The 288,358-nt window shown below is 43.6% G+C and overlaps 2 protein-coding genes across 5 annotated transcripts; both read left to right on the forward strand.

The window, feature by feature from the left end:
• Positions 1-14,226: 14,226 nt before the first annotated feature.
• Positions 14,227-104,357, forward strand: FAAH2 (fatty acid amide hydrolase 2). The gene is made up of 11 exons (XM_030210354.1): positions 14,227-14,529; positions 36,526-36,608; positions 40,358-40,494; positions 44,454-44,663; positions 47,589-47,708; positions 51,208-51,343; positions 68,533-68,650; positions 85,394-85,510; positions 91,623-91,734; positions 95,456-95,650; positions 103,229-104,357. The coding sequence occupies exons 1-11, from the start codon at positions 14,296-14,298 to the stop codon at positions 103,402-103,404; spliced, it is 1,638 nt and encodes a 545-aa protein (XP_030066214.1). The 5' UTR covers positions 14,227-14,295; the 3' UTR covers positions 103,405-104,357.
• A 9,110-nt stretch (positions 104,358-113,467) lies between these two features.
• On the forward strand, positions 113,468-186,818 carry LOC115474692. 4 transcript variants are annotated; one of them, XM_030210301.1, is made up of 8 exons: positions 113,468-113,531; positions 142,311-142,433; positions 158,353-158,470; positions 161,035-161,237; positions 169,605-169,780; positions 179,958-180,102; positions 182,632-182,753; positions 185,592-186,818. In XM_030210301.1, exons 2-8 carry the CDS (start codon positions 142,373-142,375, stop codon positions 186,393-186,395), a joined length of 1,629 nt encoding a protein of 542 aa, XP_030066161.1. In that variant the 5' UTR covers positions 113,468-113,531; positions 142,311-142,372; the 3' UTR covers positions 186,396-186,818. The 4 variants fall into 4 exon arrangements, with proteins under 4 accessions (XP_030066161.1, XP_030066163.1, XP_030066162.1 ...); XM_030210302.1 differs by lacking the exon at positions 113,468-113,531 and having other exon boundaries at positions 142,144-142,339; positions 142,371-142,433; XM_030210303.1 differs by lacking the exon at positions 158,353-158,470.
• Positions 186,819-288,358: the final 101,540 nt, after the last annotated feature.

Below are 288,358 nucleotides of genomic sequence, written 5' to 3' on the forward strand. Positions count from 1 at the left end.
CGCCTACAGTGCGGCTTAGTAAACAGGGCCCATAGTGAGAAAAGGCAGATAAGAAGTATTTTACTCACATGTTAGGGATAATTATTTTAATTTTTATTTAGTTGCATTTTCAAAGTATACAAGTGTTTTATAAAAATGTTTTCGTGCACAAAAATGAATAATAAGATGGTGCCCAGGGAAGTAGGCGCAACTGAGTATTGCTCCTGCTTCCAACTAAAAGTATCATGATCTGAGAGGGGGGTGCGGTTACCACTAGATCACCAAGCCTAAGTTACTGGGGGACTGGGTTGGGCTTGGCTTTGCAATGGCCTAGCTGGTGGTCTGCTGGGCTGGGCCTGGCTTAATTGGGTGGGGCTCCCACTGGACCATCAGGCTATTTGTGAAGAGGGCAGGAGGGAGCCACAGGACCACCAGGGATTTTGTTAAGGTTTGGGGGGAGGGGGGGCCGATGCTCAGGGAGCACAGAACCATTAGACTACCAGGGTTTTTTGGGGGAGGGAGGGAAGCCCCTTGAGGGCAAGGTGATTGGGTTGGAGGGAAGGAAGGGGTGTCACTAGACTCCTGTTCTCTCAACCAACCCTTCTAACGCTGCCCTGGACCTGGTGTAAATTTTCAAGCTCTAAACACGCCTGAGAAACGTTTCTCTTTCAGAAATTGCTGTAGAGTACCTAATGAACGCATTTAAATGCAGTCTGCACGGAAACCATTAGAGCACTTGATGCACAATAACACCTGATGCTAACCCACTTTTGGCGTTAGCTTTGAGCATTAGCTCCCATGAGACTGGCAACTTGGGTTGTGGGTTACCGATGACTGAAGCAATGCTACCATCTTCTGACCATGCATGAAAAAGCTTCAATGTTATACTAACCTTTATGTCCAGGGTGCAAACAAAACAGATTTTTTGTCACTGAAGTATTGAACAAGAATATAAACTTAACTCAGCTGTGGAAAGTTTTTCATGAAAATTTCAATGGCTACCTTGAGATCATAGGGTGATAGTGTCCAAAGATCTCAAGATGGCAACACAATGTGAGGGGGTAGCCTAATGATGACAACCAGGGAAGCCAGTTCAAATACTGCAGGTGTTCCTTGCAATCATGGGCAAGTCACTTAACCCTCCAATGCTTCTGGTACAAACTTGAGATTGTGAGCCTGCAGGGACAGGGAAATATGTACGAATGTAACTCCCCTTGAGAAACAACTGAAAAAAAGGTGTAAGTTAAATCTAAATAGAAGTGGTTCAGAGAAAGGCAACAAAATTTACACTCAAGTCCATCCCTATCCAGTCACGATCAGGGCGTAGACCGTAGAAGTCTACCCAGCACCGGTTTCGCTTCCCAATTACCAGCATCACCACCCAATCTCTGCTAAGATTCCATGGATCTATTCCTTCTAAACAGGATTCCTTTTTGTTTATCCCATTACCGTTTTCATCTCCACTACCTCCCGCGGGAGGGCATTCCACATATCCACCACCCTCTCCATGAAAAAATACTTGAGTGCACTTGAGTGGTAACATGGACATAGTGAAAAAGGTGAAATATAGAGCAGACTTTTGAATAGAATGAAGTGGCAAGAGATAGTTCAGTTACTTCCCTCCTTTTCTCTCATTGTTTTCTTTTCTTATATTTTCTTCTTTCTATCCTCGTCTACTTTATTATTTTTTTCTTCTGACTTTCGGTAGCACTGTACAATATATCACCACCATGGCTGGTTGCTCCACTAGGTAGACTAGATGGCTGCCTACGGTGGCACGGGGGCGCTCTACAAGGTCTTCTCATCTGCAGCATCTAAAATGGTGGATGTTCCTGCCAAAATTGGGTCCTGACAACAAAAGAAGTGCAGTGGGCCTCAAGATGTCATATTCTACTGGAGTATAACCTTTTTTTTTTTTTTTTTTTTTACATATGACATTATTTGCTCCACATGGGCAGTTTCAAATTATTAGAAGCATTTGAAGACTACCTGCCTGATATTCATAACGATTTAGCCAGCTGCTGACCAGTTAAATCAATTGGCTGGGCTAGCCACTAATATTCAGCAGCACTTACTCAGCTAAATGCCGCTGAATATCTCGGTTAGTGCTGAACACAAAGCCCAGAAGTGTAGCCAGGTTGAGGGCATAGGGGGAGTAGACAGTGGACTGCCAACAGTGCTGGTGTGTATTTTAAATGTGACAGATCGCTTGAAAAATAGGTGCTTGCGCCATCGTTAGTCCATTTGGGGGAGCAGTCGCTCCCCTGGCGACCCCCCCCCAGCTGTGCCTCTGTCAAAGCTGGTTATGTTGGGGGCATTTTGGGGGTGGAGTCAGTGCTTGGCCGCTTAAGTGATGATATTCACATAAATACCACATAAATGGGACCACATAAAAGTCTGTCCTATTTTTATGAGGTAACCCATGGCCACTTAAATGATGAGGGGGCGGGACCAGAGCTTGAGAAACCGAAGGGAAGGCCGAAGGCGCGCCGAGCGAAGAACACGCGCTTCTTTGCTGCCGGCGCTGCACGCTGCTTTAACCCCGAGGAACGGTAGGCTTTTAAAATTTCACAGGAGGAGGGGGGTTCCTGGTGCTGGGAGGGAGGGAGGACGGGCGGGCGGCCTGATACTTGTTGGGTTGGAGAGGGCGGGAGGCGGCGAACTATTTGGAGGGAGGGAGCGTGGGCGGACCAGCGACAGGCACGCGTGCCAAAGGAGAGGGCTCTGCGTGCCCTCTCTGGCACGCGTGCCATAGGTTCGCCACCACTGGCCTAAGGCATGTGAATATGTGTACGTATTAGCTTGCCAACACCTGATCAAATAAAGACTCAATTTAACTTTAAATAATTTCAATGATTGCAAATTGAATTTACAATGGCAATACAGGTTCAATAACATTTTTTTCTTGACTGCAATTCAAACTTACAATACACGATGGTGGGGTTTATTATCACATAACCTATGTATTGCAGCAAATAAAGAGTCTTTTAATGAACACAAATTATTGTAGAATGTAAATGCAGTATATATTCACTTAATGAAAAAGTCTGTAATTCGTGACCGAGTCCTCAAAGCATATGATTGACACTTAGCAAATTGAAGAATGCTTTTCAGCTGCATAACTTTGACAGGTTCTAATTCAATCCATTTTACTATTACTACTACTACTACAAATCATTTCTATAGTGCTACCAGTTGTACGCAGCGCTTCACAATTGAACATGAAGAAAAGACAGTCCCTGCTCAAAAGAGCTTACAATCTAAATCAGGACAGACAGGACAAATAAGGGATAAGGGTAGGATAGACAGATAGGACACAGGGAAAAGGGACTATTGAAGAGAGGAAGACAAGATAAAGGTTACGAACAAGTGACGAGTTAGGAGTCAGAAGCAGCATCAAACAGGTAGGCCTTTAGCCCGGATTTGAAGGCGGCCAGGGATGGAGCTTGACGTAACGGCTCAGGAAGTCTATTCCAGGTATAAGGTGCGGCAAGATAAAAGGAATGGAGTCTGAAGTTAGCAATGGAGGAGAAGGGTGCAATTAGGAGAGATTTACCTAGTGAACGGAGTTCCTGGGAAGGAGTGTAGGTAGAGATGAGGGTGGAGAGGTAGTGAGGGGCTGCAGAGTGAATGCACTTATAGGTTAATAAGAGGAGCTTGAATTGTACACGGAAATGGATAGGGAGCCAGTGAAATGACTTCAGGAGAGGGCTGATATGAGCATAGTGACTTTGGCGAAATATTAGTCGTGCAGCAGAATTTTGAACAGATAGGAGAGAGATGGCTGAGTGGAAGACGTGTGAGAAGCAAGTTGCAGTACTCTAAGCGAGAGGTGATGAGAGTGTGGATGAGGGTTCTGGTAGCGTGCTCAGAGTGGAAAGGGTGAATTTTGGCGATATTATAGAGGAAGAAATGACAGGTTTTAGCAATCTGTTGAATATGTCCAGAAAAGGAGAGGGAGGAGTCGAAGAAGACCCCAAGGTTACGAGCAGATGAGACAGGAAGAATGAGTGTGTTGTCCACAGAAATAGAGAATGGGGGAAGGGGAGAGGTTGGTTTAGGTGTGAAGATAAGGAACTCAGTTTTGCACATATTAAGCTTTTTAGAAGGGTTTCTAGTGTATATACTGCCACAGACAAAGTTGGAACAAAATCATCCACTTCTTCAGGTAACTTGAGTGCCTTGTCTTCGTCTGAAGCTTTGTCCACAACTTGACATAAATTTACCAACTCGATAATTTCAGCATCACTTAAGCTCATGTGCAATGGGGCAAATTTCTTCACATTCATTGTCCCCATGTATCCAAATGGCAGATGAAATTTAATGTGGACAAATGCAAAGTGATGAACATTGGGAAGAATAATCAGAGTCATAGTTACTTGATACTGGGGACCACCTTGGGGGACAGTATCCAAGAAAAAGATCTAGGTGTTGTTGTAGACAATATGCTAAAATCTTCTGCTCAGTGTGCAGCAGCAGCCAAAAAAAGCAAACAGAATGCTAGGAATTAATAAGAAAGGGATGGTAAATAAGACTGAGAATACTATAATGTCTCTGTATCGCTCCATGGTGCGACCTCACCTTGAGTATTGCATTCAGTTCTTGTCGTCATATCTCAAAAAAATATATAGCGGACTTAGAAAAGATTAAAAGAACAGTAACCAAAATAGTAAAGAGACATGGGGAGTGGCCTAGTGGTTAGGGTGGTGGACTTTGGTCCTGGGGAACTGAGTTCGATTCCCGGCACAGGCAGCTCCTTGTGACTCTGGGCAAGTCACTTAACCCTCCATTGCCCCATGTAAGCCACATTGAGCCTGCCATGAGTGGGAAAGCACGGGGTACAAATGTAACAAAAAAAAAGTCACTGCTTGCCCTGGGATAGGTAGTATGGCATGTTGCTACTATTTGGGTTTCTGCCAGGTACTTGTGACCTGGATTGGCCACTGTTGGAAATAGGATACTGGGCTAGATGGACAATTGGTCAGACCCAGTATGGCTATTCTTATGGCCACTGTTGGAAATAGGATACTGGGCTAGATGGACAATTGGTCAGACCCAGTATGGCTATTCTTATGTTCTTATCCAGGATTTGACATTTGCAGGTGCAGCATCTACTCCAAGCTGTGATAAATTGAAATTTCTCTCATCTGTTCAACATCATGCTTTCCAAACTCCTCCTCTGAAAACCCTTCAAAATTGCTGATGTCATCTGAGTTGTCTAGATCAAGTGCTGCTCTGCCGAATGCTTCTCAAAGTCCCACCATCCAGCAATGGTTTATTGTTTCTGCGCTTATTAGACTCCACGCATCTGCACCAATGTAAAAGAAGTCCTCTATAGATAAACCTTTCATGTACTTGGGAACAGATAGGTTGCTCTCTAACACCACAGGGCAACACAAGTTCTCTTTCTAACACTAATTTCTAAAGGAGCTATGATATCAACGCTCTCTACCAGCGAGGAATTCCAAAAATTAGCAGCATCTTCTAATTTTAAGGTATTCAAAGAAGAAAGCTTAGTGCACAAAGAGGAGTGCAGTTCCTCTACCTCAAACTAGGGATGTACTAATTTTCTTTTTGAGGAAGTAGAAGCAATCAAGCTAGAATCAAGTGGCAAGGAAACAAAAATCAAATTATGATCTGACCTAGACACTGGGATATTAGTCATAGTGAAATCAGGATCATTAACCCTAGTTTGACATATAAAACACAGATCAATAGTATGACCTAGATCATGGGTAGTTCCTTTAACCACTTGCTCCCTGCCCATGAGTATAAAACTAAATAAAAATCAAAGATGGCGGCGTAACAGGCAGCGCGGAAGATCGCTCTGAGAACCAGCCTGAGAGAAAAATTGTTGTTGACAATATGCCCCATACTAAAAGGAAGGGGTTGACGAGGATAGTTCCCCCACCTACCTCGACTCCTTCATCGACTCGGACGGGACTAGAGCGTTTTTTCGGGCCGATTTCCCAAACAAGCAGAGATGTGGATCCCATAGCGGGGCTCCTTGGGGAAGTGGAGGTCCCGCTGGGAGAGGATGTATCTCTCTCTCCACCATCTACTAGTAAACCTCCTTGCCCAGCGTCGATGGCGAGTACCGATGTGGATCAACGCCCTACCGGAAGTGTATCGGGTGAGATCCACGGTGAGGGTCGGGAAGTCCCACAGAAGACGCCGGGAGCAGAGGTCGTAGGAACCTCAAAGAGAACGCAGGAGGTAAATCTTGAAATGATTTGGGTAAAGCTGAACAGGATGGATATGACTTTACAACAAACATCGGGTGAAGTCAGTAACTTTAATAAGAGATTTGGTGAGTTAAATGCAAAGGTAGACCTGATAAAAGAAGAAATAGCTGAAAAAATGACTATTATTCAAAAGAATGTAGATTCTTTACAAGAATTTAAAATAAATGTGGTGAAAGATAATGTTGAACTTCGGAGACGAATGGAACAAGTTGAAAACTTTAATAGAAGGTTAAATCTACGTTTATTGAACTTTCCCAAACTCCTAGGGATTACTTCCCTAGATTTATTCAAGAGTTATTTGAATGAGGTGTTGAAAATGCCTCTGGAAGCTATGCCGCCTGTTAATAAGTTATATTATATTCCTATTCCTAAAGGAGAGATTGGGAAAAATCAAGAAACTCAACCTACGAATATAGATCCTGCAAACATTTCAGCTATACTTGAACAAACACTTGATGAGACAACAGAAAGGTCTACATTGATAGTGTCCTTAATATTTGAACAGGACTTAAACAACATAATGAAACAGTACTTTAAGAATTTAAAAACCTGTTTTGGGGGTATTAAAGTACAGATTTTTCCTGATTTTACAAAATCGACTCAGCAGAGAAGGAAAGCCTTTTTGGCATTGAAATCAAGAACTGTTGAGATAGGAGGGATGTTTTTCCTGGCCTATCCATGCAAGTGCCTTGTAAGACTGGGTCAGGTTAAATATACATTTTTTTCACCTGATGCCCTTAAATCTTTTCTGGATTCTAAACAATTGTAATATTATAAGGGAATATTACGCCACCTTATTATTTTTGTGAATTATTGTTATATTTTCCCCATAACTCTTTTCGTCTCCTCCAATAATGAGGTCTAAGGAAGCAAAATTACTATATTAATTAAGAATTTAGATTATTTTTTGAAGTAGGTTTTACTTCTGTAAGAAGTTTTCTTTAAGGAATGTTATTATTTCTGTATAAATTGTACTATGGCTGTATTTCAATAACAAGTATATTCTTGTTAAATGTTTAAAACTTAATAAACAAACTGAAAGATAAAAAAAAAAAAAAAAAAACTAAATAAAAATCATATTCCACTGAACCAATCTTAAGTAAGTCAAAACACAGTTTAAAATCCCCTAAAAAACATGTCTTAGAAACATTAATCTTTTTCTCAATTAAAAACTCATTGGTGAAAAACCTTTAGATAAACAGCCAACCGTTGCTTGCTTTGAATTGACTGGATTCACTGTTAAACTCTCATTCAAATTTCTCTGCTTGCATGCAAACTGGTACAATCCATGGTACTAAGTTATCTAGACTACTGCAATGGAATCTATGCGGGATGCAAAGAACAAATCCTAAAGAAACTCCAAACTGCTCAAAACACAGCAGCTACGCTTATATTTGGAAAAACGAGATTTGAAAGCTCCAAACCCCTATGAGAAAAACTACACTGGCTACCAATCAAAGAACGCATTGCATTCAAAATCTGCACCATGGTTCATAAAATCATCTAAGGTGATGCCCCGGGATACATGACAGACCTCATAGACCTACCAACCAGAAACACATCAAGATCAACACGAACATACCTAAATCTCCATCACCCAAGCTGCAAAGGACTCAAATACAAATCAACCTATTCATCCAGCTTTTCCTATAGAAGCATACAACTATGGAATGCATTACCAAGCACCGTGAAAACAACAACCACCAAAAATTCCGGAAACTACTAAGAACCAACCTGTTCAAAAAGGCATACCCTAACGACCCAACTTAAATGCCTTAACCCTGCAACACAACGAAACCAAAGCTCGTACTGGACATAACTTAACTCTTCCCCTTATGATTCCCTAATGCGTCTGTAACACATGAACTGCACTCTACTACAACATCACTCTGTATTTGCTCATACCGGTATCGGCAATCGCCTGTATGGTACTATGTAAGCCACATTGAGCCTGAAAATAGGTGGGAAAATGTGGGATACAAATGCAACAAATAAATAAATACAAATATCATGTGCCCTGAGATTGGAATGCCTTTTTGATGTTGCTGCACGAACCACGTAAACAGTGCCGAATCCAAGTCCACATCTTGTGCTAACCATGCACATTTTTGTTTGAGACTACATTCTTCGTTGACTTTGTGCAGGTAATCTGTGGTCTTTGGTTGATTTTTCAACCATTTGTGCAAAGTTGATTCTGAAACATGTATGTCTCTGGAGACGTTTGCTTGTGTTTCACCATTATTCATGTGCTGTACTGCTCTTAGTTTTTCTTCCAGTGTATACAATTTGCACTTCAACGAACAGTTTGCCATTTTCAAGAGCAACGAGCTGGAACCATGCTTCATCCAAAGGGCGCATCAACTATGTGGGTCAGAAGTGCGTGTCAACTATGTGCGTTGGAAGGGCACTTCAACCCAATGTAACGCCAATTTTTAGAAAGGGTTCCAGGGGTGATCCAGGAAATTACAAACCGGTAAGCATGACTTCAGTGTCGGGCAAAATAGTGGAAACTATTATAAAGAATAAATTATGAAACACATAAACAAACATGCTTTAATGGGATAGAGTCAGCATGGGTTCAACCAAGGGGAGTCTTGTCTCACACCAATTTGCTTCATTTCTTTGAAGGTGTGAATAAATGTAGATAAAGGTGAGCCAGTTAATGTAGTGTATTTAGATATTCAAAAAGCTTTTGACAAAGTTCCTCATGAGAGACTCCAGAGAAACCTAAAAAGTCATGGAATAGGAGGCAATATCCTTCTGTGGATTAGGAATTGGTTATTGGACAGAAAACAGAGGGCAGGGTTAAATGGCCATTTTCTCAATGGAGGAGGATGAATAGTGGAGTGCTACAGGGATCTGTACTGGGACTGGTGCTATTTAGCATATTTATAAATGATCTGGAAATTGGAACGGTGAGTGAGGTTATTTAATTTGTAGATGACATGAAACTAACCAAAGTTATCAAAACACATGTGGATTGTGAAATACTGCAGGAAGACCTTAGGAAACTGGAAGACTGGGCATCCAAATGGCAGATGAAATTTAATGTGAACAAATGCAAAGTGATGCACATTGGGTGTAGAATGGGTAAACGTGAATCGATATTTCACTCTTTCAGAAAGTACAAAGACCAGGGGATACCCAATGAAATTACATGGAAATACTTTAACAACAAATAGTAGGAAATACTTTTTCACTCAAAGAATAGTTAAGCTCTGGAACTCGTTGCCGGAGGATGTGGTAACAGCGGTTAGTGTATCTGGATTTTAAAAAAGTTTTGGACAAGTTCCTGAAGGAAAAGTCCATAGTCTGTTATTCAGATGGACATGGGGAAAACCACTGGTTGCTTATGAATATATTTATATTCATTTATTTTATTATACATATACACATCTAAATGTATTATTTTTTTATTGTTTTGTATTTTACATTATATTATATTTTATGTCCATTGTTATTGTTATTTATTTAGACTCCTGAAGCAGGCTCACTGCCGAAACACGGCACTGTGTCGAGTCTTCACACACAAACGTTTTATCAGCATTTGAAGTCTCCTCGTTTGTTCCTGGTCAGCCTGGTCTTATTTCCCACCTTCCTTTTGTTTCTGCCCCAGGATTGGTAGCATGGAATGTTGCTACTAACTGGGTTTCTGCCAGGTACTTGTGACGTGGATTGGCCACTGTTGGAAGCAGGATACTGGGCTAGATGGACCATTGGTCTGACCCAGTATGGCTATTCTCATGTTCTTATGATTTGCACTCCAAAAAACTGCTTGCCATTTTCAAGGTACAAAACTTCCGGAAGCCATATTTGCTACTGCATTGTAAATGAATTCGCATTATAACAGTGCACATTATGATGAGGGTGCAATTTAGTAGTGTAGTAGTGAGGAAGATAAGAAGAAAACGGGAATGAGGAGTAAAGGGAGAAAACTCCCTCTTCATCTAAAACTGCAGGGCATGGAAAAGGCATCACAGAAACTGAGCAGAGCAGTGATACCAAAACCTGCAACATCCTTTTCAGTATACAGAAAAGTGCCCTTCCTCTTAACCTTGACCTAAACACTTTATACTACACTATTTCCTTATAAGAGGTTAACAAAGTCATGGCAAGATGGGGAGTCAGATTTGTAAAAGACAACTCCACCAGGAAAGTTCTCAAATACTGGTTGTGCTTACTGAGAGCAGAGGGGGCAGGTAGTACTCATACCTGGTGTAACAATTAGGCAGTTGCCTGGGTGGCAGCTTCTGGCAGAAGTGCAGCTGTATCAAAGCAAACAACAGATCCTAACAGCCACCCAAAAATTATCAGCATGTGAATGGCGCTGCATAGAAATGTATTTTTAAATTTGAGGGGGGTATAAACCTGAAGGTTTGCTCAGGGCACCAAGTACCTTGCACTGGCCTTGGTAGAGCTTCAACCAGTTCTGTATCCTAGAAGAAAGATTGAAGGCACAGAATAGAGGTATGGAGGCACTTCATCTGGTCTAATTTTCAAGAAATCCATACTCAATACGCATACACTGAAGGTTCGCTAATAGTATCGCAATATAGTGGGTACAGACAATTGTGAGACTGTGCAAACAGTGATGAAGTTTGGACACCATGTGGATTAAATTTACCGAAAGCCACGTGATACTGGAAAAACAAAAACTGCTGTCCCTGAGGCAAAGCCTGTGGCAAGATCTGGGAAAGGCCAGGAGGCATCAACAAACTAGGGAGAGAGGCCGCTTGGAGGGTCTAAGGAAGGATAATGGTGACTGACTGGGAGGAGAGGCTGGTGGGAGGGGAGACTGATTGGAATAGGGCTAGATATGACCATGCCCCTGTGCTGGAAACAGGGCAAAGCCCCCACCGGCACTATGCACTGGTCAGGCCTCTGATGCTGATAAAACCCCTGTGCTGTGGGTATCTGGCTCACAGGGCATATGCAATCCTGCAACTGGGTGCCTCTATTTAGGTGCCCCAAGGAAGCACAGTAAGAGATATTCCATAACGTACCTGGGCACCTGGATTCCATTATACAATACTGGAGTAACTTGATATCGGCGCACCTAACATTTATGTGTCCACAATTATAGTAGCCATACACCTAGTGTAACTGCAGGCACATGTATAACTTACAGCATTCTAAACGGCTTTCTAAATGGCACTCACTAAAGTCTGTAATGACCTGTTCCTTGCCAAATCCAAAGGTCACTACTCCATCCTCATCCTCCTCGACCTATCCGCCGCTTTTGACACTGTCAATCATAATTTACTTCTTGCTGCACTATGCTCATTTGAGTTCCAGGGCTCTGTCCTCTCCTGGTTCTCCTCTTATCTCTCCCACCGCACCTTCAGAGTACACTCTCATGGATCTTCCACCACCCCCATCCCGCTCTCTGTTGGGGTTCTTCAGGGATCTGTCCTTGGACCCCTCCTTTTTTCAATCTACACCTCTTCCCTGGGCTCACTGATCTCATCTCATGGTTTCCAATATCATCTTTATGCTGACGACACCCAGCTCTGTCTCTCCACACCGGACATCACTGCAGAAACCCAGGCCAAGGTATCAGCCTGCTTATCCGACATTGCTGCCTGGATGTCCAACAGCCACCTGAAGCTGAACATGGCCAAGACCGAGCTCATTGTCTTGCCACCCAAACCCTCTTCTCTCCTCCCTTCACTCTCTATTTCAGTCGATAACACCCTCATCCTCCCCGTCTCATCTGCCCGCAACCTCGGAGTCATCTTCGACTCCTCGCTCTCCTTCTCTGCCCATATCCAGCAGACAGCCAAGACCTGTCGCTTCTTTCTCTATAACATCAGCAAAATTCGCCCTTTCCTCTCTGAGCACACCACCCGAACTCGCATCCACTCTCTCATTATCTCTCGCCTTGACTACTGCAACCTACTCCTCACTGGCCTCCCACTTAACCATCTATCCCCCCTTCAATCCATTCAGAACTCTGCTGCGCGTCTTATCTTCTGCTTAGACTGAAATGCTCATATCACCCCTCTCCTCAAGTCACTTCACTGGCTTCCGATCAGGCACCGCATACAGTTCAAGCTTCTCCTACTAACCTACAGCCCTTCACTACCTCTCTATCCTCATCTCCCCTTACACTCCTACCCGTAACCTCCGCTCACAGGTCAAATCCCTCCTCTCAGTACCCTTCTCCACAACCGCCAACTCCAGGCTCCACCCTTTCTGCCTCGCCTCACCCTATGCTTGGAATAAACTCCCTGAGCCCATACGCCAAGCCCCCTCCCTGCCCATCTTCAAATCCTTGCTCAAAGCCCACCTCTTCAATATCGCTTTCGGCACCTAACCATTGTACCTCTATCCAGGAAATCTAGACTGCCCCAATTTTGATTGACTGCACTTTTTGTCCTTTAGATTGTAAGCTCCTTTGAGCAGGGACTGTCCTTCTTTGTTATTTGTACAGCGCTGCATAACCCTGGTAGCGCTCTAGAAATGTTAAATAGTAGTAGTAGTAGTGTGTAACTAGGAGTCCTAGGAGCATAAGGAACATAAGTGTTGCCATACTGGGACAGACCAAAGGTCCATCAAGCCCAGTATCCTGTTTCGAACAGTGACCAATTGTATAATTATGGCACAAATACCTGGCAAGATCCCAGAACAGTAAAACAGATTTTATGCTGCTTATTCTAGAATATGCAGTGGATTTTCCCAAGTCCATCTTAGTAATGGCTTATGGACTTTTCTTTTAGGAAATTATCCAAACCATTTTTAAACCCTGCTAAGCTAACTGCTTTTACCACATTCTCTAGCAACAAATTCCATAGTTTAATTACTCTGCCAATGCTCTCTCCAAGTACGTAACCCCCTTGCGTTTATACAGTATGTAAGATGGGGGTGCTGTTACAGAATAGCACTTAGGCACTCTCCTGGCACTTTCAACGGTAAGGACTGGATTTAGTAAATGGCGCTCAAAAACTGGCACCAGAAAAAAATTGGCATTCAGTGCTATTCTATAGAGGTTACGCCAGGCTGAGCGCCCTTTATAGAACAGAATGCAGCACCAATTCCTGTGCCCAAATCTGGGTGCCAGGACTTATGCTTGCTGCAACCAGGTGTAATTCCTGGCGCTCAATTTGGGCGAGCAAGCCCAGTATTCTATGACACTACATACAAATGCCCCTGACCCACCTATGGGCACACCCTCTTTCGGGTTGCACCCTATGGGATTTGTGCTCCCAATGTTGAAGAATAGCGTGCAGCCAGAAGCGTGTGCACGCAAAACCTAATGGGCGCCAATTATTTAGATTGTAAGTTCTTCTGAGCAGGGACTGTCTCTCTTTATGTTTTCAGCGCTGCGTGCGTCTGGTAGCGCTATACAAATGCTAATAATAATAATTATTATCAATAGTTGATTGTTAGTGCCCAAGTACTGCCTTTAATTGGCTCATTAGCCAAAACTACATTTCAGTCTTTCTTGCTTTATACGCTAGATGGATACACTGTCTGTGAAACCTCACTCTGATTTTCAATCTTAATAACTGGGGTGGTAAATCTCACACTTTTTTTTTTTTTTTTGGGGGGGGGGGGGTTACATTTGTACCCTGTGCTTTTCCCACTCATGGCAGGCTCAATGCGGCTTACACGGGGCAATGGAGGGTTAAGTGACTTGCCCAGAGTCACAAGGAGCTGCCTGTGCCTGAAGTGGGAATTGAACTCAGTTCCTCAGGACCAAAGTCCACCACCCTAACCACTAGGCCACTCCTCCAGATTGGGATGGTCCCCCATTAGCTTGGCATCTTTGCAGTGAAAATGTATCTAGACTAAGGATGGGCCTCCAGTCCCACTCCTCCTTAGTTATCTACTGTACATTTCCCATTAACGCAGCAACCTTTAGCCTGCAGAAGCGTACACACCCATGCGATTTTTTTTCATTGTTAGCACTGTCACTGTAGTCTGCAAACAGCACTTGCCAGACGGTGTTTGGCCAGCCTCTATTTCACTGTATGTGGCTGTGCCAGTCCGTCGCATGGCATGCTGGGAAGAGACCAGTCGTCCTCGTCCACACTCCGCCGCCCCGGCTAATAGTAGAACCATTGTCGCCATGCTCCGTAGTCTCGAGCGCTGCATCGTCTTCCTCCTACGCACAATTTCTCGCCTTCTCCTCGTGCTCCTCTCTCTACCCACGCGTCTCTCTCGCATCGTGGAATGGGTACCTGGGCGCCCGTCCTCAGCGGATGCTGGTGTTGGCGGCTGCAGCTGGAGCGTAAGCTCACCGACCGAACCACTGTTGCTGCTGCCAGGGGTGGAGTTGGCGCGGCGGATCAGGCAGAGGAAGGTGAGCGGAGTCCGCGTGAATTGGAAAGCTAAAGCTGGGCGGCTTGTAAATAGCAGCAGGCACAGTCTCTCTTGCTAGTGACCTCTCACTATCAATAGGAGCTGGGTGCATGTCATATAGAAATAGCTGCTCTTCGTTGTGAGACGCACAAGTAGCCTTCTGGGAAGTGTAGTTTCTTTGAAGTTGAGCAGAAAAACGGTTGCTTTTAGATGAGTGTCCAAAAGAAGAGGAGAAGATCCGAACCTCACGTGCAACAGCAAAGCAGAGGAAGTGAGGTACCGAAAAAGACGAGGATTCTAAGGAGTAAATGTAGAACCTTTAATCTGTGGGTGCTTGAGCACCCCCCATATTGAACAAACTCCTTGACTGTGGCTAGGGAAGGGCAATAATTTCCATATGGTTTAACACCTCCAATCATTTTGAAAAGTTGGCTCCTATGCTTATAAACCACAAATTTCCCAAACTAAAGGGTTCATTGTTGTGTTCAATAAGCAAATACAGATCATGTATCATATATATAAAATAAATTAAAAAAATAAAAATTAAACATATGGGAGCAGCAGCAAGCTATGAGTGAGTATGGGGAATATGCAAGCACATTCTTACAATAGAATGGCTTGATAAAGCAGAATGTGAGCAAATGTGTTTTGTGTTCAATTTATGTATGTGTTGTGTCATTTGTGTACGGATCTGAGGTGTGCGTTGTGTGTTTTTGTGTGTGTGTGTATCTGTGCTAAGGGTGCAATGTTTTGGCATACAAATGCCTGCGTCAAGGGTCTAATTCTGCATCCAGTCTTGTAGTGAGGCAGTGGACAAAGAAATGATATTAAAGGTCTGGTGTTTAAAAAGTTCAATTTTTTACCTTGCAACTAAAGTGAAGGAATGCCAGATGGTTCAGATTATGAAAGTCTAGCTTGCCGAGCCAAAGGTTAGAAAGGTCAGTGAGAAATGAAACTCTGTCCTTTGTGAATTGCCAATGCTAGCTCAACATCTGTATACTATTAGGCATACTGTAGTTTTGTAAGCAGGCATGAGCCAGACATATGACATATTGTAGTTTAAAGAATAGGCTGAAATAATTTCAGAAGTTCTTGATATGTAGATTTTGTTATAAGGAGATAGCTTAGATATAGATATAGAGACCATTATAAGTATGTAGAATATGTCTTATAAGGATGCTTATTTTAGAATATGCTGTATTCTGTGTAAATTAATAAGTTTTGTGTCTGTGTAGAATGTCTGTTAAATTCTGTATTACTCTTTGTCTGCTGTTTAAGAGGTCAAGCAAGGACTGCAGTGAAGAGGTCAAACATGTGTTTTGACTTATCTGCAGTTCTGGCTGGTTTGATGTATGGAGCTGATAGGTGAAAAAGGTCAGGACTAGTCAGCTCTCTTCTCCTTGATTAATTATAGGTAAAATGTAGGAATGGTCTTGAAAGTAATAACCCGATATGTATGCCATTAAGTAAGATTGGCCCTTGACCCCTTTAATGAATGCCAGAGTTTAGTTAGCAGTTAGTACTAGGAATATGAGAATAATAAATGTAAAATATCCATTATCCTCTAAGTGAACCCAGGTTAAGCTATAGATGAGAAATCAATCATAATAACATGTAAGAGACTGGAGCCCAAATGTCTGGTGTAAGGGGCCCCAGGTCACAGGTCAGTTTAGGATGTCTGGAACCTATGTAACTGATATTTGTATAGAGCTGATTGGTTGAGGCAAGGTAATCAATCTATTCCTTAACCAATTGGAGAGTAAGGGGGCTAGGCTAGGCTAGATAGAACTGTATTTAAGTGGGAGAAGAAGCAGTTTACGTCAGAAGGAGCTCAGAAGAGAAAGAAGGACAGAAGGAACAGACAGAAGAAGGAGAAGACAGCATAAGAAGAGAAGCAGCTGAGACAGAGAGCTGAGAGAAAGACACAGAGAGCTGAGAGAAAGACACAGAGAGCTGAGAGAGAGACAAAGAGAGCTGAGAAAGAGAAGAAGAGACTTAATGCTGATGTTCTACTTTGTTTGCTGGAAAATAAAGAAGATTTCTCTCTCATACTGGTGTGCTGTCTGACTCCTGAAGTATCATAAATTCATGCATCAATTCCTGCAACAATTCTTGGTGGCAGCGGTGGGATACTGAATCCTGCATTAATCCCAGCACCCAACTGACTGGAGAACATTCGCCGGGTATGTATTCTGTATTCTGTATTGTAATCCTAGCTAGGAAATTGTAAACCAGCCTCTCAAAAATTGGGGGAAGGAGAGTCTGATCAACTCTCAGCGAAGGCCCTAGTACCTTCTAGTCTAGTGGAGATTAGAAGCGAAACCGCTTGAGCTTATCTGTATCTGAGAAATCTGAAATTGTTGGGTGGGATTTTTTGTGCAGAATGTGTGATGCGTGAATGTTAAACGAGTGCGGACTTCTTATAGCTGCGTTTCCAATTAACGCGAGTTCAATTGGCCAGCAACGGAAGGAAGCGATTGTTGTCTGTCTACCATTTTGTTTCTGGATCTGCGGACCCCTTACCGCAAATCCAAAAAAATTCCCCCCCCCTTCTTTGTGTGTTGTAACTGTAAGCATTATGGGAGGGAAATCGTCTAGACAAATTGATACTCCCCTAGATTGTATGCTTAAGAATTTCAAAAAAGGATTTTTAATTAATGACTATGGACAGACTTTAAGCTCAAGTACTTTAAGAACCTTGTGTGAAGTTGAGTGGCCATCTATGGGAGTGGGGTGGCCCCCTAGTGGCAGCTTAGATATTGAAGTAATCCGGAAGGTCTACAGCATAGTTGTAGGAGAACCAGAATATTCTGAACAACTCCCCTATATAGATTCCTGGGACAGCCTTGTGACTGACCCTCCCTCTTGGTTGAAAACTTATATGGGATCCCCAGTAAAATTCATGTTAGGCCGTGCTCAAAGAAAGATTAGAAAATCTAAATTGGAAGAGGGAAAGAGCCCTAGGAAGCCTACCACCCAATCGGTGGCTTCCGCCCTACCCTGTCTGAGAAACCCATACTCTCTGATGACCCCTCAGACCTTGAGCCACCACCTTATGGCCCATTGTTGGGGTTCCGTGCCGCCCCTAGAGATCCACGCCGCCCAGCCCAAGCTTCTCCAGTACAGGCTTCTCCGGATAGTTCCTCCCCCACTGTGCGAACCCCACCACATCCTAGGTTGGACTTTTCAGCCAGTCTCTACCCTCCTCTGCCACATCCTTCCCTGTTAACCTCCGAAGACCCGCTTTGGGCTCCACCCCCTGACTCCTCAACTCCTGACAGCCCAGCCTCTCCTTCTAATACCCCTCCCCACTCATCAGGGGCCCGGCATCCCTTTCAATGGACTGAATCACCTGTGACCACCTCTCAGTCTATGAGTACCCCTCCCCATCCCTCAGGGTTTCAACCTACCTCCCCTGAATGGGTTAGACCTGCTGCAATCACTTTTGAGCATGATAGGAGGGTAGCTCCTAGCTCTACCTCAGATTCCATTCCCACCTCCTCGAGAGTTCTGCCACTCCGTCAGGTAACTACCACTCGACCGGATCCTAATAATCAGGGTCAGGTTATACAGGCACAGGCCTATCAGTATGTACCCTTCACAACCACCGATCTTCTGAATTGGAAGACGCATTACCCCTCTTATACTGAAAAGCCTCAGGCAGTGGTGGACCTAGTGGCTAGCATTATGGCCACCCATAACCCAACCTGGACTGATTGTCAACAACTTCTCCTGACCCTCTTCACAACTGAGGAGAGGCGGAAGATTTTGCAAAATGCTGAGGCCATAACGCGAGCGCGTGCCCCCGAGGGGACACAGAACCTAGAGGAATGGGTTAGAGCTCGGTTTCCTCGCGCAGCTCCAGCTTGGAATCCAAATAATGGGCAGCAATATGAACTGTTGTCTGGCTATTGCCGGGACTTGCTGGAAGGTATGAGGAAAGGCATAAAGAGGCCCATTAATCTGGCAAAGGTCTCTGAAATTCTCCAAGGGGCAACTGAATCCCCTGGGGCCTTTTTAGAGCGACTAATTGAAGCCTACAGAACATACACCCCCTTTGACCCTGAAGCCCTAGAAAACCAGAGAATGGTGAATAGTGCATTGGTGGCCCAGAGTATGCCAGATATCCGGAAGAAGTTGCAGCGTCAAGAGGGATTCGCAGGGATGAATACCACCCAGCTAATTGAGATCGCAACCAAGGTTTTCATTAATAGAGATCAGGAGGTGCGCCGAGAGGCTGACCGGAAGATGCAGAAGAAGGACGACCTTTTAGCGGCAGCCATTACTAATTCCACCCTTAATCGAGGTCGACCTCTAGCTAATGGGAAGCCAAAGTGGGACCCCGGACCACCAGCCAGGCCCCGAGATTCCTTCAATCAATCCCGGCCAAGGGGGGAGAATCCCAGACCAAGATTGGAGAGGGATCAGTGTGCCTACTGTAAGGAAAGAGGGCACTGGAAAGATGAATGCCCCCAGAGGCGCCAGGGATTGAGAAGGGGACCAGGAGATCGAGGAAGCCGAGGCCGAGTTCGAGAGGGAAGATATGAGCCTCCTGAATCTGACATCATCGGGATAGCCGAGATGGCAGAATGGGACGAATAGGACAGACCGGGTTCCTACAAACTGGGCTCCCAGGAACCTATGGTCAAGTTAACTATAGGGAGCCGCTCAATTCCATTCATGATTGATACAGGAGCTGAACATTCTGTTGTGACGGAGCGATTAGCGCCTGTGTCTGGAAAAACTGTCCGAGTGGTGGGAGCCACGGGGGTGCAGAACCGGAGGCCCTTCCTGACAACCCGTAGATGCCAATTAGGCTCACACACAGTCACTCATGAATTCCTGTATATGCCAGACTGTCCAATCCCTTTGTTAGGTCGAGACCTGCTGTCCAAGCTTAGGGCCCAAATTTCCTTTGACTCTGATGGCCAGACTTCGGTCTCCTTTCGGCCCCCGATATCCAGCCCTAAGGGTATATTGAGTTTCTGCTGCCCCCTTGAAGAAGAATGGCGGCTGCATCAGTCACAGGGCCAAGTTGACCTACCCCTGGCAGATAGCTTTCAGGTCAGAGGGGTATGGGCAGAAGATAATCCCCCAGGGTTGGCCCGAAATATTCCTCCTGTCCATGTAGACTTACTTCCAAGTGCCCGGCCAATCCATCTTCGCCAATACCCAATTCCTAGAAAGGCTCTGGAAGGGATCCAAGCACACCTGAATCGTTTGTTATCCCATGGAATTATTCGACCTTGCCAGTCTCCATGGAATACGCCACTGTTGCCAGTTCAGAAGCCAGGGACTGAGGACTACCGGCCAGTCCAAGACTTACGAGTGGTCAACAAATCTACTATCTCAATACACCCTGTAGTGCCTAATCCATATGTCCTGCTAGGATTGATACCTTCTGGAGCTACCCATTTCACGACACTAGATCTAAAAGATGCCTTCTTTTGTATTCGGGTGGCCCCCGCCAGTCAACTGCTTTTCGCCTTTCAATGGGAAAACCCAGTAACAGGAAGGAAGCTTCAGTATACATGGACCCGCCTGCCACAGGGGTTCAAGAATTCCCCCACTATTTTTGGGACAGCCCTAGGGCAAGACCTTAAGACTTTTAAATCTGAGCCTTCCAGGCGAGTTTTACTCCAGTATGTAGATGACCTCCTGATTGCAGCAGTGACTCAGGAAGAGTGTTTTGAGGCTACCAGAGAATTGCTGGAGCTACTCTTGGATGCAGGCTATAAGGTCTCACGCTCAAAGGCCCAACTTTGTCAGTCAGAAGTGAAGTATCTGGGTTTTTGTATTTCCCAGGGAAGTCGGAGACTGGATGTCAGTAGGAAGCAAGCAGTTGCTGCAATTCCTCAACCCAAGTCCAGAAGAGAAGTTAGGGAATTTCTGGGAGCAGCCGGATTCTGCAGAATTTGGATTCCAAATTTTGCATTGATGGCGAAACCCCTTTACCAAGCCACAAAGGGGGGTGAAAAGGAACCATTTGAATGGGGACCTACAGCTCAACAATCCTTCATTGCCATAAAGAAAGCCCTACTCCAAGCCCCTGCGTTAGGCCTTCCTGATGTGGAGAAACCTTTCTCATTGTATGTCCATGAGCGACAGGGGGTTGCTCTGGGTGTGCTGACCCAGATGATGGGATCCTGGCAGAGGCCTGTTGCATACCTGTCTAAACAGCTGGATGGAGTGGCTAGCTTGCATGAGGGCCATTGCAGCAACAGCCTTACTGGTCCAGGAAGCTGATAAGCTGACCTTGGGGCAAGAACTGGGGTTGTTAAAGTCCCCCACGCAGTTCTTACCCTCATGGAATATAAGGGCAACCACTGGTTTACAAATAACCGTATGGTTAAGTACCAAGCTAGCTTGTGTGAGAATCCACGGATACACCTGGAAACAGTGGCTACATTCAATCCCGCCACTCTTTTGCCAGCATCTGAGGGACCTCCGGATCATGATTGTATCCAAACCATGGATGAAGTGTACTCCAGTCGACCAGATCTTAAAGATGTTCCTTGGAGGGACCCAGATGTAATTTATTTTACAGATGGAAGCAGTTACGTGGAGAACTCCAAGCGATTGGCAGGCTATGCTGTGGTGACAGAAGACAAGGTGATAGAAGCAAGAGCCCTGCCCCAAGGAACTTCAGCCCAGAAAGCAGAACTTGTGGCCCTCATACGAGCTCTGGAGCTAGCAGCAGGACTGGTAACCAACATTTATACTGATTCCAAGTATGCCTTCACAACTCTACATGCTCATGGAGCTTTGTATAAGGAAAAAGGACTCATAAATGCTGCAGGCCAACCTGTTAAGTATGGACCTGAAATACTTCAGCTGCTAGAGGCTGTTTGGGCCCCTAAGAAGGTAGCTGTCATTCACTGCAGGGGACACCAAAGGATAGATACTCCAGTGGCCCGAGGGAACCGCCATGCTGATCGGGTGGCCAAGGAAGCTGCTCGAGGACCCCCAGCAAGTACTGTGACTCCCCTGTTCCAAATTCGACTGCAAGAATGGACGCCTATGTACACCCAAATGGAAGAGAAATGGGCTCAAGAGGAAGGTGCAGTAAGGAGACCTGATGGCTGGTTACATCTCCCTGATACCAGAGTTCTGGTGCCACGCCACCTAGCTTGGCCTGTAGTGTCTCAAGCTCATGACCTATCACACTTAGGGAAAACAGCACTAGCCCGCCTACTCAGTCGAGTAGTGGTGCTGGAAGGATTGGATAGTCTGGTTGCCACTGCCTCTGCCCGATGTACTCTTTGTGCCCAGAATAATGCTCGTCAGGGACCCCGTATTCCACCAGGAGTTCAGTCTAGGGGACTAACACCCTTTGAGTCTTTAGTTATAGACTTCACAGAAATGCCCAGGAGCGGTAGGCTCCGATACCTCTTGGTCATGGTCTGTACCTTTTCTGGGTGGGTGGAAGCATATCCTACAGTCACTGAGAAAGCCACAGAAGTAGCTCGAGCCCTCCTTAGGGATGTCATCCCCAGGTATGGACTGCCCCTTGCCATAGGTTCAGATAATGGTCCCGCCTTTGTTGAAGCTACACTTCAGGCCCTGTCCCGCGCATTGCGCATTACCTGGAAATTGCATTGTGCCTATCGTCCCCAGAGTTCAGGGCAGGTTGAGCGGGCAAACAGAACCTTGAAAAATAGCCTAGCAAAGATTTGTCAGGAAACCCAACTGAAATGGCCACAGGCACTGCCACTAGCCCTCTTCCGCCTCCGATGCACTCCAACTAAAGGAACAGCCCTCTCTCCCTTTGAAATTGTGTATGGGAAGCCCCCAGCCATTTTGCAGGGAATTAAGGGAGACATAGGGATTTTAGGGTCTGCCCAGGTACAGGAGCAGGTAGCCCTCTTGGGCAAGATAATTTCTGAGCTTCAGTCTTATGTGAGAGAAATAAACCCTGTCCCCTTCCAGGCTCAGGTACATTCCTTCCTGCCAGGGGATAGAGTTTGGGTGAAAGACTGGAGGCTCCAGCCTTTGGGGCCCCGATGGAAAGGACCTTTTACTGTTTTGCTTTCTACCCCTACAGCTGTGAAGGTCGCAGGGATAACTCCATGGGTCCATTGGTCTCGAATTAAGTCTGCTGACCAGACTGAGCCCAGCACGGATCAGACGGAGCCTAGACAGTGGAGAGCAGAAAGAGATCCAGCAGAGCCATTGAAGTTGCGCTTGACCCGAACCAAAGAATCTACTAGCTGAAAAGAAGGGTCAACTGCATACTGCAGGAGCTGCTGAACTTCGGCTTCACACTGAGACTCTTTCTTGCCTAGATTCTGACTTTCTTGGAATTTGAGAGCTTGATCCTTGTCAGTTGAGGGTCTATCCCAACTGGTATAAGAACTCAAAGATTGAGAACACTATATTAGAGTAATCTGTGATTAGCACAGACTGTTGAAATATTATTGCTTAATTAGTTTGCTGTATTTGTTTTAGATTAGGAAGAAAGAAAATGTTAGTAGTTTGGATGTTTTTGTTGTTTTCTACTCCTTGCCTCCTTGTTCCTAAAACCCCAACTCGTTCCAACCTTTGGTTACACTCTGTCCAGGAACTAATTAGCCAGGCAAAGATTACTTCCCCTTGTATTGTGTGTTCCCGATTTTCTCCTTATACTACAGATGTCCCAGCTGTTCCTGTCCCTGTGCAGCTCCCAGCTCTTATACCTCCCTACTTTTCGAGTTCAGGCCCTTGGAGCCAGGATTATACTTGGTGGTCCTTTTATAATGCTACTTCCCCCTCTGACTCTTCTCTAAGCCAGTTTTTACGTCTCCCTATCCAGCTTCTGGAGTGTTTGTTTAACAAGAGACATCTCACTGTTCTTCCCATTCCCTGTAACTATACTAATGTGCTCCCAGAGAAGGAGGAACCTGTGTGGGTAGTTTTCTCCAGGTACTCCTATGTGCCCTACTACCATACCTGCAGATTATGACCAAGGTGATTATCTGGCTCCTAACTATACTACTGAGAAGACTATAGTGTCCCCTCTATTTTCTACTTTCATAAGTCCCCGGGGTATGAAGGGGTTGCATCATATGAGCGGTCTGTTACAATTGGGGATTGGCACCTATGGTGTACAAAGTCTCATTTCTTCTTCGTTCCCCCTGGGATAGGGGCTCGCATTATGGGCATCCTAGTGTCCATCCTGTGCCAACATTTATTGGGAACTTTCGTCGCCCTCTCCTGTCATTATGGCTCTGTGATAATGTCCTCCACATGATTCTTCCCCCCACATATGATTTTTGTGTATTGGTAACCTTGAATTATTTTCCTAAAGTTATTCCTCTTCTCAAACCACCATCCCCGCAACCGCTCTAAGCGAGAGGCCTTTGTCCTTACCTCCTCCGTTGCCACAGAGGATGAGGCGATTGAATTAGCCCTCCAGTATATCAATTCTACTTATCCTCTGACTAAAAAGAGACTTGTAGCCCTTTCTGCCACGGCCTGGATTCCAATTGGGGGCCCGGTAGCGGGTATTACTGAACTAGGTATGGCTACCCGGAGACTTCAATCTCTACTCCATGTTCTAGTTCATGAGCTGAACGTGGTAGTCAATGCATTGCAGGATCAAATTAATGAATTAAGTATAGTTTCTCGGTATAACCGTATGGGTCTTGACTATCTCTTTGCAGCCCAGGGTGGCCTCTGCACAGTGCTAAATTCTTCAGAGTGCTGTACCATTGTCATAAATAGGACGCATGTAGTTAGGCATGCTATGGATAAAGTCCTACAGTTGGCCAGCCTTAATGTGGAGGATTACCGAGGAGGATTAGACCTTACCTCCTGGTGGTGGTCATTGACCTCCTGGATACGTCCCTTGTTTATTTCCCTAATAGTCTTAGTTTTAGCAGGGTTGTTGTTTTGTTTCCTGGCCTCATGTGCTTCGGCAGTATGCCGTCGGACCTTAACAAGTAGGGTAATGGTGGTTCATAAGTCTATTCCTAGTTAGGACCACTATAATCTCCAGAGTTTGAGTAGTGAGACTTATCTCTGCATAAGCTGATTTTAGTCTCAAAGGGGGGAATGAGGCAGTGGACAAAGAAATGATATTAAAGGTCTGGTGTTTAAAAAGTTCAATTTTTTACCTTGCAACTAAAGTGAAGGAATGCCAGATAGTTCAGATTATGAAAGTCTAGCTTGCCGAGCCAAAGGTTAGAAAGGTCAGTGAGAAATGAAACTCTGTCCTTTGTGAATTGCCAATGCTAGCTCAACATCTGTATACTATTAGGCATACTATAGTTTTGTAAGCAGGCATGAGCCAGACATATGACATATTGTAGTTTAAAGAATAGGCTGAAATAATTTCAGAAGTTCTTGATATGTAGATTTTGTTATAAGGAGATAGCTTAGATATAGATATAGAGACCATTATAAGTATGTAGAATATGTCTTATAAGGATGCTTATTTTAGAATATGCTGTATTCTGTGTAAATTAATAAGTTTTGTGTCTGTGTAGAATGTCTGTTAAATTCTGTATTACTCTTTGTCTGCTGTTTAAGAGGTCAAGCAAGGACTGCAGTGAAGAGGTCAAACATGTGTTTTGACTTATCTGCAGTTCTGGCTGGTTTGATGTATGGAGCTGATAGGTGAAAAAGGTCAGGACTAGTCAGCTCTCTTCTCCTTGATTAATTATAGGTAAAATGTAGGAATGGTCTTGAAAGTAATAACCCGATATGTATGCCATTAAGTAAGATTGGCCCTTGACCCCTTTAATGAATGCCAGAGTTTAGTTAGCAGTTAGTACTAGGAATATGAGAATAATAAATGTAAAAATATCCATTATCCTCTAAGTGAACCCAGGTTAAGCTATAGATGAGAAATCAATCATAATAACATGTAAGAGACTGGAGCCCAAATGTCTGGTGTAAGGGGCCCCAGGTCACAGGTCAGTTTAGGATGTCTGGAACCTATGTAACTGATATTTGTATAGAGCTGATTGGTTGAGGCAAGGTAATCAATCTATTCCTTAACCAATTGGAGAGTAAGGGGGCTAGGCTAGGCTAGATAGAACTGTATTTAAGTGGGAGAAGAAGCAGTTTACGTCAGAAGGAGCTCAGAAGAGAAAGAAGGACAGAAGGAACAGACAGAAGAAGGAGAAGACAGCATAAGAAGAGAAGCAGCTGAGACAGAGAGCTGAGAGAAAGACACAGAGAGCTGAGAGAAAGACACAGAGAGCTGAGAGAGAGACAAAGAGAGCTGAGAAAGAGAAGAAGAGACTTAATGCTGATGTTCTACTTTGTTTGCTGGAAAATAAAGAAGATTTCTCTCTCATACTGGTGTGCTGTCTGACTCCTGAAGTATCATAAATTCATGCATCAATTCCTGCAACAGTAGGGGAGACGGTGTTTAACTCATACTTACCGTATTTTTCGGACTATAAGACACACCGGACCATAAGACGCACCTAGGTTTTAGAAGAGGGAAATAGGAAAAAAAAATTTTCCTTTTTCCCTCCTCTAAAACCTAGGTGCTCCGGTGCGTCTTGTCCGAGTTCGGGATCGCCCTCCCCCCGGCCCTGTCACCATTTCTCCCTACTCACGTCACGCGATCTTCCCTGGTGGTCTAGTGACGTCGGGGCAGGAAAGAGCCCCCTCTTTCCTGCCCAGCGCGCTGCTCTCCGTCCTCCTGTATGCTGCCTGACGGTCTCGGCGAGATTCAAAATGGCCGTCGAGAATTGAAGTCTCGGTGGCCATTTTGAATCTCGCCGAGACCGTCAGGCTGCATACAGGAGGACGGAGAGCAGCGCGCTGGGCAGGAAAGAGGGGGCTTTTTCCTGCCCCGACGTCACTAGACCACCAGGGAAGATCGCGTGACGTGAGTAGAGAGAAGTGGTGATGGCTGGGGGGAGGGCGATCCCGAACTCGGGGGGAGGGCGGGAGGGAGGGAAATCGCTACCTTCGGACTATAAGACGCACCCCCCATTTTCCTCCCAAATTTTGGGGGAAAAAGTGCGTCTTATAGTCCGAAAAATACGGTATATTAGATTTGCTAGACTGCTCTAGCTACCTGGGCAGAGCAAAACACTGTATGTAACTAAAAGATAAGGAAAGAAGAAAGGAGCTCCAATTATTGACAGGAAAGAAACATAATCACACAAGAGAAAACACAGTCAAGCCCAATCAAATCGAAAAGAAATACATTCACGCAGAGAAAGGCATAATACAATCACGCAAAGGAAAGTATAAAGCTAACAGCCAAGAGCAAGGGTTGGTTCACCTAGCCAACTGACAGCAACGTCTGGCTGATCTTAATCTCCAAAGGTCTGTCTTAAAAGCCAGGCTTTTAGGTTTGCCTTAAAAATTTTAAGGGAGGTTTCACTACAAAGGGAAAGAGTTCCAAATATTAGGAGAAAGAAGAAGGCACGTGTCTGTTTTTTTTCTAGCTGGGCAAGTTTGCGACCTGGTAGAACGAGTTGGTGATTGTTTAAAGAACAAAGGATTCTTGCTGGTGAATATGGAATAGTAAGATGTGAAAGATGGTCTGGTGTACCCAGCCTAAAAGCTTTGAATGTCAGCAGGACGATTTTGTAAGTAATTCAAAAGTGCACAGGAAGCCAGTGGTGTTGTGTAAATAAGGGAGATGTGTGATCCTAGCAACTAGTGTGACAGAGTAATCTGATAGCCATGTTCTGTAAAGTTTGAATTTTCTTGAGAGCAGAACCAGATATACCGGAATAAATTATGTTGCAGCAGTCAAGACATGAGGTAAAGAATGCAAGAATAATTGCGTAGAAATTGTTGTGGTTGAAAATGTGGCATATGGTATGCAGCTGCCGAAAAGTGAAGAAGCAGCGTTTGGTCAAGCAGCCTAAAAACAAAATAGAAGTTGAAAAAGAGTGGTGATATAGATATAGCGCTGTTTCTGTCTCTGTATTTGCTAACGAACACAGACGCAGTGCTCCATAACGCATTTCTAAGCTGTGCCTGACTGTACTTTTGCTTTATCTGAAGATAAGTTATATTTGTGATTCATTTGAGCAATATTAGTCCAATCGAACCCTGATGCGGGCATTTGTACGCCAAAACATGGCCCGTGTCAGGTCCTGTGATTAAAGATCTCTTGATTGTTCCAGTCCTGAAGGCCTTTTTGTGCTTTTTTTTGTGTTGTGATGGTTTACATGTAAGCCTTAATTCATTTTTCATTTTTTTGTTCAGTTACTCACCCTCAATAACATATCTATTCACATTGTTTTTAGCTTTCTTATCCGAATATAGGTTGTATTTGTGATTCATTTGAGCAATATTATTACTTCAGTTGGTAAAACAGGCAGATTTTATCGTTGATTTTGATGCACTTTTGATGTCACTTATGATGCACTTATGTAACCCCAAATTGTTCTGTTGTTATTATGTATCCATTTGCACATTTCACTCTATATATCCTTATCTTTATTTATGCAGTGTATATATCTTCTCATTTTGTAACACAACTCATTGTTTTTTTGACACATTTTAAGCATGTACCCACAGTGCTGTAGTTGTGCTCAATATTGTGTTCCAAAGAGAGTGTGCACTAAGGTGCGCTGAAAATTGGCTTGTGTTAGTGTAGGCGTGGGTTTTGGGCATGCGTAGATCCATTTTTCAGTGCGCCTTCAAAAAATGCCTTTTTAAAATTTTTGACGAAAATGGATGTGCTGCAAAATAAAAATTGCCACGCGTCCATTTTGGGTCTGAGACCTTACTGCTAGTCATTGACTTAGCGATAAGGTCTCTTGCATTAACTGTGCGGTAATCGCCTACGTGTGTCAAGTCAGAGTTACCGCCTGATTTTCGCAGCACGCCAGAAAATAAAATACATTTTCTGACACGTGTAAGAAATGAAATTACCGCATGGACCATGGGGTAGCTGGGCGGTAACTCCAAATTGGCGCGCATAGGCGCCTACGTGGCTTAGTAAAAGGGCCCCTGTACTTCTTGACCTTCTCTTTTGCTACCTGTATTGTTGATCAGCAAGAGATCAGATAGTGGGCTATCTGTAGTACGAGAGAAAATGATAGCTTTCAAACCACTTCACGATCTTGTCTAGTTTATTGTTAAGAACCTGAATATCTTCCAGCTGAAAGGAATCAAGCGAAGTAAGAATCTGAATGTCATTTGCATATATATATATGATGTAATGTCTTGTGATTGAATTAGCATTGCTAGCAGGACCATAAAAATACTAAATAGAATTGGGGTCAGAATTGAGCCCTGGGGACCCCACAAGTGAGAGAATGTGACATCGATACAAAGTTTGTTCAGAGTGTTTTGTAGATCAGTATGATAAGATGTAAACCATACATAGATGTTACCCAACACCTTTTTCCTGTAGATGATGAAGAAGAAGTATATGGTGGGGCATTTTCGACAGAACGTCTAAATCAGAATTTGGACATTTTACAAAAATGTCCAAATTCTGAACAGGAAAGAAGGTCATTTTCAAAAAAGATAGACATCTATCTTTTGTGTCCAAAAATGCTATGGACGTCCTTTTTTTTTTTTTGGGTCCATTTTCAAACCATAGATGTCCGAATGCAAGACGTCCAAAACAGAGGAGGAGTGGCTTAATGGTTAGTGTAGTGGGCTTTGATCCTGGCAACATGGGCTCAATTCCCACTGCTGCTCCTTGTGACTTTGGGCAAGTCAAATGTACGAGGGGCATTTTTGGATATGACATCTAAGTCTGAAACATCCAAAATCAGAACAGGGAAGGTCATTTTCTACAAAAAAAAAGTCTGTTTTCTTTTTGAAAATGCTGTTTGGAAAATTGTTTTGTGATTTGAGGGAATAAGGGGAGGTGATCCCCGATTCTCTCCAGTGGTCATTTGGGACACTCTTGTGTGGAGTAGAGGAGTAGCCTTCTGGTTAGTGCAGCAGACCTTGATCCTGGGGAAGTGGGTTCAATTCCCACTGCAGCTATTCGTTATAAAATCAGGTCTAGCTCAAAATGTCTAAGTTTTAGTCTTGGACGTTTTTGTTTTGTTTCGTTATGGCTGAAAGACGTCTAAATCATAGGAACGCCCAAGTCCCGCCTTGAACTCACCCCTGGCACGCCCTCTTGAGATTTAGACGTCCTTCTGATGGACTTCAGAGAAAGACGTCTGTATGTTATGTTTTAGTTAATGCATTTTCATGGTATATTTTATCAATTTCTATTAATTCTGTTTTTCTTGTGATAACCTGCCTTGGGCTTTTTTATGAAAAGGTGAGATACACGTTGAAATAAATAAATGGTTCTTTATTATAGTGCTGTTCAACTTTTGGAGGGGAAGTTCTGCTTTAAGGTTTTAAAGCCCATCTTATTGGAATTTTGTTTCCAACTATTGAATAAAATTCTTAGTGAAAGTAAGTCCCTGATGTTGCCAGTTCACGAGTCTTTCCCCTCATTTTATAAATTTTCTTTCCTCTCTTAGGGGGGTCTTTTGCTAAGGTGTGCTAGCGTTTTTAGCTTGTGCTAAAAATCAGCTGACACTAAACGCTGAGATGCCCATTATATTCCTATGGGTGTCTTAGGGGCTCGTTTTAAAAGTACTTAGATTTACAAAGTTTCATAGTAACCTAAGTCTGAGTGCTTTGAAAATATGCCTCTTAATGTTTAGCACCAACGAAAAACTATAGCACACCTTAGTAAAAGACCCCCCTTAAAGAGTTGCAACCTGAACCTCATGAGGGATGTTTATTTGATGTATTGGTCTGGTTGGCACTGCAGCACATGTTAACCAACTGGAAGAACACGGATGCCAGTAAAAGTACTTTCTGGTGGAACACGGTGAATCTCTGCCTTAAATATGAGTTAATTGCAGCTGGAAACACTAACCAGCTGATGCACTTTGAGAAGGTCTGGTGTCTGCAAGTAGATTTCTTTAAAAAAGAAGATACATGTCAATTATTGGGGGACTCAGTGAGGTGGCTCCCTCTTCCTAATGCTGGTACTCAGATGGGTGCTTGTTCAGTACATCTACAGAGGCATCATGAGTCTTTGGTTCCTGCAGTGGTAGCTGACAGTGTTTCTCTAATCAATGTGGAAAGTATGTTTGTTTCTAGTATATGACTGTGCATCTTTGTCTTCTCTTCCCTCCCTCAAATGTTAGCAATGGGTAGATTGGTATTTTGTGTGGATTTATTTTCTGCCTTTTTGAAGGAATTCACTCAAGGCAATGTACAGTAAGAATAAATCAAACATGAGCAATAGACAATTACAGCAGTAAAAATATTCAAATAACAATGCAAAGTATGGCATAGTATACTACTTACAATGGCAACACAATACATATTAGAACATTTTAACTGACAGTGTAGGTAAAAGCAAAGATGGAACATATAGATAGGTAAGAGAGTTAGAGGAGTTAGAAAGTAAGGTGACTAATTTAAAGAAAGGCACATATGAGGTCAGCGAGATGGTTAAATATTATCTCAGCTAGGGTAGGAGTGGATAAACATGTCCTGCTGCAGTATGCGCAGCCTGTTCCACTCCTTGTGTGTGTGAGTGAGACTAACAAGTTAGTTACTTCTTCCATTAAAGGCCTGGTTGAAGAGCCAAGCTTTAACCTGCTTCCAGAAATAGAGGTAGTCTTCTGTTAAGCAGAGCCTTTTAGTGAGTGCATTCCAGAGTGTGGGGGCTACTCTGGAGAAGGCTCGCTTGCAGGTATCACATCATGCAGTGTCTTTTGGAGAGGGTGTAGTTAGTTATAGTCCTTGAGAGGACCTTAGTGTCATTGGAGGTGTGTAGAGAATCATCTTTCCAATATCGAGCGGCTTGAAATGCCAAGGATTTCGCGTGTAACTTTAGGCACTGGCATTTATGCTTGCTGAAAGCTGGCGTAAATGCTGGCACCTATTTTTCGACAGTTGGGCGTGCAAATGACAGTATTCTAAAACATTGTGCCTAACTTCTAGGAATGCCCCCTGATCTGCCCATACCCTTCCCCTCCCATGACCGTGTCCTTTTGAGTTGTACGCTAGGTGCGGATCTTATAGAATAGTGAAAATCCAAATCGTTACCAATTAACTCCAATTATCCATTGTTGACACCTCACTAACTAATTAATTTGTGCACGCACCTGCTCTGGGCCCCCAAATTGCAAGCACAACTTTGAGCAATCTCCTTTTTTCTAGTTTGATCCCTGGTGCTTCCTTCCCCAGCTCATGATAGGGACGAGGGAAGCCCCGCCCAGTGCATCCCAGGATGGGGCAGGGCAGGGCGTGGCCATTTTGAAGGCAGCGCTGGAAGAGGAGAAAGTGTGCTACTCCCTCCTCCATCACGGAGATAAGGGTGGGTTACTACTACTACTACTTGACATTTCTAAAGCGCTACTAGGGTTATGCAGCGCTGTACTAGACCACCAGGGCAGGTGGGGGGTTGTGCTGGCAACTCACTTGTGGCACCAGGGATGTTTTTTGGGGTATGAGCGGGGTTAGGGGGTCTGGAGATCCACTGGATCTTTAGCACGCCTGTGCCTTGTGGCGGGGGGGGGGGGGGGGCAGGGAGACTGGAAGTCTGCTGGACCTCCAGCCCCCCATGTTGCTGTCTGGGTTGAAGCGATGATGGGTGTCCAGGATACAGTGGCAGTCCGGGGCTGCCTGACCCTGACAGGGAGGAGGCGGGGGCAGAGCCTTAACTCTAATGCCAGTTCTGAGGTGGTGTAGGGTTAAGGTGCTATTCTGCCCCTACGATCAGAACGCTGTTCTCTGATCATAAGGGCGGAATCTGTAGAGCTCATTTAAATCTGCTGTATTGAGGGGCACAGGCGCTGTTTGCCCGATGATCATGGGTGCAAAGGTAAATGCAGGCAGTAATCTGATGCTAGTGGCCTCTAGCACTCGCATTTACTTTTGTTCATTAAGCTGTCAGTGACTACTGGGCCTCTGAGCCAGTGCACTCTTGGTGCCGTACAGTGGCCTTGCTGTTGGGCAAAGGTTTCTTGTCGAACAGTAGAGAGGTGTGGTAGCCGTGTTAGTACACTTTTATAGGTAATCAATAGAAATAAAACAAAATAAAACATGGAAAAGAAAATAAGATGATACCTTTTTTATTGGACATAACTTAATACATTTCTTGATTAGCTTTCGAAGGTTACCCTTCTTTGTCAGATCGGAAATAACCAAATGTTGGTAGATGACAGTATATATGAGTGAAACATCAAAGCATTTCAGTGACAGTCTAACAGGATGGGGGTGGATAGGTGAGAGGGAGACAGGAGAGCTCTGCAATTTACAAAGCAATACAATGTTATGCTTTGTAATGGGCTAGAAAACCCAGATCTTTAAGTCCTGTCTGGTGGGTGTCAAAATATTTAATCATTTTGACTTCAAAGGTCTTACGTTCCCGTATTGTTTTAAAGTTCCCTTTCAGGATCCTTACCATGAAATCACTGGTACATGTTCTGGTTTTGTAAAGTGCTGTCCCACAGGCATGACATCTTTGTTTGTACTGGCATTTTTCATATGATGTCTATGTAAATTAAATCTCTTCTTTAGCATCTGACTTGTTTCTCCAATGTAGCAGCCTTCATCACACTTTTTACACTGAATGATATATACCACATTGGAAGATGAGCATGTGAAAGATTCCTTAATATTGAATATTTTTCCTTTGTGAATGATCGTGGGGTCCTGTGAGATATTTTGACATAGTTTGCAGCTGGATATATTGCAAGGATGTGTGCCATTCTTTTCTTTTTGAGTCTGTGTTGGGAGCTTACTTCTTATTAGCTTGTGTTTTAAGTTGTGTGGCTGTCGGAAAACCAGCACTGGTGGGGATGGGAATATCTCTTTCAGTAATTTATCCTCCTGGAGTAGAGGCTGCAGATCTCTTATGATTTTTCTTAATTTTTCTAGCTCTGGGTTGTATGTCACTATAAGGGGGATTCTGTCTGTGGTTTTTTTTTCTTTGTACTGTAGCAGATTTTCCCTGGGTGTTTTGAGGGAGGAGGCAATATTCTTGGAGATTATATTGGAGTTCTAGCCTTTCTGTTCGAAGGATGCAGTCAGGATTTAGAGGTGTCTGTCTCTGTCCCCTGGGTCACAGCAGATGCGGTGGTATTTTGTGGCTTGGCTGTAAATAATGGATCTTTTTGTAAGTGAAGGGTGGAAGCTGGAGTTGTGGAGGTAGCTGCATTTGTCTGTGGGTTTCTTGTATATGGATGTTTGTATATAGCCATCGCTGATTGAGACTGTGGTGTCCAAAAAATTGACTTTTTCTGGGGAGTAGTCAATTTTGAATCTGATTGTAGGATGGTATGTATTGAAGGAATTGTAAAATTGTTTCAGAGTTTCTTCCCCCTCAGTCCAAATCATAAAAATGTCATCGATGTACCGGCAGTATTTTAGGGATTTGGTCTGGTATGTATTCAGAAATGTCTCTTCCAGCTCAGCCATAAAGAGGTTGGCATATTGTGGTGCTGTCCTGGTGCCCATTATTTGTAGATAGATATCATTGTTAAAGCGGAAATAGTTGTGAGTTAAAATTAATTTGATTAGTTTTGTAATGGTTTCTGGTGACTATTGATGGTCCAGTGTGGATGTTTTTAGGAATTTCTCACATGCAGCTATGCCATCTGCATGGGGAATGTTGCTGTATAGTGATTCTACATCCATCGTGACCAGAAGGGTGCTTGGTGGTAATTGCTTGATATTTTTCAATTTATTCAGAAAGTTTGTGGTGTGTTTTATGAAGCTGTTTGTTTTGTGCACGAGAGGTTTCAGAATTCCCTCTATGAGTCCAGATATTTCCTCCGTGAACGTGCCAATACCCGATATGAATGGTCTTCCAGGGTTTCCAGGTTTCTGGATTTTGAGTAGCATGTAGAATGTGCCCACAGCAGGCTGGTTTGGTATGAGTTTCTTCAGATGTGGCTGTACTTGTTTAGGAAATGTTCTGATCAGGTCTTTCAGCTGTTTTGTATAATCCTGTGTGGGACCCTCACTTAGTTTCCTGTAGTATGTATTGTCTAAGAGCTGTCTGTGCCCTTCTTCAATGTATTTTTTTGTGTCCATAATTACCACTGAGCCACCTTTGTCTGTGGGTTTGATGGTGATGTGTTGGTTTGTTTGCAGAGGGCCAGATGCACTAAACAAAACGAGCCTTTAACGAACAAATTTTTAACCGTGGCATGCATTAAAGGCCATTTTCTGACGACGCTAGCAGCTAACGAAAACAGAATGCAGATGAGCAATTCGTATAGAAACCCTATTGAAATGAGATGCACTAACGTTTTCCGCTTGCCCTAACGCTGGAAAACTACCGGAAAGCTAACGAGAGGTCTGTACCTCTCGTTGGGGCTGCCCGGCTAAAAAGTTAAATGTAAAAACAAAAACAAAATCGCGAAGGGGGCAAAAACGCGCGTCTGGAGCGTCCTTTATTGACGCCCAAGGTCGCTGCTGCTCTCCGCTCCCCCTGCATTAAACTAAAAGGAAAAAGGATTGGGAGGGGGCAAAGGCGCTCGCCAGGAGCGTCCTGTATGGACGGCTTTGCCCCCCACGCCCGAGATCCCCGCTGCTCCCCGCTTCCCCCTGCATGAAAAATCAAAATTTTAGCAGCCCCGGCCCCCCTCCCTTCCTCTCTTCCTTTCTCTATCTCCCCCCAGCTCTGCCTCCCGCCATCCTCCACCCCTTGTCCCCCACCTGAGGTCGCCGCCGCGCCCCTCTCTCTCTTACCGGGCCCACACAGTGCCTCTCACCTCTGTGTGAAGGCGCTGCATGGGCAAGAAGAACAGCTGATGCCTCTTCGCGGAGTCTTCGGGCGTCCCTCCTTTCCTCCTGGGCCCGCCCCCATCTGATGTAAGTAACCTGCGTAGGTTACTTACGTCAGACGGGGGCGGGCCCAGGAGGAAAGGAGGGACGCCCGAAGACTCAGCGAAGAGGCCCCCATCTGATGTAAGTAACCTACGTAGGTTACTTACGTCAGACGGGGGCGGGCCCAGGAGGAAAGGAGGGACGCCTGAAGACTCCACGAAGAGGCATCAGCTGTTCTTGCCCGTGCAGCGCCTTCACACAGAGGTGAGAGGTGCTGCGCGGGCCCGGTAAGAGGGAGGGGGGGCCCAATGGAGGGGGGGAGCGGTGGTGATGACCTCGGGGGCGGGGCACGGTGCGGAGGACGGCGAGAGGCGGAGCTGGGGAGAAATAGAGAAGGAAGGAGGGGGGACCGGGGCAAGCCTAAGTGTTGATTTATTAATGCAGGGGGTAGCGGGGAGCAGCTGCGACTCGGGCGGGGCGGGGAGGGGGGCAAGGCCGTCCATAAAGGACGTGTTTGTTTTTGCGTTTTTTTTTTGTTTTTATTTTTTACGTTTGTGGCATGCGCAGAGCAGCCAGCATAACGCTTGGCTGCTCTGCGCATGCTTTACGGGCAGATTATTGACGGGGATTACACCAGTTTAACGATTCTTTAATGCATTCTACTTTACAATACCGCACCGAACATGTGCAACTTGTTTTTTTAGTGCATTCTTCGTTTTTTCAAATTCAGTAAGGACTTTTACGTTTTAGATTCTTTTACGTTTGGTTGCTGCATCTCCCTCAGAGTTCTTATGGCCGCTGTTTCTGGTGGAGTAAGATTATACAGAATTCTCTTTTTTTTTTGTTGGAAAGCTGTGATTTTACTCTATGCCTGAAGCTTTCTATGTTGTCCAGTTTGTAATTTTGTCCATCCTGTGGGGTGAAATAAGTGTTCTTTTGTTTAAAACTGTATTCCGGTCTGTTGGGGGTCCCTTTGTTGTGGAAACGTGCCTGCAGGAATGCAGTATTGACACTGCAGGGCCTACAGGTTCCTGCTGGCGCATAGGCCTGGCAATCACTGGCTATTGTCACCATTTTCTCAGATTCAGTTTTGGGGAGGAGTTGGAGTAGAAGGAATGGAGATCATCGGGGTGAGAGGAGCAGCGGAGGTCCGTGGGGAAGAACAGTTCTTATGAAAATAAGAATGATAAAAAGTAAGCCTAGGGACCTCTTGAGTACCCAGTGCACTGATCTGACCCCTGCAGCCCCCTCATCCCTCAAATGTTCTCTTTTACAGGTGAAGTGCATTGATGTTGTTCAGGCATATGTGAACAGGATCCAGGAGGTGAATCCAATGGTAAATGCCCTGGTGAAGGACAGGTGAGTACTGAGTACGTGAGAGGACTTTACCGGCACCCTGCCAAACACTGAAGTGAAACACAGTAACAGCCTTTTATACTTTTGAAAAAAATAAATCTTTGCAGCTGATATCACCAGTCTTATTTTTTGTTTATCTGCAAATTAGTTCAGAGTCCAGCTGAAGAAGCATGCATAACAGAGTAGCTATCAAGCTAAAAAAAAAAAAAAAAAGCCATTTCACTCTCAAATAAAAATAAACTATCACCATCTAATGTGGTTGAACCTATTCACTGTACAACTTTTGTGTCTTTGAGCTGTGCCATTTAACTGAAGAACTCCTTTAAAGAAGAGACTATATTGGAGAGGGGATTGATAGGAACAGCGAACTCGGGGAAAGTATCGGAATCCTTTGGTGAGATAGTGGTCTTTGGCTTATACAAATCTGCTGTCTTTATCTGGACCGTTTGGTAGAATCTGCAGGTCCTGGGGCTTTTTGGGTTTTAAGTTCTCTTCTAGAGCAATCTGTTCACAGCCCACTGGTGCTATGGTAGGGATCCTAGCCCCACTCTGGGGATCACCACTAGATTACAGATTTATTGTAACTCTGGTATATTAAATATTGGGAATGTATCGTATTGTAAGCTGCCTAGAATTAGTAGATAGGTGCATTAAATAAATGAAAGACACCCATAGACAAGTCAGCACTGCCTAGAAATATTTTTCCAAGCCTGGTTACCCCAGGAGATAAGATTGCTGGCATTCCTCTGCCACTGTTAGCTCTAAGCTAAGCAGGAGGCTTCCTCCTATAGTCATGTTAGTGGTGGGTGTTGTTTCACTAGCATATTTTCAATAATGAGGGACAGGTAAACTCTGTAGGACTCCAGGGAACCTGCCTGTCCCTAGTGATTGAAAACACAAAATTGAAGCACCCCCCCCCCCACACTGGAAGCAGTGGAGTTGGAGGACTCCCGCTCAGTTTAGAGGGAACAGTGCACCGTGTAGCTATGTGCCGGTACCCCCACCCCCTGAGTCTACTGCCATTGCTACTGCTGTTGCTGCCAATTCCCCGTCCCCCCTCAGATCTAACACTGCTACTGCAGCGCTGAATAAGCTGTGCCTCCACAGGCCCAAGCTCCAGTTTTGAATCCCATTCTACTCTGATGACTTTCTGTCGCTTACCTGGCTTACTATCTTCCACCATCCCTATTTGCTGGATACCAGAACTAAAAGAATCAGGAATGCTGCTGTTTGGAATTTGCATAGATCAATTTAGCTCATAGAAAAGTTTGCTTTCTTTGGCCATTTTGCAAAGATGGATGATGGTATCTTATAAATTCCTTTTGCAGAGGTGGGATTCAAGAAATAGTTTCAGTGCATGAGTGGAGGAGTAGCCTAGTGGTTAGTGCAGTGGACTTTGATCCTGGGGAACTGAGTTTGATTCCCACTGCAGCTCCTTGTGACTCTGGGCAAGTCACTTAACCCTCCATTGCCCCTGGTGCAAAGTAAGTACCTCAATGTAGTTGCAAAAATCTCAGAAAGGCAGTATATCAAGTCCCATTTCCCTTTCCCTATATGAGATTCTACATGGAATGTTGCTACTATTGAGATTCTTTTGCTACTATTTGAGATTCTACATGGAATGTTGCTATTCCACTAGCAACATTCCATGTAGAAACCTGCCCTTGCAGATCAGCGCTTCTGTTTCTGTGAGTCTAATTTCCTGCATGTACGTGCAGGACGTCAGACTCACAGAAACAGAAGCCTGCACGGCTGCATTGGTAATCTGCAAGGGCAGGCTTCTATATGGAATGTTGCTAGTGGAGGAATAGCCTAGTGGTTAGTGCAGTGGACTTTGATCCTGGGGAACTGAGTTCAATTCCCACTGCAGCTCCTTGTGACTCTGGGCAAGTCACTTAACCCTCCATTGCCCCTGGTACAAAATAAGTACCTGGATTATATGTAAACCACTTTGAATGTAGTTGCCAAAACCTCAGAAAGGCGGTATATCAAGTCCTATTTCCCTTTCCCCCTTATACTAAGTGGTTGCCATACTAGAACATGGGTTCTACCCATCTGCATCCGGGAAATGTTCTGCTGTTGGGCTAGTCATGTTTGGTATTTAGTTCCCTTCTGTACTGATAGGGAGTTCTTGCAGTAGGTCATTGGGTTTGAATTCTTGTTGGATATCCTTTGCACAGTCCGTGCTGTGTGTAAAGATACGGTTACTAAGAATACTTTTCTTCAGCAGGAAATTAGATGAAATAGAAAATGATAAAGACCATATTGCCTATCCAGTCTGCCATCCCATACCAACTTCCTCTCTCTGACAGATTCTAAATGTTTGCTCTACGCCTACTTGAAAAATAGCTGGTTAAAAGATTGACCTTAGGCATGATGTTAACCTTTAATTACATATCCAGTCCAACTACTAGCACAGATTTCTGGGAGAAAACTGAGTTACCTTGACCCATTTGAGGCCTAACTACTGGTAAGCTGTATTCCAGCTAAGCACTGTGGCCCCGATGCTCAAAAGTGAAGGCGGGTCCTAGAGGCTATTAGTACCATACTAGCACCTGCATTTACCTGCGCAAAGGGTTCTAGCATGGGAAACGATGAGCGCTCCAGGTACTAGCTCAGATAGCATTCAAATGTAGTCAAGCTTATGTAAATGAAGTCATTTTGTATTCCTCCCCGATGCTCAGAAAAGAGCACCCAAAACAAAACTGCCTTACCGCTGCAAAAAACAAAATAACGCTGGGTTGGAGCAGGCGTTAGGATGTCGGAAAAGAGGATGTCTCATGATTCTTATGCTTCTCTCATGACTCTTTTTTTCCAAAATCTGCCGGTTTTGATTGCGTTTAGAAGCAGAAGGAAGCCTGTGGAAGCCCTTAAGCGTTGGGCGTGAGAAACAGAAGACTCAAGCAAAAGCACACATTGGCACCTGCTTCCTGCATCTAAATTTAAAGTGTCCGTGATAAAAATAAATAAATTAAAAACGCCCAGTGAAAGCACTCATTGGTGTCTGTTTCCTGCATCTAAATATAAGTATCCAAGCTATAAAAAAAAAATGCTTATATTTAGGTCACAGAAAACAGAAGCCAATGTGTACTTCACGTTTGGGTTTTACCAGGTGCATGCGCACAGGAACCAAGCTTACCACAGAACTCTTCTGCGCATGCACCAACATAATCCTCCCGTGTCAAAGCACAATCCTCCCACCAGACTCTCTAATGCTCAACGCTGTGAGTGGGCCTATATTTGCATCTCTTTAGCATTGAAAATTAGGGTGTTCTTCTGTGCTGCTCTGGCAGTATTTTTGTGGAGCTATTTGGAACAGTGTCAGAGTTTTGAGCATTGAGAACTGGGTGCATTAACTTTATGTACTAACACTGACTATCTCACATCTGCAACGTGTCCCACATTGAGTAGGAAACTCCGGCTTTGGAACAGCACTTCCTACCCAAAATGAATAAAGTCTCGCAGGATACGGGAGATTCAGGAGCCAACAAGTCAGTGTTTTCTCTACCTGCATGTGACTACCAGCAGCTGGAAGTCTCACAGCCAAAACTTCCTGCTGTGAGATTAACAGACAGGAAGCATCGGCTGCCAGATTTGAAGCTGGCCAAGATTGTAGTGCTGGCAAAGAAGTGTTTGAGAGAGACATATGCAAAACGGGGCAGGGCATGAACTGGGTAGTGGTTTGGAGCCAAAGTCTTCTGCTTAAAAATTTCTCCCCCTTGGCATCTCTGCTAACTGCTTTTCTCACACAGGTATGAGGAAGCTCTGCAGGAAGCCCGCCAGGTTGATGAGATGCTGCTGATAGGAGAGGAGGATGAGGAATCATTGAAGGAGAAACTTCCCTTTTTGGGTGTTCCTTTAACTGTGAAGGAGGCATTTGCACTGCATGGTATGTTTTCATGACAGCCATTGTTGGGTACCAGTTTTAAATATTTGTAGCCTTTGGCAGAAGGGTTACCATTGTACATTTGGTGGAAAGGGAGCAGTAACCAACAGAGCCCAGTCGCTCCTACAAAAGATGTTTTCTCCACTCACGAAAGGCCGCCTTCTAGGTTGATTTCAGTTACAATTTGTTTGTCACTGTATGTGGAGCTGCAGTACAGCTGATTGGACCCACTCACCTCTTGAAATACTTAGGAAGAATTTCTCTGGTAATTGGTCTCTATCAGGACCCTTAGACTGATCCCCCCTCTGGCTTGTTCTGCTTCTAGGGTAGTTTCCTTGCAGGCTGCTTGCTTGACTCTTCCTTGATCCATCAGCTGCTCCCACTCCTCTTCCTCCTTCTCCTTCTTCTCCTTAAATTAGACCTAGTCAGTCTACAGTAACACTAATCTCCCTGGTTGCTATGACCTAATTTGCCCTCAGAGGCAGCTTCCTTTTCAGGCTGCTGAGTCCCTGTAGGTTCCTGCAACATATCTGCCACTAGAGTCTTCTATGCAGTTCTCCCTTTGGACCTTAAGTAAATACACAGTGAGTGGCAGTAAGGTCCCCCCCCCCTCGAAATGGCCTCGTGGCAAGAGCTTTACTTGCCGTACGACCACTTCCTGCAGGATTTACCTGCTGTGGTAAAAGGGGGCCTCAGCGTGCATGAAAAACATGCGCCGATGCCAGCGCAGGCCCCCTTTTGCCGCAGTTTAGTAAAAGGTGTCCATAGTCTGTTAGGGGGTGAGAAATGGGCAGAGGATACTACTACTACTACTACTTAACATTTCTAGAGTGCTACTAGGGTTACGCAGCGCGCTGTACAATTTAACAAAGAGAGACAGTCCCTGCTCAAAGAGCTTACAATCTAATAGACAAGTGAACGGTCGGTCTGATAGGGGCAGTCTGGATTCACCGAACGGTAAGGGTTAGGTGCCGAACGCAGCATTGAAGAGATGGGCTTTAAGCAAAGACTTGAAGACGGGCAGGGAGGGGGTTTGGCGTAAGGGTTCAGAAAGGTTGTTCCAAGCATAGGGTGAGGCGAGGCAGAATGAGCGGAGCCTGGAGTTGGCGGTGGTGGAGAAGGGTACTGAGAGGAGGGATTTATCCTGTGAACGGAGGTTACGGGCGGGAACGCAAGGGGAGATGAGGGTAGAAAGATAGTGAGGGGCAGCAGACTGAGTGTATTTGTAGGTAAGAAGGAGAAGCTTGAATTGAATGCGGTATCTGATCGGAAGCCAGTGAAGTGACCTGAGGAGAGGGGTGATATAAGTATATCGGTTCTGGCGGAATATGAGACGTGCAGCAGAGTTCTGAACAGACTGAAGGGGGGATAGATGGCTAAGTGGGAGGCCGGTGAGGATTAAGTTGCAGTAGTCCAGGCGAGAGGTAATGAGAGTGTGGACGAGAGTTCGGGTGGTGTGTTCAGAGAGGAAAGGGCGAATTTTGCTGATGTTAAAGAGGAAGAAGCAAACACCCACAGAAGGTGAGCTCTCCACAGGAAAACCAACGAAAGGCAAAACACACAGTGGATCCAAAAAAAGGGTCCTCTCACAATGAGTGTCTTCCTGAACAAGGTCTTTATTAACAATAGCAGAATTGACCCGACACGTGACGTGTTTCGGCCGTGGGGCCTGCGTCAGGGGTCTAGTATTATCTGTAGAAAAAAGTGCCTTGTAGATCAGATGAAAAAATAGCACTAAAGCTGCTAAAAGCGATATCGCAGCTGAAAGTTTGTTTTGTTCTGACTAATATGGCGGCTGCGTGGGAGGTGGAGCATCAGATTTTTGACGTCATGTCAGCTTCGGTCATTGAAGCGACAGGTCTTGGCTATCTGCTGGATATGCGCAGAGAAGGAGAGAGAGGAGTCAAAGATGACTCCGAGGTTGCGGGCAGATGAGACGGGGAGGATGAGGGTGTTATCAACTGAGATAGAAAGTGGAGGAAGAGGAGAAGTGGGTTTTGGTGGAAAGACGATAAGCTCGGTCTTGGACATGTTCAGTTTCAGGTGGCGGTTGGACATCCAGGCATGGGCTTTGCATTGCTGTTAGCGCATGATCACTTACCACTTGCTAACAGTTACTGGGGAGGTAGGGCAGATGCACTTACCACTTCCTAATCGCTGTCAGTACATTTACTGCATGTTGAAGTGTTTTTCTGTGCAGTAACTGCGTGGGAACTTGCTGGGAACTCCCCTAACAGTGCATGCCTAGAGATCCGCACAGAAATCCAAGCGTATTCTATAACAACGCGCATAACTTAATTGGCTTGACAAGCTAATCAGCTCTTAAGCAATAATGAGCACTAATTGGCAATAATTAGAATTTCCGTGCACAACTTGCTAAGCGCATTCTGTAATGCAGTGCGCCTAACTTCTAACATGCGCATGTTAATGTTTTTGTGGGGTATTAATATGAAGGAGTTACTATGCTGCTGCAACCATATCAATCTTTGCCTGATTTGCGCTACAGTTAACAGGAATTGTTGTCAATATCACCAGTTGCCATTAATGTGGAAAGTATTAACGTTATTTTCTGTCAGAAAGCCGCAGTTACGGAATATGTTACAGGTAGAAGTATAGGGAGGGATTAATACGTTTTTAGAAAACATTGAAACTTATTTGTTTTACCAGGGCTTATCACTGAAGAGCCCTTTTAACTAAGCCCTTACACCTGGATTCTATATATGGTGCCTAAAAATCTGCATGGACATCAAAGCATATTCTTTAACAATGTGCATAACTTAATTGGTTAACTAGCTAATCAGCGCTGTTAATTGGATGTTAAGCAATTAGCACTAATTGACTTAGAGATTTAAGCGCACAAATCGCTAAGTGTATTCTATAACGTGGTGTGCCTAAATTCTAAGATGCATAGTAGCGTGGAGCGTGGGTGTTTCTAAAATCTGTACGCATTATTATAGAATACACCCCATCAGCGCCTAATTTAGACATCAGGATTTGCACCAAGTAAAACATGGCATAAATGGCTGTGACTAAATTTGGTCATGTGGAGAGGCATTCGGAGTAGTCTATATACCGCGCAGAAATTTAAGCCTATTCTATAAAATTTAGGCTTGCTTTAGAAAATATGCCTAGGCGGGATTTTTTTCGTTTGGATTTTTCAGGTGCCATATATGGAATCTTGTCCTTAATGTGCAATTAGCATGCACAAACAGGCTACTGCAGAAACGCGTTAAAGCATTTAACGGTATTTTGCCTGTTTGTGTGTGCTAACCCGCACGTTCGTTTTTATAAAATATTTTTGGGAGGGGGCATGTCAAGGGCAGAGAGCGGGTGAGGAAGTGTTAACTAGCTAGCGCATTACATAAGTGCTCCCACGTTAACGCTATGCAGATACTGCATGTTAATGACATTACTCTACAACCTGCAATAAAATATAGTACAAAAATCCCCCAAAAGTGCTGCATTAAATCTGGAGTTAGCATGCAGTAAATTCCCATGTTACAATGTGTTAAGCCCAGATTCTAGCACATTTTAGTAAAAGGGCCCCAAAGTTGGAGGAAAAGGGGTCTTATTGTTTCTATTTAGTATGTGTGAAGAATTATTTGTATTATATTGTCCTGTTTGTTTTTGATTTTTTTTTTTTTTTGGATTTGGATTTTGCTCACACCTTTTTCAGTAGTAGCTCAAGGTGAGTTACATTCAGGTACATCATTTTTCTGTCCCAGGAGGGCTCACAATCTAAGTTTGTACCTGAGGCAATGGAGGGTTAAGTAACTTGCCCAAGATCACAAAGAGCAGCAGTGGGTTTTGAACCAGTGCTCCTCCACATGTATTATGCATGTTATATTGTACATCGCTTAGTAATTGTGATAGGCGATTTATAAGAGAATAAATACAAATACAGATAATGTGTGTTATTGCCACCATATATACATCTAATGTTGGTTGTTTCAATGTGGCAGGAATGCCCAATAGTGCTGGCCTGGTGGCTCGCCGGAATGTCATCTCCAATACGGACGCCATTGTGGTGGCACGGTTAAAGCAAGCTGGCGCCATTCCCTTGGGAGTCACCAACTGCAGCGAGCTATGTATGTGGTATGAGTCCAGTAACAATGTCTATGGCAGGAGCAATAACCCTTATGATATACGGAGGATTGTTGGCGGAAGCTCTGGTGAGTTGTGTTTAAGATGCTTGCCCAGTTATCTTAAGATGGCTTTTAGGAAGGGTAGTGTTTGATGTTCTTGCTGGCAGAGACTGCAAACTGTTTATTGTTATTAAGGGGCCCTTTTACTAAGCCACAGCAAAAAGTGGCCTGCAGCAGTGCGAGCGCATCTTTTGGGCATGTGTCAGGCCAGTTTCACTGCATCCTGGAAAAAGGACCTTTTTTTTTTTTTTAAAGGGCTGGAAAGTCAGCGTGCAGCAAAATAAAAACCAGCGCGTGTCCATTTTCGGCCTGAGACCTTACCACCACCTATTAACTTAGTTGTAAGGTCTCATGCGCTACCAGGGCAGTAGGCATGCAGCTCGCACACACTTCCGTCTACTGCCATGTCTTTTCAGTACACGCCAAATTCAGAATTACTGCCCGGGGCACACAGTAGCCGGGCAGCAATGCCAATTTGGCCTTACACACCTTTGTAAAAGGGCCCCTTAATGTTTTTTTTTTTGTCTTTTCTTTCCTATCAGAGTTGTAGTTCCTTTCCTGTTCTACAGCTTTTAGAATTTTGTAAACCACTTTGATTTTGCTTTGAAAGACAGCAGGGCTGGTGTTAGGAGACAAACAGGGCAGTTGCCCTGGGCCTCACAGCTCCAGGGGGCCCCCCCATAGTCCATCATTTCTTCCAATTCTCACCACCCCATCTAAGATATCCTTCTCTTTCCCTCATCTTCCCTGTCTAACTTAAATCGTGATTTTGTTCACAGGAGGCTGCCAGCATGGTGGCAGTTCTGATACGCTGACTACTTGTGCCCCGGTGCATGTCCTCTGCCGCGTTCCACCCCCTTCTGACACATCTTCCTAATTTGAGCCTGGGAGGAACACGGCAGAGAAACAGTGCTGGGGCAGACGCATACAGCATATCAGAATCACTGCCAGGCTGGTGACCTCCTGGAAACAAAAACACGATTTAAGTTAGGGTAGGTGAGGGGAAGAGAAAGCGACGTTAGATGGGGTGGCAAGAAGGGAAAGAGATAGAAGACCAAAGTGGCCCCTTGGAGCTGTTTTAAAGTAGACCGAGGGGAGGGGGTTGAGAGATAGGGGGACATGCCATACTGGGAGGGGATGGAGGAAGAAAGGGGAACAGAAGGGAGGAATAGAGATGGTGGACAGTGGGGTGGAGGGAATTGAAGAGAGAGGGAGAGATGTTGGACCCCGGGGTGGTGGGGAGGGAGGGAGAGACACTAGATGGGAAGGCTGTTGGGAAGAAAGAGAAAGATGTTGGACCCAGGAAAGGGAGGGAGGGAGAGAGAGGCAGGTGCTGAACAATGGATGGGAAGGAGGAGGGAAGAGAGAGGGAGAGATGCGGCTGCGTACGAATACACACGATGGCAAGTAGATTTAAAATGTATGTGCGTGAAGCACTTTCCTATGTGCATATTTTATAAACTAGGTGTAGGGAGATGCTGCCCAAGCTCCACTCAGCCAATGCCTCCAAACACACCTGCAAGCAGGTTGTGTAAAAGTACCCATCTTCTTGTCATAGTGTGCACTTTTATGTGTGTACATCATGGGATAATTTTATGAAAGCGCTTTTCCATGGTAAAACAACAGAGTTATTACCCCCTAAAATCTTGCCAGATAGTGATGTTAAGTGTTTGAACCTGATTTTTCTAGAGTGAAGCTAGATGAGACCCTCACTCATCAGTTGTACCTCTTCTTCAGTAGTCTGGGAGTGGTTGTTCTCCATCATTGTGGGGGTCTTTTACAAAGGCGCGCTTGCATTTTTAGCTCGCACTCATGATTAGCGTGTGCTAAACGCTAGACACGCCCATAGGAATATATGGGAGTCTTTAGCATTTAGCGCACACATATTTAACGCACACGCTAAAGACGCTAGTGTGCCTTTGTAGAAGGACCCCTATACCAGCTGTGGGTACAGAGATGCCTGATGAACTTGGGAAGAACACCATGGGGTAAATTCTCAATAGGTCACCAAACTTTAGGCACTGGGATTATGTGTGGAACTGCCGTTATGGAATAATATTGTAAGTCTACAATTTCACACCTAATCAAAGGCTGGTGTGCTTAGACCTAACTGTTGGCAGTTAGGTATGTAACCCCTAGTGTTCGGTAACCTGTGTGCATAACTCTTAGGCACACCCCTGGTCCACCCAATCTTTTAATAAATTGTATCAGTGCTCCCAGCATTCACACTCAGATGCCCGACATGGCCATGTTTCGCCAAGAGTACATGCTGCGTCAGGGGCATACAGTACCAGTTGGTGCAAACTTTAATAGTAGACCAATTTTGGTCGATTGTGTATCTTCCTGGGTCTGGACCTGAAGCAGCCTGTACTCTTGATGAAACATGGTCACGTCGGACGTCTTGAGTGTGAACTCTGGGAGCATTGATATGCTTTATTAAAGACTGCGTTTTCTTCATCAAGGTCTACTTCTTGTTTTTTGTTTCACAGTGGATATTGGGGACTGATTGCCTTCTTGTTTTCTTACCCCTATTGAAATTGCGTGCACAGCTTTTAGAATAACAACTAAAGTCAGTTATGCATGCAACTGCCAATTGAAGCCAATAAACACCAATTTACACCAATTTAAGCTAATAATTAGCTATTAACTCCAAATAATAGCCAATTATTAAATTAAGTTGTGTGCGCAATTTATAGAATAAGGTCAGTTGTGTGTGCATCTTTGTGCACTAAGTGTAAAGCTGGGTGTCCAATTTTATAGAAATAGGGGGTGTGGATCAGAATTAACAAATGCATATCTAACATTTGTATATTTGCTTTGAACCTGAAAGACTGTGCATAGAACAGTAATTCTCAGCAGACAGTAGAGCGTTGTTATCTGTGCTCCAGATGCGTTGAGACTCCTTATTCACTACTTTGTATTTATTTATATACTTACTGTGGTCTTATTCAGGGGGTGAAGGCTGCATTCTTGGAGCTGCCGGCTCTCCGATGGGGGTAGGCTCTGATATTGGAGGAAGCATTCGAATGCCAGCCTTCTTCAATGGCATCTTTGGACACAAACCCACCCAAGGTAATGTCCGACACTTCTTATAAACATCCTCTGTATTCCTTAGGTAATGAGTGCTGAAGGACCTATAGCTCTCGCGGGCCCCGATTATCAAAGGTAAATGCGGGCACTAGAGGCCACTAGTGCTGGACTAGTGCTGACATTTACCTTCTTGCCAGGCAATAGCTCAGAACCCATGTGATCAGAGAATAGCACTCTGATCATAGGGGCGGAATAGCGGCTTAACCCTACGCCAGCTCAGAGCTGGCGCTAGGGTTAATTCTCCCTCTGTTCCCCCCCCCCCCCCCCCCCGGTCAGAATTAGGCACCTGGACTGTCACTGTCAGCCCAAGTTACCACCGTGTCCTGAGGATCCATTAGACCCCCAGACCCCCCAACCATTGATGAGGCCCTGGTGGCCTAGTGCCCCCCAAACCCCCTGACAGCGACATGGAGGCTGAAGTTGTTGTGGACCTCCAGTCCCCCCAAACCTCCCTTGATACAAGAGCACAGGGGGCTGTAGATCCGATGGCTCTCCAGCTCCCTAAACCCCCCCACGCCCCCCCCAAAATCCCTGGTGGCTCAGTGGTCTGAAAACCCAACCCCCCACCCACCCTGGTGGTCTAACAGCATCCTCCCCCCCCCCCCCCATATCGCCATGTTGGAGGAAGGTGTAGCACTTCCTCCTCTTCCAGCGCTGCCTTCAAAATGGCAGCACCCTGTCCTGCCCAGTGCATCTCTTATATGGTAGGGAAGCCCTGCCCAACGCATCCCAAAATGCATTGGGCAGTGCAGGGTGCCGCCATTTTGAAGACGGTGCAGGAAGAGGAGGGAGTGCTACTCCCTTCTCCAGCAAGGAGGTACGAGGGGAAGGGGCTGTTAGACCACCAGGGTGGGTGGAGGGTTGGGTTTGCAACCCACTAGGTCACTAGGGATTTTGTTTGGATGGGGGGGTTGGGGCTGGAGAGCCACCGGATCTTCAGCCCCCCATGCCCTTATGTTGGTGGAGGGGGGGGGGACTGGAGGTCTGCTGGACCTCCAGCCCCTGTGTCACTGTTTGGGGGGGGGGCACTAGGCCACCAGGGCCTCATCTATGGGGGGGGGGGGGGGTCCTGGGGGTCCAATGGACTTTCATCTCCTGTATTTGATAGGTCCTGGCTTTTGACTGCTCGGACCTGTGAAAGAAGTGCGGGAGGATTGTGCCTAAGTGCATGCTCATGCACTATCCTCCTGCACTGTTACCTTATGATCAGAGCTAATAGCATGCCTAAATGTGTATGCTATTAGCTGTGATCATAGGGGCGTTATTGCTCCGTGCTTTTCTGGCGCTAATTTTAGGGTGCTGTTTGGAACAGCATAGGACTTCTGATCATACAGGTCCACAGTGAAAAATTCATTTGTCAGGAGAGAGCACTCTGACTGATTAAGTCAAGGCGGTGTCCATTTTTTATTTATTTATTTATTTATTGCATTTGTATCCCACATTTTCCCACCTCTTTGCAGGCTCAATGTGGCTTACAATATATCATGAATGGTGGAAATATATGAGAAAATAGACAATTAGTATTACAGAAGGATCTTGGTTAATATTATAATTATAAACATGATAGTAGTATAACAAGCAGCTATTATATGACAGTTCTGGAAGTATGTGGAGGAGTTCACATTTGTTGATCTTTGTTGATGTTGGTGGCGGGGGTGGGGGGACTGGAGGTCAGCTTCCTGATGTTGGTGGTAGAGATGGATTGTGTTTTATACTGTTGCTATAAGAACAGTGTTTGTCTAGTGTAATCGAAAACCATGAAACAAAGTTGCAGAACACCCTCAGAAAACGATGAACTTCATAATTAAACACTGCACTTACTGTTTTAAATCATAACGGGATGAGCATAGAAATGCTCATAATTTTGTAATTTAAGTGTAAACATTTATTGTCTGCTTCAGTGGTTTATTTATTTATTGCATTTGTATCCCACATTTTCCCACCTTTTTGCGGGTTCAGTGTGGCTTACAATATGATATAAGTGAAGGAAATACAATTTGTTACAACTTGGTTATGGATTACATTGTGTAGAGTTAAGCGAGACAATCGAAGTAGCGTTAAGGAATATAACAATGGAACACAGACATTGAAACATTGGAAGGGGACAATGGGAGGCTTAAAGGGCAATATTAAGGCATGAAGACATATGGTATTCATATTTCTCTGATTGGAGGTATGAATGATGTGAGATTATGGGGATGAGATTGCAGAGTTGGATGTATGATGCATTAGTGAACAGTGAGTATGGACTTTATGTGTTTTGGCTCTTTCCGTATATTTTTTCAAAAAGATGGGACTTCAATAATTTGCAGAAGGAAGCTTGTTCGTGGATTGTTCTTAAGTTGCGCGGCAGTGTATTCCAAAGCTGCGTGCTTCTGTGAGAGAAGGTCGACGCGTGTAGCGTCTTATATTTCAGGCCCTTGCAGTTGGGGAAGTGAAGGTCGAGGAAAGTTCGAGATGATCTTTTGGCGTTCCTGGGTGGTAAATCTATTAGCTCAGATATGTAGGCTGGGGCTTCGCCGTGAATGATTTTGTGGACTAATGTGCATACTTTGAAAGTGATGCGTTCCTTGAGTGGTAGCCAGTGTAGTTTCTCTCTTAATGGCTGTGCACTTTCATATTTTGGTTTTCCAAAGATGAGTCTGGCTGCTGTATTTTGGGCTGTTTGAAGTTTACTCAGTATTTGCTCTTTACAACCTGCGTATAGTGAGTTGCAGTAATCCAGATGGCTGAGTATGAGGGATTGCACTAGGCTGCGAAAGACGGATCTTGGGAAGAACGGTCTTATCCTTTTCAATTTCCACATGCAGTAGAACATCTTTTTAGTTATGTTGTTTGCGTGAGTTTCGAGTGTTAGGTGGCGGTCGATAGTGACTCCAAGGAATTTTAGCGTTTCTGAGATTGGAAGGTTTAGGTTTGGTGTGTTTATAGCGGTAAATTCCTTTGTGTTGTATTGGGAGATGAGTATCAGGCATTGAGTTTTTTCTGCATTTAATTTCAGACGAAATGCATCTGCCCATGTGTTCATGATGTGTAGGCTTTGATTGATTTCATTGAAGATTTCGTTGATGTCTTGTTTGAAAGGGATGTATATTGTAACATCATCAGCGTATATATATGGGTTGAGGTTGTGGTTTGATAGGCGTTTAGCCAGGGGGATCATCATTAGGTTAAAAATGGTTGGTGAGAGGGGTGATCCTTGTGGTACTCCGCATTCAGGTGTCCATGCCTTAGACGTGGTTGAATGTGATGTGACTTGATACGAACGTAGGGTTAGGAATCCCTTGAACCAGTTCAGGACATTTCCTCCAATGCCAAAGTATTCAAGTATGTGTAGCAGGATTCCGTGTCTGGGTATTGGGGGTAGCCCTTGACCAAGAAAGTGTTAAAGCATTTCACTCATTTGGAATATGGAGCTAACCATCTGACCAGTATTATGTGATTCTTGTGAAAAATGAAGCACATGTCTATTTTGTTTCAGGAGTAGTCCCTAATGAGGGCCAGTTCCCTAATGCCACTGGGGCTCAGAAGGACTTGCTGTCTACGGGTCCCATGTGTCGATATGCTGAGGACCTTGAGCCTATGCTGAGGGTCATGGCAGGAAGTGAAGTTAGCAAGTATGTCTATTTTTAATTGTATTTTACTTTGCTTCAAATGTATTCCACTGCCTCCTGATATAGCCATACGTACCAGGTACTGGAGTGGAGCATAGCACTTACAGACCACTCTGAGGTTCAGCTAAGCCATTTTTCTGTTACAAAGTGGTGGGTACTCTGGGGGAAAACTCATTAAATAAAGTGTCACTGAAAATGAGAAACCCTGTGTTTTACATCTGAGATGTTATCAATAGAAATCAAACAAAATAAAACATGGAAAAGAAAATAAGATGATACCTTTTTTATTGGACATAACGTAATACATTTCTTGATTAGCTATATACAAGAAACCCACAGACAGATGCAGCTACCTCCACAACTCCAGCTTCCATCCTTCACATACAAAAAGATCCATCATTTACAGCCAAGCCACAAGATACCACCATATCTGCTCTGACCCAGGGGACAGAGACAGACACCTTAAAAGCCTGACTGCATCCTTCAAACAGGCTACAACCCCAAAATAATCTCCAAGAATACTGCCTCCTCCCTCAAAACACCCAGGGAGAATCTGCTACAGTACAAGGAGAAAAAAGTCACAGACAGAATCCCCCTTGTAGTGACATACAATCCAGAGCTGGAAAAACTGAGGAAAATCATAAGAGATCTACAACCTATACTCCAGGAGGATGAATTACTGAAAGAGAGATTCCCATCCCCACCAGTACTGGCCTTCCGACAGCCACCCAACTTAAAACACAAGCTAATCAGAAGTAAACTTCCATCACAGACTGAAAAGGAACAGAAGGACACACTTCCCTGTAATTTATCCAGTTGCAAACTATGCCAAAACATTTCACAGGACCCCACAGTGATCCACAAAGGAAAGATATTCAACATAAAGGAATCTTTCACTTGCTCATCTTCCAATGTGGTATATATCATTCAGTGTAAAAAATGTAAAGAAGGATGCTATATTGGAGAAGCAGGCCAGATGCTTAAGACAAGATTCAATTTACATAGACATCACATGAACAATGCTGGTGCCAGTAGGGTTCCCACACCTGTTGGTCAACATTTTACAGGACCAGGACACTGTACCAGTGACTTCACAGTGAGAATCCTGAAAGGTAACTTTAAAACCATACAAGAACGTAAGACCTTTGAAGTCAGAATGATTGAATATTTTAACACCCAACAGAAAGGACTTAACAAGGATCTGGGGTTCCTAGCCCATTATAAACCATAAAGCTGTATTTCTCTGTTGATCACCCTCCCCTCCCCTCCCCTATCCACACCTATCCTGTTAGAATATCAATGATATGCTTTGATGTCCCCATGCATACCTCCTACCCACCCCCATCCTCCCACCCTGTCAGACTGTCATAGTAATGCTTGAATGTTTTCACTTATATACACTGTCAGCTAGCACATTTGCTTATTTCCGATCTGACGAAGAAGAAGGGCAACCTTCGAAAGCTAATCAAGAAATGTATTAAGTTATGTCCAATAAAAAAGGTATCATCTTATTTTCTTTTCCATGTTTTTTTTTTTGTTTCTATTGATAACCTTAAGAGTGGACTAACACGGCTACCACACTCCTCTACATCTGAGATGCAAATTTGTGTCACCTTCATCCTGCTTCTTCCCTTGCAACAAGGAAGTGAGGCTGATAATGATCAATGAGAATGTAGTTCTCAGTTGTGCTCTTGGAAAGTGCTCAGTCCTTGTATTCTTGATGTGCTTTGAAGAAAGAGCGGTATAGAAGAAGGACAAGGGTAGATAATGGCAGCTTGCAAATTTCAAGGCAGGTTCCTCGAACAACTCAATGAACGTAGAAATGTTTTGAAGTCTTTTCAAATTGGACTGTCAAACCTTTTGAAGACATCTGCAATGGATTTTTCAAACATGCAAGCAGATTTTGTTAGATTTAGAATGTGCTTGGAGTTTTTACAAACTCTCTGAAGGGGATTTTTCAAATCCACTTAAAAAAATGTCATATGGATCTGATGGAAAATAGAAAACTTGAAGCAGTTGAAAATTCTTCTGCTTTAAATTAGAATCTGAATTGTTTGTGCATATGGGGGAAATTCTATATAATGGCACCTAAAAAATTGATGCCGAAGAAACTGCGCTTAGCACTATTCTATAAAACTCACCTAAAGTTATGTGTAGCGCTCATTTCTGTGACTAAAATTAGTCATCATTTATGCCAACTAAAATCTGGTGTAAAAGTACATTTAGGAGTGGATTGGGCAATGACCTTACCCCCACTCCCCTTCCCACATACCTTAAAAAAATGACCCGGTGGTCCAGTGGACCCCCTCCTCAGCCCATTCCCTCCCTCCTCTGCCTTGGTGCAAAGTGCCCTGGTGGCCCCCCGTCCCCCCAGACACAAATTGCCCCGGTGGTCTAGTATGGTGTTTCCCAAGTCATCCTGGAGTACCCCCTTGCCAGTCAGGTTGTCAGGATATCCACAATAAATATGCATGAAATTAATTTGTAAACACTGCCTCCATTGTACGCAAATCTCTTTCATGCATGTTCATTGTGGATGTCCTGAAAACCTGACTGGCAAGGGGGTACTCCAAGACCAACTTGGGAAACACTGGTCTATTGGAAGCCCACCCCTAATACCTGAATACCTCGTAGGAGGCAGGAACAATGCCCACTTGCTTCTGCTTCTGGGCATCCACATCTTGAAAATTGCGGCACCCTGCCCTGTGAGGTGCATATCTCCTGCCTACTACCATGAACCTTTGACCATCGGCTCCTGAGTCAGATCAAGGTTCATAGCATCCTGTTGCAAGTATCCAGCTGATGCCAAAACGTAGATCTATATCTCATAGTTATTTTCCAGGAATGAGCAATGATGCTCCCAAGTCTACCTGGTTAATAATTTTTTATGGACTTTCTTCCAGGAATTTGTCCAAACCTCTTTTGAACCTCGCTATGTTAGTTGTTTTGACCACATTCTCCAGTATGAATAGTTTATTGTGTTGCAAGCTGTGTGCATACCTTGAAATACTCTCAGATCTAGTATAATTTTTCAAAGGGAACATCTTTTAAACAAAAAAATCAATTTGAGAAACTATAATGTTGAAAATAAAATCAAAAAGAAAAAAAAAAAATCCAGCATAGGGGACAAGGGATTAATATGTATGAAGTGCTGCAGATTTGGAATAGCTTTGCACCATAGGAGATCACATAGCTGACTTGGTTGATTTATGATGCCTCCAAGCTGGATTCTCCTTTTTAAGCTTTGTTAGGTTGTTTTGTTTATGTAGCCTCATGTTTCTTACCATTTTTGTTTGGCTTTGCTACTCCTTTTGATCTTTTCAATTTTCTATCAAGGAGTGACAGTTTTTCCCTTGTATTTTTGTGGATACCATAATAGCACTGGCAAACACTAAAGAGAGGCACCGATCTGCCTGCTTAACAAAAAATACAAAAGAAAGCAGACCAAGTAAATAAAAAGAGAAGTGGTTTATTACAACAATTGCCCAACGTGGCAACGTTTCGCCCTCGGGCTGCGTCAGGGGTAAGAACTACAAAATAAAAACATATATAGGAAACTCATAAAAACATACATGAAAAACGTATAAATTTAATAACAATGATAAAACTTAATGACAAAATTATAAAATTTAAAATCAAAATATAAATATGCTAAAAAAACTTTCAATAGTTAGACAGAATACTCAGATTCAGGAGACAAGTCAGTAGGAGTATGTGTGTGGAGAGAAGGAAATGAAAACATTCAAATCAGTGCAGCTTATAATGTGACAATCAGTTCTATATTATACGTACTGTGACCATTTGAATTTAGTGTGAAATTGGTGTAAGAATACATGTATAAACATGCTCAAAAATAAATATTTACATACCTAAAAGGGGTTAAAATAAGGCATACCCCTAAAAGTTAACACTTAAAAACCTAGTACATAAAACAACAGAATCTCACTGTGTGGTCTCAATCTAGTGCTCTTGTGTAGAGCACGAAGTATTATTTCATAGTATATCTTAATAGAACAGTCATTGCGTCCTGAATTTGTATAAAAATTATATCTTAGGAGACACATTCTGATTAAATGGCCAGCAGAATGTCTAAAATAAGGAGGGTAACAAGTCTGTCCTACAAAATAATCTTTAGTGTTAAAAAAAAAAACTATCATGACGCACTGCTTTTTGTTTAGTACTACATTCAACACATTATAAAATCATTGGATTCAATAGCAATCCGAAATAAAGTACCGGACAATAAAAAGTACCAAACAATAAAAAGTATATTGAACAATAAAATGAAGGGGATTACTTACTCTGCTCACTTCTCTAACCAGTGTGCATTACTCGCATCTGTTAACTGGCAGCGTTTCAGCATGCCGAATAAGTGGTGGCTTATAAATGTCATATTGGGTTCAAAGGTCAACAAAGAGTCACAATCAGAAATTTAAAAAAAATATATATATCTCTGATATATGTATTCCAGAGAAATCTCTGCCATTACATGTGATTAACAATATAAAATATCAGTTCTTAACATGCTTATCGCCAACCTCTGATGTGTATCAATGAAGTCATTATATTGCGCCGCTTATGATACTAGAATCTTAATGCAATCAAATACAGATTTTAAAATATGTAACATAAGCTAATTTTCATATTAACAATTTGCCTGTCAATATTAAATAAAACTGATATGAGATTTAAACGTTATGTCCTTGTGTGTGCCAATCATGTAAGTATATTGCACTATTCATTGCAAACGAGATGTGAATAATCCTAAAAGTTACTTTTTTGTGTTTTTTTTACTGCCACTCAGATCGTTAGTTGAGACCAAGCGTAATGAGATCATGTGTACTAATAACGTATTGTTATAGTTTATAAGAAAACTAAATAATCGCTCTCTTGATTCAAACCAAAAGGTTTAACTTAAAAATAATTTTTTGTTCTGCCTGCAATAATAATCTATTAACCTCTCCTCCTCTCCAATAAGATTGAATTTTTAACAATACTATAAACCTTAACTGCTCTAAGTTGTGTTTAAATTCATACATGTGTTCCACTCATGGTTTATCTAATGCTTTCCTTTTTATAGCACCTTTATGCTCAATAATACATCTATTAAATGCTCTCATAGTTTTACCTGTATATATACATAAGTTCACACGGACATACTACTGCATAGATCACTTGTGATGTTTTACAATTAGAGTACTGTTTCAGCTCATACTTCTCTCCTGTTTTAGGATGTACAAAGAAGTTTTCTTTCAGATTTACATAACAAACTGTGCATTGTAAACACTGGTAATGTCTCCACACTAAATCCTTTTTCAAGGGTACTAGAAGTGCTGATGGTGCTAAGAAATCCTTTAGATTTTTATTCCTTTTGAAAGCTATCAATAACTCCTTATTAGAAAAAATGTGTTATGTTCTGAACTAATGGCCAATACTTCCTTAATATCTTAATTATATCAGATGATACATGATCAAAGTATAAAGTGCAGACAACTTTATTCTCATTATTTCTATTATTATTGGTCCGAAAAAGGTTGTTTCTCTGCTGTGCTGCTGCTGTTAATATACCTTCTTTAATGTATCTAGAGGGATACCCTCTTTGCATAAATCTTCTAGCCATCATTTCCATTTGTTTTACTCAGTCCTTATCATCTGATCATAGCTTCTTTACTCTGAGAAATTGGCTAAAAGGAAGATTACGTTTAAGGGGCTGACTATGACAACTATTATAATGTAGAAGTTTATTTCTATCCGTTGGTTTACGATATGACGTGGTTACAAACTTACCAAATCTGAACTGAATCTTAATGTCCAGGAAGGCTATTTCTTCCCTACTATAACTGATTTGGATCTCCAAGTTCTCATTTCTTGTATTTAGCCATTTATAGAAATCCATCAGCAAAACCTCACTACCTACCCATATCATTAATATATCATCAATAAATCTTCTCCATATTAAAACATTTTTAATGTAGGGATTTTTTTCTCAAAATATGCCATAAAAAGATTAGCCAATAAAGGTGCTACCGTCGCACCCATGGCTGTCCCTTTCACCTGCTCATAATAATTGCCTTCAAAGACAAAAGAGTTTTCTTTCAAGTCTATCGTGATTAATTCCATAATGAATTCAGTGGGTATCCTTTTGAATGCAGTCCTACTGGTTAACACTTCTCTGACCACAATCAAAGCCTCATCCTGAGGAATGTTCGTATAGAGGGACTGTACTATACATCAAATGTAACTAGAATGATTTTATTATGTGTGACCTGTAGCTGTTCTACTATCTTAATAACGTGATGAGTCCCTAACGTAGGAAGGGATTGAAGGAATCAAAGGCCTAATATTACATTACTATCTAGAGCACTAATACATCTTCTACTGAGAAAGCAGAACAAGCAGGACTGTCACAGGTTCTTACACAGATTACACGCTAGCAGAATCACGCACCTTGGTCACAATGCAAACAGACCCTTTTTAAACAGAGCTATGGACCACAAATTTTTTTGTCTGTTTGGTTGCAGAAACATATATGGAAGTCGATCACTGAATCTCTGGTCCAGTCTAAAATTTCCTGATGCAGCAGTTGATTTACAGGACAACACTGGCGAGCATCGGGAGGATCTGAGCAACCTTAAAGACTCCATTAGAGTACTTCTCTAAAGAGAAGTTTACAATATAAATACAATTGAATCATTTTAATATATGAGGGAAGATTATAGTGGAAGGTTTTTGGAAATGACTGAATAAAGATTCAGTGCTGTTATGTGCTGGCATTAGTTCTGAGGCTTTTTCCTTCCATGAGACTGAAGTGGTGCTTTCCTCTTAGAGTGTAAGAGGTTTTTGTTTTAATCGGTGGTTTTATTTTTGTATATAAATTTCATTTACCAAAGGTGACATTCATATTAAAGATGTAAAATAATTTTTTCTGCCTTTGATTTGGTAGATTTTTCACATCCTGGCCCCTTCAATGCAGACTTCCTTTGTGGACAAAACAGATTGAGGCTCTCCCCCCACACTGCTCTGAAGCTCCTTCTCCATTCCTTCTCCCACCATGTTTCCATGCTGCTTCTCCAGCCCTTTCCCTGACCATGTCCTCTTCTTCAGCCATGCCCAACTTAAACTCCCAATTCTCTGCTCTACACAGCAACCCCCCCCCCATGCTGTCCTCTACACAGCAACCCCCATGCTCCCCCCCCCCACCATGTCTTCATGCTATTTCTCCAGCCATTTCCCTGACCATGCTATCTTCTTCTTCAGCCTTCTCCAGCTTATACACCCAGTCCTCTCCTCTACAACCCCCCATGATCTCTTCTACAGACACTTTTTGTTTTATTTATAAATTTTAAATGATTTACAAGCCTTTACATCTTGAACAGGAAAAATAGATAGGCATAATCTAGAAACATCAAGATCAAAAGTAATAAATTTACATCTTGTATTAGACCACAAAAAAGAGGGGGAGGGACCCGTTATAAACTCAAGAGATGAGATTTAAAGAGGAAATGTTTCAAGAAAGGCTTAACACGTACATCCACCTTAATTATTTTCATTCTTCCCATATCTTAGATCCTAACCGTATAAATCCTGCAGTCTCATATTCTTTTTTGCTCTATGAAATATTAGAACTGCTCTGGAAGAAAAAACACATATTTTGTTCCCAAATATTTAACATTATATTTACAGAGGTAATTCAAATTAAATGATGCCCCTATAGCTATAGTCTCGGTTCTTAACGCAAGAAAAGCTTTTCTTCTCTCCTGGGTTTGCTTAGTCACATCGGAGAAAACCCATATTTTCCCCCCATAAAATAATGCTTGTAAGTTCTTTAAGGCTAATCTTCTCACAGCTTCTTGATCAAATACAAATGAAACAAGCAAGGTTTGTCTCTCGGTTACTGAAATTGAAGATGTTTCCAAAATTTCCGAAATATTCAGTTCTTCTTGAATTTGTGGTGACTTCTGCTGATCCTCCTCATTTTTCTTATTAGGCAAATAATAAATTTTGTTTAAAGGGGGAATAGATTCTGGGGAAAATTTTAAGTTTTCAATAAGATATCTTTTGAATACCCCCATAGGAGTATAAACAGGCACACGTGGAAAATTCAGTAATCGAAGGTTTAACCTTCGGTTATAGTTTTCAAATTGTTCCATTTTTCGATGCATTATCACATTATCTTTTATCAGCTGTCCCGAAGTTTCTTTCACTTTTTTAACTTCATCATTTATAGTATCTATTCTCCCATTAACTTTATTTTTCATATTAATAAATGCTGTGGATAAATTTTCAACAGTACTCACAAGCGTCTCTATTCGACTAGCAGAATTCAACACGGTCTGATCCAAGTGCTGGAGTGTACTCCAAATGGAGTCCAGTGTAACCGCCGCAGAAATGACCTTTGTTGTTTCATGTGCTATCGGAAGAACCGACGTTCTCCGAACTTCTGCCGGGTCCTCAAACGCGAGACCCCGATGTTGAAAGCCTCCGTTATCCACTTCACGGATGGAAGCACTTCCTCGTGGGTCAGGCCCGGCTGGATGCGGCGGTAGGTTGGAGGTGAAAGTGTTACGTCCAGTCCCAAGGTCTCGGCTTCTCCTTGAGCCGAGACTACAGCAGGATCCTCTCTGACTCCATGCAAGGTGGGATGCCACGTAGTAAATCTCTCAATGCTCTACTGCGTGGGTGATGACGTTCTGGTCATCGGGGTATTGACCTTCACTGAGCCCTACCATTTAGTGTGAGGCATAGTTGTTTAGAAGCAAAAGAAACAGATCTAAAAACAGCACAGCTAGCATAGAGAGGACTCTCACAGGGAACTTAGCGTGCCACCATCTTGCTCCGTCCCCCTCTTCTACAGACACTTTCCCTGAGGCTCTTCCATACTCTGTACATAACCCCTCTCCATGCTGTCCTCCACACAGCCCCCTGTACTCTCCTCTACAGTCTCCACTTCTCTCCTCCGGGGGCAGAGAGTAATGCATTTGCTTCTTTTGTTAAGAGGGGGGCCGGTAGAAGCACCCTCCCTGGGCGCTTTGCTCTACAGCCTCCCCCCAGTCCTGTCCCGCAGTGGCAGATAGCAACGTTCCTGCTTCTTTTGTTGGGGGGGCGGGGGGGGCGGTAGTAGCGCTCAACCCCCCGAGATGCGCTCAACCTCCCGAGATGCTTTCCTCTACAGCCTCCCCCCCCACCCGGGTCCTGTCCCGCGGTGGGAGAGAGCAACGCTCCTTCTTTTTTTTGAAGGGGGGGGCTGATAGTGGCACCCACCTCCCTGGATGCTTTCCTCTACTGCTTCCCCCCTCCCGGTCCTGTCCTGCGGTGGCAGAGAGCAAAGCTCCTGCTGATTTTTCAGAGCAGCCCCCGTGGATGCATAGCCTTCCCCCAGTGCTGCAGCCAAACCGACGGCGGCTGCGATGGCAGCAACCCTGTAGTAGCAATCTCCCAGGCAGTGTCCGCTGAGATGAGTAGTGGCAGTGTTAGCACCGCGGTATCTTCTAGTACCAGCTAGATTTTCATTCTTTTCAGCTACCTGTAGCCCTGTTATAGATTAGAAATATTTTTTCTTTTTTGGGGAGGAGCTGGCATTTCTTCATAGGTGTTTACAGGTTACATTACTGTCACTTTTGGTAGGTAACTTCTTTTTTGCTCTAGAATTTTTCTTTTTCATTCTGCTCTGCCTAGGTTGATTCTTGCCGAGTCACCTTTGCCTTTAAGGCTTCAGCAAAATCTTTCCTTCATAGACTTGGTGGTGTTTCTCCTTGCAGAAGATGCAGTACCTTGAGTAGAGGTTCATAATACAGCTGGCCTCTACATCTCACATTTAGGTGAATACTGCAGTTTCATCATACAGCTCTCCCCCACGTTTTCCAATTCCTTTCTTGAAGATTTGATTGTGATTAGGCCTTAGCGATTTTTTTCTGCCAACAGAGTATGCAACATTTTCCATATATGATTGATGCTGTCTGCAGACTGTTTTGTGCCTTAGTCTTTTTTTCCCCCCTGAAGTAGGGAAGTGTCCTGGAGTTCTAGTAGTGAAGAGACTGCAGACTATTTTGTGCCTCGGTCATGTTCCCTGCAGTAGGGAATTGACCTGGAGAGCCAGTTTTGTACCTTGGTCAGGATAGATGGTTTATTATGTTAGCTGGTCAGAGAAAGGACCTATTGGTGTTTCAGGCTACCATAGCACATTGGATTAAAGAAGCCATTGCTTCGGCTTACCTTCTTGGTGCAGGGTGTACTGCCCTGGTTTTATAGCCTGCTTCACTGACACAGACTACTCAGTAATTACTGTGGATTCTTTTGGATTCGTATTAGGTAAATGAGACTTTCATTAGAGGTTCTAAAGTACGCAATGATTAAGATATATACACAATGATTAGCTATATAACTGAAAAGATCTATCTATAATTAAACAATACCTATCTATAAACAATCATTACATCACTGGTCCCTACATCCAAGCAATGCTAGGAGTTCCTAGACCAGGAAAAGAAGCAATACACTATACGTACATCATATCTATACACACATCATATAAATAATCATTACATCACTGGTCCTTACATCACCGAGGCTCTTATCAGCTTGGGGGGGGGCCCTGTTCACAGCGAAAGCCAGGAGTTTATTTGACCAGGAAATATGATTCTCTGCGCAGTATGTACTCACAGATGAGCTCTAAGCTTCACTGTAAGAGGCCCCCTTTTTTTATTAGGCTTAGAACTCATGTTCAGAGCTAAGGAAAATTACAGAATGCTTGAGAATTTCTCTGTTTTGGTAAACAAGCCATACTGTGGGAATGTGGTCACATGTTTCTCAGTCCAGGTGGCCAGTCTGAATTTGAAACAGGCTCCACCTCTCCCTTCACATACCAAATTAATTAGAGCTGTGTCTTATCTTCTACATTCCAACTTATTTTCACACAATCAAAGTTAAACAATCATTTTCAAAAATACAGACCCCAAGTGCACTGGCCGATCAAGGCAGAGTTGAAAAACATCTTTAAAATTCACTTTTATTACACAGGGTGGTCCTAGATGCCCTTAAAACACATTCTATCAGAGGGCAGGCAGGTTTATGGGTGGAGAGACTTTGATACCGCCACAGGAGATTTGTAGAGCGGCAGGCTGGTCCTTTTTGCATTCCTTTGCTAGGCAGTACTGCGTAGGTGTCCTCGATTGTCAGGACGCTGCTTTTGGGGCTTGGATAGTAGAGTCATTGTTCAGAGGGTCCCACCCTTAATGCTGACTGCTTTGGTAATTCCCATCCGTCTAGGTTGGTCTGGAGGGACGCTAAGGAAGGAGAAATTAGACCTTACCTGAAAATTTGCTTTCCTTCAGTCCCTCTAGACCGGCTGAAAACCTGCCCATTATGTTGTGATTTAGCTTTCAGTGTTTTTGGTTGTTATCTCCACGGGGATTTGTTTTGGTGTACTTCCTGAGGAGGTGCTGCCTTTTGGATGGAAAAAAAAACCCCAAACAAACTCTCCATAAGCGATAGAGAGAGCTTTCTTCATGGAGAGTAGAAAAGGAACCAAAGAGTGTTGTACAGCTCATTTGCAGCAGCAGATTCTTTGTGACTGCTCTTGCTGTTTGAGGCAGCTGCTTCCTTTGCAGCGCAGTGTTCCTGCACATCATGTGGGATTTTGAAGCCATGGAAGAGAAGGGTTAGGGGAGATTTGTTGGTTTTTATTCTGTTTGCTAGTTCTTTCTGCTTGTTACATTCATACTGACTCTGGGAGGGGCATGCACAGCTAACTTATAGGCTCCACCAGAATTCTGTAGTGTTCAGTCTCCACATATCTGCTAGTAGGAGTGCATAACCCATCTGTCTAGGCCAGTCTGTAGGGACTAAAGGAAAGCAAATTAACAGGTAAGATTTAATTTCTCCTTTTGTGTGCTTATATTTATAGAATATTAGCGCTTAAGCTTGCAAGTGTTAGTTGAGCACTCTGTGCTATTCTATAATTTAAGTGTGCAAATTGCTTAGGGCCAGATTCTATAAATTGCACCGAAACCTGGCGCTCTGGGATGAACACTCTTTATAGAATAGTGTTGAGTGTTGAATTCGGCACTTAATTTTAGGCGCAAGGACTTATGCCAGCTGAATCCTGGTGTGCAAATTGGGGGCAGATTCCCGCTCTTCTGTAACACTTCATGCATCTTTTGTGAACACCCCTGACCTTCCCATGGCCACGCCCCCTTTTGAGTTGCATGCAATCCAATTTGGGCACCCATTGTTACAGAATAGCATGTAGCCAGATTGGCACCCAAATCATAATTAGTGTCAATTCAGTGCTTGTTAGCTCCAATAATTAAATCATTGGAGCCCATTAATTGTTTTGGGCACCCAAATTTGGGCGACCTTTATAGAATCCGGGGGTTAGTGCATAAATGCAAAGGGGTGTTCACAGGGTACAGGCATGGGCGATTCTAACATTTATGTGCATAACTTACAGTATTCTGTAAGTTACACGTGTAAGTGCCGCATTTAGGCATGCTTAAATGTAGATGTGAAAAGTAATCAGGTAAGAGTCTTCAAATGTTCATATAAAAATGATTAATACAAGAATAATATAAAATTGCATCCATACATAAAAAATATATAAATAGTTAAAATCATACCTAATTTATATAAAGCCCCTGAAGGCAGGCATCTCACTAAAATATGTCAGGCATTTCATACTTATTCAGGTATAACAGGCTGACAGTGGAATGTGATTGCATTTCTAGTAACATTGTTTATGTTCTGTTGTAACCCACCATATTTTATGATTTTAACTACTTATATGTTTTTATATGTGAATGTGATTAAATATTATCCTTACATTAATCATTTGCATAGGAACAAAAGTACTATACTGGGACAGACCAAAGGTCCATCTAGCCCAGCATCCTTCAGATTACAAGTACCTGGCAAGATCCCAAAACAGTGCAATACATTTTATGCTGCATATCCTAGAAATAAGCAGTGGATTTTCTCCAAGTCCATTTTAATAATGACTTATGAACTTTTCTTTTAGGAAGCTAGCCAAATCTTTTTAAACCTTGCTAAGCTAACTGCTTTTACTATATTCTCTGGCAACGAATTCCAGAGTTTAATTACACATTGAGTGAAGAAATATTTTCTCCAATTTGTTTTAAATGTATTACTTTGTAGTTTCATTGCATGCTCCCTAGTCCTAGTATTTTTAGAAAGAGTAAACAAGCGATTCACTTCTACCCGTTCCATTCCACTCATTATTTTATATCCCTATATCATATTTTCCCTCAGTTATCTTTTCTCCGATCTGATTGTAATTTTATGTTATTTGAGATTCTGCATTTGAAAGACTAAACAGCTTAGAAAGGAGACAGCAGAGAGTGAATATTGTTGAGGACATACACTGGATGCAATATACTTAGAGTTCAGAATAGCTTTTGATATGGTTCCTTATAAAAGGCTTATGAATAAACTGTTCAGCATAGGCATGGGTCCGAAGGTGGTGAAATGGATCAAAAAATTGCTTGACTAACAGAGATGGTGGTAAATGGAATTCACATAGATGAAAGAAAGGTGGGTAGTGGAGTACCTCAGGGATTGGTCCTGGAACTGATTCTGTTCAGTATCTGTGAGTGATATTGCCAGAGAGTTAGAAGGAAAAGTTTGCCTTTTTGTGCATGACACATGGACCTCCCACAGGGAGTGGACAACATGAGAAGTGATCTACAAAAATAAGAAGCATAGGCTAATACTTGGCAGTTAAGGTTTTAATGTGAAGAAGGGGCAGAGTGATGCTTTTTAGGTGCAGAAATCCAAGGTGGTTGTATATTATAGGAGAAAAGAGGCTGATGTGCACAGACCAGGAAAGAGACCTTGAGGTGATAGTGTCTGAGGATGTCAAAGTGACAAAACAATATGACAAGGCAGTGGCCAAAGTCAGAAGGATGCTAGTCTGCTTAGGAGAGGCATAACCAGCATAAAGGAACAGGTGATAATGTCCCCGTACAAGTTATTCATGAGGCTCCACTTGGAGCACTGTGCTGAGTTTTGGAGGCCATATCACTTTAAGGATATACTTGAAGTGGTTAAGAGGAGAGTGACCAAATTGAAATGGGTCGACACCAGAAGACATATGAGAAGAGACTTGAAGACCTGAATGTGTATACTGTAGAGGAGAGGAAGGACAGGAGAGATATGATACAGACATTTAAATACTTGAAAGGAATTAATGAACAGATACATTTTTTTTCAAAGAAGCAAAGCTATGGAATTAGAGGACATGACATGAAGCTGTAGAGGCATAGAGGATGTGACCCTCATGAAGTGGCAGGTAGAACTCTGAAAGGCATAGAGGGTATAACCCACATGGAGTGTAGCTTAGCCTAGGAGCTTAGCCTAGAATGGGTGGCAGAGCTGGTGGTTGGGAGGCGGAGCTAGTGTGGGCAGACATATACCGTCTGTGCTGGGGCTGGTGGTTGGGAGGGGGGACTAGTGCTGGGCAGACTTATACGGTCTGTGCCAGAGCCGGTGGTGGGTGGCAGGGATAGTGCTGGGCAGACTTATACGGTCTGTGCCAGAGCCGGTGGTGAGTGGCAGGGATAGTGCTGGGCAGACTTATACGGTCTGTGCAAGAGCTGGTGGTTGGGAGGCGGGGATAGGGCTGGCCAGACTTATACGGTCTGTGCACTGAAGAGGACAGTACAAATAAAAAAAAGTAGCACATATGAATTTATCTTCTTGGGCAGACTGGATGGACCGTGCAGGTCTTTTTCTGCCGTCATCTACTATGTTACTATGTAGGTACAACATTTAGCTATGTAACTGTCCAGCATCTCCCCTCTGTGTGCCTGCCTTTATTCTCACCCCACGTGTCCAGCATCTCCCTTCTCTGTCCCTGTCCTTATTCTCCCTCCGTGCCCAGCATCTCCTGTCTTTATTTTTATCTCCCTTCTCTATCCCTGTCTGTATCATCTCCCATGTGCAGCATCTTCCCTCTGTGCCCTTGTTTTTATTTTCTCCTATGTCCAGCATTTTCTCTCTGTCTTCCCATGCCTAGCATCTCCCGTTTTCTATCCCTGTCTAGAATCTCCTCCCATTCTTTCCCCCATGTCCAGTATCCCCACCCCCAATCCATCATCTCCTCTTTATCTCCCTATCTTCTTCTGTGTCCTTATTCTCTTCTTCTGGCCTGGTGGTTTAGCATCTTTTCCTTGGGTCCTTATTTCATGCTCCTCCATCTCTGTTCCAAACATCCCTGACACCTGATGCAGCTCCTTTCCCTGCGGCCCTACTGGACCACCTGAAGACCTACAGTGGTAATATGAAGACCAGAAAGCGGAGCAGGGCTGCTCACCAGCATGTGTGTTGATGGCTCTGCAGCATCCTGTCCTCAAAGAAACAGACAGTCTGTGTTCTAGGTGGCAGGAACCTGCAAAGCTGACAGCGTGCATGCAAGTAGGAGGTCCTGCACTGCCTTCTGGTCCTCGTATCACTACTGCAGACCTTGAGGTGGTCTAGTGCAAGCCATGGCAGCAGTGAAAGGAGGAGGAGATTGGGAGGAAGCACTCTTTGAGTCTGGCATTCAGCAGAAACTGGGCATTTATAGTGGATGGTTTTCTGCTCTACTGGCTGCTAGCATTTGAAAACAAGCTTGGTTAGCAAAAGGTATTTGCTAGGCACTTGAGAACCAAATTTGTCACTTTTAGAGACAGAATTCTGGACTCCATAATTGGCTTCTTTTCGATATGCAGTTTGGTAAACCCCAGTAGTTGCACGTGTAAGTGATGCCATTTATATGAGTAAGTTTGCAAAATCCACCATTTATATGTTTAAGGTCTTGCAGGGTGCTGCTTTTTTTTTATTTCTGTAACGTGGCCATTCTCTGTGTATGTGCCACCAAATACACACATATTTCCGCAGCATTAGGTGTATTTTAAAAAGGCTCCATGTTCAGCAAAATACATGGCACAGTTTGAACATCCCAGTCTGGGTGTCTCGTTTCATACCTGGATGTTGCAAGCAAAATCAGATTACTAGGTGAAATCCCAAGTCTGAGGGATTTAATTTTTAGTCATGGCAAGCTTCCTGGGTGAACCTCTGTTTACCTGAGTAAATTCCTTTGAAAATTGTTCATTATTTTTTTTCTAGTTTCTCTCAAACTGTTTTTTGAAAAGTTTTATTGAAAATTTGCAAGAAATGCAAAGCAACATTCTATTTTCCAGTTCTGAACAAATTCATAAGTACAAAAGTCAGTGTAACAGACATATCAAATATGCTTTGCACTCTCCTGTGTTAATACAAGATATCCATTTTTCCCTAACTCTGTGGGCATATGACCAAAACCAGTAGAAATTGGTCAACTTCCAGTGTGATACAAAAAAAAAAAAAGGAAAAATCTCCCTTATTTTTAATTTGGATTTTACTCACACCTTTTTCAATAGTAGCTCAAGCTGAGTTTCATTGGGGTACACTAGGTATTTCCCTGTCTTTTAGGGCTCACAATCTAATTTGTACACCATCTTGGGTGAATCTCTTCATAAAAGCAGTTATTAAATCTCAATAAATAAATAACTTTTGTTGCTAAGGCAATGAAGGGTTAAGGGCCTCTTTTACTAAACCACGCTAGCGATTCCCGGTGCTGCAAATGAGAGGAAGCCCATAGGAATTGAATGGGTTTCCTCTCATTTGCCAAACAGGAATCGCTAATGCAGTTTAATTAAAGAGCCCTAAGTGACTTGCCCAAGATCACAAGGAACAACAGTAGGATTTAAACTGGGCACCTTTGGAGGTGAAGCTTAGTGCTCTAACCACTGGGCTACTCCTTTAGTCTTCAGCTCTTTGATGGTGCAAAATGTCCCTCCAGGTGTTCTGCTCTGCGTGTTATTATTTGTGATAGCTGACTGTTTTGTAGGCAGGAATACTTATCATGGTTTGGTCATTGGTTGTAGTAATTTTCAGCTGTTCTTGCTGCATTTATACTTTGGGAGTACCAACCTGTTGCTAGTGTAGCATTTTGAAATCAAAGAGAATAGTCCTTGATATATAGCTCTGTAGCTAGCCTGCCAAGTATTTCATCCCCAATGTAACAACACCTTGCTATAATATTCTATTTGCCCAACTCTCATGAAGCTCCCTATAGAAAGGATATGGTGAATATGTAAAATATATATTGATTTTGCTGTTTTAAGGTGGTACTAAATATGTTGTGTTTTACCATGTAGACTGAAGCTAGACAAGGAAGTATCGCTTATGGATATAAAATTCTACTCTATGGAGCATGATGGGGGTTCAATGTTTGTGTCTCCTGTTGATCAGGAGATTATTCAGGCCCACAGAAGGGTGAGTAGGAACATACTTACTGATTAGTAATCCCTTGCTCACAGGAATTCTGCTGGTGTTGCTCATGTTCATCTCTGCCACCTGTTAAGATGGCTGCCTGTCATGCCATAAGAAGATACCCACATTTCTGGTCAAGGAATGTCCATTTTTAGGGCCAGCCAGGTGGCTCAGTAGCTGTCTTGTGCATTGCCATATGGAATACCTACCTGGGTTTGATTCTGGGAGCAGGATTACCACTCCCTGACCTTCCACAGTCCATGGAAGGAGAGATGAGTCATAGTCATCCTGCAGTGGTGACTCCTATTGGCTGCATTTTGGACCCATGATTTCAAGGTTCTGGAAGCTGCTTGTATGCTAGATACCGATTGATGTCTGTGGCTGAAATAACTGGACTAAGTTAGTTATGTGTGGATCTAAAAGAAAGAGAAAAAAATCCTCTGCTGGCTGCTAGTGGAAGCGCATAGTACTGGATCCCTGCTTTGTTCTATCTGAACTGGAAGTATAAAATAGCGTAAGTAATCTCCCAAGAATGCCCCTCCCCCAAACTGCCTTTTTTATCTGCTGTTCTAAATGTAAATTATCCAAATCTGTGCATTTTGATGAGGTTTCAAAATGTGATTTTAAAAAAGATCTTTTTTGAATTAGATATCCTTGGCCCAATATGTGGAAATTACTGAGCGCCTAAATTTATGCTCCCAAGTTAGCCTCCTAAATTTGCATCCTATTTTCAGCCAAACATAGGAGCATAACACTTCAGCTGAAAATTTATTTTAATTTAGGAGCTTAAAAGTTATGCTTATAAATTTAGGACTGCCATTCGTTTGCCTAGATTTATGAGCCTTGTACTGAAAATCAGTGCTAAGCTCCTAATTTCCTTTCCTTTCCTAAATTCTCCCTCTTTTTCTGCTCCTAAATGAAAGAGTTTAGTGAAATTTACAGTACTCAGCCCTAGTAAATTCTCAAAGAGGCCAATTTATGAGCATAATTCTCAAAGGGGTCTCTTTGCTAAATTGCATTAATTGCTAATGTACACTTAGCGTGGAAAAAAAGGCCTCCTAAATATCTCTGCCTGGTTAAGAGCTGCTGAATATTGGTGGCCGGTCCCCTGACCATTATTTAAGTGGGCTGGAGTTTCTTCTGTCTACTTAAAACAATATTTATTTATTTATTTATTTATTCATTACACCTATAGCCCGCCTATCATCTAATTGGGTAACAGTTAAACATACAAAATTAAAAAAATGCATGAACAAATACATGTAGCAAGATTAAGTACTTACCAATTCTTAATTCCAGTGTAATAATAATAATCAGATCATTCTTCAGTTGAATGACACAATCCCAGACTGGTTTTTCTTTTGTGATTTGGATGTTAACCAAGGATCTAACAATAATGGAGATAGCACTGCAATATGTAAATAGTACTAAATACGGTGAGTTTTGTTTTTGCAAAATCAGTGGTGTAGTCCAGTGGGTGTAAAGTTTCCAAATGTTGGTGAATCCCTTTGTATAGCTCCCAGAGATCCTATTAAAGTTGGTATTAGAGTTAGTTTTTTTTTCCTCCATAATCTTTTTAATTCAATCTGAAAACCCTGATACTTTATTTTTTTAATTTGTTTTAAATCAATTCTAGCATCTCCTGGTATTGCCACATTTATGAACCATACGTTTTTGTTTCAATAACTGTGATTTCCATTACATAGTTTCTCACTATTCCAGAACCTGTGGAATAGATGTTTCCATTAAACAGCAGGTGGCGATAGAGAACTGAAAACTGAGCTGAGCCATATCTCTATTGGCATCCAGTCCAGCTGCTCAATATTTTCTATGTCCAGCAGGTGGGTGGACACCTTTTTTTATCCTCTGGTTCTGTTGCTGGTACATTTGGTCAACTGGTCCCCAGTTGACCTTTGCAGGTGGCTTAAATCTGCAGAGTCATATCTGGAGGTCTTCAGATCCCAATTTACTTAGAACATAAGAATAGCCATACTGGGTCAGAACAGTGGTCCATCTAGCCCAGTATCCTGTTTCCTTACAGTGGCCAATCCAGATCACAAGTATCTGGCAGAAACCCAAATAGTAGCAACATTCTATGCTACCAATCCCAGGATAAGCAGTGGCTTCGCTATGTCAATTTCAATAGCAGAATATGGACTTTTCCTCCAGGAACTTGTCCAAACCTGTTTTAATCCCTCCCTCCCTCCCTTCAACTCTCCCCAGTTTCCTGTGGAGCTCTCCTTTCCAGTATAATAACCTTTGAAAAAAAAAAAAAAAGAATGGAGAAGGAAAGAGGTTTCCTGGAGAGCATGAGACACAGTATCAGTCCTGATTCTTTTTCATCTGGAGTAAGATTTGTGGAGACTGTGAGCTTGGGGGGAGCAGCTGGCAGTAATAAGTTCAACTAAAGTTTGACTCTGATCCACTTGGAAGGCTGCAAGTTCTACTTGCTGCAGGGGAGGGATCCGCTTAGTTTCCGCATTGTGCTCTGTTTGTGACAATCGGAGTGAATGGCGACTCCTGCACAGGCAGTTAAGCGGTGTTACCGCTGTGGAACTCGCTGGCTGGCGTCGAGGCACTGCATTGGGTGCAAGCCAGGAATCCCACGGGATGCAGAGGAAATGGTTGGTGGCAGTACGTCTTCAGTTTGGCACAGCATCCAAATATGCCAGAGACTTCGGGCTCTCGGGCAGGGCTTGTGTGCAGTTTGATGCAGGAGAGTGAGGGAATATGCGCCATTTTGTCAGGGCGGACTGGCAGTAAGGAACAACCTCTGTCTGATCATATGTGGAGCACAACCGCCATTTTACAGCCTCAGGGCCTGATAGAACATTCAGCTGCATTGGGATTTTTGTTTTCTCCAGAATTTATATTGCTCTTATACTAGGCCTAGTTACTGAAGTAGGGACAGTCAGAGATTTTGCAAGGTGCTTCAGTTTCTCACCTCACTGCCCCTCCAGCTCCTAAGAGATTTCATTTAGATTTCTAGGTGTGGGTAGATGAGGCTATCTCTTCTCCCTCCTTATCTGATGTGGCCTCGGTCTGTTCAGAGGAGCCATTGTTGAAGGAGCCATTAGAGGAGGGGTAGCTCCCTCCTGAGGAGGGGGATGATCTGAAAGTACTGAGGTTGTTTCATAAAGAGGAGCTCAGTACCCTTATTTCTGAGGTACTGGCGGTGCTTTCCATTGAGGAGCCTTCTGCTTCAGTGTTAGTTGTTGCATCTTCATCAATCGAGAGGGTGTTTAAAGATTCTTCTAAAGCCTTCTTGATGCATTCAGACATTTGGGACCTGATTACAGCAGAATGGGTTTCACCGGACACGGGGGCTGAGAATGGGAAGAGCCATGAATCAGCAGTACCCGTTAGTTACAGAGGAGAACGATAAATTGCAGTTTCCCAGGATGGACTCTCTTGTTACAGTGGTGATTAAGAAGATCACCTTGCCAGTGGAAGGGGGCATTGCCCTAAAAGACCTACAGGATAGGAAGATGGAAGCTCACTGAAGCAAGCCTTTGAAGTGGCCTCTTTGGGCCTTCAAGAGACAGTGTGCAGCTCGTTCATGGCAATAGCATGTCTGAAGTGGCATCAGCAGTCTGCAGCACAAGAAGGGCACCATAATACCCAGCTGGAAGCATAGTTGGCCTACTTGATGGATGCTATTTATAACATGGTATGGCCCACATATATCTTTGGCTGTCATGGGACGTCAGCAACTCTGGTTGTGGCAGAGGGCAGTGGATGCAGCATCAAAGTCACGTCTAGTTAAACTGCCATTTTGGGGCAAGTGGCTATTTGGAGAAGATCTCAGTAACTTGGTGAAAGAACTGAGGGAAACTAAGCTACAGCGGTTACCGGAGGATAAGCCGAAAGCTTCTGTTCGTCAGCAATATGGTCAGAAGTCCCGCTTTCAGGCAAACCAATCTTCCTTTCATGCAAACAGGAAGTCCTCTCAGTTAACTTGAGCACTCAATGCCTCCCGAGCTCGCAATGATGTGAGGCTGGTCCACTCTTCTCTTCAGGAGGTCAAAGTTGGTTCAAGATTCATCTTCTCCTCAGTTAAGGCAGTCCTAGGGTCTGGGACTCTGTCCAGGTTCTGGAGTCAATGACTGTGGTGATGAAAGTGGTTACATGGGGAAGGGCTGATATGCGGCCATTACAGGAAACGGCCATTGCAGGAATCTCTTCTCAACCGCTGGTCTCCGATATCACAGAAGTATGACCTTCATCTTCCTTGGACACTAGTTGCCAGGTGGAGTATGCGGTGGTGGTTGTTGCCTGGGAATTTGACCATCGGAGCTCCCTTTCTGATAGCACAATGGGAGGTGGTGACAACGGACGACAGTAAGTCAGGTTTGGGAAATCATTACATGTTCTATCTGGCACAGGGCACCTGGATAGAACAAGAATCTCCCTGTCTGAATTTTCTTCACTAATATGACAGTGGTAGCTTATCGGGCTCATTTTCGAAAGAGAAGGACGCCCATCTTTCGACATAAATCGGAAGATGAGCGTCCTTCTCACGGGGTCGTCCAAATCGGTATAATCGAAAGCCGATTTTGGACTTCCCCAAATGATTTCCGTCGCAGGGACAGCCAAAGTTCAAGGGGGTGTATCAGGCGTAGTGAAGGCGGGACATGGGCATGCCTAACACTTGGACGTCCTCGACCCATAATCGAAAGAAACAAGGACGTTCCTGACGAACACTTGTATGACTTTATCTGGTCGTGTTTTTCTTATTACCAAGGCACAAAAGGGTGTCCGAAATGACCAGATGACCACCGGAGAGAATCGGGGATGACCTCCACACTTACTCCCCCAGTGGTCACTAACCCCCTCCCACCCTCAAAAAATATCTTTAACAATATTTTGTGCCAGCCTTAGATGTCATATGCAGGTCCCTGGAGCAGTTTTAGTGGGTGCAGTGCACTTCAGACAGGTGGACCCAGGCCCATTCCCCACCCCCCACCTGTTACGCTTGTGGAGGAAACAGCGAGCCCTCCAAAACCCACCACAAACCCACTGTACTCACATCTAGGAGCCCCCCCCCCTTCACCTGTAAGGGCTATGGAAGTGGTGTACAGTTGTGGGTAGTGGGGTAGGGGGGGAGTCAGCACACAAGGTAAGGGAGCTATGTACCTGGGAGCAATTTCTGAAGTCCACTGCAGTGCCCCCTAGAGTGCCCGGTTGGTGTCCTGGCATGTCAGGGGGACCACGCCCAAATGGCTTGCATTTGGTTGTTTCTGAGATGGACATCCTTGGTTTCCATTATCGCCGAAAATCAGAAATGACCAAATCTAGGGACGACCAAATTTAAGGATTTGGACATCCATGACGGTATTTTTGAAATGAAAGATGGATGTCCATCTTGTTTCGAAAATACGGGTTTCCACGCCCCTAGATTGGGACGTTTTACGAGGACGTCCATATCAAAACATGGACGTCCCTTTCGAAAATGCCCCTCTATATCAACAAGCAAGGCGGGACCCACTGCCATCTGATGGTGATAGAGGCTACCTCCCTGATGAGTTGGGCAGAGAAAAATCTTCTCTGCTCGTCAGCACATCACATTGCTGGATCCTGGAATGTGGAGGTGGGCTCTCAGCAGGCACAACTTGCACCTAGGAGAATAGGAACTATCTAGCCAGGGTTTTCAGCTGATGGTAGACCGATGGGGTTCTTCACTTCTGGACTTGACGGTGACAAAAAGGAATGACAAAGTGCCCAAATTCTTCAGCTGTTGTCAAGAACTGGATTCCATGGGGATCGATGCCCTACTTCATCTCTGGCCGGAGACACATCTACTGTATTTCTTTCCTCCTTGGCCCATGGTAGGCTGAATGTTGAAAAAGGATCACATTGCACCGGGGTTGAATAATTCTTGTAGCTCCAGATCGACCACGGAAGCTGTGGTAAGCGCATCTGATTAAACTGCTGGACAGGGATCATCTGTGTCTTCTGCAGGTACATGGTCTACTGAAGCAAAGTTTGGTGTTCTTGGAAAATCCAAGGCCATTTGGTCTTATGGCTTGAGTATTGAGACAAAAAGGTTATTCTGATTCAGTCATTGCTACCTTGCTTCAAGATTCGAAATGCTCTGCATCCACGGCGTATGCAAGGGGGTGGAGGATATTCGAGGGCTGGTATTCTGAGCACGGTCTTTCTCCCTTCTCTGCTTGGATTGTACACATCCTATCATTTCTCCAGGCAGGTCTTCAGATAGGATTGGCGTTGGGTTCTATAAAAGTTCAGGTTGCAGCTTTGACCTGTTTCAGGGGCCGACTACAGGACATGTCTCTTGCGGCTCACTTGGATCTTGTTCGATTCTTGCAGGTAGTGAGTCGCTTGAGGCCTCCCCTTTGTACGCCCTGTCCAGAGTGAATCTTTAGTTTAGTCCTTTGGGCTCTTCAGAAGATCCTTTTGAGCCACTTCGGAAGGCCTCCTTGAAAGATCTTATGCTAAAGATAGTGTTTTTGGTGGCTGTTGCGTTGGCACATAGGGTTTTGAAGCTTCAGGCTCTCTCTTATCAGGGTCACTTCCTCCGCTTTTCGGAGCAGGGGGTCTCCCTACGCACAGTTCCTTCCTTTCTTCCCAAAGTGGTATCAACACTTCATCTCAACCAATCTGTGGAGCTTCTGTCCTTTCGCAGAGAGACAGCGGAGACTCAGTATCCTTTCTTCAAGGTTCTTGATGTGTGTGGAATCCTCATTAGATATCTGGAAGTCACGAATGAGTTTCACAAATGGACAGACTGTGCTTTTTGGTAAACAGAGGCTTGTCTTCATGGCTTTCAAGCCCACAATTGCTAGATGACTGAAGGAGACTATCACATCATCTTATTTGGTTTTGAGGAAGAATGCTCCTCAGGCTTTGTGGGCTCATTCTATGAGGTGTACAGCGACATTCTGGGCAGAGACCATCTTGCTGTCTCCGACAGATATTTGCAAGGTGGCAACATGGTCAACGCTGCATACCTTTCCCAAGCATTACAGGGTAGAGTTGTGGCATGTTTGGAAGCCAGTTTGGGACTTTGATGCTCAGGGTGGCGGTGCCAGGATCCCACCCACGCTAGGGATTGTTTTAAAATAAATATCCCACAGGTTATGGAATAGTGGGAAGCTACATAATGGAAGGAGAAATTAGATCTTACCTGATAATTTTCTTTCCATTAGTCCTTCCCACTGTTCCAAAGGCCTGCCCGAGGTTTCTGAGATGTTTAGTTGTTGCAAAGCAAAGGGTCAAATAACGACTTTCACCGTGCATGGTTCTTCCTGCATATCTCTTATTCTCTCCAAGTTGTCCAGTGATGAGAGAGGTCCACACACGTTTGCTCGTCTGGTTAGTGTTAGATTAGCGAGGAGTTTAATGTTGTTTTGTTCTGAGTTTATCCTTACGGTTTGTCTATGTAAATACCGAGGAGGTGGACTGAATAAGAAGAGAGAGATATCTCAGCTGAGTTTTCAGTTTCCTGAGCTTTCTCCAACTGCTGGTTGAGGGACACAACTATCCCAGAGGTTCTGGAATAGTGGGAAGGACTAATTGAAAGAAAATTATCAGGTAAAACCTAATTTTTCCATATTATGTTCAAGATGCCTCTCTGTCTATATCTTAAAATCCCACAAGATTTTGACGTGCTCATTTTCTAATTTTTTTGCCAGTATTTTTTTACTGACAGCAAAACATTTTTTCTACACAAGCTGTCATGACTGTTCCCTCGGTTTCTTTAACTGTCCCAGATTTCTTCCACTGCTGTGCCAGATTCTGATCAGGTTTTTCTTCAATATCATACAAATATTTATCAAGGAACCATTCGTTTTTAAAGGTGTTGATCCAGCTTTGATTGTTTCTTTGTTGTATTCCACTTTAATTCTTGTTCTTTCTTATATTCCACTTATTATGAATATTTTGCCCATTTAGGATCTTATAAAATTCCCCAGGGGGTACATGTGCATAAAAATTTGGTGCACAGAAACATTCCATCTGATATTCAGCTTGTGCTGCTACCCAAATAAGTGCCACTGATCGGTTCCATTCCCAGATTTTCAGTGGCATTATCTGGATAATGTATCTGGATAAAGCCATTGAAAATCTGTGCAGACCACCCTGTCACTGTCTGGATTGCAGTAGGGGGATGGAACCTGGGTAGTTACCCAGAGAGTAGTGATAGATACTGTCATTGAATATCTGGAAAACTTAGGGGGTGCTTTACTAAGGTGCGCTAGCGTTTTTAGGTCACGCTAAAAATCAGCTGGCGCTAAATGCTGAGATGCCCATAATATAATAGGCGTCTCATCGTTTAGTACCAGCTGATTTTTAGTGTGAGCTAAAAATGCTAGCACACCTTAGTAAAACACCCCTTTAGAGAGCAAAAAACCCTCTCCAGTTATCAGATGCTTATCAGGCTAACAGCACTGACTATTGCAAATTTCTGGATAATCACAGTTCTGCTATTTATGTGCAAATATTTAGCACCAATATCCAGATAGTGGCTGGCACCTAATATTGAGACAAAACTGCAAACCCCATGGAGATTGAATATTGGCCAATAGTTTTTACTGTTATATGACATAAACTTGGGTCTTTCCCAGTGAGGAGAATGAGAGGAGCAAGAGTAGGATTGGCACTTAATATATGTTTATAAAATATGTGCATATACACCTATTTTTACCAGCACATAAAGGCACAAAATCACACCTTCCTCAGTGTAGGCATAAATGTGTGCACCTCTTTTCTTTGAGGTAATTTTACAAAGGCATATGTGTTAGAAGCTGACTATATTTTAGTTTTGGTTCTGTTTTGGTTTCAGCTGAAACTCCCCCTCCCAACCCAAAACACCATTGTTCAGCACCCGCAGGCCCTCCCTGGGCCAACTGTAGAAGCCCTGGTGGTTCAGTGGCCTAGTCAGGACAGGAGTGATCCCCAGTCACTCCTGCCCATGCTGGCTCCAATCTCAAAATAGCTGCTGGGACTTCTAGCAGCAACCATTTTGAATGCAGAGCTGGCATGAGCAGGAGCAACTGAGGATCACTCCAGCCCTGACTAAGCCACTAGACCACCAGTGCTTCTAAGGTAGGCCCGGGGAGGACCTACAGATGATGAGAGGGTGGTGCTCTTTGTTGGGGGGCTGGGGGATAGAGTGAGGGCAGTGCTTTTGGTCAGAAGAGGTGGGGGGCAGTGTTCTGTCAGGGGGGAGGGGTTATAGTTTCAGCCAAAACCAAAACACCCATTTCTGGTGGCCCCTAATACACAGGCACATTTTGCTTTTATAAAACAGGCTCAACGTATGCACCTATGTGTCTTTTCTTGTTCTCTTAAAAAATTACCCTCAACATGTAGAACACAGGATTTTTTATTACTAAAAGTGATAAGATGACACAGAGGGATGTACAACTTTCTCTCAAAGTTTTATTACTCATAACCTGCCTTGATTTGGAGCAGTGTTGGAGTCTAGTACATGACATGTGCAGTACAGTTTAGGGGCAGTGAACAAACCTTTGTGAGAAAGTCGAGCCATTCCCAGTCCACACTTTACTCACGCTGTGTCTCAGAAGCATCTGGCACTTCCGTAACTGTAATGATTTCCACTACTCTGATTTTCTTTGTCCTGTTTGCTGGGCCCAAGAAAGGGATGCTGGCTTCTAAGGCTGCAATTGCTCATTAGTTGAAAGATTCGATTACTTCAGTGTATATTCTGGCAGGCAAACTGCCTCCGCCTGCCTTGAAAGCTTACTCTACCAGGGGCCCCACTGCTTCCTTGGTGGAGTAGTTTGCAATATCTCTGGATGCCATTTGAAGATTGATAACCTGGGCTTCACTGCATACCTTTTCCAAACATTACAGACCGAATTTTTCAAGTAGAATGGATACTTCCTTTGGAGTGTCGGTTCTGCTTGAGGACTGCAGTCACCTCAGCAGCTAAGAGCTTAAAGTGAAAGAGCCTAGGGAAAACTCAGTGCAAAAGTGAAGCCAGTTCAGGGGATAAGAGAAGGAAAAAATTATGTTACACCTGGTAGTTTTCTTTCCTTTAGCACCAACAGATCAGTTCAGAAACACAATCTTTGCCTTTCTGTGTTGTTGTTAGCTATGTTTCTCCTCTTCCTTGTATAGATTTTCAACCTTTGTTGGCTAGTTTTTTGATGTTTTTTCTTAGGCTTCATGAGTTTCTTCATTGGACCTTGAGAAAGAGGGAGAAGTTGCTTTTTATCTTCTCACTGCTTTGTTATTACTACTACCAAGGGCGGACTGACAGTGGTCGGGGGCCCCCCGGGCAGTAAGGGTGGTTGGGGCATCTCCCAGCCACTACCTGCCGCCCCACTGCTATACTGCCACCCCTCCTCATGCACATCACAGCCCCCCACCGTCACAATTGCTGCCCCCACACACTACAGACCTTCAAGGCCCCTGGTGGTTTAGTGGCTTCTTTGGGGGCATCCGGGCAGGAAAGAATTCCACTCTGTTCTGCCCATTGCTGCTAATGTGCCTGGGGCTGGCGCCGGCGTGTTTTCAAAATGGTTGCCGTGACTTCCCGCGACAGTGTTGCGGGTCTCAGAAGTCTCATGAGACTGCTGCAGGAAGTCTCGGCAGCCCTTAAAGGTAGGACTGCTGGTGGCAGCGGGCATCTGGGCAGAACCTCTGGGCCCCATAGAGTTTCTAGGCCCTCAGGCCCTTCCTGGTTACTCGAATAGTCAGTCCGCTTCTGACTACTACCTATATTGAGTTTAACACTATAATTGTTTATAATCTCAAAATTACATACCAATCTAAACCCGGTGGGATCCTATCTGAATGTTAAAGAGCTACTTCCATATCATCATGCTGATCAATCCATAGACTGGTGGGTTGTGTCCATCTACCAGCAGGTGGAGATAGAGAGCAAAGCTTTTGCCTCCCTATATGTGGTCATGTGCTGCCGGAAACTCCTCAGTATGTTCTCTATCTCAGCAGGTGGTGGTCACACACAGCAGCAGCTCTGGCTAGGTCTCCAAGCCTAATTTTTAGGTTTTGTTGAGTACCTGGGGTTGAGGGCTCTTCTTGAGCAAGTGCAAACCTGGTGGCGCCAGGTCCCTCCTTTTCTCCCCCCTCCCGCTGGCTCCGTTAAAAAAAAAAAAAAATTTTTTTGGACGTCCTTAAGGGCGTTTATTTCGACGTTTATTTAAACGTTTATTGCAGCTACTCACTGGGACACCAGGTCGTTACAGCTCGGAGCGAGAAGCAGGTAATTTTTACCTTTTTATAGCGGGCAGGGGGTTCCCCGATCGATCTCCACGTGGCCTATGGCATCGGAGGGCGAAGGCGCGAAGAATCGCTCCCCGAACCGCGTGTGTGCTTCTAGCGGGGATGCGGGGGTTTTAAAGTCTGATTCGCCCTTGTTGGGTGTCAGTTTGGAGGCCGGTCAGTGTCCCGGGTCTTCCTCCGGTGCGGCGGTTTTTCCCGCCATAAACGCCCATCCCCCGCTGCTCGCCTCCGCCATCTTGGCCGGCCACTCTGCTCGGACAGCTTCTTCTTGGGCCGCCCTTGAGCTGGGAGACGTTCATGCCATGGCCGCCCTTGGTTTGGGCGACGGCAAAAAAGCGGCTAAAGTTAAGCGCCGTTCTTCCCGCGCGGCTCCTTCGCGGAGTGTCGCGCCGGACGCCATCTTGGATGCGCAACATGTTTCTCCCCCGCTCTTGCGAGCGCCGGTTGAGGGTGCGTCTAGGGCTGTGGCCCAGGCTGCTGAAATACACAGTCTGGGGGGTTTCTCCCCCGAGTTTATTTTGCTGCTGCATCAGGCCTTCCTTATGCAAAACGCTGCCCCTTCTCCCTTGTCCGACAAAGGGGTTGAGGCCCCCGGAAGTAAACGCCCTCGGGTGGATTCCCAGGGCTTAGAGGACTCTGTCTCCTCTGATGTAGATGAGGGCAATGTATCTGAGTTCTCCCAACGGTCCTTTGGGGATTCCTTGGAGGAGACGGATTCCCGCTCGGATGGAGCGGATGACCCCTCTGCAGCGCGGATCTTTCGCTCAGAGGATTTGCCCAACCTGTTAGTGCAGGCCATGAGCATTTTGAAGATTTCCTCTCCAGAGGACGTCTCTCCCTCAGCCCCTGTTGGCTTCGCCATTATGCTGGGGACGAAGCGCCCGCCTAGAACCTTCCACGTGCATGATGCCATGCACACCTTAATTTCGGCTCAATGGGATGTCCCGGAAGCGAGCCTCAAAGTGGCTAGGGCTATGTCCCGCCTCTATCCTTTGCCTGAAAGTGAACGTGAGGCCTTTCTTTGGCCTACCGTGGATTCTTTAATCACTGCGGTGACTAAGAAAACGGCGTTGCCGGTGGAAGGTGGCACGGCCCTAAAGGACGCCCAAGACAGAAGATTGGAGGCGGCCTTAAGGTCGTCCTTCGAGGCGGCTGCCTTAAGTTTGCAGGCCTCAGTTTGCGGCTCCTATGTGGCCAGGGCGTGCCTGACGATTGTGCAGCGGGCTTCCCCCTCGGATCCTTCCTTGAGGGCTGATTGGCCGGCCCTGGAATCGGGCTTGGCTTATTTGGCAGACTTACTGTATGATGTCTTGAGAGCCTTGGCTAAAGGTATGGCTCAGACAATCTCTGCACGGCGCTGGCTTTGGCTGAAACATTGGTCTGCTGACCACGCCTCTAAGTCCCGCCTGGCTAAGTTGCCTTTTAAAGGCAAGCTGCTCTTTGGGGTCGAGCTGGACAAAATTGTGACCGATCTCGGCACGTCTAAGGGCAAGAGGTTACCAGAGGTCAGGGCTCGGGCCAGTGCTCGCCCCGGTATCTCCAGAGGACGGTTTCAGGAAGCCCGTCGGTACCGCCCGGGCAAGTCGGGCTCCTCTGCCCCCTCTTCCTTCAAGAGGAACTTCTCCCCCAAGCAGCATTCCTTTCGCAGAGACCGCCGTCCCGGAGGTGCGCCCTACGGTCCTCCCCCAGGGTCTCGTACCCAATGACGGGGTCCTGGTCCATGGCCCAGTGCAGATTGGAGGACGCCTGTCCTCGTTTCTGGGCGAGTGGACCAGGGTAACTTCAGACGCTTGGGTGCTGGAAGTCATCAGAGACGGCTACAAGCTAGAGTTCTGCCGACCCTTAAGAGACGGGTTTGTACTCTCTCCCTGCAAGTCTCTGGTCAAAGCTGTGGCAGTGCAGCAGACCTTGGACAATCTGATCCGCCTGGGTGCGGTCGTTCCGGTGCCAGAAAATCAGCTTGGCAAGGGACGTTACTCCATTTACTTTGTGGTACCAAAGAAAGGAGGTTCTGTACGGCCTATCCTTGACCTCAAAGGGGTCAATCGGGCCTTGAAAGTTCGGCACTTTCGCATGGAGACTCTCCGCTCTGTTATAGCGGCAGTGAAGGCAGGGGAGTTCCTGGCATCCTTGGACATCAAGGAAGCGTACTTGCATATTCCCATCTGGCCTCCTCATCAACGCTTTCTGCATTTTGCAGTCCTGGGCCGACACTTCCAGTTCAGAGCCCTCCCGTTCGAGTTGGCTACTTCTCCGCGGACCTTCTCCAAAGTAATGGTGGTCATCGCGACCTTCCTGCGAAAGGAAGGAGTACAAGTCCATCCTTATCTGGACGACTGGTTGATCCGAGCCCCCTCTTATGCAGAGTGCGGCAAGGCTGTGGACCGGGTGATTGCTCTTTTGAGCTCCCTGGGGTGGATCATCAACTGGGAGAAAAGCCAGCTGCGCCCGACTCAGTCCCTGGAGTATCTGGGAGTTCGATTCGACACCCAAGTGGGCAGAGTGTTCCTGCCGGACAATCGGATTGTCAAACTTCAGGCTCAGGTGGACCAGTTCCTAGTAGCCTCTCCGCTTCGGGCTTGGGACTATGTGCAGCTGTTGGGCTCTATGACGGCCACGATGGAAGTAGTGCCCTGGGCCAGGGCTCATATGAGACCACTACAACACTCTCTGCTGCAGCGCTGGACTCCGGTGTCGGAGGATTATGCTGTGCGCCTTCCCTTGGACCCAGCAGTGCGCAAGGCGCTGAGCTGGTGGCTGAAGACAGACAAGTTGTCTGCAGGGATGCCTCTTGTGACCCCGGAGTGGATGGTCGTCACGACGGATGCCTCTTTGACGGGCTGGGGAGCCCACTGCATGGGAAGGACAGCGCAGGGGCTCTGGTCTCCTGCAGAGGCAAAGTGGTCTATCAACCTCCTGGAACTCAGAGCCATTCGGTTGGCGCTTGTGGAGTTCCTCCCGGTACTGGCGTTGAAGCCAGTACGGGTCCTGTCGGACAATGCCACGGCTGTGGCCTATGTCAACCGCCAGGGAGGTACCAAGAGCGCCCCTCTAGCCAAGGAAGCCATGAACTTATGCCAGTGGGCGGAAGCGAACCTGGAACAGCTGTCAGCGGCCCACATTGCCGGAGTCATGAATGTCAAGGCGGACTTTCTCAGTCGCCATACCTTGGATCCCGGAGAGTGGCAGTTATCGGCTCAGGCGTTCTTGGACATCACGAAGCGCTGGGGCCAGCCGAGCCTAGATCTGATGGCGTCATCGGCCAATTGCCAAGTGCCGCGCTTTTTCAGCAGAGGACGGGACCCTCGATCTCTGGGAGTAGATGCTCTTCTCCAACAGTGGCCGACACAAGAGCTTCTCTATGTGTTCCCGCCCTGGCCCATGTTGGGCAGGGTACTAGACTGGGTGGCAATGCATCCGGGCCGGATAATCCTGGTGGGTCCGGACTGGCCCAGACGTCCCTGGTATGCGGACTTGATCAGGCTCTCAGTGGACGACCCTCTGCGGCTGCCAGTGGAGCAGGGCCTGTTGCATCAGGGTCCCGTAGTGATGGAGGATCCCTCCCCCTTTGGTCTTACGGCCTGGCTATTGAGCGGCAGCGTCTGAGGAAGAAGGGCTTCTCAGACAAGGTCATCGCCACTATGCTGAGAGCGAGGAAGCGCTCTACTTCTACTGCTTACGCCAGGGTTTGGCGTACCTTTGCAGCGTGGTGTGAAGCAGGCTCACTTTCTCCCTTCACTGCTCCAATTTCTTCAGTGCTGGCGTTCCTGCAAGAAGGTCTGGAGAAAGGCCTGTCGCTCAGTTCCCTTAAAGTCCAGGTAGCGGCTCTGGCTTGCTTCAGGGGCCGCCTGAAGGGTGCTTCCCTGGCTTCGCAGCCAGATGTGGTATGTTTTCTCAGGGGAGTTAATCACCTGCGCCCTCCTCTGCGCTCAGTGGTGCCTGCGTGGAATCTCAACCTGGTGCTAAGAGCCTTGCAGAAGCCGCCTTTTGAACCCTTGTCGAGGGCATCTCTGAAAGACCTGACGTTGAAAGCAGTCTTTTTGGTGGCTATCACTTCAGCCAGAAGAGTTTCCGAGCTCCAGGCACTCTCATGTCGAGAGCCTTTTCTGCAGTTCACTGAGGCAGGAGTGACTATTCGCACAGTGCCTTCCTTCCTGCCCAAGATTGTTTCTCGCTTCCATGTGAATCAGCAGCTCTGTCTCCCTTCCTTTCGTAGGGAGGACTACCCAGAGGAATACTCTGCTCTCAAATATCTGGATGTGAGACGAGTCATCATCAGATACTTGGAAGTGACCAATGATTTCCGGAAATCGGATCATCTGTTTGTCCTGTTTGCAGGTCCTCGTAAGGGTCTGCAGGCTGCTAAGCCTACAGTGGGAAGATGGGTCAAGGAAGCCATTGCAGCGGCTTATGTGGCCGCAGGGAAGGTGCCGCCTATCCAGCTGAAGGCTCACTCCACTAGAGCTCAGGCAGCCTCGATGGCAGAGGCCGGGTCCGTCTCCTTGGAAGAGATATGCAAGGCGGCAACTTGGGCATCGGCCCATACCTTCTCCAGGCATTACCGCTTGACTGTAGCTGCTCGGGCGGAGGCCCGGTTTGGAGCTTCAGTGTTGCGGTCAGGGATTTCTATGTCCCGCCCTGGGTGAGTACTGCTTCGGTTCATCCCACCAGTCTATGGATTGATCAGCATGATGATATGGAAGGTAAAATTATGTATCATACCTGATAATTTTCTTTCCATTAATCATAGCTGATCAATCCATAGCCCCTCCCAGATATCTGTACTGTTTATATTCTGGTGCATTTCAGGTTCAAGTTTAGTCTTCAGTACCTGTTCAGGAGGACTTCGTCTTCAAGTTTTTTCAATTGGATTCTTCAAGAGTTGAGACGAGTTTGTGTTACAGTGAGCTGCTGCATTCCTCTCCCCTCCGTCTTACGGGGCTGGATTGAGACATAAATTCTGCCGGCGCTCCCTCCCGCTTCGTGCGGCTGTAGGGCAGCTTTGTACCCCTCCCGCTTCGGCGGTGTTAGGGTCAGTCAGCTCCTCCCGCGGTTGCGGTTGCAGGATAAGCCAGATCCCCCCCGCATCGGCGGGGTGGTGTCCCTCCCCCGCTCCACGGGGATGAGCTGGACGGATTCCCCTCCCCCACTTGTGTGGGGATGAGCTGGGTTAATTCCCCTCCCCCGTTTTGGCGGTGGTGAGCTGGGCAGAGTGTCCCTTTGTGGGTGTAATTCTCTAAGTGCTGAGTCCTGCGGATGGAGCTTTGATATCGACATACTGAGGAGTTTCCGGCAGCACATGACCACATATAGGGAGGCAAAAGCTTTGCTCTCTATCTCCACCTGCTGGTAGATGGACACAACCCACCAGTCTATGGATTGATCAGCTATGATTAATGGAAAGAAAATTATCAGGTATGATACATAATTTTACCATAGAGTTTATTTAGTACATTCTGACTAAAATTAACTCTTGTTTGTTTTTTTTGGGGGTGGGGTCAATATTTTTTGTAGGTGGTAGAGCACCTGGAGTCACAGCTTGGTGTCTCGGTGCAGCACGTGGAGATTCGGAAGATGAAGTACTCCTTCCAGATCTGGTCTGCTTTGATGTCCAAGGAAATTGATGGACAGGTGTGTTTCCTCAGACTGTCAGTGAGAAGGTGACTTGGACAATTACTGAAAACCTGCAGTGCTTCAACTTAATCCTTGGAGATTAAAAAAAAAAAAAGTGCATACCTCTAAATGCCTCCAGGAAAAACTGATGAAAAGTGAAATGTTGATACTTTGAGTTTAGGACAAAAAAAATGAGATGTTAAGGGAAATTTTTTTACTTCAAACAATGGAAGTTTACTCACTCATAGGTGATTCTGTGGATTTTTTTTTTAAATCATCATCTAATCTCTTCCTGTTCCCTCTTTAGCTTCCCCTTTCTTTCTCCCTTTCAGTTGGCTTTCTATTCATGATTCAAGTATGTCACTGTCAGACACAGACTCAATGCACAAAACTTACCAGGCCAGCAATGTGCTTTTTTGACCAGGTCCAGTTAGTTTAGCGAGCATGTTATTCAGCGGGAGATGCACAGAGAAGTCCTGCAGTTTGGTTTCTGTGCATGGCAGCAGACAATGTGAAGAGTGTGCTGATGCATTTAAAAGACCTGATTAGTATTCAAATGTGCATTCTGAGCAATGCACTTGCCGTTTTTCTGAGCGATGCACAGAAGCAGCCCCTACCTTTTGCGTGGTAATTTTTACAGGTGGTAAGGAGCCATTGTTGCATAACCGTGGCCTCTCTGTGGAATAGTCTGGTTGGTATTTCGGGAGTTTGGACGGTCCTTGATATGCAACAGACTTGTTGGTTGGACAGGGGAGAGAGGATCAGAAGCTTTTGAAAGTTACGGCGAGTCAGATGGACAGTGGAATTGCAGCTGGGGGCCGATCGCACCCAAAAGACTTTGGACTGGTGTCACTTTTATACAACCCGATATCTAGCACCCTAAAGGGAATGGGACTTGATGGAGTGGAGGAGTGGCCTAGTGGTTAGGGTGGTGGACTTTGGTCCTGGGGAACTGAGGAACTGAGTTCGATTCCCAGCAAAGGCAGCTCCTTGTGACTATGGGCAAGTCACTTAATCCTCCATTGCCTGCCGCATTGAGCCTGCCATGAGTGGGAAAGCGCGGAGTACAAATGTAACAAAAAAAAAATACTGCCTTTCTGTGGTTTTTACCTGGGGCAATGGAGGGTTAAGTGATTTGCCCAGCGTCACAAGGAGCTACAGTGGTAATCAAACCCAGCTCCCCAGGATCAAAGTCTGCTGCACTAACCACTAGGATACTCCTCCTCTCGCACCTTGCCTGCGAGGTACACAAGGCTTTTATACATGCAGATTGTATGTATGTATGAAAGCCATGTGTAGCACATATGGTTCTCTCTTCTACTACTACTTATTACTTCTATAGCGCTCCTTGGTTGATCCTCTTCCCCACCATCCCCGATCAGTACAGCTTTGGATCCTCTTCCCTCTCCCTCATAAGTGCCGTTATATTGGTTCCGCACCCCAGACAATCTGCTCTTGCTCTGTCCCCGATCACTACCATGGAAACATGAGACGGTTTCCAGCTTAGCGGCTCTTTGCTGTTTCTGTCAGATCTGAAAAGTCAGATGATAGGAGGGCTAATTGTTTGGCTGTTCTGGGCACGGACATAACAGCCATACGTAGCGAGTGGCTGCTGTACGAACGCGCTGGCACTTTCCCCTACCAAGCTGCTCGTTTTTGCGAACAGCTCATTGCATGCAATTTCCTTTCTGCATGGCTCGCTCTTTCTGAATCGGTAAGATTCAGTGGGAATCGGCAAGGTTCAGGTTTTTGCGGGAAGTTTAATGCATCCCCCCTTAGTAACTTCCTGCTCACAGTGAAGGCTCTTGCTAAGGATTTTGACTAAGAATTACTACACTGATGAGCTAATTAAGTGAAGACAATGGAAAAATTATGTTCTTACCTGATAATTTTCTTTCCTTTAATCATACCAGACCAGTCCAGACTAATGGGTTGTTGTCCATCTACCAGCAGAAGGAGACAGAGAATATAGTTCCAAGTAAACCGCCCCTTAAGGGTATCGTGCAGCCTGGAATGTTCAGTATGTTTGTGCAGCACTGCGTACGCCTTGTAGCGCTATAGAAATGCTAAATAGTAGTAGTATTTCGAATAGCCAAGTAATGGTGCTCTGAAGTCTAGAAGAAAACACAGTTAATACCAAACAAGCAAACTCTTGGAGACAATATGCAGAACCTCACTGTTCCTGCTTGACCAAAGGCAACTGCAGCCTCCCCTTACAGGGAAGTAAGGGGGAGGGAATGGTCCATACTGAGCTTGCTCAAGCACATAGAGATCTACCCCTGAATCCTGGGAAAGAACTCCGTGATGCCAAGTAACAGGAGTCATACAGAGCTGGCACAACAACAAGTGGCAGGAGATTGAATAGAGAAGATGAAGTAGGCAGTGCTGTGGGACATCCCAGCGTAGCGTCATGGAACAGCCAGGGATACCTAAAGGAAACAACAGTCTGACAGACTTTAGCAAGCAAGATGACAAGGAAGGAAAACTTATGTTCTTACCTGATAATTTTCTTTCCTTTAATCATACCAGACTAGTCCAGACTAATGGGATGTAGCAAAGCAGTTTCCCAAAGTGTGTGTGGGGGGGGGGGGGAGAAAAGAAGAATGCAGAAGTTTGAAAAATCAACAAAGCTATACACACAGCAAAAACCTGATCAGCAGAAAAGGATTCGAATATCCGAACCACCAGGCTACCAAAATGGAACAGAGTTAGACACTAGAAAAGGAACTGAAGCCGTAGGACGTAAAACAAATGTCGTGAGCAAAAGAAAAATTACATACCCCTGTCCTGAGAGTAGTAAAAGAAGCAGCAAAAGATACTCATGCCAAGGGACCCCCCTTGAAAGGAAGGTAACAGTTGTATCCGAGCAACAAGGAGAAGAACTGTGTCTCCTAGACCAGGATCCACTTCTCTGAACCCTGGCAGGACAAAGACTAACTCCCATACCTGCCGGTCTGCCTTGAGTCCAAGATGGTTGGATGAAGCGACCCTAACAAGTACTAGGAGTATGCAACCCCAAACAGTGCGCCACACTTCATAGAAGCAAGGCCCAGGAACCACCCAGACCCGCACCTAGTGAGAGAATCAAACTCCACAGAACAAGAAGAGACTCCAGAGTCGAGAGAACCAACTAACTGGAGTGTTAGTCTCTCCAGGAGAACCATGAAGAAAAGGGCAGCAACATACCAGGGTACAACCGTAGAAAGAGTACTCCTCAACCAGCTCGCTCTGGACTTAGGGATGAAAGAACTGAGCCAAGAGAACAAAAGAGACAAAAAGAAAGAGAGTCGAGAGCCACACTGTGGAGAAAAGACCCCCACGTTGCCAAGTAGCCACAAAAGGAGCAGAGACTAATTCAAACTCTAGCAATGGAGAAGCTTCTTGCCAGCCACCAAGAGGCTACGGCAAGAAAACGTGCCACAGGAATGGTAGCTAACAGGAGACAAGACAGCCTTGTCTAGCAGTCTAAACTGCGGTATGCCACAGCTGCTGAGAAGTTACTGTATCCAACCTGCAGAAAAAAAGCTGGGGTTGACCAACAAGGTGAAACAGTGCTCAACAGGTAAAGGTGAAAATATGCTGCACAGTCAGAGACTGAACTGTGCTCAAGGGACAGAAAAGAAGCTGCACTCATCAGGCAGAGTAGGATCCGTGCTCAATGAGAACAAACTGATTTGCACTCAAAGCACACAAACTGAGCCACGCACCACGGGCACAGAAAGAGTTGCACACGTCTGGCAAAGATAGAAATGCACTGAACAAACAGAGAAGAAGCTGAGTAACAGACAGAAGATGAGCAGTGCCCCACTGAAAGAGCTGGATGTTAGAGGTACCTGCAGAACTGAAGCTGCGGTAGCAATGGAACTGTGTATAAAATGCAGACAAGGAGCTGCTTTCCACACACAAACAAGGAGCTGCGCTCCTAACACTGGCAAGGACTGCGCTCCAGACGCTGACAAGGAGCTATGCTTTCTATGCAGACATGAAGCTGTGTAGCACCTGCAGTCACAGAGCTGTGCTCCACATACCACCCTGGAACTTCACCCAATTTGCAGAGAAGAGTTGTGCTAAACAACTCAACAGGCGGTAGAGCTGCGCTCTGCACGCAGACAGGGAGCTGTGATCCATACGCAAAGAAAGAGCTGCATGCCACACGCATACAGGGAGCTGCATTCCACAGGCAGAAACAGAGTTGTGTTCTACACGCAGACACAGGACTGTGCCCCACGCTGAGACCTGCAGAGAAAGAACTACACTCAACATGTGACAATGGAGCTGCGTTCAACATGCAGAGACGAAAGGTTGCAGAATAAGCAGCGAAGGAACTTCACTCAACATGCCATGATAGAGCTGTTCTCAACATACAGCGATGGAGCTAAAGCCAACCTGGAACTGTGCCCAGCATGCAGCGATGGAGCCGTGCCCAACATGGAACGGTGGAACTACATGGAATAATGAAGCTGTGCTCAACATGCAGCGATGGAGCAGCGCTCAACATGCAGCGACGGGGCAGCGCTCAACATGCAGCCACAGAGCTGTGCTCAACAAGCAAAATGCATAGATGGAGTCCCTGGGAACAGCGAGAGAAGAAGGTGCTGCCAGGAGGCCAACAGGAAAGGAGCACAACTTGTGAAAATGCAGACCTGTCGCTGCACTCCGCTGGCCCATAGGGACTAAAACTACAAGAAGAGAAAGCCCCATGCCCCAAGAGACACTCTTGGCCTTCAAGTGGTCTCTGAGCCACAATGACCGCCCTCCTAGGCAACCGATACGGAGCAGCAGTCAACGTAGAGAAAGAACTCCCGCCAAGAGGGAGGTAAGCATCACGGAGCTGGAATCCTCAGACCATAGGGAGCAAAATGCAGCTATAAGGCAGTAAGGAAGAAACAACTTTCACCAGACAAGGAACAAAGAGGAAGATGGCCACTAACACCAAAATGAGGAAAAAACAGCTAAGGGAGAGTCAAACTCCAGACCGAGAACAGAGCCACTTCCCTGCAGAAAAGTAGAGAAAAGCGCAGAGCTAAGAGGCGATAATCCAGATGCACAGCAATAGATCTGTTCAGCAGGAAAGAACTGCGTCCCTTACAGAAAAAGGAAGGAGTGCCAAATGTGCCAGGAGAGAAGCGCCTGAAACTAGAAAAGGCAAAATCCGCCTGTACCAGGCTTAAACTCCCACCCGAAAGCAAGGAAGAGCTGTGGCAAACTAGTCCTAAAAAGGCACATTCCCATAAAGAGACACTGAACTGAGTCCAAGCAAAAGACTGGCAAGAATGGCGCTCCCGATGGTACTCAGAAGAGGGATTTGAGCTAGCAGTTGCATACCAAGGGCAACTCAGACCCCCGCCAGAAGGAAAGTACCCTGCAGACAAACCAGAGCAGACAGGAGGGATCCATGCTGCTTCCTGTGCATCGGGCATCCTGTGACATCTACAGAACCTTTAGCTGGCATGTGCTACTTACAATTTCGTGTGCTAGGATCCAAGTATCTAGCATTTTGTTTTTAAACATGTTCCAGTTTTCTTTGTAGAATTATATGGATTTTAGCTCTATGCCAAAGCTCAGTGAGTACAATGTCCCCACAGTCTTGGGAAGGTAGATAACATTAGTTGAACGCTTGACAATAAGGGCCCTATAAAATAAGCATGCCAGTTCTGTGGTAAATTTATAGACTTTGCATAAATTGAGATCACATGGAAGAGGAAGATAGTACAGGCAGAATATGATGTAGTGTTATTTTTTTTTCACTGCTCAAATACAGGTGTAGTGCACAGGCCACTAGTAGCAAATTGGCAGACAGTGGGCCTCTGTACCCTAAGTTATATTCCTAAAGTCTTGTGTTTTTGGAAGATGAATGTGGTAGGGAAAGGTTTTGGTCAGGATGTCCTCTGTGATCACTTTTCTAATTGTGAATCAGATTTTTTAAATTCCTCTTGTCACACTCTGGCACTTTACATGTGTGTATCTGTGCATCAGTGTGTGATAACAGGGATGGAAAGGAATCTTTATCAGCAGATGAGACATTGCCGGTCCTGTTGCTTGGATAACTTGTTGAAAGGTGGGGAGGCTTTGAAAGTTTAACTTGTTTTTCTCCTTTTCAAGTACGTGTATATAATTCTTTTATTCTTAGGAAGAACCATCATTTACAGACCTGCTGGGGGATCATGGGAAGGCAGTTTGGCCAGTTTGGGAGCTGATGAAATGGCTGTTGGGATTGTCTTCACACACGCTTCCTGCAATTGGTAAATTTAAATTATTTTTTTCATCTCATGCTGTTTGGCCTTGTGGTTACTGGTCTCTCTGCTCTCAAAGGCCTTAACTAGTACTGCCAGTATTGTTCTTTCTCCTTATGCCAGAATGAGCTGAAACAGAGTCATAGCTGTAGGGTGGATTATATGGATGTTTTTAATACAGAAGCCCTTTGGGAGCCTGTCTGGAGGGTAAGGCATTATCTAGAATCCACTGCTTGGTCCATGCTGGCCCTGGCAACATATCCAGAGCAGGCTTTCAGCTTAATTGCAGCTTGGCTTTCCCTTCTACCATTAATAAACTTTTCCTAAAAGGAATATGCTTACTGTTTTCTATTCCTGGAATTACTGCAAGGGGACATGAGGACTGAAAGTTCAAACCTTTGCTCTGATCATTTTTATAGCACTAATAGATGCACACAGCGTTGTGCAATGGTGGTAAGTGTTTTGGGTACAATCAAATCCCTTTCTCAGGAGATGAAGTAACTTGCTCAGGGTCACACAAGGAATGTGATGTGGGAAAAGTGAGATTTGAATTCTGCTTTCCATGGTTCTCAGCCCATTGCTGCAAGCACCAGTCCACTCCTCTACAGGTTTTCTTTTTCATTTCTCTCATAATCATTGTGTTTTCTATGATCAGCATTAGAGAAATCATGTAGATAAATGGCACTTTTCCTTCTAGGTATATTGAGAGCTCATCATCCGTGTAAAGCTGGGGCCAGCAACTGCGTCATCCATTTCTAATTTTCATGTAATTGGACATGAATTCTCTTTGGGATAGATATTCAAAAGGATGCTCCTCTCCAGTTAAATCCTGCTGGCCAGCTCTGCTGCTGATAGTCAACAGCATTTAACCAGATAGTGCAGCTGATTATTAGCCCAGGCTACCATGGTGCCGGTTAGTGCCAGGGTGGTCCGGGGTAGAATCAGGGCCGGGACTTAACTGGTTAGCGGCGATTTTCAGTCTGCCAATTAGGTAGGTGCTTGGAGAAAGTTAGGATAGCAAAATGTTTGTCTTAACTTTGTCCAGGCAGATACCCAGGTACCAGTTTTATTCTGTCTTTGGACTTTGATTTTTTCCGTTTCCCCACTGTCAACCCTTGCTCCGTCTCTGCACGTCGAACCTTGCTCCATCTCTGCGCGTCGAGCCTTGCTTCGATTTTTGCACATCGGGCCTTGCTTCCATCTCTAGAGGTTGGGCTTTGCTCCGCCTCTGGAGGTCGGGCCTTGCTCCGCCTCTGGAGGTCGGGCCTTGCTCCGCCTCTGGAGGGCAGATCTGGCTCTGTCTTTGGCGGATGGACCTTGCACCATCTCTGCTGGTTGAGCCTTCCTCTGTCTCAACATGTTGGAACTTGCTTCAGCTCTGGTTTTCAGGTTGTGCCCGTTTCTTGTGGTCGGGCCTTGCTTCTTCTCTTTCTGTAGAGTGTAGCCTTTTTGGTTGCCGGCTCTCCTACCAACTCCAGTGGTTTGGCTTTGCTTCTTCACACAATGTAGAGTTTGACTTCTTCTCCTGGGAGATTGCTTTGCTCTGGCTCTGAACGTGGATTCTGCCTCTGCCTCTGGTGTTAGGTTTAACTCCGTTTTCGGGCATTGGCGTTTTGCTGCGTCTTTGTTTTTAAATTTTTTTTATTTATAACCATTTAAATTTTTACAAGCGATAAAACAACTTGCTGGAAATACAGAGAAAGTAATATGTAGGAATTATTTCAGTCAGGTAATTCTATTCTCTGGGGCACGCCTTGCTCGCTATAGTGGGTGCGCATGTCTCTGGCTTTGATTGAGGGCCTAATTCCATCTTCGGAGATTGTTCCTGGCCACCCTTCTCCTTCGCAGGCACAACTCTTCTTATGTTTCGCCGCTGGAGATGGAGAGTTGTTTCTTTCCTGGGGGGGGGGGGGGGGGGGGAAGACCTTATTTCCTTCCCTTGGGTCATGGAGCATGGACTTCATCTCTCCTTATGCTGTCTTCTTTTTCATACTGTGGGGCTGAACACGGCTGATGCAAGCCGCTGGGGCTTGATTGCTGGCTCTGGAGTTTTGCTTTCTCATGCTGCGGGATTTTCCAGTTCCTTTCGGGGATTTCAAGATGTCTTGGTTTGAGGTGGTGTCATGCCCAGAGCCCATCTGACCTTTTCGTAGCCTTTTCCTGTAGTCCTTTTGGACTGTTGGTCTTTTGGGTTTTCGTGGTCCTGCCCTGATGCTGTGACTGCTTTGATACATCCCATTGGTCTGGACTGGTTTGGTATTGATGACAAGGAAGAAAAAATTATTTTCTTACTTGATAATTTTCTTTCCTTTAATCATACCAAACCAGTCCAGACGCCCTTCCTTTCTGTTGTTCTCCTAGGTTTTGGCCTTGTTGCTGCTCCTGGGACTTTCTTTTTCCTCCTCCTTTGTCAGAGTTGTTTTGGACAGCATTTCCCTTTACTCTGCATGCCACTTACCTATGCCAGCTCTTTACGGCTCTTGCTTGTGTTTCAACAATGAGCCTCTCTTCCTGCTTCAGAGGGCATCTGCACAATGGGTAGGAAGCCTCATGCTGTCTCACTTTCCACATATCTACTGACTACATGTTTTTCGTTGAAGGTGGGATATGTTTTTGTGTTTTCTACTTTCTTGCAGTTGAGAGTACCATTGCTTGGCTATTCGAAATACTGAGGAGTCCAGGCTGTACAATACCCTTTAATTACTTGAACTGTATTCTCTTTCTCCTTCTGCTGGTGGATGTATATAACCCATTGGTCTGGACTGGTCTGACATAATTAAAAGGAAAGAAAATTATTAGGTAAGAACATAATTTTTCTATGTTGTGACAACTGCACTGGCTGCCTGTGGCACAGTGAATTCAGTTTAAATTGTTGTTGCTGGTCTGTCAGGGTTTATATCATGACTCCTTCTGCTATTTGCATGCAGCTCTTCAGCATTATGTACCATTGAGGGCCTTGCGTTCTGTTAATGCTGGGTTGCTTGTTATACCAAATTTAAGGTGTCTGCGATTACAACTTACAAGAACTGGTGCTTTTTCTGTGGCTGGACATCAGGAGTTGAATAAATTGCTTTGTTCTTTGAAAATTCAACAGCGTAGAGGAGTAGCCTAGTGGTTAGTGCATTGGCCTCAGAACCTGGGGAACTGGGTTCAATTCCCACTTCAACTCCTTGTGACTGGGCAAGTCATTTAAGCCTCTGTTGCCCCAGGTATAAAACAAGTACATGTATATAATATGTAAACCGCTTTGATTGTAACCACAGAAAGGCAGTATATCAAGTCTCATCTCCTTTCCCTAACACTGCCTCATTGAAGCAAATGCTGAAATGTTATCTGCTGGTCGATCATGCTTTCTGGTGTTTTCTTGCTCTTGTACTTATGCTGATTTGTTGTTATTGTACTTATTTCTGATTTGTATTGTGGTTTTGCTATTATGTATCTTGCATTGTTACCCACCTTGGGTATAAGGCGGGAAATAAATAAATAAACATAAACATTGTTGGGACCTGATAACTTTTGATGGCTAGCCAGAACTGAATAATCTGAGTAAGATTATGCCCACAGCAGTCAGCTCCTTCAAAATCACTGACTGCTGTGAGTTGATTATATGAAAGATGCAAACCTGCATATATCACTTCTTGGTACAGTATCGCATATTCTGCTTTTGCTTTCTTGGATTTCTGTATTCATGTATCTCTGTTTCATCCCCTCTCTCCTCCCTTCACCCCAGCCCTTGCAGTGGCAGAGAAGTTGGTCAAGCTGAACCCTAGTAGAAATGCTAAACTTGAAAGTATGGCTAGAAATCTCCGAACAGAGATGGTGAACTTCCTGGGGGATGATGGAGTTCTGCTGTACCCTTCCCATCCTAAGATTGCTCCTAAACACCACTTACCCCTTGGGATGCCCTTCAACTTCGCATACACAGGTGAGCTTGATTATTTGATCTGTGAGTGGATGAGAGATCTTGCCACCAAGGCTATTCTGATAAACAGATATAACTATGAGCCAGTACAACAAGAACTGGTGCTTTTTCTGTGGCTGGACCTCAGGGGTTGAATAAATTGCCTTGTTCTTTGAAAATTCAACCCTCATTTCCTATGAGAAAAGTGCCAGCTTTACCCTCCTCCTGCACAGCTTACCAGTTTTCAAAACTAGGAAAGTCTGATTCTAGGCTTCCATTGCAGAATTATGTTATTTTTTATTTATAAGTTTTCAAATACATTAAACAAGCATAACAACTTGCATGGAAAATAGGGACAAAATTGCATTAATAAGGAGAGGTGTGCTTTACATAATTCCAAGAAATATAGTCAAAAAGAAATTATGGAACTCAATCCCAGTTAAACTTAATCATATGGATGCCACAATTCCCACTCACTAAGGAGTGGGAAGTAAGAGGTGGTGCAGGGAGCTTAGGAGCAGATTGTTTCCCAGCTAGAAAATTAGACAAATGTTGTGGGTCAAAAAAGATCTTTGCCACTGAGCAATACATTTACATGGGTAGTTCAACCAAAATTGATTTCCCAATTGGAGAGCTCCAGGTCTCATCAAAAGAAATTGCTTCCTTTCTTTTCTGCATATTCTTGGCTACATCTTGGAAGACACTTATAAGTTTATCCATAAACTTCCATTTTCTTCTTTTAAAAAACAATTTCAAAATCCAATCTTTAACACAAAGTCCACAGTCATAGTTCCAGTTTCCAAAGTTGGGTCACCAGATGTTTCTAGAATATCAAGAGGACTGAAAGACTCTAAGGAAACATTAGCTACAGCTTCTCCATCCTCTGCAATTTTTTTATAAGGGGGAAGATGAGAAGCCCATGATATTGGTAGGCATGCTGATGCCAGAACTTTCAAAACATCAAAGAAATATATATATTTTTACCATATCTGCTAGCTGATTGAGAGTTGATTTAGGAAGATTTATTAATCTTGAGTATGTTTCCATTGTTTATTTTCTAAATCTTTGACTTTCCTCCAAAGAGTCAGTGAATCTTGTATAAATAATGTTTCTTTTTCCAAAATAAAGGGATAGTCTTTTTCAAGGACTTGCACATTCTTTTTTTTTCCACTTTAAATATTTTTATTAATGAAGCAACTTACAACATTCAAGACAATACAGATAATGCCAAGTTGTCCTAAAATATTGGACATCCATATAATATAACAGAAAACACAACAACAATCCAGTCACCCTTATGGTGAAAATTGAACTATCAACTCCCAATCACTATAAACAAGGGTCTACACCCTCAGCTCTGTCCTACCTACCCCCTTAAATTTGTTCAAGCAAATAATTGCCTCACTTCCCCCTCTAGCCCTCCTCTTCCGTTCCTCCCTTCCCTACCGCCCCCCTCCCTCCCTCCCCAACTACCACCCGTTGACTTGCACATTCTTATCCGAGACCCATATCCTTTTCTAACAACTGTTTTAGTTGATGACGATGTTATTTGCTGAGATAAAGCATACTGAGCTGAAAGAGATCTTTTCAGAATCATAAATGCTTCCCGTATGGACTCTAAAGTTAATATTCTTTGGTTTAGGTAATGAAGGATGTATTTGAAGAAAGTCAGAAGACAGGGAAAATGGTGGTTAATCTGCCCACAGCTCCTTCAATCCTTGTCAGAAACGTATCCCCTTCCTCAGATTTTTTTAAAAGCTTATACGTTGAGGGACCTTTTTACTAAGGTGCAGTAAAAACGGACCTGCGCTAGCAGTGGGGGCCATTTTTGCTGCGCGCTGAGGCCCTTTTTACCACAGCAGGTAAAAAGGCTGAAAAAAGACATGTTCACATGGTAAGATTGCTCTTACCGTGTGGCCATGCGGTAACCGGGTAGTGCATGACGCTGCCCGATTACCGCCGGGTAACCCTGTGCAGAAATTATATTTCTACTACTGCCGGAAATGCTGTGTGCTGGGGGTGGAACTACTACCAGTGCCCGTGTTGGGCCAGCGGTAGCTCCAGATTGGCGCATGGTAAACCCTCCACTTCATAAAAAGGCCCCTGAGTGAGTCTTTTGTACAATGCTATCACGATTTTGCACACACAGACTTGGTGTCTGTTTTCTGCTCTAGACATCCTATAGAAATTTAGGCTGCATATCTAGGCAAACAAAGAGCAGTCCTAAATGTAAGAGCCTAATTTTAAAGTATTTGATGTGCATAAAACTGTAGTTTATATGCAGAAGTGGCATGTTTTAAAATTGCTTGGATTATATGCCGTTCATTTATGCACGTGCAGGGTAGTTCCATAACAGGGCACTTTCTATAAAATAAAGTAGGTGCCTAATTTCCTTTATAGAATACTAGCATGACTGGGTATATATGTGTACGGCATTATGCATGAACACTTACGCCAAACATATAGTCGGTATAAATGTTTGTACCTAAGTGTCAGAGGTATACACATAACTTACATTCCTCATTGTCCCTCCAGACCAGTCCAGACAAATGGATATTTGCTTTGCTGCCAGCAGAATGGAGACTAAGTTCTATCACATCACCCTATAAGGCAGGCCTCGACAAATTTTTATTATATCTAGGAGCCAGCAGTTGAGGCATCTCTCACTTCTGCTTCTCCACCCCTCCAATACTGTCTGCAGGAAAAAAAAAATTGTTGGGGGGGGGGGGGGGGGGGGCAGGGATGGAAAGAGGAGCAGGAATTGCCTCCCAGATCAGTAGTATCTCTTTTTAAAAATGATTTACTAATGCTCTTTCCTTATTCTGCCTCTGTGGGCAAAGAAAATGTAGTATTTTAGTTAATCAGTCCCTTAAGGTGCACAACTCCCCCAGCCTTCATTGAGTCTCTCCCTTTCATATACTCCCCCCCCCCCCCCCCCCCATTCTTCACCCAGTCTCTCTCTCTCATACTTCCCTAGCCTTCATCCAGTTTCTGTCTCATACATTCTCCCTAGGTTTCACCCAGTCTCTCTCTCTAATACCCCCCCTCCCCAGTCTTCACACAGTCTTGCGCTCTCTCTCTTTCATACTCCCTTCCCTAGTCTTCACCCTGTCTCTCTTTCTCTCTCTCTCTCATATCCCTCCTTTACCCAGTCTATTTCTCTCTCATACCCTCTTGGGAGTCTGGCACCAAACTTTCTGCACTGCGTAGCGAAAGAGCTGAATCACAGTACACACATGGGAGAGGAGCTGTTTGTGAGGCAGCTCAACGAACAGCATTTGGGGCATGAAATCTCAGGCACACCAGGGTGAACAGGGGAGGCAATGGGGTGCAAATTTGGCACCCCTACTTCCTTTGTATCCTCTGTGGCTGCACATATACCTCGCTATGGCCCTGTGCTATGGTGGTCAGTGCTAATATTCAGCAGCACTATCCAGTTAAGTGCCATTGAATATTAGCAGCTGGAATGGCCGGCTTGATTTTATCTAGGCAGGAGCCTCTCCTGCCTGGCTAAATCGACCTGAATATTAACCTTTTAACTGTTTAGAGTCCTAAATTTTAAGTGACTCTGTAGCTTAAAACGTAAACGCCTAAATTCCTTTGAAATGAGGTACCTAACTTAGACACCTGGGGGTAGATATTCAAAGCAATTTAAATTGCTCCTGGCGGTAAACATCGAGACATCCATTATATTCCTGTGGGCATCTCAGCATTTAATGCCAGCTGATTTCTACCACGGCTTAGTAAAACACCCCCTAAGTAACTGCATAAAATTAGGACAGCAAAACAGTTGTCCTAACTTTATGCGGTGAGTTAACTGGGCACCGGCCTAAATATCAGCGATTATACCTGGATATTCATTGCTGGGAACTGCTCATGCCCTGGCCTTGAATATCCAGGGTTAGTTCAGCCCATAACCAGCAGTGGCTTGCTAGCTGTTTACCACCGCAGGTTGAATATTAGCCTCCTAATTGACATTCTTTTTCCTTTTAAAAGGGTCCTGCGGTAGCAGCGGGGTCGGTTTTGTGGCGCACCAGGGCCCTTTTTACCGCAGTGGGTAAAAAACCCCTAAAAAAGACACGGCCATGCGTGGCATGCAGGAGGGAACACTTATCGCCACCTATTGAGATTGCGGTAAGGGCTCTGGTGGTAACCAGGCATCGCATGGTCCTGCCCGATTACCGCTGGGTTAGCGCCACCCTAGAAATTACGGAATTATTTTCCTTAGTGCCGGAAATGACGTGCACTCGAGGTGGAACTACCACCGGCGGCCACATTTGGTCGGCAGTAGTTTTGGGTTGCCACATGGCAACCATTTAGTAAAAGGGCCCCTGAGTACACAATAACATAGAGGCTAATTAGGTGCCTAAACCTTGGAATATTAACGCGTTTGAAAACTGAATGTGTTCAGTGCCAAATTTGTTTTTAGAAAGTGGAGGGGTCAAGTTGGAGGAAGAAATTGAGGTGTCTAGCACTGAATTTCAGCACCAGCCACCTAGCTTATTCTTGGCTTGGCTAGGGACTTTTTTGGGATGGGAGACTTCTAACAAGTGGGAGCGGAATCAGGTTGTCATTGGACCACAACATTTATTCTTCAGGTTGGTGGCTGGGTTCTGGGGTGCACTTAGGCCCCCTACATTTGTTCTTAAGATGGGAAACTGGGAGGTGGATTTTGGGGAGTCCTTGACTCCAATTGTTTAATTGGGCAGGTAGGATGGGAAGACTATTGGCTCTGCGAATTCATTTTGAATTGGGTGGGAGAGGACTTAGCTAGTGTGCATAAGATCAGGCTCTCATAGGTTGAGCGCCCTACTTTTAGGTGGCTAACAGGCTTATTTTCGAAAGAGGAGGACGCCCATCTTTCGACACAAATCGCAAGATGGGCGTCCTCCCAGGGTCGCCCAAATCGGCATAATCGTAAGCCGATTTGGCGCGTTCTCAACTGCTTTCCGTCGCAGGGACGACTAAAGTTCACGGGGGCGTGTCATAAGCATAGCAAAGGCAGGACTGGGGCGTGCTTAACACATGGATGTCCTCGGCTGATAATGGAAAAAAGAAGGGCGTCTCTGACGAGCACTTGGCCAACTTTACTTGGTCCATTTTTTCTTGCGACCAAGCCTCAAAAAGGTGCCTGAACTGACCAGATGACCACCGGAGGGAATCGGGGATGACCTCCCCTTACTCCCCCAGTGGTCACTAACCCCCTCCCACCCTCAAAAAAAACCTTTTAAAATATTTTTTGCCAGCCTCAAATGTCATACCCAGCTCCCTAACAGCAGTATGTAGGCCCCTGGAGCAGTTTTAGTGGGTGCAGTGCACTTCAGGCAGGCGGACCCAGGCCCATCACCCCCCTACCTGTTACACTTGTGGTGGTAAATGTGAGCCCTTCAAAACCCACCAGAAACCCACTGTACCCACATGTAGGCGCCCCCCTTCATCCCTTAGGGCTATGGTAGTTGTGTACAGTTGTGGAGAGTGGATTTTTTTTTTTTGGGGGGGGGGGTTGGGGGGCTCAGCACCCAAGGTAAGGGAGCTATGCACCTGGGAGCAATTTCTGAAGTCCACTGCAATGCCCCCTAGAGTGCCCGGTTGGTGTCCTGGCATGTGAGGGGGACCAGTGCACTACGAATGCTGGCTCCTCCCACGACCAAATGGCTTGGATTTGGTTTTTTCTGAGATGGGCGTCCTCGGTTTCCATTATTGTTGAAAACTGGGGACGACCATCTCTAAGGTTGACCTAAATGTTGAGATTTGGGCATCCTGAACCGTATTATCGAAACGAAAGATGGACGCCCATCTTGTTTTGATAATACGGGTTTCCCCACCCCTTCGCGAGGATGTCCTGCGAGGATGCCCTCAGGAAAACTTGGGCGCCCCGTTTGATTATGCCCCTCCACGTTTTAGCTGTTTAGATTTATGCTGATTTTCAGCTGATAATCTGGATGCCAGATTTGATTGAAAAACATCTTAACCTAGGTACTGAAAATTTGACTTGCTAGGTTACTTGCTGATCCCTCTCTTGGAAATCAAACTTAAAGTAGTTAATGACAGAAAAAGACCAATGGGCCCATCCATTTATGTTCACGCTGCAAGGATATGTTTCAGTAGCTAGCCATAGAAACTTGACTGCTTATATAATATAATGCCTTATCCAAATTGTTTAGTTTTTATTTTGCTTCCTTATTGATTCTCTACCTTCTTGAATTGATGACTCTGCGAGATTCTGTATTCTCATCTAGTACTCGGTCCTCCTTGTCCTATCCATCAAGCGGTGCAACAATTCAGACAGCTTCCAAGACTAGTGAGGCTATTGTTCAAAATCTGGTTTCCTATGGCCCTTTGATCTTTCTGGACACTTATCAGCCAGAACTGGGAAATTATAGCCTGCTGGTATTGATCCTGTTATCCTCTGGCTTGATGTATCCCAAGGTCTTGCTTCCTTATCCTTTTCACCTTTTTCTTTGCCTCTCTTCTTGAGGGAGTGAAGCTTATTTTGAAGTACTGCAACATCGCAACCCATATGATGTAGATAAGTACCACTTGGATCATCTTTTTTGTTCAGTTTCACTCCTGTTCAATACTACCAACCCCTACTACTACTACTACTAACCATTTCTATAGCGCTACTAGACATACGCAGCGCTGTACACATTATATGCAGGTACTTTTTCTGTCCCTAGAGGGCTCACAATATAAGTTTTTGTACCTGAGGCGATGGAGGGTTAAGTGATTTGCCCAGAGTCACAAGGGGCTGCAGTGGGAATCGAACCCAGTTCCCCAGATCAAAGTCCGCTGCACTAACCGCTAGGCTACTCCTCCACTCCGGGTACTCCGTTCAGTGGATAAATCTCTCTTGTCTGTCCCCTTCTCCTCTACTGCTAATTCCAGACTCCGTTCCTTTTATCTCGCTGCTCCTCATGCCTGGAATAGACTTCCCGAGCCTGTACGACTAGCCCCATCTTTGGCTGTTTTCAAATCCAGGCTAAAAACCTACCTCTTTAACGCTGTTTTGACTCCTAACCACTTTTCACTTGCCCTGTACCCTTTTTATCCCCATACCTCTCAGTTGTTCTGTCTGTGTGCCTGTCCTGTTTAGATTGTAAGCTCTTTGAGCAGGGACTGTCTTTTTCATGTTTGGTGTTCAGCGCTGCGTATGCCTTGTACCACTATAGAAATGATAAGTAGTAGTAATTAATCTCAAGCTTTCACCTCACTTGTCACCAGGGACCTGTGAGCTTTTTAAAAATTCCATGACTAATTTTGGTTTTGCAACCTCCTCAGGGAAGTCTATTCCATACATTCAACATCCTTTCAGTAAAGAAATATTTTTTGATATTGCTTATGAGTCTGCTTCACTTGAAGACTCACACCATGACTTTTGAATTGTGTGAATTGAAGTTTTTTTTTTTTTTTCTGTTGGTCAAGTTATTTGGTGCCAAGCAACACGAGCATATCCCTGACTGATCAGAAATGCAAATCCTTTGCCACCACAGAACTGTAGGTGTCACTGTTTAATAGTGAGAAAATGAAATGATTAATAATGATTCCATAAGCCAATACCTTGTAATGATAAAGATTTGTTCTTTCTGTTTTTCTGTATAGGCATCTTTAATATCCTGGGCCTACCTGTAACCCAGTGCCCACTTGGCTTAAGCAGTGAAGGACTTCCTCTGGGCATCCAGTTGGTTGCCGGTCATTTCAATGATCATCTCACTCTAAGTGTTGCTAAATACCTGGAGAAAGCTTTTGGTGGTTGGGCCCTTCCCGGAAGGTCATAACTGATTTCACAGCAGGGAAAAGGTGATGGCTCGAAACACCAGAAGAATAAAGATGACCGAACCCTAACTGAAATGGTCAGGATATGAGAAAGCAGATACTCCTCTTGGCATCCACATTCAACAAAGCTACGTCTCATGTGTTCCTGCCCATTGTGTCCCTATACTTTGAAGTTTACAAATTGGTAAAGGTAGATTCACAGAACCGAAACCCCCTCCACACACACAAAAGAGGCATAGAGATGAAACTGAGTCTAATAAGGAAGAGCTGCACCAGGTGGTTCAAAGTGCATGACTTTTACTCCTAGAAATAAGCAGAGGGGGTGGAGAGGGGACATTTCTACGCTAATTAGCGCATCAGCAATACTTAGCAGACAAACTAGCTAAAAAGCAGAGGAAGAATAGACTGTGGATGCAGCTTTAATTGTGGCTAGGACTGTAATACAAGCTTCTTTGTTTCTGTATTTGAGGTAGCACCTTTTAAGTTTAATCATTCCAGGGGTCTAGTTTAGTTTTTAGTTAATCTATATTGTTTTTTAAAGTACAATTAATGCGGCTGCCCAATTTGTCCAATGAGATATGAATTAACTGATACCTTTTTACTAGGTTAACTTTATGCACTCATGACTAGCTTTTGGGAGTTCTGCTGTCCCGATCAGTTCAATGCAGAATGAGCTTTCCTAATATTAAGTAGGAAATTCAACAGGCACCTCTATGTAGTATGCAAAGCAAAATCTGGGCCAGTGTAATAGTAGATAGACACATCTGCTCTTTTAAGGTGCTTTAAAAAATACACTTACTGTACTGTGGATACTCTGTTGAGGTAGAGAATTTGTGGCAGACAAGGGGCCCATTCTGTCTGGTTATGTGCATCCAGGGTAGTTTGTATTTAATCTATTTTTTTTTTTAATTTGCAAGCAACATTTATTTTAGAACATAAGAATATAAGAGTTGCCATACTGAGTCAGACCAAGGGTCCATCTAGCTCAGTATCCTGATTCCAACAGTGGCTGTTCCAGGTCACAAGCACCTGACTGGGTCCCAAAAAGTAGCAAGATTCCATGCTATTTAACTCCAGGGATAAGAAATGGTTTTCCCCAGGTCTGCATTAATAACTTAAGTTCCAGGAATTTGTCCAAACATTTTTACAGCTACATTATAAATGCTTTTGCCACTTACTCTGGCAATGAGTTCTAAAGCTTTAACTATACCTTGAGTGAAAAAAATATTTACTCCTATTTGTTTTAAATGGAGTATCTCCTAGTCTTTTTGTATTTTTTGATAAACAGTTGATTTGTGTTAACCCATTCCCCTCCATTCAGGGTTTTATAGATCTCTTTGCCGTCTCTTCTCCAAGCTGAAGAGCACTAGCCTCTCAAGTAGAGAGTTGCACGGGGACAGAAATTTCACCCATCCCCAGTGGACTCTAACCCATATCTGCTAAGATCCAGTCCATCCCCACAATTAATCTCCTCCATCCCCACCCATACCCACGGGAGTCAACACTATTATTTACTTGCTTGCAGCCCCCTGTTTCCTCCCAACCCCAACAGCCTCCCATGGTTTTTTTGGATGGTATTCACTATTCAACCAATGAGTGTTTCAAGTCTCAGGGGGTTGTTTACTAAAGCTTAGCTCGAGTTATCTACAGCAGGGACCATAGGAATAAAATGGGCCCCATTGCAGATAACTCGAGCTAAGCTTTAGTAAACGGAGGGGGGGGGGGGTGTCGGGGGTCAATCTGGTGTTCTGGCTGCCTATCTGGGCATTCCAAGCCTCATTCTTTAACTCCAGCTGCCTCTCTCCATACACTCCAATCTTCATTCTGATGCTCCAGTTGCATTCTACACCTTATTCTGGGGTCCCCAGAGATTTTGACTATACTCCTGCGGGAATCCTATGGCAACTTCTTTCATCCCCGTGGGAATCCCGTGGCAAATTCTTCCATACCCGCACTTATAAGTGTTCTTGTTTTAATGAAGTGAAAGTTGTAAAGAAAAAAAGGAATGTTTGCAAAAACAAAGTTGTAAAGAAAAAAAGGAATGTTTGCAAAAACAAAATCCCAGATAATTAATACATTAACCATGACCTTCTCCACAGTTTTGAAAATAAGGATAATAAAAGGTTAATAGAAACCTTGCACAAGTTACCTTTGTGTTTGCATCATTGTTTGGAAATAGACATAGTAAAGCTGCATTGTTTTGAGTGACACAGTATGTGCGTGTTAGTTTCTGCCAGCTTCATTTCCTTATATGTTTTTGCACTTTCCAAGGACGTAAGTGCGTCTATTCTCAGGTACATTCTCCACCTACTCTATAACATGGTGAGCGACATATTGTTCGTTTAGAGGTGCACGGTTCAAGTCCCATTGCTGCTCCTTGTAATAATCTTGGGCAAGTCACAACCCTCCATTGCCTCAGGTACAAACTTAGGGCGTCTTTTACTAAGGCGCGCTCACGTGTTTAGCACGCGCTAAAATTGTGGGCGCGCTAAACCTTAGAGACGCCCATAGGAATGCATTGGTGTCTCTAATATTTAGCGTGCCCTCAATTTTAGCGTGCGCCAAAAACGTGAGCGCGCCTTAGTAAAAGACCCACTTAGGCCCTGTTTACTAAGCCACGTTAGAGGCGCGTTAGCATTTTTAGTGCTTGCTAGGCATTAGCACGTGCTAACCGTGTAGACACCCATAATATTTCTGTGGGCACACGCTAAAAATGCTAGTAAACCTTAGTAAACAGGGCCCTTAGATTGTGAGTCCTCCAGGGACAGGGAAATACCCAGTGTACCTGCATGTAACTCACCTTGAACTGCTACTGAAAAAGGTGTGAGTGAAATCCAAATAAATAACTTTTTTCCCCATTTACTGCATATCCCTGCTGTATCCTTAATGCCTGTGTTTGTATTCTTGTTTTATTGAATTATGTTGTATAATGATAATCATTGAGAATGATATGTTTTTCTTAATTAATGCAATCATATGCTTTTGATATTTGAAGCAACAGCTTGCTTCAGAGGCAACAAAGCATTGTCTTTGTGCCTTTGAGCAGCCAGGCACTGAGCTCACTTGGCAGGCCAAGAAAAAGGATGAACATGGGAGAAGAAGCAGTGCTGGTGTAGGGGGGTAAGGAAGGCACTTTTTCCTAATGGGAAAATTAGACTAGTGGTTAGAGTAATGGGCATGGAAGATTGATTCTCTCTGTGACCTTGGTCTAGTCACTTTTACTTTACAAGTTCTATTCATGTTTTTGCAATCTAAAACCCAGCATTTAGACATCCATATTGCATAGATGTCAAAATCCTGATTTTATAAGGCTGGGATTTGAAAATCTAATATTGCAGTATATCCTTATGGCAAGGGGCCATGGTCTGGGTGTGTTTTGGGCAGGAATAAGGAGGGGCCAAAATATGGACATCAAACTGAAATGTCAGAAGAGGAAGAGACGTCTATGTCCAAAAAAATGGATGTTGGTATCTAGACCTGTCACCCTGTATGTTCAGGTTACAGAAAGGTGCTCCAGCAGAGCAGTTCTACACTGGAGGGAGCTAAGTGAAGTAAAAATAGGTATTTTTCAGTCCCTGGAGGGTTCACAATAAAAAAAAAAAAAAAAATTCACAAAGCTGTAATAGCATTTGAACCAGGGTCCTCTGATTCTCTGCCCTTGTTCTCAGCTGGCTGCTCTAATATGGACACTCCTTTGCTGCCACAAAGACATCATTGTCCCTTGTTTGTTTATAGTTTTGAGTGTTTCAGTTTGTAAAATCGATGTTCATGCTGGATGTAGCCAGCACTTGGACATCAATTTCTAATGTATTTTAGAACAGGCTGTATGTCGGCAGGTCCTGTTCTAAAATACATAAGAAATGGACGTTCTTATATGACGTACCAACTTGGACGTACTTATTCGGAGTTGGCCGTCCTTTCTAAAATCTGCCTCCACATCTCCCAGTGCCTTAGGCACCTATTTAGAATGTAAGTTCTTTAGGACAGGGATATCTTGCATCTGAATTCTCACTTCCACTGTATAGTGCTGTGTATGTCTTGTAGTGCTGTAAAAACAGAGGGACCCATTTACTAAGCTGCGTAAGCATCTATGCGCGTCCGTGTGCCAAAATGGCTAGCACGTGGCCCTTGTGATAATTTCATTTTTGGCACGCGTCTGCTACGCGCTCCCCCCTCCCCCCAAAATATTTTTTTTATTTTCCGGCGTACATCAGCTACGCGTGCCAAGTGACGTTTGGCGCGTGTAGATCATTACCACCCGGTTACCGCGTGAGAGTTTACCACTAGGTCAGTGGCTGGAGGTAAGGTCTCAGACCCCAAATGGGCGCACGGCAATTTTCATTTTGCCGCACCTCCATTTTCGGCAAAAATTTTAAAAAAGGCATTTTTTTGCAGGTGCGCTGAAAAATGATTCTGCGCGCGCCCAAAACATGCGTCTATACTATGGCAGGCCATTTTTCAGTGCACCTTAGTAAAAGGACCCCAGAGAGTACATACTTGCACAACCTGTCAGGGTTACCTTTCTGGCTGGATCCTTGAGAATCTGAAGTTACACTGCAGAGGGTTTGTACTTGAGGGATTACTATTTGGTGAACTGCTCAGTTGTTCGCAGATGATGGTGAAAAGCTAAAATGGACTGATTCACTCTGGACAATGATGTAAGACTGTGAAAGATAGGAAATTTAATAAAGTTTACCAGGGTCATTCACTTGTCTGTTTTTGTTTTACGAAGCATATTTTATGAAAAATTCATAGTTGTCTGTAATGACCTACTTTTGAAAAAAAAAAATTTAAAAATGGAAAATATTCCCCCTGCTATTTAGCCTGTGGCAGTTTTTTTTAAATTACCTCTGTGGGATGTTATACCTGGACATTTACCATTGGTATCAGAATAGTAAATGCTCAATATCCAGGTATAAGTTAGTCAGCATTAGTTATGCAGGAACTGGTGATATTCTGACTGCCTTGTGCTTTTTTGCTGTCCTAATTTTATCCAGGCAGTTGCTCGGTTAGCGGCCTGAATATTGCCACTAACCAGGTAATGATAGAGACACCCATATATTCCTATGGGTGTCTAGCGTTTAGTGCACGTAAATCAGCGTGCACTAAAAATGCTCGCGTACCTTTAGTGCTGCGTAGTAAACAGGGCCCTTAGAGTCTCTGTATACAGGTCCCGACGTGGACCATATTTCGCATATGTTTCGGCAGAGATCCTTCACCAATGTTAGCACTCATCAAAAAAGCTTAATAGTGTCATTCAATAATAGTTGAAAAACACTGTCACCACATAAGCCTAAGCCTCACAGAATATGGACCCCATGCTTTTTACTGTCTTCAGTGAGTTTCACCAAGAAGGTGGCAATGATGTTTCCAGTACGACATACCACAGCAAAAAAGACAATCCCATTCTAGGAATGTCACCACATTGTCTCAAGCTATGGCCTTCCTCACTTGCTTGATGTGTCTGTAAGAGAATCTGGGATTTTTATCTTGGGATCTGTGATGACATTAGCCAGTGTCCTTTAACGATAAACATCCCGGGAAAGAAGTTTACAAAGCAAAACACACACCTTTCCCAGTACAATTTAAAATCTGCAAGCACCTCATACATTAGAGGAGGGAATTTATTTTATATGTTTTTAGGGGTTTCAAGTGTCATCTATCTATATATAGGGGGTCAATATTCAAAGCAATTTAACTGGCCAGAAACGGCTCTTGGCTGGTTAAATCACCTGTTTGTGGCGAACTGGTCATTTTCAGAGGCACTTACCGGTTTGTACCACTTAAAATGACCAGATAGCATTTAATGCAAAACTGGCTATTTTGGGGGCATTCCAGGGCGGAGTCAACACAAAGCTGATTAAGTGCTGATATTCAGCATATAACTAGCCAAGGTAACAGCATTGAATCTCCTTTACTTAAGCCCAGGCTGGGCCAGCTCTGGAGGGTCATGTCAAGGATCATAATGTCAGAGTCTTTGCTACATCAGTAGCCCACTTGAGGTTAGCCTCCGTAGAGGAGATTTGCAAAGCTGTGACGTGGTCATCTGTACACACATTCACATCTCATTACTGCCTTGAGCATGATACCTGATGTGATAGCTAGTTCAGGCATGCATAAGAATAGCCATACTGGAACAGACCAGTGTTCCATCTAGCTCAGTATCCTGCTTCCCACAGTGGCCAATCCATGTCACAAGTACCTGGCAGAAATCCAATTAGTAGAAAAATTCCATGCTACCAATCCCGGGGCAAGCAGTGGCTTCCCCTCTGTCCATCTCAATAATAGACTATGGACTTTTCATCCATTAACCTGTCCAAACCTTTTTGATATTCAGATACGCCAGTGGCATAGCCAAGGGTGGGCCTAGGCCCACCCACTTTGGGCTCAGGCCCACCCAGTAGCAGCACACCTATGATGTGGCTGGCAGAGATCCCCAAGCCCCACCAGCCGAAAACTCCCAACAACTGTCCCTCCTGCGTACCTTGTAAATAGATCTTCATCTGCAGTGAGCAGCGAGTGATACATACTGCTCGCACCGCCCCCACAGCCTTCCCTCTGACATATTCCTGCCTGTGTGGAAACAGGAAGTTGCATCAGTGGGAAGGATGTGAGGCCAACATGAGCAGCGTGTATTAGTTGTTGCTTGTTGCCGGTGAAAATCTACTATTTAAAAGGTATGCAGGAGAGGGGGGATGTTTGAGAGATCATATGGCATGCTAACTACTGTTACCGCATCCCCTGGCAATAAGTTCCAGAGCTTAACTATTCTTTGAGTGAAAACATATTTCCTCCTATTTGTTTAAAAAGTATTTCCATGTAATTTCATTGAGTGTCCCCTGGTCTTTGTATTTTTTGAAAGATTAAAAAAAAAAAATGATTTATTTTTACCCGTTCTACACTCAGGATTTTGTAGATCTCAATCATATCCCCCCTCCCCCCCTCAGCCATCTCTCTTCCAAACTCTTTAGCTTTTCCTCATGTGGGAGGCGTTCCATCCCCTTATCATTTTGGTTGCTCTTCTATGAACCTTTTCTAATTCCACTATATCATTTTTGAGATACGGTGACCAGAATTGAATGCAATACTGAAGGCGAGGTTGCACCATGGAGTGATACAGAGGCATTATAATATTCTTGGTCTTATTTTGCATCCCTTTCTAATAATTCTTAGCATCCTGTTTGCTTTTTTGGCCACTGCCGCACACTAGGCAATCCTGAAGAATTTGTTCAGTATCTAGACTCTAACTCCACCTCCCTAGACCCAGTTTTGTTTAGTTCCAGGCTGCACCATCACAGTTAGTATGTAAATATTTTTAGGTTAATTGATTTCCAGGCCTTGACATTTTGAGTCCCTATTCTCCTGGCGTTGTTTTTTCAGTGAGCCTGGTACCTAGGGATTCCCAGCTGTGAGAATGTGAAGGCCTGCTTGTCCTTGGAGAAAGCAAGGTTACTCACCTGTAGCAGATGTTCTCCTTCCCACCTCCCCTTGGAGTTGTATCCTTCAGCTATCATATATGACTGAGAGACCCACACTCACGTGGTGGGTGGGATACTACTAGAAAGTTCTCAGTCTTGCTAGTCGCACCAGGCTCCGTCAGATGACATCATCCAGCTGTTAGAATATTTGGCCTGCTATCCTCAGAGAACACCTGCTACAGGTGAGTAACTTTGCTTTATCACCAACTAGTCTTGCATTGTATGTAATGATGTACAGAGAGGAAAGGATGCTGGTCAGGTGAAAGAGTGTAGTACCAAAATCTCTCTCCTTGCTTTATATGTCCACCCTCAAGCTTCAACATTGCCAGATGTCTACTTTTCCTCTAACAGTTACGCATGGAAGGGGTTTCAATGATGTATAGTGAATCTGCTGCTAATGTAAATATTTCTTTAAGCCAATATTGTGAATTTTCCTAAAGTTGTAATGATTTTCACTGCAATTCAACAGAGCAAAGTTTGCCATACTGAACAGTATTCCTGCATCATGGGCTATATTCACACAGAACCATCATACTGACCAAGCCTGCTGCTCTCTTAAATATTCAGACTTTCTCTTTTTATAGACGTTCTTATAGTGGTGGCTACTTTTAAAGGTGGAATAGTATGATCTGTACCAGCAAAAGCAAAATACCTGCTTCTCTTAATGGAAGGATAAGCCATAGACCCAGCAGTCTGAGGTCTGGCTGCTGAATTACTTTGTGCTCAGCCTGGTGATCAGGAGGAGGGGAGGGTCCTGTGGTAAGCTCTTTGAGCAGGGACTGTCCTTCTATGTTTAAATTGTACAGCGCTGCGTAACCCTAGTAGCGCTTTAGAAATGTTAGTTAGTAGTAGTGGTAAGCAGAGGATATTTGCTCAACTGCAGGTGCTTATAACCTGATGATCAAGTAGGACTAGCTCAGTTCCTCTTCTACTGCTAGGGAGATTGGGTGTGGAAAAGAGACAGTCCTCTCTGGAGGAAAGAAATATTTCATCCACAAGCAAGCTGTCATTCACTAGGACACTTAATTCTAGTTCTCCTAATTGCACTGGCCACAGCTGCAGTAAAGGCAAAATATGTCTTGGCAGCCACACAAACTCACTGAACCATCAGCACATACTTTAACCTGCGTTTTTATATGATGAACCTGACTGTAGAGTTTAATTATCAAAAAGGGGAGGGATAAAGTTGAAGGTTTTCCTAGGGTTCTGCTCTCTTAATTGTTTTGTGTGGAAGCATTATGAAGGTGGAGTTCAACTGCAGGATCAAAGGGTGCAGCTGCCTGAGACATCACACAGCTGGGAGAAGCTGAACCATGCTGTTACTTGCCTTGGGATCCACAAAAGAGGAGGCAGGATGGCACTGGGAGGCTATATGCTAATATAGCTCTACTACCCAAAAGCCAGAGAGCTACAACTAGCACAGCGCTGCAACTTTAAGAGATGAGAGAGGATAAAAGGAAAATTGAAGAGGGGGAGGGACATTATCATACTACATTATTTTATGGCCCACCAGCTACTATTCGGTTATCATGTAGAAACTAGGGGTGGGCAATTAACACTTTAATAGCGAGATTAGCACATTAATTTTTGTTAACGCAGAAAGTGCATTTTAATGGCGCAACATTTTTTTAACGCCTCCCCCCCCCCCACATTTACCTGTAAAGCTGAGCTCTAGATTTTTCTCCTTCCTTGCTGCCTCAAAATCTTGTCGTCCCCTGCCTGCACGACTGGGCTGTGCAGATACTTGAGCCGTACAGTGTCCGTTCGGGAAGTCTCATGGGGCCTTGAAATTGCGAGACTTGCAACTTACTGCATAGCGCAGCTCAAGTATCTGCACAGGAAGAGAAAGACTGTGAGGGAGGAGAAAAATTGGGAGCTCAGTTATAAAGGTGGGTGGGCGGGTCCTTTGAAGGTAAAGATGCCGTGGTTGATAACATTTCCAAACAAACACGTGGGCAGTTAGCAGAGGCTCCAAGGCAGCTAAGGCAATTGAGTAAGAGGGTGCTCCATTCACAGCTCAAGCAAACCAAACAGACCACCTCTGTTAGCAATCGCCTCTCTGCTCTATGTATCAAGAGTGAACTGTGCAGGAAGTGCAGAGTAATGCTATTACTAAGTTTGTTACAGTACCATATTTATTTTCACTTCAGTATTACACTGTGTAAAGGCAAACTTTTCAAAGTTTATGTTACAAATAAAATAATAACCATTAAAGTCTTGATTTTCATTTCAGTTTCAGTATTACATTTTGTTGGAATTACCCTTTATGGGCCAAAATGCAAGCCTTTTTAATCGCACTGATTGATCAGCAATTCCAAATTGTAATCGTTGCCCACCCCTAGTAAAAATCTGGATATATTTGATCGTCTGCTGATGCAGCTTGTATGTATTATGTTCCACTTCATTTTACAGACAGCAATGATTCCATTGCAATCAGCCTGGTGAGGGCACTGCAGATCACCTCAAACTGTCACGGTTGAGATAAGTCAGGAAGAGGAAACCAGGAAAAAGTGAACTTCAGAAAAACACTCACGCCTTGTAGCTAGAGAGCAGGTGTGATTTACTGCAAAGCTTTTTTTTGGCTGGACTGGAGCAAGCGCTGAACGGCTGCCAGAGATACAGAGAGCAACAAATCATTCAAAACTGACAAGGTGGGAAAGGGCTCCTGATATTTTCTCTATTTGGTGGCTAATGATGGGCTAGATTTACAGAAGTGTGTTGCCATGTTAGCATTTGCTAACTCACATTAATGCACATTATTAATACAGGTTTCATCATATGCAACAGGGTGTATTTAATAATAACATGGTAAAAACCATGTAGTAGCACATTTAGTAAATCTAGCCCAGTGTATTTGATCATGTATTCTTTGAATTGCTGTGAACCACATAAGGTCTTTTGATGGACCAGGAATGCAGTTTATAATTTTAAGATTAAACTGGATTAGATCTGTTTCTTTAGCTTCATTTTTTTCATTCCAGGGGTTTAGTCATGGGGTGTATGCACAGAATCAGATAACGTCATGGTCTCTTCTTTACATAGTTTTCTAATGTGAATGTTGAAAACTGGCAAACTTCAAGTAGGTAAACACGGTTGTAGAGCTGATAGATTCTTTTAAGATGAAATAGGTGCAACCCACAAAACATTTGAGGCAGAATGCATATCCCTATGCCCAGCACACTGTAACTTTTCTACACTCGTTCTATATTCCTCTCAGCACTCCCTCTTATTCTCATATTCCTCCTCGCCCCGCCTCAGGCATCCTCCCAGCCTGATCCCAGTACTTTTCCATTGGCAGCGGTGTGTGCCTTTATTCCTAGCCTTCCAGGGTGCACTGCATTGCAGCATTGTGCATGTTTACCTCCAACACCTCACAGGCAACCCCTGGGACCCACTAGATACAAAGCATGGATAGACAGAGAACCACCATTAAGGGGTATAGTTATCAATGTGGGCTACCTTTAAGACATGTTGTTTTATTGCTAACCCAAGTTATTGCATAAAATGGGACCTGTGCTAAAATGGTACAAGTTAGAGTTAAAATAACATGTCTTTCCAGTGACCCACAAATTACAGAAACAACTGTTGCTGCACTTGAAAGTGAACTGCATAGTATTTTTTTTTTTGTTACATTTGTACCCCTCGTTTTCCCACTCATGGCATGCTCAATGCGGCTTACATATTGTATACATGTACTTATTTGTACCTGGGGCAATCATGGTCAAATAGCACTAGTTGCCTCTTTAGATTTGTCCATCGTTTTTGATTTGGTCACCCACCCGTTGCTATCGGATAGATTACGGGATATTGGTCTTCGTGGTGTTGCAGGAATTGATGCATAAATTTATGATACTTCAGGAGTCAGACAGCACACACCAGAATGAGAGAGAAATCTTCTTTATTTGCCAGCAAACAAAGTAGAACATCAGCATTAAGTCTCTTCTTCTCTTTCTCAGCTCTCTGTGTCTTTCTCTCAGCTCTCTGTGTCTTTGTGGCTTCTGTCTCAGCTGCTTCTCTTCTTATGCTGTCTTCTCCTTCTTCTGTCTGTTCCTTCTGTCCTTCTCTTTCTTCTGTCTGTTCCTTCTGTCCTTCTCTTTCTTCTGAGCTCCTTCTGACGTAAACTGCTTCTTCTCCCACTTAAATACAGTTCTATCTAGCCTAGCCTAGCCCCCTTACTCTCCAATTGGTTAAGGAATAGATTGATTACCTTGCCTCAACCAATCAGTTCTATACAAATATCAGTTACATAGGTTCCAGACATCCTAAACTGACCTGTGACCTGGGGCCCCTTACACCAGACATTTGGGCTCCAGTCTCTTACATGTTATTATGATTGATTTCTCATATTCCTAGTACTAACTGCTAACTAAACTCTGGCATTCATTAAAGGGGTCAAGGGCCAATCTTACTTAATAGCATACATATCAGGTTATTACTTTCAAGACCATTTCTACATTTTACCTATAATTAATCAAGGAGAAGAGAGCTGACTAATCCTGACCTTTTTCACCTATCAGCTTATACATTGTACCAGCCAGAACTGCAGATAACTTAAAACACATGTTGGCCTCTTCACTGCAGTCCTTGCTTAGAAAGTCAGACAAAGAATTGAACAAATATTCTACATAGAAATTACAGAATAAAACATATTCTAAAATAAGCATCCTTATAAAACATATTCTAAATATCAAGAACTTCTAAATAATATTTCAGCCTATTCCTTAAACTACAATGTGTCATATGTCTGGCTCATGCCTGCTTACAAAACTACAGTATGCCTAACAGTATACAGATGTTGAGCTAGCATTGGCAATTCACAAGGGTGAGAGTTTCATTTCTCACTGACCTTTCTAACCTTTGGCTCGGCAAGCTAGACATTGAGTAATTAACCTGAACCATCTGGCATTCCTTCATTTTAGTTGCAAAACTGAGAATTTAAAATAGTATTTGAGCACCTTTAAACAAAATTAACCCTTAATATGATTTCTTATATATATTATGCCCATGGCTGCCTCATTCCCCCCTTTGAGACTAAAATCAGCTTATGCAGAGATAAGTCTCACTACTCAAACTCTGGAGATTATAGTGATCCTAACTAGGAATAGACTTATGAACCACCATTACCCTACTCGTTAAGGTCCGACGGCATACTGCCGAAGCACATGAGGCCAGGAAACAAAACAACAACCCTGCTAAAACTAAGACTATTAGGGAAATAAACAAAGGACGTATCCAGGAGGTCAATGACCACCACCAGGAGGTAAGGTCTAATCCTCCTCGGTAATCCTCCACATTAAGGCTGGCCAACTGTAGGACTTTATCCATGGCATGCCTAACTACATGCGTCCTATTTATGACAATAGTACAGCACTCTGAAGAATTTAGCACTGTGCAGAGACCACCCTGGGCTGCAAAGAGATAGTCAAGACCCATACGGTTATACTGAGAAACTATACTTAATTCATTAATTTGATCCTGCAATGCATTGACTACCACGTTCAGCTCATGAACTAGAACATGAAGTAGGGATTGAAGTCTCCGGGTGGCCATACCTAGTTCAGTAATACCCGCTACCGGGCCCCCAATTGGAATCCAGGCCGTGGCAGAAAGGGCTACAAGTCTCTTTTTAGTCAGAGGATAAGTAGAGTTAATATACTGGAGGGCTAATTCAATCGCCTCATCCTCTGTGGCAACGGAGGAGGGTAAGGACAAGGCCTCTCGCTTAGAGCGGTGCGGGGATGGTGGCTTGAGAAGAGGAATAACTTTAGGAAAATAATTCAAGGTTACCAATACACAAAAATCATATGTGGGGGGAAGAATCATGTGGAGGACATTATCACAGAGCCAGTAATGACCAAGGAGAGGGCGACGAAAGTTCCCAATAAATGTAGGCACAGGATGGAGATTAGGATGCCCATAATGCGAGCCCCTATCCCAGGGGGAACGAAGAAATGGAGACTTTGTACACCATAGGTGCCAATCCCCAATTGTGACAGACCGCTCATATGATGCAACCCCTTCATACCCCGGGGACTTATGAAAGTAGAAAATAGGATGGGACACTATAGTCTTCTCAGTAGTATAGTTAGGAGCCAGATAATCACCTTGGTCATAATCTGCAGGTATGGTAGTAGGGCACATAGGAGTACCTGGAGAAACTACCCACACAGGTTCCTCCTTCTCTGGGAGAACATTAGTATAGTTACAGGGAATGGGAAGAACAGTTGAGATGTCTCTTGTTAAACAAAACACTCCAGAAGCTGGATAGGGAGACGTAAAAACTGGCCTTAGAGAAGAATCAGAAGGGGCAGTAGCATTATAAAAGGACCACCAAGTATAATCCTGGCTCCAAGGGCCTGAACTCGAAAAATAGGGAGGTATAAGAGCTGGGAGCTGCACAGGGACAGGAACAGCTGGGACATCTGTAGTATAAGGAGAAAATCGGGAACACACAATACAAGGGGAAGTAATCTTTGCCTGGCTAATTAGTTCCTGGACAGAGTGTAACCAAAGGTTGGAGCGAGTTGGGGTTTTAGGAACAAGGAGGCAAGGAGTAGAAAACAACAAAAGCATCCAAACTACTAACATTTTCTTTCTTCCTAATCTAAAACAAATACAGCAAACTAATTAAGCAATAATATTTCAACAGTCTGTGCTAATCACAGATTACTCTCATATAATGTTCTCAGTCTTTGAGTTCTTATACCAGTTGGGATAGACCCTCAACTGACAAGGATCAAGCTCTCAAATTCCAAGAAAGCCAGAATCTGGACAGAAAGAGTCTCAGTGTGAAGCCGAAGTTCAGCAGCTCCTGCAGTATGCAGTTGACCCTTCTTTTCAGCTAGTAGATTCTTTGGTTCGGGTCAAGCGCAACTTCAATGGCTCCGCTGGATCTCTTTCTGCTCTCCACTGTTTAGGCTCCGTCTGATCCTTGCTGGGCTCAGTCTGGTCAGCAGACTTAATTCGAGACCAATGGACCCATGGAGTTATCCCTGCGACCTTCACAGCTGCAGGGGTAGAAAGCAAAACAGTAAAAGGTCCTTTCCATCGGGGCCCCAAAGGCTGGAGCCTCCAGTCTTTCACCCAAACTCTATCCCCTGGCAGGAAGGAATGTACCTGAGCCTGGAAGGGGACAGGGTTTATTTCTCTCACATAAGACTGAAGCTCAGAAATTATCTTGCCCAAGAGGGCTACCTGCTCCTGTACCTGGGCAGACCCTAAAATCCCTATGTCTCCCTTAATTCCCTGCAAAATGGCTGGGGGCTTCCCATACACAATTTCAAAGGGAGAGAGGGCTGTTCCTTTAGTTGGAGTGCATCGGAGGCGGAAGAGGGCTAGTGGCAGTGCCTGTGGCCATTTCAGTTGGGTTTCCTGACAAATCTTTGCTAGGCTATTTTTCAAGGTTCTGTTTGCCCGCTCAACCTGCCCTGAACTCTGGGGACGATAGGCACAATGCAATTTCCAGGTAATGCGCAATGCGCGGGACAGGGCCTGAAGTGTAGCTTCAACAAAGGCGGGCCCATTATCTGAACCTATGGCAAGGGGCAGTCCATACCTGGGGATGACATCCCTAAGGAGGGCTCGAGCTACTTCTGTGGCTTTCTCAGTGACTGTAGGATATGCTTCCACCCACCCAGAAAAGGTACAGACCATGACCAAGAGGTATCGGAGCCTACCGCTCCTGGGCATTTCTGTGAAGTCTATAACTAGAGACTCAAAGGGTGTTAGTCCCCTAGACTGAACTCCTGGTGGAATACGGGGTCCCTGACGAGCATTATTCTGGGCACAGAGAGTACATCGGGCTGAGGCAGTGGCAACCAGACTATCCAATCCCTCCAGCACCACTACTCGACTGAGTAGGCGGGCTAGTGCTGTTTTCCCTAAGTGTGATAGGTCATGAGCTTGAGACACTACAGGCCAAGCTAGGTGGCGTGGCACCAGAACTCTGGTATCAGGGAGATGTAACCAGCCATCAGGTCTCCTTACTGCACCTTCTTCTTGAGCCCATTTCTCTTCCATTTGGGTATACATAGGCGTCCATTCTTGCAATCGAATTTGGAACAGGGGAGTCACAGTACTTGCTAGGGGTCCTCGAGCAGCTTCCTTGGCCACCCGTTCAGCATGGCGGTTCCCTCGGGCCACTGGAGTATCTACCCTTTGGTGTCCCCTGCAATGAATAACAGCTACCTTCTTAGGGGCCCACACAGCCTCTAGCAGCTGAAGTATTTCAGGTCCATACTTAACAGGTTGGCCTGCAGCATTTATGAGTCCCTTTTCCTTATACAAAGCTCCATGAGCGTGTAAAGTTGTGAAGGCATACTTGGAATCAGTATAAATGTTGGTTACCAGTCCTGCTGCTAGCTCCAGAGCTCGTATGAGGGCCACAAGTTCTGCTTTCTGGGCTGAAGTTCCTTGGGGCAGGGCTCTTGCTTCTATCACCTTGTCTTCTGTCACCACAGCATAGCCTGCCAATCGCTTGGAGTTCTCCACGTAACTGCTTCCATCTGTGAAATAAATTACATCTGGGTCCCTCCACGGAACATCTTTAAGATCTGGTCGACTGGAGTACACTTCATCCATGGTTTGGATACAGTCATGATCCGGAGGTCCCTCAGATGCTGGCAAAAGAGTGGCGGGATTAAATGTAGCCACTGTTTCCAGGTGTATCCGTGGATTCTCACACAAGCTAGCTTGGTACTTAACCATGCGGTTATTTGTAAACCAGTGGTTGCCCTTATACTCCATGAGGGTAAGAACTGCGTGGGGGACTTTAACAACCAGTTCTTGCCCCAAGGTCAGCTTATCAGCTTCCTGGACCAGTAAGGCTGTTGCTGCAATGGCCCTCATGCAGGCTGGCCATCCTTTAGCCACTCCATCCAGCTGTTTAGACAGGTATGCAACAGGCCTCTGCCAGGATCCCATCATCTGGGTCAGCACTCCCAGAGCAACCCCCTGTCGCTCATGGACATACAGTGAGAAAGGTTTCTCCACATCAGGAAGGCCTAACGCAGGGGCTTGGAGTAGGGCTTTCTTTATGGCAATGAAGGATTGTTGAGCAGTAGGTCCCCATTCAAATGGTTCCTTTTCACCCCCCTTTGTGGCTTGGTAAAGGGGTTTCGCCATCAGTGCAAAATTTGGAATCCAAATTCTGCAGAATCCGGCTGCTCCCAGAAATTCCCTAACTTCCCTTCTGGACTTGGGTTGGGGAATTGCAGCAACTGCTTGCTTCCTACTGACATCCAGTCTCCGACTTCCCTGGGAAATACAGAAGCCCAGATACTTCACTTCTGACTGACAAAGTTGGGCCTTTGAGCGTGAGACCTTATAGCCTGCATCCAAGAGTAACTCCAGCAATTCTCTGGTAGCCTCAAAACACTCTTCCTGAGTCACTGCTGCAATCAGGAGGTCATCTACATACTGGAGTAAAACTCGCCTGGAAGGCTCAGATTTAAAAGTCTTAAGGTCTTGTCCTAGGGCAGTCCCAAAAATGGTGGGGGAGTTCTTGAACCCCTGTGGCAGGCGGGTCCATGTATACTGAAGCTTCCTTCCTGTTACTGGGTTTTCCCATTGAAAGGCAAAAAGCAGTTGACTGGCGGGGGCCACCCGAATACAAAAGAAGGCATCTTTTAGGTCTAGTGTCGTGAAATGGGTAGCTCCAGAAGGTATCAATCCTAGCAAGACATATGGATTAGGTACTACAGGGTGTAATGAGATAGTGGATTTGTTAACCACCCGTAAATCTTGGACTGGCCGGTAGTCCTCAGTCCCTGGCTTCTGAACTGGCAACAGTGGCGTATTCCATGGAGACTGACAAGGACGAATAATTCCATGGGATAACAAACGATTCAGGTGTGCTTGGATCCCTTCCAGAGCCTTTCTAGGAATTGGGTATTGGCGAAGATGGATTGGCCGGGCATTTGGAAGTAAGTCTACATGGACAGGAGGAATATTTCGGGCCAACCCTGGGGGATTATCTTCTGCCCATACCCCTCTGACTTGAAAGCTATCTGCCAGGGGTAGGTCAACTTGGCCATGTGACTGATGCAGCCGCCATTCTTCTTCAAGGGGGCAGCAGAAACTCAATATACCCTTTGGGCTAGATGTCGGGGGCCGAAAGGAGACTGAAGTCTGGCCATCAGAGTCAAAGGAAATTTGGGCCCTAAGCTTGGACAGCAGGTCTCGACCTAACAAAGGGATTGGACAGTCTGGCATATACAGGAATTCATGAGTGACTGTGTGTGAGCCTAATTGGCATCTACGGGTTGTCAGGAAGGGCCTCCGGTTCTGCACCCCCGTGGCTCCCACCACTCGGACAGTTTTTCCAGACACAGGCGCTAATCGCTCCGTCACAACAGAATGTTCAGCTCCTGTATCAATCATGAATGGAATTGAGCGGCTCCCTATAGTTAACTTGACCATAGGTTCCTGGGAGCCCAGTTTGTAGGAACCCGGTCTGTCCTATTCGTCCCATTCTGCCATCTCGGCTATCCCGATGATGTCAGATTCAGGAGGCTCATATCTTCCCTCTCGAACTCGGCCTCGGCTTCCTCGATCTCCTGGTCCCCTTCTCAGTCCCTGGCGCCTCTGGGGGCATTCATCTTTCCAGTGCCCTCTTTCCTTACAGTAGGCACACTGATCCCTCTCCAATCTTGGTCTGGGATTCTCCCCCCTTGGCCGGGATTGATTGAAGAATCTCGGGGCCTGGCTGGTGGTCCGGGGTCCCACTTTGGCTTCCCATTAGCTAGAGGTCGACCTCGATTAAGGGTGGAATTAGTAATGGCTGCCGCTAAAAGGTCGGCCTTCTTCTGCATCTTCCGGTCAGCCTCTCGACGCACCTCCTGATCTCTATTAATGAAAACCTTGGTTGCGATCTCAATTAGCTGGGTGGTATTCATCCCTGCGAATCCCTCTTGACGCTGCAACTTCTTCCGGATATCTGGCATACTCTGGGCCACCAATGCGCTATTCACCATTCTCTGGTTTTCTAGGGCTTCAGGATCAAATGGGGTGTATGTTCTGTAGGCTTCAATTAGTCGCTCTAAAAAGGCCCCAGGGGATTCAGTTGCCCCTTGGAGAATTTCAGAAACCTTTGCCAGATTAATGGGCCTCTTTATGCCTTTCCTCATACCTTCCAGCAAGTCCCGGCAATAGCCAGACAACAGTTCATAGTGCTGCCCATTATTTGGATCCCAAACTGGAGCTGCGCGAGGAAACCGAGCTCTAACCCATTCCTCTAGGTTCTGTGTCCCCTCGGGGGCACGCGCTCGCATTATGGCCTCAGCATTTTGCAAAATCTTCCGCCTCTCCTCAGTTGTGAAGAGGGTCAGGAGAAGTTGTTGACAATCAGTCCAGGTTGGGTTATGGGTGGCCATAATGCTAGCCACTAGGTCCACCACTGCCTGAGGCTTTTCAGTATAAGAGGGGTAATGCGTCTTCCAATTCAGGAGATCGGTGGTTGTGAAGGGTACATACTGGTAGGCCTGTGCCTGTATAACCTGACCCTGATTATTAGGATCCGGTCGAGTGGTAGTTACCTGACGAAGTGGCAGAACTCTCGAGGAGGTGGGAATGGAACCTGAGGTAGAGCTAGGAGCTACCCTCCTATCATGCTCAAAAGTGATTGCAGCGGGTCTAACCCATTCAGGGGAGGTAGGTTGAAACCCTGAGGGATGGGGAGGGGTACTCATAGACTGAGAGGTGGTCACAGGTGAGTCAGTCCATTGAAAGGGATGCCGGGCCCCTAATGAGTGGGTAGGGGTACTAGAGGGAGAGGCTGGGCTGTCAGGAGTTGAGGAGTCAGGGAGTGGAGCCCAAAGCGGGTCTTCGGAGGTTAACAGGGAAGGATGTGGCAGAGGAGGGTAGAGACTGGCTGAAAAGTCCAACCTAGGATGTGGTGGGGTTCGCACAGTGGGGGAGGAACTATCCGGAGAAGCCTGTACTGGAGAAGCTTGGGCTGGGCGGCGTGGATCTCTAGGGGCGGCACGGAACCCCAACAATGGGCCATAAGGTGGTGGCTCAAGATCTGAGGGGTCATCAGAGAGTATGGGTTTCTCAGGCAGGGTAGGGGCAGAAGCCACCGATTGAGTGGTAGGCTTCCTGGGGCTCTTTTCCTCTTCTAGTTTAGATTTTCTAATCTTTCTTTGAGCACGGCCTAACATGAATTTTACTGGGGATCCCATATAAGTTTTCAACCAAGAGGGAGGGACAGTCACAAGGCTATCCCAGGAATCTATATAAGGGAGTTGTTCAGAATATTCTGGTTCTCCTACAACTATGCTGTAGACCTTCCGGATTACTTCAATATCTAAGCTGCCACTAGGGGGCCACCCCACTCCCATAGATGGCCACTCAACTTCACACAAGGTTCTTAAAGTACTTGAGCTTAAAGTCTGTCCATAGTCATTAATTAAAAATCCTTTTTTGAAATTCTTAAGCATACAATCTAGGGGGGTAGCAATTTGTCTAGATGATGTCCCACCCATAATGCTTACAGTTACAACACACAAAGAGGGGGGGAATTTTTGAAAGTGCAGTAAGGGGTCCGCACTCTCGAGACACTAGGTAGACAGACAGCAATCGCTTCCTTCCGTTGCTGGCCAATTGAACTCGCGTTAATTGGAAACGCAGCTATAAGAAGTCCGCACTCGTTTAACATTCACGCATCACACATTCTGCACAAAAAATCCCACCCAACAATTTCAGATTTCTCAGATACAGATAAGCTCAAGCGGTTTCGCTTCTAATCTCCACTAGACTAGAAGGTACTAGGTCCTTCGCTGAGAGTTGATCAGGCTCTCCTTCCCCCAATTTTTGAGGGGCTGGTTTACAACTTTCTAGCTAGAATTATAATACAGAATACAGAATACATACCCGGCGAATGTTCTCCAGTCAGTTGGGTGCTGGGATTAATGCAGGATTCAGAATCCCACCGCTGCCACCAAGAATTGTTGCAGGAATTGATGCATAAATTTATGATACTTCAGGAGTCAGACAGCACACACCAGAATGAGAGAGAAATCTTCTTTATTTGCCAGCAAACAAAGTAGAACATCAGCATTAAGTCTCTTCTTCTCTTTCTCAGCTCTCTGTGTCTTTCTCTCAGCTCTCTGTGTCTTTGTGGCTTCTGTCTCAGCTGCTTCTCTTCTTATGCTGTCTTCTCCTTCTTCTGTCTGTTCCTTCTGTCCTTCTCTTTCTTCTGTCTGTTCCTTCTGTCCTTCTCTTTCTTCTGAGCTCCTTCTGACGTAAACTGCTTCTTCTTCCACTTAAATACAGTTCTATCTAGCCTAGCCTAGCCCCCTTACTCTCCAATTGGTTAAGGAATAGATTGATTACCTTGCCTCAACCAATCAGTTCTATACAAATATCAGTTACATAGGTTCCAGACATCCTAAACTGACCTGTGACCTGGGGCCCCTTACACCAGACATTTGGGCTCCAGTCTCTTACATGTTATTATGATTGATTTCTCATATTCCTAGTACTAACTGCTAACTAAACTCTGGCATTCATTAAAGGGGTCAAGGGCCAATCTTACTTAATAGCATACATATCAGGTTATTACTTTCAAGACCATTTCTACATTTTACCTATAATTAATCAAGGAGAAGAGAGCTGACTAATCCTGACCTTTTTCACCTATCAGCTTATACATTGTACCAGCCAGAACTGCAGATAACTTAAAACACATGTTGGCCTCTTCACTGCAGTCCTTGCTTAGAAAGTCAGACAAAGAATTGAACAAATATTCTACATAGAAATTACAGAATAAAACATATTCTAAAATAAGCATCCTTATAAAACATATTCTAAATATCAAGAACTTCTAAATAATATTTCAGCCTATTCCTTAAACTACAATGTGTTATATGTCTGGCTCATGCCTGCTTACAAAACTACAGTATGCCTAACAGTATACAGATGTTGAGCTAGCATTGGCAATTCACAAGGGTGAGAGTTTCATTTCTCACTGACCTTTCTAACCTTTGGCTCGGCAAGCTAGACATTGAGTAATTAACCTGAACCATCTGGCATTCCTTCATTTTAGTTGCAAAACTGAGAATTTAAAATAGTATTTGAGCACCTTTAAACAAAATTAACCCTTAATATGATTTCTTATATATATTATGACCATGGCTGCCTCAGTGGCACAGTTCTCAGGTGGTTCAGCTCGTTTCTGTCTGACCGATCATTTACTGTTCATACCCCATCTTCGACTTCTTCTCAGCATTCTGTGTCTTATGGTGTGCTGCAGGGCTTAGTTCTCTCTCCACTGTTGTTTAACGTTTATCTCAGCCCATTGGCCACTTTAATTCAGGACCATGATATCCATCTTTTCTTTTATGCAGATGATATTCTTTTGATTTACCCAACTTCATTCTTATCTCAGGCCCTTGGGCAACTTCAGTCTTGTCTGACACATAGGCGCCGACTCCGTGGGTGCTCGAGCACCCCCAATATTGCACCCACCAGAAGTTCGTTCCCTGCCTCCCTCCGAGTTCCAGAGTCGTCGTCCCTCCCTTCCTTCGAGTTCCAGGCCCCCTCCCTCCGAATTTTAAAAGCCATCTTGACTTACCTCGTCGGGGTAACGGCGGCCGGCAGCAGCAGTAAAAAGCGTGCAGGCTCGGCGCTTACTTCAGTTTTCCCTTCTCTCTCTCTCAGCTCTGGTCCCGCCCTTGTGGAAACAGGAAATGAGGGCGGGACCAGAGCTGAGAGAGAGAGAAGGGAAAACTGAAGTAAGCACCGAGCCTGCACGCTTTTTACCACTGCTACCGGCCGCCATAATCCCAACAAGGGAAGTCAAGATGATGACCCTGGAACTCGGAGGGAGGGGGGCCTGGAACTCGGAGGGGAGACGAGGGGAGGGGGGAATGCACCATCTGTAAAAAAAAATTTCAGCACCCCCAATCATTTTGAAAAGTTGGCTCCTATGGTCTGACAGATCTGGTTGGTTAACTAAGTACCAACTTGTTCTTAATCCCTAAGACTGTAGCATCATGGATCACTGGTACTCATCTGCTTCCTGCTTGTACTCCAGTCCTCTTTGATAGGCCTATTACACCGGTTCCTAGTTTTCATTGTTGGGGAATTCAACTTGATTCTAAATTTTTTTTTGAACCTCAGCAGTTTCTTCTGTAAGCTGAAGAGACCTAACTTTTAGCCTTTCCTCATAAGGGAGTCAGTCATTCTATCGTCTTAATCTTCTTCATGTGAGTTACCATACCAAACTCCTAGGTATTTTATAAAGTCTCTTTAAATATTAAACAGAAGTGAAGAGAGTGGGCAGCCTCCCTTTACAGTGTGATTAACCTAGACAACAAGGAATTTATAAATAATTGCATTTTAAGAGACATGTATAACATTCTAACCATTTGGAGTAAATTCAGACCAATGCCATGAACATGTAACACCAGCAGATAATGAAATGCTTTTTTGTCGTCTAAGGAGAGAACAATGACTAGAGGTACCTGCTGTTGGGCTTGATTGCTCAGTTTCATTTAATTAAGGTTATCAATTCTCTGAACTCTACTTACCCATTACAGATCCACTTCCTGCCTATTTGCTTAAACACTTCCTTCCTGATTCCTCTTCTACCTTTCATTCATTCGATGGTGAAAAATCAGCTAGGCCACCATTACTTATCCTGAATCCTGGAAAGAAGCAGTAATAAGACCTTTTCTTTAAGGATGACAAAGCAGACTCCTTAGTTTTTTCTAGTGCTTTTTTGCAGAAAAAAAGGTGCCGGTACTCATTATGGATGGGGGTCACCACATATGGCTCCACCCTTATGATAGCCACACCCCTTACACCAGCTATGACGCATATAAACAGACATCATTGAAAATATTATACTAGTATAGGAGAAAAAAATAATGTGAATTTTTTTCATCAGAAATAATTTCTATAAGCTGTTACAGCTCCAGTATACCCAGTGCAAAATAAGACAGCAGATATAAATTCTCAAATTGGACATATTTCAAACACTAAAGTGAAATAAAATGATTTTTTTCTACCTTTGTTGTCTGGTGACTTTGTTTTTCTATTCATCCCAGTCTCTGATTCTGCTGCTCTCTATCTGTTCCCTTAACTCCGTTTCCAGAGCTTCCTTTCCATTTATTTCTTTACTTTCCTCCTTTCTTCTTCATTTCTTGCCATACATCCATAAGTAAAAGCTGGGTCCTCCTGTATCAGGGCCGGTCTTAGCAAGTGCGGGGCCCTATGCAGACCAATTTGGTGGGGCCCCATCCTAGCTCCGCCCCCAGCTCAAGCTAAACTTGTACAGAAAAACTGATTGAAATAATAAGCACAATGCTATCATAACCCCCCCCCCCAGAAATTATTCAGTTCAAGTCCACTACAATTAGTAGTTCCAATTCTCATAACCCCGGGGGGGGGGGGGGGGGGGTGGTCAGAGGTGCGGACACACAATCTCTCCACTGCAAAACACTATACACAAACTTGTGCAAAAACACACTCATAACCTTACCAAATCATAACAGCACTAATTCTAAGGACAGGACAAGCTACAACCTTATGCATGGAAAGACAGCACTGTAATTACACCAGGCTCTAAAACACCAATACACTACCTCGTGAAAAAAACAATACAAAAAGGGCTGCAAATGCTACATGCTAGCAGGATACTGCACCTTGATCACGCATGAAAAACACATGACACAACAGATATGAAGGCAAAATAAACTGGAAAGTTACCTCAAGAAGTCAGACTCAGCATGCAGCAATACTAGAAAAATTGAAACTTACATGCAAAATATCACAGATGCACATTTCCAAAAGCTGACATATTCCAATTAATACATTCTGAATAAAATACTTTTTTCTACCTTTGTTGTCTGATCATTTGTTTTTTTTTCTATTCGCTTTGGTCCCAGTGTCTTCTGTTTTATGCAGTGTCTTCTTTCCATTTGATATTTTTTCTCTCACCATGTCCACCATCCTCCTGTGTCCTTATGTGTCCTGTCTACCATCTGTAGCCCTGTTACTATCCTTTCTCTAGTTTCAGCATCTGCCTTCAAAGTGTTCTGATCCAGTCCTTAAATTCAGCAATTTCCCCTCCATGCATATCCAGCATTTCTTTTGACTCCTCTCCTTCCATGTGCATCTACTTTCCTCCCCTCCCCTACATCCATGTCCAGCATTTCTCCTCTATCCCTTCCCCTCCATCCATGTGCATCTCCTTCCTTTGTCTTTCTTTCTCTCCATTCCTGCCCAACATTTCTCCTCTCTCCCCTGCCCTCCATGTCCAGCAATTTCTCCTCTCTCCCTGAGCCCTGCCCTCCCATCCATGCTCCTCTCCCCTGCCCCCTCCATTCATCATCCCTATCCAGCCATTCCCATCTCTCCCTGAGCCCTCTCCCATCCATGCTCCTCTCCCCTGCCCCCTCCATTCATCGTCCCTATCCAGCCATTACCCCCTCTCCCTGAGCCCTACCATCCATGTCCAGGTCCTCTCTCCCTTACCCACCCGCTCCCACGTTCAACTGCCTGCCCGCCCTGGCGCCCTCTTTTTCACCCCCAACCAAGGATGGCTCTTTGTTTTTTTTTTTACTTTACCCGCCTCCATCGCCGGAATCCAAGCGTCACTAAAAGCGCTCATCCTCTCCCGAGTCCCACTCTCTAGCAGAACGCAGCAGAACTGGAGCTCTTCCTGATTCGTTCATTCTCAGTGTCCTGCCCTCGAGGGCGGGACACTGAGAATGAATGAATCAGGAAGAGCTCCAGTTCTGCTGCGTTCTGCTAGAGATGTCGGGGGGACTCGGGAGAGGAGGAGCGCTTTCAGTGACGCTCGGATTCTGTCGAGGCGGCGACGGAAGGTAAAGTTAAAAGGAAAATGAAGATCCTTGCGGCCGGAAAGAGGCTGACTGAGGCGCGCCGCGCGGGCCCCCCTAAGCGCGGGGCCCTATGCGGCCGCCTCGGCTTAAGACCGGCCCTGTCCTCTATGGAATTGACTGGAGGAGGTATAACGTGGATCCAGCTTTTGCCTATTTTCTCCATCCATGTGCAGTTTTTCTCCTTTCTTCTCTTTCCCTCATCTTCTTTTTTCTTTCCTCCCCTCCATGCATGTCCAGCATTTCTCCTCTCTTCCCTCCCCTGTATCCATATAAAGCAATAATTCTCTCTCCCCTCTCCTCCACCCAAGTCCAGCATTTCTTCTCTCTCCCCACCAACCCCTCCATCCATCCATGTCCAGTAATTCTCCTCTATCTCCTGTTCTCCTCTCCATCCATGTCCAGCGATTCTCTTCTCTCCCCTGCCCTCCCCTCCCATCCCTGTCCAGCGATTCTCATCTCTCCCCTGCCTTCCCCTCCCATGTCCAGCATGTCTCCTCTCTCCCCTGCCCTTCCCTCTCCCATGTCCAGCGATTCTTCTTCCAGCCCATCCTCCTCCCAGCCCCTCCTCCTTCTCCACTGCCTGCCAACGTCGGACTCGGCAGCGTGAACGGTGCAGGTAGCAATTGAAAGAGGCTATCAGCATTGGAGCTTCCCTCTGTGAGTCCCGCCTATGCAGAAACAGGAAGTTGAAACAACATAGACAGGACTTGCAGAGGGAAGCTCCGACGCTGACAGCCTCTTTCAATCGCTGCCTGCACCATTTGTGCTGCTAAGTCTTAAAAAAAAAAAGTAAGTAGGGAACTGAGAGGAAGTGCAGGACTCACCGGGGGGGGCAAAAAAAAGGTGCCAATACGCCGTACCATTGCGTACCGGCACAAAAAAAGCACTGTTTTTTTCCAACTACCAGCCAATCTTCAATCTGCCATTTGTGTCCAAGATTATTGAGAAGTTTATAGAGAATATAAATGCCTTTCATCCATGACAGACTGGCTTCTGTTCCCATCATTTGACTGAGTGAAAGCTTCTTGGCCTTGAGAGAATCCACATACAGTGGTGGAAATAAGTATTTGATCCCTTGCTGATTTTGTAAGTTTGCCCACTGACAAAGACATGAGCAGCCCATAATTGAAGGGTAGGTTATTGGTAACAGTGAGAGATAGCACATCACAAATTAAATCCGGAAAATCACATTGTGGAAAGTATATGAATTTATTTGCATTCTGCAGAGGGAAATAAGTATTTAATCCCTCTGGCAAACAAGACCTAATACTTGGTGGCAAAACCCTTGTTGGCAAGCACAGCGGTCAGACGTCTTCTGTAGTTGATGATGAGGTTTGCACACATGTCAGGAGGAATTTTGGTCCACTCCTCTTTGCAGATCATCTCTAAATCATTAAGAGTTCTGGGCTGTCGCTTGGCAACTCGCAGCTTCAGCTCCCTCCATAAGTTTTCAATGGGATTAAGGTCTGGTGACTGGCTAGGCCACTCCATGACCCTAATGTGCTTCTTCCTGAGCCACTCCTTTGTTGCCTTGGCTGTATGTTTTGGGTCATTGTCGTGCTGGAAGACCCAGCCACGACCCATTTTTAAGGCCCTGGCAGAGGGAAGGAGGTTGTCACTCAGAATTGTACGGTACATGGCCCCATCCATGTTGTATTATTTGTAGTAAATAATTAGCAGATTTTAGTACACACAGCTTCAGCTTTAGAAATGTTAATTTCTTTCTTCATCTCTCTCTCATTCACCCCTGAATAATTCACTGCTGAGTCACTTTAAAGTTGAAGTAACAAAACATCTGTTTACTCACAGTTTGCAGTTAGATTATAATCAGACAGGCTTTTATATACATATTACTATACATTTGTCTTATCAGCTCCTTCCATGTGCTTAGATGGTAATGGATGCTCACACCACCATAGATCCTCTCAGGTTAGGAGAGATCATGAGCTCCATGTGCTCCATGTGCTGCATGTGCTGCATCTGCTGTGTCTAACCCCCACAGGAAGTTGCATAGCTGTGTGACCTCTCTAAGTAATTCACATCAGAGGTCACAGAGTAATCACAGAGAAATAATAGGTGACAGGCAATGCATGTAAAATACAATTACATTCCAACAAACCCCTTCTCATGCATAACTGTCATGCAATTATTTATTCATACAAAGTCCAAGCTTTATACGCAAATTCACAAAATGTTCTCTGGGTAACGGTTTGGTCATGATGTCAGCTGTCATCTCACTGGTGTGACAATAGTGTAGACTGATGACCCCTTCTTTTGCCAACTCTCGCACGTTGTGGTATTTCGTTGCGATGTGCTTGGTGCGTGACTGAACCTTGTCATTCTGTGACAGTCGGATGCAGCTCTGATTATCTTCCATTATCTGGATTGGTCTCTTTTCAGCTATTCCAAAATCCAGCAAAAGTTTTTCAATCCACATCAGTTCTCTGCACGCTTCCGATACGGCCACATATTCAGCTTCTGTAGAAGACAAACTCACAATACTTTGTTTATGACTGGCCCATGAAATTTGTACATTTCCATACATAAACACATATCCACTTGTGGATTTATAATCAGAATGATCCCCTGCCCAATCTGAATCACAGTAACATATTAGTTTTGGATTACTATTGGCTGAAATCTTTAATTTACAATCAATGGTACCCTTTAAATACCTTACCATCCTTTTAACTGCAGTCCAATCTGATTTGGTAGGTGAGCTGACCCTTCTGCTCAAAATTCCTACTGCATTTGCTATATCAGCCCTGTATGTGGTAGCTAGATATATAAGCTTACCTATGGCTGATCTATATTGGATGTTATCTGGTAAAGGTTCTCTTACTGTTTCATCCTTCAGAAAATCAGTGATCATGGGAGTGCTTACAACTTGGGCATCTTGCATACCTAAACTTTCAATAAGCTCATTTATTTTCTGCTTCTGGCTTAGAAGATAAGAACCATCATTTTGTTTCTCAATTTCTATACCAAGATAGTATGACACATTACCAAGTTCTTTTATCTCAACATTCTGGTTTAAACACTTTACAATGTCCTTGTACTCTTGCTCACTTTTGCTTGCAATGAGCAGATCATCAACAAAAGCTAAAATGTATGCATATTGTCCATTTCTGCACCTAGTGTACAAGCATTTATCTGCTTCACCTTGCTTAAATTCTAAATTTGTCAATATTTCATGCAATTTTTCATTCCAACATTCTGCACTTTGCTTTAATCCATAAAGACCTTTGTTTAATTTACACACTAGCTGTCTTTGTTTTGTATTTATGAAACCTGTTGGTTGTTCCATGTACAAGTCTTCAGTTATGTCTCCATGAAGAAACGCTGTTTTCACATCAATGTGGTTGACTTGCATGCCTTTTGAGACTGCAATGCTCAGAAGTGTTCTGATTGTCGTGTGTTTCACTACAGGTGCAAACACTTCATCAAAATCTTCTCCATATTTTTGAAGATATCCCTTTGCCACTAATCTGGCTTTATACCTTTCCACTTTTCCTTGTGCATTCCTTTTTAACTTGAATACCCATTTGCATCCTATAGCTTTCTTGCCAGGAGGTAATTTTGTAAGAATCCAAGTATTATTTTTATCCAATGCATCAATTTCTTCTTGTGCAGCTTTATGCCATTCAGCAGCTTCTTCTGCTGGCATTTTCTCAATCTCATCCCATGTTAAGGGCTCTTGAGCTTCTGCTGACTTTGTTAGGTAAGACAGTCTTGGGGGTGGAACACCTTTGTTTTCCCTGGATGAGCGTCTGACAACAGGTTGGTCTGACCTTTCCGCATCCTCTAAATCTGAGAGTTCTTCTCCAATTGATTCCCCTTTTCCAACTGTACTGTCTTCTTCAATGATCCTTTCTGTGTCTGTTTCCTCTGCCTGTTCCTCGTTAGATACAGATGAGTTGCTTTCAGACATCTGCCTTGGTATGGCATTTATATACACTGGCATGTCTATTATGGTTCTAGTTTCATATTCTGGATGATAAGGCTCATCTGGGATAATCCAGCCTTTATCAACCCTTTTGTTTTCATCAAAATATGTAACATGTCTTATGCCAACAATGCCAGTTTTCAGATTCAAAATTCTATATCCTTTGTGTCCTGGAGCATAGCCAACTAAAATGCCCCTTTCTGTTGTGGAATCCAGCTTATGCCTTCTTTGCTTTGGTATATGAGCATATGCTGTACTTCCAAATGTTCTTATGTGTGACAGGTTTGGCTTCCTACCATGCCATGTCTCATGTGGTGTGCGCTCAGCGCCTTTAGTTGGCATTCTGTTTTGTAGGTACACTGCTGTGAGAATGGCTTCCCCCCATAGTCTTTTAGGGAGATTGCTATCTGACAGCATACACCTGGTCATTTCCACAAGTGACCTAAATTTTCTCTCTGCAACAGAATTTTGCTCTGGTGTATAAGCTACTGTTGTGATATGCTGAATGCCTTCTTGTTCTAGAAATGTGCGCATGCTTTGTGAAGTGAACTCACCACCATTGTCGGTCTGAAGAACCTTTGGTTTTCTTTCAAATTTATTGCTCACCATGGCTACGTATTTCTTCAGCATGTCTGTGACTTGACTTTTTTCTTTCAGCAAATAGGCCACACAGTATCTAGAGAAATCATCCAAGAATATTAGCACAAATCTGTTATTTCCCAATGATGGGATATTAAACGGTCCACATAAGTCACTGTGTATTAAGTCCAGCACTTTATTACTCCTATTTCCTGTGTATGCAGGAAATGAGGGTCTCACACCTTTTTGAGTAACACAGTCTATGCATTTCTCAATTTTACCAGCATCTGCACTTATCTGAATGCCAGTGGCTAGTTGCTTACTGTAAAGATCCTGGATCACCTTAGAATCACGATGTCCCAGGCGGCGGTGCCAGATTTCCAGACTACATTTACCATCATTCTTCCTTACTTGCGCCATATGTGAGGCTTCACCTGAAATGTTCAGCTTATAAACATCATTATGCATAAAAGCTTCAGCATACACTTCATCATTTTTAGAGATTGTGCACTTACTGTTTTCAAAATGAATCACAAATCCCTTCTTATCTAATGTAGATACACTAAGCATATTACAAACTGCTTGGGGAATATACAAGACATCACTTACAGGAATTTCTTTAACTTCATTAGACACTTTGCATTTTAAGAATCCAATACCTTTTGCTTGGATCTTAGCAGTCCCTGCGTTTGCAGTTTTAAGAATACCTTCCTCTGGACACATTTCCTGAAAGAAATTCTTACAATTGGTTAAATGGCATGTGCTCCCTGAATCCAAAATCCAAGTACTTTCATTTGAATTATTATTTACCATAGTCAAAGATTTTTCTGCCATTAGAAAAGCCCTTGTGTTTATCTTTGTCCTTCATACATTTCCTGGTTTGAAAATTCTTTAGTTCCATTGGCTTAGGTGAGCTAGAGGGAGTGTTTTGTGTTTCCTTACACCATTTAGATACATGTCCCTCCTTTCCACATGAGTAGCAAATCAGCTTGCCCTTGGGTGGAGTTTTCCCATAGCTCCGCCTTCCTCTGTTCTTTGCCAAGAAATTTGTTTCATTTCTCTCTGACTTGCTTTGAGAACACATCTCCTCAGAATCATTTATTATGCATTCCTGCCTTAGTTTTGATGTTGCCTGTTCAAAAGATTGCCCTTCAATGGCCTCATTTACAGACCTAAAAACATCAAACTTCTTTGATAGTGAGGTAAAAAGAAATGCTCTTTTCAATGCATCACACATGGGAATTCCAGAAAGTTCTAGCTTTTGAAATGAAGACATAAGATGCATAATGTGATCATTACATTTACTTTTATCCCTTAATTTGGTTTCATTCAACTCTGCCAACCAAATTGGTTGCTGCTTTGCATATGTAGTTGCATACATAGTTCTCAGTTTACATAAAATGTCCTTTGGTGTATCTTTTCCCTCCACTAATATGGCTTGTTTCTCTGAGAGAGCTTCCAAAAGCATGCACTTCACATAATAGTTTGCATTGTCCCATTCAGCCATATTTTCAGCTGTTCTGTCTTGGTCTAAGCATATATTTAATCTTTTTGCTCGAAGGAGACATATGAATCTTAATTCCCACTGCCGATAATTAAACTCAGTTAATTTAGGCACCTTGAGAGAATAGAACAATGGTGAATTTCTTCCCTCAGCCATTTTCTTAGCCTTCTGTCTGCTGTGTGGGGGGAGAGAGAGACAGACTGAATCTTTCCTTTAAAACTTAAGAGAAAAATGTGGCCTTTTTTTCTGCCTGGTAATATTTCTCTTCTTTTTCAATTCCTGAGCCTGGGCCCATAACCCTTTTGTTGTATTATTTGTAGTAAATAATTAGCAGATTTTAGTACACACAGCTTCAGCTTTAGAAATGTTAATTTCTTTCTTCATCTCTCTCTCATTCACCCCTGAATAATTCACTGCTGAGTCACTTTAAAGTTGAAGTAACAAAACATCTGTTTACTCACAGTTTGCAGTTAGATTATAATCAGACAGGCTTTTATATACATATTACTATACATTTGTCTTATCAGCTCCTTCCATGTGCTTAGATGGTAATGGATGCTCACACCACCATAGATCCTCTCAGGTTAGGAGAGATCATGAGCTCCATGTGCTCCATGTGCTGCATGTGCTGCATCTGCTGTGTCTAACCCCCACAGGAAGTTGCATAGCTGTGTGACCTCTCTAAGTAATTCACATCAGAGGTCACAGAGTAATCACAGAGAAATAATAGGTGACAGGCAATGCATGTAAAATACAATTACATTCCAACAATCCATTCTCCCATTGATGCGGTGAAGTAGTCCTGTGCCCTTAGCAGAGAAACACCCCCAAAACATAACATTTCCACCTCCATGCTTGACAGTGGGGACGGTGTTCTTTGGGTCATAGGCAGCATTTCTCTTCCTCCAAACACGGTGAGTTGAGTTCATGCCAAAGAGCTCAATTTTTGTCTCATCTGACCACAGCACCTTCTCCCAATCACTCTCGGCATCATCCAGGTGTTCACTGGCAAACTTCAGACGGGCCGTCACATGTGCCTTCCGGAGCAGGGGGACCTTGCGGGCACTGCAGGATTGCAATCCGTTATGTCGTAATGTGTTACCAATGGTTTTCGTGGTGACAGTGGTCCCAGCTGCCTTGAGATCATTGACAAGTTCCCCCCTTGTAGTTGTAGGCTGATTTCTAACCTTCCTCATGATCAAGGATACCCCACGAGGTGAGATTTTGTGTGGAGCCCCAGATCTTTGTCGATTGACAGTCATTTTGTACTTCTTCCATTTTCTTACTATGGCACCAACAGTTGTCTCCTTCTCGCCCAGCGTCTTACTGATGGTTTTGTAGCCCATTCCAGCCTTGTGCAGGTGTATGATCTTGTCCCTGACATCCTTAGACAGCTCCTTGCTCTTGGCCATTTTGTAGAGGTTAGAGTCTGACTGATTCACTGAGTCTGTGGACAGGTGTCTTTCATACAGGTGACCATTGCCGACAGCTGTCTGTCATGCAGGTAACGAGTTGATTTGGAGCATCTACCTGGTCTGTAGGGGCCAGATCTCTTACTGGTTGGTGGGGGATCAAATACTTATTTCCCTCTGCAGAATGCAAATAAATTCATATACTTTCCACAATGTGATTTTCCGGATTTAATTTGTGATGTGCTATCTCTCACTGTTACCAATAACCTACCCTTCAATTATGGGCTGCTCATGTCTTTGTCAGTGGGCAAACTTACAAAATCAGCAAGGGATCAAATACTTATTTCCACCACTGTACGTGGAGAACTCAGTAGATCCCACGGGGCGTCAAATAAAAATAAAAAAGGTGGGAGTGTGAGCCAGGCGGCCCAAAAACTGGAACCAAAGTAAAATTAAAATATACAATGTTTATTAATTCTACAACAAATAATAATAAAACAATTATACATTGAAAATGACTCGACACAACGTTGTGTTTCGGCCAGATGGCCTACATCAGGAGTCTGATTACTGAGGTAAGCAGTGAATCGAGATTATCGATGATTATGATAAAAGAATCTCAGTGTGCAGCGCGCAGTGGCAGAAGGATCACTCAGAGAATGGTCTTTTTCAAGACCATTTTAAGATTCTGTCTGCAGATTTTTCATTGGACATAGTTTTCTCGTACACTGAGATTTTTTTATCATAATCATCGATAATCTCGATTCACTGCTTACCTGCTGTTTCTTAACACTGCTCTCCAGAGAAAGCACTGCCTTTATAAAGAGGCTTTTCAGTGGGACTTAGCCTATTAAAAACTATTAGTATAATTAGGAATGGCCAGCCCTTGTAATTGTAGAGACCTAAGTTTTTCTACCTTTGTTGGCTGGTGACTTTCTTTTTCTGATCATGCTGGCCCAGTATCTGATTCTGTTGCTGGTATCTGTCCTCTTAACTCCGTTTCCAGGGCTTCGTTTCCACTGTATGCAGTGGTGTGCTGGACCAGGCTCTCACAGACTCGCAAGAGCCGGTTGTTAAGTTTTTAAGAATTTTGGGAGCCGGTTGTTAAAGTAGGGCCCTCCATGGCTACTTTAACAACCGGCTCCCAAAATGTGGGCTTGGGACCCCTGCTGAATTCTCTTTTACTTTGCTGGTGGGGATGCTGAGCCCTGCCACTCAAGTAAATAGACTGCTGCTGCTCCCCGCTCCTTGTTTCCAGCTCTGAGCAGCAGGCTGGGACTTCTCCAGCATGTATGAGAAGTTTCAGCATGCTGCTCATAGCAAGACGTTGGGAGTGGTGACAGTCCATTTATTGGCTGCCAGCAAAGGTATGCCTAGTGTGCCCTCACAAAGGGAGGAAGGAGAGAGAAGCAAGTGTGGCTCCCCCTCCCCCCTGGCCACCCCTGGCCCTTCCAACTGCAGAGCTGGCTATGTCTGAAGAAAGAGTCTGTTGTTAAAAATTTACCAGCACACCCCTGACTGTATGTATCCTTCATTGATAAGTCTCTGACTCTAAAGTTTAGCAATTTCATTAAAGCAAAATGTATTTTCACATATCACAAACTCTTCCTATCCAAACAGAATGTTTTATATAAAAACAAACATACAAAAAAAAGCAATCAGATTTTTACTTACCAGCTATTCTACACTATACGTCAGCTAAACTTCCTCGTTGAACCTCAGCCAGTTTACATGGATTTTAGCTGTAGATATGATAATTATGTACACATCATTTCATTCATGCCCTCCAGTGTACATGCTCAGAAAAAACAAAAACTTTGAACCACTTACAGATAACAATTACACTATTTATTTTTTATTTCTCCCCAGTCTCACTTGCACACCTTCCTTCAAACCTGTTCTCTTTAATTTGAATGTTCTTCAAGCTCACCCTGAATGAAAAGTTCTTCCCACACCAAAGACACATATAGCTGCTGGTTGTACTTTTTGAAGTAACTTTAGCAGAGTGTGTCTGTCTCAGCACTGCTGTGCTACCTTCACTTCCTGATGCGGGCAGGGGAGAGAGGAGAATCACAACTTCAGGTAAAAGATTTTGCAAGTGAGTGGCGCCCTCTAGAGGTCGGCGCCCCCCTGCGTTGCTTACCCCGCTTACCCAAGAAAGTACAAAACATTTTATACTGCTTATCCCAGAAATAGTGGATTTTCCCCAAGTCCATTTAATAATTGTCTATGGACTTTTCCTTTAGGAAGCTGTCCAAACATTTTTTAAACTCCGCTAAGCTAACTGCCTTTAGCACATTCTCTGGCAACGAATTCCAGAGTTTAATTACACGTTGAATGAAGAAACATTTTCTCTGATTCGTTTTAAATTTACTTCATTGTAGCTTCATCGCATGCCCCCTAGTCCTAGTATTTTTGGAAAGCGTAAACAGATGCTTCACATCTATCCGTTCAACTCCACTCATTATTTTATAGACCTCTATCATATCTCCCCTCAGCCGCCTTTTCTCCAAGCTGAAGAGCCCTAGCCGCTTTAGCCTTTCCTCATAGGGAAGTCATCCCATCCCCTTTATCATTTTCGTCGCCCTTCTCTGCGCCTTTTCTAATTCCACTATATCTTTTTTGAGATGTGGTGACCAGAATTGAACACAGTATTCGAGGTGTGGTCGCATGGAGCAATTCAAAGGTATTATAACATCCTCATTTTTGTTTTCCATTCCTTTCCTAATAATACCTAACCAAGAACTTCTCTATCTCTCTCTACACACACACACACACACACACACTGTAAGATCAAAGACTCCCTGTGTGTGATTATTATTTGCTTCTTTCATGCAGATGTTTTTGAATGATTTTTAGGGAAAGAAATTTGTAGTCAGTTGCTGAGATTTACACTAGCCTGTGGCAGCTGTCTTTGTGAAATCTAGTGAAAACTAGACATTTTAGAGCTGAGTGTGAGTGAGGTGGCACCTTCTTAGCAAAGAAATATATTCTCTGAGAGACAGAGATTCTGGTATGTAAAGCACATGGATTTTGCAGAGAGAATTAAATAAAGGTTGATCATAATTATTATAATTCTTATTGTTTGTAAAAATAAAATCCTTGTATAACACTGAGGGCCTATTTTACCAAACCACGCTAGCAATTGAACAACAAGTCAATTAGTGCTGATAATTGAGAGCTAATGATAATTATTTGCAGTAAGTGGCATGTGATACCCTGAGTAAGGGTTGTGGGTGAGCCGGTGAAATGACACAGCTGGAGAAAAGGGCTATAAAGAAAGCACATGTTTATTTAACAGAATCCAAGGGCATGTTATGTCAGAGGCCCAGGAACATAAGGTGGAAAAACCTCTGTGATTCACTAGCACAGTCTTAAGCGGCCTCTGGCTGGCCCAAAACACAGTCTGTAGCTGCTGAGGATGCCTCATCCCAAACACAGCCCATAAGCGCGCGGTTCTTTTCTGAGTTCCAGGTCTGGCTGTTACCAGACCTCAAAACAAGGCTTGTAAGTCTCAGTTAAGATGCAAAAGTGACTAACTTCAGCTAGGTCACGATCATTACATAGGCGCTGCAGTGGCATATGCTGGGACTTCAACTCTTCCCTCCCTGGGCCTCCTTAGCCTCAGTTTGGCCCTGTCTTTTAAACTCCCTGGTACTGGCTCCGCCCATCTCGGCACACTTCCTCCTGGGCAGTACCTGTGACATTAAGGTAGCTCAGGCTGTCTGAGGGACAATCCTTAAGGGAGAGGGCAGTGTTCTATAAACCCTCTCACATGGCATCAATTAAAATTTACATGTACATTTTTAGTCGCAGGGATCTACATGTAAATTTTATGCATGGTTCCAAAAATGGGGCATGGCCATGGGAGGGTCATATGTGGATCAGAGGCGTTCCTAGAATTTATGCATGCTGTTATAGAATAAGGGGGATCCACGCCTAATCATTAGATAAAAACACATAACATAATCAATACAAAACAATAGACAATTCAAACTAACTCAAATTTAAAAAAATGCAAACAAACGTCAAGCAGCAAAGTGAGAAAAACACTCACAGCAATGCAAGGATTGAGAAAGGGGAACAGTTTTAATAATTTTATCTGAAATTTGACAGTGTTCAACTCAGACTTCATTGGGAAATGTAATTCTACAAAACAAGTTCTTTCAACCTGAGAGTGAAATGTGGCCTGATGAATGAAGTGGGAAGGCTACTGTAAAGTGAACTGCAGTAATCAATTGAAAAGACCACTGATTGCAAAGCAGAATGAAAAAACAAGCATCAGATCAAATTGGTTTAATCTGTTTAACAGTCACAGTGTTCTTTATCTGTACCTTAAATTTCAATTCTTAGTTGGATTGGAATTTTGTAAACTGTTGTAACCAACTGATGTGAGACCCTGTGTGTTCAATGCAAAAGCATAACAATCCTATGACACGTGTTTCAAGATCTGTTACAAAAGTGTACAAAGGCAGTCACAGCACTGAAAAGGCATGCTGTAATAGACTACTACTACTACTTAAGCGCCACTAGGGTTACGCAGCCCCAGTAGATGATAATAAACTGTACCAGAGTAAGGACTTAGCTGGCCAACTCCCAACAGATGTGACTTGATTGTGAGAATGTGGTAATGTGCGTTTTCTGATTGGTATTTAAATCAAAAGCTTGATTTCATGTAGGGCGAGCAAATGTTTATCACAGCCTATGCATACATTTCTAGAAAGCTCCAGTGAGTAGGGACTATCTACAGTGTGTCTCTGTACATCTGATACATCTGATTTGCATTAGCAAGCTCACCCAAATGACCCGACTTAAACGTACAACGCACCCGCACGACTCCTGCGTCAACGATGATTATATTTTAGACCATGTCTCCCAAGCTCCTTCATGCTCATCCCCCAGTCTTTTCTTTACCTTCCTCCCTATACCACATCCCTCCCAATCTCTTTTCTTCTGCTTATCCTACCTTTGTTGCACCTTTCTATGTTCAACCCACATATTTTTAAGGCCTCTCTATTACTATGTTTACTACAGTTTGTAATATTCTCCTTACAAATCTTTGTAATTCAATTTACTATTTACTATGTAAGCCGCATTGAACCTGCTATGTGTGGGAAAGCGCGGGGTACAAATGTAATAAAATTAATAAATTAAAATTAATTAATCCAGTAGTATCCCTAAATACTGTACCATATCATGAGTAGGAACAACAGAATCAGCCAATTGAATTCTATTAGGAAATGAAGGTACCACTGAAGAATTTATTAGCAATATTTCATTTTCCTGTATTCAAAAAAATTGATCTTAGAGAATACGAAGGTCACACAAGTTAATCAGAAAATGTGGCAGCTAATAGAACAATATTATGATGGCATCAGCATAGGTAGGACAAACATCCAAACAGGCTGTAGATAAACGTTAAATAACATTGAAAACAGCGCCAAGCCTTGTAGACCCTCAGAAGTCACAGTTGTCCAATATGGGGATGAATGAACTATCTAAAGCATTCCTGAATAAATATATAACTATCTCAGCAACCCCATAAAACCACATAAAATCAGATCAACAGCAAAGCCAATGTTAATCTCCATTATTGAATAAAACCTTATGGGCTCCAACTGGTCATTTTTGTGATCAAAACATCTCACCTGGGACACTTTGGTGTCCAAAATCACAGATTCCACCTCCAAATCAGCAAGTGCAACTACAAGTTAGAATTACCTGTCTATTATTATTTTCAAGTCTGCTTTCACAAAACCTGAATGTATTAAGGTTGCACTGGATAAGCCATTGTGGCCAAAACAGCTGATAAATATTTGTTCTTCTAAATCGACTTGACGAGTTACTGCAGAAGTTTTCAACCCAGTCATCGGGGCACATCCAGCCAGTTGGGATTTTCAGGATATCTCCGCTGAATTCCAACTGGCTGGGTATGCCCTGAGGACTGGGTTGAGAGTTACTGAAGGTAAATGCACATGAAATATGCCTATGAGTCATAAGGTATGGTTATGCTATCTCCACCCTTTCTATTTTTTTTAAATGTTTTGAAGAGCTGGTTTTAAACTCAGTGTGCTATTTGTGTTTCCTGCATATGTTAGTTTCTTCTCTCTTGCTTCCTTTATGTGTCTGGAATCTTGAAGGCTATGATTTGCAGTAGAATGGGACAGATGGATGGAGCAGTTCCATCAGCAATTGCAGAGGCATGATGGTGAGCATCACACTGACCATAGTACTGCTTTCCATCGGTCAAATCACACTATGGGGTAAGTCCTCTTCAAATGATCTATGTGTGATCTGTTCAGGTTCACACAGCCTGTTTTACTGTGGTAGGAGATTGTCAGTGTTTTTTTTTTTTTGTCTGAGGAACACTGGGGCTACGTTTTAAGCTTTCATACATTGCAGGAAATTTTCAAAGCCATGTTGTCTTCTTTTTGAAAATGAGCAACTTTAAAAGTATGTGTGCTTCAATACTCGCTTGTGCTTGGCATCGAGCAAACTAATGTACTTATTGTTTTAATACTTTGACATAAACATGCTCACTTCCCCGGGCTGTGGAAAGTAGATCTTCTTAATATTATGCCCTGCCTATATTTTCCTGAGCAGGGAGAACAGCTTTTCAGTAAGCGCAGTTTATTCAAGTAAACAACTTTGAAAATTATCCTTATAATACCTCTGTGACTGGGTGCATCACTAATATACAGTGCAAGAGGAGTGAGAATGTGCCCCCCCATTTCTGTGAACAGGAAGCATGCCTCCTTTCAGTAGAGTGGGAGTGGACTAGTTGAAAACTTAATCTTATATAACACAAATGTGAAAATGCACTTTTCTAATAAATTTAATTCCATTTGTGCCACAGATCTACATGACCCTCCCGTGGCCGCGCCTCCTTTTTGGATCCACGTACAAATTTTACACATGGTCCGGCTGTGTAAATTTAGGGCCCAATTATCAGCTCTAATTGGCTCATTATTCAATTAAATTGTGCTTTCAAATTAGGCACACACCTAAATTTGTACTCACAATTTTTAGTGGCCTAGAATTCGGGGATTAATTCCTGGGTTTGTAGTGTAGTCCCATCTTGCAGTAACATTGTATTACTCAGAAAAGTGTGCCTCTAAATTTACATGTTAGAAAAATCTTTGGGGTCTACCAAAAATTCAAACTTTATGCAGATTTTGAAAAAGCATTCCTCCCGAGTTCTTGTTCCTTATAAGGTCACAACAATAGTGTTCCAAATCAGTGCATTTCACAACTTTAGCTGGGTCCTGGAGACAAGTAGTGACAAAATCTAATGCTCATGTTGGTATCCATTTAGGAATTGGAATAGTAATTTAGCACAGGTGATTGCAAGCATTAAAAAATGCCAAGTAAATATAATATTGCATAATTTGTTGACCCTAGTCTGGATGGGCAGGCAAAGAATAAAATTATTACACCCCAGCTGGAAAGCAGTTTTCTCACATGTTTAAAGTATTTGGAGACAAAGAGGGTCTTTTACTAAGGTGCGCTCACGTTTTTGGCTTGTTCTAAAATTGTGGGTATGCTAACCGTTAGAGACGCCCATAGGAATGCATTGGCGTCTCTAATGTTTAGAGTGCCCACAATTTTAGCACACGCTAAAAATGTGAGCGCGCTTTAGTAAAAGACGCCCAAAGAGTCTCACTTCCGTTTAGGAAAACAGCAAGGCAAACGGTCTGCAAACTCCAAGATGGAAGGTCAAAAAAAAGCAGATCAATCAAAGAAAATAGTTTATTGAATGACAACCAAATAAACAAATCAGCCCGACACTGGCCGTGTTTCGCCCAACAGGGCTGCGTCAGGGGCTACACAGTATTCTTTAAAAGTCGAGATGACAAAGTTATGGAAGTCTAAAATCATGAATCTTCCAAAATGTAGTAAAAAAACAGCATGAACCAAATGAATCATAAAAGATAGTGACGTGAATACCGTCCTGAACCTTCACAATTCTAGAATGTTGGGCGAAACACGGCCAGTGTCGGGCTGATTTGTTTATTTGGTTGTCATTCAATAAACTATTTTCTTTGATCTGCTTTTTTTTTGTCCTTTCACTTCCGTTTGGAACAGCCCATTCCTTCTGTGTCCCCACATCTCTACAGCTGTCTCTGTTACATGACTCATGAATTTGTTTTTCTTCCAAGTTTTATTTATTTATTTTTATTTATTTTCTAAAACTTCTAAACTGCTTACAAACTAAGTGGCTACAGTAAAAACATACATATTAAAAACCAATACAAAAACATAGTGCCACATACTGTCTCCATCATTGTAACTCACCATCAAAGTACTCAGTGGTGTGCTGGAGCAGGCTCTTACAGGCTCGCAAGAGCCGGTTGTTAAGTTTTTAAGAATTTTGGGAGCCAGTTGTTAAAGTAGAGCCCTCCATGGCTACTTTAACAACTGGCTCCCAAAATGTGGACTTGGGCCCCCTGCTGAATTGTCTTTTACTTTGCTGGTGGGGATGCTGAGCCCTGCCAGTCAAGTAAATAGACTGCTGCTGCTCCCTGTTCCTTGTTTCCAGCTCTGGGCAGCAGGCTGAGACTTCTCGATCATGTGAGAGAAGTTCCAGCATGCTGCTCAGAGCAAGACGTTGGGAGTGGTGGCAGTCCATTTATTGGCTGCTAGCAAAGGTATGCCTAGCATGCCCGCACAAAGGAAGGGAGGAGAGAGAGGCAAGTGTTGCTCCCCCCCCCCCCCCCGGCCACCCCTGGCCCTTCCAACTGCAGAGCTGGCTGCCTCCGGAGAAAGAGCCTGTTGTTAAAAATTTACCAGCACACCCCTGAAAGTACTGCTGTATATACTCTCCCTTAAAACAGTTTAAAAAAACTGAACAATCAGGTAAAAAAAGGCCTGTACAAAAAGCTGAATTTTTAACAATTTCTTAAATTGCAAAGTATTAGCATTCAATGGCAGCTGTCCAGGTAACACATTCCACATTATGCTGAAGCTCTTGTCACAGCATAATGAGTAACAGTAACTAAAACCAGACCTAATTATTTAGTAAAATTAGATCGCAACACTCTATCAGAACAAAATAGCCTAATCACAGTTCATGCTTTATTTCTATGTATTATCACTTTATTCTCTCAGAGGATCTAAAGGTTTAAATCATACAACATTATATCATAATAATCAAAATATAATCAGTATAGTAAAGCTTTCAAAATTCCCTAATATTAGCTTATCCTATCACCTACTTTCACTAGAGAAAATGATAGGTCATCTCACAAAGCTAAAAATATGACTTCTGCAGTATAATAAAATTTCCACCATCATACAATTCAGTAAACAATATTTCACACAGCCAAAATAATAATCCTCACCTCACTACCCTAGTTGCTTGATTGATAAATACAGCATGCATAAAATATGCTCGGGGGTGTTCCCACAATTTATGATTGTTGTTGTAGAATAAAGAGGATCCGTGCCTAATTTAGGCATGAAAATTGACACTAGGCTTTTATTGGTGTAACCTAAAAGTAGTCACGGTTCCTGGCATTAAATAGCACCTAACGTTCAGTGCTGTTGATAGAATAGCTCTAAGCGGTATTTTTTTCAGTGCCAATTTTTGAGATGCCATTTATTGAATTTAGTCCTAAATGTATAGACCCATATATTCTGCTCCATAAGGAACAGAAAAGACCACCAGGGCTCTACCAACTTATTGGAGTGTTGACCTTTTGACTTAGAATATTCCCCCAGTTTCTACAACCAGGAACTGTTTCTCCTGCCTGTGATTGGAAATGGTTGGAAGAAACACCACTTGGAGAGAAACTGTGCCGGTAAATACCCCTAGCCTAGTGGGGGTAGCCTTGTCTTTGACTCTAGCTTCCCTTTCCATTGCACCTTTTAATGCATGGGGAATGGGATTAGCTCTATCCTCCATAGCAGAAGTACACTTATTAAGAGGAAAGAGATTTATCTGGCTGCCAGAGCCACTGTACCCGGAGAGATAAGGAGTGGGATGCTCCTAACAGAGCCTACAAAAGCTGCTGAATCTGTCCAAGGAGAAGCTGGAATGGGGATACAGCTCTCCACCACAATTGTGATAAAGAAGATTGAGAAAGAGTAAAAAGATCTGTTACTAGGGTTCTCAGGCTTTAATGCCCATCAGGGAAAGGACCACGAATGCTCAGAAGGTCCTACAACCTAACGGAGATTTACAGAGCAGCTTCCCATTGGAGGAGGGGTCTAGAGAGAGTAAAGCTGTAAAAGAAATTTACCCAAAACCTCTTCCAAGGCAGAGTGTTCTTAAGAGCCTGACTAAAGACTGTGATTAAAACTGCTTTATTCTACAGATTGTGTACAGTTATTGATTTTGTCCCATGTTTTCCTTCATCGTCCAAGTAAACCTTTGGTTCAGAACTTCATCTTCTGGCCTGGGCTGATTTATTGGATGAATGGAGAGTGTGAGTGAGTGGATTACTGTGCCAAGCTAGTCTTAGTCTTGACCCCAAAAACAAACTAAAGTAATGCACGCTGATGCTCACTGGGCAAGCAAGGGTTACATAAACAAAAAGAAAAAAGAAAGAAACCTCAACAAACAATAGTGGCAAATTAAACATTGTAATCCCATGTGAAGGCTCATTTTACATAGAAAGAAGAGATTGCCCAGGTTGGGTTGTGTGTGTAGCAACAGGAGTACATGGATAAAATAAGCAGCATGAGCCCAGCAGGCTCCACATGGTAAAAGCAGTTAGCTTAGCAGGGTTTTAAAAAGGTTTGGATAGTTTCTTAAAAGAAAAGTCCATAAGCAATTATTAAGATGGACTTGGGAAAAAACATTTCTTATTTCTAGGATAAGCAGCATAAAATCTGTTTTACTCTTCTGGGATCTTGACAGATACTTGTGACCTGGATTGGCTACTGCTAAAAACAGGATACTGTCCCAGTATGGCAATGCTTATGTTCTTATGAAATCTGTGTGAAAGTGGTGCCACTTTCATATGTAACCGTATCTGTTTTCAAACATACACATACATGTGCCACCAGTTAAGGAGTGGGGCCAGAATTGTAACTTGATTTCATTTTGGAGGCAAAATAAACAATGGGGATTAAGGAGAATAACTCTTGTCAGCATACACCTCTAATGCAAGCTTACTGCATCGGCTTCTCTGTAGGAATTTATCTATGGGAGCTCCTAGAATTCCACTAAAGTATTTTATGTCCTGTGTATTATTGCAGGGAACTTTCTAGGCATGTGAGGATTCAAAGGTTATGAGGTACAGGAGAAAGTTGGAGTTGCCAGTTTCCAACAGGAGGGCAAATTACAAAAAGGGAGGATGTTAAGGGTCCCTGTGGTGCCATTGACAGGAGGAACTGTAGGGCAGTAGCTCAGAGGTACTTATCATCAGAGAACATTACTAGATAGCAATGACATGAACTCATTATAGCCCTAACGACATGCTAGCTTAGCTGTGCAAATAAACCATAACCATGCCAAAGGTGGAATATATTAGGGTTTATTATGTAAAGAAAAAAAATATATAAATAGTTCTGAAGCAGAGTGCCAAGCAAAATACAAAAATACTTGCTATACAAATAGATTATCACCAAAATAGATTACCATCTGATTATCCTAATGATTCCTACGAGAACTTACACCAATATCATCTGCAAACTTATCAGCTAAATCCCAAAGACCAAAAGTCTTGCCGTAAACCTACCTATCTCAGACAAAAACGAAGGACTACTATCCCGTGACTATAGGTAATAAATCCTGAATCTCACCTTGCCGTCTGACAGACCCCCCCCAATGGTAGAGAAGCAGATTTTCCCTCTGACTCGCGCTGAAAGTCTCAGCGAGTCTCAGTGCAGAGATCAGTCCAAGGGTATATCTGAATGTAGATTACACAGTCTTAGATGAGGCCTGAGGTTGTAGCTGAGCAGACACTGTGAGTTTGTTATGATGCACTGGTGTTAGGAAAATCAGTCTCTGGCTCTTCCGAGCATTCTGCAATCTCTCTCTTCCTCGCTTCTTCCAACTTCTGTCCTTTCTTCAGTCCAAACCTTAGGTATCCAAGCATAAGATGATACCCATGGACCAATCGCTTATGATGACATAATGTCCATCCAGCTTCAAGGCCATGAAGAACGTCTTCATTATAGATGGAATGCAAACTCTCTGTCTGATAACGTGCACCTGGAACCGTGGCTCACTCCTCCAGTATCCCCAGGAGATAACGGCTAATTGGCAACCAAGAATGTGTCCTTGGATGAAGTCATCTTGCAAGAGTAATTTTCCTTTCTGTAACCAAACTGGTTTCTGATAGTTACAGATGGATTCAGGTCACAGGCTGCAGATTCAGGCTTGTATAGGCCAAGTACTATCTTCTTAAAAATCCTCACTGTAAACTTAGCAAATAGTGTGCATTGAAACAGAGGGAAAAGCCTCAACAGACTCCTACTGTCTGGCTATACAGCTCTTGAGTTACAGGAGTTCTCAATGTGAGCATAGACTTAAAAAACCTCTGTAGTTACGATGGTTAACTAAAGTGCGCTACATATGTGAGATGGAGAGATTAACTGCTGTGAAAAGAAAGACTTTGTCTAAATGGGAAAGGGTTTGGGGATCCTTCTTTAAAAGTGTGCTCTGGATAAATGGTGTATTTACATAATGGAAGGAAGGGGAGGGGATTAGGGGGGGAGGGGTGTTAACGGGGAAGGGTCTGGATCAGGGTAAGGGGGTAACTATATGTAAAACTGGGACAAACATTTTGAAGTAGAAATAGTATTTGTTATAACATTGTGAGTTTGTCGGTGCGTTACTATGTGCAGAACTCCTTGTTTGGGGATGTATAAGTGTGAATAATTGAAAAATGACAAGTTGAGTAATTTCTGTATTGCTCTTACAATGCTCAATAAAGACTTCTATAAATTAAAAAAAAAACCCTCTGTAGTTAACAGTTCTTTATTCCAAAAAACTTTAAGTAATGACACTTATTTCAGTGTTTGAGTCGTCTTCAAACTGCCGTCATTTGGTCTTCTTCCCACAGGGTCCTAGTCTCAAAGTGCAAGTTTTTATTTCATTTCTGCAGTGAGGCTCATGTATGGGATTGTATCAGAGAAAATCTTCAATTACCTTGTTTTCTCTGCTATTCTGTTCAGAGATTCATATATTCAACCAGTAAAAGCCAATTTCTTTTTGTCCAACCAAGCCTTTGCACTGTGTGAACTTTATTGGGATTTTTGCTGGTGAAGACTCATTGGGTTGGACCTCACAAAGTTAGGGCCCTGGGAGCTATTTTCTCCTCCATCCAGAAATGACCCCAGTGAAGACTGGGTGCATGATGGCCCTTGAAACTCCTTTCTCACCCCACTGTAAACGAGAAGAACGGCAACTGGGCTACATGAGCACACATGCTGTGAAAATGCACACTTTTTGGGAGTTGTGTGCACTTTTACAGGGTGTTGTGTACACTATCGTACTTCTACATCCTTATTCCAGCATATTAATGTCTTCAGTTATCTGGCCAATCGTTTATTTCAAATATCCCTTCTTGTTGCCTTCAGGGAGTGGACCAAAGACTAGTGATTGTTCACTTACTATGTAGCTTTCATTTACCCAATCTACCAGACATATGGAATTTACTGTAGATATATTGCACCTTTATTATAGAATGCATTACCCTAAAGTTTGATGTTGGAATCTTGATTACTCATGTTTCAGTTCTAAGGAGAAAGTTTGGTTGTTAATTAAATAGGGCATTGGTAGTTGGTCTAGTGGATCAGGTTTGTTCACGTTTGTTCAGCCTTGTTAGGTCAATGTGGTTATAATGTATTGAATGTTTTCTGTATTTATGTTGAATCTTATTTAGTTGTTCTATTAAACAGTTTTTATGTTTGCATATAAATTGTTATATGCAAACATAAAAACTGTTAATTACTGAATGCTTTGTTTTATAAGTTAATGTTCTTATGTTTGTAGTTGCCACATTGATTAACACATGACTATCTCTACTTTAGGAAGCAGGTGAAAGCTTGGCTCTTTAACCGGACATGTTTGTCCACTCCTACCCTAGCTGAGATAGTATTTAATCACCTCTCTGACCTCATGTGCAACTTTCCTTAAATTAGTCCCCTTATTTTCTAACTCACCTTACTCTCTTACCTATCTATACATTCCAGCTTTGCTTATACCCTTCTCTGTCTATTAAAATGTTTTATTACGTATTATGTTGACATTGTAAGTAGCATACTAAGCTATACTTTGTATTGTAATTTGAATATTTTTACTACTGTAATTGTCTATTGCTTATGTTTGATTTATTCTTACTGTACACTGCCTTGAGTGAATTCCTTCAAAAAGGCGGTAAATAAATCCTAATAAAAATAAATAAATATTTGTACATATGCCATTTTAAATTGTAACGTGCTTTGATATTGATTTGAAAGGCAGTGCAGAAAACGTATTAAATTAAACCAGGAGTTCTGGAACTTAACGATAGGGAGGATAGATGGTATGGATGGGCAATCTGGATAAACCATATGGTCTTTATCTGCCTACGTTGTTCTTTGTTTCTAGGATGTCACCATGCATAACTTCCTGTGAAGCATCTTGAGATGTACACATTGAAAAAAATGAATGGCATAGACTTGACAGCTACCACATGGATGTGGTGGAATTGTCAGTATGGGATGAGGCAATTTCAGAATTTCCATGTGTATTTGGTGCCACCTCCATGTGTAGGTGCTCCATTTTACAAACCTACATGTTGTCACAGGCATGGGTTTTCCTGACCGGGGGGAAGATGCACTAAAGACTCGTTAAAGCCCTTCGCTTACCGATTCCCTTAGTGAATCGGTAAGGAACGGGCATGCATCGAGAAATTGCATGCAAATGAGCTGCTCGCTATTTAGCTCATTTGCATTCGATTTCTGTCGGCCAGCTGACAGAATCGCTGTCAGACAGGACAGAGGAATCGCTGAACCTACCTCCCTCCCTTGCCCGAAATAGGGGCGGACTCCATGGGTGCTGTGGGTGCTCGAGCACCCCCAATAGTTCACCCACCACCAGAGTTCCCTGCCAGAATTTTAAAAGTCCCCCCTCCTTCCTTCCTTCCTTTGAGTTAAATGCCCCCCTTCCTTCCTTCCTCCCTCCCTCCCTCCCAGTTCCAGGCCCTCTCCCTCCTTTCTTCCCTCCTCCGAGTACCAGGGCCCCCCTCCGAAATTTAAAAGTCATACCTGGTCGGGGTTAAGATGGCGGCGGCAGTGAAAAGCGTGCAGGCTCGGTGTGCCTTCAACCTTCCCTCTGTCTCTCTGGTCCTGCCCTCATTTCCTGTTTCCGCAAGGGCGGGACCAGAGCTTGAGAGTCAGAGGGAAGGTTGAAGGCACGCTGAGCCAGCATGCTTTTCACTGCCGTCGCTGCTGCCGCCGCCGTCTTAACCCCGACCAGGTATGACTTTTAAATTTTGGAGGGGGCGGGCCCTGGTACTGGGAGGGGGGCCTTTAACTCAAAGGAAGGGAGGGAGGACTTTTAAAATTCTGGCAGGGAACTCTGGTAGTGGGTGAACTATTGGGGGTGCTCCAGCACCCACAGCACCCATGTAGTTGGTGCGGACAAGGACGTTTTTTTTCCCATGATTTTAAAGTAAGCAGCCCCAACGAGAAAAACCTAACGGGAGGTGCAGACTTCCCCTTAGGTTTTCCACGGTGATTTCCTCGGAAAACGGTAGTGCATCGCATCGGATTAGTATTTTAATACTAATTTGCTCATTTGCATACCGTTTTTGTTGGCTGCTACCGTGACAGGAAAATGCTCTTTTGTGCATATCCCCGGTTTACTACTTGCGTTCTAAACTGGCTAGAACCAGTTTAAAACCCACGTTGCTGGCTCGTTAGGTTTAATGCATCTGGCCCCAGGATTCTACACCTTCATCATGCTTTTCACACTAGCCAAGGTCCATAAAAGAGCAGTTCTTTTAAATATGATTCTCTTCCAAATAACAAAAGTTCTTTATTAGAGAAAACAGGAACATTCTTCAGGGGATTTCAGGTATATTACAGTTTAAAGATACCTCCTTAGTCAAGAATTCTTATGATATTTCATTCTTATTAGCACTCCAGGCTTCAAACACAAACTTGACTTAGGTAGACATAGTCCCTCTTCAGTATTCCAGCTAAAGTCACCCAACCTAACAACCCTGTTCAGTTTAATCTCTTCTCCAACTCAGCAAAGTCCAAACAATAAATAAATAAATATAGTCCCGGCTTCAATCAGTAGCCCTCCAGTGCTGGGCAGCCACCACCCTTGCAGTGTTTTATTTTCTCACACTGGCCCACCTGCAGCTGCCCTCATAAAAGTTGTTCAGGTTTCAGCAGTCCCTCAGTACATGAGAAAAGACTGGCTGGCTTCCAAAGGGTTGCAGCTCAGCCTTTAAAAGCTCATCCCCTAGGATAGTAAAAAGGTTCAAGCCAATCTTGCTATCCTCTATCCCCATGGCTGTTGTACACTGAGAAAAATATCAAAAGAAAAAGGTAGATTCACCTGGTTTCAGTTCTCTGAATAAGAGTTCATACTTAACACTGTGCATTGTCCCAATGCCTTCCCTTCTGTTCTTTTTCTTGAACTGTACAAAACTCAGGAGGCTGTCCAGGTCCTTCAGTTTTGTCCTTCCCTCTTTAGTCAGAGTTCTTTCAGCGATGGCTCAGGTGAGAAGTGCTGCACCTACCAACTATTCATGGTAGGAAGATCTACTCCCCACTTGGGAAAAGTAGGCTCCTCCCTTCCTGGCCATGATTGGTGCACAGTGGACCTTAGGGTGGGTTAATAATCCTAGCATTCTAGAGGTTCAGGGTCCCACTAGAATGTGCCCCTCCCTCAGCTCTTAAAGGCAAGGCTGCTTTAAGGATTTCTGACTTCCGGAGTTGTCTGGCCAATCCCTGTTATTTACCTGATTTCTTATAGGACTTTTCCCTGAACTGACCCTATGCTCCAAAACTCCTTATCACAATGTGTAAGTGCCACCGATTAAGGCTGTAATTTTAACTTGATTTCATGTGCCACCAATTAAGGCTGTAATTTTAACTCAAGTTCATTATGGAGGAGGAAATACACTACACAAAATTAAAGAGAATGAGTTCCTTAATCCCCTGTGTAAAGACATGGCCAAAACAAGTACTATTTTAAAACTTCTGTGCCTTTGAGCTGGTGTGAAATCCAGTGTGGAAAATATTTTGCCATATATGTGGGAATACACTTGTAGATTTTGATCCAGCTCAAGCCATGTCCAAACCACACTTCTTTGGAATTGCCAGTGTTGTTCAAAGTACTAGGTCAAAGTATTTAAGTAAATGTAAAAATAAATGTATATTTTAATACTTAAGTAAAAGTAAAAAGTACAGTGACGAACACATTAAAAATTTACTTAAGTAAAAAAAATCATTGTCTAATATGATACTTTTCGAGTAAAAAGTAAGAGTGCCGCAATTACAATGAACGCAACTATTAACATTTTTACCCAACAACTGTATTGCTCTAAAATTCAATCTACTTTGCCTTTAGTAAAACTACATTTTTGAAAATGAATGTCACTTATACGGCAGTACTTTTTTGAGGTCTGGCTCACCTACCTGCTCCCCGATTTTCCTTGAAATTTTTAATTTACCCGAAGTTGTGGCGAACCGGCAGTAAAAGCAGCTGGCAGGCAGGCTTGCCTCCTCATCGCTTCCCTTCCTTCTCAGCGTGTCCCATCTTCCTCTGATGTAATTGCCTTTCTGCGAGGGCGGGACGTGCTGAGAAGGAAGGGAAGCGATGAGGAGGCAAGCCTGCCTGCCAGCTGTTTTTACTGCCTGTTTGCCGTGACTTCGGGTAAATTAAAGATTTCAAGGAAAGTCGGGGAGCTGAGGGAGGGCGGGGAGGCTGGGGTTTGAATGAATCACTGGACATGGAGGGGACGGAGGGCAGGGGAGAGAGGAGAATTGATGGACATGGAGGGGAGAAAGGAGAATTGCTGGACATGGATTTGAGGGGAGGGGAGGACAGAGGAGACATGCTGGAAATGGATGGGAGGTGAGGGCAGGGAAGAGAGAATTGCTGGACATGGATGGGAGGAAAGGGAAGAGAGAATTGCTGGACATGGAGGGGAGGGCAGGGGAGAGAGAATTGCTGGACATGGATGGCAGGGGAGGACAGGGGGCAGAGGAGAATCGCTGGACATGGATGGCAGGAGAGGATAGGGGAGAGAGATTCGCTGGACATGGATGACAGGGGAGGACAGGGGGCAGAGGAGAATCGCTGGACATGGAGGGGAGGGGCAGGGGAGAGAGGAGAATCGCTGGACATGGATGGCAGGGGAGGACAGGAGGCAGAGGAGAATTGCTGGACATGGATGCATGGGGAGGTCAGGGGAGAGAGATTCGCTGGACATGGATGGCAGGGGAGGATAGGGGGCAGAGTAGAATCGCTGGACATGGATGAGAGGAGAGGACAGAGGAGAGAGGAGACATACTGGACATGGAGGGGAGGGTAGGGAAGAGAGAATTGCTGGACATGGAGGGGAGGGCAGGGGAGAGAGGAGAATTGCTGGACATGGATGGGAGGGGAAGGCAGGGGAGAGGAGAATCGCTGGACATGGATGAGAGGGGAGGGGAGGGGAGAGAGGAGACATGCTGGACATGGATGAGAGGGGAGGACAGGGAGAGAGGAGACATGCTGGACATGGATGAGAGGGAGAGAGCAGGGGAGAGAGGAGACATACTGGACGTGGATGGGAGGGGAGATCAGCAAAGAGATTTGCTGGACATGGATGGAAGGGGAGGGCAGGGGAGAGAGGAGAATTGTTGGACATGGATGAGAGGGGAGGGAAGGGGAGAGAGGAGAATCGCTGGACATGGATGGTAGGGGAGAACAGGGGATAGAGGAGAATCGCTGGAAATGGATGGCAGGAGAGGACGGGATAGAGGAGAATCGCTGGACATGGGAGGGGAGGGCAGGGTAGAGAGGAGACATGCTGGACATGGATGGAGGGAAGGGAAGACAGGAAGGAGATGCACATGGATCGGAGGGGAGGGCAGGGGAGAGAGGAGAAATGCTGGAAATGGATGGAGAGGAGAGCAGGAGCTAGAGGAGAATTGCTGGACATGGATGGATGGAGGAGTTGGCAGGGAGAGAGGCGAAATGCTGGACTTGGATGGAGGAGAGGGGAGAGAGAATTATTGCTTTATAAGGATACAGGGGAGGGAAGAGAGGAGAAATGCTGGACATGGATGAAGGGGAGGAGAGAGGAGAAGTTCTGGACATGGATGGAGGGGAGGAAAGAAAAAAGAAGTTGATGCACATGGATGGAGATGAGAGAAAGGGAAGAGAGGAGAAAAACTGCACATGGAGAAAATAGGCAAAAGCTGGATCCACGTTATACCTCCTCCAGTCAATTCCACGGAGGAGGACCCAGCTTTTACTTATGGATGTAGGACAAGAAATGAAGAGGAAAAGGAGGAAAGTAAAGAAATATATGGAAAGGAAGCCCTGGAGTTAAGAGAACAGATAGGGAGCAGCAGAATCATAGACTGGGACCAATATGGATAGAAAAACAATGTCACCAGACAACAAAGATAAAAAAAATCTTTTTATTTTCATTTTAGTGTTTGGAATATGTCCAATTTGAGAATTTACATCTGCTGTCTTAGTTTGCACTGGGTATACTGGAGCTGTAACAGCTTACAGAAATTATTTATAATGAAAAAAATCACGTTATTTTTTTTCTCCTATACTAGTATAATATTTTCAATGATGTCTGTTTATATGCACCATGGCTGGTATAAGGGGTGTGGCTAATGTGGATGTGGCTATAATAGGGGTGGAGTCATATGTGGTGACCCCGCCCATAATGAGTACCGGCACTTTTTTTTCTACAAAAAAAAGCACTGCTTATACGAGTGCGCTTGTGAGTCATTAATCCAGCACCGCTAAAAAGATTCAACAACTACACTAGCAGACAGTGGATTGTCCAGTTTGATAAAAAGTTCCATCAAATCAGGCCAGTTTGCATTTGCAATATTACTGATGTCTTCTGACTGGGTCTGCAAGTTATGATCAATTGAATCTCTGAAACTCTTGAGTTCCATATAGCAAAGAGTATTTTATCATCATCATTGTTATTGTCATCTGCATTAGAAGTAGTGCTGTCTGATTAATCATTTGCATCTACATTTTTATCTTCATTATCATCTTCAAGCTGTCCAATTACAAAGAAGGCTTTCACAAAGTTGGAATCATTGTCTGTTGTTGTTCTAACAAGTTTTCATCTAATGGCAAACTCTGTTTGAATGTCTTTGAGAACTGAAGGAAGAACTTCAAATGTGTAGGAACCCTTCAGTCTTAAGGTCAGACAAGCAGGCTTCCTACCTAAAGACTTGTCAATCCAGTGGACAGTTACCCCAATGAAAAATTTCCCATGGGATGATGTGCAGTCTGTTGTGGTAGAGACATATGTCTCAGGGGTGTAGTCAGACAACAGATTTTGAGTGGGCCTAGGCAAGAAGTGAGTGGGCACCAAGTGTTTCCCCCCTTCACCACCACCCAAAAAATATCTCAGTTGGCAGAAAACGCTTCTTTTCATCTTGGCAGTCTGCAGCAGGCATGCACTGAAAACTGAGCATGAACAGGTGCCGGTATCGTGGAGAGTAGAGTTACCATCAGGGGGAAGTCTTCAGCTGCTGAAGCTTGGGATCCCACCAGCTATCACTAAACATGTGATATTGTTGGGTGGGCCTGAACCCTAAGTGGGTGGGCCCTGGCCCATCCAGGCCCACCTGTGGCTATGCCACTGATATGTCTGTTCACCAAGAATTGCTACCAGCTTCATCTTCATCTCCACTTTAAAGTGACCCAATTCATTACTGTTCTTTTTAGCTGGAGGCCCCTAAACAGTTCCACAAACACATGCAACTCCACTGTTCTTATAGGTTATATTTACAGAACAGCAAGATTTAAGATGAAATGATCCACGGTTTGTGTTACAAGGTTTGTAATAGCAAAATCCTGTTCCCGCTTTTGCTGGTTCATTTAGTTTACTTTTAACTGCAAGCATCAGATGTAACTGAGTAAAAGTAGTAAACCTTGGCAAAATTATTACTTCAGTAAAAGCAGCAAATGTTATCCTGTACTTCTTGACGAGTATATGGAACAAAACTTTTACTTAAGTATAGTAGCTAGTTACATTTACTTAGCTACTATACAACACAGGAACATAAGACCTTTGAAATCTGATTAAATATTTTGACACCCACCAGGCAGGACTTAACAAAGATCTGGGTTTTCTAGCCCATTACAAACTATAAAATTCTACTGCTTTGTCACCCTCTTATCTATCATGCATCTCTCCCTGTCTCTCATCCACCCAGCTCTCTGTTTCTCACCTAACCTACCCCACCCTCTTCTTGTGAGGCTGTCATTGGAATGCTTTGATGTTTCACATATATACTGTTATTTATCAACATTTGCTTATTTCTGATCTGATGAAGAAGGGTTACCTCGAAAGCTAATCAAAAATGTATTGTTAATCCAATAAAAAAGGTATCATCTTATTTTTTTCTATGTTTTATTTTACTTCTATTGATTACCTATACAACACTACTACTACTACTACTACTTACCATTTCTATAGCACTACTAGACGTGTGCAGTGCTGTACACTTGAACATGAAGAGACAGTCCCTGCTCGATAGAGCTTACAATCTAATTAGGACAGATAAACATGACAAATAAGAGATAAGGGAATTACTAAGGTGGGGATGATAAAATAAGGGTACTGAACAAGTGAGTAATGGTTAGGAGTTAAAAGCAGCACTGGGAATCACTGTGTGGTGTGATTCTCCAAGTGTAAATAGCGGCTTTTTGAAATCACTATTTACCTAAGTATGTGATACACATGTGTAAACGCTGCTATTTATATGAGAATATGTTTCTAAAATAATGGCATCAGTTTCTGTTGGACTTTACCAAATCACAATCTCTTTCACAGAAAATATGAATATGTAATCTTTCAGCTCCAAACTATTTACCACTAAAGGCAAGTTTGGTTTGGTGATCATTATCAGGAATTTGGTCCCAGACTGATAAAGTAGCTTTTGTTCTTTGGATCTTCCAACATGGTAAAGTCTAGATGCTAAATAATATAGCACAACAAACATGACATTTTTTTTCTGTTTGTTTTCTTCTTTCAGCTCTTGATTTGCCATCTGATGTAAAGAATGTAAAATTAATTTCTGAAAATTTGCACTATACCTTGACTTGGGAATCAGATAATTTACAAGATTGTAGACACTACGAAGCAAAAATTAGGTATGTCATAAAATGTCCCTTTTTGGACCTATCTTTGAAGGGTATGTGTGAGTCCTTACTAACATTTTGTGTTTGGTGTCCTATCCACACCAGATTTTCTAGACATGTCGGAGAAGCATAGTGATTCAGACCAGGGGCATAGCCAGACCTTGAGGTGGGAGGGGGGCCAGAGCCCAAGTTGGTGGGCACATTTTGGCCACTGCCCTGCCGCCACCCCCCTCAGCCGCCTCGTTGCCCACTGCTGCCTCGCTGTACATCTTGACTGGCGGGGGTCCCCAACCCCCACTAGCTGAAGACTTTGTCCAGCACTGGTCTCCAGCACCGTCGCATTGCCTGCCCTGCTGACATTGGTGCTTGTCAACTGATTATCACATGAGTAGCATGTGAGCCATTACACTAGGATTGGAGGAGTATCCTAATGGTTAATACAGTGGGCTTTGATTCCAGCAACCTGGATCAAATTCCAAATGCAGCACCTTGGGCAAGTCACTTAACCCTCCATTGCCCCAGGTGCAAAAACTTAGATTGTGAGCCCTCTAAGGGCAGAGAAAGTACCTGCATATAATATGTACAGCACTATGTACATCTAGTATTTATTTATTTCCATTTTGCTCACACCTTTTTCAGCAGTAGCTCAAGGTGAGTTACATTCAGGTACACTGGATATTTCTCTGTCCCAGGAGGGCTCACAATCTAAGTTTGTACCTGAGGCAATGGGAGGGTTAAGTGATTTGCCCAAGATCAGAAGGAGCAGCAGTGGGATTTGACCCGGCCACCTCTGGATTGCAAGACCAGTGCTCTAACCACTAGGCCACTCTTCCACTCAGCAACATTCCATGTAGAATCACCAATAATAGCAACATTCCATGTAGAATCTCAAATAGTAGCAACATAATCTCAAATAGTAGCAATGTTCGATGTTCCACTGTACTAACCACTAGGCTACTCCTTCACTAGCAACATTCCATGTAGAAGCCTGCCCTTGCAGATCAGCAATGCGGCCGCGCAGGCTTTGAGTCTGACGTCCTGCACATACATGCAGGATGTCAGACTCACAGAAACAGAAGCCTGCGCAGCTGCGTTGCTGATCTGCAAGAGCAGGCTTCTACATGGAATGTTGCTAGTGGAATAGCAACATTAACATTCCATGTAGAATCTCAAATAGTAGCAACATTCCATGTAAAATCTCAGATAGTAGCAACAGGATCTTTTGCTCACACCTTTTTCAGTAGTAGCTCAAGGTGAGTTACATTCAAGTACACTGGATATTTTTCTGGCCCAGGAGGGCTCACAATCTAAGTTTGTACCTGAGGCAATGGAGGGTTAAGTGACTTGCCCAAGATCACAAAGAGCAGCAGTGGGATTTGAACCGGCCACCTCTGGATTGCAAGGCCGATGCGCAAACCCCTGGGCCACTCCTCCACTCCTACTAGATCCTCCAGATCTAGTAGCACTATAGAAATGATTAGTAGTAGTAGGTTATTGGGTGGCAGTAAGTGCTCAAGCAGTAAATAACCACATACTAATTTTAATTTTAGCGCATGGCCATTTACCACTCCACTAAAAAAGCCCTTTTTCTCAGCAATGGTAAAAAAATGGCCCAGCGCAGGCCAAATTCACACATCCAGACTACCGCAGGCTTAGTAAAAGGGCCGCTTAGGAATCAACAAGTTTTGCTGAAATTTCTTCTATATGTAGGATTCTAAAACTTAAGCCCCTACATTTAGGTTTGCAATTCATTTGCCTAGTTGTACGAATCTGCTTTGAGGTGGTCTTTTACTAAGCTGCGGTAGCATTTTTAGCACGTGCTAATGATTGGCAAGTGCTAAATGCTAGAGATGCCCCCTGAATGCCTAATATTTTTCAGTCCTAAAGTCATCTCTATGTACATATATTTTACAGACACTTAAATTTAGGTATGAGAAATGAGAACCCTAAATTTAGGTGCTCAGCTGGTAAGTTATGCACCTAAGGGGGGGCTATTGTTAAGATGGGTTATGCTATTTTAAAACACGGTCTCATTGAATAAAATGGGACCCCACGTTAAAATATCCCACTATTGCCTGAATGTGTTATTATTGGTTGTTGTGTTTGTTTTTCTATTTTTGTGATTTTATATATGTTTTTTTTGTTCCTCTGCCTGGATAAGGACAGGTTATAAATAATATAAATCCAAAAAACAAACAACCCCCCTCCCCCCCCCAAAAAAGAAAAACAGTAGCCACGTTGATAACTTACCTCCTAAATCCTATGTTTCAAATTCCAGGCATTTGAAATATTAATGGATCCTTTCCTTTTCCATTTCTGTAGCTCTTTTTCACCTCCTCATCTACCTTCCTTTTCCAATTTCTATTCATAAGTTGCTTATTCCATATTTCCATATGTTACTGGCTAAAGATGTGTCTATTCTTTATCTAAGAAAAATGTTCCATTTCATCTGGAGATGGAAATGGAAGAGCAATACTCTTGGTGAATGATTAAAAGCAGTGCATGTAGAAAGTAGAACAAATGAAACAACACTTCATTCATTCCCTGACCTTGTTTTCATTTATGCTATATTGCAGAGGAAAGAAAACTTACAAAGAATGGAGCAAAATAGACCTGATTTGCAAGAGAGTCAACCTTTCCTGTATATGTGACCTATCAAAATATATGAATAACAATGAAAGTGATATTTATGACAACTTGTGGGTCAGAGTGAGATTTGTCAACAGCACCAAAGTATCTAACTGGACAACATCCAACCAGCTGAACCCTTTTAGGGACTGTAAGTCTACTGATTTTTCTTAGGTGGTGGGAAGTGTGAGTCCTAAGTTCAAATCTTGTTTACTACTACCACTACTATTACTACAACTATTACTACAACTACTTATCATTTTTATAGCGCTACTAGATGTATGCAGCACTGTATATGTAAAGAGACAGTCCTGCTCAACAGAGCTTACAATCTAATCAAGACAGACAAACAGGACAAATAAGGGATAAGGGAATTACTCACAGACATGGGTACTGAACAGGTGCATAGCAGTTAGGAGATAAAAGTAGTCTTAGAAAGGTGGGCTTTTAGCCTAGATTTGAATATGGCCAGAGATGGAGCTTGACGTACTGACAGTGGAAGTCCATTCCAGGCGTACATTGCAGAAAGATAAAAGGAAAGGCATCTGGACCTGGCAGTGGAGGAGTTTGGTACAAATAAGAGAGATTTACCCGATGAACAGAGTTCCCGGAGAGGAGTGTAGGGAGATTTGAGGTAGAGTGAATGCACTTCTTGGCCAATAAAAGGAATTTGAACTGTTTGCAGAAACAGATACAGCCTTATTTTTGAAAGAGAAGGGCGCCCATCTTTCGACATAAATCGGGAGATGGGCGTCCTTCTCTCAGGGTCATCCAAATCGGCATAATCAAAAGCCGATTTTGGGCGTCCCCAACTGCTTTCTGTCGCGGGGATGACCAAAGTTCCCGGGGGCGTGTCGGAGGCTGGACTGAGGCATGCCTAACAGATGGGTGTCCTCGAGCAATAATGGAAAAAAGAAGGGCGTCCCTGACGAGCACTTGGGCGACTTTACTTGGTCCATTTTTTCTTACGACCAAGCCTCAAAAAGGTGCCCGAACTGACCAGATGACCACCGGAGGGAATCGGGGATGACTTCCCCTTACTCCCCCAGTGGTCACTAACTTCCTCCCACCCCGAAAAAACAAGTTTAAAAACTTTTTTTGCCAGCCTGAAATGTCATACTGAGGTCCATCGCACCAGTATGCAGGTCCCTGGGAGGGAAGGTATGTGTGTGTCAGCAGAGGCATAGCGAAGGCGTGGATGTTCTTCTTTCAAACATTTTGGATGTGCTGAACTGCCCCCCCCCCACAGGGACGGCCAAATTTCAAGGGAGTGGATCGGCGAGGAGGAGTGGCCTAGTGGTTAGAGCACTAGTCTTGCAATCCAGAGGTGGCCAGTTCAAATCCCACTGCTACTACTTGTGAGCCAAAATCCAAATAAATAAAGGGATTGTCAGAGGCATAGCAAAGGCATGGACATCCTTCTCACAGAAACATCCACATTTTGGACATCCTCAACTACCGTCACAGGAACGGAGGCATAGCAAATGACATCCTTCACCCATACTCTAAAAAAAAAAAAAGACGTCCCTGATGAGCACTTGGATGTTTTCACCTGGACTTGTATTTTTGCAAGTTGTAGACTGGATGGGAGGGGGATTGATGCTCAATCCACTGTATATAAGGCACGTGTCAGATCCTCGAGGCCGCGCCAGAATACGTGAGCCCTTGGACCACTGCTGAGGAGCGGCAGCATCAGGCAAGACCACCCTGGAACTGGATACACAGAAGGACAGGGCTGGACCTCTGGACTGGAGTTGGGACCGAGGCAGGCAACTGGAACCGGCAGAACAGGAACAATTTCACCTGCACTTAGCCACCGTTCCTCCGGAGTTGAGCTCCGGAGTGCGGGTGGCCGGCAGGACTTGCAGGACAAGGCCGGAAGTGGAGATCCAGAGGACCCACCCTGGGTCAGGGAACACGAGGAAGCTAGACTAACTACTAGACTCAGACTGAAAGCTGCTGTGCTGCCACTAGCAAGGAACATAAGACAGACCAGGGAGACAAGACGAACAAACGCGTAACAGGAGCAAGGACTAGGGCACACAGCAAGCTAGGCAGAACGAGGTTCAGGGAATATCCACAGGGTAAACCCACTAGCTAGGTAGAGGCAGGATACAAGATAAGCACCCAGGAAATACACACTAGCTAGACAGAGACAGGATTCAGGATGTACACTCAGAATATACAAGAAGGGTACAGGATATACACTCAGGATATACAAGCAGGGTTCAGGATATACACTCAGGGTAATGCCCTAGCTAGGCAGAAGTAGGGTTCAGGATATACCCTCAGGATATACAAGCAGGGGTCAGGATAGGCACTCAGGGTAAATGCCCTAGCTAGGCAGAGGCAGGGTTCAGGATAAGCCTCAGGGTGAATGCCCTAGCTAGGCAGAAGTAGGGTACGACAGGAACCAGCAGAGGACATAGCTGGCAGCAAGCGAGGAAAGTCAGGAACAAGCAGGAGTCAAACTCGTCAGGCAAACAGAAGGAGTAACCAGGAACTGACAGAGTCTAGGGCTGGCAGCAGGCAGCAGAGTATATCGGGGTTCAGGCAATAGTCAGAGACAGGCAGCAAGCAGAGAATATCGGGGTTCAGGCAATAGTCAGAGAGGGGCAGCAGACGATAGAAAACACCGGGAACTAGCAGAGTCAGGCTGGAGCTACAGACTCCCTCCACCAACCGAGGGAGAGTGGCTGAAGGCTTCAGACTCCAAACACCGAGCAAGGGAGAAGGAGGACAAGCAGTCCACAGACACAGAGTAGCAGGGCAGAGACCCCCCACGGAAGGACTAGCAGTCCACAGACTCAAACAGAAAAGCAGAGCCCACACAGAAGGACTAGCAGTCCACAGACACAAAGAGAAGCTGGGCCAGAACCCAGAGAAAGGCTAAGCAGTAGTGCAGCAGAACACTAACTAACCTGACCTGGCCTAAAGGCATAACACCATGCAAAGGCCCTGACTGCTAGCACAGCACTTCCTTATGAAGGTCCTCACTGATGATGTCACCTGCGCAGGACAGGAGCAGGAAACACACTCACACCAAGGGGAGGCTGGGAACACATAGGAAGTGAACACACAGGAAAGACAAGCAGGAGCCATCTTGGAAGCTGGCACAGAGTAGGCGGCAGCCATCTTAGATGCTGGCTCCCCAGAGAAGCATAGCCCACACAGGTGAGGTCTAGTGAAGTAATCAGCACACAGAGCCAGAAACAAAACTAGACAGACGCCAGCACAGAGGCTGACCCCCAGAAACAAGGTAAGGCTGAGGGTGGTCACGGCCACAGATGTGACAGCACGATTGTGTTGTATCTAGTTAGAGGGGTGAGATTGCCAACTGAGTGACTCTTTATCACGGTGGTCTCTCTCTCCCTCTTGTAACAAATTGCTACTGCCTGATTTCTTTGCTATTCGTTACTCTGTCTAATTACTTTACCTAATTATTCTGTCTACTTACTCTACCTAATTCCCTAATTACTTTACCTATTTCCCTAATTTCCCTAATTCCCTAATTACCTAATTCCCAAACTACTTTACCTAATTCCTTACCTAAGTGCCTAACTACTTTACCTAATTCCCTAATTACTTTGCCTGGTTACTCTTTCTGATTACCTTGCCTGATTACTTTGTCTGATCACCCTGTCCAATTACTTTGTCTAATTGTTTTATTGCCTAATTAGTTTATTGTCTAATTGCTTTGTTATCATCTATGTTGGAATAAAATCTATCCCTTTGGAAGGAAAATAGCCTCTGTCTTTTCTGTCACCCCATATCTTGGAGGTGGCTGGTCCATTGTATCTGGGGTAGGTGTAAGGAGGTAGAAACCCTATTTGCCCCATATTTCCAAATTGTATATTTCTTATGGTAAGTAGATATATCAGAGAAATAATTCCCAAATAATTGGAGCCCTCACTGATACTAGGTTGTCAGGGGGGGCCATGTAAGAACAGACTCCACTAAAAACAACTGGTGTACTGAGGTTATAGGTCAGGATATAAGACTTAGAAGCTACAAGTCTTAGAGATCTGGACAGGTATGGGCAAGGAGGAGGTGAGACACAGAGGAGGCAAGGCAGGAAATGTGAGGGTCAAAAGGTTTAGACTGGGGCAAACACACACTTTTCTCACAAATGACCACTTCCACCTTTCCACTCTACAACTCAGCAAAATCACACACGTTTATGTATAATAAAAGCTTGCTATACCGTAAATTCCAACTTGAGAGGATCTAGGTAGCTTACCATAAAAGATTAAAATATAAAATCAGAAAGGAACACCAACGTGAATAGGACAGAGGACATACACTCATTCAAGAACAGTCAATCAAAACAAACAGTGCTGTACACCAGGAGCCAGCCATTGGTCGAAAATCCTGAATTCAGACGTGGAGGGGCATAATCAAACGGGGCGCCCAAGTTTTCCTGGGGGCCATCCTCACAGGACGGCTCCGTAAAGAGGCGGGGAAACCTGTATTATCGAAACAAGATGGGCGGCCATCTTTCGTTTCGATAATACTGTCGGGGATGCCCAAATCTCAACATTTAGGTCAACCTTAGGGATGGTCGTCCCCGGTTTTCGGCGATAATGGAAACCGAGGACGCCCATCTCAAAAACGACTAAATCCAACTCATTTGGTCTTGGGAGGAGCCAGCATTCATAGTGCACTGGTCCCCCTGACATGCCAGGACACCAAACGGGCACCCTAGGGGGCACTGCAGTGGACTAACTGATGCACTAACTGAATGGAAACAGCCCTTCCCTTACCGATCCCTTAGCGATTCGGAAAGGAATGGGCATGCATGAAGGAAATCGCATGCAAATGAGCTGCTCAGTGTTAGTTCATTTGCACGCGATTTCCTTCCTAAGGAGGGGAAGCCAGTGCAGAGCAGCCAAGCGTTATGCGTGGCTGCTCTGCGCATGCCAAAGATGGCTTCATACACGCAGACAAGCTGCGCGTATAATAGCCGTCTACATGAAAACATCCAAGTGCTTGTCCGGGACATCTTTTTTTTTTTTTTTTGAGTATGGGTGAAGGACCCAAAATGTTAGGAGCCTTTGCTATGCCTCTGTCCATGTGATGGGCAGTTGAGGAAGTCCAAAATGTGGATGTTTTTGTGGGAAGGACATCCATGCCTTTGCTGTGTCTCTGACACCCCCTTTATTTATTTGGATTTTGGATCACAAGTAGCAGCAGTGGGATTTGAACTAGCCACCTCGGGATTGTAAGACCAGTGCTCTAACCACTAGGCCACTACTCCACTTCCTTGAAATTTGGCCATCCCTGTGTGTGGGGGGGCAGTTCATGATGTCCAAAATGTTTGAAAGAAGGATGTCCATGCCTTCGCTATGCCTCCGCTGACACACACACACCTCCCCACTCCCCCCTCAGGGACCTGCATACTGCTGCGCTGGACCTGAGTATGATATTTGAGGCTGGCAAAAAAAGTTTTTTAAGTTGTTTTTTTCGGGGTGGGAGGGGGTTAGTGACCACTGGGGGAGTCAGGGGAGGTCATCGCCAATTTCCCTCCGGTGGTCATCTGGTCAGTTCGGGCACCTTTTTGAGGCTTGGTCATAAGAAAAAATGGACCAAGTAAAGTCGCCCAAGTGCTCATCAGGGACGCCCTTCTTTTTTCCATTATTGCTCGAGGATGCCCATCTGTTAGGCACGCCCCAGTCCCGTCTTCGCTACGCCTCTGATACGCCCCCGGGAACTTTGGTCATCCCTGTAACTGGGAGCAGTTGGGGACGCCCAAAATCGGCTTTCGATTATGCCGATGTGGGCGACCCTGAGAGAAGGACGCCCATCTCCTGATTTGTTGAAAGATGGGCGCCCTTCTCTTTCGAAAATAAGCCTGAAAGTCTTTTGGAAAAAATGGCTCTTAAGGAGAACTTTAAATTTAGGGAAAGATTTTTCATTATGCAGAGGACCAGGTAGACTATTCCAAAGTGTGGAGACTAGACAGAAAAAGGCCGAGTGACATGTGGATTTGTGGATAATGTGCCTAGGATTGGGTATAACAAATCTGTTTGCATCAAGAGATCTAAAGTTACAGGAAGGAGTATAAGGAGTGATTAAGTTAAAGACGTAAGCAGGGTCCCCAGTGAGAGAGTCTGTTTGAGCAAGCATAAAGATTTTGAAAGTGAAAGCAGAGGTGAAATGTGGTCATACCACTTTGCATTGCTTAGGAAACTTGCTGCGCAGGTCTGAAGAGTTTGGAGTTTTTTGGTTTGATTATTTTATTTATAAATTTTGAATATTATATCAAGTATCACTTGAAAAGTAAAGTAATATTGATACATAATAAATACCTCAAGTTCCAAAGAACACAAAGAGAACTGGTCTCACAGGACAATTTTTTTATTTGGTTCAAACTCTACCCCCTTCCCACCCTTTATGCACCCAAAAATCTCTGGAATAAGCAGTGGAGGAAATGCATGGATAGACAGTCTACCATGACTCCTTAGCTGAAGCAAAGTTGGAACATTTGAACAGACTGTTAACAACTGAAGAGTGATGAGAGGAGATGGTGGGAAAGTTGTGAAGGGAAAACGTGATTAAAGGTACTTGTCTTTTATTCCTAATGCTGTGCTGTTTGAATAGAAGTAATACTATATTATTAACATCTATTTAAGGCAGGAAGAAATACAGAATAATGTATGGAGAACATAGATGATAGAGCAAGAGATGTTCAAACTTTGAATAAGGGTATGCAAGGATATTTGCAGCAGAAGCAAATATGGCAAAAACTGTGTAGGTGTGGGGGTGGGCACAATATTCAGTGTAACTAAAAGGATAGGATAAGAGACTCCTACACAAATAAATCCCTTTCACTGGGCAACACCTGGATTTCTTGACTATCTGGGCAAACTGCCATGGAATTAACCACTTAGTGCTAGGGTGGTCCACGGGATGAAGTCAGGGGTGGACACAGAAGTTAGCCGGACATTTCTGATATTCAGTGCCAGTGCCTGGATAACTAATTCAGCAAGTAGAACCACATAAAATGCTAATCTAACTATGCCCTGTTTGGTTCCCAGGTGTGGTACTGAATATTGGCGGTGCCTGAGCACCGCCAAAGGCATGGACATTCAGTCCTGATATCTAGGTAAGAGCCAACTCTGAATATCTGTGCCTAATTCAGCCCATACTGGGCAGCATTAAAAACAAAATATATATATATATTTGTGGAGAAATCTGTAAACTATTTACTTCAATCAAAATAAAAGTAGAGGGTGGACAATGGACGCTCCCAACACAGGAACTGGCGCTTAAATGCACGCGTCAAACTTTTCCTACTTGAGCACACAGTTATGGAACGCATTGCCGCGCAACCTAAAAACGATTTATGAATTAACGAACTTCCGCAAATTGCTGAAGACCCATCTCTTTAACAAGGCAAACCACAAAGATCAACCAATGTGAACATACTCAACTTCTCCACATATATTCAGAACTGTCTTAGAATTCCTGCTGTTATACTACTATCATGTTCTATCATTATCATGTTACCCAAGATCCTTCTGTAACACTAATTGTCTATTTTCTAATATATTTCCACTATCCATGATGTATTGTAAGCCACATTGAGGCTGCAAAGAGGTGAGAAAATGTGGGATACAAATGCAATAAATAAATAAACATCGCTTTATTGGGTGCTAGTACAGCAGGACTCGACATGGTCTGTGTTTCGGCGTAACAAACCGCCTGCCTCAGGGGTCACAATTTATTTGAACGGATAAACAATGAAGCTGTTCAAAAGGTTCCGTTCAGAACAACGTAAAGACATCCAGCCTGAGCACCGCCAATATTCAGTACCACACCTGGGAACCAAACAGGGCATAGTTAGATTAGCATTTTATGTGGTTCTACCCGAAGGCGTCAGCAAAATGACCGTGTCGAGTCCTGCTGTACTAGCACCCAATAAATCGACCTTTAAGCACCAGTTCCTGTGTTGGAGTGTCCATTGTCCACACTCTACTTTTATTTTGATTGGACTTTCTACGTGGAGGTTCTTCCTGTTTGTTTGTTGTTCCTGAATATTTACTTCAGCAATTATTGTTTTGGCACAGAATGTAATGGAAACTTTTTATAATGAAACAGAAGGAAAACAACAAAAATCACCCAGTTTGCTGCATTTGCAAGTCTATTTTTTCCTTAATTTTGAACAGTAAAATGCATTTTACGTGAAAATTCTTTCCTTAAATCCTATGAATACATGCATTGATTTTCCAGTAGTATAAATGGCAGACATTGCATCTACCTTTCAGGTATGGACATTATGTCCACCCCTAGATTTTTCAAGTATGCTTTTAGGTTAGAGTCTCTTATAATCTCCTGTGTACTTGTGAACTCCGCCCAAGTTCCACCTAAACTCTGCCCCAGTACACACCTACACAGGTCAGCATTTTACAAGAGGCTATTTACATGGGTATGTGGCCACATGTTTGAAAATGACTTTATAAAATGACTTCCTTAAAGTCTAAACATCGGTCTTTCTCTTTCTCCTTTATTCTTCCAGCAATTCTAGGTCCCCCTATCTTGTCTAGGTCTTTACAAGATCATCGCCTGACACTGAAGATCTCCATGCCATTCACAAGATATTGTCAAGGAGGAACTTGCCTAGCTGTCCAGGAAGTTCTCAAGATTATTAGCTACAATATCACCCTGTTTGAAGATGGCAGAAAAATTTATACTGTAAGTACAGAAATTGAAATGGTTCTATTCCCTCTCCCCGTATACACACACTTAAAAGAAACTATCTTTTTTAATAATCCTTTATTAGGTGTGTGTCATTTCTGCCTCTCCGGGTGTTTTGATTTTCACACTGTACCCATACACTTGTGGTAGAAAATGTGAACCCTCCAAAACCCACTGTACCCACATATAGGTGACACCTGCAGCCATAAGGGGAAAGGGAAGGGAAATGGGACTTGATATACCGCCTTTCTGTGGTATTTTGCAACTACATTCAAAGCAGTTTACATATATACAGGTACTTATTTTGTACCTGGGGCAATGGAGGGTTGTGACTTGCTAACAATCACAAGGAGCTGCAGTGGGAATTGAACCCAGTTCCCTAGGATCAAAGTCCACTGCACTAACCACTAGGCTACTCCTAGTGTAACTGTAGTGGTATACAGTTGGGTACAGTAGATTCTTGATGGGTTTTAGAGGGCTGACCGTACAATATAAGGGAGTAACAGTGAAATGTGTACAAGTCCACTGCAGTGCCCCCTAGGGTGCCCAACTGCTCTGCTGATAAGTCTGTGTGGCCAATCTATTAAGAATGCTGGCTCCTCCTACATCCCAATGGTTTGATTTTGAGCATTTTCACTTGTGTCTTTTTTTTTGACAATGGACCAAAAAGAAAGATGTACTAAGCACAAAAACATCTAGCAAATGGCCATTTTCCAAACAAAAAGATAGACGTTTTTCTATTTCGAAAATCATTGTATTCACCACTTGAATTCTGAACTTTTTGAGCAAAATGGCCAAAGTCAGATTTAAACATCATATCAAAAACGACCCTCCATGTACATGCATGTGAGGGAGTGGATGGGATAGTGAAGATCATTCTTTCACTGGTGCAGTTCAGGCACCTTACAACAGGTGGCGCAAGTCTGCTGAGGCTGAGTCAGAGGGACGAGGCTGAGACCAGGCAAATGCCCTGAGGTTGAACATATCAAAGAGGCCCTGAGTGTAGAGGCTTCCAGGAGGGAGGTCCTGAGGAAAAAGGATGCCATTCTAAGCTAAGCTATAGTACCTGAGGAGAGGAACAGGAAAGTAGTGTGGCTCAAGCTTAAAGCTCCAGAGTCTATGTGGGAAGACGGTCAAGGTAGGAGACAACCTTGAATTATATTTGGAAAGTACTTGCTTTTGATATATATCCAGGGGGAACCCAGGAAGGTGTTAATAGACACTGTATTTTGCTAGGCTGGGAGCCAGCCCTAGATAGAGAGTGATATGTGAGGAACCAGAGAGAAATAAAGAGACTGTACTTGTGCTGGACCAAAGCCTGTGAAGTAATAGGGGTGACTTGTTGTACATGCATACTTGCAAATCCTGCATGTATGACTGTGTTTGTGACAGGTCCAAGCCACACCCTTGATCATGTTATCACAGTGCATAAATGGCCTATTATAAAATACTCAGTAACACAAACAGAGAGAAAAATAACTGTGTCTCTAAAAAAAAAATCAAATTAGACAAAAATGTTGAAGAGCCCAGTATTGATGCAAGATATATATTACTAATCATACGAACACGAGGAAAAGACCTCAATACACCCGAACGCCGACTTGCTGTTGAGCACGACATATAGGATGCAATGTGTACATTGAAATGAATGACACCATCCTTGGGAATCAGTAAATGTCGAAGCACAGCCCCTGAGGAAGCCATAGAAGTGAAACGGAGCTGGCCACCGTCGGGTGTTAGCTAAGTGCTCGACTTTTTTTTTCTTTTAGAAATAAGACTAACATAAGTGTTTTTGGAATAAACAATGAATAAAGGTTATTTGCAGTAAGAAACTGAAACAAATATACGTTTTAAACTAAGGACTAAAATGTAATAAATAAAAATGGATTCAAAAAAATTGAAAAAATATACGAGGTTTTAAGACCAATGATGATCACCACAACCCCAGTGAAAGACGCTAGAACTTAAGTTGGCGTTCAGGTGTATTGAGGTCTTTTCCTCATGTTAGTAAGATTAGTAATATATATCTTGCATCAATACTGGACTCTTCAACATTTTTGTCTATTATAAAATACTCACTATAATAAACTTGGGTTCAAAATAATTTATCTTTTTTATATATGCACTTTAAAATGCTATAAATATTATAAAGTGTTTTAAATATGCTCAGACCATACCGTTTACACCCATTATATCCCCAAGAGGATAAAATACTGACAGGTGTATAAATGTTGGCATGAACATAACATAACACAACACACCAATTTGTATGTACAGTGGCACACCAAAAAGGCTTGGAATGGTTTACAACAGCATTAACAGACAAAATAATAAAACAGAAATAAGCAAAATATTTGACCCACTAATGCAAGTGACCTTAGTGCAATCTAGCAATACATAGAAATCATGAATGGTACTTAATGAAAAGCTATGATTTATGTAATTTCCGGACCTGCAAATAATGTGTTTCAGTCCAAACAGTTGTAGGCAAAGCATTTCAAATTGGGAACACAACCAGATGAAAGAGTCTCTTAGTAGTAGAGACCAGGTCAGGTTTATTTAGTTAATAAGTGTTACCAGAGAGGTGGTCTGGATGGAGAGCATGTGGAGCTTGCAAGTACAGTAGAACACAGATTATTCAGACTATCCTCTGCAGAGGGTGGTCCTGATAATCATAAATCTGGATAACTGGACATATTAAATTTCTGTAAAGAGAACAAGATTACAGTATTGCATATTACACTTTAGTTTTATTTTCATCAGTATGTTTGCAGGTGACCTTTTGGGCCCTTTTACAGATATTGTTGATGTACCTACACCATATTCTTCTGCCAGATTTTTCCCCAACACTCCCTTTCTTAATTTCTTCACAATATCAATTTTCTCTTTTAATGACAAGACTGCCTTTTTCGGGTTTTTTTTTCCATTTCCAAGCAGCGATAGCAAGGCTGTTTCCTCTACCATGTCCTCGCAAGAGCAAGGCAGAAAGGGCTTTTTTTCTGCTGCGTATGAGTCTGGAAAGGGCAGGGCTTTTCTTTGCGCAGATCGCAAGGATTGGCTTGGAAAGGTTTTGGTGGATAATGGATCCGGATAATTGGAAATCCGGATGATCGGCGTTCAGATAATTGGCGTTCTACTGTACTCTTTGATTATGAATACCATAATCTATGTGCACACTTGTGTACTGCATGTGCATTCACTTACTGTTATATAAAGGTAAGTGCCTACTTTCCCTCTTAACCTAGGTTCCACCTTATAAAATTGCTTTCATAGTGCTTGATAGAAAATAGCATGTGATAAAAACCAAATCATTTACAAAGTTTGGCACACTTTAATACATTGGTCTCCAGCAAAGGGCAAGAATCAAAGCTGAAATCCTTAAGTACACTCCTGTTTCCTTTGCATGACAGGCAGTTTGCCCCTCTGATTGGTCCTGAGTTCTTCATAAAGAAGCAATTCATTAAGTGGATTTAGCAAACTTTTGCTTGAAATGTATCATTGGGAAATGTGCAATTGTGCTTTCATTTACTTTCCCGCTGTAATTAATTTTGTACTGAAGAAAAGCTTTACAAATATCAATTTTCCTTTATCTTCTTCCCCTTTTTTTCCAAACTACATGTAACAAGCTCTTCAACCAGCTGTCAGTGGGCAATAAAGGGGACCATTCACATGGAGTCTAGCTCACATTGGAGATAATCTATGCTTGTAATAATCTGCAGTACTATGAAGACACAAGGTCACTAACGGGCTAATTTTCAAAAGAGAAGGACGTCCATCTTCAACATAAAACGGAAGATGGACGTCCTTCTCACAGAGACGTCCAAATCGGTATAATCGAAACCCAATTTTGGATGTCTCCAACTGCAGTCCGTCACAAGGACATCCAAATTTCAAGGAGGCGTGTCGGAGGCGTAGCGAAGGGAGGACTTGGGCATGCCTAACACTTGGACGTCTTTGACCCATAATCGAAAAAAGCAAGGATGTCCCTGACGAACACTTGGATGTTTTCACCCGGATGTTTTTTTTTAACGAATAAGCCACAAAAGGTGCCCGAAATGACCAGATGACCACGGAGAGAATCGGGGATGACCTCCCGTTAATCCCCCAGTGGTCACTAACCCCCTCCCACCCTCAATAAAACATCTTTAAAAATATTTTGTGCCATCCTCTATGCCAGCCTCAGATGTCATACCCAGGTCCATGACAGCGCATGAAGGTCCCAGGAGCAGTTTTAGTGGGTACTGCAGTGCACTTCAGACAGGCGGACCCAGGCCCATACCCCTATACCTGTTACATTTGTGGAGGAAACAGCGAGCTCTCCAAAACCCACCAGAAACCCACTATATCCATATATAGGTGCCCCCTATGGTAGTGGTGTACAGTTGTGGGTAGTGGGTTTTGGGGGGCTCAGCACACAAGGTAAGGGAGCTATGTTCCTGGGAGCATTTTATGAAGTCCACTGCAATGCCCCCTAGGGTGCCCAGTTGGAGTCCTGGCATGTCAGGGGGACCAGTGCATTACAAATGTTGGCTCCTCCCACGTCTAAATGGCTTGCATTTGGACGTTTTTGGCATGGACGTCTTTGGTTTCAAAAATTGTCGAAAGTCAGAAACGTCCAAATGCAAGGACGTCCAAATCTAAGGATTTGGACGTCTCGGACGGTATTTTCAAAATGAAAGATGGACGTCCATTGTTTCGAAAATACGGTTTTCCCTGCCCTTGGATTTCGCCATTTTGCAAAGACTTCCAAATTGCAACTTGGACGTTTCTTTCAAAAATGCCTCTCTAAGTAAGCCAAAGCAGCACCAATATTGGCAGGAAGACCCCAGGGCACAGAGAGAGAAGTAAAGTGGTGCTAACATTGTTATACAGGCCCCAAATCCTCTGACAATTGGACACAGAAACACCAACAGAGTTAGGTTAGCAGTGGAGTTTTGTGTGGAAATGAGCCCATTACAGGTATATGGACAGATATCCTAGTGTCTCCTTAGAGGTCTGCCTAGGAGAATTTGATGAGAGGGGCTTACTTTCTGTCACACTACCAGAAGTATCTCATAAAAAGATTTAGGGCTCCTACTTTCAAAGGAAGACCGGAAAGAAGTCTATTAGAGGTCCTATTCCTGATATACATGTATAAATACCAGCATTTACATGTATATATCAAATACACATATAAAACTGGACTTCAGAAAGCTAGTATTAACTTTTGCATAACTGCACTATGTGTAGAATGCAAGGGAGTGTGCTGGGCTAGGGCGGAACCAAAACACCCACATGCATTTCCTGTTTCAGAAAGGGCACGCATGTGTATGTCCCAATTCTTGAATGACAGGATTTGCAGCTGCTGCTTCACATGTCTATGTATGTCTTCACTGGAGGGATTAAGGGAGTCCTCCCCCTTAGTCCCCATAAGTGCATAAGTGTTGCCATACTGGGACAGAATGAAGGTGCATCAAGCCCAGTATCCTGTTTCCAACAGTGGCCAGTCCAGGTTACAAGTACCTGACAAGACCCCCAAACAGTATATTTTATGCTATTTGTCCCAGAAATAAGCAGTGGATTTTCCCAAGTCCATTTTAATACTGGCGTATGGACTTTTATTTTAGAAAGCAATCCAAACCTTTTTTAAACCCGCTAAGCTAATTGCTTTTACCACATTCTCTGGCAATGAATTCCAGAGTTTAATTACACGTTAAGTGAAGAAATATTTTCTCCGATTTGTTGTCAATTAAGAGCCAAATTTAGTATTCTTGAGACATTTAAAGTTCATATAGGACCCATCACCAACATGGTCCATGTTTCGAAACCTGCGTCAGGGTAAAGGTCCTCAATTTGCCTCAGCTTTTACTCCCAACATTGTAATTTCAAAATGGCCAGCTATCTTTAGCAGTTAAAATAGATCACATAAATAGCAGGCCTATCTATAAATGCTTTAAATGTGTGAATACTAAATTTGGCTCTTAATTGACAATAAACTTTTGGAAGAAGAATGAAGCTTGAAGACTGAAGTGTCTATTTTGGAGGTGGAAATTAATATTGAAAATTATCCTCTTTGCTGTTTTGATTTGGAGGCGTTGGGCTATTAGTTTGTCATATATAGCCGCTCCCACCATTTTGAATGTTGCAGTGACTGCTTAAAGTGACATTATCATCCATCACATGTGGAAGATAGATAGGCTTGTCTGGCTGCTTGTCAAAAACTTCAACAAGATTGTTATACTTCCCCAAAGTGACTCTGCTGTGTCTGGTCAAGCAGAGAGAGTGTTTTCTTAGCTCTCAAAGACTATAATGGATCTGAAGATGAGTGAACATTTTGATTTTCAAATGCAACCCTTTGGCTAGTTTAAAGGAACTGAACTGAAGAACCCCTACATTTATCACACTTTATCATTAGTTTTAAAGTCAATGAAACATCCCTATGAATTATCTTCAGTTTGTCACACTACCTCACGATGATATATGCATTCATTGAATACTTCAGAGTTATCACGATCCATTCATTTGCCATCCACTAGCACTAGATGATATTTTATTATTTTTATTTTATTTATTTATATTTATTGGGATTTATTAACCGCCTTTATGAAGAGATTCACCCAAGGTGGTGTAAAGCAGGTACAGTTTAACATAAAACTTACAATTTTGTTAACAGCATAACAATAGTAAAGTAACCAAGAAGAAGCATAAATGCAATAAATGAGGTAAACTTGAGAACAGTAAATTGAAACCTAATAATAGAACTACTGTGAAACAGTATCAAAAATATACTCATTTAATAGCAATGGAATTGAACTACCGGAGATATAATACAATGCTAGCATAATACACATTAGACACACACTAGACCTCCTATCACACAAATTGTCCACAGATTTTAACCTATTAATAACAGACGTCAAATGGACAGAAATACCCTGGACTGACCACTACAAACTGAACCTATCCCTAGATTGTTGGAAGAAGGGACTAAACCATAAACCAGCACACACAACCTACACCACAAGAGGTCAAATAGACTCACAAATATTCTGGCAATTGATACATGACAACGAATGGAAGACACACACGGACTCCATACACTACCTCAACCATTGGGAGGACAGATGCAGAAGCGTACTAAATGAAATAGCGTTTTTAAAGACAAGAATATCAAGAAGACAAAACTTGATACCATGGTTCAATGATGAATTAAAAAAAAACTCAAAATACAATCCAGGTAACTGAACGAGCATGGAAAAAAACAAAAGATGAAAACACACTCGATGCCTGGAAACAAGGACATAGAATATACAAATATGCAATAAGACAAACCAAAAGGTCCTATTACAAAACTAAAATAGGATCGCAGTACAAAGATATGACGAAGCTATTCCAACTCGTAAATAAGTTACTAGACACCACCCCCATCACCACAAACAACACAGACGTCCCACCTGCAGACAAACTTGCTAACTACTTCAATGAAAAAAAATATTAAAACTAAGCAGCACACTTCCTCAACTCAACACGGACATCGAAAACTTCTTCAACGAGCTGGACCAAATCCCTGGTGAATGCCCAGCTGACCGTTTCTGGTCAACATTTACTCTCCTCACCACTGAATTAGTTACAAAAACGACTCATAGGTTTGCCAACACCCACTGCAAAGTGGACATTTGTCCCAGCTACCTACTGAAATCCGCCCCTGACAGTTTCATTGCAGACCTCACATCCCATTTAAACTTCATGTTACAACAAGGTCTTTTCCCCGAGGAACATGGCAACATCCTACTCACCCCAATACCAAAAGACGCCAAGAAAAACACAAACTATCTAACCAATTACTGCCCAGTTGCGTCTATACCACTAGTAGTCAAACTGAAGGAGAGCTTGGTGACCAAACAGCTTACGGAATACATGGACAAGTTCTCAATACTACACGACTCACAATCAGGGTTCCGCCTCCACCACAGTACTGAAACTGTCCTAGTCACGCTCCTGGCCAAATTCAAGCAAGAAATAGCCACAGGTAAAAGTATACTTCTCCTCCAATTTGACATGTCGAGCGCATTCGACATGGTAAACCACAATATACTACTAAGACTCCTTGGCCACTTCGGGATTGATGGAAATGTACTTAACTGGATAAAGGGTTTTCTAACCACCAGAACTTATATCGAGTAAAATCAAACTCAAACATATCACCACCATGGAAAGCCACCTGTGGAGTACCTCAAGGATCACCATTATCACCAATACTCTTTAACATGATGATGATCCCACTGGCAAAGTCCCTATCCAACGAGGTCTCAACCCATTCATCTATGCAGATGACGTCACAATCTATATTCCCTTCAGTCATGACAGAAATAACCAATGAAATCAATGACGGCCTGAACATCATGAATTCATGGGCACATTCATTCCAACTGACACTGAACACTGAAAAAACACACTGCCTCATCCTCTCATCTCAACATAACAAGTACAAACCCACAACCATAAACACCCTAGAACACACCCTCCTTACCTCAGACAGCCTAAAATTACTCGGCGTCACAATCGACTGCAACCTTACTCTTGAGAGCCAAGTAAACTCCGTAATAAAGAAAATGTTCTACTCAATGTGGAAACATTTTAAGTTTCCACATTGAGTAGAACATTTTCTTTATTAAAATGAATAAAACCTTTCTTCCTGAGGGAAACCTTTTGAAACCTAATACAATCAATGGTCCTAAGCCATGCAGATTACTGCAACACAATCTATGTGGGATGTAAAGAACAACTCGCAAAAAAACTCCAGACCGCCCAAAACACAGCTGTCAGGCTGATATTTGGTAAATCATGTTTCGAAAGTGCTAAACCCCTCCGAGAAAAGCTGCACTGGCTCCCAATCAAGGAACATATCATCTTCAAAATCTGCATCTTTGTCCACAAAATTATCTACAGTCCCAGGATACATGACAGACCTCATAGATCTACCAACCAGAAACAGAATCGGATCATCACGATCATACCTAAACTTACATTACCCAAATTGTAAAGGTTCTTAAACACAAAACAACCTAAGCATCCAGCTTCTCCTACGTAAGTGCACAACTATGGAATGGACTCCCAAAAGCTGTAAAAACAATCCATGACCATCTAAACTTCAGAATATCACTAAAAACCAACCTCTTCAAAAAGGTTTACCCCACCGATCCAACATAACTCCCAACACCCAGCAACACAGCACAACCAATGATCGTAATGGACAATATACAATCTTCATCCCCTTTCGACCTTCAAGGTGTCTGACACACACCTACCTCATTCGACCACTATACAACCTGTATTTGTTATCTACCAACTGGTAAACACCTTTACGGTATTATGTAAGCCACTTTGAGCCTGCAAATAGGTGGGAAAATGTGGGGTACAAATATAACAAATAAATAAATACATACACCTAATACGCATGCATTAGAACATTCAACTAGCATAGATATGATGGCTCTTCAACCATGCCTTTACTGGAAGAAGTAACTAACTCGTTAGTCTCACTCACACACAAGGAGTGACAGGACATGTTTATGCACTCCTACTCTAGCTGAGATAACATTTAACCATTTCTCTGACCTCATGTGCAACTTTCTTTAAATCAATCACCTTACTTTCTACCTCTTCCTACTTTCTTACCCTTCAATATGTTACATCTTTGCTTTACCCTTCGCTATCACCTATAATGTTCTATTATGTCTTGTGTTGACATTGTAAATAGTATACCATGCCGTACTTTGTATTGTTTTTGAATATTTTTACTGCTGTAATTGTCTATTGCTCATGCTTGATCTATTCTTACTGTACACCGCCTTGAGCAAATTCCTTCAAAAAGGCGATAAATAAATCCTAATAAATAAATAAAGATTTACTTCAATACTGCTTACCATATAGCTGAGGGATCAAGAGCAGATATATGATGGGAACAAGATGCGTGGTACAGAGTCAGGATAATAACAGAAATACACATTTGCCAATGGAGATATTAATCATATCTGGTGTTACAATGTGCTGCTGCTCTCATGTGAAATTGGTGGTAAATGCCACAGAACTTACTTGTAATTGTGATTTAACAGAACTAGAAGCTCTGTTTTGCAGTGTGGCCAGCATGTACATATTTAAGCATTATGTTTGTTTTTTTCCCCCTCCTTTTAAGGATTTGTGGAATTCTGGTGGCAAAATCATTAACTACACATTTGATGAACTGCTGAAACCCTCATGCAATTACTGTGTTACAGTTGGAGTGAAGAATCAGAACAGATTTTCCCACGAGTGTTTCAAGACAGATCCTGATACTACAGGTCAACACATGCAAGTCACTTACTGTGGCACTTTCTATGAATGATGGAAGAATGGGCTCTGTCACTATTCAAGTACTTTGTAGAAGTATTTCTCCTGAACTTCTAACTCACTGAGTGCATGCTGTATTCTTGTTGTATAACTGCAGATGGGTAAACTTTTACATAATGAGCCTGAAAACACAACCTTTGATTTAGATGGATTCTTGTTTGTTCAGCGAAATATGTTGATTGGAATGAGTGTGCCATATTGCATGAAAGATGTCAAATAGGTATAGATTGCTTCTATATTTATGTTAAGTTCATCAAATAATCCTGAAAGAATAAATAAAATTCATGAATATCTGAAGGAGAAATCTTGAGCACCATGGAAGTAATGGTGCAAACGTTTTGATTTGAAATGCCTTAATTGCCACAGGGTGTTTTTTGTACCACCAATTTGCCAAGATATGTGGGGTTCAATGTGAAAAACAGAATTAATGCTTGGCCGTCCCTATGAAAGGCTGTGGAACTTAGGGTTTTTTTTACTAAGGTGCGCCAAAAAATGGCCTGCGCTGTTGTAGGCGCATGTATTGGATGCACGCAGGTCCATTTTTCAGCGCGCAACTTACCGCCACCATTGACTTAGCGGTAAGGTCTCATGCTTTAACCGGGCAGTAATCATCGGTTCACATACACTGACGATTCCCTCCCGGTTAGTGCCACGTAGTAGAAAATAAAAAATATTTTTGGACGCGCGTATCAGACACACACAAAAAATGGAATTACCGCCCGGGGCACGTGGTAGCTGGACGGTAGTTCCAAATTGACGCGCTTAGGCACCTACACGCCTTAGTAAAAGGGCCCCTTAGTCTCTGCTCCTGTTTGCATATGTAAAGTTGTACAATATTGCTTCTGTGGTTGTTTATCAAACTTCATTAACATTAAAATGGACTATAGTGCTGCTTGGAATGCATGAAATCTATGAGATAGGGACTTTCCTAGGCAGGATCCCATTATGCTTTAATTCTCTTATTGGCTTTAATATATTTATTTCTATTTGTAATGGAAATATTGCTTTAAAGATAGAACTATTTCATTGCAACCAGTAACTAGGATGAGCTATATACTTTGCAATGAAATTTTGTAGAAATAAAGGTTAACAATAACTTAATATATCAGTTAATTAGTTCAGTAGAAAAATGTGCAACTTGTGTTAACTTTATAAACCTTTTTGGTAAATATAGGAGGGTATACCTTGCATCTGCCCTGCATTTACCACCCAGGGCACACAGTTAATGCATGACCACTGTGTTACATGCCTGGGTGCCCGTAGCAGTAGTCATGCGAGACTGCCTCTAGGGGTGCCATGTTATTGATGACACTGGACTGTGCTGGAATGACTGGGCATCACTCCTGCCCAAAGACCCCCTGGACCACCAAAGATCTAAATAGTAGGCCCTTTTGGGGGGTCTGGAGGTTTTTGGGGGGAAGGGTTGTAGGAGTCTTGGCTCAGGGGGTGGGAAGGTCTAGAGCCTTTTAGGGGGGGGGGTAGTGGATCTGAACCCAGAGGAGGGGTTCTGGAGCTTTTGGGCAGGACTGCCGAGAGACTGAGCTGGGGCAAGGCCGCCCCCGGGGCCCTGCCACCACCCACCCGAGGCCGCCGAGAGGGGGGAGAAAATTGCCCGGGCCTCCAAGGGGGCCCACTGCCGCAGTCCCAGGTCTTACCCGCCTGCCCTCGGCTCCGTCGACAGCCCCTCTCCATCCGCCACCGGGCCCCCTGCATTCAAATCGATTCGGCAGCGCCTCACCTCCATGTGAAAGCGCAGTGGCAGATCGCCTCCCTTCGGGCCTTCCCTCCCTGTGTCCTGCCCTCGCGGAATCAGATGAGGGCGGGACACAGGGAGGGAAGGCCCGAAAGGAGGCGATCTGCTGCTGCGCTTTCACATGGAGGTGAGGTGCTGCCGAATCGATTTGAATGCGGGTCCCCCTCTCAGCGGCCCTGCCCTTGGGGAGTGGGGAGGGACTTGAGCTGGGGGGGAGGGTTGCTCTGCCAGCTTGAGAGCATTGGGCTGCAGGAATAATGCTGCTTGTCAGGTGGCTCGCAAGCAGTGTGCAACAATCACTCTGTTCAGCCAGTGTCTTTATGCAAGATGTCATAAAACTTTCACACTGAGTCTTATCTCCGGGAGTGCTAATAAAAATCAGAACCCCAGTGTTATGTTTTTACTATGGGATTCAGGAACCTGCAGGACTGAGATATCACAGGTTGCTGAATCCTATGGTATATCAAAGTGCGGTAAAAGAATTTTCTACCACACCTTGATAACTTCCCCCCAAGTAAACCTTCTTCTTATTGTGCGATTAGTAAAACATTTGGGCATGTGATGAAAAAACTCTTATTCTAAAGGAGAAATGTAAAGCTGAGTGGTTAGTTGGAAATTGGATATAGAAGCATACACTGAAATTTGCTAAAATTGTTGGGCTGTTGTGGGTATGCATAGTTCAGATTCTCAATGCTTTTAAACTTCTTTTCACTTTTCTCTTGTACAGGTGTCGATCTGATCGTTCTTATTACATGTGGTGTTCTAATATTGATTTTTCTGGGGGGGTGTTTATACTTTGCCACAGCATATGTATTTTCTTCTTCCAAAAAGGAACTTCCAAGAAGTCTGGTAAGAGAAATGCTTATGCTTCTTAGTACTTTATGATGATATTCATTTCAAATACTTATTTTTATTGTTGTTATTATTATTATAGTACCTGATGCTAGCAGACACCTGCAAAGCATTTGCAGTGATTCTAGCATTTGCCCCTCCCAACCCAAGCACATTCTGTCTGCGGGTCTCTCCTTAACCCCACATATATTCTCTCTCTCTCTCTCTCTCTTCCCCCTGCAAGGCACTTTGTTTCTTCTACTTCCCATCTGCCAAGACACTTTTCTCCCTCTCCCTCTCCCTCTCCCCCTTCTCTTTCCCCTCCTATGGCTCTTCAGCTCCTGTGCCACCCCCACTTTCCCTCTGATTTATCTGCTCTCATGATGCCAATGGCTCTTGAACTTCTGCAGCCTCTGCTACACCCTGCTCTTGTTGCTTTCCAGCTCCATATATCCCCATGTGTCTGTCCATCACTGGTGGGGGTGTGGTGTGCATGCATGCTAACATGCTTCTACATATCCCACATTCTGGCAACTGAGCCAGGCTGCCTCATCGAAAAAAGACGTTTTTATTATTCCGGGGTCCAAAAAACAGCCTGCAGCATCGGAGCCTGTTTGATTTTTTTTTTTTTAATATAGTGAAGAACGTCCATAAAAGATGCTCCTGACGAGCACTTGGGCTGTTTTTCGGGTGGAGCATTCCCATAATGGCCGTCCATGACGAGCACTTGGCCATTTTTGCCCCCTCCCCCCGATTTTTTTTTTTTTAAACATTTTATGAAGTTTTCCAATCCTGCGCAGCCCCAACAAGAGGTACAGACCTCTCGTTTTATTTTCCACCGTTTTCCAGTGTTAAGGCAATTGGAAACGTTTACAGCATCTCATTACAACAGGGGTTTCTACACAAGTTGCTCATCTGCATTCTGTTTTCATTAGCTGCTACCGTCGTCGGAAAAAAAGTATTTAGTGCATGCCAGGGTTTACTACTTGCTTGTTAAGTTTAGTGCATCTGGCCCTAAGTCTTTACATACAATGGGACCTGTGGTAAATAGCACAAGTTAGTGATGAAATAACATGTAGGCGTGTTTAGGATGGGGACAAGAACTAATGTGCATTTCCCATTTCAGAAGAGGTAAGCATGTCTTTGTCCAAAAAGATGATCAGTGGGATCTACACCTGTCCTCCAGTTTCAGAAAAGTGGTTGTTTGGTGTAGCATTCTACTGTTTATTCACCACCCCCCCCCCCCCCCCCATAGCAATAGCAGCTAAGGATAGTGGGTTCAATGACAGCATTGGAAAACATAGACATGTATGTTTCTAAAATGCTGGCACATAAATATATAGATTCTGAAATGCAGGCACATACACATTTATATTGCCATGTTGTGCCCATTGATATTAAAGATATTTAGTTTCTGAAATGGATGCTTCTGCCACATGTAACCAGCGCATAAATATCCATTTCACTATGTATCTTAGAACAGGCTCTATACTGTCAGATCCTGTTCTAATATACTAGACAATCTGAAACATCTCAGCCTGGACATTTCAATTCAAATTTGACCATCCTTTCTAAATTACCAATCTATCCCCCAGATTCTATATATGGCACCCAAATTTGGGCACGGTGCCAAGATGCATGTGCAAATGAATTGGTTAACAAATTCTTATCCATCAATAATTGAGTGCTAACAACCAATTGTTGATGTTAATTAGCACTCATTAATATTTGTGTGCACATCTGGTTGCACAATATTCTATAAGTCAGGACGCCTAACTCTCATAACATGTATCCCAAAAGAGGGTGTGTCCATGGGAGGGGCATGGGCTTGTCACCAGAGGTGTTCCAAAAAGTTACACGAGTAGTTATAGAGTACTGCTTCAGCATGCCTAGCTTGGACACTAGCATTTATACCAGGTTTCAGCAGGCGTAAGTCTGGCGCCGAAAGCCAGGCATGGGAAACAGTGCTACATGCTAGGGTGCACACCCTTTATAGAATAGCACTTCACACTGATTGTTTTCTGTTGCCGATTTTTGAGCGCTAAAAATAAAATGGGCTAGATTCTATATATGGTGCCTGAAAAATCCACACGGAATAAATTTCTGCTGAAGCATATTCTATAAGCAATGCCTAGATTTAGATGTGGTATTTAGAATATGTTTAGTTGATATCCCAGCACCTAGAACTGCACACATCCATTTACACCAAGGTGTGTAGATTTAGATGCAGAGGGGCATATTCTAGAGCAACGTATGTAAATTTTGGAACACCCATGAATGACCCAGTTCCCTGCCCATAACCATTCCCCTTTTTGACTCTGTGCATTAGAATATAGGCACTTTGCATTACAGAATATGCTTAGAGAATTATGCATGTAAATTCTAATTATTACCAATTAGTGCTTGTTATTGCTTGTTAAGTGCTGTTACAAATGCTGATTGACTTGTTAAGCCAATTAAGTTCCATGCGTTGTTATAGAATATGCTTGGATTTAGGCGCGGAGTGTTAGGCGTGATGTATAGAATCCTGGAGTATATGTTTCCCAAATATATTTTGCTAAGCACTGACGTTTCCTACTCCTTTGCCAGATTCTTTATTTTGGGAGACCTTATATTAAAGTGCAGTAACATTTTGCACTTACTGTGTGTTTCAAGGAAAAGTAAGTGTGCTAACTGTTGGGGGTGTTCCAGTATCTTCCCATACAGTTATCACACAGATGGAAGCAGTTTTTCAGTAATTTGCAGTTCTTCTTCATTTATATCTGTATCAGATACTTATAATTATTTGCTCTAAAACAGAGTAAAGAATGAAATAGCAGTTTATATCCGCTTATCAGTTTGTTTGTTTTTTTACAGAAAAATATAAATGAAGAAATGACAGTAGACCTTTCTACAATGGATGACCTTCACTTTGAAACTGATTCCATCTCCATAGTTGCTCCGACAACTTATGACTTGGAGGAATACTCCGATACCGAGCTCTCCAAAGTCGAACTAATACCTGAAAAGTGTAATAGTCAACAGCATGATAGTTACCATAACAATGGCTTTGGGCCAGGGTATGGTGACAATGATTCTTACTCCAGCAACATGGATTGTACTGGAGCTGTAGATGTAAATCGTTCTCTACCATCACTGGGACCGATGAAAGAAAACTATTCCAGCAACCAGAGCCACAGTGTTGCCTCAGCAATTCAGCCACCTACATGTACCCAAGATTATTTACAACGGCAGCTTCCAATATTTGATAGTGAAAAACCTACAGATACTTCAGCCACAGGGAGCTCCAGTGTTCATTACCAGGAAAATATGAAAGAGGGTCTTCAACCTGACAGGGCAAGGGATTTATTGAGATACCAAATTGATATTCCCCTCAATTCTGTGAAGTTTCAAGCTAGTGAACAGGAATTTAAACCCATTCTAGAAGACTTCTTTGATCCACCAATAGATGAAATGGAGGAAAACAGCCTTGATGCATCAAGCACAGCCTTGCTTCCAAGTGGGGCTCCAGACAATATGCATAAACCTCAAGTGAAAGAAATGTCTTTGGTTGGGCTGAATGCCAATGTGTGTGACTGTGCCAAATTCTTAAAAACTCAAGATAGTCAGGTTTTTATTTTCTCTGGCTATGAGTTACGTGACATTCCTCTTCCCATTTGAACTGATTATGACACCTAGGCTGAGATGTCATTCTTATGCTACTTACAATATCTTCCCATCTAAATGATCCCGAAGGAAGATAACAATGCTAGGCAAAGGAAATCATAAAAGATTTATTTATTTTATTTGTTACATTTGTATCCCATATTTTCCCACCTATTTGCAGGCTCAATGTGGTTTACATAGTGCCGTAACAATTTGTACAGTCTACTGGTTATCAGACAAGGGTTATTTTATGGCGTAAGGGATTATGCCAAGCCAATTGGTATTTTTTTTTTTTTAGGATAGTTGGGTCCAGTATACCACCATACATTAGCCCAGTTAAAACAAGGGGATGCATGATGACTCATTTCAATATTTATTAATTAATTAATTTATTTATAACATTTGTATCCCACATTTTCCCACCTATTTGCAGGCTCAATGTGGCTTACATAGTTCCGTAAGTGGTGATTACCAGTTCTGGATAGGAGAAATACATAGTTGAGGTAGAGGGACAGATTAAGTTAGGTTACAGGAGGAAAGTTCGTCCTATGATAAGAACTAAAGGTAATAGGTTAAACTTCATTTATGACAAAAATAGCTTGAACAATTAGGATCATTAGACTGGAAATCAAGATAATTAACATAAACAATTGAGATATAGAAAATGCATGTTGTATAGTTGCGCTTTGTTAATCTGCATTTAGGATAAGTTGTTATTGTATGCTTTCTTAAATAAATATATAAGTACACAAATAAACATGATATTGACAATACCATCGTTGACAGTCTAAAGATCCACAATTGACTATGTTACAAACATCCAATTGTAATGTGACTATCTCATCAGTTAAATTTAACTTTATTGTTGTCTTGACTGGATATCTTCCCAGAGCGTAGTACCTATCCACGTCTTGGGAATCTAAGTTATTATTGCCAAAAAAGTCCTGGAGATTGAAAACGTGTGCTGATAGTAGTAAAAGTAAGAATAATGGAAAGCCAATAGATGGTATACATATTAATGGTTATGCTAAACAAAAATAATACAGTTCCTTTCTAATAACAGTAATATTATGGCTAATAGGAAGGTGAAGGTTAATAATAAATCCTATAACAGTGAGTCCCTAATCATAAACAGAAAGAAAAGTGAACAACAGATAATACGATGTGAAAAATTAACAAAGATAATACAATGTTTTTCTAGCAGTACTAATACCAGCGCGAACACAGCTATGCCCACAAACAGTAGTCCCCAGATAGTAAACTTAAGAGTCTGTGGCTCCAGGCACTGTTGTTTCAGGGTTGGGGGCTGCATGAGGCAAGGATGTCTGTGTAGGAGACTGGTTGTCAGCTGAGTCAGAACTGTGGAACACTCAAATGTCTTTAAGGTGCACCCAAGAAGTGTGGCCCTGTAACTTCTCTGCTGTGGCTGACAGGGCCTCAATTCGGAAAGACCCAACATAAACAGGATCCTTCCAAGTTTTATGGGTATAATGTTTCCTATAGACTAGGTCTCCTATTGTCTTCTGTACCACTTTCCCCCCTTCTGTCTGGCAGTTCCAGTGAAATGCAAGACTGAAATGTGATTAGAAAGTTATAGTGCAGTGTAGGGATTATGTCGTGGGGAGCCTCACACAGGCAGGCATCATGTTGCATCTAGAAGACTTCCATTTAGAGGGCCGCATGATGTCCAGCAAGGTAAATAGTCCATATAATAGTTGTCCAATTCATGAGGAATATGTCATTAACTTAAGGGTGTTCTCAGATTTCATTATTTGCACAGTTCAAGGTATATGTAGGATATAATAAAAATCAATGGCCATATTGGTCTGATCAAAAAAAAGATGTCAGAAGTCATATACATGTCCCTGTACAAACAGTTCTACTTAGATTCAGTTTACACGTGCATATTTTCAGCTCTCATTACAAATCGACTCCTCATTTGTTTAAATATTTCTGTAATTTTATACATGAAATTTCCAACATTGAATGGGAGAATGCTTATAAGTTCTGCACAAGTGTATTCCATAAAATTGAAGACCTAATTTTTAAATCTTAATCATTGGGCTATTACAAACAAGCTTCTGAAAAGCATTAGATAGGCACATGTCATTTAGGGAAAAACAAATTAGGATTAGGGAAAATAAAGTTCTATGTGTGTAATAAGAAAACTAATTCATAGCTTGCATAACAAAGAAGATTAGAGCATCAAGTAGTTAGGAGCACAATTTTCCATTTATACTAAACAAAGGTCATACCATCAAAAATTGTATATATGTTATTTTGAAGCATCCCTCTTGTTTCTGAAAGATGGTGGAAGAGAAGGCAATTTAAAACAAATTAGGGGCAAACTAGGCAATCGCTGAAAAAGACACTGTCTTTGTTCTAGGGCAGTATAAAACATTTTCTTTCAAGGTACACAAAATATCTTAACTTCTTAATCTAAACATTCATTTAAATTCACTTTTCCTGTGGGGTAATTTCTCTGGAATCTCAATTATCTGGGGTAGAATAATATTTATCATAAGAGTGATGAACTAAACAGATAAAGTACTTCAGCAGACAAACGTTTCCTTGCACAAATCACAGTTAGCAAGACAAAAAGTTCAGCAGGACTGTGTTAAATCCTGTGTTGATGAATCTAATACAGGCAGGAACCTTCACAGTTAAAATTTTGAATGAAATGCAACAAAAATCAAATTAAAAAAAAGAAAAATCCCAATGAAGCAGACAAAAGCTATATCCTAGATTCACATAGATCAGACCCTTGTCAGACCCTTCCTTACCCTAAATTCTGTACTGAATGTAAAAACATTACACTTTAGCTGTAACTAATACATTAAAAATGTTAATAAGAGACAGAATATAAGTAGTTAATGTATCTACTAAGGAATGCAGAAAAGAAATCTGCTGTTATAGTGCATACACAACTAATTTGTATTCAGAAGAGACATTTTTTTATATGTACTGATTGTATTACCCACAAAATTGGGGAAAAAAGACAAAAGTGACAGACTAACAAATGAAAAACAAAGAATTAAGAGGTTGTAAATTAGACCATACTATTGAAATGCAGTACTGCGCATATCCTTTAAATAAACATGATGTGATTCACAAATATGCATAATAAATTACCAAAACAGTGTCCTAGGGCTAGAAGTACTTCTTATGTGTACAAATGAATAACATGGCATAGCCACTCCAGAAGTAGAAAAATGTACAACAGTACTGCTTAAATGATCTATGGAGTTTCTTTATTTCTGCAGGTAATAAAGGAAGTCCCGGTGGAGTATATTTCAAATAATATTTCTTTATATTAAAATGTATCCAGGATAGCCATGTATAAATGAAACCCTGATTCTATAAAAAGTCTACATGTATAATTCAAAGTCTGATAAAGGAAATTAACAGTCAAAAATTAAGTTACAAAGATCACATAGCTCCACTGGTCTGGCTATGGTAGTCTTAGGACACACATGTACATGTTTCATCATAGTTTCTTAAAGCAAGCAGGGAAAACCACCATAAATTTACAGACTAGAATGTGGACACGTTTCCTAATAGCTTAAACATCCTGAAAGTAAAACTGTACAATTCTTAGCAAGCCTAGCAGGGAAACAAATTTGTTATCTAGAAATCATATACACAAAATAAAACATTGAAATAGAATTATATACAAAAGAAAACACTGAAATAAAGTTGTATCTAATAAATATTAGATTTAAACCAAGAGAAATAAAACTGTAAGACAAACTGAGGAAACTGGTCTGTTACTGGTTGTTGTTGGGTTTTTTTTTTGTTTATGATGCAAAAGTAATACCAGGGCAGCAGTTAATTACTTTTGGCTAAGCACAAAAGGTAATTTAATCCTTATCAGTAGTGCTGGATTTCAAAGCTCACACAGAGATAGCCAGACTGGGAAAACCAGTTTATCATTTAACTGAAGACAAAGTTATTTACAAAGGAATGTTGCTAAGTAAACACAACAAACAGAGACACAAACCATTCATTCCAGACAAAATAAACAATTTGTCTATGCTTTCAGAAGAAAAAGAAAAAGATGTTTAAAAGAAAAACAGTGCTTACAATTAAAATGAAATATATCCCTAGTTACAGTTGTTTAGAGCCATAAGCTTCCTGTGGCCACAGAAAAAGAAAGAGAAAGCATGGTTAGGAACAAAGAAAATTCAAAGAATGAGATTTGAACAGATGTCAAGCTACATAAAAATATATTTAGCAAGATTTATTTCAACAAATATCAAACAGTCATTCTGAGTTGACTCTGGGAAATCAAAATGAATTCCAAAATTACATTATATCAATAAGCCTCTGCCTAGTATATTTATGGGGCATAGTGGGGCGTACAATAAAGGAGCTATGACTTCTTGCCCAGCGAATTGAATTTTAACAACCTCAAGTAAGATAAGGAGCACATGAAAACCCATTTTGGTAACATTTTCATTGGATTTATGGGAATTTTCTTGGTATCCTCCGTCATATCAATTAAATCAGAATAGAGCTTCTGATATTCGACAGCCGTGCCACAGGGAAGTAATTTAGTTTGGGACGATTCCCTGGACACAGTATGCTGTAAGTCCTGCTCATATGGAGGAGGGCATGATGGTAGTGGAAATTTAGTGTCTGGTAAATTTTGGGAAGCTAATTGTTTTTCACTCACCAAAATCCATTTATTAATAGCTTGTAAATGTTTCAATCAGGATTTTCCCTTATTCTGTTTCTCATTGTAAGCAATTAATTGTTTCAATAGGGAACCCTCAAATGAGTCATTTGGTGGCCAGCAAAAATTAGTTTGCTGTTGATCCCACTTATACCATTTTTCATTTAATTTAGTAAGTTTTTTTCTCTAAAGGAAAGCATTTAATTACCTTTTCAAGGGGCAGAGCCATTATATTAAAAACCTAGTATTTTAAAACACCTATTCTGACAAACGAGAGGAACGCTGTGTTATACCCTGATATTTTATAAACACCTACGGCTGATCAGAACCTAGGACCTACCAGGGATAATTGCTATTTTAAAACACCTAGTCAGACAATAGTGACATAGGACCTAGCAATGCTATTTTAAAACACCTAGCCTGCGTGCAAAATTCAGACCTATGATCTAGCAGTAATAACAGGAAATAATTTAAAGATGTCACTTACCAATCTTCGTGTTAAACAACACAGTCGGCGTGTCGGGTTTCCTACAGCTTGAATCCGAGCACCATAAAGCTCCTGTCTAATCCACGTCGGGAAGTCACCAATGAATTAAACCCATATAATTGTTAAATGTTTAGGTCTTTTTACCACCTCTCCAAATCTTCATATATCAGTTACCCACGATTTGTAGAGATAAAAGACCAAGGCTGCCATCTATGAGAAAGGTAAGTTATTTACTTACCAAGTATATTGATACAATTAATATTTTCTCTTGGGAGGATGGAACTACTGCATAAATATGCTGGCTGTATCTATCGCTCCAACATATAGAACTGAAACAGCTATTTTTATACACTTTGTATTTAACAGTGATTTACAACGCTTCAACAAGTTATCTGACCCAGGATAATCTAGTCTTCTTTCAAAGCCATCTGGTTTCCCTCACCTGCTAAACCACATTCCCATGTTTGTTTATGCTTCCTCCTTTCCCAGGCCTGTTTGCTCGTAAGGATATCATATCAGATCATAAGTTCCTGGGGCTCACGATTTATGGCCTTTGCCCTTTGACTCTACTCCAGGGTGCATAATTGTGTTTATTATCTACAGTAGATATCCTGAAAACCCAACTGTCTGGGTGTGCTCTAAGGACTGGGTTGAAAAGCAGTGGGTTAAACAAGCATCCCTTATTTAACCATTCCATCTAACTCATGATTTTATAAACTTATATCACATCCTCTCTGTCTTCTCTGACAGGTTGCATACCAACTCAAAGGCATGCATAGGTTTTTAAAAAGTTCTTGTTTCGGCTAGGGCTTTACATGAGGGGTTAAGGAAGTCATTCTTCTTAATCCCATGTAGTTCATTTCCACTTTCAAAATAAAGCAAAGTTAAAATTGTGGCCTCATACTTAATTGATGGCACATATACATGTAGATTGGCAAACTGGGGCAGCTACACATAGAAGTGGATTCACTTGCACGTGAGAGTTGTAAAATTGCCACTTCCACTTATAAATGCTGACAGCTCTAAGTGGAAGCTGCTGGGTTCGTGTTGTTTTTTTTTTTTAATGTGTATATTTGTAAAATAGCTGCTCTCACAGTATTTATCAGCAAATGCACGTGACTCCTGCTGGTGTTTTAGAAAATGATCATAGACTGCCCTGGCACTATCCAGATTGTATTAGATTCATAAATGGCGCCCAAATGTTGTGGCCGGAAAACAATGAGTATTAAGCGTTAACTCTGAGTTGGGCACCATTTATAGAATAGCTCTTAGTGCCAGGATCCACACCCAGCTTTGAGCGTGAGGGCTTACACCAACTGAAACCTGGTCTACTTTACTTTTTGTCTATTAGATTGTAAGCTCTTTGAGTAGGGACTGTCTTTCTTCTGTGTTTGTACAGCGCTGCGTACACTTTGTAGCGCTCTAGAAATGTTAAGTAGTAGTAGTAGTAGTAGTCTAAATCCTTGTACCTAAATTAGGTGTGGATCTACCATATTCTATAACACTGCACAAATTGTAGGAACGCCCTGACCTGCCCATGTCCTCCCATGGCCACACCCCCTTTTCAGATCCACACTGAAAATTTACATGCACATCTATATAGAATCACTACTAGGAAGATGCATGCATGCATACATTCTAATTGTTGACAATTAGTGCCAACAATTGATTGTTAGCGCCCGATTACTGGTGCTAAGTGGCCCATTGTTCAATTGAATCACATGCACAAATTGGGCAAACACCCAAATTTGCATGCACAATTTTGAGTGCCATATATAGAATTTGGGGGCTTGTGCTACAGCAGAGCTGGGAGTTAACTGGTTAGGGCGATATTCAGCCCAATAACTGGGTAACTATTTGGATTAAGTTTGGATAGCAGAAAGCTAGCAGCTCTATGGATACCTTCTTCTCTTAAGAAACAAAATCAAGCAAATCTCCAATTACATTTAAGAATTCAGCTCTGCCCTGGTCTGCAGATGAAAGAATCTTCTGTGGTTTGTGATGTCACAAGTAACTGAATAATTTTGTCAGGCAGATAGCATTATATGAGCAGTTATCTGGATATCACTGGCACCCAGCCAGATGTGCTGGTGGCCACTTTATAGCCAGATATTCAACAGTGGTATCTGATGGGCCAGCACAGAATATTCCAGTATAAAAAACCCATTGCACCTAGAATTTAACCCCCCCCCCCCCAAAAAAAAAAAAATAATAAAAAACAAACCTGATCACAGTGGGCTGAATTTGCTCCCTTTGTATTTTTTAGAATAGCATTGATCATTTTGCCCTGAATCAATGCCAAGCTTATGGTCTACATTGTACCAAGAGGTTATCATTTATACATGTGTTGGGGAAAGGGGAAAAGAACAATAGTACTCAGAGTTTTAGGTGAGACTTGACACCCAGGTGCATCCCTGCTCTGCACGTTGGGACTTGGTGCAGTGCTAGAAAGGAACTTGATATCTGGCCACTGGCATTAAATATCTGGGTCACTGCAGACAACTGGAAGTTACCTGGGCACTAGCTGATATTCTGACCAGTGCCCAGGTAGTTCAATGGGATAAAGTCAGAGGAGATATTAAGCCACACTGCCTGGTTAAGTGTCACTCAATATCCCCTCCCAGCCTGCTCAGTGTGGTTTAACTGGGCAGGAGTCTCTCCTACCTGGTTCAACCTTTTGAATATTAGCAGTGGCTTACCTAGGGTAGTTGACACCCAGGGCCGGTCATTTTTGAACACCCCCCCCCCCCCCCCCCCCAAATCCAGTACTAGGCATGCCGAGAATACAAAACACTCAGGACATATACCTGTAGATCAATTCTACCATACCATAAGCAGTCATTTCTACGAGTCACACAAGGAAAAGGAAAGCATCTTAAACACTACAGTGAGCACTAGAACATCAATTCACCTATTGTAAAATGAAACCAGACAGAATAGTACAGATCGTAGATCCTGCACAGTCAATGCCAACTGAAAGCCATGTCTTTTTCACAAACACAGATACACCCTAATCCACTATAGAATAAGTAATCATAAACTTTCTATTTAGACAAAAATTAAACTGAACCCCCAATGCCAGACTCTGCATACAATGCAACACCACAGAAATAGAAACTGTCCCCTAGTACTGTGCAAAATATAAAGACAGCAGATGTAAATTTGAAAAAAAAACCTAACAAGTACCAATCACCACTTTACAAATTAACAAATAGAAATAAAACAAATATAGAAAGTAAAATAATACCATTTTATTGGACAATACATTTAGCTTTCAGAGGCCAAAACCTCCGTCCTCGGGTCAGTACAGTATAGTGCTGTTACAGTATCCTATCCTGACCTGAGGAAGGGGGTTTTGTTCTCCGAAAGTTAGTCAAAATGTATTAAAATTAGTCCAATAAAAAGATTACCTTATTTACATGTTCTATTATAAACATTTAACACATCTACAATACTTTATCCTAAAGCAAAAAAAATTAAAAAAATATATTTTATTTACAGTTTGTTGTCTCTGGTTTCTGCTTTCCTCATCTTCTTTTCACCGTCTTCCTTCCATCCAGCATCTGTCTTCACTCTCTCTCTCTCTCTGCCATCCAGTGTCTGCCCTCTCTGCCGTCCCTTCCATCGACTGCCTGCCCTTTCTCTCTGCCCCTTCAATCCACCATTTGCCCTCCCTCTCCCATCCCCAGGTCTGCCCTCCCTCTCGCTCCCCCTTCCATCTAGGATCTGTCCCCTCTCTCTCTCTGCCCTTTTTTCAGCCCCCAGTTCCAGCCCCCTTCTCCCCTCTGAACACCCCCACCCCAGTCCCCTTCTCCCCTCCCCTTCTCCTGTCTGAGACCCCCACCACAGTCCCCTTCTCCCCTCCCCTGTCTGAGACCCCCACCCCAGTCCCCTTCTCTCCTCTGAACACCCCCACCCCAGTCCCCTTCTCCCCTCCCCTTCTCCCCTCTGAGATCCCCACCCCCGTCCCCTTCTCCCCTCCCCTGTCTGAGATCCCCACCCCAGTCCCCTTCTCCCCTCTGAACACCCCCACCCCAGTCCCCTTCTCCCCTCCCCCTCCCCTGTCTGAGATCCCCACCCCAGTCCCCTTCTCCCCTCTGAACACCCCCACCCCAGTCCCCTTCTCCCCTCCCCTTCCCCCGTCTGAGACCCCCACCCCAGTCCCCTTCTCCCCACCCCAGTCCCCTTCTCCCCTCCCCTTCCCTTCTCCCCTCTGAGATCCCCACCCCAGTCCCCTTCAACCCCCTCTGAACACCCCCACCCGAGTCCCTTTCGCCCCTCTCCTTCTCCACCTCAGTCCCGTTAAAACCGGAGAAGCAGCGTCGCAGGCAGCGCCTCGTGCCCTGCTTGTAAAAAAAAAATCAAATCTCCTTCCTTCTCCTCGTCTTGACGTCAACTCGGGCCTTCCAATCAAATTGATTGGAAGGCCCGAGTCGACGTCAAGACGAGGAGGAGAAGGAGGAAGGAGATTTGATTTTTTTTTTACAAGCAGGGCACGAGGCGCTGCCTGCGACGCTGCTTCGCCGGTTTTTTAAATGTGCGGCGCCGCAGGAACGGCCACGGGAGGCGGCGGGAGCAGAGCACCCCCCACCCACTGGCACCCGGGGCGGACCGCCCCCACCGCCCCCCCCCCCCTTGGTACGCCACTGAATATTGGCTCTTTAGTGTTTTGTTGTTCAGAACAATTGAAAGGGAAATCTGCTGTCTCTTTCAGGGAAAGCATCTGGAGAAGTAGAGAGGAGGGGGAAGAGGAAGGTAACCCAACTGGGAACTAAAAGGAGAAGAAAATCAGGAGGGAGAAGCGCAGAGAACTCTGAGTCCAAGGACGCCGTACAACCATTTCTATTTTGTCTAGTATATTGTTTTTGCCTGAAGAATGGATTGCAGGTATTTATTTTAGTGCACCATGTAATAAAGGTGCTTTACTAAAAATACTCTTTTATGCCTATTCTTTCTATTTTGACATTTTGATTTACACCAGTTAGGCCCCATGCTCAGTCTCCCCCAGTCCACCAAGATCCTTATAGTTTACCTTTGGTGCTCGGTTCTGCTGTTGTTTATAGTTCCCCTTATTTAAAGAGACAGGCACTCCCTATAAATCTTTTGTGCAAAGCACCTCCAGGGCTATCCTTATCCCCTAGTGAGAGGTAGAACACCCATTTGAGTTGGGCCAGCTCATAAAAGGTATATTTCACATTCTGAAACTTATTCCTGAGGACAATTTTGTGCATTCCTCCAAAATGTTATAAAAATAGACGCCAATGCTATTGGTCACAAAGGTAAGTTTACTGGTTAGCCATCCGCTGATTTGTTGTTGTGTTTGCTCATCCGGTTAATGAAAGGGCCAGCATGAAATGAAGCCATTGGTGATTTGAAGATGATCAGCATACTCATTCCAGCAGAAGCCCAGCTACCCTAACATCAACTTTTCAAATGAGATGTCCCAGAACCTGAATACTGAATACTAACCCCTTCCTCTACAACCATTATTCAGCCACTGCAGTGAGCATTTGATTTTCAACGCCAGCTGCTATGGTGTTTTTTTATACCCAGATATTCAACACTAGGTTTGCCAACTAGATCCAGATTTGCCTGACAGGGTTGATCCAGTCCTGGGTTTACCCCATTGCATGCAGGGACTTGTGCTTCTGATTTCCCCATTGGATTCCCTAAGAAAAAAAAAAGGCTACAAGTTCCTGCATGCATTGGGCTAAGCCCAGGCCTGGATCAGCCCTGTTGGGCAAATCTGAATTTAGTTGGTAACCTATTACTACTACTACTACTTAACATTTCTAGAGTGCTACTAGGGTTACGCAGCGCTGTACAGTTTAACAAAAAAGACAGTCCCTGCTCAAAAGAGCTTACAATCTAATGGGCGAAATGTCAAGTTGGAGCAGTCTAGATTTTCTGAATAGAGGTATGGTGGATAGGTGCCGAAGGTGACATTGAAGAGGTGGGCTTTGAGCAAGGCTTTGAAGATGGGCAGGGAGGGGACCTGGCGTATGGGCTCAGGGAGTTTATTCCAGGCATGGGGTGAGGCGAGGCAGAAAGGGCGGAGCCTGGAGTTGGCGGTGGTGGAGAAGGGTACTGAAAGGAGGGATTTGTCTTGAGAGCCGAGGTTACAGGTAGGGACTTAAGGGGAGATGTCTACTCAGCACACCAGTTTCTGGATACCGGCGCAATATCAGGTATGACCTTGCAGTTTTCCAGGTATTGATGATATTCTAACTGGTACCCAGATAACTAACTAGACACAGGATAGCCTTTTTGCAGGTTAGTGGAAGGGATATCACTGATAATTAGGCAAATAGAAACCCCACCCAGGCTTCACTCCTGGACTGTCACAGCACTAACCAGATAGTGCTAGGGTGGTCCAAGGAGATTTAATTGACTGGAGATGGTGGGAACATGCTTGGCCCATTATCTGGCCTGAAGTCAGTAGGCTGAGCATGCTGCCATACAAAGTAATGTATTTTGAGTGTATCAAGATGACAGTGGCTGCATAGGGAAGCAATTAAACATCATTGAGTGCAAACGGCTTCAGCCTTGTCACATGACGCCATCTCCACTGTTTCCACATCCTCCAGCAGTGAGTTCCAGAGCTTAACTATTCTTTGTATGCTGTCTAATTCGATTACTTGTGATGTCATAAACCATGGAAGATCCTTTCAGGCATTCCTAGGAATCTGCAGCAGAGATACCAAGCTACCCAGTTCCAGACTGGAGATTTTGGGCAGTCCTGGATTTCTGACCACCCGATATTGGTGCATTATGGGACTTGCAAAACTGGTTTTATTGGACAGGATCAGGCACTACAAATCCCACCTTGCTTTGGGATGTAAGTTCGCCAACAGGACTGGCCAAAAAGTCTCCAGCCAGGAATTGGGTAACTTGCCATCTCTGAAATGTTGGATTTTCTTCCTTAAGAAAAGGTGAGGTTGAGAGTCAATAAGGAGCACAGCATAAAAGTCACCAGAAAAGCTAGTGAATCATTTTTTTCTCCCAAAGTCTTGCTGAGTACCTTCACATAGTGCCCCGTTGTCTACAATCTATACCAAATCTCAGCAAGGTGACAATACAGTATAAGTATGATAGGAAAAAGAAGGATACTTACTGGCCTTATGTTGCCCAGGATAGAGGTGTGCCCACCCCTAGTTTACATGCTAGAGTGGTAGAGATAGTGCAAAACCTTCAGGAGAAGATCACATTCCTGGTGCAGTGGTTTATGGAACCATTGCAGCAGGAGATACACCACAGAAACAATTTAATACTTTAAGAGGGCTAACAACTGTTAGATGGACGCCTAAACATAAAAAGGAGATAATATACTGCTACTATTATGCTTTCTTTTTCATTCCTGCAATTGTGATACTGAGGGGAAAGAAAGCCCTGGGTCCTGGGGAGCCATGGAGAGGCTGCTTGGAAAAGTTTGCCCTTGCTCCACTGCCAGGTCTCTCTCTCTCCACCCACCTGTGGAGCCCACTTGTGTGGAGCTACTGGCAGGGGGCAGCGGAGGCTCTGAATAGTAGTGAAATGGAAGCCTGGTTAGATCAAACACTCCAAGGTCATGAGGCAGCAGCGCACACACACTGCAGGTTGAGAGAGGCAACAGCACTAAAATGCTCAGCCGACTTTGCAGGCTGAAGGGGGCTTGCTGCTTAACATCTCCCCACAGCTGTTTTGAAAAAAAAAAAGTCCATTATTGTCACAGTATGTGCAAAAAATTGTCTGCATGAAAGTGCTACTTAGTTGTCTGTACTCAAAGGGGATGTAAGATTTTATTAAGATGCAACGCTCTTGCACAGGAAAAATCAATGATATATTTACCTTCTCTGAAAATAAAATAAAAATATCTTCACATAGAAAGAACATGAAACCAATAGTCTTAAGGTATTGCCATTTTTTAAAAGTAAGAACCATGGAATTTTCTATGTACTACAATACTAGATGAAAGCCAGTAGAAGGGTATGTAGGGTTTCTTTCTGGGTGTCAGGGTTCAAGATCTATGATGACAATTACAGTGTAAGGTCAGGGTGAATCCCTCAACAATGACAGACGATTTTAAGTAGTAGAAAATAAAGAAAAATTCTAAACACATTTAACAAAGGATAGAGCCAAAATGTAACATGACAAGGATGCTCAACTTCTTGCACATCTGGATTCAAACAACTGTTTTATACATATTTCAAGGGCTATGAGGTCTGTGACAGTGTGCAGAACACCATCCAACTCATAGTATGCCACAAAAGTCACAGCTCATGTTCTATGGACCACTGTTGGTCAGATGTTTCTGTCATTGCTGTCCTGCCGCTTGTGAGTATTTCTGAGTCATTCCATGCAATCTAGTTTATTAAGAACAGGAGACCTTGACGTATTTTCTTTGACCAGATGCTTCTTTTGTTCTTTATTAGCATTTACTCTACTGCTTGGACTGATGCACAGAACTAAGAAGTTTACAATCTAAAAGGAAGACAAAAAACTGGAAAAAGGATGCCAAATAGGAAAGGAGGAGAAAGAGAAACAACCCAGACATGCAACAATTAATGGGATAAACACATTTTTCTAAAGCTGTGGCCTTTATGAATCCACACTATTGACCACAGTTTAGGCCAGTGGTTCCCAAACCTGGTCCTGGAGGCACCCTAGCCAGTCAGGTTTTCAGGATACCCACAATAAATATTCATGAGAGAGATTTGCATGCACTGCCTCCACTGCATGCAACTCTCTCTCATGAATATTTATTGTGGATATCTTGAAAACCTGACTGGCTGGGGTACTTCCAGGACCAGGTTTGGGAAACACAGGTTTAGGCAAATGCTTACTGTGTTAGTTCCTGATGACCTTAACAATTAGTAGAACCAAAGGGTACATAAAGGCGAACAAAGGCTGTTCTTGCACTTGCAGGATGTTTAGCTGGAACACAACCCCCTCCCATCACAGCAGCATTTCGGAAACAAATGCACTGTGTCTGCATGCCTTGGTTTATTTGTTGGGCATGGCATAGTCTGGTCTACAACATCCTGTTACCACTGGAGAAACAGAGTTCTTTGATGAGGTCAGAAGATCCAGCCAGAGCTGAGCATAGCAGGGTATCTCACAGCACTGGGATGCAAATTATTTCAGTAACTCAGAAAAGAGCTTAGAAGCATTTGCTAACTGCAATCTACTGTAGCAGAAGCAGTAAAAGAAAAAAAAAAATTCAGATTTATCTTCCAAATATAAGTACCAGCTGAAATTGGGATAAAGAAGAAACTGGTGTAAACCAGGGAAAATAGTAATACATTTTAATACATACATTTTAGACTTGCTGACAATTTATACATGTACAGTGCACTCCATTTAAGTGCATGTCGGATAAGCGCATGCTCTGTTTAACTGCATGCCGTACTTCGGTCCCGTTTTTGATGCCGTGAATTTCTATGTGGACAAACTTCGGTTTAGCGCATCACGATAAGTGCAAGATTTGCTTATATGCATGATTTAAGACCGCTCCTCTGCAGGAAAGACTCCGCATAAGCGCGCGCACGGAATATGGAAGCCGATTGGCACGTGACAACCAATGAGATTTCAAATTTACCGCCCCTTTAACTGCCACAGGCAGAATAAGCGAAAGAATGTTGTTAGAGTGTACACTGGAGTCGTCGTTGTCGTCACACAACTGTAAGACTTTAACACTGGCTGAATGAATAGAAGTTCTTAAAAAATTAGAAAACAAACAAAGCCAAGCATCTATTGCTAAAGAATATGGTGTCAATCCCAGTCAAATTTCACATATCTTGAAGCTTCTGGAAGACTGGCAAAACAATACAAATCCACACAGGAAACGAAAGCAGGCGGGAAAAACTGAGGAGGTAGGAGATGCTCTTCTTCGGTGGTTTTCTCAAGTCAGGAGCAGACAGTTTCCTGTCAGTGGTCCACTGCTTATGGAGAAAGCTAATCAGCTAGCTGAAAGTCTTGGACTAACTGAATTCAAAGCCACTGTTGAATGGTTGGAAATATGGAAGGAGAGGAACAACATAAAATTCAAGAAACAGAATGGTGAAAAACAAGATGCTGATGACTTTGGTGCTGAAAATTGGGTTGTTTCAGTTCTTCCTACCATCTTGAACGAGTTTGTACCTCGTGACATTTTCAATGCTGATGAAAACGGTCTCTACTGGCGAGCGATTCCTGATGGAACACTTGCATTCAAATAAACCAAAACTACAGGAAGTAAAACATCAAAGGACCTACTGACCATCTTCCTTTGCTGCAATATGGATGGGAGTGAGAAGTTGGAACCACTCGTCATTGGAAAGAGCAAACAGTCCCATTGCTTCAAGAATGTTAAGCGACTTCCTGTGTCATATGAGGCTAATGCAAATTCATGGATGACTGGGGAAATTTGGAAGCAGAGGGTAAAGAAGTTAGACACTAGAATGCGAGCACAAAAGCATCAGATTTTGTTGCTTTGTGATAATTGTGCTGCACACAGTGATGATGTCAGGCTGTCTAACGTCAAGGTGGTCTTCCTACCTCTCTGATCCAACCTATGGATCAGGGCATAATAGCCAATTTCATACAACATTATCGAGCTCTTGTGCTACGTCGTCTGATGAGCATTATGGATGACCAGACTGGCAAGGATAAACGTGCCGTTGAACTGGCTCGTAATCTATCACTGTTGGATTCCCTACATATGCAGAAAGAAGCCTGGAATCATGTTACACAGGCAACCACTGTGAACTGCTACAAGCGGGCCAGCTTTGTTAAGGATGTGGAGAGGGACGAAACAGATGCAGCTGTTGCAAACGTGTCAGATGAACAGGCTATTGACATCCCAGCCGGTGTTACTGAAGAGGAGTTTCATCACTACGTAGCTGTTGATTACGATCTACAAACAGCTGATGACAGCACTTATGTCCAGATATGCGCCTACACGCAGGCAACGGCTGATGATGAAACAGATGAAGAAATGAGCAGCGAGGCACATGTTGATGAAATTCAACAACCTCCTGTCACTTTTGCAAGAGCACTTTAGAGTCTAAACACCGTGCGGGCCTATCTAGAGGCCACTGGATGTCAGTGCTATGACAGTTTTTACCGTCTGGCAGACATAGTCTATGGAACTCACAGACACAAGAGTGTACAGAGGACTATGACTGATTACTTCAAGTAAGCCTAATGTCAGTTAACGGAGACTGTATACTGTATGTATAATAAACAGTACTGTACATACAGGGCCGGTCTTAGGCCGAGGCGACCGAGGTGGCCGCATAGGGCCCCGCGCGGCGCGCCTCAGTCAACCTTGACCTAGTTCTGCCCGGGGATCGCCGCCGCTCGTCCGAACTGCCCGCCCTCTTCTCTCCCCCACAATCGATCCCTTTCCTTTTTTGCTTTTAAATTTACCTCCAGTCCGGCAGCGTCAGTGAAAGCGCTCCCAGTAAAAGCGCTTCTCTTCGCTGTGTCCCGCCTTCTTCTGACGTCATGATGTCAGAAGAAGGCGGGACACAGCGAAGAGAAGCGCTTTTACTGGGAGCACTTTCACTGATGCTGCCGGACTGGAGGTAAATTTAAAAGCAAAAAAGGAAAGGGATCGATTGTGGGGGAGAGAAGAGGGTGGGCAGGGGAAAGAGGGACATGGATGGGATGGCAGGGCTCAGGGAGAGAGGGGAATTGCTGGATACATGGGTGAATGGAGGGGGGCAGGGGAGAGAGGAACAGATGGGAGGGCAGGGCCAAGGGAGAGGAGAAATTGCTGGAAATGGAGGGGAAGGGAGAGGGGAGAATTACTGGATGTGAATGGAGGAGGGAAGGGCAGAGAGGGCCAAGGATGGACTTGGATGGGATGGCAGGGCCCAGGGAGAGGAGAAATTGCTGGAAATGGAGGGAAGGGAGAGAGGAGAATTGCTGGATGTGGATGGAGGAGGGAAGGGCAGAGAGGGCCAAGGATGGACTTGGATGGGATGGCAGGGCCCAGAGAGAGGAGAAATTGCTGGAAATGGAGGGGAGGGGAGAGAGGAGAATTGCTGGATGTGGATGGAGGAGGGAAGGGCAGAGAGGGCCAAGGATGGACTTGGATGGGATGGCAGGGCCCAGGGAGAGGAGAAATTGCTGGAAATGGAGGGGAGGGGAGAGTGGAGAATTGCTGGATTTGGATGGAGGAGGGAAGGGCAGAGAGGGCCAAGGATGGACTTGGATGGGATGGCAGGGCCCAGGGAGAGGAGAAATTGCTGGAAATGGAGGGGAGGGGAGAGAGGAGAATTGCTGGATGTGGATGGAGGAGGGAAGGGCAGAGAGGGCCAAGGATGGACTTGGATGGGATGGCAGGGCCCAGGGAGAGGAGAAATTGCTGGAAATGGAGGGGAGGGGAGAGAGGAGAATTGCTGGATGTGGATGGAGGAGGGAAGGGCAGAGAGGGCCAAGGATGGACTTGGATGGGATGGCAGGGCCCAGAGAGAGGAGAAATTGCTGGAAATGGAGGGGAGGGGAGAGAGGAGAATTGCTGGATGTGGATGGAGGGAAAATTGTTGAATTTAAGGGCTGGATCGGAACACTTTGAAGGCAGATGCTGAAACTGGAGAAAGGATAGGGACAGGGGGCTACAGATGGTAGACAGAACACATAAGGACACAGGAGGATGGTGGACATGGTGAGAGAAAAAATATCAAACGGAAAGAAGACACTGCATAAAACAGAAGACACTGGGACCAAAGCGAATAGAAAAACTAAATGATCAGACAACAAAGGTAGGAAAAAGTATTTTATTCAGAATTTATTAATTGGAATATGTCAGCTTTTAGAAATGTGCATCTGTGATATTTTGCATGTAAGTTTCAATTTTTCTAGTATTGCTGCATGCTGAGTCTGACTTCTTGAGGTAACTTTCCATTCAGTATTTTGCCTTCATATTTGTTGTGTCATGTGTTTTTCATGTGTGATCAAGGTACAGTATCCTGCTAGCATGTAGTATTTGCAGCCCTTTTTTTTTCACAAGGTAGTGTATTGGTGTTTTAGAGCCTAGTGTAATTACAGTTCTGCCTTCCATGCATAAGGTTGTAGCTCGTCCTGTCCTTGGAATTAGTGCTGTTATGGTTTGGTAAGGTTCTGACTGTGTTTTTGCACAAGTTTGTGTATAGTGTTTTGCAGTGGAGAGATTGTGTGTCCGCACCTCTGATCCCCCGGGGTTATGAGATTTGGAACTACTAATTGTGGACTTGAACTGAATAATTTCTTGGGAGGGGGGGTTTCATGATAGCATTGTGATTATTTCAATCAGTTTTTCTGTACAAGTTTAGCTTCATTTGTCTTTATTTGAAATTTCATAAATAGAACATTTTCTAAAAATTGAATAATCTTATCAATGGGTGGGGAGGGGGCGGGGCTAGGATAGGGGTGGGGCTAGGGTGGGGCCCCACCAAATTGGTCTGCATAGGGCCCCGCACTTGCTAGGACCGGCCCTGTGTACATATGTTCATCAGATGCCACGCTTCTTTGGGTCACAATGGTTAAGTGCATGCTCCGGTTAACTGCATGTATTTCTGGATTGCACTGTACTTAAAATGGGACATAAGGATGCCTGTGCTTTTGTCTCCTGAAGACTGACTTCTCTCTGGAATCAGCAGCACAGAGTTCGGCTGTGCTCTTTCATACTCACTGATTGCAAAGTTTATTTTTTTTATTTTACATATTCAGATTTACAGCTTCTCTCAGGATGTATTTACATACCAGTTAAACAGATATGACTGGAGAGTGGCCAATGTGATGCCAGTTTTTAAAAAGGGTTCCAGGTTGATCTAGGAAAGTACAGACCAGTAACCATGACTTTACTGCCGGGCAAAATAGTTGAAACTATTATAAAGAATAAAATTATAGAACACTTTTGACAAACATGGTTTAATGGGGCAGAGTCAGCACAGATTCAGACATGGGAGGACTTGCCTTACTAATTTGCTTCATTTTTTTGAAAGTGTGAATAAACATGTCGATAAAGGTGAGCCAGTTGATGTAGTGTATCTAGATTTTCAGAAAGCTTTTGAGAAAGTACCTCATGAGAGACTCCTGAGAAAATTAAAGGGTCATTTAATATGAGGCAATATTCTTCTGCAAATTAAAAATTGGTTATGGACAGAAAACAGATGGTAGGGTTATATGGCCATTTTTCTCAATTTAGGAGGGTGAATAGTGGAGTGCTGTAGGGATCTGTACTAGGACAGGTGCTATTTAACATATTTATAAATGATTCTGAAATCGGAACGATAAGTGAGGTGATTACATTTGCAGTTGACACATAATTATTCAAAGTTGTCAAATCGCACATGGAGGAATCCAAATGGCAGATGAAACTTAATGTAGACAAATGCAAAGTGATGCATATTGGGAAGAATCTGAATCAAAGTTACCTGATGCTAGGGTCCACCTCGGGAGTCAGCACTCAAGAAAAAGACCTAGGTGTCATTGTAGGCAATATGCTGAAATCTTTTGCCCAGTGTGCAGCAGCAACCAAAAAAGCAAGCGGGATATTAGGAATTATTAGGAGAGGGATACAAAATAAGACCAAAAATATTATAATGGCTCTGTATCACTCCATGGTGTGATCTCACCTTGAGTATTGTATTCAAATCTGGTCACCGTATCTCAAAAAAGATATAATAGAATTAGAAAAGGTTCAAAAAAGAGCAACCAAAATGATAGAAGGGATGGAACTGCTCCCATATGAGGAAAGGCTAAAGAGGTTAGGACTCTTCAGCTTGGAAATGAGAGGACTGAGGAGGGATATACTTGAAGTGTACAAACTCCTGAGTGTTGTGGAGTGGTGTGCTGATTATTTCTCTAAATATGTTTCATGTTTTTCTCACTGCAATTGACTGGCTGTGCATAATATTGGATGTTTTCCTTATCATATTATTATTTCTGGTGACATACCTTTCTCTTTCCTTTGCTGTCAGTAATTCATTGTGTAATGAGGACTGTTCTGTTCTTGTTTCCCTGTTTGTATTGTAACTACAATTTCAATAAAAACTTATTTGAACAACAAAAAAAAAGAAGCCAACCTTGAAAACTAAAAATAAGCACATGCTAAATGCTAGAGACAACCTATAGGTATCTCTAGCATTTAGCATGTGCTAAAAATGGTAGGGCACCTTTGTAAAAGACCCCCTCTGTTAGGTCTTCATTCTTGGCAATTGGTATGTAGACTGATCTTTTATGGTTTACTAATCTTGATATATTGCCTGTCTTAGAGTATGTTACAAAGCAGGTTATTTATTTATTAGGATTTATTTACCACATTTTGAAGGAAGTCACTCAAGGAGGTGTACAACAAGAATAAGCCAAACATAAGCAATAGACAGCTGCAGCAGTAAAAATATTCAAACAACAATACAAAGTTTAGCATACTATCCTACAATGTCAACACAATGCACAATAAAATATTTTAATAGACAACATAGGATAAGATAGAGTAATAAGGGGACTAATTTAAATAAAGTTGCAAATGAGATCAGAAAGGTGCATGAAAATTATCTTAGCTAGGTTAAGAGTGGATAAACATGTCCTGCTATAAGTACATATAAGTAATGCCATACTGGGAAAAGACCAAGGGTCCATCGAGCCCAGCATCCTGTCCACGACAGCAGCCAATCCAGGCCAAGGGCACCTGGCAAGCTTCCCAACGTACAAACATTCTATACATGTTATTCCTGGAATTTTGGATTTTTCCAAGTCCGTTTAGTAGCGGTTTATGGACTTGTCCTTTAGGAATCCGTCCAACCCCTTTTTAAACTCTGCTAAGCTAACCGCCTTCACCACTTTCTCCGGCAACAAATTCCAGAGTTTAATTACACGTTGGGTGAAGAAAAATTTTCTCCGATTTGTTTTAAATTTACTACACTGTAGTTTCATCGCATGCCCCCTAGTCCTAGTATTTTTGGAAAGCGTGAACAGACGCTTCACATCCACCTGTTCCACTCCACTCATTATTTTATATACCTCTATCATGTCTCCCCTCAGCCGTCTCTTCTCCAAGCTGTATAGCCCTAGCCTCCTTAGTCTTTCTTCATAGGGAAGTCGTCCCATCCCCACTATCATTTTAGTCGCCCTTTGCTGCACCTTTTCCAGTTCTACTATATCTTTCTTGAGATGCGGCGACCAGAATTGAACACAATACTCAAGGTGCGGTCACACCATGGAGCGATACAATGGCATTATAACATCCTCACACCTGTTTTCCATACCTTTCCTAATAATACCCAACATTCTATTCGCTTTCTTAGCCGCAGCAGCACACTGAGTAGAAGGTTTCAGTGTGTTATCGACGACGACACCCAGATCCCTTTCTTGGTCCGTAACTCCTAACGTGGAACCTTGCATGATGTAGCTATAATTCGGGTTCTTTTTTCCCACATGCATCACCTTGCACTTGCTCACATTAAACATCATCTGCCATTTAGCCGCCCAGTCTCCCAGTCTCGTAAGGTCCTCTTGTAATTTTTCACAATCCTGTCGCGATTTAACGACTTTGAATAACTTTGTGTCATCAACAAATTTAATTACCTCGCTAGTTACTCCCATCTCTAAATCATAGTTTGTGCATCTGGTGTTACTCCTTGTGTTTGAATGTGACTAACAAGTTGGTTACTTCTTCCAGTAAAGGCCTGGTTGAAAAGCCAAACTTTAACCTGCTTCCTGAAGTAGAGATAGTCTTGTCTTAAGCAAAGCTTTTCAGGGAATGCATTTCAGAATGTGGGGGCTACTCCAAAGAAGACTCACTGGCAGGTCCTTTGGAGAGGGTGTGGTTAGGGACACTCCTTGGGAGGACCTTAGTGATCTTAGAGATGTGTAGCGAGAAATCCTGGTCTTCAAGTAGTCTGGGCCATTTCCTTTAAGGACCTTGAAGATCAAACTTAGAGTTTTAAATTTAGCCCTGTACTGTACTGGTAGTCAATGAAGTTTTTGCAAAAATGGTGTGATGTGGTCATGTCACTTACAACCTTTTATAAGCCTTGCTGAAATATTGTGATTCAATTAGAGCTGATGCAGACCCTTTGTAGTCAGTCCAGTGTAGAGTGCATTACAGTAATCCAGTCTTGATGTTAACATGGCATGCACAACTGGGACAAAACTTGCCTTCTCAATGTAAAGAGAGAGGCAGCACAGTTGTCACAAATGATAGAAGCAGCTCTTGAAGGTTACTTGAATTTGGGGGACCAGAATAAGTGCTGAACCTGGCTGTATTCCAAGGTTCCTGACTTGGGGGAGTTCGTATTTCCCAATAGAGATTTTAAAGTCAGGTATGTGCCCACTTGTGTAAGGAACCCATAGAAATTCGGTTTTGCTTGGGTTCAAGTAAAGTTTTGTTGTTTTTAGCCCATTCTTGAATTGAAGTTAGATAGGTAATCAGTTTATTCAGGACTGTGGGTAAGTCAGGTTCAATGGGTATGAGTAACTGCATGACATCTACGTAGATGTAGAACTGAGTGTCCATCGACCAAATCAGCTTGGCTATTGGCTTGAAGTACTACTACTAGTACTACTTAACATTTCTAAAGCGCTACTATAGTTACGTAGTGCTGTACAATTTAACATAGAGGGATGGTCCCTGCTCAAAGAGCGTACTGTAGATATTGAACAGAATAGATGACAATATTGCCCCACAGGTAAGTGTCCATGGAGGCAATGAGGTGCTGCCAAACAGTATGGACAGTTGGCTATCTGATAGATAAGATCTGAACCAAGCAAGTACTGTTCCATTGATACCCGTTTCTACCAGTCATGCTAGCATGATATCGTGATCCATAGTGTCAAAAGCTGATGAGAAATCCAGCAGTACTAACACTGAGGCAAATCCCATGTCTCAGTTTTTTTGAAGATCATCTAGTAGGGGTACAAAGACTGTTTCTGTTCTATAGCTGGATCTAAATCTATACTGATATGAATCTAGCCTGTTTCTCTCTTCTAGCCAGTGCCATACCTAGGGTAGTTGATACCCAGGGCTGGTCATTTTTTAACACCCCCCTCCATAATTCAGTACTAGGCATACCGAGAATACAAAATACTCAGGACCTATAGAGCAATTCTAGCATACCATAAGCAGTAATTTCTACAAGTCACACAAGGAAAAGGCAAGCATCTTAAACACTACAGTGAGCACTAGAACATCAATTCACCTATTGTAAAACAAAACCAGACAGAATAGTACAGATCGTCGAGCCTGCACAATCAATGCCAACTGAAAGCCATGCCTTTTTCACAGACACAGATACACCCTAATCCACTATAGAATAAATAATCATAAACTTTCTATTTAAACAAAAATTAAACTGAACCCCCAAGACTCTGCATACAATGCAACACCACAGAAACAGAAACTGTCCCCTAGTACTGTGCAAAATATAAAGACAGCAGATGTAAATTTGAAAAAAACTAACAAGTACCAATCACCACTTTACAAATTAACAAATAGAAATAAAACAAATATAGAAAGTAAAATAATACCATTTTATTGGACTAATACATTTAGCTTTCAGAGGCCAAAACCTCCTTCCTCAGGTCAATACAGTATAGTACTGTTACAGTATCCTATCCTGACCTGAGGAAGGGGGTTTTATTCTCTGAATGTTAGTCAAAATGTATTAAAATTAGTCCAATAAAAAGATTACCTTATTTCCATGTTCTATTATAAACATTTATTAACACAGCTACAATACTACTTTATCCTAAAGCAAACAAATAACAATATATTTAAGGTGCCCTTAAATACAACTAAAGATCAGACAAAAGATGTCAAATCAATAGTGTCAGGTACTAAGCATCATGCAAATAAGAACAACAAACATACTCTGAAATGTCTATATGCAAATGCTAGGAGTCTAAGAAATAAGATGGGAGAGTTGGAATATATTGCACTAAATGAAAAATTGGATATAATAGGCATTACTGAGACCTGGTGGAAGGAGGATAACCAGTGGGACACTGTCATACCGGGGTACTAAGTATATCGTAATGATAGGGTGGACCGGACTGGTGGAGGGGTAGCATTGTATATTAACGAGAGCCTTGACTCAGATAGATTACAAATTCAGCAGGACACAAATCACACCTTTGAATCACTGTGGGTTGAAATTCCATGTATAAAAGGGAAAAAAATGGTGATAGGAGTGTACTACCGTCTGCCTCGCCAGGATGAGCAGGTAGACACAGAAATGATAAAAGAAATCAGAGACGCGAACAAAATGGGCAATGTGATAATAATGGGTGACTTCAATTATCCAAATATAGACTGGGTAAATGTAACATCGGGACACGCTACAGAGATACAATTCCTTGATGAAATCAAGGACAGCTTTATGGAGCAACTGGTGCAGGAGCCGACGAGAGAAGGAAAAATTCTAGACTTGGTCCTTAGTGGAGCGCATGATCTGGTGAGGGACGTTATGGTACTGGGGCCGCTTGATAACAGTGACCATAATATGATCAGTTTTGACATCGACCTTGAAGTAACTGTACACAGAAAGTCAAATACGTTAGCGTTTAACTTTAAAAAGGAGACTATGATAAAATGAGAAGAACGGTAAAAAAAAAAACTTAGGGGGGCAACTGAGAGAGTAAAAACTGTACAACAGGCGTGGACGCTGTTCAAAAATACCATCCTGGAGGCCCAGGCCATACATATTCCGCAAATTAGAAAAGAAAGACGGAAGTCCAAAAGATACCCGGCCTGGTTGAAAAGTGAGGTGAAGGAAGCTATTAGGGCTAAAAGAAACGCCTTCAGAAAATGGAAGAAGGAACCGTCTGAAAATAACAAGAAACAGCATAAGGAGTGTCAAAGCAAATGCAAGGCGCAGATTAAGAAGGCCAAGAGGGAGTATGAAAAAAAGATAGCATTAGAGGCAAAAAAACATAGTAAAAATTTTTTTCGGTATATTAAAAGCAGGAAGCCGGCAAAAGAATCGGTTGGGCCGCTGGATGACCGAGGGGTAAAAGGGGCGATCAAGGAAGACAAAGACGTAGCGGAGAGACTGAATGAATTCTTTGCTTCGGTCTTCACCGAGGAAGATTTGGGTGGGATACCGGTGTCGGAAATGGTATTTCAAGTGGACGAGTCGGAGAAACTTACTGACTTCACGGTAAACCTGGAGGACGTAATGGGGCAGTTCGGCAAACTGAAGAGTAGCAAATCTCCTGGACCGGATGGTATTCATCCTAGAGTACTGATAGAACTGAAAAACGAGCTTGCGGAGCTACTGCTAGTGATATGCAACTTATCCTTAAAATCGAGCGTGGTACCGGAAGATTGGAGGGTGGCCAATGTAACGCCCATTTTTTAAAAGGCTCCAGGGGAGATCCGGGAAATTATAGACCGGTGAGTCTGACGTCGGTGCCTGGGAAAATGGTAGAGGCTATTATTAAAAACAAAATTACAGAGCACATCCGAGGACATGGATTACTGAGACCAAGTCAGCATGGCTTTTGTGTGGGGAAATCTTGCCTGACCAATTTACTTCAATTCTTTGAAGGAGTGAACAAACATGTGGACAAAGGGGAGTCGGTTGATATTGTGTATCTGGATTTTCAAAAGGCGTTTGACAAGGTACCTCATGAAAGGCTACAGAGGAAATTGGAGGGTCATGGGATAGGAGGAAATGTCCTATTGTGGATTAAAAACTGGTTGAAGGATAGGAAACAGAGAGTGAGGTTAAATGGGCAGTATTCACAATGGAGAAGGGTAGTTAGTGGGGTTCCTCAGGGGTCCGTGCTAGGACCGCTGCTTTTTAATATATTTATAAATGATTTAGAGATGGGAGTAACTAGCGAGGTAATTAAATTTGCTGATGACACAAAGTTATTCAAAGTCATTAAATCACGACAGGATTGTGAAAAATTACAAGAGGACCTTACGAGACTGGGAGACTGGGCGGCTAAATGGCAGATGATGTTTAATGTGAGCAAGTGCAAGGTGATGCATGTGGGAAAAAAGAACCCGAATTATAGCTACGTCATGCAAGGTTCCACGTTAGGAGTTACGGACCAAGAAAGGGATCTGGGTGTCGTCGTCGATAACACACTGAAACCTTCTGCTCAGTGTGCTGCTGCGGCTAAGAAAGCGAATAGAATGTTGGGTATTATTAGGAAAGGTATGGAAACAGGTGTGAGGATGTTATAATGCCTTTGTATCGCTCCATGGTGCGACCGCACCTTGAGTATTGTGTTCAATTCTGGTCGCCGCATCTCAAGAAAGATATAGTAGAATTGGAAAAGGTGCAGCGAAGGGCGACTAAAATGATAGCGGGGATGGGACGACTTTCCTATGAAGAATGACTAAGGAGGCTAGTGCTATACAGCTTGGAGAAGAGACGGCTGAGGGGAGACATGATAGAGGTATATAAAATAATGAGTGGAGTGAAACAGGTGGATGTGAAGCTTCTGTTCACGCTTTCAAAAAATACTAGGACTAGGGGGCATGCGATGAAACTACAGTGTAGTAAATTTAAAACAAATCGGAGAAAAGTTTTCTTCACCCAACGTGTAATTAAACTCTGGAATTCATTGCCGGAGAAAGTGGTGAAGGCGGTTAGCTTAGCAGAGTTTAAAAAGGGGTTGGACGGTTTCCTAAAGGACAAGTCCATAAACCGCTACTAAACGGACTTGGAAAAATCCAAAATTCCAGGAATAACATATATAGAATGTTTGTACGTTTGGGAAGCTTGCCAGGTGCCCTTGGCCTGGATTGGCCACTGTCGTGGACAGGATGCTGGGCTCGATGGACCCTTGGTCTTTTCCCAGTATGGCATTACTTATGTACTTATGTACTTATATTTTATTTACAGTTTGTTGTCTCTGGTTTCTGCTTTCCTTATCTTCTTTTCACTGTCTTCCTTCCATCCAGCATCTGTCTTCGCTCTCTCTCTGCCATCCAGTATCTGCCCTCTCTGCCGTCCCCTCCATCCACTGTCTGCCCTCTCTCTCCCTTCCATCCAAATCTGCCCTCTTTCTCTCCCCCTTCCATCCACTGTCTGCCCTTTCTCTCTGCCCCTTCAATCTACCATTTGCCCTCCCTCTCCCATCCATCCATCCAGGGTCTGCCCTCCCTCTCGCTCCCCCTTCCATCCAGGGTCTGCCCTCCCTCTCACTCCCCCTTCCATCAAGGATCTGTCCCCTCTCTCTCTCTCTGCCCCCTTTTTTCGGCCCCCAGTTCCAGACCCATTATCCCACCTACCCCTAGTTCCAGTTCATGCCCACATCTCCCACTTGCCCCCCTTTTCAGCCCCCAGTTTCAGCCCCACTATCCTACCAGTCCCCAGTTTCAGCCCCAGCCCTTTTCTCCCACCAGTCCCCAGTTTCAGCCCCAGCCACTTCTCCCTGTCCCCTTTTCAGCCCCCAGTTCCAGTACTAGCCCCCTTATCCCACCTACCCTCCTTTTCAGCTCCCAGTTCCAGTCCCCTTCATCCACATGCCTTGCATCTGAAGATGTCTTCTTGGGTAGGAAAAATTCCGTAGAACATATTAAAATAAGTATTGTTTTCAATTACTATTTCCAGTACCATTTTTAGGTGCATTTCATAATGAATGAGAGCACCTTTTGGTTTTGGTTGTGTAAAGGAGTGTTTCCCAGTCACAGGGTGGTCCATCATGGATTTGTACCCCAGGGCCCCAACACAACACTTATTTCATCACAGTCCTCTCCCCTTTCTAGCTCTAGGCATACAAACTCTTATCCAAGTGTGGGAAGGGGGCAGAGGGAAGAGGGATTTCTTTTAAGGCCCTGATGTAGAAGGCCCTCCAAAATATAACTGAGAGATATGGGATGCTCCAACTCTCTTTAACAAATGCTGCTTTCAGGTAGTCTGTTATGGAAAAATTTCCTCTTACCAAAGAAGCTGCAGACTCTGGGTTCAGATATATATCTTTATTTTAAAATCCTATATACAGGGAGACTAGATGAACAAGAAATCTTAGTTCACAGTCTGACTATACTGATTCACTGCAACCTTAAATAGCCAAGAATACGGTTATCTTTATCATTACCAGCTCACCAGGTGCTGTATTTCTGGTCAAGAAGAAAGAACATATAATGATCCCCTTCTTGCCCCCTCCAGCTACTGTAGATAAGGCACATGCACCTCTGTTATTTTCCCAGTCAATTGACATTCCAGACTTCTAAGATGATTTTCAGCCTTATTTTCAAAAGTGATGGGCGCCCAGATTTCGACCCATAAGGCATATAGACGTATCCATGAGCAAAGGGCGCCCAAACCAAATAATCGAAACAGGACTTTAAGTGCGCTCTCAGCGTGCGTACGCCCAGCTACGGATGCCCTAACAAGGGGCGTGTTAGGGGCGGCGTTACGAGATGGCTGCCTCCAAAGTATAACGGATAGCGAAATGGTTTTGCATGGGCGGGAACATGGGCGTCATTGGTTAGACCCAAAATAAAAGCGACCAGAGTAAGGGGGAAATCGTCTTTAGACCCATTAGCGATTGTGTGGAGTTGGAGATTGGCGAGATTGTTGTTGGGAGAGCTGAATTGTTGTTTGCAGAGAAAGCTGAGTGTGTTGAGTACCTGTTACCTTTGTCTGTGTGCCCTAGTCGGAACGTTTTCACCCTCACCTGCCTCTTTTGTGTTTTACCTGTTCACCTTTCCCTACCCCTTCTAGCCCCCAAACCCAGATACCACTACTTCTTCCTCTATCAGCCCTTCCCCTCACCATTCACTGTTTCCAAGTTCATATTGTATTCCCTTACCTCAGTTTGTCTCTTTCTCCCCTGTACTGCTGCAGCTGTGTGTGTGAGCACAGTCATTTCCTGTTTGGCGAGTGAGTGGCCAGAGGGTGTGGTGGGAGTGAGCTTCTGTGTGGTGCTGTTGTTTGACTACTACTACTACTACTTATCATTTCTTATCAGGGGAGCACTGGTGGGGAAATGGAGGCACTAAATTCACTGGTGGCTTGCATGTTTTTTTTTTGTTGTTGTTACATTTGTACCCCGCGCTTTCCCACTCATGGCAGGCTCAATGCGGTTTACATGGGGCAATGGAGGGTTAAATGAGTTGTCCAGAGTCACAAGGAGCTGCATGTGCCGGGAATCGAACTCAGTTCCTCAGTTCCCCAGGACCAAAGTCCACCACCCTAACCACTAGGCCACACACTGCAGGAGATACTCACGGCCCCGAATATTCAGGGCCCGCACCACTTTCCTAGACCTCACTGACCAGCAGTGTCTGACAAGGTACCGTTTCGATAGGGCTATCATTCAGCAGCTTTGTGAGCAGCTCCAACCCCTCCTTCAGCCCAGGACCCGTAGGAATAACCCCATCCCTGTCCACCTCAAAATCACTGCATCTCTCTCTGTTCTGGCCACTGGGACTTTCCAGTCTATACTAGCTGTTAACACAGGTCTCACCCAGGCTTCTATTTCAAACTGTCTCACCCAGTTCCTTGATGCTTTCCTTACCCACACCTCTCACTACATCACTTTCCCCAGCACCCCCAGGCCCTGCACAACAACATGGCTGTCTTCTATGCTGTATCTCACTTCCCCTCAGTCATAGGTGTGATTGACTTCACACATGTTGCATTGAGACCCCCCCAGGCACGAGAGGCCACTTACAGAAACCGAAAAGCATTTCACTCGATGAATATGCAAGTGGTGTGTGATGCCCAGGGGGAGATCATAGATGTGTGTGCCCGCTACCCAGGTTCCACCCATGATGCATATGTACTGCAGCACTCAGGCATCTTCTGGAGGTTTGAGCAAGGGGAGATCACCGGTGGATGGCTACTAGGTAAGTGCAGCATGGATCTACCCAAACTATATCTCCTCCACTGGGCAGCCCTCAGCACTGTCTTCCTCCAGCTCACTCCACAACCCACTATTCCCCCCCCCCACCACCACAAGGTACCTGCTCCAAACAATACACACTCATCTTTCTCATTCTGCTTCTCCCCAAAGGTGACCGAGGCTACCCACAGAGGACTTGGCTCATGACCCCCGTGGTGCACCCACAACCAGGGTCAGAAGAGACATACTGTACAACACCAGACATCGGCGCACCCGTGGGATCATTGAGCGGACCTTTGGGCTACTGAAGAACTGTTTCCGCTGTCTGGACCGTTCTGCTGCATGTTACACAATTTGGCCCTGTGCAGAGGACAGGCCCTCCCAGAAGAGCCACAGCCACCAGAGGAGCAGGCCCCAGATGAGCAGGATGAGGAGCCCCCTCCAGGGCCGTGCCAACACGGTAAGCGAGGTAAGCATGGCAGGAGGGCACCATCCTCTGGGGGCGCCCCACCGCACCATGCTTACCTCGCCCTCTTCTCCCCAGATCCTTTTCCTTTTTTTTTTTGTTTAAATTTACCTCTGTCTGGCAGCAGCGTAGCGTTAGTGAGAAGGAGGCGGCGCTCCCCCGCCCCGACGTGTCAGTCTTCCCTTCGCTGAGTTCCGCCTTCTTCTGACATCAGAAATGATGTCAGAAGAAGGCGGGCCACTGAGCGAAGGGAAGACTGACACGTCGGGGCGGGGGAGTGCCGCCTCCTTCTTACTAACGCTATGTTGCTGCCGGACAGAGGTAAATTTAAACAAAATAAAGGAAAAGGATCTGGGGAGAAGACGGCGGGTAGTGTAGCGATCGTTTTCGGGGGGGGGGCAACTGCAGGGGGGCGCCGGAGAGGGAGGGGGGCGCCAACTGCAGGGGGGCGCCGGAGAGGGAGGGGGGCGCCAACTGCAGGGGGGTGCCGGAGACCCTAGGCATGGCCCTGGCCCCCTCCACCTCCCGGCCACAGAGCAGAGCTCAGTGCTCACCAGCTGGGGGTCAGAGCCAGACAAAGACTCATCGAGACAAGTTTTCTGTGAGAGTAAGTTGACATTTATTTCTATCAATCACATAAATATTTACATAACACCACCACCACCACCCCTCCCCCCTCCCACCAACCCTCACCCTCCAGCATGTCCCATCACTTTCCCCGTCCCCTCCTACCCCTCTCACTGTGTTCCTTTGCAGCTGGTGCTGCAGGGGAAGTTTGTTCAGACTCCTCTGATGGGCTGCTCCCACTGTCCTCCTCTGTATCCACACAGCAGCCTGCTGCCTCGGCTGCCCTGTGGAAGTCCGGCCACCTTGAGGGCTCTAACCTGGGCACAGGACCCAGAAGGGGAGCTGGTGTGGTGGGTGCTGCACCAGTGGCTGGGGAGGTGGATGATCTCAAGGTCCTCCTCTTAGCCGGTGGTTGCTGTGCAGTGGAGGAAGTGGACGCCAGCTCTTGGTGCTGCATCAGACCTGGAGTAGGTGCTGTGAGGGCAGGGCACAGGCCCTCGATGCTATGCTCCAGCCGTTGGAGTTGCTGGAGCATAGCATGTTGGGCCTGGAGCATTTCCTGGTGTGCTTCCCGCTGCGCCTGGAGCGCTTCCCGCTGCAGCTGTAATTTCTGGCGCCGGTACTCCTCCATGTACACATTGTGCTGCAGCAATTGAGTGGCCATGCGCAGTAGTTGCCTCCTGTGGCTGGATGGCCTCTTGCAAGGAGGTGCCCCCCTTTCTGCATCTTCTTCATCAGCAAAGGCTACAGGTGGTGGAGGTACAGCCTCTACTGCTGCTGCTTCTGCTGCTGAAGGTGGTGGAGGTAGAGCCTCTACTGCTGCTGTACTGCTTTGCTGGGACTGGAGCCCACTAGGGCCAGCCTCATCAGAGTCATCACCTGTATAGCACAAGAGGAGGAAGTGTGTTGGTGAAAAGGACCCACTTTTGTTTTTCAGCATTCATATACAGTACATTGCCCCACACTTGATGACCCAGCAAAGAGATGGTGAGGAAGAATGGGATTGGCACCGATGTGAAAGAGAGCCACACAGGCAGCTGGGTAGAGGTGGTGGACGGAGAGCCAAGAGAAGGACACTGCTCACAAATTGTGGACAAGCTTTTTGTTGTATATTTGTTTAAGTGCAGGACATTTGAGCATGTCTTGTTTTACTACTGATTTGCTAGACTGCCTAGAACTGCTTTATGAACCAGGTTACTGGCTCCTTAAGTTTCATGCATGTGGCCCATAGTGACTAGAGCACAGAGGTGTGGGAAGGAAATACGCAGAGTTTGGTGATGGGAAAAGAGGAGGGAGTGGGGAAGGGCCCCAAAGCTGTGAAACAGTGGTAACCTACACACACTACTACTACTACTACTATTAATCAAATAGAGCTTACAATCTAATTAAGACAGACAGACAGGACAAGTATGCGGTAAGGGAATTACTAAGGTGGGGATAGTGAGTAAGGGTACTGAGCAAGTGAGTAGTGGTTAGGAGGTAAAGACAGCATCATAAAGGTGGGCTTTTAGTCTAGATATGAAGACAGTCAGAGACACACATTGTTGAAACTCCTCCCCCCACCTCCCTCCTCCTGCCCCCCACTCCCCACAAGGTAGGGTATACACAAAAAGTAGCACTTATGAGTTTATCTTGTTGGGCAGACTGGATGGACCATGCAGATCTTTTTCTGCCGTCATCTACTATATTACTATATATTACTATATATTCCTCCTCCTGCCCCCCACTTGTGTAACACAGAGTGTAGTGCAGCACAACAGATACCCCAGCTTCATAATGGTCAACCTACCTGAGCCCTCAGGTTGTGCTGAGGTGTCAAGGGACCCGATCCCGTGGATCCCCTCCTGGGGTAAGAGGCCGTGAATCATGCGCTTCATGGGGGTGAAGTTAGTGGTGTCATCTGCTGGGGGGTTGCCACCAGCCTTCCTCCTCACATCACACCTCAGCTTGCGCCACTTGTGTTTGCAGTCTTCAACGTCTCTCCCACAATGGAAGACTGCAGTCAGCCGGTCCCTTACCGCCTCCCATTCGCGCTGCTTTGTAGTTGCAGCCAGCCTCTGGCCTGTGGGAGCGAAGAGATTGCTGTGTCTTTGCTCGATCTCCTGCACCAGTAGCTCAACTTCACCATCACTGAAATTACCCTTCCGGGTCAGGGGCTGCCGTGGCGGCATTGTACCAATGGGATTCGAAAATACGGAGGGGGCGTCTAAATAGTCGCCAGGAACGCCCATGTAGGAACGGGATACGCAGGCCTTAGACGAGCAGGATAATTTCGATTATGCACAAAATTCCTAAACGTGTCCAGCTGCTCTAGTGATTTGGGCCGCGTGATTTCGATTATGGGTAGAGAACTATGGGCGTCCCCTGCTGCATTCCCTTTATTGATGGCCCTTTAAAATGGCATTCTCTGTGCTTGCACCTTTGTGTTTTTTCTTTACATTATTAAAAAGTGTTTTAGCTTCACTTATAGTAACCTTTGTTTTTGGCACTGTATGCTTTTGTACACCTGTTTATTTTGGGGGTTGTTATTTGTGGTTGCCCTCAGCCAGCACCACTTCTGTTTCCAGTCTTCCACATCCCTTGAGCCTCCCTTACTGTCTCCCATTCTCTCTGCCTAGTTGTAGCAGCCAGTCTGTGGGAGCGAAGAGATTGGTACAATGGCACCAAAGCAAGCACCCACCGGTAAGGGTCATTTCACTGAGCCACAAAATCGAGCTACTGGTCCAGGAGATAGAAAGAAGATATACCAATCATGTACACAATCTTGAAACACAAGTTCAAGGTAAGCTCATACTTCTCAGCCACCTCTTCTCTTTCTGCTCATGATCAAGGACTCTCCATTCACTGTATGTACTCTGCATTCAACTCTGACCTCTATTTTCACCAGGTTGCTGGTTGCTATGCAGTGGTTGGAGCAGTGATGGTTGGAGACCATCGGGGCTGTACTGTGTGGTTTTGCCGTAGGTTCTGAATGCTGTGCTGCAGGCGTTGGAGCTGCTGTACAGCTTCCCGGTGGGTTCCATCCTTCTTTATGTGGTGAACCCCAGTCCCCATTTATGACGTGCCCACCTATTCTCAAGGTTGCTGGGAGGGGCAGGGGGAAAGAATATGTAATGAATGTCTCTACCACATTATTGAACACAGTCCTACAATCCTCCATAGTTATGGAACATCAACATTTCTAAAATGTAGCCTGCAAACTATTTTCAAGGTGGCCACAGGTACTGCCTACTGCGCCCTTAAGTCATGGTGAGGGGGAGAGGGTTTGTGGTTACAGTTCCTAACCCAAATTACCTGCAGGTGACTGCAATCTGGTGGCTGCAGTGGCATAGTGGTTAGAGCACTGGTCTTGCAATCCAAAGGTTGCAAGTTCAAATCCCACTGCTGCTCGTTGGGATCTTGGTCAAGTCACTTATCCCCAAAAAGCCTCAGGTGCAAACTTAGAGCCCTCTTGGGACTGAGAAATATCCAGAATACCTGAATGTTACTCACCTTAAGCTACTACTGAACAAGCTGTAATACAAACATATATATTTATGTGCCCTTCTGTACCTGTTGTATTATATTGCAATTGTGATGAAGTAAACATCCATCTAATGCTTTTACCATTGTTTTCCCTTTTCTACTCAGCACTATATACCATTGCTCAATGTGAAAAGATGACCCAGCTGTTTGTAGCTCCTTCATGGCCCCCACCAATGTGATGTGGTTGTGGGTAAGTGTGTCTGGTGATCAGAGAGCAAACATCATCTATGCGCTACCTAGGGTTATCTGCAAGTTTCTACTTGGCAGATCACTAGTGCCAGACAACAAATCTATTATTTACACCACTCTGTGCTGTGGGGCTCTATGGTAAGTGGGGAGAGAGGCTGGATGGCCATTTCTATTCCTCAACAAAAATGCCCCCCTCCCCCTTGCACATACAGCCATGCAGGTTGGAATGAACAGGTGGGCTTCTGTATGGCCACACTTATCACCGATATGTACCAAATTTCCTTTTTCACAGTTCACATGTCATACAATCCATATTGCTGCCTCCTCTCACATCAACACCAGCATTTGATAATATGTAGTGCACAAGGTAGAGACACACACCATGTAATATGAAATATATAAAACTAGTAAAAAAGGCCCGTTTCTGACACAAATGAAACGGGCGCTAGCAAGGTTTTCCTCGGCTCCCCTGCAGCTACCCGTGTTCAGCGACCCTCCTCTCCCCCTGCCCCCCCTGCAGCCACCCATATCCAGCGACCCTCCTCTCTCCCCTGCCCCCCCTGTAGCCACCCATGTCCAGCGACCCTCCTATCTCCCCTACCCCCCTGCAGCCACCCATGTCCAGCGACCCTCCTCTCTCCCCTGCCCCCCTCCAGCCACCCATATCCAGTGACCCTCCTCTGCCCCCCTCCAGCCACCCATGTCCAGCGACCCTCCTCTCTCCCCTGTCCCCCCTCCAGCCACTCATGTCCAACGACCCTCCTCTGGACATGGATCAGCTGTGAGGCATGGTTTCCCCCCCCCCCCCGGGTTCTGAAGTTGACATCATAATGGCTACGGTGATGTCAGCCTGATCTAAGGAGCCGTCCTGACCAACTCAGAATGAGCCACAGTCCCAGGCAGCAAGTCAGAACGTTGGAGGTGAGAATTATTATATAGGATGTATATTTAACAAGACTGTGTAAAACTTTCCTCCAATCCCCCACCCACCCCCACCAAAGTCTTTCAAGGGCGGCCATGCCCTCTTTGCAACACCCTTTGTAGCAGGGTAATGAGCAGCACCACAAGCGCCCTCAGTGGCCTGTGGAGCTGCTCATTACCCTGCCTTATGGCTGCGACCTCCTGCAGCAACTGGTTCTGCCCATCTACCAGCTGCTGCAGGAGGCGCAGGGCTGGGGCGGAGGATGGGTCTGGGGCAGGGGATGGGGCTGGATCAGGGGATGGAGCTGGGGAAGAGGATGGGGCTGGAGCTGGAGCAGGGGATGGAGCTGGGGAAGAGGATGGGTCAGGGGATGGGGCTCGGGAAGGGGATGAGGGTGGGGATGGAGATGGGGAAGGGGATGGGGCTACAGGTGGTGGGGCCTCCTCTATCATGGCCTCCTCCTCGACCTCCTCCTGGCCCTCCTCGGCCACCTCCTCCTCCTGCTGCTGCTGGCGCCCTGTGTATGTAAAAGGATTGTGGTTGAGATCAGCACATCCAACATGGCTTGCATAGTGTAGGAGCTGGGTGGCCTGGGGCGGGGGATGGGGAAAGGTGTGGTGACCCCTGGGGTGTGAGATGCATGAGATGACATGACAGGGAACCTTGGAAGCTGGTCTGACACAGAACACACAGGATAGGATATGTTGGCAGACCACACTCATTGGTCACCAACATGTTTGCATTATGATTTGTGACTAGGGTTGGCTGACCTGTTTTTGTTCTTTGTATTGTTTGGGGGGGGGGGGGGGGGGGGTTAGCACATAACTTTAATATGAGGCAATGACATCCACTAAGAGTAGGACCTCAGGCAGGACTACCAGGAAACAGTATCCACCCACCCCAGAAAGGGGGATACAGAAGTGAGGCATGTCATCTCATTCATCTCAGAGGAGGTTAGTTGGAAGTTGCAGACACACTTATGGGAGGGCAGCTGCAACCTCAGGCGTTGATCTGGGACAGAGGTGTTATGATTTACTAGTTGCCTATTAGCCACATGGGAACTGATATTGTACAGGACATTTGCATTATTAAATAACGAAATTTACACATGAGTACAGGTGTCCTGTTTTTAATATATACATTGAGCCCTCATGCGCCATCGCACTGCCCTGATTGTTTCAGGGCTCTCCCGCCTCACACGCCGGAACCACAAGATATAAGTTTGTACAGCGGGAGTCAGGGGATGGGCCTTCTTGCCTTCAACACACAAATTCATTTGGCAATCAAATAGCACAGACGCACAACACTGATTGGGGGGGGGGGGGGGCATTACATTGGTACAGGTAATGTCATTGAGGTGGCCATGAGGCCAGAGAGTACCGTTTGTATGCATTATTGTAGGGATGTGGGAATGGTTTTCCCTTCTAGTACATACATTTTATTAATGATTGTGCATGTACACATATTACTCATTATCCTTGAATGCAGACTCAAGTTAGTGCTTACATTGATGACGGAGCTCTTATATGTGTAGCTACAGGAGGGGGACCTGATAGCCATGGGGGGGGGGGGGGGGGGGGGAGCAAACACTTACCTTTCCAGCCTGTCCCTGATGTGGGACCAGGCTCTAATAGAGTCTATCCTAGGGGGCAGGTGGTGGTGGTGGTGGAGAAAGAGCCGGTGGCGGTGCCTGAGGCACAGCTGCACGAGCAGTAGGCTATCTGCCTCACTGTAATTTGGCTCTCCTCAGAGCTCCATGTTTCTCAGTGAATAACCGATAGAAAACATGGCGTCGCTTTATATGGACAGCCTTGCGTGAGGGACGTGCTTTCGTGCACAGGTCCATAAATGGATCAGCATCCATATATGGACGAATGAGCACGTGGACTCTGTAAGCATAGAATGGTTGTCATGCGTGGGGCCCTTATTTGAATGATGCGTGCGGTGCTTTCCTTATATAGATCAGTATGAAGAATGCGAACCTTTTCAGATATACCCAATATGCATATAGCTGCATGTTCCGCAAGTACAGTGCATGCAGTTCCGGACATCCAGATACAGGAAATATGAGGGACATTCGGTGGGCCTGCATGATCCTTCGGCAGTTCTGTGAGGAACACGTCCTTGATTCCTGTATTTGACACTTCTCATATTTCCCATACCTGGATGTCTGGAACTGCATGCACTATACTTGCGGAACAACTAGGTACATTCTTTTTACTATAGTTTGTGCGGGCCAGATTTGGTCATTTTCAATTGTGATAATCGAATGTCTAAGGGCGACCTTTTTACTACCCTTTGTCCGGCCATTATTTGGCCGTTTTGAACTGCGATAATTGAATGTTTAAGGACGTCCATATTAGTTTTCGATTATACCTACCTGATTTTGCCCGACTTCGCGAGGGCGTCTTAATTCGTACTTGGACGACCTTTCGATTATGCCCCTCTTTGGCCTATTTCTTACTAACAAGCTAGTTAATTACAAGCATGACATATATATATGACCTTTCTAACTTCAGCAACTTATTTCAGTAAGATACAATTCTATTATCCTACAGCATGTACATTCTATAACAGTGTAAGCATAATCCTAATATATACACATATAGAATGATCATGATTTCCATTACATAGTCTTTCTGTCCTGAGGTTGTACAGCACTGAGGGGTCCTTTTACCAAGCTGTGGGAAAAAGGGCCCTGCGCTAGCGGTGGGGGCCATTTTTTCCCATGCGCCAGGGACCTTTTTACCGCAGTGGGTAAGAAGCTCCCAGACAAATATGGCCATGTAGTACGAGAACTCTTACCGCATGGCTATGCGACGGGGAGCCCTTACCGCCACCCATTGAGGTGGCGATAAGGGCTCCTGTGTTAACCCGGCAGAAACCTGGCAGTGTGCAGTGATGCCCTGTTACCACCGGATTACTGCTGTGCAAGAGCCATTTCCGGGGGTTTTCTTTATCCACCGGAAATGGCACACGCTTGGGGCAAAACTACTGCCAGTGGCCGCATTGGACCAGCAATAGCCCCGGAACAGCGAGCAGTAAGCCTGTGTTGGGTTTACTGCTGCTCTATAAAATGGCCCCTGAATAAAACAGAGACAGGTGGAACTAATAGACTAACAAGTGTATTGAGACATAAGCTTTCAAGGACCAGAGTCCACTTCTTCAGATGCAAAAAGTGAAGGTCAGGTTATGAGTACATACATAGGAAAATGCATTGTGGATGGAGAGGAAAACTGTTGAATTGGAACTCATCAAAAAGTTTGATATCATCACTTTAGGCTTGAATAGAGACAACGGATTCAAGGCAGACTACAAGTATGAATGGATTGAACTGTTCTGAGATCATCCTGTCTTTGTTCTCTCTCACCCATCACAGCTGTCAGTTAACTGAACTACCCAGCCATTTTTTCCCTTTCCCCACCCTGCCCTGCATTTTCCAGTACTTTATATATATATATATATATCTCTCCCCCCCATACATATTGCTATATATATAGTACACCCATGTCCTGAACTTCACTTTCTGCATCTGATGAAGTGGACTCTGGTCCTCGAAAGTTCAAACCTCAATAAATTGATTAGTCTATAAAATGCCACCTGCCTCTATTAGTTCTGTTACACGAGATCAACACGGCTACCCCTTTGAAAGTTTTTATCATGGGTATGTTAAAAGCTCTGTACAACAAGTTTTGAAACTATGCACACACATATATTCAGACGTATACAAACAGGCATGAAATGACAGATCACAGAGGTGAATATAATATAGCACTTCAGCAAAAGAAACCACAAGCAACAGATTTAAAGGTTTAATGAGGACTAGGGTGCGGGTAGATTAGGAAACTATTTTGCTGCTTGGTATGAATCATTGAAAGCTCATTTTTAGAAGGTGAAGAGCTCTGTGTGTGCTACTTTCAGAGATGGTATGTCAGACAATAGTACAGAGAGCCAGGATTCCTGAGGTGGAGTTTTAGTTCTCTCAGGGGCCCATTTACCAAGCCACATAAGCATCTATGCACACCCAAGGTGTGCCAAAATGGAGTTACCGCCTGGCTACCGCGTGGCTCTTGCGATAATTTCATTTTTGGCGCGCATCGGATACATGCACACGAAAAATTATTTTCGGACGCTCGTATTGGACGCACATCAAGTGGCATTTGACACGCGTAGGTCATTACAGCCCGGTTACCACGTGAGACTTTACCGCTAGGTCAATGACTGGCGGTAAGGTCTCAGACCCAAAATGGATGCGCAGCAATTTTCATTTTGCCACACTTCCATTTTTGGTAAAAAATGTTTAAAAGGCATTTTTTACAGGTGCACTGAAAAATGATTCTACGCACGCACAAAACATGCGTCTACACTACCGCAGGCCATTTTTCAGTGTGCCTTTATAAAAGGGCCCCTCACTTACTTTCTGTGTGACTTTAGGTGAATCACATTATCCTGCTGTGACTCACTATCCCCATGATAACCAAATTAAAATAATCTGTCCTTTTTAATACCAATACTCTTATATTCTGCAACTACCTTTAAGTTTAATGTACATAACAAAATCATCAAGAATTTCAGGCAATCCTTGAACAACTAACATTTGCTAAGCAATTATAGTTAAAACTAACATAAGAAATATTTTCTAAAAAAATAAGCTTTCAACTGCTTTCTACACAAAATATATCAAGTAAGAGTCCTAACCTGGGAAGGAAGAGCATTCCAAACCTGAGCTGTAAAACTAACTGAAAACGCTATTTTGGAATGCCATTTTCTAGGATTGGAAAATTGCAAAAGTAAAGGGTTTATGGCCTCTGTAGAACTAGCTAGAGTTGGAAAACCAATTATCTCTAGCATATAAGATGGGGCATTGCCACACAATATGCTAAAAATCATAGTACACAGTTTAAACTTAATATGGGTAATAGTCTTTCAGATTTATGAGCAGACAAAATTAGCTGGGCTTCATGTTCTGTTTTGTATGTACGTAAGACATTAACCATACTATATAATGGAAAGACTGATTTCAAATAGAGTAACAATAAAAGATGGCAGATAAAGACCAGCAAGGTCCATACAGTCTGCCCACAAAGGTGCCAGGGTTGTACCTGCCATTGTATGCAGGGTACCTCCTCCTTTTGTCTGTAGGATTGTAACTGTTGCTCTGTGCATGCTGCCCCCCCACCCCCTTATGCCTGTTTTTGTTTTTCATTTTTTTAAAAAGTGTGAAAGTCATTTATGTTTTGCTATGATTGGAATTAAAAAGCTTGGCTCCAAAAGCTGTTAAGTACACTTTTTATTTTCAAAAATGACTGTATACTGGAAATAAACGGCCTTCATAGATAATGAAATTGGCACTAAAAGGCCTTAATTTATAAGGTAAATGATATTCAGTAAAAAACGTTTTCCTATGATGACTTGAATTTTTGAAAACAAAAAAAATTAATTTATCCAGAAAACAGCTTTTCACACTTACCAAATTTTGGAATTATGCTCTTCGGCTAGGACTGGATTCTGTAAATGGGTGCTGTTTATAGAATAATGCTTAGCACCAGGATCTGCGCCCAATTTTGTGTGTGAGGATTTGCACCAGTTGAAACCTTGTGTAAGTCCTCATGCTTTAATAAGGCATGGATCTGCCATATTCTATAACACTGAGTTCAATTTCTAGGAATGTCCCTGATCCACCCATGCCCCTCCGATGGCCACGCCCCTTTCTTGGATCCATGCAGAAAATTTACACACACACCTTTATAAAATCCTGACTAGGAAGATTCATGCATAAATTTTAATTGTTGCCAGTTAGAGCTAATAATTGATTATTAATGCCCAATTATTTCCAATTTGTCATTAAGTGGTAAATGCAATTATGGAACACGACTGATGTGTGCCCAATTTCAGTGTGCAATTTTGGGTGCCATATTAGACCTGTTCCTTATATCCTGATTAACTGTACAAGAACTTGCCTTTAGTTTAGCCATCCAATTATTTATCCCAACTGACTCTGTACCACGCATCTTCTCCCCATCTATATATCTGTATTTGGCCCCTCAGCTATATGGTAAGCTGTGTTGTAGAAAAGCATTACTATCATAGCAATGATATTTGAATGTTCTAATTGTGTGCTTATTAGATATTCTATCACTATTGTGCTTACATCATATCATATCTCTCTTATTTGAATTTCAGTGTTGTTAAATGTGTATATTTATGGTAGTCCTATTATTATTAGGTTTCAATTTGCTGTTTTCAAGTTTTCCTCTTTCATTGTATTTATGTTTGTACTTGCACATTTTACTATTGTTATGCTGTTAACAAAATTGTAAGTTTGATGTTAAATTGTACCTACTGTGTAATGCCTTAGGTGACTCTCGTCATAAAAGTGGTTAATAAATCCCAATAAATAAATATAGAATATGGGGGTTGCTGAATACTTTTATTCTACCCTCTTGATATTATAGGGATCCTCTGTGTTTATCCTACTCCTTTTAAAATTCTGTCACAGTTTTAGTCCCCATCACCTCCTGTGGAAGAGTGTTGGGATGTTTACATTAAATCTTCGCAAGTTGCCTAAGATGGCGACCTGATCGGACGCCGAGTCAGGAGCTCCCCTGGAGATCGCTGGGATCTGTCGGGGATCGCGATCTGAGCGGCCCTGCTGCACACGAGGAGGTGGAATACCTCCTCTCGTGGGGTTTGCGTTCCTGGGGAGCACGAGGCAGAGTTCGCCGGGGGAGGAGGCCGAGAGCCTGGGCCGCGAGCAGGGCCTCTCCCACGAGGTGACCATCCGGCCGTTTGACTGTCCAGTCGAGCTCGAGTGGTCGATCTCACTCGGGCCGACCCGTCGCCTGTCTCACCCGTATCTGGGAGACGGGCGGCGGTCCGGAGCGGACGGGAGACGGACTCGTGAGCGCCCGAACAGAGCCGCGAGGGGCCCCGGAGACCCGTGTGCCGGATGCATCCTGGTGCATGGGGTTCCTCGGCTTGGCCTTCTCAGCAGCCGGGAGTACTTTTGCCTGCTGCACCTCTGCTGAGCCCAGTGGCCGCTGAGGCCCACCGAGCCCCGGCCGAGCGCCGTTCTCTCCCGGCTCCTCCAGCACTGCTGCCACTGCACTGAAGCTTTGTCCACTTCGGAGGGGCGGAAGAGGAGAGGGGGGCGCGCGCCCGCCAGCGGGGCTGGGCAGGCAGTTCTCCACGCGTTGGCAGCGCTTGTGCCGGAGGATTCTTCCCGCCTGCACGAGTCTCGAGCGCACCTCCACTCACTCACGCGCATGCAGCCACCCATCCCAGCCAGCCACGGGGCGCCAGTCCCCGAGAGTGCTGTGCCCTGAGCCCTGCTGCGACCAGTTTGCCCTCGAGGACGGCTGCAGCCCCTAGTTCCAAACGGACGCCGTCTCTTCCCGGGTCGCGCGCCGTGGCTGCTGTGAAGGAGTTGTTGAGCCAGATCCGGCCTTCCCTCTGCTGTCCAGTCTGCAGGTCCAGCTTTCCCCCTGCTTGTTCCGGACTATCGGCTCCACTGTGTTCCGGTCTGCCTGATCCAGCTTCTCACTGTTTGCTCCTGTCCACTGGCTCCAGCATGTTCCAACTCGTTCCAGTCCGCCTGCTCCAGCTTCTCCGTGTTTGCTCCAGTCCACTGGCTCCAGCAGGATCCAGCTCATTCCAGTGCTCCTGATCCACCTTGTTCCAGTCCGCCGTTCCAGCCTTCCCCCTGCCTGTTCCAGTCCATCAGCTCCGGTGTGTCCCGGTCCGCCTGATCCAGCTTCTCCCTGCTTGCTCCAGTCAATCCGCTCCAGCGTGTTCAAGCTTGTTCCAATCCTCCTGATCCCAGTTTGTTCCAGTTCGCCTGACCCAGCTTCCCCGCTTGCTCCAGTCCATCGGCTCCAGCGTGTTCCAGTCCGCCTGTTCCAGTCCATCGGCTCCAGCGTGTTCCAGCCCGCCTGATCCAGCCAGCGTGTTCCAGCTCGTTCCAGTTCTCCTGAGCCCAGCTTGTTCCAGCCCGCCTGATCCTTCCAGTCTATCGGCTCCAGTGTGTTCCAGTCCGCCTGATTCAGCTTCTTCCGTCTTGCCCCAGTCCACCGGATCCAGCGTATCCAGCTAGTTCCAGCCGCCGATCCAGCCTTCCCCCTGCTGTCCTTCAGCTCCAGTGTGTTCCAGCCTGCCTGACCCAGCCTCTCCTTGCCTACTCCAATTCTTCTGCTCCAGCGTGTTCCAGCTCGTTCCAGTCTTCCTGATCCCAGCTTGTCCATCTGCTCATCCTGTCACAGTTCATCTGTTCCTGTTTGTTCCAGCCTGTCCATCTGTTCCTGCCTGCTCCGGCTTGTTCCTGCTTGCTTCAGCTTGTTCCGGCTTGCTCCATTCCATCTGCCTATTAACAAATCGAGTAACCTGCCTGCCTGCTTACGAACCTCTCAGCCATTGACTTACCTACCTGCCTGCTAGCTTATCAGCCATTGACTTACCTAATCGCCAACCCAAAACCTATCGTCAAGCCCTATCTATCTGCTTAACACCTCAATCATTACATAGGCACCCATTAACACCTGTTAACTGCTTAACACCTCATTCACTATACAGTCACCTGTTACACCTCAGTCACCACCTATGGCCCCTGTCCATGTTCTCTTCCTTGCCCTGTCCCTTCCTAATCTTCTTTCCCCCCCACTCACACTGTCTACCATTAGAACTACCCGCTGCCCTCCCACCCTGCCCGCCACCGCAATACCCTATTCACCTCCATCCCTCACCTCACCATCCCTCTGGTCCCCCTCCTCCTTCCTAGCTCTCAACCTTCGGCACCTCCTTCCTGCCATTAACCCATCCCCTTTCCTCCTAAGTACACCCCGTCTTCGTCGCCTTCGTCGCCCGACCTCCCCCACCCTCCTCCGCACTCTCTTGCTCCTCCTCCTGCTATCCGCAGGAGACATTAACCCTGATCCAGGTCCCCCTCACCTGTCCCCGTCTTATCCCTGCGAACGATCCCGGGACGTCTCCAATCTCGTCTCTATTCCCCTCCTTCCCCCCTCCTCCCTCCCCTTCTCATGCGCTTTGTGGAATGCCCACTCAGTCTGCAACAAACTGTCTCTCACCCACGATCTCTTTATCTCTCGCTCCCTTCAACTGCTCGCCCTAACCGAAACCTGGATCTCCCCGGAAGACTCTGCCTCAGTTGCAGCCCTCTGCCATGGAGGCTATCTCTTCTCCCACACGCCCCGCCCAGTTGGCCGCGGCGGAGGCGTTGGGCTACTACTCTCACCCTCCTGTAGTTTCCAACCCCTCCACCTTCCGCAGTCTCACTGCTTCTCATCCTTTGAAGCCCATTCCATCCGGCTATTCTACCCACTACCACTCAGAGTGGCAGTCATTTACCGCCCCCCTGATAAATCCTTCCCTTCCTTCCTTACCGACTTTGATGCTTGGCTCTCTGTCTTTCTTGACCCCTCATCTCCGTCTCTCATTCTCGGAGACTTTAATGTACATGCTGATGACCTATCCGACCCCCATGCTTCTAAGTTCCTCACCCTAACATCCTCCTTCAACCTCCAGCTGTGCTCCACCACCCCTACTCACCATGACGGCCATTGTCTTGACCTCGTCCTCTACTCCTCCGGCTCACCCTCCAATTTCCACGTCTCAGCTCTTCCTCTCTCCGACCATCACCTGATCACATTCACACTTCTTCACCCCCCCTCCACCCCGTCCAACTTTAACCACCACCTCCAGGAACCTCCAGGCTATTGACCCCTCCACCTTATCATCTACTATCTCTAATCTCCTCCCCTCCATCACGTCCTCCGCAACTGTCGACAAAGCGGTCTCCGCTTACAATACCGCTCTCTCCTCTGCTTTGGATACCCTCGCACCTTCGATCTCCCGTCCCACAAAACGCACCAATCCCCAGCCCTGGCTGACTCCTTGCATCCGTTACCTTCGCTCCTGCACCTGATCCGCTGAGCGCCTCTGGAGGAAATCTCGTACCCTTTCAGACTTCCTCCACTACAAATTCATGCTATCCTCCCTCCACTCCTCCCTATTCCGTGCAAAACAGGACTATTACACCCAATTGACCAATTCTCTCAGCTCCAACCCTCGTCGTCTCTTCACCACCCTTAACTCCCTCCTAAAAGTGCCCCCCGCTCCTACTCCCCCTTCTCTTTCTCCTCAATCGCTGGCCGACTATTTCCGCGACAAAGTGCAAAAGATCAACCTTGAGTTCACGACCAAGACACCAACTCCTCTTCACCCTTTAACCCTCTCCCTCATCCAACCTACCCAGGTCTCTTTCTCCTCTTTTCCTGAGATCACCGAGGATGAAACTTCCCGCCTTCTTTCCTCCTCGAAATGCACCACCTGTTCCTCTGATCCCATCCCCACCAACCTACTCAACACCATCTCCCACACTGTCACCCCCGCCATCTGTCGCATCCTCAACCTCTCTCTCTCCACTGCAACTGTCCCTGACACCTTCAAGCATGCCGTTGTCACACCTCTCCTCAAAAAACCTTCACTTGACCCTACCTGCCCCTCTAACTACCGCCCCCATCTCTCTTTTACCCTTCCTTTCCAAAATACTTGAGCGCGCTGTTCATAGCCGCTGCCTTGAGTTTCTCTCCTCTCATGCCATCCTCGATCCACTTCAATCCGGTTTTCGCCCTCTGCACTCGACTGAAACGGCACTCTCTAAAGTTTGCAATGACCTGCTCCTGGCCAAATCCAGAGGTCACTACTCCATCCTCATCCTCCTCGATCTTTCCGCCGCGTTTGACACTGTCAATCATGATTTACTTCTTGCCACGCTGTCCTCTTTTGGGTTCCAAGGCCCTGTCCTCTCCTGGTTCTCCTCTTATCTCTCCCACCGCACCTTCAGGGTACACTCCCATGGATCCTCCTCCACTCCCATCCCACTATCTGTTGGAGTTCCCCAGGGATCTGTCCTTGGACCCCTTCTCTTCTCAATCTACACCTCTTCCCTGGGCTCGCTGATCTCGTCTCATGGTTTTCAGTATCATCTTTATGCTGATGACACCCAGCTATACCTCTCCACACCTGACATTACCGCGGAGACTCAAGCCAAGGTATCGGCCTGTTTATCTGACATTGCGGCATGGATGTCCAACCGCCACCTGAAGCTGAACATGTCCAAGACCGAGCTCCTTGTCTTTCCACCTAAACCCACATCTCCTCTTCCTCCACTCTCTATCTCTGTTGATAACACCCTCATCCTCCCTGTCCCATCTGCCCGCAACCTCGGAGTCATCTTCGACTCCTCCCTCTCCTTCTCTGCGCATATCCAACAGACTGCCAAGACCTGTCGCTTCTTCCTCTTCATCATCAGCAAAATTCGCACTTTCCTCTCTGAGCATACCACCAGAAATCTCGTCCATGCTCTCATTACCTCTCACCTTGATTACTGCAACTTACTCCTCACCGGCCTCCCACTCGGCCATCTATCCCCCCTTCTATCCGTTCAGAACGCTGCTGCACGTCTTATATTCCGCCAAAACCGATATACTCATATCACCCCTCTCCTTAAATCACTTCATTGGCTTCCGATCAGATATCGCATACAATTCAAGCTCCTCCTCCTTACCTACAAATGCACTCAGTCTGCGGCTCCTCACTACCTCTCCACCCTCATCTCCCCCTATGTTCCCACCCGCAACCTCCGCTCACAGGACAAAGCCCTTCTCTCAGTACCCTTCTCCACCACTGCCAACTCCAGGCTCCGCGCATTCTGCCTTGCCTCACCCTATGCCTGGAACAATCTTCCTCTACCCATACGCCAAGCCCCCTCCCTACCCATCTTCAAATCTCTGCTCAAAACTCACCTCTTCAATGCTGCCTTCGGCGCCTAACCGCTCGAGAAATATAAAATGCCCCAATCCATCCACCCTATCAGATTAACTGTTCACTCGTCCTCTAGCTTGTTCACTTGTCTTTAGATTGTTCTCTTGTCTTTTAGATTGTAAGCTCTTTGAGCAGGGACTGTCCTTTCAATGTTTGAATTGTACAGCGCTGCGTAACCCTAGTAGCGCTTTAGAAATGTTTGTTGTTGTTGTTGTAAAGCTTCTTTGTTAGATATTGCTTTTACTGTCAGTTTCCTATACTGGAACTCAGGGCTGGAAACTAAAAGTCCATAGATTCTTAGTGCACCAGAAAACATCCAAATCTCCAATAATACCCCAGTTAATAACCTATCCTGTTAAGTGCCACTGAGTATGAGCAGACAGCCCCTCCCAAGCAATTTAACTGGGCAGGAGACTGTCTTGGTAGCTTAAATCACTTTTGCCTGTCCTTATCCTACTCCTCCTGTCTCTCTTCCCCTTCCCTTCCCTGAAGGCTGAACATATTAGAGGACGCAATGGGGAGTGCAGGGCCAAAAGCAGCAGCAACAACAACAACAGAGGTTTTCAGTTCTCCTGATTCAGCAGGGAAAAGCAAAGTCTGCATCTTTTTATTTTTATGCTCATGAGAAAAGGGGCCCTGCCTCTATCCAACTCAGCTACCTTGTTCACTATTAAAATCTATTTGTGTGCCAGATGCCAAGCTAGCAGCAGCAAGGCACAGTGACTCTTCTAGCTCCTTCCCTCGGTATCCATTAGTAACTTTGTAGTAAAGCAGGGGTTCTCAAATTCAATCCTCGAGGTCTAAAACCCAGTCTGGTTTTCAGGATTTCCACAATGAATATGTATGAGATCTATTTACATTCACTACTTCCATTCCTTGCAAATAGATTTCAATCATATTCATTGTGGAAATCCTGAAAACCAGGCTGGGTTATGGACCTGGAGAACTGGATTTGAGGATTTCTGTAGTAAAGGTTAGTAAATCAAAGATGATACATGAGGCTACAGGCTGGCACTCTAGTTTTCTTTTTGTAAGAAGCCATTGTTTAGCAAAATTGATGGAGTTTGTAGTTTACCAACAGCTACAAGATTTTATATTTTCCAATGACTTGCCACACCCTTCTCAACATGGCTTTCATCCATTAAATAATGTAGAATCTTTATTATTGCTTATGACTACAGAGAGACTTTTTGAGTAGAGGTGGGTTGGTGGTGATCCTACAGTTCGACATATCGGCAGCCTTTGATGCCATAGATCCCTCATTGATGCTTTACAGGTTGAGTGAGTTGGTCATTACGGGCACACTGCTCAAAACGTTTGAGGAATTTCTGAGAAAAAGATCTTATACAGTATAGAAGAATGGGTATGTCTCAATATCTTGGCAGCCAGGCTATGGGGTCCCTCAGGGGGTTACTGCTCTCCCTCTTCTATTCAATGTGTATATGAGACCACTAGGTGATCTCTTATCTTCTTTAGGTATATTAATTATGTCGTATGCTGATGACATATTTCTTCTTTACCAGTATTGGACACTTTTGAAAATACTGGAAAAATATTTCTCGGCTAGAGTCTTGGGCTTATAAAAATGTTCTCAAACTTAATAGACAGAAGACCTAGGTAGTGTGGTTTGGGAACTTTGATTCTTTACCCCAAAATTTTTTTTAAACTTGCTACTGGGGAGGTTTTAGAGATTGAAAATAAATAAGTCTTGGGGGTAATATTCAATTCTAAACTTAATTTGGAAGATCAATCAGGTCAATTCTCTTGTTAAAAAGTTTAATTTTCTGCTTCGACAGCTTAGAGCTATTCATTCTGTTCTCAGTATTCAGGGCTTTAAAAGCATTGCCCAATCAGTTTTGTTGCCATATCTGTACTATTGTGATTCTTTATACAGAGTTATTGTTGGAAAGCTGTTAAAGAGATTGCAGCTGCTCCAAAACAAGGCCGCAAGGTTAATTTTTAGAAAGAGCAATTTTGAGAGAGTATCTCCTTTGCTTAGAGAGTTCCATTGGCTTCCAGTTTCCTCTCATATATGTTTTAAGATTGCATGTTTTGTTCTTAAATACCTTGCTGGTAAAAATATGGTTGGAATAACAAATCATTGTCTTTTACTAAGATCTATCAAGACCTTTTGATTGTCTCAAACTTTCAATATGTTATTTCCAAGCTGCAGAGGGGTTAAGTTAAGTTAAAAAATATTTGGATTCTTCTTTCAAATATTTAGCTGCTAAGGTTTGGAAAGGGCTGCCAAATTTTGTAAGATTGACTTTATCTTATCTCTTATTTAGGAAATACCTAAAAGCTCATATGTTTTCTGCCATTGATTATGATTAATTTAGGCTTGATTTTTTTTGTCTGCTGTGTTTTTCTGCTTTTTTATATAATGTAATTCCACCTGACTAGGGTGCTTCTTTTCCTTGATTGTAATCCGCAGTGAATCCAAATGGAGATATTATGGAATATAAGTCGCCCATAGCATAGCATAATTCTCTCTCCCTATCAAACTCTTCTCTATTTTCCCCTGATTTCTGTCCCTGATCTATAGCGTAACTATATCCTAATAGTAACCTAAATATTCAGTTATTGGAGGATCACATGATATGAAAAATGCTGCTCCGAAGAGATTCCAGTGCACTCTTCCTTGGTACACTGTTTTGAGCAGAAATAATGAACTTGCTTGGGGGAAGTGGTGGTTCGCTTCAGTAGCACAGTACTTCCTGTTTTCCTGGTAACACGGCGTGCTCTATTTTAGGAAGGACCGTGTTTATGTTACATTGCCACAGCCTTCCCCATCATTGTAATTTTCCATTTGGGCTCAGAGTTTGTGCTACACATGTATCTTCATATGATAGAAACACCAAAGTCACATTTCAAAAGCAACAGAACAGAGTCAAGCTCAGAATAAATTACTGATATAGAAGTGCATTTGTAAGTGCCTTAAAAAATGATCCCCTAATTCAATAAAATTAGCGCTTAAATGTAAGCGCCATTTGCGCACTACAATTCTAGAATACTAGACTGCAGGTTGGGCGCTAATGGGGAGATTCTATATATGGCACCTAAAAAATCAGGGCTGAAATCATATTCTATAATCGGTGCCTAGATTTAGGAACCGATTATAGAATATGCTTACTTGATATTTCAGCGCCTAATATGCACATCCATTCACACCAATGAAAATGTGACGTAAATCCCAGCTCATAGATTTAGGTGCACTGGGCCATATTCTATAACTTATGTGGCAGAAAATGCACCTGGAATTAAGGCGTGGAGGGGCATTTTCGATAGGGACGTCCAAGTTGTGATTTGGACGTCCTTGCAAAACGGCAAAATCCAGGGGCAGGGAAACCCGTATTTTCGAAACAAGATGGACTTCCATCTTTCGTTTCTAAAATACCGTCAAAGATGTCCAAATCCTTAAATTTGGATGTCCCTAGATTTGGTCGGCCCTAGACATGGATGTTTCTGATTCGGCGATTTTCGAAACCAAAGATGTCCATGTCAAAAACAGCCAAATGCAAGCCATTTGGTCATGGGAGGAGCCAGCATTTGTAGTGCACTGGTCCCCCTGACATGCCAGGACAGCAACTGGGCACCCTAGGGGGCACTGCAGTGGGCTTCATAAATTGCTCCCAGGAACATAGCTCCCTTACCTTGTGTGCTGAGCCCCCCAAAACCACCCCAAAACCCACAACCCCCAACTGTACACCACTACCATATCCCTTAAGGGTGAAGAGGGACACCTAGATGTGGGTACAGTGGGTTTGTGGTGGGTTTTGGAGGGCTCGCTGTTTCCTCCACAAACGTAAAAGGTGGGGGGGATGGGCCTGGGTCCGCCTGCCTGAAGTGCAATGCACCCACTAAAACTGCTCCAGGGACCTGCATACTGCTGTCATGGACCTGAGTATGACATCTGAGGCTGACAGAGACGCTGGCAGACATATTTTGAAAGATGTTTTTTGAGGGTGGGAAGGGGTTAGTGACCACTGGGGGAGTAACGGGAGGTCATCCCCGATTCTCTCTGGTGGTCATCTGGTCATTTAGGGCACCTTTTTGTGCCTTAGTCATAAGAAAAACAGGTCCAGGTGAAAACGTCCAAGTGTTCGTCAGGGACGTCCTTGTTTTTTTCGATTATGGGTCAAAGACGGTAAGTGTTAGGCACGCCCAAGTCCCGCCTTCGCTACGCCTCTGACACGCCCCCTTGAAATTTGGCCATCCTTGCAACGGAGTGCAGTTGGAGACGTCCTAAATCAGGTTTTGTTTATACCAATTTGGACGTCCCTGTGAGAAGGACGTCCATCTTCCGATTTATGTTGAAAGATGAACATCCTTCTCTTTTGAAAATGAGCCCAAAAGTCACCAATATGTGTTCTAGAGCTGGTGTAAGTAAAGTTGTGTACTTTTATACATGTACACACGTAGATTAAGGTATTTCATAATCTATGCATGTACTTGTGAACTCCGCCCAAGTAGCACCAAAACTTGTGTATACCCACTGGCAAAGTTCCGTAATTTTAGACCTGTCGGTATTTTATAAGCAGTGCTTTTTTTGTAGAAAAAAAGGTGCCGGTACTCATTGTGGGCGGGGTCACCACATATGGCTCCACCCCTATTATAGCCACACCCACATTAGCCACACTCCTTATACCAGCCATGGTGCATATAAACAGACATCATTGAAAATATTATACTAGTATAGGAGAAAAAAATAATGTGATTTTTATTCATTATAAATAATTTCTGTAAGCTGTTACAGGTCCAGTATCCCCAGTGGGATACTGGACCTGTAACAGCAGATGTAAATTCTCAAATTGGACATATTCCAGACACTAAAATGAAAATAAAATGATTTTTTCTACGTTTGTTGTCTGGTGACTGTTTTTCTGATCATGCTGGCCCAGTATCCGATTCTGCTGCTATCTGTCCTCTTAACTCTGTTTCCAGGGCTTCCTTTCCATTTATTTTTTTACTTTCCGCCTTTCTTCTTCATTTCTTGCCCTACATCTGTAAGTAAAAGCTGGGTCCTCCACAGACTTGACTGTCCAGTGGATCCAGCTTCTGCCTATTTTCTTCATCCATGTGCAGTTTTTCTCCTCCTTTTCCCTCATCTCATCTCCTTCCTCACTCTTCCCTCCCCTTCATCCATGTCCAGCATTTCTTCTCTCTCCCTGACCTCTCCTCCATCCATCCATGTCCAGCAACCCTCCTCTCCCCCTGCCCCCCTCCAGCCACCCATGTCCAGCATTTCTCCTCTCTCCCCTGCCTATGTCCAGCATGTCTCCTCTCTCCCTGCCCTCCCCTCCATGTCCAGCGATTCTCCTCTCTCCCCTGCCCTCCCCTCCATGTCCAGCAATTCTCTCTCCCTTCCCCTCCCCTCCATGCCCAGCATGTCGCCTCCCTCCCCTGCCCTCCCATCATCCATGCCCAGCAATTCTCCTCTCTCCCCTGCCCATGTCCAGCATGTCTCCTCTCTCACTGCCCTCCCCTCCATGTCCAGCATGTCTCCTCTCTCCCTGCCCTCCCCTCCATGTCCAGCGATTCTCCTCTCTCCCCTGCCCTCCCCTCCATGCCCAGCAATTCTCTCTCCCTTCCCCTCCCCTCCATGCCCAGCATGTCGCCTCCCTCCCCTGCCCTCCCATCATCCATGCCCAGCAATTCTCCTCTCTCCCCTGCCCATGTCCAGCATGTCTCCTCTCCCCCTGCCCTCCCCTCCATGTCCAGCATTTCTTCTCTCTCCCTGCCCTCTCCTTCATTCACCCATGTCCAGTGATTCTCCTCTCTCCCCTGCCCTCCCCTCATCCATGCCCAGCAATTCTCCTTTCTCCCCTGCCCTCCCCTGCCCATGTCCAGCATGTCTCCTCTCCCCCTGCCCTCCCCTCCATGTCCAGCGATTCTCCTCTCTCCCCTGCCCTCCCCTCCATGCCAGCAATTCTCCTCTCTCCCCTGCCCAGCATGTCCCCTCTCTCCCCTGCCCTCCCCTCCATGCCAGCAATTCTCTCTCCCCTGCCCTGCCCTGCCCAGCATGCCCCTCTCTCCCCTGCCCTCCCCTCCATGCCAGCAATTCTCTCTCCCCTGCCCTGCCCAGCATGTCCCCTCTCTCCCCTGCCCTCCCCTCTCCAAGTCTCAGCGAAGCGAACGGGTCCGGAAGTGAAGGCAGCAATGCTCACTGGTTCGCAGGCAGGTTCGTCTCTTCTCGCGTTGCTTCCCTCTCAGTGTGTCCCGCCCTTGAAGGCGCGACGCGCTGAGAGGAAAGCGACGCAAGAGGAGACGAACCTGGCTGCCTGCGAACCAGTGAGCATTGCTGCCTTCACTTCCGGACCCGTTCGCTTCTCTGCGACTTGGCTGTCCTGCCTCTTGTGGGCTTAATATCAGCCAGCATGTGCCTAGAAACTGCAGTATACCTGTATAGGCTAGGATTGCATTTATCCCTATTTGGGTTGTTCGCTGATCAAGAACTCATCTCAAGCAGGGTTGGAATGATCACTGCACACAACTATCCAGTGCTCACACATATTGCTCACTAACCTGAGGCTAAGCATACAGTGGAAGAATAACCTGCCTCACTGAGGATCAGCTGCCATTTCCCTGGGGCAAGACTCAGAGATGGCCAGTTACCCTGTGCAGACGTTTTCTTTCAATGGTTTCATCTGCCCATGAAAGGTTGTAAAGCTGCTATAATTCTTCTAGTAATGGGGCTATTCAGGAATGTTTTTATTGGTTTTAGTGTGGGTCAAGAATATCTGATATTTTGGTTAAAGACATAAAGCTGGTAGGTGGAGTTGGTGCACCATATTGATCAGATAGATATTGAGACACTGAGACATATTATTGGGTAGGTTATGTTTGGAGTTGTCACGTTTCACCCATTAAATAGCATAAAACATCGGAACTTTGGTGTTTCCAGGTGTTTTGTGCTATTTTTTGCATTTTTGTTCATAGTTTTCTATAGCAGTGCTTCCCAGACCTGGTCTTGGAGGCACCCCAGCCAGTCAGATTTCAGGATATCCACAATAAGTATCATGAGAGAGATTTGCATACAGTGGAGACTGTGCATGCAAATATTTTTCATAAATATTCGTTGTGGATATCCTGAAAACCTGACTGGCTGGGGTGCCTCCAGGTCTAGATTTGTGAATCCCTGTTGTATATGACTTATTATTTCCAAGCCAGTCAGATTTTTCCTCTAAGGCAGAAGTTCATAAACCTATTCTGGAGGACTCCACCCAGTCACGTTTTCAGGATACCCACAATGAATATACAGGAGATGAATCTGCATGCATTGTCTCCCAGGGTGTCATTCAGGACAGGTTTGGAATCATTGCTTTAAGGGATCCTTTTACAGCAAAGTGCACAGGGATTTGTGATTAATCAAAATACATTTTGCAATCTCACTGGATGTATGTGTATTGTTTCCAGAATCAGTTTTGTTCTTCACATTTCTTTCAATTTTGGTTCTCTTTAATTGCCACAATAATATTTTGCTTGTATAGCCAGTCTCCTGATGCAGTAGGGCAGGTGGTAACCCCAGGGATGGGTACATATGTTATTTGTGCTTGGTGGAAATCAAGTTAAATTCTCTTCCGAAATCCTCTCCCCAAACACACAGAACAGGTATAACAGCCGTTGATGGCTAGCTATATGCTTGGGGGTGGTGAACGTTTTGCTGACCATTGCCTGCATTATTCCTGGATATTCAGTGGTGGGCCATGTCCAAGCTTTGGCATTGAATACCTGTTTTTTTCTGGAGCCGGCTAACACAAGGCCAGTTAAGTCGATATTCAGCATTTAACTGACCATGGGTTACCACACAAACTGGTCCTTTTACAAAGGCGCGCTAGCGTTTTTAGTGCACATTCAAAATAAGTATGCGCTAATTGCTAGACATGCCCATATATTCCTAAGTAATAACTAGGTATACATACAATTTAGATAGTGAAGGGAGTTCACAGTCAGTCAGTCTCGCTATACTCAACTTCACATAAAGCACGTCCTTGTTATATCACGACGGTCTAAATAATCAGAAGCGTTTTAATAGGATCCTCAGATCAGCGTACCTGCCTCTATAGTGGCTAATGATTATTATGAGCCAAGCATATTTAAAGAGGCAGTACCGCAATCCTTATCAATCCAAATTTTCAATTTTTTTACTTATTTTTTCATTATAATATTCACTATATAATGAAAAAATAAGTAAAAAATCTAAAATTTGGATTGATGAGGATTGCGGTACTGCCTCTTTAAATATGCTTGGCTCATAATAATCATTAGCCACTATAGAGGCAGCTACGCTGATCTGATGATCCTGTTAAAGCGCTTCTGATTATTTAGACCGTCGTGATATAACAAGGACATATATTCCTAAGGGCATCTCTAGCATTTAGCGCATGCTAATAATTAGCATGCGCTACAAATACTACCACACCTTTGTAAAAGACCCCAAAGATAGGACTGTTTTATGCAACCCCTTTTATGCAGTTACTCTGGACAGTTAAGTGCTTAACCAGCCAAGAGCTGACTCTGCCCCTCGAACACCCCCCAAATCGCTGGTTTCACTCAGACACTAACTGCTCATTTTCAGGGGCAATATCTGGTTAAGTACTGCTGAGAATTAGCTGACAGCCCCGAACAAATGATTTAACCAGTCAGTGGCCATTTCTGGCCTGTTAAATTCTTTTGAATATAAAGCAGTTGGAATATAGTCTGGTTGGGCACACAAAACACTAAACAAATTAGCTGAGGGAAGCTGGTACGGATTTGAATAAAGCTCCTATTTATTTGGCTTCATTATGTGCATAAAAATATACAAAAGTAGTGCTAGAAACATAGTATGGCATGCAGTCCATAACAACAAAGTACAACAATGACAAAAAAGTATCAACGTGTTCAAAGTATTTAGCATCCTTGATCTCTTCTGAGGTGTGCTCTCTCTATTCTCCTGTATTCCTTCACTAGTGGATGGGTTTTGAACTCTCTCTTCTCCTTGGTAAGTGCCTTTTTACTCTCAGGACTTTTAGCAGCCCAAGTTGACTCCTTCTAAATGACTCTCAGGTATAGACAGTGTCTAGGTACTCATCTCTCTCGCTCCCTCTCTCTCTCCCTCCCCCCACCCTCCCCAGACTGTGTAGTTTCCAGTGCTCAGACAGGTCCCTTCTTTTCTCTTTAGAACCTAAGGGTCTCTTCCTGCATAACTTCTCTGGACCAGATAAGTAGGTTGCACCTAGGATGAGTCCCATCACATCAACTATCACATAGGTGCATGTTCTCACACTGCTGATGGGTTCCAATTCTTTCCCGCATCGAATGTGGAACTGGTTGCAGTTTCTTTTTCTTTATTTCTTTTGGAGAACAGGTTGAGAGCTGCAAATGATCTCTCTTTTCTCCTCCTTAAGGCACCTTGCTGGTGCTGTTTGGTCCTGGAAATAATTTAATACTGACACTGGTTCATGATCCCTGAGACAGGCATTTTGCTGAGACACAGTCTTGTCCGGTCCTCCAATAAATCTTTTTCATCCTCTTCTTGTGGCTGACTACACTTTTTCGATGTGTTACTACAACTGTGTTGCTGCTTCCCTTCTATCTTGACATACAGTAGACCTATAGGCATGTTGGTAAAAATGTCCTTTTGTCAGCAGCAAGTAATATGCCACTTGGGAGACTTCAAGGGAGTTACAGATTTTGATTACCTGACTTAGCGTGACACTATCTGCTTCCAATCTAATTAACAGCTTAAAGAGCCTCTGATTTAGCTGCCAATTGCTTCTTTTTGTAAGCTGCCAAGGAGGGCACAGTGCCACATAAAAAAGCTTTGGCAGCATCCTAAACAGTAAATGCCAACATTATTATAATTAAAATGAAAATATTCTTGCTAAACCAAAACCAATTTATTCCTAACTACTACCTCATTGAATAGCAGCCTATTTATTGACCAATGTCTTTGTGGAGTCTCTTCTTATGGGTCCTCTAATTTAAACTTAATAGAAGCATGATCACTTTCTTCCACTGTTTCTTAAGCACTACTTACTATCCTAAACTGTTAAATTTGTAATATCTGATTGTTACCTGTCTCTCGTGCGCTGCTCTAACCATCCGTTAAATTCTTCTCATTTGATTAGTAGTACTGGTATTGAAGAAATCAAATTCAATTGGTGTATTTTGCTGCTTTAAAGTTACGTAAAAGCCCACCTTTTTGATGTTGCTTTTAACTCCTAACCAGCGGCGTAGCCAGACAACAGATTTTAGGTGGGCCTAGAGAAGAAGTGGGTGGGCACCAAGTGTTCTCCCTCCCCCTCCCCACCAAAAAAATATCTCAGCTGGTGGGAAAACGCTTCTTTCCACCTTGGCAGTCTGCAGCAGGCATGCACTGAAAAGTTAGCATGTCCAGGTGCCAGTGTCACGGAGAATAGCGTTTTTATTACCATCAGGGGGAAATCTTCAGCTGGCGGAGCTTGGGCTCCCCACCAGCTACCGCTAAATGTGTGCTACTGTTGAGTGGGCCTGAGCCCTAAGTGGGTGGACCCCGGCCCACCCAGGCCCACCTGTGGCTACACCACTGCTCTTAACCCTTATTCACTTGTTCAGAACCCTTATTTTATCATCCTCACTTTAATATTCCCTTATCTCTTGTTTGTCCTGTTTGTCTGTCCTAATTAGATTGTAAGCTCTGTCGAGCAGGGATTGTCTCTTCATGTTCAAGTGTACAGCGCTGCATACGTCTAGTAGCGCTTTAGAAATGATAAGTAGTAGTAGTAGTAATATCAGGCTCCTGTCCCCTCCCCAGCAGTTTTTCTAAAGTAATTATCTGGCCTAGGAAACAGGCTTTGTTACCAAGCAAGTACGTCTTTAGACTGAGATAAGCTTTTCTTTCCAACACGGGCTTGCTACAGCAGCTTGAACCTCTATCTCATCTCCATATAAGACAAATACCTGCATTCTATCAATTTATGTTTCTGCCTTGGAGGCAGGCTTTTGTTGCAAAACAGTTTTTGTAGTAAGGTTGTTTAATACAGCATTGGAGATAGGTTTCACAGCTAACACATTCTACAGATTCTTTGTTGTTTAGGCCCTCCCAGCCACCCCAAGGGTGACTCTTTCTATATAGTTTGCCTAATCCACTGTTTGTCTCCTACAATTAAATCTATCCAAATTGCAGCTGTTTTTTTTTTTTTTGGCAAGACAATCATTCCTGTTAGCAGTAGCTCTCCAGCCTTCTGCTTTGTATCAGGTGTTTTTCCTGTTTTAGATTTAAAAGATCTCTTTTAACATATACACAGGTTTGTTACTCTTTATATACCGCTAATAGAAGGATATTAATTTACCTTCTCTTACCCTTAAACTTGTTCGTCACAATACTACAAGCTATTCCCTTTGCCTGCTTCAAAGGGGCAAGAAGATATACTCTTTTTTATACTCTATAGAGATCTGTCCCTTCTGGCACTGCTAGCAGTAGCAGAATTGTTGGAGGGATAACCAAGAAGAAATCATTGAAACTTAACTGTTACCTATATATTGAGATCAGTTTTATTCAGGGTCTCTACTTTGTAAGATTAATCCCTTGAATTAGGCCAAACACTACATATCAGGAAAAAAGAAAAATTTCTAAAATCTAACAGGATAAGCTGAATCACTGTATATCTCGGCAACGAAGTGCATTGAGCTACACCCATAGAGTAAATTTGAACAGGCTGTCAGATATCTCAATAAAACTACCTGATTCCTATAACTTAAAGAACAGATGAAGATAAATACGGTTGGGATTTTAGTAGGCCTTTTCATTTCTTTTATCCACAGGTACAAAGAGCTCCTACGCTTGAAGTACGGCAAAGAAACAGAGGACTTCTATGGCTGTGGCTCTCATTACAGTTTCTGCCTCTGTACAGGCTGATTGCTTGGCCCAAGGCAAGATTTTGGACTCATGTGATAAATGCATGCACATTGAATCCCTCATGAAAGAAGTACAAGAACTAAAAGAGGTCCCACAGTTCCCAGAAAGCACTCACAGATCCAACACACAAACCACCAGGATTCTTGATCAGTCCAGACAGGCAGAGTCAACAAACTAAACAGGTTTATTGTCACACTTGAACAATGAACAAAAAATAAAAAGTGCAGTCAGCAAACAATAACAGGTAACTGAAATATGGATCAATTATAACACTAACTAAACAATTGGTCACTTCCTAAAACGTAGCTGGGGAGATCAGGACATGTTCATCAGTTATCAAATATAACTGTTTTTTTTACAGGGCTTCAGCAAAGAGCTCTCTTTCTCTCTCTCTCTCTCTCTCCTCCTGGGCTGAAACTGAAGCAACAGACAGTAGCTGCTGGGTAATTTCAAACTTCAGGTCAATCAGATCCCAGTCAACAAGTTTTAAAAGTGTACTGCTCACAGTACTGTAGATTCAGTTATTCACTGAGTGAAATCAAAAGAGGGCATTCACTTCTGTATAACAGCTTTAACATAAAACATACACCACCTGCTGGCCAAACTACAGAAATGCATTTCAGAATTAATTTAGGCAGGGAAATATCCAATACATTTTACAGGCTTAAAACGCACAGTTTCTTCACAGATATAATATACAGATCACATTCTCAGTGAGAAGAAATGGACAGAGACTTAATTGAAGACATCCACAAGATAGCTGAGAAAGGGGAAGTACTACAGTTAGGTGATTTTTATATGCCGGACATCGATTGGGGCATTCCAGCCAAGGGGTCATCTAGAAGCAAAGGGATCTTGGATTCTCTACAGGAGAAATTGTTTCAGCAGTGAGTAACAGAACCGATGAGGGATGGAGCTATTCTAGATCTCAGGCTTACAAATGGGGACAATGTTTCTGATGTTACAGTGGGAGATCATTTGGCATCTAGTGATCACCAAATGGTGTGGTTTAATATTAAGACTAAGAAGGAGAGGGCTTATTTGATATTGAAGGTCGTATGTTTCAAAAGAACTAACTTTTAGAGAAGGGGGAATGTCTCAAGGAAGAGTTAGTTGGATGGGAACAGCTGAAGGAAATAGAACAGCAGTGGGTGAAACTGAAAGGTGCTATTTTAAAGGCAACAAACCTTTATGCTAGACAATCACATAAAAGTAAGAGGAAAAGAAGACCAATCTGGTTCTCAAAAGTAGTAGCTGAAAAGGTAAGGGAATGAAGATTAGCCTTCAAGCAACGGGGCTGTTTGCTCTTTCCAATGATGAGTTGTTCCAACTTCTCACTCCCATCCATATTGCAGCAAAGACTGCCCCAATTTGACGACCCCTACTTGACTGACTGTACATTTGTCCTTTAGATTGTAAGCTCTCTAAGCAGGGACTGTCCTTCTATGTTAAATTGTACAGCGCTGCGTAACCCTAGTAGCGCTTTAGAAATGTTAAATAGTAGTAGTAGTAAAGGAGGATGGTCAGTTGGTCCTTCGATGTTTTACTTCCTGTAGTTTTGGTTTGTTTGAATGCAAGTGTTCCATCAGGAATCGCTCGCCAGTAGAAACCGTTTTCATCAGCATTGAAAATGTCACGTGGTACAAACTCATTCAAGATGGTAGGAAGAACTGAAACAACCCAATTTTCAGTACCAAAGTCATCAGCATCTTGTTTTTCACCATGCTGTTTCTTGAATTTTATGCTGTTCCTCTCCTTCCATCTTTCCAACCATCCAACAGTGGCTTTGAATTCAGTTAGTCCAAGACTTTTAGCTAGCTGATTAGCTTTCTCCATAAGCAGTGGACCACTGACAGGAAACTTTCTGCTTCTGACTTGAGAAAACCACCGAAGAAGAGCATCTTCTACCTCCTCAGCTTTTCCCACCCGTTTTCGTTTTCTGTGTGGATTTGTGTTGTTTTGCCAGTCTTCCAGAAGCTGATCTTTCTTCTTCAAGATACGTGAAATTTGACTGGGATTGACACCATATTCTTTAGCAATAGATGCTTGACTTTGTTTTCTAATTTTTTAAGAACTTCTATTCGTTCAGCCAGTGTTAAAGTCTTACAGTTGCGCAATGACGACGACTCCAGTGTACACTCTAACAACATTCTTTTGCTTCTTCTGCCTGTGGCAGTTAACCAACAAGATTTCAAATTTACCGCCCTTTTGTCACGTGCCAATCGGCTTCCATATTCCGTGCGTGCGCTTATGTGGAGCCTTTCCTGCAGAGGAGCGGTCTTAAACCATGCATATAAGCAAATCTTGCACTTATCAGTGGTGCGCTAAACTGAAGTTTGTCCCCATAGAAATTGATGGTGCCAAAAATGAGACTGAAGTACGGCATGCAGTTAAACAGAGCAAGCGCTTATCCGACGTCCACTTAAATGGAGTGCACTGTACTTGCCAATGCAAGGGGGGATAGTGATTCAGAAAACCCCAAGTCCATAGAAAGTACTTCACCCATATGACCTGGAAGAATCCTATTTACATTAGCCCATTCAAAGTTGAAGTTGTAGCCGCTACTGCACTCAAGCTACAAGATCATACTTCCTTGGTTCACTTAAAAAACATTAGAATCTTCAGTAAAGTACATGCCTCAGAATCAGGAGCCGTCTCTGACACAACAGTGCAAGGAAACGAACAATTTGAAATTTACAGTTTTTGGACTTTTATTCTGCTTTATTTTCATTTTAGCATTAATCCTGTTGATACTGGAAAAGTATCGTTTTATTTTTATTTAAAGAAATTATCACCATTTATCTTGTTAAACTGCTATCCATGACAAACTATTGCATAGGACATTGGTGTCAAAAGGAATGATCTTTTATGGTGATGCAAACCTATGGATGGATTGGATACAGTTTACCACTCAAAGTTTGAATGTATCTGATTGTTATGTTTGTTCCTCCTCCCGTCCAGAACCCCAAGCTGTTCCCTTTCCTTTGAACTTTGTAAATTATTACAATGGAACTATGTGTATGCTGAAATTGCTTCAGGTTAACAAGGACAAGGATAACATTTCCCAATCCCTTAGCTTACTATTTCCCGATTTACCTAAAGGTGCAAAGGTACCTCCAGTATTTAGGACACCTGCTTAAGGAACGGTATTTGGGACATGTTTGTTAGGAGAAAAAGTTAAAAATCCCTATTCTGTAGGAAACTTGTCCCAATGTAATTCTAGTCTGTCCTCCAGTGACCACCTTGACTTTTCAGACTTCTCTCGTCCGCGACCGGATGTATGGTGGTACTGTGGGACTAGAACACTATACCCGACCTTACCCTCTAACTGGCAGGGACAATGTGCTTTGGTTCAGTTAGTAGTTCCAATCACCATAGCATCTCAACACAGTAATAAACCAGTTCCCTCTAGAAGAAAACGGGAAGTACCCGGTTCATTTGATGATAGAATTTATATAGATTCTGTAGGTTTACCAAGGGGGGTGGCAGATGAATTCAAGGCCCATAATCAGATAGCTGCAGATTTTGAACCCTCACTGCTTTGGTGGTCTACTATTAATAAGAATGTTGACGGAATCAATTACATTTATTATAACCAAAGCTTTGCAAGGACTTGTTACTTTGGCTGATGAACTTGCTGAAAACTCAGGTGTAGACACCACCTGTACTGGGTGGAAACTTTATCTTATCTGGTTTAGCCACTCTGATAATCATTATTGTTGTATTTGTTTTTCTTGGCTGCTGTGTCATACCTTAGAGGTTTAGTGCAGCATTTGATTGAAACTGCTTAAGTAAGAGAGAGCCTGCAGGGCATGCTTATGCCCTGTATGAACAATTACAAACTAATGACATTGCGAATGATGATATTGTGTATGCACAAATGCAAGCTGTCCCACCTGCTGAAGATACTGAGACTAATGTTTAATAGTTTTACTGTTATAATCATCATACCAAAGTCACCTTCCTCTGAAGTTATACAAGTTAGATAAGCAATAAGAACCTAAGGGATATTTAAAGTCCTTATAACCACTTTGTCCTGTCATGCATGGCCTACTTTTTGCTCATAGTCTGCCCTAAGTATATGGACTCTACCTTCTACCCAACATCTCCCTCTACTTGTTTCTTTATTTAGGTGACTTAGATCCGCCTCTTAGTGCTCATGAGGTTATATAGCCATGACGGGTAAGACAGGCACTGATTCCCTCCTGCTAAGGGAATCAAGGCAGCCTGCAACCTAAGACAGCTTGTGGCCGGGGCACTACCACCAAACCTGTTGTTAAAACAGGTTCAAGACATAGAGGCGAGACACAAGTCTAGGTGCAGGACTAGGCTTGTCACTTTTGATACCAAGCAAGAATTTACCTGGATAGTTTGGAGAGGTAGTAAAAGACTAAATATTGTGGGTGGCTGATATATAATAGTTTAGGGGTGGTAAAAGAGTCCAGAAAAACACCTGCCAAAGAGGTTTCTGCCCCACCACTCTACTGGACATACTCTCTTGGGTCTTACCAATTACATTAAACTGATTCTTGACAGTAACAGAGTTGCAGTGTTATTTTTGTTAGATATGCCTGCTGCTTTGCTTTTGACCTCAACAAAAGCAGCAGGGTCATTTGGGCTGCAAAAGCCCAAGGGAATACTGTTTAGGGTGTGAAGAACATTTGTGCACGAAAGAGGAGCAGGACTTGGATGTGATTGCATGTGATGATCTTAAGGTGGCAGAACAGGTAGAAAAGGAGATAGTGAAAGCTAGAAGGATGCTTGGGTGCATAGGGAGAGGAATGACCAGTAGGAAAAAGAAGGTGATGATGCCCTTGTATAAGACTCTGGTGAGATCTCATTTAGAGTATTGTGTACAATTCTGAAGACTGTACCTTCAAAAAGATATAAACAGGATGGGGTCAGTCCAGAGGGTGGCTTCTAAAATGGTCAGTGGTCTTCATCATAAAGCATATGGGGACAGACTTAAAGATCTCAATATGTATACTTTGGAAGAAAGATGGGAGAGGGGAGATATGATAGAGAAATTGAAATAAGTGCACAGGAGGCAAGTCTCTTTCAATTGAAAGGAAGCTCTGGAATGAGGGGGCATAGGATGAAGGTGAAAGTAACCTGACAAAATACTTCTTCATGGAAAGGATGGTGAATTCGTGGAACGGCCTCCCGGTGAAAGTGGTGGAGATGAAAACAGTATTTGAATTCAAGAGAGCTTGGGACAAGTACATAGGATCTTTAAGGGAGTGATAGGGAGAGTAAATGGCATGGATGGGCAGATTGGATAGGCCATATGGTCTTTATCTGCTTACATTTTTCTGTTTTTCTGTGTATGATCAATTATTTCATATCACATTCTTTGCTGGTTTAATCATGAATTGATAATGAGCATGACTGTTGGACAGACTGGATGGCAGTTTAGGTCTTTATTTGCCATCATTTACTGTGCTACTATGTCTAAAAACAAAGCAGGAAACATAAGATATTATAATGTTATTGTGTGTTGATGTTTAAGGGAATGCTCCCACATTCGGAAAACCTTATGGAAACAAATAAAGATTAGGAAAATGAGCTTCATACTCTAAAGAGCCTGACAATTTTATAGACCTTAAGTTGTAAACACTAGTTGTCTCTCTCTCTTTTTTTTTATTTTTGTATCATTCATATGACCTCTCTATGCCCAGCTCTCTCTGATACTAGAAAGCCATTCTGGGGTGCATTGTTTTCTCTTGCTTTTCAGATGAAGAATTTACTCCTCAGGTCTCATATCAAGAGCTGGTATTTCCCTTCATACTCTGCTGTCAGTGGAAAACAATATAAATATGATTAATTTGACCTTTTCACAAGCATAAAGAAGTGCTGCAAAAACCCAAGGGAACAGTACTGTTTAGGGTGTGAAGAACATTTGTGCATGAAAGAGGAGCAGGACTTGGATGTGATCCCATGTGATGATCTTAAGGTGGCAGAACAGGTAGAAAAGGCGATAGTGAAAGCTAGAAGGATGCTTGGGTGCAAAGGGAGAGGAATGGCCAGTAGGAAAAAGAAGGCGATGATGCCCTTGTATAAGACTCTGGTGAGATCTCATTTAGAGTATTGTTTCATCTGCGGTAGCTGAGTGCATAAAAAGGCATAGAGGAGGCAATTCTGTTAGGAACTGCTATATTTATGGCAGCAAGTACACACTTAAATGTTGGTATCCTCATCAGTAACCTTCCCTGTACCCCCTTCACTTTTCTCATCTTTCCTCCCTTCCTCTTCTGGTCCCCTTTCCCTTTGGTCTCCTCTCACCTCTTGAGTCTTCTCTTCTGCTGAGAGGATTTAGAGATACCAGTAGTCCTTCCTTCTTAGCACTGCTGCATGCTATGCCTCTCTTTTGCCCTTGGGCTTTGAAAACCCTTGCTGGCCCTATACCCTTCCTGTGTCACCATTTGGTTCTTTTTCTTTGATGTATATATCCTGTGATGCAAATGGACATACCCTCACTGTTCCCTCTAAGCTGAGCAGGAAACTGCATTGCTGCCAGTGGGGTGTGGTGCTTCAATATTGCGTTTTCAATTGATTGGGACTGGCAGGTTCCCTGTAGTCCTGCAGAGCTTGCCTGTCCTTCACTATTGGAAATACGGTAGTGAAACAGCACCCTTCACTGGCAGAACTATAGGTAGAGGACACCAGCTCAGCTTAGAGAGAACAGTGCATACCCTCCAGAATAGGCTCTCACTTGTGAAACACACCTCAAAGAAAAAAGTTTCAGATTTTAGTAAAATGTGAAGATTTATTAGTGAACCAAATTTCCCAAGATGTACACCTTTAAAATGCAAATATTTCCTGTGAATATTGCCAAATGGAAGTACTTCTGAGGTGGATCTTGCAAAGGTGCTGTTGCTATCTGCCACTGAAATTTGAGAGAAAGTCACAGATGGCTAAAAAACCAGGTACATCTCGTCCCTTGTTCCTGCTTCATGTTTCAGTTTATTATGTTTAGGGAAGTCTGTCGTTTCTCCCATCTTGTAGTTTTATTACAAGATACCTAAATGCCAGTAAGGCATTGCCCAGAACACTGCAACATTTGGCTATACACCCCAAACAAAACAAGAGAACACATTGAATTTTTTTGGGTTTCCTGTATTTGGTTGCTCAATGACTGTTCACTCAGATCTGGGAGATAAAATGCCTTTTTATGCACTCAGCTACCGCAGATGAAACATATACATCCAAAGTGCAGGCTATGTTTTTATACTTACTGATAAAAATGTTTAAACCAGATATTGGGTACAAACAATTGTTTGACTGGATAACGTATCTGTATTTATCTTACGGTCCAACAAACAGATAGACTGACTGAGAATTCAGTCACATTTGGAACTCAGCCAGCACTATGCTAAAGTTCAATAACATCAAATATTACCCAGTTATATATTTAAGAGGTCTATCATAATGTCAATAAGAGAAATATATTTCAATATTTATGTGGTACTCTAATCAGAGTCTCCTAAGCAGATAGCTGGCTACCACAGAATACAGTAGTCTAGGACATAATCCAGAACATAATGAATAGATAAGCCACTGATGATTCAGCAATGCCACAAAAGGAATTATACAACAGTAAGCAATGTAAAATATCTACACATATACATATTTTTAAGGGGGAAAACTCCATGGAGTGAAACAGTTCAAGCAAAAGCTTATGCAAGAAGTACTAAGGGGTCCTTTTAATAAGGTGTACTGAAAAAGTGGCCTGCAGTAGTGTAGGCGCATATTTTGGGCACGGGCGGATCCATTTTTCAGCACGCCTGCAAAAAATGCCTTTTAAGAATTTTTGCTGAATATGGACGTGTGGCAAAATCAAAATTGGTACACGTTCATTTTCAGTCTCGGACCTTACCACCAGCCATTGACCTAGCGGTACTGGACACACACCAAAAATGAAATTACCACAAGAACCAGGCGGTAACTCCATTTTGGCGTGCGTTAGGCGTGCGTAGACGCTTATGCGGCTTAGTTAAAGGGCCCCTAAGGGACTTTTGCTTAATTCATATCTTTAACACTTTCAAAGAAAAGTCCCACAGTGATCTTAGAGAAGCTTCTCTGTGATAGTTTCCTTCTGTAAGCTACTACTACTACTACTTATTATTTCTATAGCTCTAAGAGATGTACACAGCGCTGTACACTGAGCATGTAAGAGACTGTCCCTGCTCGACAGAGCTTACAATCTAATCAAGACAGTCAAACAGGACAAATAAAGGGTAAGGGAATTACTTAAGGTGGGAAATATAAAACAGACATGGGCACTGAATAAATGAATAGGAGTTAGGAGTTAAAAGCTGCTGGAAACTAGTGTCTTGGCCATAGAGGAGGCAATTCTGTTAGAAACTGCTATATTTATGGCAGCAAGAACACACTTAAATGTTGGTATTCTCATCAGTTATGTGTATATGTTGACACATATACACAACAGTGATCATTTTCTAGCTACATGCTATTCCGTAAGTAAGCATCAATATTTGATACAGGTGGGCACTGACATGAGTGAAGATTGGGTAGATCATGGGCGGAGATGCACATTTTTTTCACATGTAGATTACAGAATACTATAATCACTGTCTTCTTTCACAATCTAGGGTGCAATCATTCATGCTAACTCTTTGGCTAGTGTAAATGCTGACATCTAAAATCTAGGCACGTTTTTTGACCTGTTACACTAGTATTCTATAAAGAAAAGTAAGCACCTACTTCTCTATATAGAATGGGCTCCATATAAGCATGTTCTTGTCACCTAACAATAGGCACTCCTGTATAGAATTACTCTCTACAGGCCAGATTCTGTAAATGGTGTCTAAAGTCTAGACAAGTCCAAAAAAAAGCATATAGCGCTATTCTATATAATGTGCCTAAAGTTACGCGCATTGTATAGAATAGCATTTAGGGCTGGGGAATGTACCTACATTCAGGTTTGGCCATTTATGCCACTGAAAACCTGGTGTAAATATCTGCACCTAAATGTATGTGTGTTCCCCTGAATTCTATAATAACACACGTAAATTTGAGTAACACCCCGACACGCCCACACTCCTCCCATGGTCATGCCCCCCTTTCAATTATGTGTGTTAGAACTTACACGCTCCTCTTTTTAAAATACATCTAAAAAGAAGCGCACGTAAATTCCAATTATTGCCAATTAGTGATGATAATTAGTTGTTATCATCCAATTATCATGACTAATTGGCTTGTTTCTCAATTGAGTAGCATGCATAAATTGGCTGTGTGCACAATTTAACACTCACTACTTGCCGTGCCTTATATGTAATCTGGGGGGGGGGGGGGGGGAGTACATGTGGCTTACCTTGGATGCACTTTGCACTTTTGCTTGTCCTAATTTTGCCTGAAACTTTCATCTCTCCCTGTGGTGAAAAAGTGGCCTTAGCAGATACTTGCATGGGTTTTTCCTGTACACTAAGGCCATTTTTACTGCAGCAGAATTAATGGCCATGTGCTAATGTTGAGATGAAATAAGCCAGGGAGTCCAATTCAGCGTGGTTACAGTTTCATTGATGTATGAAACAACACTGACTCGACGCAGCTGTGGTTCGGCATACGCTGCTTGCATCAGGGGTATATAAGCATACAAATCTGTAGTAATCATAGATTGTAGTCATGTACCAGAATTGAGTCACCACCAATCTGAAATGTCCTTTTGCTGCAATAAAAATGCTGTGGTACAAAGTGCCCTTAGAGCAGACTTGCACAGGTTTTTCCCACATGCTAAGGCCTTTTTTAATGCAGCAGAATTAATGGCCATGTGCTAATGTTGCTGTTATCGCATGACCATTAAAAAAAATTACCATTTGAACACTTACTGACACCTATTTTGTAGGCAGTAAGGGCTTATGTGGTAATCCTGTTCCAACCAGTTAAACTAATGAGTGCAAGAATGCCCACTCTCTGCCCCCACACGCCCATCCGACACAAAATAAAAAGTGTTTTTAGTGCGAAGTTAACAAATGCTGTTTTGGCAGTAATAACTGTACCCTGATACTTTTAAGGTTTCCTGATCAGTTCTTGATACCAATAGATAAAGGAGGTAAACTTCAGGATAAGAGAAGTGCATTAGCTATGAATTCTTCTTTTTTGTCCATGCGTGTTTCGAAAAACAAATAACTCAAATTTCACACACAAAGCCTTACTTAAAAAGATTGCTTAATCAGAACAGGAATAAGGATTCTCTATGGTGTTTTATGCTAGCATGAAGTAATCCAGGGATTCCAGAAATAGCTTTCCCATCACATATTGCATTCACTATAAAATCTAGTACTATAGCATAGAGACCAAGCACAGCAAATACTTCTACTTTCCAATATACTATGCTGTCAATTAGGGGTCTGCATTGAAACAAAAAAGTGTTTCATTTCATTATGTTGTTTATGTTGATTTGCTTTTACATTTTATATAATTTTCTTCACTGTAGTTCAAATTATAATGTATAATGTATTTTTACAATTGAAGTACACCAGGGGTGTAGCCAGACCTCGACGGGAGGGGGGCCAGAGCCCAAGGTGGTGGTGGGGGGGGGGGGGTGGGGAGACATTTTGGCCCACCTCCCTGCTGCTGCCCTCCCCTGCCACTTCTGCCTCTCAGCTGCCACCCACTGCTGCTCTCCCCCCCGCCACTGGAAGTTACCTCGGCTCAGTTTCATTAAAATGAGCGTGCATGGCACTGAAAACAGGACAGAGCACCAGGCAATGTGAGATCAGTGTGAGACAAATGCTTTAGCTGACGGGGGTTGGGGACCCCCGCCAGCTAAACAGGGGGCCCTGGAGCCAATTTGGGGGACCCAGGACCCGTGGCCCCCCATAGTTATGCCACTGAGTACAACGGTTAACTTTGAATATAGCACATACTGAATTCATTTTTGTCTATTTTTTTAAATTATAATTTGTAGGTCCTGAACACTTATGATGCAGGTTTCTTTGTCAGGGTCATTAATGAGCTGAGTCCACAACTGTGTGTGTGGGTGACTTTGATCTAACTACTACTTAACATGTCTAGAGCGCTACTAGGGTTACGCAGTGCTGTACAAATTAACAAAGAAGGACGGTCCCTGCTCAAAGGAGCTTACAATCTAAAGAACGAAATGTCAAGTTAGGAAAGTCTGGATTTCCTGAGTAGAGGTGTAGTGGTTAGGTGCCGAAGGCGACATTGAAGAGGTGGGCTTTAAGCAGTGATTTGAAGATGGGCAGGGAGGGGGCCTGGCGTATGGGCTCGGGGAGTTTGTTTCACGCATGGGGTGAGGCGAGGCAGAAAGGCGGAGCCTGGAGTTGGAGGTGGTGGAGAAGGGTACTGAAAGGAGGGATTTGTCTTGAGAGCGGAGGTTACTGGTAGGTGTTGGAATAATGTATTGTATTTTACATGCATTGCCTGTCACCAATTTTTTCTCTGTGATTACTCTGTGACCTCTGATGTGAATTACTTAGAGAGGTCACAGCTATGCAACTTCCTGTGGGGGTTAGGCACAGCACATGGAGCTCATGATCTCTCCTAACCTGAGAGAATCTATGGTGGTGTGAGCATCCATTACCATCTAAGCACATGGAAAGAGCTGATAATCCAAATGTATAGTATTATGTATATATAAGCCTGTCTGAATATAATCTAACTACAAACTGTGAGTAAACAGATGTTTTGTTACTTCAACTTTAAAGTGACTCAGCAGTGAATTATTCTGGGGTGTATGAGAGAGATGAAGAAAAGAAATTAACATTTCTAAAGCTGAAGCTGTGTGTATAAAAATCTGCTAATTATTTACTACAAATAATCCAACAAAAGGGTTATGGGCCCAGGCCAGGAATTGGAAAAGAAGAGAAATATTACCAGGCAGTAAAAAAGCCACATTTTTCTCTTAAGTTTTAAAAGAAAGATTCAGTCTGTCTCTCTCTCCCCCCACACACCAAACAGAAGGCTAAGAAAATGGCTGAGGGAGGAAATTCACCATTTTTCTACTCTCTCAAGGTGCCTAAATTAACTGAATTTAATTATCAGCAGTGGGAACTAAGATTCATATGTCTCCTTCAAGCAAAGAAATTAAATATATGCTTAGACCAAAACAGAACAGCTGAAAATATGGCTGAATGGGACAATGCAAACTATTATGTGAAGTGCATGTTTTTGGAAGCTCTCTCAGAGAAACAAGCCATATTAGTGGAGGGAAAAGATACACCAAAGGACATCTTATATAAACTGAGAACTATGTATGCAACTACATATGCAAAACAGCAACCAATTTGGTTGGCAGAGTTGAATGAAACCAAATTAAGGGATAAAAGTAAGTGTAATGATCACATTATGCATCTTATGTCTTCATTTCAAAAGTTAGAACTTTCTGGAATTCCCATGTGTGATGCATTGAAAAGAGCATTTCTTTTTACCTCACTATCAAAGAAGTTTGATGTTTTTAGGTCTGTAAATGAAGCCATTGAAGGGCAATCTTTTGAACAGGCAGCATCAAAACTGAGGCAGGAATGCATAATTAATGATTCTGAGGAGATATGTTCTCAAAGCAAGTCAGAGAGAAATAAAACAAATTTCTTGGCAAAGAACAGAGGAAGGCGGAGCTATGGGAAAACTCCACCCAAGGGCAAGCTGATTTGCTACTCATGTGGAAAGGAGGGACATGTATCTAAATGGTGTAAGGAAACACAAAACACTCCCTCTAGCTCACCTAAGCCAATGGAACAAAAGAATTTTCCAACCAGGAAATGTACAAAAGACAATGATAAACATAAGAGCTTTCTAATGGCAGAAAAATCTTTGACTATGGTAAATAATAATTCAAATGAAAGTACTTGGATTTTGGATTCGGGGAGCACATGCCATTTAACCAATTCTAAGGATTTCTTTCAGGAAATGAGTCCAGAAGAAGGTATTCTTAAAACTGCAAACGCAGGGACTACTCAGATCCAAGCAAAAGGCATTGGATTCTTAAAATGCAAAGTGTCTAATGAAGTTAAAGAAATTCCTGTAAGTGATGTCTTGTATATTCCCCAAGCAGTTTGCAATATGCTTAGTGTATCTACATTAGATAAGAAGGGATTTGCGATTCATTTTGAAAACAGTAAGTGCACAATCTCTAAAAATGATGAAGTGTATGCTGAAGCTTTTATGCATAATGATATTTATAAACTGAGCATTTCAGGTGAAGCCTCACATATGGCGCAAGTAAGGAAGAATGATGGTAAATGTAATCTGGAAATCTGGCATCGCCGCCTGGGACATCGTGATTTTAAGGTGATCCAGGATCTTCACAGTGGGCAACTAGCCACTGGCATTCAGATAAGTGCAGGTACTGGTAAAATGGAGAAATGCATAGACTGTGTTACTCAAAAAGGTGTGAGACCCTCATTTCCTGCATACACAGGAAATAGGAGTAATAAAGTACTGGACTTAATACACAGTGACTTATGTGGACCGTTTAATATCCCATCATTGGGAAATAACAGATTTGTGCTAATATTCTTGGATGATTTCTCTAGATATTGTGTGGCCTATTTGCTGAAAGAAAAAAGTCAAGTCACAGACATGCTGAAGAAATACGTAGCCATGGTGAGCAATAAATTTGAAAGAAAACCAAAGGTTCTTCAGACCGACAATGGTGGTGAGTTCACTTCACAAAGCATGCGCACATTTCTAGAACAAGAAGGCATTCAGCATATCACAACAGTAGCTTATACACCAGAGCAAAATTCTGTTGCAGAGAGAAAATTTAGGTCACTTGTGGAAATGACCAGATGTATGCTGTCAGATAGCAATCTCCCTAAAAGACTATGGGGGGAAGCCATTCTCACAGCAGTGTACCTACAAAACAGAATGCCAACTAAAGGCGCTGAGCACACACCACATGAGACATGGCATGGTAGGAAGCCAAACCTGTCACACATAAGAACATTTGGAAGTACAGCATATGCTCATGTACCAAAGCAAAGAAGGCATAAGCTGGATTCCACAACAGAAAGGGGCATTTTAGTTGGCTATGCTCCAGGACACAAAGGATATAGAATTTTGAATCTGAAAACTGGCATTGTTGGCATAAGACATGTTACATATTTTGATGAAAACAAAAGGGTTGATAAAGGCTGGATTATCCCAGATGAGCCTTATCATCCAGAATATGAAACTAGAACCATAATAGACATGCCAGTGTATATAAATGCCATACCAAGGCAGATGTCTGAAAGCAACTCACCTGTATCTAACGAGGAACAGGCAGAGGAAGCAGACACAGAAAGGATCATCGCAGGAGACAGTACAGTTGGAGAAGGGGAATCAATTGGAGAAGGACTCTCAGATTTAGAGGATGCGGAAAGGTCAGACCAACCTGTTGTCAGACGCTCATCCAGGGAAAACAAAGGTGTTCCACCCCCAAGACTGTCTTACCTAACAAAGTCAGCAGAAGCTCAAGAGCCCTTAACATGGGATGAGATTGAGAAAATGCCAGCAGAAGAAGCTGCTGAATGGCATAAAGCAGCACAAAAAGAAATTGATGCATTGCATAAAATAATACTTGGATTCTTACAAAATTACCTCCTGGCAAGAAAGCTATAGGATGCAAATGGGTATTCAAGTTAAAAAGGAATGCACAAGGAAAAGTGGAAAGGTATAAAGCCAGATTAGTCGCAAAGGGATATCTTCAAAAATATGGAGAAGATTTTGATGAAGTGTTTGCACCTGTAGTGAAACACACGACAATTAGAACACTTCTGAGCATTGCAGTCTCAAAAGGCATGCAAGTCAACCACATTGATGTGAAAACAGCATTTCTTCATGGAGATATAACTGAAGACTTGTACATGGAACAGCCAACAGGTTTCATAAATACAAAACAAAGACAGCTAGTGTGTAAATTAAACAAAGGTCTTTATGGATTAAAGCAAAGTGCAAAATGTTGGAATGACAAATTGCATGAAATATTGACAAATTTAGGATTTAAGCAAGGTGAAGCAGATAAATGTTTGTACACTAGATGCAAAAATGGACAATATGCATACATTTTAGCTTTTGTTGATGATCTGCTCATTGCAAGCGAAAGTGAGCAAGAGTACAAGGACATTGTAAAATATTTAAACCTCAATGTTGAGATAAAAGAACTTGGTAATGTGTCATACTATCTTGGTATAGAAATTGAGAAACAAAATGATGGTTCTTATCTTCTAAGCCAGAAGCAGAAAATAAATGAGCTTATTGAAAGTTTAGGTATGCAAGATGCCCAAGTTGTAAGCACTCCCATGATCACTGATTTTCTGAAGGATGAAACAGTAAGAGAACCTTTACCAGATAACATCCAATATAGATCAGCCATAGGTAAGCTTTTATATCTGACTACCACATACAGGGCTGATATAGCAAATGCAGTAGGAATTTTGAGCAGAAGGGTCAGCTCACCTACCAAATCAGATTGGACTGCAGTTAAAAGGATGGTAAGGTATTTAAAAGGTACCATTGATTGTAAATTAAAGATTTCAGCCAATAGTAATCCAAAACTAATATGTTACTGTGATTCAGATTGGGCAGGGGATCATTCTGATTATAAATCCACAAGTGGATATGTGTTTATGTATGGAAATGTACAAATTTCATGGGCCAGTCATAAACAAAGTATTGTGAGTCTGTCTTCTACAGAAGCTGAATATGTGGCCGTATCAGAAGCATGCAGAGAACTGATGTGGATTGAAAAACTTTTGCTGGATTTTGGAATAGCTGAACAGAGACCAATCCAGATAATGGAAGATAATCAGAGCTGCATCCGACTGTCACAGAATGACAAGGTTCAGTCACGCACCAAGCACATCGCAACGAAATACCACAACGTGCGAGAGCTGGCGAAAGAAGGGGTCATCAGTCTACACTATTGTCACACCAGTGAGATGACAGCTGACATCATGACCAAACCGTTACCCAGAGAACGTTTTGAGAATCTGCGAATAAAGCTTGGACTTTGTATGAATAAATAATTGCATGACAGTTATGCATGAGAAGGGGTTTGTTGGAATAATGTATTGTATTTTACATGCATTGCCTGTCACCAATTTTTTTCTCTGTGATTACTCTGTGACCTCTGATGTGAATTACTTAGAGAGGTCACAGCTATGCAACTTCCTGTGGGGGTTAGGCACAGCACATGGAGCTCATGATCTCTCCTAACCTGAGAGAATCTATGGTGGTGTGAGCATCCATTACCATCTAAGCACATGGAAAGAGCTGATAATCCAAATGTATAGTATTATGTATATATAAGCCTGTCTGAATATAATCTAACTACAAACTGTGAGTAAACAGATGTTTTGTTACTTCAACTTTAAAGTGACTCAGCAGTGAATTATTCTGGGGTGTATGAGAGAGATGAAGAAAAGAAATTAACATTTCTAAAGCTGAAGCTGTGTGTATAAAAATCTGCTAATTATTTACTACAAATAATCCAACAGTAGGAACATAAGGGGAGATGAGGGTTGAGAGGTAAGGAGGGGCTGCAGATCGAGTGCATTTGTAGGTTAGTAGCAGAAGCTTGAACTGAATGCGGTACCTGATCGGAAGCCAATGAAGTGACTTGAGGAGAGGGGTGATATGAGTGTATCGGTTCAGGCGGAAGATGAGACACGCAGCAGAGTTCTGAATGGACTGAAGGGGGGATAGGTGGCTAAGTGGGAGACCAGTGAGGAGTAGGTTACAGTAGTCAAGGCGAGAGGTAATGAGAGAGTGGATGAGAGTTCGGGTGGTGTGCTCAGAGAGGAAAGGGCGAATTTTGCTAATGTTATAGAGGAAGAAGCGACAGGTCTTGGCTAACTGCTGGATATGCGCAGAGAAGGAGATGGAGGAGTCGAAGATGACACCGAGGTTGCAGGCAGATGAGACGGGGATGATGAGGGTGTTATCAACCGAGATAGAGAGTGGAGGTACAGGAGAAGTGGGTTTGGGTGGGAAGACAAGAAGTTCGGTCTTGGCCATGTTCAGTTTCAGGTGGCGGTTGGACATCCAGGCAGCAATGTCGGATAAGCAGGCCGATACTTTGGCCTGGGTTTTCGCAGTGATGTCTGGTGTGGAGAGATAAAGCTGGGTGTCGTCAGTATAAAGATGATAGTGGAAGCCATGAGACGAGATCAGGGAGCCCAAGGAAGAGGTGTAGATTGAGAAAAGAAGGGGTCCAAGGACAGAACCCCGAGGGACACCAACAGAGAGCGGGATAGGGGTGGAGGAGGAACCATGAGAGTGTACTCTGAAGGTATGATGGGAGAGATAAGAGGAGAACCAGGAGAGGACAGAGCCCTGGAACCCAAAAGAGGACAGTGTGTCGAGCAGTAAGTTGTGATTGACAGTGTCAAAAGCGGCGGATAGGTCGAGGAGAATGAGGATGGAGTAATGACCTTTGGATTTGGTGAGGAGCAGGTCATTGCAGACTTTGGATAATGCCGTTTCTGTCGAGTGTAATGGGCGAAAGCCAGATTGAAGCGGATCGAGGATGGCATGAGAGACGAGAAAATCAAGGCAAAGGCTGTGAACGGCGTGTTCAAGTATTTTGGAAAGGAAGGGTAGGAGGGAAATGGGGCGGTAGTTGGAGGGACAGGTAGGGTCGAGTGAAGGTTTTTTGAGGAGAGGTGTGACTACTGCATGCTTGAAGGTGTCAGGGACAGTTGCAGTGGAGAGAGAGAGGTTGAGGATATGACAGATGGGGGGGGGGGGGGGTGATAGTAGGAGAGATGGTGTTAAGTAAGTTGGTGTTAAGTAAGTAACTCTTTATACAGTCTCGAGAGTTTTAGGTGTGGAATTGTATAGCCAACTTTCTTTCAAGATTCAGGTTAATAAGGTAGTTAGTAAATCTTTCTTTCTACTCAAAATGCTTTGTGTCATTCGTAAATACTTTGAAACACTGATTTTTTGCCTATTAACGCAGTCATTATTGCCGGGGGGGGGGGGTCTTGCTGTTCCGGGGGGGGGGGGGGCGCTGCACCCAGGGGGCGGGGCGCATTGGCGATCCACCCCGGGTGTCAGCCTCCCTAGGAACGCCACTGTCGTAATGTGAAGGCTTTGTTTTTTCTGCAGTCCTCCCTGACTTATCAAGCTGCTTCTAGCTGGAATGCTTTCCCTTCTTCTTTAAGTCACGTGCATAGGGCAGGACGCGCTGAGAGGGAAGCAAAGTGAGAGGAGACGAAGACGAACCTGCCTGCTGAGTGCATGCCTGCCTCACTGCTGCCTTCACTTCCGGACCGGTTCGCCACGACTTGGAGAGGGGAGGGAAGGGGAGAGAGGCGACATGCTGGACAGGGAGGGGAGGGGATAGAGAATTGCTAGACATGGAGGGGAGGGGAGGGGGGAGAGGAGACATGCTGGACATGGGCAGAGGAGGGCAGGGGAGAGAGGACCGAGAATTGTTGGGCATGGATGAGGGGAGGGCAGGGGAGGGAGGCAACATGCTGGGTATGGAGGGCAGGGGAGGGGAGAGAGAATCACTGGACATGGAAGGGAGGGCAGGGGGGAGAGGTGACATGCTGGACATGGGCAGGGGAGAGAGGACGGAGAATTGCTGGGCATGAATGAGGGAAGGGAGGTGACATGCTGGGTATGGAGGGCAGGGGAGGGGAGAGGGAATCGCTGGACATGGAGGGGAGGGCAAGGGAGAGAGGAGACTCACTGGACATGGAGGAGAGGGAAGGGGGGAGAGGAGACATGCTGGACGAAGGCAGGAGAGGGAGGAGAATCACTGGGCATGGGTGGCTGGAGGGGGGCAGGGGAAGAGGAGGGTTGCTGGACATGGGTAGATGGAGGAGAGAGCAGAGAGAGAGAAGAAATGCTGGACATGGATGGAGGGAAGAGTGAGGAAGGAGATGAGATGAGGGAAAAGGAAGAGAGGAGAAAAACTGCACATGGATGAAGAAAATAGGCAGAAGCTGGATCCACTGGACAGTCAAGTCTGTGGAGTAGGACCCAGCTTTTACTTACGGATGTAGGGCAAGAAATGAAGAAGAAAGGCGGAAAGTAAATAAATAAATGGAAAGGAAGCCATGGAAACGGAGTTAAGAGCACAGATAGCAGCAGAATCGGATACTGGGCCAGCATGATCAGAAAAACAGTCACCAGACAACAAAGGTAGAAAAAAAAATCATTTTATTTTCATTTTAGTGTCTGGAATATGTCCAATTTGAGAATTTACATCTGCTGTGATACTGGACCTGTAACAGCTTACAGAAATTATTTATAATGAATAAAAATCACATTATTTTTTCTCCTATACTAGCATAATATTTTCAATGATGTCATTTATATGCGCCATGGCTGGTATAAGGGGTGTGGCTATTGTGGGTGTGGCTACAATAGGGGTGGAGCCATATTTGGTGACCCCCCGCCCACAATGAGTACCGACACCTTTTTTTCTTCAAAAAAAGCATATATATATATATATATATACAGTATATATATATATATATATATATATATGTTACCTTGTGGGAGGTGGGAGGGAAAAGCCTTAAGGTGCCCCTGGGGGATGGCACAGCTGAAGGTTTACCTAGGGCAGGGATGGGCAACTGTGGAAAGTATAAAGAGAAAACATCATTAACCTGAGTTTTAGCAATTTTAAATACTGTATTTTGAAAATATTTTCAGAATAGCTACTCTAACAGTTTATTTCTATTGTTTTTAGTTAAATGTTTTATTTATTTATTGCTACATTAGGTAATATTGTGACTAACTAGTAGTAGTTGTGACATTCATGTGACTCTCTGTGTATAAAGATTGCCTACCCTGGCCTTTGGCATCAGTTACCCTTGGGCTGCTCCTGATTGTAATGTTGAGAGAAGGATGTTGGGGCAAGTGGAATAAAATAGGAAAAATTCCTGGTTAGTTGTAAATGAAGGCTGATTGTGCCAAATCCCAGCTTTGGTTCCAATTGACCTGGAAACTGTAAGTAAAAAAACAAAACAAAACAAACCAACCAACCAAACAAACAAACCTGAAGCACAGAGAGAGAAACAGGCCTATTTACAAAAGCATGCTATCATGTTAACACATGCTATTTACTTAGGTCCCATTCTAAAGGGGACTCCTAACTAGTAATGCACATTTGCCACAGTAACACATCTTTGTGACTATGGCTGTATATAATATTCTTCTTGCAGAGCAGAGATTTGAGTGCTATTTGCGGATTTCTTTCGACTTATGTTATGCCGTTCTCTGGAAATTAGGCATCTTCCTCTGCTCTGGTGTTTCATTTTTCTTTTGAAAGAAAGAAACTTAATATTTTAATAGCCAAAGTTTCCAGACACGAGCACAGTTTTTCATTTCTCCCCCTCCCACTACAAATCAGTGTATCTCTGCAAATGGAGAAAGCTATGCACATTCTTAGCAGCTGAAAGGTTACAAGCAGCTTAATGAGTTTGTGCTGATTAAGAATAGAAAAAGTTCACCCTGCTACACTGAAACAGAGAGCAGGAAGACAGACTGGGTGTTGTGGCAGACTTCACATGGGGGATTTTAGAAGATCAAAAACACCTCTAATATCCAGCTGCAGTGAATAGGTGCTCTGTGTTTAAGTATAGGCCTGCTGTGGGAGCTGGCAGTGTAGCAATGGAAAGATATGTTTTTGAGGACATAACATTACAGTTCTAGCTTTGCTTATGAACTTTACTTCTTTGATCTTGTCTCTGAGGCAGAAGGGTGTGGGTTTGATTCCCATGGCAGGACTTGAGCTTGCAGCATTAAGGGAAAATGCAAATCAGAAGGGTGGGATAAAAAACTGAAGCCAAAGTTGTACATGATAGATATTTTTCTAGTAATTATTAGCCAGTGGAAAATGTAGATCCTATCAAAAGCCTTGAAATGAAACGGTCTACATTCAAAAGTACTTGCATTGGTAATATCGGGTGTTAACTTTGTAAGTACTTTTTAAAAAATATTCTGTGTCAGCCAAAATTTATCCATATAAAATTAGGATGGGCCAAGGCATTCTGGGGAAGGGATCAAAATTTATCTGGCTAGCAGCAATTTCAGTCACATAGGGGGTAATTCTATAAAGTTGGCACCAAATAACATGCAAATGCTTAGAATACCAGCATATACATGCATATGTGCATATAAATACTAATATTAAAAATCCTTCAGTCTCTGGTACACAATAATATGACTTAATATGCAAACCAGGACAAAAGTTACCAAAACCAAAATTCAAAAAATCCACATCACAATATTTGCTCCATCAAAGCTATCACAAGATATTGTTCTCTTATTGTATTCAATAAGGTCTTCAATGCGTATTCAATAAAATCTTTATTTTGTTTTGTTTTTTGAGTATACCCTCAGATGTTCCCACTCAATTTGACAAGAAATAGTTATAACTGTCTGGTGGTTCAGCACTTCATTCATCGGGTAACTCTTTTTATATCTCATGTGCTTGTGTTCATATAATTTTATACCTCATTTCACCATTTTCATAAAACAACATCAATTGAAAACGTTAGCCAATACTGAGAATAGCACTTATCTTGTAATCCACGTGCACCCCGGCTTGCTGAGTCGTGATAAACAACATCCATCTGCCTTCCCCTGGAAACGCCGGACACCGCGGCAGACTTGGATAACATAGTGGTTGAGAAGAGGGATGAAACACTGGTGGAGAGAGTGTAAAGGCCAATAGCCTGAAGATTCTTAAATGTATTGGTGGAGATTGGATGGGACTGGAGGGGGGAGGGGTATTTAAGTGTGAAAGTTATCAGATGATGGTCAGAGAGGGGAAAAACTGAGGTGCAGAAACTGGACAGTGAGCAACTGAAGATTGACAGAGGATATTAAAGCAAGAAGCTGAGAGGCTTAAAAGTCAGAGGGATCATTTGCATAAATACAAACATATCTTACACAGTGGAGGGAATTCATAAAAAATTGAGTGATAAGCACTATTCTATAAAGAAAGCGCCCTTTGACAGAATGGCAATTGACAAGGATCTTACACCTAACTTTTGGGTGCCCACTGCAATGAGTTCAATCACAGTTTTGATTCTCTCCATTGTCAGGTATTACAACAGATCCAGGTTGGAAGGAAAAATAATAATAAAAGTAAACATCGGATTCTGCTGCAGACCGAGCAGAGGTGGATTTATCGTTTAGATTCTTTAGTTCCAAAAGGCCTGAACTCAAAAGTTGAATGGGTACATTTTTTCTAATATATTTTTTCTAACATTTTTTCTTACGTTTTTTCTAAGCTTTTCTAAGGTTTCTCCCCTTGAAGTCTCTTTATTCCTGGCCCTGAACTATATTTAGAAGCTCCACTCGACCGGGCGTTCCGACAAGCATCAGTGATTTTGTCATTTAACCAATAGGGGCCTCTAGCATCTGATGTCATCACTGCTTCAAAAGCAGCGCCATGTTTCCAGAGGGACGTCTCTGTGTCACTCGCTGAAAAGAAAAAATGCGAGTGAGTATATGGCAGGAGTGTTGAATGTTAAGAAGTTTTTTTACCCACTGATGTTCTCTATATTCATAGATTGTCTGGTGATCCTGAAGCAGAATTCGAAATGCTGGCTATCGTTGATCACGGACTAGAGATAGACCGGAACATAGAGATGCATGCTCAACAAAGCTAAGTTAAGTGTACTTAATGTTACAAGTGTATAGCTTGTTGAAAGTAGGTCAATGAGGTTTTTCTGGCCTATGATGAGAGAGCCCAACCCCGAGTGACCTTTGAAGTCACGGGGTTTCTCGAGGCCTTTTCTTCAACGCATAATTAGTGGGGTGTGTGTTTGCCATCACGACTGTCATAGCTTATAAAATAATAATAAGAGTACCTTTATAAATATTTACTTTAATCTGAATGTCTAAGGTTCTTACCTTGAGTTATTTGTGATAGTAACCTGTTCTCTCCACAGGTTAGAGGTAAACAAACATACAAAGTCACTTCTTATAGTCACAAGCTTTCTCTCCCATGGCGTACTCCTGTATACTCACAGCATACACTTGGTCACTCCTCCACCAGGCAAGACAACTGCCTTGTTTCTTCCTGGAATCCACTCCGTTCCACTTCCACTGACTTCCCAAGTCATATTGTCTACCAGGTTGTAAGACAAACTTGTCCCACTCAGTCCTCTTCTACTCTGTCACTTAAGGGGTAGCACTCTCTGCTAAGACCACTCTTCTTCCCCAGGCTTTTCCCAGGTACTGCAGCCTTGTTTGCTATCATTGGATCCTCTGTACTCGGGGTCTCACTGGTCCTACACCCTTTCAGAGCATTTAACTTTCCTTCCCTCTGAGCTTCACCCTTCTGACTCAGGACCTCCTTTGACAGTTTAGTGCATCCTCTTAGTGCCACCTGCTGTAAAAATCTTAATCATCAAAATACAAAACTGATGATGGATTCTGAAAGTTCATGCTTCAAATGTTTGTCATTTTAAGCTATTCCTTATGCTTGGAAGATGATTAAATAGAGGAATTGATTGATATACATCTCTGTTAGCTATTTTAAGTGAGGGATGATTGTCCAGCAATTTTCATCAGGCTTTTTTTTTTTTATAGATTTTCATTTTAAGTCACATTTCCCACTTTTTCTTCTTTTTTTGTATGCTGTGACCTATGAGTCCACCACATGCATGATTTAAAAGAAGCACAGGAACAGCTGTAGCAGATTTACTACTTGCTCAAGCTGTTACCAGAGCTGCCAAGGGGGCTGACCCACTCAGCGGGAGATTTAGAGCCTGCCCTCGCTCTACTCATAGCTCCACCCCTGACACATGCCGATTCACAGCCAGCGGCACAAGCAGTGGCTTCCCGTCCAGCGGCAGCCGAAAACGCATTAATAAAATGTCATCTCCTGCAGCAGCTGGAGATGACATTTTATGAAGGCGTTTCCTGCTGCCCATGAACTGGGATGCCACTCAGTGGGAGGTCCTGGCTGGAGATGACTCGCAAAAGCAGGAGTAGCAGGAGACTTGGCAGGTCTGGGTTACTGCACAGAAGATTGATACGTACCTCAATGGTTTTATTTGGTATCTTTGTGTTTTGGAATTGTTTGGCATTTGTTTAAAGATTTTTTTTATCTGGAACAGTATATATTTGATGTTTTCTACCTGTTCTTTTTATAATGGTGCTTATTTGTTTTAGCCTTTAACTAATAGTAGCTAATGGTTCTGTTTGGTAGTCCTGTGGCTTGGAGTTGTTTGGCTCTTATTTATTCAAAGATTTTTTTTTTAAATCTGGGACAGTATATATCAGAACATTTTAGCTGTGCTTTTTCTAACCATGGTTTTTATTTGTTTTAGCCTTTAACTAATGGGTGATATATTGGTTTTACACCTCTTGGGTATGTGAGCTTTTTATTTTACCTCCCCATAATATATGTATGTTTTTGCACTAAGGCATTGTTACTTTATGATTTTATCTCTCACACCAGTGTCTCTTAGTTATAGATTTTAAGTTTTATTTCTTTTATTCATATTTATGGAAGGAGTAGCTTTATGATTTGTACTAATATTCTTTTATATCTAGCATTTTAGAGCCCCTGACATAGCCCTTTAAAGGGAGAAACATGGCCGTGTCAGGCTTTTAGTAATGCAATTTTAATTCTGCTGTGGTGAATACATTTTAGACTTCGGACAATTTTCATCGATCTGCTATTTTGTTGCCTAAAGTCACTATTAGTCTTCAAATTTTTTCCATTTGTCAACTGCCTGAAAGTGGATGGATGGAGCTCAACTACTAGAAATGGTCTTGTAACTCTGTCCAGATTAGTATTTTTCTTAGGTCTTCTGAAATTTCTTTTGATTGTGGCATGATCAGTTTAATTGTACTATGGAAACTGGAGATTCATTTCCTATTTTATACATTGTTGCTGAATTAGTCTAACTCCCCCCAATATTTAGCCTGTGCCAGTCAGTGGGGTTTTTAAAATGCCATCTGCCATAGGCTTTTTATACCCGGATATTCAGTGTTGGAGCTTACCTGAATTCCAGCACTGAATATCCAGGTATGTCTGGTACTGCACTTACTTGGATATTGGCCGATATTCAGCCAGTGTGGCAAGACTAACTTTATCCAGGCATTTACCCAGTTAGCAGGCTGAATATCCCTACTAACCGGGTAAGTCCTGTTACCATCCTGGCTCTGCCCAGACTCTGGATAGTGCTGAGGCAGTCTGACCGGATATTGGCCTAGACTTGTCAATTTAAAAGGGTAGGAACTTTCTTATTTATTTATCACATTTGTACCCCGCGCTTTCCCGCTCATCGCAGGCTTAATGCGGCTTACATAGTAACAAGAGAATACAATCTGTAGTATCAGAATCAACAAAGGAGGTATGTGATAGAACAAATGAACAAGGAGTAAAAGGGATAGAAGAGGTATGGGAGAAAGGATAGGGATAGGTAAGGAGGTGGAGCGATAAAGGAGAAGTTGGGGAAGAGCATGAAGGGTAAGACGGTTGGTAGTAAATATTTTCTGAGTCATTGTTGTTATTGATTAGTTGAACTGGTAAATAGATGGGTTGCATATGTTTGTTTATGGTAGGTCAAGTCATTCGGGTAAACCTGTTTGAATAGATGGGTTTTCAATAGTTTCCTAAAGGGAAGATATTCACTAATTGACCGAATGTATCTGGGTAGAGCATTCCAGAGTTGGGATCCCAGGTAGGGGAAGTTAGATGCATGGTAGGTTTTGTACTTTAGTCCTTTGCAATTGGGAAGGTGCAGGTTAAGGTATGATCGTGAAGATGTTGACATGTTTCTGGTCGGAAGGTTTAGTATGTTGACCATGTAACTTGGTGATACTCCATGGATGATCTTGTGGATTAGTGTGATGGCCTTAAAGTTGACTCGTTCTCTAATAGGTAGCCAATGAAGTTTCATACGGAGGGGTTGCACTTTTGAATCTAGGCTTCCCATAAATAAGTCTAGCTGCTGTGTTCTGGGCAGTCTGAAGTTTCTTCATGATTTGGGCCTTACATCCAACGAAGTTACTATTACAGTAATCAACGTGGGTGAGTACCGTGGATTGTACCAAGCTGCAGAAGGTATTCAAGGGGAGATAAGGTTTCTTATCTGGTTAAGGGGTCCTTTTACTAACCTGTAGGAAAAAGGTCCCTGTGGTGGCAGTGGGGGCTGTTTTTTTCTGTGTGCCAGGGCCCTTTTTACTGCAGCGGGTAAAATGCCCCCCCCCCCCCCAAATGGCCATGCAGTAAGGTAACTCTTACCATGTGGCCATGTGGTGAGGAGCACTTACTGCCACCCATTGAGGTGATTGTAAGGTCTTCTGCGGTAACCCAGCGGTAACCAGACAGCGCACAGTGATGTCTGATTACTGCTGGGTTAGCGCTGTGCTAGAAAAAAAAACCAAATTCCTGGAGCGCTGGAAATGGCATACGCTCCAGCCAGAACTACTGCCAGTGGCCATGTTGGGCTGGCGGTAGTTCCGGGATAGCGTGCAATAAGTCTGCTTTGTACAAGGGCCCCTCAATGACTTCTGAATTATTGACTCCATGGTTCCTATTTTGTAGATTGTGGCGATTATTTTAGGAACTCTATTCTTGTTTGGACATCCAAACGCTATCATTTAGATGTCCATATTGCATGGATGTCCAAATTCCAATTTTATATAAGCCCTGACCTTTTGAGTCACCCTAGGCGGCTGTCTAGTGTGCATTATGGAACATGACAGCTGGGCAGGGATACAATATCTTATTTTTAGGATATGGGCCAGGACTGAAAAAAAAACTCCAGGAGGCCAAATAAGGTGACTCTCCACACATTCACAGTCAGTTCTCAAAAATAAATGCAGACCACATGGTTGATGTGCCCTGAACCACAATAATAGTTTACTTCAAAAGATATGGAGGATTAAACAATCAGGGACAATTAAGGCAGAGGCAGTAACAATGCAGAGGCTTTAGAATATATTCACCAGCCGATATTCAGCCCATGGGAGGCAGGCTGGCTAAGTCCTGCAATTGGCACTGAGCACAGATATTCAATGACAGGCCACAGGGCCGCCGAGAGGGAGGGCAGGGGGGACAAAATTCCCCAGGCCTCCAAGGTTTCCCCTTCAAAACAAAGCAAGCAAACCTATGAGCTGCTGTGTCCATGTTGTCATTCTTTATTGTTGGTAGCATTTTTAAAATTTAATCTCACCTAAATCTTCAAACATGCTGGCTTGTGCAGTATACAGATGTACATAAAGGAAGTATAATAAGGAAATAATTTTTCATAGGTAGAGTAGTAGTTTGTTAGAAATTGTAATCAGTGTGTCATTTGGAGGGGCTGGTTATGGGGACACCATAGGACTGTTATATTTGTGCAAAAATTTTATTTTTTTTCTCAAGGTAAAGGGCCTCTAAAACAGACATCATGTTATGAGAATCAGGTGATCAACATTCAGAGTTTCTATTTATTTATTTACTTATGTATATCATTTATATCCCACATTAAACATGAATTGGGTTGAAACCTGGGAACATTTAAAATCTTTTTTTTCTTATGCAAAAGAAAAAGATGACATGAGGTAGAGTGGGCGGGGCTGGGGGGGGCGTGTACTAAAATTTCCCTCTCCAAAATCGGGACCCCTTGGCAGCTCTGTGAGTGCCCAAGTGGTTAAAATAAGTTGGTTAGCACAGCCTTCTCCTTCTCCCTCAGTCTGAAGCTTAGGATGAAGAGGGTTCCCCGATTCCAACTTCACTGGACAAGATGGAAGCTGCAGCGTACTCTGCCTCCAAAGAGCTTAACCTACAGGAAAACTCTGTTGAGATTATATATTGATGGTATCTTACCCCAGTGTCATTGCATCAATGTTTTCCAGAGGTTTCTTCTAGCTGTTGAAGCAATATTGAGGTAGGGGAACTATGGGACATATCTGGTGGCAATACCCAAGGGCTCAAGCATATTGAAGAGCTGTTCAACACAGGGTTTGAGTTTTGGTGGGGTTTAATGTTCCATGGTTTCTGGGGATGTTCTTGCTCAATAAACTTGTTCCCGGTCTTACTACTGCACAGAATTTTCAGGTTCAACAGTACGTGATTGCTGGTAGGATTACCCTGGTCTAATTTTGGAAGCAGGTAGCAAGAGAGAGGGTTCAAAAGTTTACAGGAGTTCCTTGGAACTAGATAGAGAAATAAGCAGTGCTATTTTGACGGATCTTTTGGAATTTTGGTAACCTTTGAAGAAAGTACTAGGTTCTATTTGACCCCTGAGACAGGTATAGTTTGTGCCGAAACATGGTCTGTGTCGGGTCTTTTGAATTAAAGAACTCTTCATGGCTTCAGCTTGAAGGCCCTTTTGTACTTCTTTGTTTCGTTTTTTGAATCAACCAGAGCCCTCTTTGTTTCAGGCTTGGAAGGCTAGACTGTAATATATCTGTAACATGGGAAAGCTTAGGGCTATACACCTTAAGGCACTGGCAAGGTGGGAAACATTGAGGGGCCCTCTTATAGCTCTATGATCCTACAAAAAATGTTCTACCTTTTCGCCTGCCTGGTGTGCTGAGTCCCAGGGTGGGTTGGTGGAGGGGGGGAGGATTTTCTTGAAAAGCTATAACTAGTAACTGGATGTTCTTTCTATGCTAATGTTTGTCAGTGTTTGATATGTCTTTCCTGGGGGAAGGAGTGTTTGTAGGGATAGAGGGGAAATTTGGATGGTTAACTTTAAAAAAACTTTTAACTCCTAACCCTTACTTGTTCAGTACCCATGTTTTATCATTCCCACCTTAGTAATTCTCTTATCCCTTATTTGTCCTGTTTGTCTGTCCTAATTAGATTGTAAGCTCTGTCGAGCAGGGACTGCCTCTTCATGTCCAGTGTACAGCACTGCATATGTCTAGTAGTGCTATAGAAATGATAAGTAGTAGTAAAAATGAGGTTGTATTTGGTTCCCTGTTCTCAAGTCTCTTGGTACAGTGCTGGCTGTAATGTAGGAGGGTAAGTTCTTTATAGTACTGGGTGGCTAAGGTGAGGTTCTGTTGTCATATTTTGACTACCTTTGTGAAAGCTCATTTGTTGTATTGTGCTGAGTATTCATTTAATTAAAGACCTTGTTAAATTAAGCAAACATTAGCCTATAAGAACAAAAAGTATATGTCCTACAGGCAGTGGCGTTCCTTGGGGGGGGCGGTGGGTGTGGTCCGCCCCGGGTGCACGCCGCTGGGGGAGGGTGCCACGCGCGCCTGTCCTTCCTTCGTTCCATGCTCCCTGTGCCCCGGAACAGGTGTTCCGGGGCAGAGGGAGCATAGAATGAAGGGACAGGCGCGCGCGGCACCCTCCCAGCGGCGTGCACCCGGGGGGGTTCTTTCATGGGGGGGTGTCCTTTCACCAGGGGGGGGGGTCTCGCTGCATCCGTGGGGAGCCGCGCTGCATCCGGGGGGCGGGGCGCATCGGCGATCCGCCCCGGGTGTCAGCCCCCCTAGGAATGCCACAGGAAGCTGTTTTAGCTGACAGGCATAATACGAATGTATACACACAAATTGTGGGTACTGAAAATTAATTCCCTGGACAGGGGGTGGAGGAAAGAAGACTGTCCATACACACATTTCTCCTTCCCCTTGCTAATCTTGGGGAGAGGTGAACTCAGGTATTGCCAGGTATGAACATGCAGAGGAATAACACAGAAAAGACTTGGGGTGGGCTGCCATGGGGCTGAAAATGACCTAAGGAAATGTCACGTTGATTTGTCACCCTCTATACTTAAGTAAGGCCCTGTTTCTCCTCCAAATATATGTTATTATTGTTCTTTTAGATCATCTTCTGACCTATTAAAGGTCACCTAAAGTTTGTTAGTCTAGAGGTGTCACTGCCTGCATTGCTTTTAATTTCTAGCAGTTTCAAGGGAATGAAAATTTTGCTCAACAATATTCCTTCTTTATTCTGAAGACAATTGTATTTACCATTAACAATCTCCCAGCTGGTGACAAGGGCAAAGCTCCCTCCCCCATCCACACCAACACCCTTTTACGTCTGGAAGGGTGTTTAGAGGGACAGAGAATGCAACTGTGCTGGAAAATACAAAAGGTATGACAGAAAGTCTAAAGAGGATTCATTGTGAAATATTGGTCGATAAAATGTGTTTACAATGCAGATAAGCAACTGGGGCCTTTTGTTGCATGGTTGCTGTCAATAAAGGTTGTACTAGAGCTCAATTTTCAGTTTAATGCAACTTGAAAGAAGAACTTGTGCCAGGGTGGAGATACTTTGCACATGGCATGATTAAAACTATCCTTTTCTGCTATGTCTGGCTATAGGGAAATGCAGGGCTGCATAGGTTTAGAAAGCAAGATTTCTTTCTTCTCAGGAGAAGGCTCCAGAGGGAGGAAACACTAAGGGGCCCTTTTACTAAGCCGTGTGTAAGCGTCTATGTGTGCCCAACGTGCCCCAAAATGGAGTTACCTCATGGCTACAGTGTGGTTCTTGCGGTAATTTCATTTTTGCAACATGACTGATAAGCGCGTCCAAAAAATAATTTTTATTTTCTGCCATGCGTATTGGACATGCGCCAAGTGGTGTAGGCACACGCTGATCCATTTTTCAGTGCACCTGTAAAAAAGCCCTTTTTAAAAGTTTTGCCAAAAACGGTAATGCGGCAAAATCAAAATTGCCATGCATCCATTTTGGGTCTGTGACCTTACCACCAGCCATTGACCTAGTGGTAAAGTCTCATGCAGTAACCGGGTGGTAATGACCTATGTGCGCCAAAAGCCACTTGGCGCGCGTCTGATATGCACGTCCGAAAATAAACGGCCGTGCGTATTGGATGCACACCAAAAATGAAATTACCTCAAGATCCATCTGGTAGCTGGGCGGTAACTCCATTTTGGTGCACGTTGGGTGCACGTAGAGCCTTACTCGACTTAGTAAAAGGGCCCCTATATCTGGTTTTTAAGATCATGAATGCTCTGTGCTCAGAATATCTTTCTTCTTTAATTGTTGTTCAACCTATTAAAGTTACTACTAGGACGCTGCATGTTAATAAGCTCCAAACCTTTTGCTTTTTCAAACCCAGATTAGTTTCTACCACTAAAAGACTTTCCATTTGCAATGGTCTCTATTTGGAATGCTTTGCCTTCTGAAATTTGGATTAAAGCTAATTATTTGAGGTTTCAGAATCTACTCAAATCTTGTTTTTCTTTTGTCAACATTACTCTTAAAGCATTATGTTTTTTTACTATATTATTCTTAATACTATTTTTCCTATAAGCTGGTTGTTTTTAATTGTATTATGCATATCATATTCATTTTTGCATTTCTGTAAACTGTTCTGAGCCTCTGGGACTGACACGGTATATAACATCCGATATGTTATGTTATGTGAAAAAAAGCAAAAGGTAAAAAAATTTTTTCCCAAATTAAATATCTAATTATGTGATTTTGATAAGTTTTATATTATATTACACTAGTAGAAAAGGTCTTCAAAACTGACACCTGACTAACACAGCCACTGCCGCTTCATCTGTTCTCTGACCATGTTCATCCTAAATATGGATGCATTATTCTGGCAGTACATATGGATTCATATTCACATTGAGACTCCAGTAGTATATTTTACAAACACACCTTTTATTACATCTGTGTGTCCTTGCCAATCGAATGACACAAATAATCTACAAAGAAACATAGATACACCCCCATTCATTCACCATTCACCAGTTGTAACAAACAGTATAGGTTAAATATTGTTAATCATCATAAATATGATTAAACATATCATATACTTAGAAGCCCATGCAGTATGGCTACTACAGTTCACAAATGTCCATCAAAAGTAGACTGGCACTTATCTTCTTATATAGTGCTGCTTCTGTAAAAAATGTTCAATGTAGCTGATCCTGAACTCATGCATCAATAAGCATGACCATGCTTCATACTCCTCAAACAGTATAAGGCACACCGGCTTCTATCTGCTGCGGTGTTCATTAATGCTCAGAATGGATACAGCTGCAGAACTCAAATAATGCACTGCCAGATTCCATACACATATGGATTGCCACTGTCGCCAGCTGCTAATTCAGCAATATGCTGTGTGCCTAGTGTTTAGTGCAGTGGACTTTGATCCTGGGGAACTGAGTTTGATTCCCACTGCAGCTCCTTGTGACTCTGGGCAAGTCACTTAACCCTCCATTGCTCCTGGTACAAAATAAGTACCTGAATGTATGTAAACTGCTTTGAATGTAGTTGCAAAAACCTCAGAAAGGCGGTATATCAAGTCCAATTTCCCTTTCCCTTTATCTAGCAGGCTGGTGCTGGGAGAGATCTGCAGGTCTATCCACACACTCAGAGCCACTGATATGTGATAGGCGGGTTGCACAAAAAGAAACCTGACACCCAGACTGCCTATTATATACAGGTGATACATTTCTTAAAATTCTTGCTGTAATACCTGATAACTGGCACTGGAAGTGTTAACTAGAGGGCATGAATTAAGGTTGCAGGGTAGTAAACTTAGGAGTAATGTCAGGAAATACTTTCTGAGAGTCAAAAATTTATTAGGTACTCAAAGAATTAATTACTTCAAGCAAGTACCCTTATCTTAAAGAGGAAAAAGGCCTTGAGAAACCCCTTGACAGCTAAAAAAAAGTCAAACTGGGGTTGGACTTCCTCATCATTGGCCCCAAAACCTCTATACACAGACTTTATTGGCTAAAGAATATTAGAACAAAACTTAGCTCAAGGACATCAGAAATGCCAAAATTGTAATATGTGTGACATCATGGTTGAGACTTCTGTCTTCACACATCCGAATACTCAGGAGCAGTTTGTTTTGAAGACTAACACGACCTGTAAATCTAGTTTTGTTGTCTATTGCATTATCTGTCCCTGCAGAAAGATTTATGTAGGTCAGGCTTCTCGTACGTTATACTTACCTTTGATTGAACATAAAAGTGCAATTAAGATTAAAAAACATACTTCTCCTCTAGCTCTTCATTGTGAGGAATTTCAACACCAGTTTAGTTCTCTACGGTGTTTAGTGTTACAACAAATTTCAGCAGAACGAAGAGATAAACACCGAGTTCTATTACAATCTGAACAAAGATGGATCTATATGCTTAAAGCCTTTATTTCAACAGGTCTTAATTCTAAAATTGAGTGGATCCATTTTCTGTGAGAACTATGACTTTAAATGTTACCAGTATGCTAGTATGGAATAGCACACATTTTTCAACCAATCATGTCCCGTGGCGTCTGACGTCAGCAGGGCTTAAAAGCTGCGCCATTTTTCCTCAGGGCTGTCTCTGTGATATCCGCCATTAGGATCGAGCGGAAGTAAGAACACTGTCTTGAAGATCAGCTGACATGACTACACAGTTTCATTTTGATTTGCTCTTTTTTAGATTTATCCAGTGATCCTGAAGAAGAAACCGCGAATTCGAAACGCTGGCCGCCGTTGATTACTGTCTTAAGCAACAAGGGAGAACAGAGACTGACTCGTCCTTGAGCTAAGTTTTGTTCTAATATTCTTTAGCCAATAAAGTCTGTGTATAGAGGTTTTTGGGCCGATGATGAGGAAGTCCAACCCCAGTTTGACTTTTTTAGCTGTCAAGGGGTTTCTTGAGGCCTTTTTTGTCTTTAAGATAAGAGTACTTGCTTGAAGTAATTAATTCTTTGAGTACCTAATTAATTTTTGACTCTCAACCGATCAACCTAGGTAACTCACCCCATTATATAGATTGAGGAAATACTTTTTCACAGAGAGGGTAGTGGATGCCCAGAATGCCCTCCTGGTAGAGGTCGTAGAGTCAAAAATGGTGGGGGAATTCAAAAATGCCTGGCATAAACAAAGGGGATCACTATATAGAAAGAGGATGAAATCAAAACATGGCTGTTGAGGTGTTATGTTGGGCAAGAGTAGTTGAAAAAGAGAAAGATCAAATCTGCATATTGTATATCAGTTTAATATCTTATGCTATGAGTGAGAGTTCTGTGCATCTCAAGGGGGAGGGAAAGATATCTTAATGTTGATATTAACAAGCTAAATATTGTTAACAATATTTTTGGTTTTAACAGACATTGTTCCAAGCTTGCATCATATTTAACTATGTGGTTGGCATGATGGCAAATTGCCAACCAGTGTTTAACTGTGAATGACTGTAGTCTGCATAGAGTGGCGGCTGTGGCTCTGGTCACCTTGTTGGGTAGACCGGATAGATTATCTGCTATCAAGATTTTTATTACACCCTCATGCTGGAGTGTGATTGCTCCTACCCCACTCTTTCTATTTTGTGTTTTTTGCATTGGGGGATTGCTGCCTTCTTTTTTGTTGTTTTGGATTTCTCAGCGCCATCTGGGGCTGCTGTTCCCCACATTTTCACCAGTCCTAGCTAGAAATTACTACCTTCTGTCAGGCATCAGCTCTGCCAGTCCGCTGGCCAATTTCTAGAAAACCTGGTGCTCAATTTTAATGTTCCTAATAGCACATGGAACTAGCAAAAAAGTAATGCATTAAGTCTGGGTTAATCAGTTAGCGAACTTTGTCATGCACTAGCTGTATAACACAGGAATGCCGACTCTCTGCCCATGATGCTCCCCCTCAGAAAAATATTTTTATAAAATGGGTACATGCGGGTTAGTGTGTGCAAACAGGCAAATTACTGCAAAACACCTTAACGTGTCTCTGCGGTAGCCTGTTTGCATCACTAATTGCAGATTAAGGTCTTAATGCCCTTTAGTAAAAGGGCCCCTTAGTTAGGTATGTAGGATGTACACAGGACTTGGGTCTCACTGCCTATTAGGCATCCAACACATACCATATCCATACTTTTTCTGGGTTTCCATTGTTTCCCTGATTCAGATGTGGAACCGATTACAGCTTCTCTCTCTCTCTCTCTCTCTCTCTCTCTCTCTCTACTTCTTGAAGATAGAATGAGATCTATCTGATTTATTTTACTTTAATTTTTATATACCACCTGCAAAGACAAAAGCTATTGAAATGGTGTACATTCAGGTATTTTTCCTGTCCCTGAACAGGCAAAGGAAGGTTAGGTGACTTTTACAAAATCACAAGGAGCTACAGTGGGATTTGAACTGAGCTCCCCTGGTTCTCAGCTTGCATCTCTGGGTTCAGTGCTCTCCTGAAGACTTAGCTGATGTATGCAGTAAGTAACAAGAACCATTCCTGACCATTGAGTTTACACAGCAGGGATGATATCTGGTTACTGATAGCAGACAACACAGAAGAGAAGAGCATGGAAGATCTGGTGGAAGAAATATGTGAACACATGAAACCTACAAAGTAGGTCTATTTGATAAAATTGCCTTTCACTCCCTTCTTCATGCATTGTTTATGTACCAATTAGATAATGTAGTACTGGCTGGACTTTTGAGGGTGAATGAAAAGTTGCAAACATTATAAAACACCCCCATGCGATTGTTGGACATGCCTGTAAATATGACCATGTAACCCCTCTTTACTTTCATTACCACTGGTTATCTCTGCATTTTTGTGTACTATTTAAATTGTTGGTCCTGGCCCACAGTGCCTTATTCATTAAGGGCCCCTTTTACCAAGCTGCGTCAAAAGAGGGCCGGTGCTGGCGTCGGAATGTGTTTTACATGTGCACCCAGGCCCCCTTTTGCCGCAGCTGGTAACAGAGAAGTCTCGCCTTCCTGCAGGAAATGGCTGTGCGGCAAGTAAATCACTTGCTTTGTGGCCATTTCAGGGTGAGTCCATCCCTGTTCAGAGCTCATCGGGCATGCACGAGATCCAGTGATTTTTAAAATTTATTTTATTTCCTTAATCTGTGGAATGCCCTGCCAGGGAGGGGGCGGTGTCCCTTAAGAAAATCAAAAAATTGTTGAAGGCACACTTTTTCACCGTAGCATTTGGATTGTCATTACCTGACAGTATCGCAATGGCTCAGGGGTTTATGTTTATGTTTATTTTTATCCTTTTTTGGTCTAGCTTTATTTTCTTTTGATGTATGTTATTTTGCATGTGTGGGCTTTCCTATCCGATATGCTGGCGTTCTTTTCTATTGCTCTTGTTATGTATGCCACTGTGTTTTTTTTTTTTTTAAAGCCAAGCGGCAGAGCTGCCAAGTTACCCATTCTAGGAGGAAGACATTTTGGCCAGTCCTGGATTTCTGCCAACCTCATCCTGGTCCATTATGGGACCTGCAGTGCTAATTTCAATGAATAGATTCATGGACTACAAATACTACACCGCTTTGGGATATAAGTTTAAAAGCAAGACAGGCCAAAAAGTCTCTCTCCTGGAATGGGTAACTTGGCAGCTCTGAAGCAAATTTGGAGTAAACTATAAACTGTAAACAAAGACAATTCTTTAAATTAGTCCCCTGATTTTCTAACTATTACTCTATCTTGTCTGTGTTCCACTTTTGCTTAAATCTTATGAAGTCTATTCAAATATTTTATTACATGTTGTGCTGACAATTTAAGTAGCATACTATGCCATACTATATATATTGTTATCTGAATATTTTTACTGTTACAATTGTATGTGCCTGTGTTCAACTTATTCTTGCTGTTCACCGTCTTGGGTGAATTGTTTTCTAATAGGCAGTATATAAATCCTAATAAATAAATAAATTCTTCAAGCAACTACAGGTGACTAATGGATAGATAAGTTTCTTTTGGGAAAGGCCCCTGTTGTAATTGTAACTAGAAAAGTGGCCTAAGAGCTAGGGAAGTCTGGGTTTAAATCCTACTTCTCTTACTGTGACTCCTTGTGACCTTGAAAAGTTACTTCATTCTCCCTTATTTCAGGTATAACCTAAATTACAAGTCCATTTGGACAGGGAAATAACTTCTGTACCTGTTTTGTAACTCACTGTAGACTCCAATTTGGAAAGTCAAGTAGTTAAATCCAAAATATTGCTATTTTTGGAATGTGATTGGAAAGTATGTGCATACATTTAAATTTCAAAAATGTAGTACTGAAATGGGTAGGTTGCTAATGTGTGTGCTATACATCATCAACTGACAATGCTCATAAGAAGCAGGTATAAAAGCACATTTCATGTGCAAACATTCTGGTATTCAGCTCATTTACATGCATTCTTGGTGTCTAAATATTGGTGCCCACCTTTTAGAATTACCCCTTTGGGACCAAATTCTATATATGGTGCCGAAAAAATCCATGCAAAATTAAGCGTAATCAATGTGATTTAGGCGCAGTGTATAGAATACACTTAGTTGATACCATAGTGCCTAAATCCGTTCATGTCCATTTAAATCAATAAAAACCTGGTGTAAATCCGTGCGCGTAGATTTAGGCGTACTTACACATATTCTGTAATTGTATAAATTGTAATGATTGCCAATTAGTGCTCTTATTGCTTGTTAAGTACTGTTAAAAATGCTGATTACCTTGTTAAGCGCGTGTCTCCGCGCAGAATCTATGCGATATATAGAATCCGGGGGCTGGTGACTACCTTGTGTTTGAAAATCAGGTGGGTGAGTCTAAGCCGAAAAGGACATAGGTACTTTTGCAGCTGGATTTGCTATGGAACATTTACTCCATAGGGTGGTGCATCTGTTCTTATTTCTTTTGTCATGGAAAGTCTTGTATATCAATGCTAGTGGGGCTTATGTAAACTGAATAACCTTTTGTACATTACTCGCTTAGTAACTGAAATTTTTATTAGAAAATAACACAACATCACAAGAAACAATTTACAGATAGTTGATATGCAGGCCAAGCATATGTATATAGCAGAGGAGGGCAACCTTTTTACACAGAGGACTTCGTGAACGTCAGCACTATTCTTAGGGGGACACACACACATACAATTTCCTCCCTCCCACATAAAATGTCCTCATTCCCCAGATAAAATCCCCCCCATGGACCACACACATAAAATCCCCCCCATCAGATAAAATTATCTCCCTCCACATAAAATTTCCCCATATACACACATAAAATTCTTTCTGCCACATATGGAGGGGCATAATCGAATGAAAACGTCTATCTCCATGGGCGTTTATCTCCGAGAACGGGTCCGTGAAGGGGCGGACCGAACCGTATTTTCGCAAAAAATAGACGTCCATGTTTTATTCGACAATTTGTGAGCTGGGCGTTTTTGTTTTTCAGCGATAATGGAAAATGAAAGCGCCCAGCTCAAAAATGAATAAATCCAAGGCATTTGTTCGTGGGAGGGGCCAGGATTCGTAGTGCACTGGTCCCCCTCACATGCCAGGACACCAACCGGGCACCCTAGGGGGCACTTTTACAAAAACAAAAAAAAAGGTAAAAGAGCTCCCAGGTGCATAGCACCCTTCCCTTGTGTGTTGAGCCCCCCAAATCCCCCTCAAAACCCACTGCCCACAAGTCTACACCATTACTATAGCCCTAAGGGGTGAAGGGGGGCACTTACATGTGGGTACAGTGGGTTTGGGGGGTTGGACGACTAATAAGCATTAAGCAGCACAATTGTAACAGGTGGGGGGGGGGGATGGGCCTGGGTCCACCTGCCTGAAGTCCACTGCACCCCCTAACAACTGCTCCAGGGACCTGCATACTGCTGCCAGGGAGGTGGGAATGACATTTGATGGTGAAAATAAAAAGTTGTGAAACATCATTTTTTTTGTGGTGGGAGGGGGTTAGTGACCACTGGGGGAGTCAGGGGAGGTCATCCCCGATTCCCTCTGGGGGTAATCTGGTCATTTAGGGCACTTTTTGGGGCCTTATTCGTGAAAAAACAGGGTCCAGGAAAAGTGCCCTAAATTCTAGCTACAAACGCATACTTTTTTTCCATTATCGGCGAAAGGCGCCCATCTCTGTTCGGGTGATAACCATGCCCCAGTCCTGCCTTCACCACGCCTCCGACACGCTCCCGTCAACTTTGTACGCTTCCGCGATGGAGTGCAGTTGAAAACGTCAAAGTTCGGCTTTCGATTATACCGCGTTATTCGTTTTTGTGAGATAAACGTCCATCTCCCGATTTAGGTCGGAACTTGGGCATTTTTCTCATTCAATTATAAGCAGGATGGTCTCCTTCATTTCTCTTCTTCCTTCTTACCTCCCTTCCCCACCTCCCATGGTCTCCAGAAGCTCTCTACTTCAACATAAAAACATCAGCAAGGATTAAAGAATATTTAGGGTCATCCCTGCATTAAATATAAAGGGCCCTGTTTACTAATGCATATTTTTAACGCGCCTACAATGAGCGTGTGCACTAAGGCAGGTACAAATCAAGGTAAGGTATACACATATGAGTTTGTCTTGTTGGGCAGACTGGATGGACTGTGCAGGTCTTTTCTGCCGTCATCTACTATGTTACTATGTTACTATGTAGGCGCCTATAGGGATATTATAGGTACATACATGTTTAATGCGTGTACATGGTTAACGTGCATTAAAAACGCTAATGTGCCTATAACGCGGCTTAGTATACAGGGCCGTGAGCCTGCATTGCACACTTTTCTTTCAAGGTACCGTGCACACAGTGATAAAATATTTACACTCACCCAAAATCCAGGAAATATGAAAGCCAGGGCTTTACCAGGACTTTTGAAGCAATCGTGTAAGAATAATACCAGCAAAATCCTTCAGAAAAATACCAGAAGATAAATAATCTTCAATCCAGCAAAGCAAAACCTCCTTAAATACTCTAGGCATTTTTTGTTTCGTTAAATATGTGGGACAATTATCAAAAAGCAATGTGAATTTTCAAATTTCAAACATAAAGTGTCCAGCTCATCTAAAGAAACCCTAGAGAAAGTACTTCAGCAACAGTCAATGAAACAATCTTCACTAGGCATTGGACTGTAATATGATCTTTCTATGTTCTTATCAAAAGTATGGAGCAAATCAAAAAGGGTCTTAATTTTTGTTTGAAAATAGCCAGCTAATTGAGTGGTATTAGATAATAACTCTCCAGATTTCTCAGAGATATATGATGCATCTATTAAATTGCCCACTATACGAAAAGGTTTACTCACATTGGAAATGTCTCCAGCTATAATAATAGTCCTTCTTAGTATTAACAATAGCTTTCTTATAAATATTTATTGCCTTTCTCCAATTAGACTTATTTAAATTCGATTTATCATTTCTCCATAGTCTTTCTAACAATCTACATTTGTGCTTTAAGTTTAATAACTCTGTTGTATGCCATTTATTGCCTAACTGCTTAATTCTCTTTTTATGAGTTGGAGCTATTTTATCTAAAACTATCACATGGAGGGGCATTTTCGAATGGGGACGACCATCTCTAAGGGCGCCCAACTCTAAGGACGGTACCATGAAGGGGTGGGGCAACACGTATTATCGAAAGAAGATGGATGTCCATCTTTCGTTTCGATAATACGGTTGAAGACACCCAAATCTTGACATTTAGGTCGACCTTAGAGATGGTCGTCCTCGGTTTTCGGCGATAATGGAAACCAAAGACGTCTATCTCAAAAATGTCCAAATCCAAGCCCTTTGGTCATGGGAGGAGCCAGCATTTGTAGTGCACTGGTCCCCCTCACATGCCAGGACACCAACCGGGCACCCTAGGGGGCACTGCAGTGGACTTCAGAAATTGCTCCCAGGTGCCTAGCTCCCTTAACTTGTGTGTTGAGACCCCCAAACTCCCCCCCCCAGGTCCACCTGCCTGACATACACTGCACCCACTACAACTACTCCAGGGACCTGTATACTGCTGCGATGGACCTGAGTATGGCATTTGAGGCTGGCATAGAGGCTGGTAAAAAAAGTATTTTTAAACTTGTTTTTTATGGTGGGAGGGGGTTAGTGACCACTGGGGGAGTAAGGGGAGGTCATCCCCGATTCCCTCCAGTGGTCATCTGGTCAGTTGGGGCACCATTTTGAGGCTTGGTCATCAGGGACGTCCTTCTTTTTTCTATTATCGACTGAGGATGACCATCTCCTAATCACGCCCCACTCCTGCCTTCGCTACCCTGTCGACTTGCCCCCATGAACTTTGGTTGTCCCCGCGATGGAAAGCAGTCGAGGGTGTCAAAAAATCGGCTTTCGATTATGCTGATTTGGGCGACCTTGCAAGAAGGACGCCCATCTCCTGATTTGTGTCAAAAGATGGGCGTCCTTCTGTTTCGAAAATAAGCATGATAGTGTTTCTTCCAATCATTCAACCAAGCAATCTGTTCTCCATCTACTATCAGAATCTGAGTTAAAATATCTTTACAAGATTGAATTTGAACAATCTTTTGCCTACACAACTGTATCATAGGACTAAATTTAGAATTTTTCATCTTATCCTGAGAAGATGGCAACCAATAAACTGTAAAAGAAGCCTGGAAGTGATCTGACCAAATTATTTGGTTCCTATAGATGAAGAAAAAACAATTACCCCTGAGGATCCCTTTGAATAAGCTCATAAATCTAATTAATGCCCTTTTTCATGAGTTGCTTGTGACAGAGCCAATTGAAGTTCTAAACTTTATAAGAACATCCTCAATTCAATCACATTTACAGTATATTATCCATTAATTCTAATTGTAAATTTACATCAGCCAATAGCAAGGTATAAGGAGAATTACATTTTTGCCTACAAAATTATAAAAATCCTCTCTAGCACTAGACCATTTACCAGGAGAGCAATAAAACAGAATATAATTCTGAACTGGAAATCATAAGCCACCCAGTGCTGTAAGAATTCTTCTATTTTTTTTTAATACAATAGAAACTTAGGTTCTAAAAAGACAGTATAGAAAAGAGAAAAAAATAATTAAAACATGGAAGGAAAAATGCAGGAAGTTTGAGGAACTTGCATTAGGGCAGTGATATTCCTTGCTGTTCTCATCACAAAAAGTTTGCAGTATTTATTTATTTATTTGTAGCATTTGTATCCCACATTTTCCCACCTATTTGCAGGCTCAGTGTGGCTTACATTTTCCATAATGGTGATCACCAATTCCGGAAGAGAAATACATATTTAAGGTGAAGGAGACAGAGAGGATTAGGTATACAGTTATAGAAAGTGCATTTTCATAATCAGAAATAAAAGGTGTTGGATTAACTTCAATCGTGAATAGATTAACTTGGACAATCAGGAATGTTAAACTTCAATCTTGTTGGACAATATAGTCATATAAACTGGATTAACACATCTGAAATTTCTGAGCAATAATGACAGCTACTGGCCAGTCATGCACCATTGATAAGTATGCATAATTCAATCATATTTGAAAAATAGTATTATGTTCACTTACCTCAGGTTTATACCAAGGACTTGGGTTTGTAGAAGGAAGGAAGATGCAGAAACAGCTCTTGGTTCTTTGTTCTTTAGCAATATCGATTCTGAAGAAAGCTGGTTGCCATACTAGCAGAGTTTACAGTATCTCAGGGCTCTGGAGCAAAACTCAAGACCTTGATTTTACTGCTTCCCCCATGGAGGGGGTTGAAGAGGAACGATGTTTGTATACACTGAATGCAAATGAGACATATGCTACTTTTCAATAGAGAAATACACAAAAATTACAAATTGTAGCCTCATGTGCTCCTGGAAGCACTCCTGAGTCCCAAAGAGGAAAAGGAAGAACTTGGGAAGTATATTCATTAGAGTACTTTCACAGTTCACTAATGTATTTTAGTGCATAAAAAGTCAATTTATCATGGTTAAACCTATGAACTAGCAAGTGTACAATTGATTCGCATGCTTTAGAAAGCTCTACATATATTTTCAAGAAGTTATTAAAATTGATGTGCAAATTAAACATCTCCTTGAAAACAGAGAAAAAGCCAAATGAGTGAAATGTTTCTGGTCTACACA

This window comes from Microcaecilia unicolor, chromosome 7, assembly GCF_901765095.1.
Source record: "Microcaecilia unicolor chromosome 7, aMicUni1.1, whole genome shotgun sequence".
In the NCBI taxonomy this organism is placed as follows: domain Eukaryota; kingdom Metazoa; phylum Chordata; class Amphibia; order Gymnophiona; family Siphonopidae; genus Microcaecilia; species Microcaecilia unicolor.

Coding starts and splice junctions, on each gene's coding strand:
- FAAH2 (XM_030210354.1), top strand. CDS start 14,296: ATGCTCCGTAGTCTCGAGCGCTGCATCGTCTTCCTCCTACGCACAATT. Junction 44,664..47,588: donor GATTGTTGGCGGAAGCTCTG/GTGAGTTGTGTT, acceptor GGTCTTATTCAG/GGGGTGAAGGCTGCATTCTT. Junction 91,735..95,455: donor ACACACGCTTCCTGCAATTG/GTAAATTTAAAT, acceptor CCTTCACCCCAG/CCCTTGCAGTGGCAGAGAAG.
- LOC115474692 (XM_030210301.1), top strand. CDS start 142,373: ATGATGGTGAGCATCACACTGACCATAGTACTGCTTTCCATCGGTCAA. Junction 169,781..179,957: donor ATGGCAGAAAAATTTATACT/GTAAGTACAGAA, acceptor CCTCCTTTTAAG/GATTTGTGGAATTCTGGTGG. Junction 180,103..182,631: donor GACAGATCCTGATACTACAG/GTCAACACATGC, acceptor TCTCTTGTACAG/GTGTCGATCTGATCGTTCTT.